The following is a 283,564-nucleotide window of genomic DNA, read 5'->3' as shown; positions in this document are numbered from 1 at the left end:
TGGTGTCAGATTAGGAAAAGTGGAGGTGCAACGAGACCTGGGTCCTTGTTCATCAGTCACAGAAAGTAAGCATGCACAGGTAATGAAGAAGGCTAATGACATGTTGGCCTGCATAGCGAGAGGATTTGAGTATAGGAGCAAGGAGTATTGCAGCTGTGTATAGGGCCCTGGTGAGACCACATCTGGAGTATTGTGTGCAGTTTTGCTCTCCTAATTTTAGGAAGGACATTCTTGCTATTGGGGGAGTGCAGCGTAAATTCACCAGATTAATTCCAGGGATGGCGGGACTGACATATGATGAAAGAATGTTTCGACTGGGCTTATATTCACATTGCTCAAATGAGAGGGGATCTTATAGAAACATAACATTCTTAAGGGATTGGACAGACTAGATACAGGAAAAAAAATCCCAATGTTGGGGGAGTCCAGAACCAGGGATCACAGTCTGAGAATAAGGGGTAGGCCATTTAGGACTGAAATGTGGAAAAACGTTTTCACCCAAAGTTGTGAATCTGTTGAATTCTCTGCAGAAGGCATTGGAGGCCAATTCACTGGATGTATTCAAGGGAGAGTTAGATATAGTTCTTGGGGCTAACGGAATCAAGGAATTATGGGGAAAAGGCAGGAACGGGGTACTGATTTTGCATGATCAGCCATGATCATATTGAATGGCAGTGCTGGCTCGAAGGGCCGAATGGCGCATACTTTTTAAAAATATTTCTATTCAGGATAATCAATTATGGTAACCAATCACTCAGGATAATTGATTATCAGTAATCAATTACTCTGGATATTTGAGATCAGGAATCAATTACTTGGGGTAATCACACATCACTAACAGATTTCTCAGCAAAATAGAGCTTCAGTACCAACTGATTATTCAGGATATCTGATCATCAGTAACTGATCACAGAGGATAAACTGTCCAAAATACAATAATCCATCAATAGAAATATATTACTTGGACATCAGTTGGACATCAGTAATCAATTACTAATAACCAATTACTCAGAATATTCAAATACACTGGGCAATCAATCATCATCAATTGATTACTCAGGGTTATTGGTCATCAGTAAATGAAGATGCAAGATCATCAATCAGTTATGGATTTTGCAAAATAATGAATCACCCATAACCAATTGCTTAAAATAATCCATCTTCAAAGATTAATCAAATAGTAGAAACCAATCACATGGGGTAATCCTTCATCAATAACAGATTTCATAGGATAATTGATCATCAGAGGAGATACAGATGCTAAAATCTGGAGGACAGAAACAAACTGCTGGGGAACAAAGCCAGTCGAGCAGCGTCTGTGGAGGCAAAGGGGTGGTCGATGAAGCAGGATCTTGACCCAAAGAGTCAAACATCCCTTTGCCTCCACAGATGCTGCTTGGCTCGCTGAGTTCCTTCAGCAACTCGATTTTGGTAATCAATCATCGGATTGCACAGGGTATTTAATTATTAACAAACACACTCCATTACGAGTAACTAATTCTACAGGATAGACACAAAATGCTTGAGTAACTCAGCGGGTCAGGCAGCATCTCTGGAGAGAAGGAATGGATGACGTTTTGGGTCGAGACCGTTCTTCAGACTGATGAGAATTATACAGGATGATTGATTATGAGTAGTTAATTATAGGATAATCATTAATAACTGATTACAAAGAATAATTATCTACACAAGGTGATTGATAACCAACAAGTTGACCAATAAAATCTCTGTCACCACTCAAAATAAACAATGCAGAAGTAATCAATAAATCACTATATCAGCAGGTTATTAATGTAATAACGAAAACAAAATGATTCAGTATTATAAAATAATAAAACACAATCAAGGTGAAATAATCCATACGTATTTGAAAACAAGTACAGTACTATCAACACAGTAAATAACAAGCGAATAAACACAAGATACTGAATATCTGCAGTATCTATGAATAACAGACTCAAATTTAGCCAAATAAATAACAACTCTCTCTTTATAAAGTGTTTGTAAAACAATAAAACGCTCCATGGTGCACTCCAGAGTGTTTCCAAACAGAGCTGTGGTCACGTTTATTGGGGACTGACCCGTCTGTGACTAATTAATTGCATGAAAAGAATAGGCCAATGCTTAGTTAGGTTTGGTTAAGCAACTTGGTCAGCATGGACGAGTTGGGCCAAATGGCTTGTTTACCTGCTGCATGGCTCTAAGACTCTGGTAAGTCAGAGTTTTGGGAAAGATGTAGGAAGCTGCATTGCTTGCCAGCAGGTTAGCGCTTTTGGGCTTGTAAACATTTCTGATAAAGATCTAGATGCAGGAGTCAAGAAAAAGAACATGCAGGTATAACGAGCATGGAGGTAGACAGAGGCTATATTGGTCTTTATTAAAAGGGGGTTGTAGCATAAAAGCAAGGATGTTTGTAGAGAATGTACTTCTGCTTAGCGAGGTAATTCCTCTGGATGGAAGATGGCTTGTCTCACCTGGTTCTGTGGGTTCTGAGCTAACTGATGATGGGAACACAGGAGGGGCGGCACAGTGACACAATGGTAGAGTTGCTGCCTTACAGTGCCATAGACCCGGGTTTGATCCTGATTGCGGGTGATGTTTGCATGGATTTTGTACGTTTTCCCTGTGATAGTGTGGGTTTTCTATGGGTGCTCTGGTTTTCTTCCACACTCCAAAGATGTACAGATTTGTAGGTTAATTGGCTCCTGGGAATTGTAAACTATCCCTAGTTTGTTGGATAAACAGAAAATAGGTGCAGGAGTAGGCCATTCTGCCTTTTGAGCCAGCACAGCCATTCAATATGATCATGGCTGATCATCTAAAATCAGTACCCCGTTTCTGCCCTTTTCCCATATTCCCTGATTCCTTTAGCCCCTAAGCTAAATCTAACTCTCTCTTGAAAGTGGATAGTGCATGGGGTGATCGCTGGTCGGCATGGATTCAGTGGGCTGAAGGGCCTGTTTCCATCCAGTATCTCTGAAGTCTAAAGGAGGGAGTGGACAGGTGGGTAGTTTGTGAGATGGTTTGTTCTTTGGCTGCTGGCGCGCGCAGCCTCTCAAGTTCTCAATACCATAACAAATACCCCCTCTTCATTCTGGGCGGTTACTGTCCAGAGGTTCCCAAGAACCAGCGGGGATGTTGCTTTTCTTTTGTAGAACTGTTGAACTGTATAGTGGAGGAACAGGCCCTTTGGCCCACAATGTTCATGCCGAACATGATGCCATGTTCTCCTCTGCCTGCACATGATCCATATCCCCTGCATATCCACAAACCTATTTAAAAGCCTCTTAAATGCCACTAACATATCTGCCTCCATCACCACCCCTGGCAGAATGTTCCAGGCACCTGTAATAACTTGCCCCACACATCTCCTTTAAACTTTGCTGCTGTCACTATGAACATATCCAACCTAACCCATTGAGGACATTGGACTTGGTCTGTGGAACTGATGCGCTACAATGTTGAGAACAATATTCTGCACCCTGTATCTTTCCCTTTGCTCTACTTATTGTACTTGAGTTTGGCTTGATTGTATTCATGTATGGTATTATATGATTTGATTGGAAAGCTTTTCACAGCACTTTAGTACACGTGACAATAATAAACAAGACTCTGTCAATTCCACCCTTGAAGAAAGACTCTGACTGTCTATCCCATCTATGCCTCTCACAATTTTATATAGTTCTATCAGGTTTCTCCTCAGCCTCCAACACTCCAGGGAAAATAATCTAAGTTTGTTCAACCTTTCCTTATATCTAACACCCTCTAATCCAAGCAGCGTTCTGGTAAAGCTCTTCTGCACCCTCTCCAAAGCCGCCACATCCTTCCTGTAATGGGGCGACCAGTACTGCACACAATATTCCAAATGTGACCAAACCAAAGTCTTCATGGAGACTTTGTCACATCCTTGATCGTTCCCACTGTCTGCCTGGTAACCTCTCCCCCGACTCCGAGCTCGGATTGTGCAGGCCTTTGATGGAGCAGATTAATATAACAGTCGGGCTTGACCAAGGCCAGAGATCCACCAGAAGGAGTGTCCTGAATGATCTTTTGTGATTTCCCTGGCAGGCTGTGGAGACGATGACTTCGCACTGGAACCTGTACATAAACGTGGGAGGCTTTGCAGTGGGGATTTTTTCAGTGACTCTACTTGGGCCGTGGAGTGACCATGTGGGACGCAGGCCGATCCTGATCATTCCTGCCGTGGGCTTGGCGCTGCAGTCGGCGCTCTACCTCATCGTCATGTACCGGCAGCTGTCCGTGGCTTACCTGCTGCTCGGCCGCCTGCTGAGTGCACTGCTGGGCGACTTCAACATCATCCTGGCCGGCTGCTTCTCCTACATTGCCGACGTCAGCGACAGACAGTCGCGCACTGTGCGCGTGGCCGTGCTGGAGTCGTGCCTGGGCATTGCCGGCATGCTGGGCAGCGTGATCGGCGGGCAGTGGAGCAAGGCTCAGGGTTACACCAACCCCTTCTGGCTGGTGTTGGCGCTGAACCTGGCCACGGCCGCCTACGCCTACACCTTTGTCCGCGAGTCGGTGAGCACGAAGCGGGCAGCCAGGCTGTTCACAACCGAACACTACAAATCGCTCTACCGCCTGTACTCGGAGGGCAGGCTCAGCCTTTGTCTCTACGCCCTCTGCTTCTTCATCGTGGTGACCGTGCACTTTGGAACCAAGGACATTCTGGTCCTTTTCGAGCTGAGCTCCCCCTTGTGCTGGGGGTCCGATTGGATTGGGTACGGATTGGCACTGGAGCACCTGACCTACCTGAGCAGCTTACTGGGCCTGAAGCTGATGCAGCCGTGCATTAGTGACAGCGGCATTGCAGAGATTGGTCTGTTGTCCAACATCGCCGGCTTGGTGGTGTTCTCCGTGGCTGCCACCAGCTCCCTCATGTTCACAGGTAGGGCCAGCGGCCTGCGTCATAGTCACCGGCACATTCACCCACACCCCTCGCACAACACGACACGGTGGCGCAGCGGTAGAGGCAGCTTTACAGCGCCAGAGACCTGGGTTTAATCCTGACTATGGGTGATGTCTGTACAGAGTTTGTACGTTCTCCCCGTGATTAGGTGGTTTTATCCGGGTGCTCCGGTTTCCTCCCACAACTCAAATATGTACAGGTTTGTAGGTTAATTGGCTTTGGTAAAGACTGTAAATTGTCTCTAGTTTGTAGGATAGTGCTAGTGTATGGGGTGATTGCTGGTCGGCGCGGACTCAGTGGGCTGAAGGGCCTGTTTCCACGCTGTATCTCTAAAAGGCACCCTCGGCAATGCCCCCTGGCTGCATCATGGGAACTTTATCCAACACAATATACCATCTTCAGCTGTCTTCCCCACACCACAATCAGTCTGAAGAAAGGGCCCAACTGATTCTGCTCCTATGTTTAATGGTCTTATAGACGTGAATCGTCATTAATTCATTCCCTCCACATGCTGCCTGACCCACTGAGTTCCTCCAGCTCTGTGCTTTTCTCAAGATTCCATCATCTGCAGTTCCTTGTGTCTCCATTCTACTGTGATACTGCAAAGTATCCTTGAATGATGGCTACTTTGGAAAAAGTTCTCAGACGGGATTCTGTGGGAGTCTCTCTCACTGCAGACCAAATGTTTGGGCAAAAAGGAACAGGTTTCAAGCAGAAAATGCTGGAAACATTTATGAATCATCTACATTGAGCAAGTATGTTAGAGACTTTTAGCTGAACGATGTATTCATTTAATAATATTCTGGATTGATTGAACTGTTCATGCCTAGAGACAATCTGCAACAGATTGCAGCACTAGTGCAGCACCATAGATTATTGGGACTCTTCAGCTTCCAGGTGCATTGGAGTCTCATGGGGTCCTGTGCTCTCATTCTAGCTCTTTGTTGCACGATGATATGGTTTTAGAAAAGTAATCTGTGATCTTAGCGTTACTCTCGTACAATGCTAAAAGTTTCAGAAGGTGATATCCAGCACGATGTTACTCTGGTTGTGTGCTCTAGCATAGGCAACAATGCTGCTTCACAATGATGCCACATTGCATTAACCAGCTCTCCTTGCTCTTTCCCAGGATACGGGCTGCGGGTTCTTGGTATGACCACCACTCCAGTGCTCAGAGCCAAGATGTCAAAGCTAGTGGAGGTGACAGATCAAGGTACGTTCAAGTGGATCCAGTCCAAAATTTTGCAGATGCCACAAGCCCAAAGTAAATACAAACTGTGCTGCAAAGTCTCAGCAGGTTAAGCAGCATCTGTGGGCACATTCTCTTTCTGCAGATGCTGCCTGACCTTGTGGCGTTTCCAAGAATGGTTCATTTTAAGTGGAGCACTGACCGTACATTACAAGTGACTACATCCTTTTTACTGAAGTGTTTCAGGAAGTCCAGAGGTTTGTGAAAACTGCCACTGAAATGTCAGCCTGACATGAGGAAGTTAGGGAAGTACTTGTTGTAAACACTGTGAAGCAGGAGATGAAGCCTCCAGTTTGTTTGAATGTGGCAGGGGCTCACAAAATGCAATGAGAACACTGATTCTGGTGACTTTGAGCAAGGGATCAATGTTAGCCAGGACACAAGAGAGAACATCCTTGATCTCAGAATAATAATCGGAAGGATTTTTTATGTCCTACGAAGAAACAGATCGTCATTATGACATTTGTAAATCTCACCCAAAGAGCCATATCTCTGAAAGTGTAGCACTCCCTCAATACCACTCCTCACCACCCCTTCCACAGTACGATGCTCCCTCACCCCCCTCCCTCAGCGGGCGCTCCCTCTCCGTCTCTCCCACAGCACGACGCTCCCTCAGAATGCCCCACTGACAACATAGTGTTCCCTCAGTACCGCAGACCCATAGTACATTCCTGGAAGTCTCAGCCTGATATGTGGAGAAGCATGAAGAGACTTGAGATGACTGAAGAACGAGCATGTGACCCACTGACTCGCACCACAAATCTTAAGCAGATGGATGATGAGGGAGGGGGTGTTGTTTTGCTCCCCCTCCCACCCGCTATAGTGCCCTCAGCATATTCTGATCAGGATTCAATTGTTCAATGATACAAGGAAGATGAACGATTGCCGCATAAGTTGTTCTTAGATCAAAGGTGAACTCTGGATCGGAGGATAATGGCAGGGGTTGCGAGATAAGTAATTATTATTATCTTGTTGTGGTTCGTGAATCTCCCAAATGTCAGTAATCACAGTGCTGCTGTTATCCTTGGCTGTAAAGCACTAGAAACATAAAATATAATAAACACCTGAGGAGCAAAGGTGAGTTATTTTACAGCCCTGACCTTGTACTGACTGATAGGGAGCTGATAAAGTGTGAGTGTGTTGAAAGTGGGGGCCGCAGGGGGCCGCTCTCTGAGCACCACGGGGATTGGGCGGGTGAGGGGAACTGGGGCATCTTGGTCAGCATGGACGAGTTGGGCCAAAGGGCCAATGACTCCATATCATCAGGGGGATCAGAGCACAGTTCAGTTTTATCTCTTTGCAAAGAGAAAGTCTTGTAAACTCCAGTGCGGGCAGTGGTGATCCTATTGCTGCGGTGATTCAGTGGTTCCAGGTAAGAAGGGAAGTGCCATTAAAACCCAAGGTCATTTCAGGATTAACCGTCTCACGGGGAACAATTCCTCAGTATGTCACACCAGGAGAAGCTGTGGTTCTTCAGAAACAAACACCTCTGACTAGCTAAACCTTAGTCAGAGTTGGTAGCTCATCGCTGGCTCATAGGTTCATGTCATAGGAGCAGAATTAGGCCATTCGGCCCATCAGGTCTACTCCGCCATTCAATCATGGCTGATCTATCTTTCCCACTCAACCTCATTCTCCTGCCTTCTCCCCATAACCCCCGACACCCTTACTAATCAAGCATATGTCAATCTGCTCCTAGAAAAACACCCAATGACTTGGCCTTCACAGCCGTCTGTGGCAATGAATTACACAGAGTCTTCACTCTCTGACTAAAGACTGGCTCAATAGCAGAACCACAGCTCCACTGTGAAAAGAAGGCAGACTCTGCATTTTTGTCGTGCCTTTCACAAGCTGAGGTTTCCCTGGAAGTGCTGCATCCATGATAGTAACATCAGAGCCATTGTAAGGGCACAGGCATGGAAAGGCTGTGAGGTGACTTGGCTGTATCCAAGCTTGGGGACAGTGCTGAGATCAAGACTGGTGATTGCTTAGGACAATGTCACTTAGATGCAGTGCAGCACGATGATGCAGCTGGTCAATCCGTTGCCTTCCATTGCCAGAGACCCGGGTTTGATCCTGCTCTCCGAGTGCCATCTGTGTGGAGTTTTCACATTCTCCCTGTGAGCGCGTGGGTTTCCTCAGGATGTTCCGGTTTTCCTCACATCCCAGAGACGCGCAGGTTGTCAGGTTAATTGGCTTCTGTGAATCACTCCCAGCGTGTGGGTGAGGGATAGAATCTTGGGGGAGTTGATGGGAATGTGATGAGGATAAAAGATGGAATTAAAAGGGATCAGTGTATATGGTTGATCGATGGCCAGTGCGGACTCGTTGGGCCGAAGGGCCTGTTTCCTTGCTGTTTCTCTCTATGACTCTATACCCACATTACTATTCCAATGCTCACGGATTTAGTGTTCTTTTAATGTTGAATATTGAAGTGGCCATTCAGTCCTTATAGCTCCTGCTTCATGCTGTCAGAACATAGCTAATCTATATCCTACATTAATTTCTCCATCGTCATTTTGTAAACCTTAAAATCCAACTAATCTACACATTCACTTGGGTAACGGCCCCGGAACTCCCCACCTCACAGCACGGTGCGTGTCACCACACCTTATGGAAGACAGCGGGTCAAGAAGGCAGCTCACCACCATAAGGGGCAATGAGGGGTGGGCAATAAATGCTGGCTCAGCCCGCAAAGCCCACGCCCCTCGAATAAATTTTTAAAAATCAACCCCAAAATTTGAGATAAGGAGTAGAATTTCCTCTGTTCATATGGGGATAAATAAACACAAAATGCAAGAACATGGCTTTAAATAAGAGAGAGACACATCCCATGGGAACATACCTCCATTTATAATGTGAGATCCGAGAGGAAAAGGAGATTTGCATCAGAGTAAACCAGAACGCGGATGATTTTCAGGGAAAGCAAAGCCTCCGTCATGCATTCTACTGATGTGGATATGGAGGGGATGTTTCCACAAGTGGGAGAGTCTAAGACTAGAGGTCATAGCCTCAGAATTAAAGGACATTCTTTTAGGGAAGAGATGAGGAGACATAGGGTGGTGAATCTGTGGAATTATTTGCCACAGAAGGTGGTGGAGGCCAAATCAGTGGATATTGTTAAGGCAGTGATAGATAGATTCTTGATTAGTGCAGGTGTCGGAGGTTATGGAGAGAAGGCAGGAGAATGGGGTTCGGAGTGAGAGATAGATCAGCCATGATTGAATGGCGGAGTAGACTTGATGGGCCGAATGGCCTAATTCTACTATTCCTAATGACCTAATGACCTGCCCATTCAGTGAAAGTGCTACAGATGTCCACACCTCATTCTCAACACACTGGCTCCAATAATATACACAGAGTCCCAGAGCCAGACCAACACATGCACCCGCAGTAGGTTTCATGTGCATTGACTGGACTCATGGATGTATACTTTGGTCACTGAATCAGATGCTGTGTTTGTGATGGCTCTTCTTTCTCTCTCTCTAGGAGCACTGTTTGCCTCAGTGGCGTGTGTGGAGAGCGCCTGCTCACTGGCATCAACAGTGGTCTTCAGCTCCTTGTACCCCGCAACACTCTACTTCATGAAAGGATTTTCCTTTCTCTTTGGTGTGACGTTACTTCTCATTCCAACAGGGATTATTGGGTAAGGAAACATCAGTATTTGGTGGGTTATTGGGTGAACAAGATTCTTCATTCAGGTCGGCACGGTGGCACAGCAGTAGAGTTGCTGCCCTACAGCACCAGAGACCCAGGTTTGATACTGACTACGGGTGCTGTCTGTGCGGAGTTTGGATGTTCTCCCCGTGACCTGCTTGGGTTTTCTCCAGGATCTCCGGTTTCCTCCCACACTCCATAGACGTACAGGGTTGTGGACTAATTGGCTTGGTGCAATTATAAATTGTCCCTAGTGTGTGTAGGATAGTGTTAGTGTGCAGGGATCGTTGGTCGGTGCGGACTCGGTGGGCAGAAGGGCCTGTTTCCACGCTGTATCTCTAAACTAAACTAAACTAAATTGGGTAATTGAATAAATAAACCTTTATTGGATATTAGGTGAACAATATATTTCAGTGGGAAATTGGGTAAATAATTCTTCATAGGGTTATCAAGTGAGCAAGATTCTTCATTGTGTAAATGTGTAAATAATTCTTTATTGGGCGACAACATTCTTTATTAGTTTACAGGGTAAAAATTCTTAATTGGGTTATTGAGTAAACAGAGTTCTTAATTGGGTAATTGGGTGAAAAAGATTATTTGTTGAGTTACTGGGTGAACTTGGATTGTTTTCTCTGCAATGCTAGAGGTTGAGAGGAGACCTGACAGAGGTGTATGAAATTATGTGGATAGAGTAGACAGTCAGACCCTTTTCCCCAGGGTTGAAATGTCAAGGACTAGAGGGCATTGTTTAACATGAACGGTTTCAAGATGTGCAGGGAATTTTAGTATTACACAGAGAGTGCCTAAAACACAGTGCCAGCAGAGGTGGTGGAGGAAGTTAGGATAGGGGCACTTAAGAGGCTTTTAGATTAGCACATGGCTATTCTGGGGAATGGAGAAATGTAGATCATGTGCAGGCAGAGGATGTTCGTGTAACTTGGCCTAATGGTTGGCACAGACAATATGGGCCGAAGGGCCTGTTTCTGTGCTGTACTGTGTTCTAAATAGAGATTGGGCAAACTGGGTTATCTCTGCTTCAGGGCATCCCTAGGCTGCTGTGTGTATCCCAGCAGGTCATAGAGTCACAGAGTGATACACTGGAAACAGCCCCTCCAGCCCAACTTGTCCACACCGGCCAACATGCCCCAGCTACACTAGTCTCACCTGCCCGTGTATGGTCCATATCCCTCTAAACCTGTCCTATCCATGTACCTGTCTAACTGTTTCTTAAATGTAGGGATAGTCCCTGCCTCAACCACCTCCTCTGGCAGCTCTTTCCATACACCCACCACCCTTTGTGTGAAAAAGCTACCCCTCAGATTCCTATTAAATCTTTTCCCCTTCACCTTAAACCTATGTCCTCTGGTCCTCGATTCACCCACTCTGGGCAAGTGACTGTGTCTACCCGATCTATTCCTCTCATCATCGCTGTGAACCCACTGTCTATTGCAACATGTCCTCTTTGTTGCGTTGTCATTTCAGTGCACCTTGCTGTGAGGGGCAGGGTGTTCAGGAAGTATCTTATCAGTGACTGTGTTAGGAATCGTCCATCAGCACTTTAGTGCCTGTCATGAGACCAGAGCTGCTGCTTCGTTATCAAGAGAGGAGCAGTCCCAGAATAGAACAGTGCTGTCAGCAGACAGGAATAGCCTAGGCGGAGGCAATGTACACCTGAGCAACTTCCTGGGAATGACCTGCAGCAGCCACCGTACCCCTGCACAGCTCCAGCACCTGTTGGTATCGGTGGGAGCACAGTCTCACGGGATAATGGAGTCCGTGTGAATGAGCCCTGCCTGAGAATGGAGGGGAGAGAATGGCGGGAGGATGGGCTAAGGGTGGGAGAGTGGGTAGGGGGAGTAGATGGAGGGAGATGGAGAAGGAGACGCTGTGACTGTGACAGAGAGAGAGAGAGAGAGAGAGAGAGAGAAAGAGCAGTTCAAAGTAACCCAGTTACAAAGAAGAAAAGTTAGACAGAGTGAAGTTCCTGCTACTCCGTCCCATCACACACTCCCAGGGTAAGACAGAATGAAGCTCCCTCAACATTGTCCCATCGCACATCCCTGGGATCAGACACAGAGTGAAGCTCCCTCTCTTCTCTCCAGGACTGGGCAACATGGGGTAGATTATTTTTGTCACAACCTTTGTTTGGTCTGATTTTACATCTTTAATCCATTTGTTTAATCCCTAGGATCCTGGAGTGCAGAGGGCCAGAGTTGCCGTACCGTCGATTTGAAGAGGCCCCCCAAGAGGCCCCCATCAGCACTGACCTTGCCACCTCCATCCAGAATGAGTGAACCCACTGGACATTTCCAATTTTAGTGTTTGTTTTAGAGATACAGCCTGGAAACAGGACCTTTGGCCAACAGAGTCCGCACACAAGTTCTATCCTACATACTAGGGACAATTTACCAAAGCCAATTAACATGCAGACCTGCACGTCTTTGGAATGTGAGACGAAACTGGAGCACCCAGAGAAAACCCATGCGGTCGGAGGGAGAACGTACAAACTCCATACAGACAGCACCCGAGGTCAGAATCGAGCCCGGGTCTCTGGCGCTGTAAGGCAGCAGCTCTACCCTGCACCACTGTACCGCCCTTGTTACTGTCGATCGGGTGCGGTTCATGTGATGTGGCAGAGCTAGCAGTACACGTGGTACTCCAGAGAATTATACAACACTGCGGGAAACCATTCAGCCCATTTCCTCCATGCTAGCCCTGACAGTTATCCCATTGTCTCCGTGCAATAAACTTTCCCATAATTGTTTACACTTTTCTATTCTTGAAACATCAATGTGGTTTGCCTTCGGGAGTTATAGGTAAAACTGCTTCCCTGGCCCTTTACAAGCAGATCACTGCTCATTGCAGAAAATATTTTACAGTTGCTCCCTGACCTTGGTCTCTTCCTGATCATACTCTGTGACTCAAGTTAACATCCCTTGTTGCAGTTTTTAGTTTAGAGGTGCAGCATGAAAACTGGCCCTTTGGCCCGACAAGTCCACGCCGACCATCAATCACCCGTTCACACCAGATCTATGCTATTGCACTTTCCACAAGGGGTAATTTACAGAGGCCAATTAACCTACAAACCCGGGCGTCTTTGGGATGTGGGAGGAAATCAACGCTGGTGGAGCTGTTGCCTTACAGCACCAGAGACCCTGGTTTGATCCTGAGCTCAGGTGCTGTCTGTGTGGAGTTTGCACATCCTCCATGACCATGTGGGTTTCCTCCGGATGCTCCGGTTTCCTCCCACATCCCAAAGGCCTCTGTAAATCACCCCTAGTGTGTAGGCAGTGGATGCGAAAGTGCGATAACGTAGAACTAGTGTGAACAGATGGTCGGCGGGGACTCAGGGCCTGTTCCCATGCTATATCTTTCAATCAATCAATCACAGGAAGAACATGCAAACTCCTCACACACAGCTCGCGAGGTCAGGATGGAACCCAGGTCTCTGGTGTTGTGAAGCAGCGTCTCCTTCAGTCCTATCCTCTGGTCATTTCTGGTCCCGCAGTAATTATGTTTTTATATCTTCACTCTTCACCAGTTATTTCCCAGTGCGTTTTCCATACCAGATCCCGCACAGTCCATGATGGCCATTGATGGGCCTTTCTTCCTAAATTGAGCGGCAGGCTCCACCAGAGGCCTAAAAATCTATCGTGCTACGAATGGTTTCAGTTAAATTTCAGAATTGCCAAAATAATTAAGGATCATAATGTTTTAAATTTTGTATTTGATTATAGCTTTAATGCAAGTCAGTAACAACAATGCAAGAATATTTGTTGTGTGGGTTTTCCTGTCGGGTATAGGGAAGTAGAGGGTGGCGTGGCTTTGACAGCAATGGTACAAATCAACGGTGGCTCAGCTCTGCAGACGGGCGGCCGAGGGGACTGGAGAACAGGCCTGGTCCCAACCAAGGCAGGGCCCAGGGTGGGAGACTCCTGTCTGCCTCTTTGTCCCGTTGAGACGGTGCAGAGGTGTGAGGGGTTCAGCCACTTCACCCACACCTTCGGTTGGGCAGGCTGCGGGTTTAACTCCCTCTTCAGAAACATGAGTGAAATCTACGATGATCAACGCTCGGTGCCGGATTATCATAAGGCCGGTGGAGAGGGGGCACCGTGCAGTCCGCGGATGGAACCGAGAGAGTGCTGCACTCACTGTCTGAGGAGCAGTGCCGGGAGTGTGCCGCACAGTCAACATGCACTACTGACCAAACATCCTCTGCTATAAGATCTTTGCTACTGACGTAGCGCCGTGCTGTTAGAGAGGCACTCTTCAGAGTACTCTTTCACCGCCCTTCCCACAGCGCAGCGCTCCCTCACCGCCCTTCCCACAGCGCGGCGCTCCCTCACCGCCCTTCCCACAGCGCGGCGCTCCCTCACCGCCCTTCCCACAGCGCGGCGCTCCCTCACCGCCCTTCCCACAGCGCGGCGCTCCCTCACCGCCCTTCCCACAGCGCGGCGCTCCCTCACCGCCCTTCCCACAGCGCGGCGCTCCCTCACCGCCCTTCCCACAGCGCGGCGCTCCCTCACCGCCCTTCCCACAGCGCGGCGCACCCTCTCACCATTTAAAAAAAAATGTCTGTTAATTTTATTCACGTTTTTCCAAATTAGGTATGGGGATAGGCTGGGTGCTTTTTCCTTTGGAGTGTGGGAGGCTAAGGGGTGACCCTATTGAAGTGTACTAGATCACGAGGTGAGCGCTCATGATCTTTCCCCCCCCCAAGATAGAGAATTCTAAACCTAGACGCCTTACGTGTAACATGAGATGGAGGAACTTAGGGGAAAAAGTTCAATTCAGAGGCAAGTCTTTATCTGGCACAAGCTACCAGAGAAAGCTTGGAAGCAGAAACAATTACCACTTTGATTTGGACAGATAGGTGGATAGGAAGGGTTTCGAGGGATGTGAACCAAACACAGGCAAATGGAACTAGACCGGAATGCCAACTTGGTCAGCATGGATAAGGTGGGCCGAAGGATCTGTTCCTGTGCTGTATAGTTAGTTCTATGACTCTGCGCAATGTATTTTCCTTTCCACACTGTGTTCCTATCTGAAACCTCTCTGCAGCCTCTTCTTGACCCACACAGACACCCAACTTTGTATCTTCAGCAAAAGCTTCTTCCTTCCTCCTGTAGGAGTTGAACAGGCAGGGCTAGGTTTTTCAATCTATCGATAGGAAATAATGTTTTTTTTAATAACTTATGACAAAACCTCTTTCCATAATCAGTTTCTCATCCTAGAGCACATTTTTATTAGATCAGCAGGATATACATTGCAGTATTTGAGGGGAAATTTAATTTACCCGTCCAGAGGCCTGAGATACTTGAAGGGAATCGGGAAGGGTACAGACCAGGAGGCAAGCAGTGTTGACCTCATTTTCCAAAAGGCTGCTGTTAACCCGAGAGGGGAGGTAAAGGCACAAGGAGTAGAGGCAGAAAATCGATAAGGAAAACATCCATGGGTAAATGGCAAAGGTCAGAGGGTCTGGGATGAACCTCAGCTGACCCGGAGGGGGGGGGGGGAGAGACAAAGAAAGACCGAGATCCAGGGATAAGTGGCAGAGAGAGATTGGTTCCCGAGACAAGGAGAGAAATGTGAAGAGAGAGATGGGATTCGGAGAAGTGAATGAGGAAAAGAGTAGGATCAGGAGATGGGAGCGAGGGATCGGGAGACAGGTCTGTGGGCATGCAAACAACCTAGAAGCTAAGACAGAGCTCGAGAGATGGGACAGAACATCCAAAGGGGTGGAACGAGGCTGAAGAGTGGGTGTGGATGGAGTCCCTGGGTCAGGGAAGGGGGGGGGACAGCAAATGTGCCAGGTATTGGCACGGTACTGGGGTCTTGAGGTGAGTCGGAGCAGCGGGCGAGAGGTGGGCTGTGTGTTACTGATCCTCTGGCAGACAAGCCGGCCCTGAACCCAGGGACTGACCCCACCCCCTCCGCAAACGTCCGTTTACCAGGGGAGTGATGGGTGAGGGTGTATGTTAGTACGGGTGTGTTGAGTTAGTAGGTGAGGCATGAGTGAGGGTAGATGTGGATAGGTGTGTTACAGTGGGTAGGTGTGTGAAAGTGGGTAGATTTCAATTAGTGTGAGTCTTAAGGGGGTGTATGGGTAGGATTGCGTATGTCAGTGTGTGGGTAGGGGTGTGTCAGTATAGGTATGTATGTCAGTATAAGTGTGTGGGTAGGTGTGTGTATGTCATTATATGTAGGTAGGGGTGTGTGTATGTCGGTGTAGACCTGTGTGTGTATCCCCCATGTTGTCTGCCGCTGTGGGTGCTGCAGCAGCTGAGGTGGGTCAGTCTCCCACTGCCCCGTGTGGAAGCTTCAGTGCCGGGCCAGGGCCCTCGCTGCCCCCCACCCCAGTCCCCCTTCATCACGGCCACAGCCCTGAGCAGCACACCACCTCGCAGTTGCCTCCATCTCGTCAGGCCGAACGTCTGCCAGTGACCAGTGATGACTGCCGGTGACCAGTGGTGACTGCCAGTGACCAGTGATGACCACTGGCCAGTGACTGCCTGTGTCCAGTGGTGACCGCCGGTGACCAGTGCTAACTGCCAGTGTCCAGCATTGACCACCAGTGACCAGCACTGACCATACACTGGAGACCAGCGCTGATCACTGGCCAGAGACCAGTGCTGACCAGTACGGGAGCTTTCCGTGCTGGAGGAGGAGGAACAGGAGTCAGGAGAGCAGTGCAACGTTGTTCTGGGCTTGTAGGAACCGCAGGATCTTCTCGATACTGGCGTCCTGATACTCATGAACCCACCTGTGACGGAGACACAAGAGGCAGAACACAAAGTGTACGGTGGAAGAATAAACATGCAATGATCTCCACATCAAATACAGTAACTACCAGGAGCACACAGGCTCCAGATTACAAAAGACCAGGAATGTTTCTTATTCATTCATGGGAGTGCGTTTCACAAGCTGAGCCAACATCTATTACCCCTTGAGTGGCAGGTGGGAAGCTGCCTTCTTGAACCGCTGTGGTGCCACTGTGCTGTTAGGGAGAGGTTCCACATTTTTACCCAGTGACGGTAAAGGAACGGGAACATATTTCCATCAGAATGGTGTGTGGCTTGGAGGACAGCTTCCAGTGGTGGTGATGTCCCCCCGTGCTTTTGTTGCCCTTGTCCTTCCAGCTGGTGGAGGTGGTGGGTTTGGAAGATGTTGTCTACGGAGCCTTGGTGAGTACATCCAGGACATAGGGCTGCTACGTCTTGGTTGGTGTTGAGTCTCTTGAGTACTGTTGAAGCTGCGCTCATCGAGACAAGTGGCGAGCATTCCATCACTTTCCTGACTTGAGCCTTGTAGATGGTGCAAAGCTAATGTAGAGGATGTTGAGTGCAAGTTCAAGTGTTCAAGTTCAAGTGAATTTATTGTCATGTGTCCCTGTATAGGACACTGAAATTCTTGCTTTGCTTCAGCACACAGAATATAGTAGGCATTTACTACAAAACAGATAAGTGTGTCCATATACCATAATATAAATATATACACATATGAATAAATAAACTGATCAAGTGCAAATAACAGAAAATGGGTTATTAATAATCAAAGTTTTGTCCGAGCCAGGTTTAATAGCCTGATGGCTGTGGGAAATGGACTAACTCCACCCAGGCAAGTGGAGTAAGTCCGTACACTCAACACTTGAGCCTTGTAGATGATGGGCAGTACACACAAGAGACTGCAGATGCTGGATTCTTGAGCAAAACACAAAGTGTTGGAGGAACTCAGTGGGTCAGGCAACATTTGTGGAGGGAATAGACAGTCCATGTTTTGGGTCAGGACTCTCCTTCGGTCCTTATTGAGACCTTGAGTCTGAAGAAAGGTTCAAACTCGAAATATCATCTGTCCATTCCCTTCACAGATGGTGAACTGAGTGAGATGGGGCTTCAGGGAGTTGGGCTGTTCTTTGCCACACGATTCCCAGCCTCTGATCTGTTCTGAAGCCACATTGAATACATGGCGAATGCTTCTGATTGACACTGACTCCAGATTACAAAAGACCATTGAGGAGAGGTACAAAAAGCTGCAGTAACTCAGCGGGTCAGAAAGCATCTCTGGAGAAAAGGAATAGGTGACGTTTTGGATTTAAACCAGCATCTGCAGTTCCTTCCTGCAGGTGAACTGAGGGTATGGATTGGGACACAGATCTGTTTGGAAGCTGGGCAACTTCACATTACAAGGAAGAGTCTTGAAGTGTGACAGATTGGAAAAGAGGAAGGGGCAGTGCAATATTAACCCGGGGTTCCATCTCTGTGAATGGAGGGAAACTATCCAGAAAGCTCTTCAAATTAGGTCATTTGGTGGGGAGCTTTAAAACAAAGGGAGGAAAAATATAATTAACCTGGAAAGCGTGCAGAGAACAATTTTTGAGGAATTTGCCAGGACTTGAAGGCCTGAGCTGTAAGGAAGTTGGGGAGGCTAGGACTATTCCTTGGAGCACCAGAGGCTCAGGGTAATTTAATAGAGAATGGATAGCTCGGATAGGGCAGATTCCCAAGGGAAGGAATGGATGCTAGGAAATGAGACATTGGGAATTCCACTTACTGAACGCCATTGAACTTGAGGATGTCTCTCATATCCTCAGGGAGCCGGCTGGGGTCTGGCCAGGAGAACTGGTCGATGATGGGGACAATGTTCTTGTTGCAGGACAATGCAAGGACGATCTCCTGTAACAAAGGCAGAGGACTAGGGTGTTAGACAGCTGAGCACGGAGCAGATCACAAACAGGTTCCTGTGGCATTGTTTGAAGGAATAGGGCGAGGCCATTCAGCCCTCGGGCTGCTGCTGTTCCAGACTTCACCACGGTGAGTCAAAGGTGGGTTCATTTTCCCATCAAACCCCATTTCCCCTCGTCCCACACACACACACTGACCCTCATCGGGCGACGGGTCCCACACACACACACTGACCCTCATCGGGCGACGGGTCCCACAGAAGACCTGACTGGTTCAACCCAGCACAGGTTGGAGCTGGGTCTCACTTGGTCCTCTGTGGCTCAACACTGCCCCCTAGTGTGGGAACCAACTGCTTTGTGCATAAGTCAAGAAGCCATTGGGACTCGGTCTGTCGGTGGCATCTTTCTGTGCTTGCCCGGGTCAAACTGGAAATTGCAGCAGAGATCCCAGGCATATGTGCCAACTGCTGAGAGGCATAATCCCAGGCTAATTCTGTCCTCTCTCCCGCATCCTGCAAGAAACCCCTTCCATCCTCCTCACTGCAACCTCCAACCCCATATTGCTCCTCCACCCCTTACTGCTTCACCATTACCCTCCCTCCATCTCCACTCACAGCACCTCCATCCCCCGCTCTGCTCCCTGGAGGGGGTGATTAAGGATTGGAAGGGGTGAGGAGGTGAGTATAGGAGCAGCGAGGAGGTCAGGTGGAGAGGCAGTGAGGGGGCTGAGGGGTTTTAGAGGGGTGATGGTTTGGATGGGGATGAAGATGGGGTGGATGGCAATGGTTTGGAAGGTGCAAGGAGGGGTGAATTGAGCAGGGAGGTGGGGGGCAGTGAGGGGATTGAGGGGCAGTGAGAGGAACAGGTGCCCCCAGCAGTCTAGTTGTGCCATTGTTCTTGGTGCCTCAGGGACTGTGTTGAAGAGTGACATCTCTAACCCGGTCTCACGCCCCCTACCCACCCCCCAGTGAAGCATGGCTCCTCTTCCCTCACCCCTCCTTCTCCCCCCATTCACCTTGTGCACCCAGTCCTTCAGCTCCAAGTCGTCCATGCACTTGTCCAGAGCGTTGGCTGAGAGCACCAGTAGGAAGTTACTGGCTCGCTTCACGCTCTGCACCAGCTTGTCCTCGAACGTGCCCGCCTCCAGCTTCTCCACGTCGATGAAGACACTCAGGCCACGGAGCTGCAGGTGAACCTTCAGGAGGCTGAACACGGAGGAAGGTGAGTGTGTATGTAGACCACTGGAGTTAACCTCAAAGCACTCACTCAACCACATCAAGAGCAACTAACAAGGAGCCCTATCCCTGTGTTAGACTGCCTCCGGACAGCATTACCAAGGATCACCGGTGGGAAACTGGGATAACATAGAACTAGTGTAGTGTGAGTGGTCAGTGTGGACCTGGTGGACCATCCAAACTTGTTTCCTTGCTGTACCTCTAAACTAAACTGACCCTGACTAGTTGCACTATGGCCTGGTACTGCAATTCCAATGCACAAGAACACAAAAGGCTGCCGAGAGCAGTGGACCCAGCACTTCCCATCAACAAAAGCATCTACATGAGATGTTGTCTCATGAAGGCGTCATCTATCATCAAGGATCACCAGCCTTGCCCTATTCTTGTTGCTAGGATCGGGCAGGAAGTATAGAAGCCTGAAGTCCCACACCACCAGGTTCTGAACCAGTAGATAGACCTCCCTCTCGCTGTCCATAGCCAGAGAGAGGGGCCTGGGATAAAGGAGGAGAGGTCTCCCCTCTCAAATTCCAAAGTTCTGTTTTCTTGGTGTGTTTGTGTCTGAGCAGCAAACCCTAGCCTGGTTCCACCGTCTCACTTTCTGACGGAGCGACCGCAGGCAGTGAGACTGGGCCCGCACCTGTCCTCCACTATCACCCTGAGCACCGGCACACCACAGGGCTGTGTACTAAGCCCCATGCTCTACTCCCTCTTCACTCACGACTGTGTTCCTGCATTCGACACCAACACCATTGTGAAGTTTGCAGACGACACAACAGTGATTGGGCTGATCACCAACGGTGATGAAACAAAATACAGAGCGGAGGTGCAGAACCTGGCGGACTGGTGCGCACGTAACAACTTGTCACTAAACACCTCCAAGACCAAGGAGCTGATTATTGACTTCAGGAGGTCCCATAATGGAGAATACACCCCAATCTCCATTTATGGGGAAAGTGTGGAGAGAGTGTCCAGCTTTAAGTTTCTGGGCACTCACATTTCAGAGGACCTCACATGGTCCACCAACACCGCTGCACTGGACAAGAAGGCACAGTAACGACTGTTCTTCCTGAGGACATTAAAAAAGACTGGTCTGCCCCAACAGCTGCTGACAATGTTCTACCACTGCACCACAGAGAGCATATTAACGTATGGCATCCCTGTGTGGTATCTCAGCTGCACAGAGGCGGAGAGGAGAGCTCTTCAGCGCGTCGTCCACAGAGCGCAAAGGATTATTGGGACACAGCTACCAGCCTTGGAGGACATCTACCACACACGGTGCCTCAGGAAGGCCGTCAGCATCCATAAAGACTCCTCACACCCATGTAATGGACTGTTTGAACTACTTCGCTCCGGCAGACATTACAAGGCCTTCTACGCCCGAACCTCCAGACTCAGAAACAGCTTTATTCCAAGAGCTATAGAGGCACTGAACCGGCCCTGCTGAGTGCCCCCCATCCCCCCTGGACTGTCTCCCTCGGATGGTCACGTCACACAGCTTATTTATTTATTTTACTTTTCTTTACATCGGTTGGAAGCTGCATACTAAATCTCGTTGCACTGATGTACGATGACAATAAAAGATATTATTATTATTATTATTATTACCAGGACAAGCTACAGCCATGAAAGCACTAATGCCTCCTCAGAAGATTAATGGAAGTTCCAAAAGTCTCCAACACCTCTTAACCAACCTGTAGACGAATTGTAGAAAACATCCTATCGGGATGCATCATAGCTTGGTTTGGCAACAGCTCTGCCCAAGACCACAATAAATTGCCGAGAGTTGTGGATGTAGCCCAATCCATCACACAGACCAGACTTCGCACCATCAACTCCATTCACATTTCACGTTGCATCGGGAAAGCAGCCAACATAATCTAGGAGCATCAACATCCCAGTCATTCCCTCTTCTCCCATTTCCCATTGGGCAGAAGATACAGAAGCTTGAAAGCATGTACCACCAGATTCAGGAACAGCTTCTTCCCCGGTGTTATCAAACTACTGAACGGTCCCCCCCATAATTTGGGTATAGTCTGAATCTTCCAATGTACCTCATCACAACCCGTGCACTATTTTTTATCTGCATTTTCTCTGCATCTGCAACACCATGAAACTATATTCAGCGCTCTGGTATTTTTCTCCTTGAGCTACCTGTTGTACTTGTGTCTAATCACGATTTACACTGTGTCTCTGCACAGGGGACAATGACCACACGTATCCTGAGGGGCTTCACAACACTCTGGCTGCCCTGCAAGTGGCCAGGCCCTGACCTTGGCTGGACGGAGAGTACACACCTGGCCAGCTGCGATCCCGTGGACCTCCGGTAACTGATGAAGACATCGGGACTTCCATCGCAGGTTTCAATGCGGGACTGGGGCAAATTGGACAGCAGTTCTGCAAGATAAGAGGAGAAACTGTGGCACAGCGGTAGAGATGCTCCCTTACAGCGAATGCAGCGCCAGAGACCCGGGTTCGATCCCGATTGTGGGTGCTGTCTGTACGGAGTTTGAACGTTCTCCCCGTGACCTGCGTTGATTTTCTCCGAAATCAGTTTCCTTCCACGTTCCAAAGACGTACAGGTTTATTGGTTAATTGGCTTGGTAAAATGTTTTTTTAAATTGCCCCTAGTGGGTGTAGGATAGTGTTAATGTGCGGGGATCGCTGGTCGGCGCGGACCTGTTGGGCCGAATGGGTGGGCGGCGCGACTCACGTCGCAGCGGCCTCTGCAGTCCGTCTGTCGTTTTTTTATTTTTTGTCTCGTTTGAATGTAGTTTAAAGTGGTTTTTTTAAAACTGGGTATGTGTGTGGGGGCGGGGGGTGGGGGGGGGGGAACTTTTAAAATCTTTCCCCTGCACGGAGAACCCGACCTTTTCTCTGTCGGGTCTCCGTTGTTGTTGGGGCCTAGCACCGTGGAGCGGCTTCCAACCAGAACGACCTGCGGACTTACTTACCATCGCGGAGCTGGCCGAGTTCGGAGCGGGAGGAGCTGTGGTGGCGCGCTGCTGCAGCCCGACCCCAGAGATTCGGAGGCTCCAACCGCAGGTCTGGTGGACAGTAACACCGGGAGCCCGCGGGTCTCTGCTGGGAGACCGCTTTTCAGGGCTTCCGCCACGGCGACTTCTCCCGCCCGAGATGCGGGGTTGAAAATTACCTGGAACGGGGCCTTACATCATTGCCCGGCGCGGCTTTAACGGCCGTGGGACTTGCTAGCGCCGGCCGGGGGGCTCCAACACCAAGACCCGGAGCGTGGCCTTGCATCACCCGGCGCTGCTTTAATGGCCGCAGGACACTTACCATCGCAGCCGGGGGCTTTGCGTCTGACATCGGGAGGAGAATGAGGAGTGCAGGGGAGAGATAAGACTTTGCCTTCCATCACAGTGAGGAGGAGATTCACTGTGATGGATGTTTGTGTAAATTGTGTTGTGTCCTGGTTCTTGTTCCTGCGTGTATGACTGCAGAAACCAAATTTCGTTTGAACCTCAATGAGGTTCAAATGACAACAAATAAATTGTATTGTATTGTATTGTGTAGATGGAGGCTCCGCCAGAGCCCAGCCTGTGAATGCGGAGCAGAACAACAGACAGCCAACCATGTCATCTCTGGGTGCCCGCTCTACCACCCACCAAATGGAGCTCAGGGCCTGGCAGACATTGACACAGAGACAAAACCCTGGCTGCTCAACACCCAGCTTGAGATCTAACTATTCCATTGGTTTATGTTTCATTCGCTAGAAGAAGAAGACTCGCTGTATCTCTAAACTAAACTAAATTGAACTAACTAAACTGAACTAAACATGACGTTAGAGGTCAGGTCTGGGTGTGAGTGAGTTCACCACATCAATCAAAGATCACATTAGTCATCACAGGATGTGGCCTTCGCTGGCGTTTACCGCCCATCTTTACTCTCCCGTTGGAAAGGTGATGAGGGGAGCCGTCTGCTTGAGGCACTGTGGTCCTGCTACTGAAGGTGCTCCCACCCTGCTGTAGGGGATGGGTGGACGGGTTCAGGACCGTGAGCGGACAAGGCTGCTCTGCAGAGTTTGACAGGACAGTGCGGAGAGGTGCGATCTCTGTTTACTGTAAGCAAGCCTCAGCAGCATGGAGAGATTACAGCCCCCCTCACTGGAGGAGCAGAGCGAGGGAGAGAGAGAGAGAGAGAGAGAGAGAGGCAGTCAGCGGGAGTCTGGAGGTGAAATGGTGACAAACTCCTCGGCCACAGTGTAAGGTAGATACTCAGCACCGGTAAATACTGAAATCCTCGCTAATGTTCAGGAAACATTAGGACAGGTTTGGAGGGATATGGGCCAAACGCGGGCAGATGGGAGTAGTGTACCTTGGACATGTTGGTTGGCGTGGACAAGTTGGGCCAAAGTGCCTGTTTCCACACTGTATGACTCCAGGACTCTAATGTCCTGGTGAATGCTCTGCCTCTCACCCTGTCCGGTGGCGTAGATCCGGGCCCGGTGAATTCCGTTCTCAATCCGGCAGTCCGATACTAGTTGCTCCTCCGTCACGCCAGATAGAGTTCCCTTGCCAATGCCGCAGTGCACCAGGTTGTAGGTGTACTGCCGAAAGTGGGGGTCGATGCTGCCCAACCAGTCCGATAGGCTACTGGGATCACACGTGGTGTAATTGGCATTGGTCTTTAACTCACTCAGTTCCCGGGTAAACCTTCAAAAATAAAACAAGATTATCTCTCTTAAAAACGATTTCCATTTATAGTGAAATTTAAATGCCTCAACACTATCCCATCACACACTCCCAGAGTCAGTCACACAGTGAAGCTCCCTCTACCTTTCATCTTAAGGTCACAATGGGTTGTTCTGCAAAGATATAAAAAGGATATTCCCACACCTTCTTCGAGTGATACTGGATTGTATCCCCAAGTCTTCCTTTAATTCCAAGTCAGAAACCAACAGCAGGAGGTCTCCGTCAACTTGTAGGTCCTGGCAGAGAGAGAAATCAGTTAGTGGAATAGGGCTGTGGGTTACACCCGAGTTACACCCACGTTACACCCGAGTTACACCTACGTTACACCCGGATCCCGGCCGCTTTGAGCCGTATTACACCCACTTTATGCCCCAATTCAAGATGCTCTGTGCCCGCATTATGCCCCGTTAGCCAGCATCACACCAGTATTATGCCCTGGTACCGGCCGCTCTGTGCTTGCGTTACACCACATTACACCCAGATCCCACTCTGTACCCCTGTTACCCCTGTATCCCGGTTACGTGCCCGCGTTACACCCAGATTCCAGTTGCTCCAGGCCCGCGTTACACCCAGATTCCCACCACTCCATGTCCGTACCCCTGCACCGCTCACCCAGAACCTCTCGCAGTAGGTGGCGAATCCGACCTGCTGCAGCCAGGTCTGCACCTCCAACGGCTTCCAGTTGGGGACGTTGGGGGAGAGTCTCCGCGGGATGTCCTCCCCCATCAGGCACAAGGCCTTCTTGGCCAGCGTGGAGGTGGTGGCGTGGCCCGAGTAGCTCACGATCCGCTTCAGGCTCTGCGCTGCTCCCACCTCATGGAAGATCTGGAACAGGCACGGCGGGTTCAGACTGCTCCATCGCCCTACCCCCTACAGAGATGGACCCCCACCCCATCCCACACACTCCGACCTGGACAGCCCACCCTACAGACCCCACATCCCACAGACATGGACCCCACCCACCCAGACACATAACGCCCACCCTGCCCAGACACCCAAATACAGACCCCCAACAAGACACAGATGTGGAGCACCTCAGCCAGACCCAGAGCACACAGATACAGACCCCCACCCAGGCATGTTTCACTGCTCCATGACACTCTGCGGAGATGCAAAAGGCAGTATTGCAGGGTCCTTTGGCTCTGCATTTGTCCAAGAGATGAGCATTAGTGTGCCTGCAGGGTCGGTAATGAAGTAAGCACATACAGTGGGTATTGTTAGTGGGGGTTTGGAAAGGAATGCAGCAGCGATAGGACTGGTATTGTGGCATGAGACACGAGGAACTGCAGATGCTGGAATCTTGCGCAATACACAAAGTGCTGGAGTAACTCAGGCGGTCAGGCAGCAGCATTAGTAACAAGCTCATCAGGTAGGCTGGCTCTGTCCTGGGGGCGTTGTTGGATTCATGGGAGGTGGTCTTGGAGGGGAGGATGGTCCTCAAACTGTGGAGCATCCTGGACAATACAGCTCACCCCCTCCATGTCACACTGGTCAACCTGAGGAGCACCTTCAGCAACAGACTGGTTCCACCAAGATACAGGACAAAACGCCACAGGAGATCCTTCTTCCCTGTGGCTATCAAACTGTACAACTCCTCCCCCTTCTGTGGTGGGGTAGACTGAGACTGGCTCTCCCCCCCCCCCCCCCCCCACCTCCTCAATTTGGCAATCCCCAGGGCATTTCCACTCGTCACTTTAAATTCATGTTTCATGTATTTTGTGCTTTTTAAGACTGTTGGCAAATTAATTTCCCTCCTGCGATAAATAAAGAAATAATGTAGTATTGTATGGTATGTAATGAATAGGCAATGTTTTCAGTCAGGACCCGCCTTCAAACTGATTGTAGTAAGGTGGAGAAAGCTGGAATATAGAGGTTGGGGGGGGGGGGGGGGGGCAAAGCATGGCGAGTGATAGGTGGATGCAGGTGAGGGGGGTGGGTTGATTGTCAAATGGGTGTAGTACGTGACAAAGGCTAGAGGTGAATAGTAGACAAAAGGGTGTCAGAGAAGGATAGAAGGGGAGTTAAATATGAAGCCAGAGGGTGGGATATACATGGAAGGGGGTGGGGGTCGGGGAGAAAGTGGATAAGGATAGTGAGAGAAATGGGTGGGTACTGGGGTAGGGGGTGCATGGGAAAGAAAGAGAAAGAAGTGGGAGTGTTACATTCAATTGTAAAATTCAATTTTCATCCCATTGGGTTGAAAGCTACCCAATCGGAATATGAGGTGCTGTTCCTCCAGTTTGCATGTGTCCTCACTGTGGCAATGGAGGAGGTCCAGAACAGAGAGGCTGGTGTGGGAATGGGAAAGGGAGTTAGCAACCAGGAGATCCAGCAGGCCCTATAGTTACAGGGTTAGATCCTGTTCCCTGCGGTCATGACCAGGGGTTTGCTGAGGACCAGGGCTCAGAGGCTGGAGAGGAAGGTGGAGTGGGAGGGAGGGAGAGGGCCATTGTGTCATCCATGTGACATTTCTAGTGCAAGGAAGGTTCTGCTGGTGTTGTGTGAGCTGCAAGGATCCAAATTACAAAGTTGAACCTCAAAGGCAATAGATAGATAGATATGCCTTTATTGTCATTCAGACCGAAGTCTGAACGAAATAATCAATGGAGGAAAGGTTCAGAGTTGAATGGAAAGCATAAGGACCATTGTGGGAGAAATAGTTTCAGCTCTTAAGGCACCTGCACTGGGAATGAGGAGATTGTTCCACTGGAACAGCCTGCATTTGAATGGCTTTTAAGGTCGGCTGTAACTAAAACTAGTTGGATTAGGGAGGGCAGAGTCCTCTCATGAGGGAAAATTCAGAGAGATGATGGCGCATTGCAGTGAAACAGGTCATGATAAACACTCTGCAAATGGAATGATCACACAAAGAGAATGGGCAGGAAACTACGGAGAATTGATGGATCTTTATCTGATTAGAGGCAGCATTTGTGCCAAGATAAATTAATTAATGGCACCTTAGGAATAATTTGGCAGAACCTACTCATACTTACGGAGATGCGGTTGTAAAATGACTGAGGTTGTGAATTAAATATTCCGGGATAGTTAACGTCTGGAGGAGAAGAGTCAGATACTAGGATGGAAAAGTCAAAGACCAGAGTGCATAGGTTTAAGGTCAGAGGAGTATTAGCTATAAAGAGAGGTTGAACAAATTGGATTATTTTCTCTGGGGCATCAGATGTTGAGGGGACCTGATAGAAGTATATAAAATAATTATATTTTTAAGGCAGAGATAGATATTTTCATGATTAGTGCGGGTGTTAGGGGTTATGGGGATGAGGCAGGAGAATAGGGCTAAGAGGGAAAGATAGATCAGGGGTGATTGAATGGCCAGAGTAGACTTCCTCCAGTTTGATGACCTGGAAAAGATCATCCACACATTCATCTCCTCCCGCCTAGATTACTGCAACTCCCTTTACACTGGCATCAGCCAATCTTCCCTGTCCCGCCTGCAACTGGTCCAAAACGCCGCAGCGAGACTCCTGACAGGGACCCGAAAAAGGGACCACATCACCCCGATCCTGGCCTCTCTCCACTGGCTCCCTGTGCGGTTCCGTATAAACTTCAAGATCCTCCTCCATGTCTACAAAGCCCTCAATGGGCTTGCCCCCACCTACATAAAAAGTCTTCTCACCTACCACTCCACCTCCAGGCCCCTCAGATCGGCCGACTTGGGGTTGCTGAATATCCCACGGTCTAGGCCTAAGCTCAGGGGCGACCGCGCCTTTGCGGTTGCAGCCCCTAGACTGTGGAACAGCATCCCCTTTCCCATCAGAACTGCCCCCTCCATCGACTCTTTTAAGTCAAGACTAAAGACTTATCTATACTCCCAAGCCTTTCCTGACGTCCTCTGAGTGAGGGCTACATGTATATATGTATGTAGTTTGTTTTGTTGTGCTATTCTTATAACAAATGTAAAGCACTTTGGCCAACGAGAGTTGTTTTTTTAAATGTGCTATATAAATAAATGTGACTTGACTTGACTAGACTTGATGCCTAATTCTGCTCCTATCGCATATGACTTTATGATCTTATGAGAGGTATAGATAGGGTAACAGGTCAGAACTTTTCCCAGGGTGGAAATGTCAAAGAGTAGAGGGCATAATTTCCTGGTGAGGGGGCGGGGGGAGGGGGGGGGGGGGGGTGGGGGGGGGGAGAGTTAAAGAAATGTATTTTTTTTACACAGTAGTGGATTTTTTAGAGTGGTGAGTGCCTGGAACATGCTGCCAAGGGTGGTGCTAGAGGCAGATGCACTAGTGATGCTCTAGAGCCTCCAACTCTTGATTCCTTAGATCTCTCTTTTCCCTCCTGGTCCCTGTGACCTCTCCCTTCCCTTGCTACGAGCCCCCTGCTGTCACTCCCTCTGACCCCTTCCCCCTCCTCTCCCCACACAACCCCTCGCCCCGTCCTGGTACCTGCGTCTTGTTCTGCCGAGCCTTCAATGCAGCCTCGACACAGAGGTAGAATGCGGCGATGCACTGGGCCTCCACCCTGGAGCTGTCGAGGAGCTGCACCAGGCGTTGTAGCTCACACGCCGTGCGTCCCTGCGAGTTCTCCGCGCTGTCCAGCCAGGTCTGCACAAACCCCTCGGGCTGCAGGGAGGCGATGAACGGCTCCACCAGGTCCAAGGTGCCTGACCTCTCCACCTCCCTCTCGATCTCCTTGTTGGTGGCCAGCACGGTGATGGCCAGGCAGGCGTGGAACTGCACCGTCTTGTCCTTGGCAAAGGCCAGGGGGAAGAGCCAGTCAGCGGCCTTCTTCTCCACCATCAGCCGCTGGTTGGCGTGGCCGCCATGCATGGCGCAGTTGGCGAGGGCAGTGGCGCAGTGCCGTAGGATGGTGGTATCCTTGCTGCGGCACCAGTAGAGGATGAAGTCCAGGCCGCCGTTGGTGATGAGGAGATGTGAGGTCACCTCGGACTGCTTGAACATGTGCTGCAGCAGGCCGGACACGATGGCCGCCAGCGCGACATCCTCCCTCTCCATCGACAGCTGCAAGATGGCGGGCAGGCCCGTGCGCGCCAAGCGGTCCCTGCCAGGGGGAGGGGGGGGGGGGGGGAGAACCATCAGAGGTCAGGGGGACCAGCGGTGGACTGAGACCACCAATGTGGCACCACCCACCAGCATCGGCACAGGACCCAAACATCCCTATCCCAGCACTGTGGGAGGGGCAGTTCACAAGTTCACAAGTTACAGGAGTAGAATTAGGCCATTCAGCCCATCGAGTCCACTCCGCCATTCAATCATGGCTAATCTCTGCCTCCTAATCCCATTTTCCTGCCTTCTCCCCATAATCCTTGACACCCGTTCTAATCAAGAATTTGTCTATCTCTGTCTTACAAATATCCACTGACTTGGCCTCCACAGCCCTTTGTGGCAATGAGTTCCACAGATTAACTACCCTCTGACTAAATATGTTACTCCTCACTTTGTTTCTAAAAGAGCACCCTTTAATTCTGAGGCTATGACCTCTGGTCCTAGACTCTCCCACCAGTGGAAACATCCTTTCCGCATCCACTCTATCTATACCTTTCATTATTCTGTAAGTTTCAATGAGGTCCTCCCTCAACATTCTAAACTCCAGCGAGTAGAGGCCCAGTGCGGTCAAATGCTCCTCATAGGTTAACCCACTCATTCCTAGAATCATTCTTGTAAACCTCCTCTGGACCCTCTCCAGAGACAACACATCCTCAGATATGAGGCCCAAATCTGCCCACAGCACTTTAAATGCGGCCTGACCAGCGCCTTATAGAATTTGCCTTCCTTACTACTGATTCGACTTGCAAATTAACCTTTTGGGAGTCCTGCAACCAGCACTCCCAAGTTCCTTTGCACCTCCAATTTCTGGATTTTATAAAATTACCTACACTTTTATTCTTATTACCAAAATGCATGACTCCGCACTTTGCTATACTGAATTTCATCGGCCACTTCTCTGCCCAATCTCCTAATCTGTCCAAGTCCTTCTGCAGAGTCCCTGCTTCCTCAACACTGCCTACCCCTCCACCTGTCTTAGCATCATCTGCAAACTTGTCACAAAGCCTTCAATCCCCTGATCCAAACCATTAATATACAACGTGAAGACCAGCGGTCCCAGCACCGACCCTTGCGGAACTCCACTAGTCACTGGTCACTGGCAGCCAACCTGAAATAGCGCATTTAATTACAACTTTTTGCCTTCTACCATCCAGGTATCCAGCAATCCATGTTAGTATCGTCCCTTCAATACCTGCCTCCCCTCTGTCTGTCCTGCTACTAACTTCCTCAAAGAACTCCAGCAGATTCGACAGGCAAGATCTTACCTTCACAAAACCATGATGACCGGCCTATTTTATTGTGAACTTCCAAATGCTGCGTAACCTCATCCTTTATAATTGACTCTAAAATCTTACCAACCACCAAAGTCAGGCTAACTGACCTATAGTTTCTGCTCTGAAGAAGGCTCTCAACCAGAAATGTTTCTCTCCAGAGATGCTGCCTGGCCCGCTGTGTTACTCCAGTTTTTTGTGTCTATCTGTAGTTTCCACTCTTCTGCTGTGCATCCTTCTTGTACAGCGGGGAGATATTCGCCATTTTCCAATCTTCAGGAACCACTCCTAACTCTAGTGAATCTTGAAATATCATAACTAATGCCTCCGCGATCTCTGAGGCCACCTCCTTCAGAACCCTGGGGTCCAAGTGACATCCACCCTCAGACCTTTCAGTTTTCCAAGCACCTTCTCCTTAGTAATCACCACTCCACTAAATTACACCCTCTGACTCTAGGATTGCAGGCACATTGCTGGTGTCTTCCACTATGAAGACTGATGCAAAAAAGTTATTCAATTCCTCTGCCAATTCTTGATTTCCCGTTATCACTTGTCCTGCATCATTCTCCAGCGGCCCAACGTCCACTCTTTTTTACTCTTGATTTAACCGTAGAAACACTTGCTATTCTCTTTTATATTATTGGCCTGCTTACATTTGCATTTCGTCTTTTCTCACCCTATTGTCCTTAAGAACCTTTTGTTGTTCTTTAAAATCATCCCAATCCTATGGCTTCCCACTAATCTTTGCAATGCTATATGCCTTCTCTTTTGCTTTTCTGTTGTCCTTGACTTCCCTTGTCAGCTATAGTCATCTTATTCTCCCCCTGGAATGAAATGATCCTGCACCTTCCGAATTATCTGCAGAGATTTCTGCCATTGCTGATCCACCGTCATTCGCAACTTTCTAGACATAGAAACATAGAAAATAGGTGCAGGAGTAGGCCATTCGGCCCTTCGAGCCTGCACCGCCATTCGATATGATCATGGCTGATCATCCAACTCAGTATCCCATCCCTGCCTTCTCTCCATACCCCCTGATCCCTTTAGCCACAAGGGCCACATCTAACTCCCTCTTAAATATAGCCAATGAACTGGCCTCAACTACCTTCTGTGGCAGAGAATTCCACAGATTCACCACTCTTTGTGTAAAAAATGATTTTCTCATCTCGGTCCTAAAAGACTTCCCTCTTATCCTTAAACTGTGACCCCTAGTTCTGGACTTCCCCAACATCGGGAATAATCTTCCTGCATCTAGCCTGTCCAACCCCTTAAGAATTTTGTAAGTTTCTATAAGATCCCCCTCAATCTTCTGAATTCCAGCGTGTACAAGCCGAGTCTATCCAGTCTTTCTTCATATGAAAGTCCTGCCATCCCAGGAATCAGTCTGGTGAACCTTCTCTGTACTCCCTCTATGGCAAGAATGTCTTTCCTCAGATTAGGAGACCAAAACTGTACGCAATACTCCAGGTGTGGTCTCACCAAGACCCTGTGCAACTGCAGCAGAACCTCCCTGCTCTTATACTCAAATCCTTTTGTTATGAACGATCTTTGCCAGTTCCTCCCTCATGCCTCGGAAGTCACCTTTGCTCATTTGTAATACCGACACATCCGATTTCACCTTCTCCCTTTCAAATTGTAGGTTAAATCTAATCATATTGTGGTATCTACCGCCTAGTAGTTCCTTTACCTCAAGTCCTCTTATTCATTGTACACTAAATCTAGAATTGCCGTATCAATGGTCGGCTCCACGACAAGACGCTCAAAGAAACTATCTCGGAGGCACTCTACAAATTAACTCTCTTGGGCGGTGAGGGAGCGCCGCGCTGTGGGAGGGGCGGTGAGGGAGCGCCGCGCTGTGGGAGGGGCGGTGAGGGAGCGCCGCGCTGTGGGAGGGGCGGTGAGGGAGCGCCGCGCTGTGGGAGGGGCGGTGAGGGAGCGCCGCGCTGTGGGAGGGGCGGTGAGGGAGCGCCGCGCTGTGGGAGGGGCGGTGAGGGAGCGCCGCGCTGTGGGAGGGGCGGTGAGGGAGCGCCGCGCTGTGGGAGGGGCGGTGAGGGAGCGCCGCGCTGTGGGAGGAGGGAACTCACCTGTTCTCTGTGATCAGGACCTGCTCCAGCAGTTTCCCCGCCTCGTAGCGGGTGTCGGTGCCCCGGGACTGCATCATCTCCATGAGCAGCTCCAGCGCGCCCTGTAGCCGGATCTCTCGGCACAGAGCGGACGCCACCTCCCGGCCCCGGCCCGGCAGCTGCCAGGCCTCCTTCACCAGGTGGTGGATGTAGGCCAAGTGTGTTCGCTTCCCTTCCTCTGTGCGATCCTGCCGCAGGGCCAACAGAGCCTCCCGCAGGTCCTGCGCCGGCACCAGCTCCGGGCTGGGCGGGCTCGCCGCCGGCTTCTTGCGCCGGGTTTGGCTCAGCATGGCCGCGGGGACTGAGCGTACTCGGGTCACCCGGGACAGGAGCGAGTAACCCAGGGACAGGACTGGGTCACCCCGAGATGCCCGAGACAGGACCGGCTCAACCCCCAGATATCCGGATCAGAACCAGTCACCCCGGGACAGGACCAGGACACCCGGACAGAACCGATTTACCCTGAGATACCCGAGGGCAGGACCGCAACGCTGGGAAAGGACCGGGTCACTCCCAGATACCCGGGATCGAGTCACTCCAGGACAAAACCGGGTAACACTGGGACAGCACCGGGTAACACAGAGACAGGACCGGGTTTGGCCTGAGGTCCAGGTCCAGATCGGGGTTGGGTCTGGAGTGTGGCCGGACCGGGTGGGCGAGCGGGCGGGCGGGCGGGCGGCCCCGGGACGGGAGCGGGTGGACGGACGGTCTGGGTCCGGGAGCGGCGGCTTCAGTCCTCGGACAGCGACAGGGAGCAAGTGCGCAGCCGCAGGATGGCGTCAGCGTGAGGGGGAGGGGAGAACTAGGGAGCAACAGCAGAGGGGAGAGGGAAGGGGAGAGGGAAGGGGAGCTCTGGTGGTCTCTCTGAGGGAGGGGTCCTTAACCAGACTGATTCCTGGGATGTCAGGACTTTCATATGAAGAAAGACTGGATAGACTCGGTTTGTACTCGCTAGAATTTAGAAGATTGAGGGGGGGGGATCTTATAGAAACTTACAAAATTCTTAAGGGGTTGGACAGGCTAAATGCAGGAAGATTGTTCCCGATGTTGGGGAAGTTTAAGATGATAGGTTAGAGGATTTAGGGGACCTGAGAGGGATGGTTTATCACACCGAGGTTGGTTGGAACCTGGAAGGCAATGCCTACATAGATGGTGGAGTCAGAGACTCTCACAAGCATCTCGACAAGTACTTGAATTGTCAAGGCAGAGAATGCTGTTCACCTAATGTGATTGATCAAGATTAGTAGAGACAGGTAATGTATCGACGTGGAGCCCCAAAGGGCCTGTTTCTGTATGACTCCTGTAGGTTCTGAACGCAGGGTCACGGTTCAAGCATGGTTTGGGGAATTTGGGGAATCCCACATGGTGCAGAAGAAGGTGGGGAGGGAGGGAGAACTGGGAGAATCTTTTAAATTTTATATACATGTTGTGTACAAATCCATCAATAGCACCATCTCTTTCCAATAACTCAGAGATCTCGGCATTCTTCCATTTTACAGCCTCTCCCTTCTCTAATACAATCACCTCTCTCGGACAAGTCACTCCTTAAATTGCATCTTGTGACCAAGCATTTGACATCTGTCCTTGAGTTAATGTCAATGTTAGTTTGATAACTTGTCTGGGTGCGCCTTGGAATATTTTGCAAGGTGACTGGATTTAAATACACATTGTTGTTGCCGGAGTTGGTTGGTTCATCAGTCTCATGTGTGTAGTGAATAACTTTGTTTTGCATTGTATCCAGGCCGATTATGCCATACACGAGTATATCAGGTAGTGCAAAAGAAAAAATAAGCAAAGTGCAGCATATATAGTGTTATATATAAGGGCTGAATAAGGAAGATCGTGAACTCATCCCTTGGGTATGAGTGGTCAAGAATTTTTAATTAAGATATATACCAAAATACTGAAATATGTACTGAAATGCTCCTTGAAGAATGAAATTCACACCAGATTTGTAAACACAGTACTCAATAGATAATATAATAAACAAGCAAAAAAAGGTTCAATGAATAAAAAGACTCAATATAATGCAAAACAAACCAAAAGCACAAAGTCCTAGTGCAACAAAGACGGTTCATAGTTTGAAGATGAGTAGTTTTTTGTCGTGTTCAATAGCCTGATGGGTGTTGGGATGAAGCTGTTCCTGAACCTGGAGATCACGGTGTTCTGACTCCTATACCTTTTTCGTAATACCAGGATTGAAATGAGACCATGGCCAGGGTGATGTGGGTCCGTGATGATGTTGGCTGCTTTTTCAGGGCAGTGCCTTCTGATTATTTTTTAATAGTGGGGAGGTCGGTACCAGTGATACACCGGGCAGTGTTCACACCTTTTTGTAATCTCCTTCGTTCTTGGGCATTGGAGTTGCTGAACCAGGTCGCGATGCATCCAGTCAATGACTCCAGAACAAGGGGTCACAGTTCCAGAACAAGGGGTCACAGTTTAAGGATAAGGGGGAAATCTTTTAGGACCGAGATGAGGAAAAAAAAATTCACACAGAGAGTGGTGAATCTCTGGAATTCTCTGCCACAGAAGGTAGTTGAGGCCGGTTCATTAGCTATATTTAAGAGGGAGTTAGATGTGGCCCTTGTGGCTAAAGGGATCAGGGGGTATGGAGAGAAGGCAGGTACAGGATACTGAGTTGGATGATCAGCCATGATCATATTGAATGGCGGTGCAGGCTCGAAGGGCCGAATGGCCTACTCCTGCACCTATTTTCTATGTTTCTATGCCCGGCTGCCTCAGTTCCTTCAAGCTGTCGCTGGAGAAGCTTTCTCTCCACCTCCACCTCTTGATGTTTCAACATCACCTCAAACTCAATGACTATCGACCCAACCTGCTCAACTCTTCCACATCACATTCACAGTGCTGCACAGCACAGAAACAGGCCCTTCAGCCCACCTTCTCCATGCCAACCCTTCTTATCCATATAACTGTCCAAACGTTGTTTAAAAGTGAGAATTGCATCGTCTTCTACAGTTTCCTCTGGCCAGTCTCTAATCTCAGGAATCTTCTCTGCACACCCTCCAATGGAAGTACATAATTCCTCACATGTGGATACCAAGACTGTACGCGTTGGTTTGCTGCTGGGCCTGGCCAAGCTGGCCACTCGTGGGTCATGGTAAATGGGCAGCCGAGGGCTCCATTCAGGCTGACTGCCTGCCCCTCGTTCAGGCCTATGTCCGTAGCCGGGTGTCCCTGGAGAGCGGGCACTGCTTTCCACGGGATCCTTTACCATTTTCTGGGGCCGCTGGGCATCGCAGGGGATAGACTACTTCTTAGATGAAAGTGTCAACATCTTGTTTTGATTCTTAAGACATATATTCCTTTTTTTTAATAGATGTCGCATTTGGGTAGTGTTTTCACTGCTTAACTTACTTTTGTTTTTTTTTAAATGGTCTCACCAGTCAATGTAAAGAAGGGTCCCGACACAAAATATCTCTCATTGCATCCCTCCACAGATGCTGACTGACCCATTGAGTTCCTCCAGCACTTTGTGTTTAGCTCACTGTAAAGTTGCACCAAAATCTCTCCAAACCCCTTGCAATGAAGGTCAACATTACATTAAACTTCCTGATTGCTTGCTGTCCCTACATGCCAACCTGGAGACACAAGGAACAGCAGATGCTGAAATCCTATGTACACAATGTTGGAAGAACTCAGGGGGCCGGGCAGCACCTGTGGAGGAAAGGGGTGGGCGACGGTTTGGGTCAGGGACCCTTCTTCAGACATACCAATTTTCTCTGTTTCATACTCCAGGACCTTCAGATCAATTTGCACGCTGTCATCTCTTTGTTGCTGTGCCCCTCCTCCTTCCGTAGTGGAGACCCTCACATTTTCCCACCTTGCACCATCCATCTGCCAACTCCTTTCACTTTCACCGACTCTATCCATATCCCTCTGCAGAATCCTTTTGCCCTCACAACCTGCTGACTCACCGATCTCTATGTCCTTAAAAACTTGCCAGCATTGCCGTCATCCAAGCCATCATGATGAACTGGAAGTGGTTCAAGCCTGGGCACTCATCCCTGAGGAACTTCAGCAGTTACTGACTGCCAAAATGAAAACGCACCATTTTTCCACATTCTTATTTTCCTTTCGCCAGCCGTTCCCCCATCCATGCAGATATTGTACTCACAAGCGCAAGCACTGTGCAGTTGTACAGTTAACTATTTAGTTTAGTTTGGAGATACTGCACGGAAACAGGCCCTTCGGCCCACCGACCCCGACCATACTCCAAATGCGACCTAACCAAAGCCTCATTGTACTTTAGGCACCATTGTACTTTACCAGCTTTCTCTCCCCTATTTCAATCAGTCTAAAGAAGGGTTCATACTCAAAACATCATTTCTCCATTCCCTCCATAGATGCTGCCTGACCCGCTGAGTGACCAGCATTTTATGATTTGGTCAAAATTCCAGCATTCTAGTGTATTCTAGTTAGGCCAGATGATTCGTTGAGGCAAGTACAATGACAACATTTCAAAGACACTTGAACAGATAAAGGGTAGGAAATGTTCAGAGGGATATGCGTCACAACAAGGGCAATTGGCACGACCATAGATGGGACATCATGGTCTTCATAGATGGGTTGGGCCGAAGGGCCTGTTTTCCAGATGTATGACTCTATGGCTCAAGAAGGGAAGGGTGGAGGAAACACGGAGAAGAGCAGCAGCTGTGTCACTGTCAAAGGTTCTGACTAACCATGCCTCTCATAGTTTTGTAAACTTCTATCTGGTCTCCGCTCAGCCTTCAACGCTCCAGAGAAAACAATCCAAGTTTGTCCAAACTCTCATTATAGCTAATACCCTCTAATGCAGACAGCATTCTGGTAAACTTCTCCTGCACCCTCTCCAAAGCCTCCACATCCTTCCTGTATTTGGGCAGCCAGAACTGCACACAGTACTGTAAATGTGGCCTATCCAAAGTCTCCTAGAGATTCTTCATGACTTCTGACTTTTCTACTCAATGCTGATGAAGGCAAGCATTACCACATGCCCTCCTTACTTCTCTATCTACTTGTGTTGCCATGTTAGGGTGACTGATTTAAGACAATACCACAGAGACAGGTTATTCCGGTTTTATTTCCTCATTCCTGGTTCCCAGTGGTGTGGGCCTGCACGGAAGATCCGAGAATGGCGATGGGCAGCCCGTCTCTGCCGGTGATGGTCCTGTCCATAGTCAGCTTAATTTCACTCGACCTCGCACTTGAACCAGTACTTGGTGATGGATCGGGGCCCAGCAATGTCCACCCGCTTGGAGGTAAGGTCGACGAGGTAATATTTATCTAAAATTAGAGAGTGAAGAGCTTTGTTTTCTGTTTGGGCCTCATGATGGAAATTACATCTTGACCCCGACCCTACTGTGTGACTCTGGCCCCTGGTTCTCACCACAGAGGTCCAGGCACCAGCAGAGAGGTCCAGCAACCACCACAGATGCCCAACAACCTCCAGAGAGATCCAACACCCATCACAGAGGTCCAGGAACCTCGGGAGAGGTCTAGCAATGTTCCTTCAATTTCTTCTTCCACAGAGGCTGTTGGCCCACTGACTGTTTACTCCACCCTGTGATTTTATTTACAGGATTTGACTCTGGTGGTCTGCTGTCACTGATCTGGTGACCCCATTTCCAGGCGATACCAGTCCAGTGGCCTTTGACCCAGTGAACTCTAACAGTAACCCAGATCCAGTGAGCTTGGATCCAGTGATCCCCAGATCCAATTAACTTTGACCTGGTCTCCTCTTTAACCAGGAGACCAGGTGAAGGTGAACTTTAACCAGGTAGCCCCAGATGCAGTAAACTTTGATCCAGTGACCACCTTGTGCACGCCAACATCTGGTTCCAAATGCAGCTGTGCCTCGCCCTGCTACGGATTAGCTGCCAACACACAACATGGGGGCTTGGAAGGTGGCATCACAGGAGGGACCAGAGACGGGGCGGCAGGTGTCCCTACGGTGGGGTAGGGACTGCACTACTCACCTCTGACAAAGAAGTAGATACTATGATGGGGCCTGAAGTTGTTGGAATCGTCCTCCTCGCTGGACGAGTCCTTCCTGTGCCGATCCTTGGGCCGTCGATTCTTGTGGTGCTCGCCTCGCCCCCGGCCCCTCCCCCGCCCCTTCTGCTTTTGCTTCGGCACCATCTGGAGTTTGCCGATCATCACTGCGTCCACTCCACTGGGGATCCCACCCCAGCGGCGTCTGATGGAGAACGGGCCATTGGCGCCAGCTGCAAGAGGGAGCAGGGACAACGTCAGTGAGACTGACCTAGGTCAACACGCAGAGTATGGGCGTCAATGTGTGAATCAATGCAACAATGGTGATTGTGGAAATAAACACTCCTTTGTAAAGAGGGAAAGCAACAGATAGACACAAGGAACCATTGCTGGAGTCTAGCGCAGAACACAGTGATGGAGGAACACAGTGGTCAGGCAACACCTCTGGAGCAAATGGATAGGCAACGATTTGGGTTAGTTCCTTTCTGTCGAAGGGCCGGAGAGCAGCAGGAATCATTTTGGTAGAAATCCTGGGCGGTCCTATCCCCCCCCCCCCACCCATGTTTTGAGAGGTGGGGGCCAATCCTCCCCATGTTTTGTGAAACATGTTGCAGCAAACCGCCTTGGAATTTTACGTTATCTCAATATAATGCAAAACAAACCAAAAGCACAAAGTCCTAGTGCAACAAAGACGGTTCATAGTTTGAAGATGAGTTGTTTTTTGTCATGTTCAATAGCCTGATGGGTGTTGGGATGAAGCTGTTCCTGAACCTGGAGATCACGGTGTTCTGACTCCTATACCTTTTTCGTAATACCAGGATTGAAATGAGACCATGGCCAGGGTGATGTGGGTCCTTGATGATGTTGGCTGCTTTTTCAGGGCAGCGCCTTCTGATTATTTTTAATGGTGGGGAGGTCGGTACCAGTGTTCACACCTTTTTGTAATCTCCTTCGTTCTTGGGCATTGGAGTTGCTGAACCAGGTCGTGATGCATCCAGTCAATGACTCCAGAACAAGGGGTCACAGTTCCAGAACAAGGGGTCACAGTTTAAGGATAAGGGGGAAATCTTTTAGGACCGAGATGAGGAAAAAAAATTTCACACAGAGAGTGGTGAATCTCTGGAATTCTCTGCCACAGAAGGTAGTTGAGGCCGGTTCATTAGCTATATTTAAGAGGGAGTTAGATGTGGCCCTTGTGGTTAAAGGGATCAGGGGGTATGGAGAGAAGGCAGGTACAGGATACTGAGTTGGATGATCAGCCATGATCATATTGAATGGCGGTGCAGGCTCGAAGGGCCGAATGGCCTACTCCTGCACCTATTTTCTATGTTTCTATGCCCGGCTGCCTCAGTTCCTTCAAGCCGTCGCAGGAGAAGCTTTCTCTCCACCTCCACCTCTTGATGTTTCAACATCACCTCAAACTCAATGACTATCGACCCAACCTGCTCAACTCTTCCACATCACATTCACAGTGCTGCACAGCACAGAAACAGGCCCTTCAGCCCACCTTCTCCATGCCAACCCTTCTTATCCATATAACTGTCCAAACGTTGTTTAAAAGTGAGAATTGCATCGTCTTCTACAGTTTCCTCTGGCAAGTCTCTAATCTCAGGAATCTTCTCAGCACTCCCTCCAATGGAAGTACATAATTCCTCACATGTGGATACCAAGACTGTACGCGTTGGTTTGCTGCTGGGCCTGGCCAAGCTGGCCACTCGTGGGTCATGGTAAATGGGCAGCCGAGGGCTCCATTCAGGCTGACTGCCTGCCCCTCGTTCAGGCCTATGTCCGTAGCCGGGTGTCCCTGGAGAGCGGGCATGATTCTTAAGACATATATTCCTTTTTTTAAATAGATGTCGCATTTGGGTAGTGTTTTCACTGCTTAACTTACTTTTGTTTTTTTTTAAATGGTCTCACCAGTCAACGTAAAGAAGGGTCCCGACACAAAATATCTCTCATTGCATCCCTCCACAGATGCTGACTGACCCATTGAGTTCCTCCAGCACTTTGTGTTTAGCTCACTGTAAAGTTGCACCAAAATCTCTCCAAACCCCTTGCAATGAAGGTCAACATTACATTAAACTTCCTGATTGCTTGCTGTCCCTACATGCCAACCTGGAGACACAAGGAACAGCAGATGCTGAAATCCTATGTACACAATGTTGGAAGAACTCAGGGGGCCGGGCAGCACCTGTGGAGGAAAGGGGTGGGCGACGGTTTGGGTCAGGACCCTTCTTCAGACATACCAATTTTCTCTGTTTCATACTCCAGGACCTTCAGATCAATTTGCACGCTGTCATCTCTTTGTTGCTGTGCCCCTCCTCCTTCCGTAGTGGAGACCCTCACATTTTCCCACCTTGCACCATCCATCTGCCAACTCCTTTCTCTTTCACCGACTCTATCCATATCCCTCTGCAGAATCCTTTTGCCCTCACAACCTGCTGACTCACCGATCTCTATGTCCTTAAAAACTTGCCAGCATTGCCGTCATCCAAGCCATCATGATGAACTGGAAGCGGTTCAAGCCTGGGCACTCATCCCTGAGGAACTTCAGCAGTTACTGACTGCCAAAATGAAAACGCACCATTTTTCCACATTCTTATTTTCCTTTCGCCAGCCGTTCCCCCATCCATGCAGATATTGTACTCACAAGCGCAAGCACTGTGCAGTTGTACAGTTAAGTATTTAGTTTAGTTTGGAGATACTGCACGGAAACAGGCCCTTCGGCCCACCGACCCCGACCATACTCCAAATGCGACCTAACCAAAGCCATCTATTGTACTTTACCAGCTTTCTCTCCCCTATTTCAATCAGTCTAAAGAAGGGTTCATACTCAAAACATCATTTCTCCATTCCCTCCATAGATGCTGCCTGACCCGCTGAGTGACCAGCATTTTATGATTTGGTCAAAATTCCAGCATTCTAGTGTATTCTAGTTAGGCCAGTTGATTCGTTGAGGCAAGTACAATGACAACATTTCAAAGACACTTGAACAGATAAAGGGTAGGAAATGTTCAGAGGGATATGCGTCACAACAAGGGCAATTGGCACGACCATAGATGGGACATCATGGTCTTCATAGATGGGTTGGGCCGAAGGGCCTGTTTTCCAGATGTATGACTCTATGGCTCAAGAAGGGAAGGGTGGAGGAAACACGGAGAAGAGCAGCAGCTGTGTCACTGTCAAAGGTTCTGACTAACCATGCCTCTCATAGTTTTGTAAACTTCTATCTGGTCTCCGCTCAGCCTTCAACGCTCCAGAGAAAACAATCCAAATTTGTCCAAACTCTCATTATAGCTAATACCCTCTAATGCAGACAGCATTCTGGTAAACTTCTCCTGCACCCTCTCCAAAGCCTCCACATCCTTCCTGTATTTGGGCAGCCAGAACTGCACACAGTACTGTAAATGTGGCCTATCCAAAGTCTCCTAGAGATTCTTCATGACTTCTGACTTTTCTACTCAATGCTGATGAAGGCAAGCATTACCACATGCCCTCCTTACTTCTCTATCTACTTGTGTTGCCATGTTAGGGTGACTGATTTAAGACAATACCACAGAGACAGGTTATTCCGGTTTTATTTCCTCATTCCTGGTTCCCAGTGGTGTGGGCCTGCACGGAAGATCCGAGAATGGCGATGGGCAGCCCGTCTCTGCCGGTGATGGTCCTGTCCATAGTCAGCTTAATTTCACTCGACCTCGCACTTGAACCAGTACTTGGTGATGGATCGGGGCCCAGCAATGTCCACCCGCTTGGAGGTAAGGTCGACGAGGTAATATTTATCTAAAATTAGAGAGTGAAGAGCTTTGTTTTCTGTTTGGGCCTCATGATGGAAATTACATCTTGACCCCGACCCTACTGTGTGACTCTGGCCCCTGGTTCTCCACCACAGAGGTCCAGGCACCAGCAGAGAGGTCCAGCAACCACCACAGATGCCCAGCAACCTCCAGAGAGATCCAACACCCATCACAGAGGTCCAGGAACCTCGGGAGAGGTCTAGCAATGTTCCTTCAATTTCTTCTTCCACAGAGGCTGTTGGCCCACTGACTGTTTACTCCACCCTGTGATCTTATTTACAGGATTTGACTCTGGTGGTCTGCTGTCACTGATCTGGTGACCCCATTTCCAGGCGACACCAGTCCAGTGGCCTTTGACCCAGTGAACTCTAACAGTAACCCAGATCCAGTGAGCTTGCATCCAGTGATCCCCAGATCCAATTTACTTTGACCTGGTCTCCTCTTTAACCAGGAGACCAGGTGAAGGTGAACTTTAACCAGGTAGCCCCAAATGCAGTAAACTTTGATCCAGTGACCACCTTGTGCACGCCAACATCTGGTTCCAAATGCAGCTGTGCCTCGCCCTGCTACGGATTAGCTGCCAACACACAACATGGGGGCTTGGAAGGTGGCATCACAGGAGGGACCAGAGACGGGGCGGCAGGTGTCCCTATGGTGGGGTAGGGACTGCACTACTCACCTCTGACAAAGAAGTAGATACTGTGATGGGGCCTGAAGTTGTTGGAATCGTCCTCCTCGCTGGACGAGTCCTTCCTGTGCCGATCCTTGGGCCGTCGATTCTAGTGGTGCTCGCCTCGCCCCCGGCCCCTCCCCCGGCCCCTCCCCCGCCCTTTCTGCTTTTGCTTCGGCACCATCTGGAGTTTGCCGATCATCACTGCGTCCACTCCACTGGGGATCCCACCCCAGCGGCGTCTGATGGAGAACGGGCCATTGGCGCCAGCTGCAAGAGGGAGCAGGGACAACGTCAGTGAGACTGCCTAGGTCAACACGCAGAGTATGGGCGTCAATGTGTGAATCAATGCAACAATGGTGATTGTGGAAATAAACACTCCTTTGTAAAGAGGGAAAGCAACAGATAGACACAAGGAACCATCGCTGGAGTCTAGCGCAGAACACAGTGATGGAGGAACACAGTGGTCAGGCAACACCACTGGAGCAAATGGATAGGCAACGATTTGGGTTAGTTCCTTTCTGTCGAAGGGCCGGAGAGCAGCAGGAATAATTTTGGTAGAAATCCTGGGCGGTCCTGTCCCCCCCCCCCCCCCCCCCCCCCCCCCCTCCCCCACCCATGTTTTGAGAGGTGGGGGCCAATCCCCCCCATGTTTTGTGAAACATGTTGCAGCAAACCGCCTTGGAATTTTACGTTTTTAGAAAGCTCCCAAGTTTAATGAGTACTGCAAAACGATTGGAGTCATTTTTCATTTGATTCCTCTGAGACGAAGACAGTTTGTTAACTGCCACTGTTAGAGCTTGTTAACTACCAGTGGTTAACATCGTATTAACACAATTATACAATGTGTCACCAACACATTGATATGCATTCCTCAGTAAATAGAGGAGATAAAATTGTTAGTTGTCATGCACACTGTCGGGTGCCAGAAATTGAGCCCCCCCCCATGTTTTAAAAGCGATTTCCTCTCATGCAGAGAAGCATTGAGGGAGGGTCTCACAGAAGTCCTATCAGAAAACAGAGGAGAACTTCAAAGTTGGCATACTTTCAGATTTTGATTTGAGACCTTGAGATTGAGATACTTGAGATTTTGCCGTGAAATGGTAAAATAGAAATCCTGGAATCTTGCGCAAAACACAAAGTGCTGGAGTAGCTCAATGAGCCAGGCATTACAGTACCTATGGAGTCCCGACCTGAAAAGTAGCCAATCCATGTCCTCCAGAGATGCTGCCTGACCCACTGAGTTACTCCAGCACTTTGTGTTTTACTGAAGCTGAAAGTAAAATAGGTAAAGAATAACGGATAGGGAGAGAGGTGAGAGAATGCCCGAGGCAACACTGGAGAGATCCACAAGGAACAGAACAAACGGTTATTGAGGTTTACCTTTCGGAATGAATCTAAGGCGCTTTGAGAAGTCAAGTTCAAGTTCAAGTGTTTCCCTCCCATTTGTCAGCCATCTGGTCGGTGTACCTTAGGAAGGGGATGGAGATGGGTATGCTTGCACATTCTTCCTGGGTGGGCTGATGTTCAAAGACATACAGCCAGTACTGATTGCCTGCAGAGGAAGATAGAATACAGAATAGTACAGCGCAGGAACAGGTCCTTCGGCCCACAATGTCCATGCCGAACATGACGCCGACTTAAACTAATCTTCACTGACTGCACATGATGCATGTTCCTCCATTTCCTGCATATCGATTAGCCTATCTACAAGCATCTTAAACATCACTATCGTATCTGCCTCCACCACCACCACTGGCAGCAAGTTCCAGGGACCCACCATCCTCTGCATAAAAAAACATGCCCGCACAGCTCCATTAAATTTGCCCTCTCAACCTAAAGCTATACCTTTAGTCCAACGTGTTCATCCTTGTAAAATGTCTGCCCAATGTATAACTCTCATAATTTTCCATCAGCTAAAGCTGACTGGAGCTGAATGCAGTTGCGCCTGCCGTTAGATATGTCACAGACTTGACGTGCAGAATCCCCATCTTACCCTTGAAGAAATAAACTCTCTCTTTCCCATGGATGCCGGATGCAGGAATGGCCAGGGCTGCATCGAGATCGGTTGGAATTTCTGGAAAGTTATCCTTGATTGGCCTGGGAAAACCATACTCCAAGATCCCGTCATCGAAACGCCAGTACATCTTGCCCTGGGGAGGAGCGAGAGGTTCCACAGAGGCACTGCTGTCCCCACACACATCACCACAACACGCACCACCACAACACACACGCCACGCACACAACACACACCACCGCAACACACACCACAACACACACACACGCACACAACACACACCACCCCAACACGTAATGTCTCAACACATACCACAACACGCACCTCCCCAACACGCACTGACCCAACATGCACCGCCCCAACAGATCCCTCAGTCTGGGTGGGGTGACCAATAGTTGACCCTCAGCCTTATCCTTGTTTATCTACTTTACCCAACTCCTTCCATAGATCACTGTGGAGCTCAATAAATGCAATATGAAGCAGCAACTGCAGCTCAAACACAGAAACAACAACAACCGGTCCGGCCCCATCAGTCCCTCATTCAGCAGACCTTGAATAGATAGGTTTTTCCCTCGCAGTTTACTCGAGTGAAGGCAGCATCGATGGGGCCCTGCACGCCCCACACATCCAGAATCTGCTTGGGATATCCAGCAACAACACCTTCTTATCCAGTTCATAAAAATATTGTCCTGGGGAGAGAGGAAGAGAATGGGTCAGAGTGAAGCTCCGTCTGCACCGTCCCATCACACACTGCCAGGGTCAGGCTGCAGCCCCTGTTCGACTATCTGAAGGGGCTGCTCCTCAAGTATTGGCTGCATTTTAGCCCCACGCTCCTGATATTTGGGCACCCGGTACAGAGGAGGGTGGGTCGGGTGGGTCGGGGAGGGGGGTGTGGGTCTCCTTGTCGGTCTGCTCCTGGGCCTGGCCAAGATGGCCATTCGTGAGTCCAGGCAACGGATAGTCGACGGCTGCACCGGGGTTGGCTGCCTGCTCCTTTTCCGGGCCTACATCCGTGCCCGCGTGTTCCCTCTCCATGGGGACTTTGGAGGCCTTTGATCGTGTTAATACTCTGTATGTTTATTTTTATTTTCTGAATAAAAGTATTTGTATAATAAAAAAGTTTTTAAAAGGGTCAGACACACAGTGAAGCTTGACATGTGGACAGGCAGTATCTCTGGAGAGAAGGAATGGGTAACGTTTCTGGTCGAGACCCTTCATAGAAACATAGAAACATAGAAACATAGAAAGTAGGTGCGAGAGTAGACCACCAGGTCCGTCGAGCCCGCACCGCCATTCGCTCATGGCTGAACACTAAACAGACACACTTACCCACAAACAGTAGACACAAGACACAGAACACAAGACACTACCCTCCCCTTTATACCGCTATCACCCCTCTCCACCCCAAAAAACCTCGTGATCTCCTGGGAGAGGCAAAAAAACGGATAAAAACCCAGGTCCAATTCGGGAAAAAAATCCGGGAAATTCCTCTCCGACCCCAATCCAGGCGATCGACATTTGTCCAGGAGATCACTCAGGTCTTACTATACTAACCATACCTAGGTCCATATCCCTGCCCTCTCCCCGTAGCCCCTTATCCCCTTGGCAGCTAAAAAACCATCTATTTTAGTCTTAAATATATTTAAAGTTTCTGCTTCCACTGCTCCCTGGGGCAGTGAATTCCATAAATTAACCACCCTCTGGGTGAAGAAGTTCTTCCTCATCTCCGTTTTAAAAGAGCCCCCCCTTATTCTGCAACTATGTCCCCTAGTTCTAGTTTCCCCGATCATTGGGAACATCCTCGGTGCATCCACCCGATCAAGGCCCCTCACGATCTTATATGTTTCAATGAGATCGCCTCTCATTCTTCTAAACTCCAAAGTCTTCATCAGTCTGAAGAAGGGTCTTGACCCGAAACGTCACCTACTCCTTCTCTCCAGCGATGCTGCCTGTCCTGGCTGAGTTACTGCAGCATTTTGTGTCTATCTTCGGTTTAAACCAGCATCTGCAGTTCCTTCGTACCCAGAGTGAAGCTTCCTCTGCATCTGCCCTACACACACTCCCAGGATCAGACAGCACAGGATCTGTTCTGATGGCTGGGTGTATTTGAAGCAAAATTTCGGAAGGAGTCCTTGTGGAAGGGGAACAAATGTAGTGAGACTTTGGAGCTCTGATCATCACCGGACTTCAGAGGCTTTGTTTATAAAAAAGATGTCTTCAATTTGTGAGGAATTTGACATGTGTCTCTTGAGAGTCATTGGAGCAGCAGTAGATTGCCAAGTGCACTTGGAAACAGGGGTGCTGAGAATTGGAATGATGTTGTGGTTGTTTACATCGAAAGCCTCCTTGCCATACTGATTTACCTAGCCCAGGTGAGCTGGTAAAGAGGGTTTTTGGATTGCCAGTGAAACTGGAGTCTCTGAACTGACCTGTGAACAAAGCCTTTGGAAGCTGCAACTTTGACGGGGGAAATCGACACGGACAGTCCTTGTTTAACTGGAGAATGCTACTTTAGTTACTTTTTGGACACTCCTTAATTAGACCGTTCATTAAATGCTGGAATGCGCTGTTTACAGCAGCGATAGCAGTAAGATTTTGCTTTATTAAGCACCGATAACTTTTGTCGAGCCACTCCTCAAAGAGCCACTCAGGGCTAAGCAGCTCCTGAGCCTCGACTATTGTTTGAGTTGATGGGGCGTAAATATGGGGTTACAACAAATTTACAAAATAATCTGACTTTTAAGGCCATCGCAGCCTCAAAACTCAGTGGGAAGTTTGTTTTCATAGGAGAATCTGAACAGGTGGTGGCTATAAGGGGACTGCTCCTCAAGGTTTGGCTGTAGTTCAGCCCGACACTTCTGAATGTTTGCAAACTGCTAATTGGCATTGTTGACCTTTCCAGTACTTTGTATCTGTGATTATTTAAACTGGGGATGCGTTATTTACAGTAACAGCATGAAGATGTGTAGGAAGGAACTGCAGATGCTGGTTTCCACCAAAGATAGATACAAATTGCTGGAGTAACTCAGCGGGACTGGCAGAATTTCAGGAGAGAAGGAATGGGTGACATTTCAAGTCGAGAACCTTCTTCAGACTGAGAGTCAGGTGAGAGGGAAACTAGAGATATGGAAGGGTACAAAGAGCATTAAAGGTGTGAAAAGGACAGATCACAGGTGATGATGCTCAAGGAGATGTACAATGGTTCATTGTTGGCTGAGGGAAGGAGACAACAAGGCATACAAACGGTAAAATTAATCAGGAGGACGGTGAAACTAGTAGGAGAACTAGGGTGGGGGAGGGACGGAGAGAGAGGGAAAGCAAGGGTTACTTGAAGTTAGAGACATCAAGTTCATACTGCTGGGTTGTAAGCTGCCCAAATGAAATATGAGGTGCTGTTCATCCAATTTGCGTTTGGCTTCACTCTGACAATGGCGGAGCCCCAGGAGAGAAAGGTCAGTGTGGGAATGGGAGTGGGAGTTAAAGTGATTAACAACTGGGAGATCGCATAGGTCCAGGTGGACAGAACAAAGGTGTTCAGCTAAATTAGCACCCAGTCCAGGCTTGGTCTCGCCGATGTAAAGCAGTCCACACCTAGAACAGCGGATACAGTAGGTGAGGTTGGAGGAGTTACAAGTGAATCTCTGCCTCACCTGAGAGGACGGGACAGAGTCGAGAGAGGAGGTATAGGGACAGGTGTTACATAGAAACATAGAAAATAGGTGCAGGTGGAGGCCATTTGGCCCTTCGAACCAGCACCGCTATTCATTGTGATCATGGCTGATCATCCACAATCAGTAACCCGTGCCTGCCTTCTCCCCATATCCCTTGATTCCGCTAGCCTCTAGAGCTCCATCTAACTCTCTTTTAAATTTATCCAGTGAATTGGCCTCTACTGCCTTCTGTGGCAGAGAATTCCATAAATTCACACTCTCTGGGTGAAAAAGTTTTTTCTCATCTCAGTTTTAAATGGCCTCCTTTATTCTTAGACTGTGGCCCCTGGTTCTGGACTCCCCTAACATTGGGACCATTTTTCCTGCATCTAGCTTGTCCAGTCCTTTTATAATTTTATATGTTTCTATAAGATCCCCTCTTATCCATCTAAATTCCAGTGAATACAAGTCCAGTCTTTCCAATCTTTCCTCACTTGACAGTATCGCCATACCAGGGGTTAACCTCGTGAACATACGCTGCACTGCCTCAATAGCAAGGATGTCCTTCCTCAAATTAGGAGATCAAAACTACACACAATACTCCAGATGTGGTCTCATCAGGGCCCGGTACAACTGCAGTAGGACCTCTTTACTTCTGTACTCAAATCCTCTCGTTATGAAGGCCAACATGCCATTAGCTTTCTTCACTGCCTGCTGATCCTTCATGTTTACTTTCAGTGACTGGTGTACAAGGACACTCAGGTCTCGTGGCACTTCCCTTTTCCCTAATCTGACACCATTGAGATAATAATCTGCCTCCTTGTTCTTGCCGCCAAAGTGGATAACATCACATTGATCTATATTATACTGCATCTGCCCATTCACTCAATCTGTCCTAGTCACCCTGCAACCTCCTAGCATCCGCTTCGCAGTTCACACTGCCACCCAGCTTTGTGTCATCTGCAAATTTGCTCATGTTACTTTAAATTCCATCATCTAAATCATTAATATATATTGTAAATAGTTGCGCCCCCAGCACCGAGCCTTGCGGCACTCCACTCGCCACTGCCTGCCATTCTGACAGGGACCCGTTTATTCTTACGCTTTGTTTCCTGTCTGCCAACCAATTCTCTATCCATTTCAATACCCTACCCCCAATATCATGTGCTCTAATTTTGCCCATTAATCTCCTGTGTGGGATCTTATCAAAGGCTTTCTGAAAGTCTAGATACACTACATCCACTGGCTCTCCTTCATCGTTTACTTGTCACATCCTCAAAAAAATCCAGAAGATTAGTCAAGCAGGATTTCCCCTTCATATATCCATGCTGACTTGGATCAATCTTTTTACTGCTATCCAAATGTGCCGTTATTGCTTTGTTAATAATTGACTCCAGCAACTTCCCCACCGCCGATGTCAGGCGAACATCTCCTGCGGTTGCAGGGGAATGTACCTGGGGAGGGGGTGGGAAGGGATGAGTTAACCAGGGAGTTGCTGAGCGCACGGTCTCTGCGGAAAGCGGAAAGGGGTGATGGGGAAATGTGGCTAGTGGTGGGATCCTGTTGGAGGTGGCGAAAATGTCAGAAGATTATGTGCCGTATGCGAGGACCAGGGGCACTCTGTTTCTGTTGCAGAGATGTTCGGATGAGGGAGGTGGTGGGGACAAACACATGACAGCCTGGACCTTTTCCCCAGGGTGGAAATGTCAGACAAGAGAGCTTGGCTTCAAGGTGAGAGGGACAAAGTTTAATGATGCGCAGGGTACGTTTTTTTTTAACGCAGAGTGGTCGGTGCCTGCAGGGGCAGATCTACTATGAAACTAATGAAGTTTAAACTTCAGGGCCCCTAATCCCGGAGGGGCCCCAGAAGCGACTTTAGTCCAGATATTCTTCCGATTTTTTTTGTTTTCCCAGAAATGAATCTGATTTTTCACCTCGACTAAACCTCTCGCCTCGAGTGATCTAAACTTCACCTCACACCTAAACCTCAACTCACTAAACCTCGCCTTGACTAAACCTCCCACATAATCCCTGCCTCGACTAATTGCCGTCTCTCTCCCGCGTCCATGGGGAGGGGCTGCGGCCGCCGCGGGCGGGGGGGCAGAGCTCGCGCTCGACGTCAACGTCAGCGCCCGCGCGCCCCTCCCCACCCACCGGCTCTCTCTCTCTCTCGAGCAATGCGCCTGCGCCGCGCTCGGCCCCGCCCCCCGGTTGGAGCCGTTCTGCTCAAAGATCATAGAGCGGAGCCTCGTGATCTTTGGTTCCGCTCACGTGAGGTGTCGCCAACGGCCGGGGGGCGGCTATAAATAGCGGGAGCGGGAGCGGGAGAGAGGTGGCGATTATGGGACACTGTGGGTTAAATTACTATTTGTGCATTGTAGGGAAACATGTTTCTGGCTTGTGTGAATGTGGGAGTAATGAGACAGTTAAGCATGTTTTCCTAGAATGTAAAAAGTACAGGGTAGAAAGAAAAGTATTGTTTGTTAGACTGACAGGACTTGGAGTTGGGGCTTTTTCTGTTTTATCTTTGTTTGGACACAGTGAGAAACATCAACTGATATCCAGGGCTGTTCTTCAATTCCTGCAAGTTACAGGACTGTATGTAAGAATTTAGTTCAAACTTTGACCTGTGGAGGGCAGTAATATGCTTAGCAGCGTCTACACTGCCGGAATCCTACAAGAAGAAGAAGTAGAAGAGGCGGCGATTAGTCGAGGCACGGATTAGGTGTGAGGTGGAGTTTTGTCGTGAGGTGGGAGGTTTAGTTAAGTTGAGGTGGGGTTAAGATGTGAGGTTTATTTGAGGGGCGAGGATTAGTGAGGTACAGTTTAGTCGAGGCGAGGTTTAGATGTGAGGGGAGGTTTGGCAGTGAGGTATCGTCGAGGTGAGGGGTTTAGTGAGGCGAGGGGTTTAATCGAGGGGGAAGTGAGCGTAGGTGAGGTGAGGAGAAGCGGATGTCGGAGCTCAGGAAGGGAGACCGAGGTGCTGCTGAAGGAGACAAGACCACTGCCTTCTGTGGCAGAGAATTCCACAAATTCACAATTCTGGGTGAAAACGTTTTTTCTCATCTCAGTGCTAGGCAAAGAGACATTTCAGGTAATGTTTGTTTGTAAAGTTTTTTTTAGCTGTATGAGGCCATTTATTGAAACATATAAAATGATTAAGGGCTGGGAGAATCCAGAACCAGAGACCACAGTTTAAGAATAAGGGGTAGGCCATTTAGAACGGAGATGAGGAAATACTTTTTCACACAGAGAATTGTAAATCTGTGGAATTCTCTGTCTCAGAAGGCAGTGGAGGCTTTCAAGAGAGAGATAGATAGAGCTCTTAAAGATAGCAGAGTCAAGGGATATGGGGAGAAGGCAGGTACTGATTGTGGATGATCAGCCATGATCACAGTGAATGGCGGTGCTGGCTTGAAGGGCCGAATGGCATACTCCTGTACCTATTGTCTATTCGTGAAATATATATCTTTTGGGGGTTATTTTACTGCTTATATGTTAGAAAAATTCTAAGCTTCTGTTATTTAAACTACCAGCAGAAAACTTGAGAATCACTTTCATTTTATTGAAAATGCAGGAGCTTCAGTGGGCGTTGCCTCCTGACCCCGCCGGGGGCCTAGCCAGCCTGTCGTGGAACAACCCCATTGAAGAAGATAACAGTGGTTACCCAGATCTCATTGCTGGTTGCAAAGGGGCCCCCATAACAGTTCAAGCTTCAGGGCTCCAAAAATGTAGGTCTGCCACTGGGTGCCTGGAACACACTACCTGAGCTGGTGATGGAGGCAGAAATGACTGTGGGGTTTAAGGGGCTTTTGGTGAGGCATGTATATATATAGGGGATGGAGGGATATGGATCACGTGCAGGCAGAGGAGATTTATCCTGGCTTCATGTTCAGCACAGACATTGTGGGCTGAAGGGCCTGTTCCTCTGCTGCACTGTTTCGTGAATGGTGGGAACCGGTCCAGGAGCTGAATGGTCTTGCCCTGCTCCGGGCTCACAACTTACCCTGGAAAGCAAAGATCGATCCATTCTTGAGGTCGGTGAATGCATTGAAGGGCTTTCCACTGAAACACACGTCGCCAGGCACAGGGTTGTGGGTGGGCACCGGTTCTGGGCTCGACTCTGGTTCATGGGTGGGATCCCAATGGTGGGTGGGTTCTGGTCCAGGGTTGGGTTCTGGTCCATGGGTGGGCTCTGGTTCATGAGTGGGTTCCCAATGGTGGGTGGGCTCTGGTTTGTGGCTGGGTTCCATGCTGGGGTCAAGGTACAAATACAGTTCCAGATCTGGTTCCAGGCTGGGATACATATCTGGATACATTTCATCCGTGTCGTTAGCCGTGATGTAGATATCACGTGTGTCATAATCATCAATGTCATCCACGGGAAAGAGGGGGGCATCTGCAGACCAGAACAAATATTGTTGTTAACTAATTCAAGCCTGTCATTCCACACAGAGTGAAGCTCCATTTGCACTGTCCCACCACGCATGCATTGGTATTGACAAGAGGAAGAACATGGATGATGGTGTAATAAGAGAGGTATGCCAATATTCTAGGGCCTGTCGATATTGAGGAGCGAGAGATGTTGGCTCTCTTGAAAGGTGGATAAGTCCCCAGGGCTAAATGGAATCTATCCCAGATTATTGAGGAAGACAAGGGAGGAGATTGCTGGGGCTTTGATAGATATCTGTATTCCCATTGGCTAAGGCAAAATGTACAGTATGTGTATGTGTCAGTGTGACCATATGTGACCATGTATACGTTTGTGTATGTGATGATGTGTGAATCTTTGTAAAGAGGTGTCTATGTGTAGGTTAGTGTGCGTCTGATGATATGTGTGGGAGACTGTGTGTGTGTGTCAGTGGGCATGGTGATGTGTGTGCAGTGTGTGTTTGTATCTACAGTATGTGATTAGAGCCCACCCAACATTGGGAGCCCATCGAACATTGGGAGCCCACTCATGAACCAGAGCCTACCCAGTGTGCAAAATGATGTGTGTGCAGTATGTGTGTGTCCTTGTGTTTGTGTGAGTGGGCGTATCTGTGCATATGTGTATATTCTTATGTCTATATATGTGTGTCAGTGTGCGTGACAATGTGTGTGGAGTGTTTGTGTATATCTCTGTATGAGTGCATGTATCCTTTTGTGCGTGTGTGACAATGTGTGCGAAGTGTGTGTGTGGTGTGTGCTTGGAAGCAGTTTACTTTTCACGCAGGCGGTGTAGTAGTCCCTGCAGCAGCTGCTGTAGAAGGAACAGAGGGCGTGACACTGGCATTTATTCATCCTCTGGAAGCCCAGATCACACCGTCCGACACAGGACTCTGCAAAACACAACACAGATCACTCACCAACCCACGTCCACGTAGTTGGGATGGACAGTGTCAGACCTCCCCTCCGACTCTCCTAGTGGCAGCATGCTGTAAGGTTGCAAATTTGTTTGCTCCCTTAACTTTTAACTTTTACTTACCACTCTTTCAATGTTACTTGTTATTACTTGACTTCAAGGCACTGTCTAACATTTCATGAAGTGTTGATAAAACTTTTATACGCTTTAATCGTGTAAAGGACGGAGACAAGAGGGAAAGGAGGCTCCACAAGGAAGGAACGTGGGAAAGCCACAGCCACAGCTTCTGACTCTAGTATCTTAGAAGCAATATCGAAAATGAACGATGAACTGAAAAATGAAATGAAAACAAGATTTTGCAGTTTTGAAGAAATGGTGAAAGGAGTTTCGAGCAAATTGAAGGAAGTTCAAGACAAGCTGATTGTGTTACAAGATGAATCTCGTGAACAGAAGGAACAAATTGATAACTTGCGAACCCTGGGCCAGGAAAATTGTGGTTTGCCGGAATGTCAAGAAGGAGATAATGCTATAAAATATGTTTCTAAAATGTTAAAGGAGACTTCCAACATTGAGCACTATGAAAATCTTCCATTTTTGGATAACGCACACAGGATTGGGAAGAAATCTGGTAATAAACCGAGACATTTGATTGTTCGGTTTCACTTTTTGAAAATGAAGGAGAATATTTTCCAGGCAGCAAAAAAGTTGGGCGTGGTTGAATATGAAGGATGCAAGTTTCGGTTTGTTCCTGATTATAGTTACGATCTTTTGAAAATAAGAAAGTCTTTCCATAATGTAATGTCTGATTTGTTTAAGAAAAAGTTTTGCCCAACCTTACTTTATCCAGCTAGACTGCGTATACGACTCTTTAATGGTAACATTCAATTTTTTAACAATCCTCAAGACGCTTCCAGCTTTCTGGAGGCTTACGAGGGTGAAGTTCCGACCGGGAGCAATTGATAGCTGTTTGCAATTGATAGTAGTTTTTCTTATATATATATTAATTTTTAAGATTATAATTGTTAGTTTTTCTATTTTTAAAATTGAAGGAATTTATTTTTCCCCCCGTCTTTAGACAAATTAAGTGAACGCAGTTCTTGTTTTTCATATTTTCACCTTGGATAAATAATATGAAGTAACTCTTGCTCTTGCGTTCCACTGCCAACATGTTTTTTTAAAAACCAAAAAATTTGACCCCGTTTGGCTATTGAGTGGCAAACATGCTTTCTTTTTACGCTGGGTGCTGTTGTTAGGAGAGATGGGGGTAGGGAAGGGATTAGGTAGCGTACTGACTGTCTATTGGTCAGTTTCGGGCTTTGCATGGGTGGGTGGGGGGGGGGGGGGAGGGGTCTTTTGTTTTTAGCTTTTTAGTTTTTTATTTGTGCAGAACCTGAACTACAAAAATGTCTGACATGTCACTTCTGGCTCCGCCCTAGATTTTTCTTCTTCCAGTATCATGAACTATTATGCTTTAAGAAATTAACCCTTTACATCCCACATGATTTTTACAAATAATATGGATAAAGTTATTAACTTCCTTTCATGGAATGTGAATGGCTTGAACCATCCCATTAAGAGGAATTTTTTTTTAAAGTTCTTCGTAGACTAAATGCTCAGATTATTTTTGTTCAGGAAACTCATGTAAGGCAAGATGACAATCAACGATTTTTCAAGTTTTGGAGAGGACAGCAGTTTCATTCAAATGCACAGGCTAAGGTGAAAGGAGTCTCTGTTTTTATTGACTCCTCAATTCCGTTTGTTCATTATGAAACAATTTCTGATCCATATTGGAGATTTTTGGTGATTACTGGTGTTCTTTATAACCAAAAAGTTGCTATGGTGAATGTTTATGCACCAAATATTGATCACCCTGAGTTTTTTAAATAGTTAATTGCATCCTTTCCTAATTTAAAAGAACACCTTTTAATAATGGTTCGAGATTTCAACTGTTGTTTGAACACCTCGATTGACAGATCTACATCTGATCATGTGCTTCCAAATAAATCAGCTAGTTTTATCAAGTCTTTTTAACTTGTCTCTGGAATGTTAGAGGTCTGGAGATTCTTATATCCAAATTACAAAGAGTTTTCTTTTTTTTCTCATGTATATCATAGTTATTCTAGGATTGACTACTTTATAATAGATTCTCGGCTAGTTTCATCGGTCACTGCATGTGAGTATGATGCAATTGCTATTTCTGATCATGCACCATTGAAACTATCAATCAAACTACCGGATTCCAAGTTTAGTGCTAAACAATGGCGATTTAATGTTACTTTGCTTCAAGAATTAAATGTTGTTAATTTTATTAAAGATCAGACTGCTTTCTTCTTCTTAACAAACTCTACTGAAGAAATATCCAATGGTGTAGTCTGGGATGCTTTTAAGGCATATATTCGTGGACAAATTATTTCATACTTCGTGGGATTTAAAAAACTGACTCAAAAAGAAATCCTTATATTGACTGATGAGATTAAAGAAATTGATAAAAAATATTCAAAAGCTCCTAGTTTAGAGCTCAATAAGAATAGAGTTGAACTTCAATTGAGATATAATTTGTTATTAGTATCACCAACTGAGAACCAGCTACTTAAAACCAAAAGTCAATTTTATATACATGGCAAATAATCTGGTAAATTACTCGCTAATCAGTTGAAAGCGGTGTCGGCCAAGTCCGAAGTCACACACCACCAACATTACAGGCACCCACCCTCTCTGTTCAAAACAACTTGCCCCGCACATATCCTTTAAACTTTACCCCTTTCACGATAAAGCTATGTCCTCTAGTCTTTGACATTACCACCCTGGGACGTCGACCTTATTTATATCACTCATCATTTTATAAACTTCTATCAGGTCTCTCTAAACATCCAGAGCTCCAGAGGAAACAATACGAGTTTGTCCAACCTCTTCTCTAGCTAATACCCTCACTGGAGACCCGATCTGATCGCAGTAGGTCGCAGTTGCCACTGGATACCTGAACATAAGTACGACAGAGACCAGGCTACAAACTGGAGGAAGAGACTGAGTTACCTTCATCTGCCACTATAGCACCGAGGGCTGAGAAGGAGAGAAGGACCATCAGTAGGTCCATGGCTGAGCTCTGCTGGACTCTGGAATGGGTTTCAGTATTTAACCTGCTTGTGTTTGCGTTGTTGGGACATTTGTTTGAACTATTCTGTTGATCCACGGTGACGTTCAGCAAAAGGCAGAAGTCCAGCGGTTTTTGATGTTTGATGATTTTTGATCACTAAAATTCTTTGAGGGTTTGGAAAGTAAGTTTTCTTCTCATTGACCCACTTTGTAGACCTACTTGCCTTCTCCTTGTGAGCTGTTTGCCTCGGGTACTGGGTCAATGTCTCAAGCTCAAACTCCACAGGACAGGCCAGAGAACGTTTGGGCCAACCTTGTTTTTTTGCTTGAGTAAACACAGCGGCTTCATAGACCTTTAACCTTCAATGATTTGGCACATTTAGTTTGGCCACGACTTGAGCCAGTTGTGGAGTCATGGAATTATAAGTAGAGATCCTGAGGGATTTGGATGCACGGTTGCAAAAAATATGTTGGTCATTTCACTCAGCAACTCCCCTCGCAGTGTGGCACTCCCTCACCGCCCCTCTCACAGAGCGGCGCTTCCTTAGTGAGTGTGGGAGCTGTCCCCTGATGAGAATAGAAGGTGAGATCGCGGTGTGGTTCGGAAATTCAATTAATTTGTTACTTGCAACAGATCCGTTAGGAAGACATGTGAATAGAAAATAAAGGGATACATGAGAGAAAAAATGGTGTGTGACTTCGGACTTGGCTGACACCGCTTTCAACTGATTAGCGAGTAATTTACCAGATTTTTTGCCATGTATATAAAATTGACTTTTGGTTTTAAGTAGCTGGTTCGACTCCAAATATGTGACTCGGCGGTCCATCTCGCTGCCGTGGACAACGGGCGGAGCGAGGCCCGGGTAGGCGATCTTCTCACAGCCCCCTTGATCGTCCATCATCCTCCAGACCCCAAACTCCACACGGACTCGCTTGTTAATGGCATATCAAGGAGAAAAGGACAAACTACTTACAGAAAGATCTTACCATAATACAGGAAGTTGAAGCCTGTTTGATGTAATCTGCACCCAATTTTTATTTGATATACTTCACAAGTAGCAATGTGATAAAATATTTGATGTGCCTATTTGGATAGGTACAAGGTTGTGCAGGAAATGGGGGAATATGGATCACGTGCAGGCAGAGGAGATTGGTTTAGCAGGGGAAGCGGGGCAATGCTCAGTCTACCTGGGACATGTCCGGGACACCCAGAGACACACCAGGAGAGGACTTGGACACACAAAACTCCCTGGGATATGTCCAGACACCCCAGGTTCTGGGGTTTGACTGGACTGGGATTACCGTGAGTGGCCAGATTGTGGACAGCCTGGGACGGAGTGACGGCTCAAGACCTCGGACAGTGGGCAGGGAGCAAGACCTTCCTCAAATGAGACCAATGCTTCTCCAAATCTTCTCCAAACCCCATGCAGTGAAGGCCAACATTACATTAATCTTGCTGTCCTTGAAATTTGGAGTCACAAGGAACTGTAGATTCTGAAACCTTGTGCACACAAAGTGCAGGAGCAACTCAGCGGGTCACACGTTTGCAGCATGAATGTGCAAACTCCACACATACAGCACCCAAGATCAGCATTGATCCTGGGCCACAGGCTCTGTAAAGCAGCAGCTCCACCAGCTGCGCCACTGTGCCATCAAAGGTTTTGCCCGTCTACCCTAGCTATGCCTTTCATAATTTTATAAACTTCCATCCCGCGTCAGCCTGCAATGCTCCAGAGAAAACAATCCAAGTTTGTTCAACCTCTAACCCTGGCAGCATTCTGGGTCTTCTACTCAATGCTGAGGAAGGTTAGCATTGCCATACACCTTCTTTATCACTCTATGTGATGCTGATAATATTGGCCTTTTTAGTGTCTGACAAAATGGAGGATTTCTGCCTTTGCAAAACCTGCTTGGCATCTTTTAGCAAAGGCTGCAAAGACCATGAGGATCATGACTCCAGAATGTCTTGGGCCTGGGAGGAAGTTAAGTACAGGTTAATGTCCAGATGTCATTTTAATTGTTAATATGTATGAGGGTTTTGCAGAAGGAGCTGAGTCCTGCTGCAAATGCATGATTAGGATTGGTTGGGGAATGGTATGTTATAATACTATTAACTATGTTACATTGTCCTTGTACTGTTATTTGTGATTGGTCAAGGTGAGGGGCCTTGCCCCAATTGTTTATATTACTTGGTAAAATGTTTCTTTACTTAGGGGAACTGTCTTCCATTAGGAACTTTCTGTAGAAACAATGTAATGGGATAATTTGTGATTGGGTTTGGGAACTGTCAATTAATGTATTGAATGATCTTTATTTATGATTGGTTTCCCCCCCCCCCCCCCCATGTATTTCGCACCACGGGTCCAATATAATATATAAGAGGGGAGAGCACATGAGACTGTGTTGATATTCTGGGGGACCACTTGGGACCGTGCTGACCATCTGGCGGTGTCTATTCGCACGAGGCTGAAGGGCTTGGACGAGCAGAGACTAAGATCGGACCCGCTGTGTTGGTTAGATATCGTATAGGGTAGTGTATTTGTGATTGGTAAATAAAGTTGATCCAGTGGTTGACTCAGTGTTTTACTGAACCAGACTAACGGGGTGAGAATAGGAGCAGAATTACAATGCCATGGTAGGAAGACTAATTCAATAAACACCACAGAGGCAGCTTATTTTGGTTTTATTTCCTCATTCTATGTTCCCCGTGGTGTTGTCCTCTTGCACGAAGGATCGGGGACTGGCGGCGGGCAGCCCGTCTCTGCCGGTGATGGTCCTGTCCTGAGCCGGCTTCCTTTCACTCGTTCTCACACTTGAACCAGTACTTGGTGATGGATCGGGATATCGAGGCCAAGCAAAGGCCACTCGTTTGGAGTCAAGATCGACACGGAAATATTTATCTGAAATTAGAGAGTGAAGAGCTTTGTTCTCTGTTTGGGCCTCATGATAGAGACTGCATCATGACCCACACCTCTCTGCGTGACTCTGGACTCTGGTTCCCAGTCTCCACCACAGAGGTCCAGGTCCAGCAACACTCTCCCAACACTCAGTGCTCCACCCACATCCCACGAATGAGCATCTCCCAAGGAAGTCCAAAAGCACTCTGGACCTTGATCCCTTTATCCTGGGAATCCCGAGCACTTTGGATGCCAGGAACAGCCGCAGCATCTCAGGGTTTGGAACGAAGGACGGGAGGGGAGTCAATGGAAAATGGTCTTCAGCAAGCCAAATCCCACAGATTCTGCAAATGTGAGATATGAAGAGAGAAACGGGTCCAAGACGCTGAGGAACGCAAAATGTTGCCTCAGTATCTCCCTTCATTGAGGCTACTGAACGGCTGAATAATCCGGCACCCTCTGGTTTTATTTACAGAGTGAACTGGCGACAAGTGACCATGGTGGTTCATTGTCACTGATATGATGACTCCCTCATCTAGAAGATCCAGAACTTTGACCAGGTGGTCCCAGATCCAGTGAACTCTAACCTATTGACCCCAGGTCCAGTGAACCTTGACCAGTTCCAGTGAACTTTGAACCAGTGACCACATGCAGTCTGCACAGCAACATCTGGTTCAAAATCGAGCTGTGCCTCATGCTAACACACATGGGGGCTTGGAAGGGTGGCTTTGTTGGAGGGAGACGCCTCTCCTGGCCCAGGAGATGGGATGACGAGTGTCTAGTGTGGCGTAGGGACTGCGCTGCTCACCTCTGAGAAAGAAGTAGACGTTCTGGCTGGGCACGAGGGTGCAGGCATCCTCCGCGCTGGACGAGTGCGTCCTGTGCCAACCCTTGGGCTGGCCTCTCCTCCGGCCACGCCCCTCCTGCATGCGCACCATGAAAAGTTTACCGTTCATCGCTGAGTCCACTTTATAAGGGATCCCGTGCCAGTGTTGTCTGATGGAGAACGGGCCAGAGGTGCGGGCTGCAAGAGGAGGCAGGGACAACATCAGTGATACTAACCCTGGTCGACAAGCAGAGTGTGGGCTTCAATGTTTGAATTAACGCAACAATAACGATGATGGATTTAAACACTCCTTTGTAAACAGGGAAAACAGGTAGACACAAGGAACTGCTGCTAGAGTCTAGAGTAGAACACAGTGCTGGTGGAATCAGCAGGTCAGCCAGTAGGGTGCCCAAGATGACCCATTTGTGATGGTGGCCCTGCCTGTGTTTGATCGGTCTGTCTGTCTGCCTGCCTGCCTATCCATCTTCTATCTATTTTTTTTATTTTATTTTATTTTTTAATTTGTTTATTTTATTAGAAGTTAATACAGTACAAAACAGTACAGTGGAACCTAATTTTAGGTGCCAACTATGTCATACCGTAATCCATTCTATGTACAACCTCTAGTTTTATGTTATGAGAAAGAAGTAGGCAAGACAAGAAAAAGAAAACAATAGAAAGGGGAAAAAGTGGAAAAATAGATGGTAGAGAGTAGAAAAACGTGAAGTGTGTATATATATAAAAAAAAAAAAAAAAGAAAAAAAAGAAAAAGTGGAAAGTAGAAATAGAAGAGAAGGCCCCTTAAAAGAGAATTTTTCAAATCTGTATTCGGAGATGTAAATCTATCCACGTCATGAACTGAAATCAGCAATCCTTATGGTACCGCTGCATCACATGATTCCAAAAAGTCGATGAAAGGAGACCAACTCCTTAAGAATTGGTCATATTTATCTATTAGTCGGAGTCTCATTTCTTAAAGGCGTGCTATGTCCATCATATTCCTAACACACATTTTAACAGTTGGTATGGTTGTATTTTTCCAAAATTTAAGTATCAATTTCTTTCCAATTATTAACCCATAATTCAAAAAACCATTTTGGTCTTTATTTAAATTGGTATCTTCTCCTATTATTCCAAATATAATCCATTCCATTTTGGGTTCTATTCTTGACTTAAAAAGCTTTGTAAATATATCAAATATATCACTCCAAAATGTATTCATCTTTGTACATCCTACAAATGAATGTGTTATATTAGCGTTTTGAAACAAACATTTATCGCATCTGGGAGAGACGTTTGGATAAAATTTATTCAACCTCGTTTTTGAATAATATAGTCTATGTAATAATTTGAATTGAATTAAATTATGTCTTGCATTAATAGAACAGTTATGTGTATTCATCAAATACTTTTCCCATCTATCCTTCGAGATCTTTATCATTAGCTCATGTTCCCAATCTTCCCTTAGTGTTTCTGTTGAGGGTGATTCTCTATTTAATATATTATTATAAAAGTATGATATTAATTTTTGTGAATCAGCCTTAATATTCATTGCTTCTTCTAAAGGGTCTAAAAATATAGTTTGAAATCTATGTGTATATTTCTTCATAAAGTCACATACCTGTATATATTTAAAATATTGATTATCCTTCAATTTAAATTTTAATTGTTGAAATGATAACAGTTTGCCCAATTCATACATATCCCCTACTTTCCTAATCCCCAGTCTATCCCGTTGATATGTGTTGTCGATGAGAGAAGGTTTGAATGCGAGGTTGTTCAATAGTGGGGTTAGTACTGATAAATTATTTAATTTCAAGGATACTTTTATTTGTTTCCAAATTCAATTCAATTCAATTCAATTCAACTTTAATGTCATTGCACAAATACTGAGTATGGGTACAACGAAATGCAGTTTTGCGTCAGTCCGTAGTAGTGCAATATAGAAATTTAAAAAAAAAAAAGAGGATACAGAATAATAAAAAATACAGAATAATTAAACAATGGGGACGGAGGGACTGGAGGAATCTATCGGCGGGACTCCGAGTTCAGCAATGCGACGGTATGATTGTAGAAGCTGTTCCTCATCCTACTGGTACGAGACCTGAGGCTCCTGTATCGCCTCCCTGATGGGAGGAGGGCAAACAGTCCATGGTTGGGGTGGGAGGGGTCTTTAATGATCTTCCCAGCCCGTTTCAGACACCGTTTTCGGTGGAGGGCATCCATGGCAGGGAGCGGGGCACCGATGATGTGCTGCGCGGTTTTCACCACCCGTTGTAGTGCCTTCCTGTCCGCAACAGTGCAGCTGCTGTACCATACCGTGAAGCAGGCGGTCAGGATGCTCTCGATGGTACACCGGTAGAAGTTGGTCAGGATCTGGGGGGACAGGTGGGCTTTCTTGAGCCTCCTCAGGAAGTAAAGGCGCTGCTGTGCCTTTTTGATCAGCTTGGAGGTGTTGAGGGACCAGGACAAATCCTCCGAGATGTGTACCCCGAGGAATTTGTAGCTGGAGACGCGCTCCACCTCAGTCCCGTTTATGTGGATGGGGGTATGTCTGCCCCCTCTGACCTTCCTGAAGTCGACAATAAGTTCCTTCGTCTTCTTGGAGTTGAGGACGAGGTTATTATTGGCACACCAGGTTGTCAGGTGCTGGACCTCCTCTCTGTAGGCTGACTCATCGTTGTCACTGATCATTCCTACCACCGTGGTGTCGTCAGCAAACTTAATGATGGCGTTGGATCCGTACTTAGGGATGCAGTCGTGGGTGAAGAGGGAGTAGAGGAGAGGGCTGAGCACACAGCCCTGTGGCACGCCGGTGTTCAGTGTTATAGTGGTGGAGGTGAGGTTGTTGTCCCTAACAGACTGTGGTCTGTTGGTGAGGAAATCCAGTGTCCAGTTGCAGAGGGAGGTGGAGATGCCAAGCCCGCTGAGTTTGGTGATCAAGCTGGCGGGGATGACAGTGTCGAAAGCGGAGCTGAAATCAATGAACAGCAACCTGATGTAGGAGTTGTTGTTGTCCAGGTGGGTCAGGGCAGAGTGTAGGGCCGCCGATATGGCGTCCTCTGTAGACCTGTTGGCCCGGTAGGCAAACTGATGGGGGTCCAGTGTGGGGGGGAGGCTGGCTTTGAGGTGAGCCAAGATCAGCCGCTCAAAGCACTTAGCAATGACAGGGGTGAGTGCCACTGGGCTGTGAATAATTGGGTTCTTCTTATATATTATACTATTCAATTTTATCGGTGAGAGCAGGATCGTTCCTATATCGTGCGGATAGCACTCCTCTTTCTCCATTCTTATCCACTCCAACTGCTGAGTGGAACTATCCAGCCAGTACATTATGTTCTTAATATGCACTGCCCAGTAGTAATACATAAAGTTAGGTAATGATAAACCCCCAACTTCTTTAGATTTGCACAAATGCTTTCGTTGAATTCTATGTGTTCTGTAATCCCATATAAAATTAGTGATAGTGGAATCTAGTTTTTTGAAAAAATATTTTGGAATATATATTGGGATCGCTTGAAACAAATATATTAATTGTGGTAAGAAAGTCATTTTTATAGCGTTAATTCTACCCATCAATGAGAGTGGAAGCGTTTTCCAAAATTTAATCATATCATTCAGTTTATTTAATAGTGGTATAAAATTGGCACTAAATAATGATTTGTGTCTTCTCGTAATTTGAATACCCAGATACTTGAATTTTTCTGTTGCAATTTTGAAGGGGAATTTTAGTGTCTCGAATCCTGTGGTTTTAAAGACATAATTTCGCTTTTATTCCAATTTATTCTATATCCTGAAAAAGAGCCGAATTCCTCAATTAGTGTTAATAAGGTGGGTATACTCGTTTGTGTATTAGTAATATATAAAAGGATATCATCAGCATATAGTGACATTTTATTCTTTGAGTCTTTAGTGTTATATCCGTGAATATTCGGGTGATTTCTAATCCTTTCGGCCAACGGTTCTATCATAAGGGCAATTAGCAATGGTGATAAGGCCAATTTTTCTATATGCATTACTAAAGCTCTGATCTTGTGCTCGTCCGGTTTGCGCATTTTTTCTATTTGCGCAAAAACGGTAGCACAACTGTTTATCATCAGCTTACTCGCCATTCTCCTGTGCTGCGAGTGCAACAAGTTTCATTCCGATCAGTAGTATATTGTAAAAGTTAGCGAGGTTTAAAAATCGTAATAACCAATCTTCTCTCCTGCCAGTCAGCGGCGCACAGAATAATCGCTTCTCCTGTCACTCCCCGGCACGGTCCGCCCGTTCCTGGGCCATCGCGTCTTTACTGGAGCTGAGGGAGGCCAGCGGAGGTCTCCACAATTTTAGGAGGGACCGGAAGCGGCCCGGCGTGGATTCGGAGATGTCGCTAAATGGAAAGCGGTGAATCTGATCCTGGCGGAGGAGAGCGTCCAGCGCCCGCTGTGAATCCCAAACACACCGCCATCGCAACGCCTCGCAGCTCCAGCCCCTTCCCCTCCGGTACTGCTGCCTCCCCCGTGAACCCCCCCCCCTCTTCCCCCATGGCTCTTTGCCCATCTTTTCTCCGAGCTCTCCCCCCCCCCCGTCCTCACGCCGGCGCAGACGTGTCTGCTGGTGCTTCCGGGCCGATCCGAGGCCTGGCTCTGAGGGCGCCGATGGCTGATGCTCCTCCAGGGCACGCAACAAGGGAGAGGAGTGGCAACCTTGAGATCCTGGGGTGGGGGAGGAGAGGGAAAGGAGGTGAGCAGGGAGGGGAGATATGGAGGAAGGGACAGAGTGACAGGGTAGGGGAAAGGAGAGGGAGGGAGAGGTGAGGGAGGTATTGGGGAGGGTAGAAGGAGAGGGGAAAGAAGGAGGAGGCGAGGGGGGAGAGTGGGGGAGGAAGGAAAATAGAGGGAGAGGAGGGGGAGTGGGGGAGGTAGGGAGCGGGGAATAGAGAGGGGAATAGAGGTGAGGAGTGGAGGACAGAGGGATAGGAGGGGGGCAGGGAGGGGAGAGGAGTTATGGAGGGAGGGCGTGACTGAGGGTAGGGGGTGAGAGGTGAGGAAAGAATAGGGAGGGTGAAGAGGAGGGGGAGAGTGCTCGGGATGAGTGGAAATGAGCTGAGCCTGTGCAGTTGAGGGCTATGGGTGAGTGGTGGAATATTGCCTTGTGGGGACCAAGCCTCCTGTGTGACAGGGATCCAACAGGTCTCACTTAGAATAATATCTCTCTAAACTTTCCAATCCATGTACCTGTCCAAGTGTCTTTGGAATTATGTTATTGTATCTTCCTCACTACCTTCTCCAGCATCTCCTTCCTTATACCCACCACCCGCTGTGTGAAAAAGTTGCCTCTCAGGTTCCTCATAAATCTTTCCCTTCCCACCTTTAACTTATGTCGTCTAGTTCTTGATTTCCCTACGCTAGGTAATACACTCTGCATTCACCCTAAACAAGTTGGTCAAGATTTTATACACCTCTATAAGATTACCCCTCGGCCTGCTGCGCTGTTTGGGTCAGTTCCCTTCTGCCTAAGAGCCGTGGAGCAGCAGATATCACAGAGGAGTAGTGAGGGAGGGTCTCGCAGAAGCGATGTCGGAGAGAGGAGGACTTCTTATACATATCTTGAAGAGATTATGCAGTGGTGCAGAAAAATGAAGCTGCTGGAAACTTGCATAAAACACAAAGTGCTGGAGTAACTCAGTGGGTCAGGCAGTATTTGTGGAGTCCCAACCTGAAACATCACCAATCCATATCCTCCAGAGGTAGACACAAAATGCTGGAGTAACTCAGCGGGTGAGGCAGCATCTCTGGAGAGAAGGAATGGGTGATGTCAGGGGAGGGGCGGGACAAAGATAGAATGTAGGAGGAGACAGTATGACGGATGGGAGAACTTGGGAAGTGGGAGGGGATGGAGAGACAAAGCAAGGGTATCTGAAGTTAGGATATACCTCACTCACTCACTTACGGACCCCAACTGCACATTATCCAACGCCAGATCCACGCCCTCAATAAACGCTTCTAGGGACCATGTCCTCCAGAGATTCTGCCTGACCTGTTGAGTTACTCTCAACACTTTCTGTTTTGTGGGAAAACAGACGGGATGGGAAACCATGTGCCTTACTTATCCCAGGTAAAAGAAAGAGATTGAAGGAAAATGCAGCAAATTGAAGAAATGCAAAAGCGGGCCTGAAAAAGCAGTAGGTAAGAATACTGAGTTTGAAGAAGGGCCCAAGACACCACCTATCAGTCTGAAGGAGGGTCCCGACCTGAAACATCACCTATCAATTCCCGCCACAAATGCTGCCTGACCTGCTGAGTTCCTCCAGCACATTGTGTTTTACTGAAGCTGAAAGTAAAATGGGCCAAGAATAACACATAAGGAGAGATGTGAGAGAATTTTCAAGAGGCAATGCTAGAACACAAGGAGCAGAACAAACAGTTGCAGAGATTTACCTCTGGAGATGGACCTAAAGAGCCTTGAGAGGTAGTCGTCCCAGTTGTCGGGCATCAGGTAGGTGTACCTCTGGAAGGGGATGAAGATAGGTATCCCTACACATTCTGCCTGGGTGGGCTGATGTTCAAAGACATACTGCCAGTAATGATTGCCTGTGGAGGAAGATAGAGCATAGAACAGTACAGCAGAGGAACTGCCCTTCAGCCCACAGTGCCAATAGGTGCAGGAGTAGGCCATTCGGCCCTTCGAGCCAGCACCGCCATTCAATGTGATCATGGCTGATCATCCCCTATCTGTACCCCGTTCCTGGCTTCTCCCCATATCCCCTGACTCCGCTATCTTTAAGAGCCCTATCTAGCTCTCTCTTGAAAGCATCCAGAGAAACTGCATCCACCACCCTCTGAGGCAGAGAATTCCACAGACTCATAACTCTCTGTGAGAAAAAGTGTTTCCTTGTCCCCATTCTAAATGGCTTATTCTTAAACTGTGGCCCCTGGTTCTGGACTCCCCCAACATCGGGAACATATTTCCTGCCTCTAGCGTGTCCAAACCCTTAACAATCTTAGGTTTCAATAAGATGCCCTCTCATCCTTCTAAACTCCAAAGTGTACAAGCCCAGTTGCTCCATTCTCTCGGCATATGACAGTTCCGCCATCCCGGGAATTAACCTTTTAATCCTACGCTGCAATCCCTCAATAGCAAGAATGTCCTTCCTCAAATTAGGGGACCAAAACTGCACACAATACTCCAGGTGTGGTCTCACTAGGGCTCTGTATAACTGCAGAAGGACCTCTTTGCTCCTATACTCGACTCTCTTGTTATAAAGGACAACATGCCATTCGCTTTCTTCACTGCCTGCTGTACCTGCATGCTTACTTTCATAGACTGATGAACAAGGACCCCCAGATCCCTTTGTACTTCACCTTTTCCCAATTTGACACCATTTAGATAGTAATCTGCCTTCCTGTTTTTTATACCAAAGTGGATAATCTCACATTTATCCACAATAAACTTCATCTGCCATACATTTGCCCACTCCCCCAAACTGTCCAAGTCACCCTGCATTCTCATAGCATCCTCCTCACAGTTCACACTGCCACCCAGCTTTGTGTCATCTGCAAATGTGCTAATGTTACTTTGAATCCCTTCATCCAAATCATTGATTTATATTGTAAATAGCTGTGGTCCCAGCCGAGCTTTGCGGTACCCCACTAGTCACTGCCTGCCATTCTGAAAGGGACCCGTTAATCCCTACTCTTTGTTTCCTGTCTGCCAACCAATTTTCTATCCATGTCAGCACTCTTCCCCCAATACCATGTGCCCTAATTTTGCCCACTAATCTCTGATGTGGGACCTAATCAAATGCTTTCTGAAAGTCCATCTACACTACATCCACTGGCTCTCCTTTGTCCATTTTCCTAGTTACATCAAATATTTCCAGAAGTTCCCCTTCGTAAATCCATGCTGACTCGGACCGATCCTGTTACTGTATCCAGAATTACCTTCTCCCTTTATACTTCAATACGAGCTGCTCTAGGAATCCATCACGGTGGCACTCTACAAAGTCCCTTTCTTGGGATCCAGTACCAACCTGATTTTCTCAGTCTACCTGCATGTTGAAATCTACGATAACAACCACAGCATTAACTTTGCTACATGCCAATTTTAACTTCTGATTCAACTTGCACCCTATGTCCAGGCCACTGTTTGGGGGCCTGTAGATAAGTCCCATTAGGGTATTTTTACCCTTACAATTCCTTAGTTCTATCCATACTGACTCCACGTCTCCTGTTTCAATGTCACCCCTTGCAAGGGACTGAATTTCATTCCTCACCAACAGAGCTACCCCACCCCCTCTGCCCACCTGTCTGTCTTTTCGATAGGAGGTATACCCTTGAATATTCAGTCCCCAGCCCTGGCCCTCTTGCAGCCATGTCTCTGTACTTCCCACAACATCAAACTTGCCAATTTCTAACTGAGCCTCAAGCTCGTCCACTTTATTTCTTACACTTCGTGCATTCATATAGAACACTATGACCTCTGTATTCTGGTCCCCCCTCGCACCACTCGCAATTGGCCCTGACCTTACTGTTTTATCTCTTTTCAAACTTTCCTTCCCATTAATTCGCGAATCTTTTGTAATTTTTCCTGTAGTCACTTCCCCTTCAACTCCATCTTTATACTCTCAATTTGTCAATCCCTCCCCTCCACTATTTAGTTTAAACCCACATGTGTAGCCCTAGCAAACCTGCCTGCCAGAATGTTGGTCCCCCTCCAGTTAAGGTGTAACCCATCCCTTTTGTACAGGTCACCCCTACCCCAGAAGAGATCCCAGTGGTCTATAAATCTAAATCCTTTCTCCCTGCACCAGCCCCTCAGCCACACATTCAGATCCCCTATCTCCCTGTTCCTGTCCTCACTAGCACAAGTTACTGGAAGCAATCCAGAGATAACCACCTTGGAAGTCCTGCCTTTCAGTCTTCTTCCCAACTCTCTGAACTCATGTTGGGGAACCTCCTTCCTCTTATTACTAATGTCGTTTGTGCCACGTGCACAACTACTGCCAGCTGTTCACCTTCTCTCTCGAGGATGTTCTGAATTCGGCTTGTGACATCCTGAACCCTGGCACCAGGGAGGCAACAGACCATCCTCGCGTCTCGTCTGCCACAACAGAATCTCCCATCTGCTCCTCGGACAATGGAGTCACCCACCACTGTGGCTCTGCCCGACGTCGGTCTCGCCGGTTGAGTCCCATCTCTAGGATTGGAGCCACCGACGTGTCCGCCGCTCGGACTGGAAACATCGTCTCCCCTAACAGTTCGCAAGAGGGCGTACCTGTTTTCATTAGGCACAGCCACCTGGGTCTCCCGCACTCCACGATTACCACCCTTTCTCTCAGTCACACACCTTGGTTCTTCCCATATCCTCGGCTTGACAACCTCACTGTAGGTCCTGTCCAGGAAACTCATTTTCCCAGATGGCCCCGAGGTCATCCAGCTGCTTTTCCAGTGCCCCAACATGGCCCTTCAGGAGCTGAAGCTGGACACACTTGCCACAGTTGTAGCAGCCAGAGGCTCCATCCGTGCCCATGCCAAACATGATGCCGAAGTAAGTAGTTTCCACTGCCGACACATGATATTCCTCCATTACCTGCATATCAATGTGCCTATCTAAAAGTCTCCAAGCACCACTGTCGTATCTGCCTTAACCACCACTAGCAGCAAGTTACAGAAACCCACCACTCTCTATGTTAAGAAAAACCTGTCCCGTACATCTTCCTTAAACTTTGCCTCTCTCAATTTTAGCTGTGCCCTCTAGTCTTTGATATTTCCATCTTGGGTAAAAAGTTCTGACTTTTTATGCCTCTCATAATTGAATATATTTTTTATCAGGCAAAGCTAACGAGCTGAATTCTGTTGCATCTGCCATTAGCTCATGGAACTGATGCGCAGAATCCCCATCTTACCCTTGAAGAAATAAACTTGCTCCTTCCCACGGATGCCGGATGCAGCAATGGCCAGGGCTGCATCGAGATGGGTCGGAATTCCTGGGAAGCCATCCTTGATTGGCCTGGGAAAGCCGTCCTCCATGATCCCATCGTTGAAACGCCAGTACATCATGCCCTGCGGGAGGAGCAAGAGGTTCCACAGAGGCACTGCTGTCCCCACACGCACCACCTCAACACACACAACACGCAGCATGTCAACGTACCTCCGAGGTAAAGAGCAAAATCCAGAGACCATCACCGCTCCTCCCCTCAGGTGAGGCAAAGCAGTTCATGGGAACTTTATGTGATCGCCCACAACTCCCTCTTCACCGCCCCAACACACATGCCTCAATACACATCGTACCAACACACCATCCCAATGCACAATATCCCAACACACCACTCACTGCCGTCCCACCAGACACCGTCCTAGCAGACACCATCCCAGCAGTCATTACCCAACATGCACTGCCCCAACAGATCCCTCAGTCTGGGTGGGGTGACCAATAGTTGACCCTCAGCCTTATCCTTGTTTATCTACTTTACCAACTCCTCCCATAGTTCACTGTGGAGCTCAATAAATGCAATATGAAGTAGCAACTGCAGCTCAAACACAGAAACAACAACAACCAGTCCAGCCCCATCAGTCCCTCATTCAGCAGACCTTGAACAGGTAGGTCTTTCCCTCGCAGTTTATTCGAGTGAAGGCAGCATCGATGGGGCCCTGCACGCCCCACACATCCAGAATCTGCTTGGGATATCCAGCAACAACACCTTTCTTATCCAGTTCATACAAATATTGTCCTGGGGAGAGAGGAAGAGAATGGGTCAGAGTGAAGCTCTGTCTGCACCGTCCCATCACACACGCCCAGGGTCAGACCTTGAGGGAAGCTCCCTCCACACTGGGTAAAGGTTAGACTCAAATGTCCCACGCTTCATTCCTAGTGAGCTCCCCCTCCATCTCCTGCACCGTCTGGGGGAGGTGATGTCGGAATTCACCCCAAGCCCGCTCCATCTATGGAAAAACAGCCTCGACCTCCAGATGCAGCTAGACAGGGGGGTGGGCAGTGTCCAACCCGACTGCCTTCCCCTCTCCGGGAACGGGTGTCACTGGCTCTCTGGATGCCTGTAAGAAACGGTGGGAGCCAAAGACATGGCAGTGTGTTGGGACAACATTTGACTGTTTTGTCTTTGACATATAAACATCAGAGTAAATGAGGTTCTCTTCTGCTGAGGTGGGTGGAGTGAGGGGGGTGGAACATTTCCCCCAGAATTAGAACAATAAAGACTAGAGAGCATAGCTTCAAGGAGAAATGTGTGGGTCTAGTTTTTTTTAATACAGAGGGAGGTGGGCATCTGGAAGGTGGTGGTGGTGGTGGAGGCAGATAGGATAGTGGGGTTTCAGAGGTTTTCAGATAAACACATGGATATATAGAGAATGGAGGGATATGGATCAGGTGCAGGCAGAGATTTATCTTGACATCATGTTTGGCACAGACATTGTGTGCTGAAGGGCCTGCTCCTGTGCTGTACTTTTCTATGATCTGTGAATGATGGGATCCGGCCCGAGGGGCTGAATGGTCTTGAATGCCAGAGCACACAGCTTACCCTGGAAAGCAAAGATCGATCCATTCTTGAGGTCGGTGAATGCATCGAAAGGCTTTTCACTGAGACACACGTTGCCAGACACAGGATTGTGGGTGGGCACCAGTTCTGTGCTCCACTCCTGAGTGGGTTCCTGTTCATGGGTGGGCTGTGGTTCATAGGTGGGCTCTGGTTCATGGGTGGGTTCCTGTTCCAGATCTGGTTGCAGTCTAGGATTCATATCTGAATACACTTCATCCGTGCCGTTAGTCTGGAAGTCGGAGTCATGCGTGTCAAAATCATAAACATCTTCCTCAGGAATGGCAAAGACATCTCCACGTGCTGACAACGGAACAAAAGATTGTTATCAACTCTACCAAGCCTATCATTCCTCACAGAGTGAAGCTCCCTCTACACTGTACCACCATGCATGCATTGGTATTGACAAGGGGAAGGACATGGATGAGTGTGGGATCAGAGAGGGGTATTCCGATATTCTAGGGCCTGTCGATATTGGGGAGCAGGAGATGTTGTGCCTCTTGAAAGGTGGATAAATCCCCAGGGCTAGATGGAATCTATCCCAGATTACTGAGGAAGGCAAAGGAGGAGATTGCTGGGACCTTGACTGATATTTGTAGCCTCAATAGTTAAGGTGATCTGCTGGAAGTCTGTATAATAGCCAATGCTGTTTAAGATGGCCAGTGAGCCTATACTTGTGGAGGGGAAATTATTGGAGAAAAAATTGTAGCAGGATTTAATCATATCTGTGTGAGCATCTATGCGTCATTTATTTATTTGCCTCTGTACTCCATAATTTGAGATTTGTAATAGAAGAAAATCACAAGTGTTAAAGTATTTCATATACATGACACAACAATGTCATGTAAATGAAAGTAGTCATGTTTAGTATTGTGTTGCATATCCTTTGCATGCAATGACTACTTGAAGTCTGTGATTCATGGACATCACCAGTTGCTGGGTGTCTTCTCTGGTGATGCTCTGCCAGCCCTGTATTGCAGCCATCTTTAGCTAATGCATGTTTTGGGGGCTAATCCCCTTCAGTTTTCTCTTCAGTATATAAAAGGCATGCTCAATTGGGTTCAGATCGGGTGATTGGCTTTCTTACTCAAGAATTGACCATTTTTTAGCTTGAAAAACTCCTTTGTTGCTTTAGCAGTATGTTTGGGATCATTGTCTTGCTGTGGAATGAACCGCCAGCCAATGAGTTTTGAGGCATTTGTTTGAACTTGAGCAGATAGGATGTGTCTATACACTTCAGAATTCATTGTACTACTACCATTAGCAGTTGTATCATCAATGAAAATAAGTGAGCCAGTACCTTCAGCAGCCATATATGCCCAGGCAATAACACCACCATCACTGTGTTTCACAGATGAGGTGGTATCCTTTGGATCTTGGGCAGTTCCTTCTCTCCTCCATACTTTGCTCTTGCCATCACTCTAATGTAAGTTAATCTTCATCTCATCTGTCCACAATCCCTTTTTTCCAGATCTGTGGTTGCTCTTTTAAGTACTTCATGGCAAACTGTAACGCGGACATCCTATTTTTGCGGCTAATCAGTGGTTTGCATCTTGCAGTGTTGCCTCTGTATTTCTGTTCATGAAGTCTTCTGTGGACAATGGTCATTGATAAATCCACACCTGACTCCTGAAGAGTGTTTCTGATCTGTTGGACAGGTGTTTGGGTTTTTTTCTTTTGTCATCAGCTTGGCCTAACAGTCCCTTTGCGAATAGTGAGCTCACTAGTGCTTTCTTTCTTCTTAACAATGATTTTGGTAAGTCTAAGGTTTAGCTGATGTCTCTAACAGTTTTATTATTGTTTCTCAGTCCCATAAAGGCTTATTTGACTTTAATTGGCACAATTTTGGTCCTCATGTTGACAAACAGCAATAAAAGTTTCCAAAGGTGATGGAAAAACTGGAGCAAAGACTTGGTGTTGAGAGCTCACTTATACCTGCATTAAAGAGGCAATTAAACACACCTGAGCAATTACAAACACCTGTGAAGCCATTTGTCCCAAACATTATGGTGCTCTGAAATGGGGGAGCAATGTATAAATACAGCTGTCATTTCTACATGGTGAAACCAAAATGTATAAAAATGCCACTTTAGCCACATGTGATTTTTTCTATTACAAAGTCAAATTGTGGAGTACAGAGGGAAATAGATAAATGATGGGTCTTTGTCCCAAACATTATGGAGGGCACTGTCAGTGTCAATGTGCTTGCAAAGCTGTGTACGGTTTTTGTGTGTGTTAGTGTATAGATGTCTGTGTATATGGCAGTGTGTTACAATGTATGAGTTGATGTGTGAGACTGTGTCAGAGGGTGCAACGTGCATTAATGTGCGTGACGATGTGTGCGCAGTTTAATTGAGGTGTGTGTTTGGAAGCTGTTTACTTTTCACACAGACGGTGTAGTAGTCCCTGCAGCAGGTGCTGTAGAAGGCACAGACGGTATCACACTGGCATTTCATCATCGGCTGGAAGCCCACATCGCACCGGCCGGCACAGGATTCTGCAGAACACAACACAGGACACCCACCAACCCATGTTCAACAGTCAGGATGTCAACAGCTTCAGATCTCCCCCCGCCACGGTGCAGCGATCCCTCATCTCTCTCCCACAGCGCGGCGCTCCAGTGTCAGGAGCAAGAGAGACGGAGAGGGAGAAACGGATAGAGAGAGGCAAGGAGGGAGAGATGGAAACAGACAGACAGATTGAGGAAGAGAGAGTCAGAGAGAATGAAAGGCAGAGAGGAGAGAGCCTGACTGCCCACAGTTTAGCATTCCATACTACCCCACCGCCAGCACTCTCTGCCCTGCAACCACTGAAGGTGATCCCAGGAACTATAGACATTCCCTTATTCTTCCCTCTTGTAGGAATGTAGCATGTCCTTGAAGATCTCATATTGTCTCTTTACAGATATTCCTACCAATCCTCAGTCACATTGTTGTTCGCTCTTCCCTAAGTTCAACACTTGAGGAAAGTAGGCTTCCCTCAGGGGAGAACCGGTCTGACTAAAGTAGGCCTTCGTTGTCACTGGATACCTGAACAGGTCATCAATTGCCCGCAGAGACTAGGCGACAAACTGGAGGAAGAGTTCGAGTTACCTTTGTCTGCCACTACGGTACCAAGGGCCGAGAAGGAGAGAAAGACCATCAGTAGCTCCATTCCTGAGCTCTGCCGGACTCTGGAATGGTTTTTCATGATTTACCCTGCTTGTATTTGTGTTGTTGGGGGACATTTGTTTGAACTATTCTGTTGACCTGCTGTGACGTTCAGCAAAAGGCAGCAGCCCATCGATTTTTTATGTTGTGTAAATCACGAAAATTATGAAGATTTAGAAAATAAGCTTCTTCTCGTTGAACCACTTATGTGTTATAAGAGGGGAACTCGACTGGTCTCTCTGAGGGAGGGAAGTCCTCACCTCCAACTGACACCAGTGACCTTCGTTCACGACCTCTACTTCCGGCTCCCTGAGCATGTGGAAGCATTCGCTCCACCCCTAAAGTTTCCACACGATAACCTCTCATCCTTGATGAATTTTGTCCCAACCTGCTCAATTCTTCTTTAATACAGTCATAGAGCTATACAGCATGGAAACCTTTGGCCCATCTTTCCCTGCTGTCCAAGTTGGCATTCTGTGCTTGTCCTATTTGCCTACCCATAATGCTCTAAATCCTTCCTATCTATGTATCTGCCAAATGTCTTTTCAAAGTCAGAATTCCCGTTCTATAGCTTGCGCTGGCTAGTCTCTAATCCCAGAGTTCTTCTCTGCAATCCCTCAAATGAGACCAATGCTTCCTCAAATAAGAACAATGCTTCTCCAAACCCTTTGCAATGAAGGTCGACATTACATAAATCTTGCTGTCCTTGCAATTTGATGTCACAAGGAACTGTAGATGCTGAAACCTTGTGCACACAAAGTGCAGGAGCAACTCAGCGGGTCACACGTTTGCAGCATGAAAAAAAAACAGCTCTCACCCATAGAATGTTGGTGAACGTTCCATCGTGTGATGTCACAAGGCCCAATGCTCACAGAAGTCCAATCGGAATGGTTCCATTTACATATGCCTTTGCACCAGCCCCAGCCCCTCCCCCCCCCCCCCCCCCCCCCCCCGCAGCCTGTGTCGAAGCGCGTCATCATGTGTGTGGGAATAGAGAAAGAGGATTGGGGGTGATAGGAAATGGGGAACAGATGGACTGTCCGTACCCCTACCACTCTCCCTCCCCACTATTTCCCCTCTCTCCCCCACCCCTCTCCCCCTCCCTCCGCACTCTTCTCCCTCCCCTATCCCATCTCCCTCCTCCCCTCTCCCCCACCCCTTCCCCTACCCCTCTGTCCCTCTTCCATCACTCCCCCTGTCCCTCTTCCACCACTCCCCCTACCCCCCTCCCCACTCTTCCACTTCTCACCCCCCTCCCCCTCCCACTCTCCCTCCCCACTCTTTCCCCTCTCTCCCCCACCCCTCCCTCCACACTCTTCTCCCTCCGTCCCCTACCCTTCCTCCCCTCCCCCATCCCTTTGTCCCCCACCCCTCTCTCCTCCCCCTCTCCATCTCCCTCTCCTCACCCTTCTCCCTCCTCCTCTCCTCCCATCCCTCTCCCCCACCCCCCTTCTCCCTCCACAATCTTCCCCCTCCCTCCTCTACCCAATCTCCCTAATCCCCTCCCTTCCCCCCCCACACGTCTCCCCTCCCCCATCCCTCTCTCCTCCCGTCCCCCTTCCCTTCACTCTCCCCCACCCCTCTACACCATCTCCCCTCCGTCCGCCCCTCCCCCACACCTCTCTCCCCTTCCCCCATTCCTCTCTCCTCCCCTTCCCCCACCCCAACCCTCTCCTCTCCCTCTCCTCACCCCTCTCCTCCACCTCCCACCCCCATCCCTTTCTTCCCCCACCCCCCTTCCCTCTCTCCCCACCCCTTCCCCCTCCCCACTCTTCCCCCTCCCGCCACTGTTCATCTCTCTCCTACCCCCACACACCTCCCCCCTCTCCCCTCTCTCCTCCCCCTCTCCATCTCCCTCTCCTCACCTTTCTCCCCCTCCTCCTCCCACCCCATCCATCTCTCCTCCACCCCCCTTCCCTCTCTCCCCTCCTCGAAAACCAGACGCAAAAACGCAGAGATTTTTACAATTTCGGTCGGGATTTAACTTATGTTCAGAAATCCACTCCTTGGTCTATTATTTCCCCAGATTTTTAATAAAATTGTTCACAAAACTCAAAATTTAAAATATAAACGGCGCTCACCAGCTGCTGACATTACAATGCCCACCAATCCAGGCCTACCTGCGTCCTGGCCACGCTCCTCCGCCGCTGTGGATTAAAGGCGCAGAAAGTTCAAGAAAGAACGAAGATTCTACAGTGCGTTCCGCTATAGCTTCTTTGTTCTACAGATCTCGGGGCAGCGACTCCTCACGCGCTGAACTTCTCGGCATATGTTCTGCTGAACTTTCTCCTCACAGCCGGCGCAGTTCGCGAAGCCCCGCATGCCTTCGCTCTCATTCCAGCTGTGGCTTTCCAGAGAGTCAGAAGCCGGTGCTTCTCTGCTGCCAACGCTCGCTCCTGGGCGAACGGGTCTTGCCTTAGCAGCTTTAAAGGGCTGTTGTCAGCAGGCAGTTATCAACGGCTGTGGGGGTCGCGAGGCCGAGTTACGTCAACTCCCCCCCAACCCGACGCGTTCTGGCATTTGGCTCTCTGACTCCTCACACCCGCTGTCCATCTGTGTTGCTATCCTGTGTTCCTCTCTGTGAACGAGCAAGTTCTGCAGATCCGGAGGACAGGCGAGATCCTGGGGAGGTGAAGAGGGGGATGGAGGGAGAGTAGGGAGGGAGAGGGGGGAATGGGGGAGGTGAGGAGGGAGAGTGTGGGAATAGAGGGAGAGGAGTGGGGGTGATAGGGAGTAGGGAATAATAGATGGACTGCCCCCACCGCTCTCCCTCCGTCCCCACTCTTCCTCCTCTCTCCCCCTACTCATCTCCCCCTCCCTCCCCACTCTCCCCCTACCCCATCTCCCCCTCCGTCCCCACTCTTCCTCCTCTCTCCCCCTACTCATCTCCCCCTCCCTCCCCACTCTCCCCCTCCCTCCCCACTCTTCACCCTCTCTCCCCCTCCCTCCAGACTCTTCCCTCTTTCTCCCCTACCCCATCTCCCTCCTGCCCTCCCCTCCACCCTCCCCTTCCCTCCACCCCATCCCCTCCCCCCCCCACCTCTCCCCCTCCCTTCCCCATCTCTCTCACCCCTCCTCCCCCACCCACCCCCCCCTTACCTACCCTCCCTCTCCTCCTCCCCTCCACCCCCTCTCCCTCCGTGTCTTGCCCTTCTGTCTCTGCTCCTTTCTCTCTGTCTCTGCCCATTCTCTCTCTGCTCTCACTCTCTACCCTCTCTAGACGCACCTGCGAGTTGGGGGCTATGCGTCAGTGGATAGGGCGGTTATGGGGTAAAAGGAGCAAATTAATAATATTAATATAATATCAAAGGGGGTAGTTAACGTGTGTGCGGGGGGGGGGGTAAGTTAGTGTGTGTGACGCCGCATGCCGCCCCCCCCCCCCCTTCCCCCACAACCACACGTTGGGGGACCAGACCCAACGGGTCTTCAATTGGTCTAGTAATTTTATAAACTTCCATCAAGTCTCGCGTCAGCCTCCAATGCTCCAGAGAAAACAATCCAAGTTTTTCCAACCTCTAACCCTGGCAGCATTCTGGTACTTCTACTCAATGCTGATGAAGGTTAGCATTACCATACACCTTCTTTACCACTCTGTGATGCCATGGTAGGGAGACTAATTCAAGACAACAAACACCATAGAGGCAGCTTATTTTGGTTTTATTTCCTCAATCTATGTTCCCCGTGGTGTGGTCCTCCTGCACGAAGGATCGGGGACTGGCGGCGGGCAGCCCATCTCTGCCAGTGATGGTCCTGTCCAGAGCTGGCTTCCTTTCACTCGTTCTCACACTTGAACCAGTACTTGTTGATGGATCGGGGATATCGAGGCCAAGCAAAGGCCACTCGTTTGGTGTCAAGGTCGACGCGGTAATATTTATCTGAAATTAGAGAGTGAAGAGCTTTGTTATCTGTTTGGGCCTCATGATAGAGACTGCGTTATGACCCACACCTCTCTGCGTGACTCTGGACCCTGGTTCCCAGTCTCCACCACAGAGGTCCAGGTCCAGCAACACTCTCCCAACACTCAGTGCTCCACCCACATCCCACGAATGAGCATCTCCCAAGGAAGTCCAAAAGCACTCTGGACCCTGATCCCTTTATCCTGGGAATCGCGAGCACTTTGGATGCCAGGAATAGCCGCGGCATCTCAGGGTTTGGGCCGAAGGACCGGGGGGAGTCAATGGAAAATGGCCTTCAGCAAGCCAAATCCCACAGATTCTGCAAATGTGAGATATGAAGAGAGAAACACTCAGCAGATTGTGCAGCGTCTGGGGAGAGAGAGGCAGTGAATGCTTCAGGTCTAAGTCCCTGAGCAACGCAAAATGTTGCCTCAGTATGTCCCTTCATTGAGGTTACCGAACGGCTGAATAATTCCGGCACCCTCTGGTTTTATTTACAGTGTGAACTGGCGACAAGTGACTGTGGTGGTTCATTGTCACTGATCTGATGATTCCTCATCTAGAAGATCCAGAACTTTGTCCAGGTGGTCCCAGATCTAGTGAAATCTAACCTATTGACCCCAGGTCCAATGAGCCTTGACCAGGTGGCTCTAGTTCCAATTAACTTTAAACCAGTGACCACATGCAGTCTGCACACTAACATCTGGTTCAAAATCCAGCTGTGCCTCGTGCTAACACAACATGGGGGCTTGGAAGGGTGGCGTTGTTGGACGAAGACGCCTCTCCTAGCCAGGGATAATGTGGCGTCGAGTGTCCCTAGGGTGGGGTAGGTACTGCGCTGCTCACCTCTGACAAAGAAGTAGACGCTCTGGCTGGGCACGAGGGTGAAGGCATCCTCCTCGCTGGACGAGTGCTTCCTGTGCCAACCCTTGGGCTGTCGTCTCCGGTGGTTTCGGCCTCTCCTCCGGCCGCGCCCTTTCTGCTTGCGCACCATGAAAAGTTTGCCGATCATTGCTGAGTCCACTTTACCAGGGATCCCGTGCCAGTGTTGTCTGATGGAGAACGGGCCAGAGGTGCGGGCTGCAAGAGGAGCCAGGGACAACATCAGTGAGACTAACCCTGGTCGACAAGCAGTGTGTGGGCGTCAATGTTTAAATTAACGCAACAATAACGATGATGGAATTAAACACTCCTTTGTAAACAGGGAAAACAAGTAGACACAAGGAACTGCTGTTAGAGTCTAGAGTAGAACACAGTGCTGGTGGAATCAGCAGGTCAGCCAGTAGGGTGCCCAAGATGACCCATTTGTGATGGTGGCCCTGCAAGAGGAGGCAGGGACAACATCAGTGAGACTGACCCAGGTCGACAAGCAGAGTGTGGGCGTCAATGTTTGAATCAATGCAACAATAGCGATGATGGAATTAAAGTGCTGGTGGAATCAGCAGGTCAGCCAGTATCTCTGGAAGACAGGGATAGACGCCTTTTCAAAGAGCGTGGAAACAGGTCCTTCAGCCCAACTCACCCATGCTGCCCAAGATGAGCCATTTGTGATGGTGGCCCTGCTTGTTTTTGGCCCATATCTCTCTAAACCCTTCCTATCCATGTACCTGTCCAAGTGCCTTTGAAATTATGTTATTGTATCTTCCTCACTACCTCCTCCAGCATCTCGTTCCATATACCCACCATCCATTGTGTGAAAAAGTTGCCTCTCAGGTACCTCATAAATCTTTCCCTTCCCACCTTTAACTTATGTCGTCTAGTTCTTGATTTCCCTACGCTAGGTAATACACTCTGCATTCACCCTAAACAAGTTGGTCAAGATTTTATACACCTCTATAAGATTACCCCTCAGCCTCCTGCGCTGTTTGGGTCAGTTCACTGCTGTCTAAGAGCCGTAGAGCAGCAGATATCACAGAGGAGTAGTGAGGGAGGGTCTCACAGAAGCGATGTCGGAGAGAGGAGGGCTTCTTAGACATATCTTGAAGAGATTATGCAGTGGTGCAGAAAAAGCTGCTGGAAACTTGCATAAAATTCAAAGTGCTGGAGTAACTCAGTGGGTCAGGCAGTATTTGTGGAATCCAAACCTGAAACATCACCAATCCATGTCTTCCAGAGGTAGACACAAAATGCTGGAGTAACTCAGCGGGTGAGGCAACATCTCTGGAGAGAACGAATGGGTGATGCTTCGGGTCGAGACCCTTCTTCAGACGGATGGCAGGGGAAGGGGCGGGACAAGGATAGAATGTAGGCGGAGACAGAAAGATGGGTGGGAGAACTGGGAAGGGGGAGGGGATGGAGAGAGAAAGCAAGGGCTATCTGAAGTTAGGTTATATCTCACTCACTCACTTACAGACCCCAACTGCACTTTATCCAACGCCAGGTCCACGCCCTCAACAAACACTTCTCGGGACCATGTCCTCCAGAGATTCTGCCTGAGCTGTTGAGTTACTCCCAACACTTTGTTTTGTGAGAAAACATAAGGGATGGGAAAATGTGTGCCTTACTTATCCCAGGTAAAAGAAAGGGATTGAAGGAAATTGCAGCAAATTTTAAAAATGCAAAAGCGGGCCTGAAAAAGCAGTAGGTAAGAATACTGAGTTTGAAGAAGGGCCCAAAACACCACCTATCAGTCTGAAGGAGGGTCCCGACCTGAAACAGCACCTATCCATTCCCACCACAAATGCTGCCTGACCTGCTGAGTTCCTCCAGCACATTGTGTTTTACTGAAGCTGAAAGTAAAATGGGCCAAGAATAACACATAAGGAGAGATGTGAGAGAATTCTCAAGAGGCAATGCTAGAACACAAGGAGCAGAACAAACAATTGCAGAGGTTTACCACTTGAGATGGATCCAAAGAGCTCTGAGAAGAAGTCGTCCCAGTTGTCAGCCATCAGGTAGGTGTACCTCTGGAAGGGGATGGACATGGGTATCGCTGCACATTCTGCCTGGGTGGGCTGATGTTCAAAGACATACTGCCAGTAATGATTGCCTGTGGAGGAAGATAGAACATAGAACAGTACAGCAGAGGAACAGGCCCTTCAGCCCACAGTGCCCATGCCAAACATGATGCCGAAGTAAAGTAGTTTCCACTGCCGACACATGATGTATATTCCTCCATTACCTGCATATCGATGTGCCTATCTAAAAGTCTCCAAGCACCACTATCGTATCTGCCTCAACCACCACTAGCAGCAAGTTACAGAAACCCACCACTCTCAATGTTAAGAAAAACCTGTCCCGTACATCTTCCTTAAACTTTGCCTCTCTCAAGTTTGAGCTGTGCCCTCTAATCTTTGATATTTCCATCTTGGGTAAAAGGTTCTGACTTTCTATGCCTCTCATAATCTTATATTACTAAAAGTCTGATCTTGGCCACTTTCTGTTGTTATGTATATTGATTTTAGAAAAAACGCTGCCACTTACGGCTGTGATTTTTGGCCATCTTACTCAGACTCCCCCTCTGCTGCGCAGGACAAGAGGATTTTCCCCATCAATGCAAAATTAAAGAGGTATTAGTGTTTAAAAAATGTTAAGATTCTCTCTCCTGAAGACCACACCCCTTCCGAAGGGACTATAAAACACAGAAGTGTTGAGTGCCTCAGTCCGTCTCTGCAAAATGGGGGAGCGAGAGGGTCACATCTCTCAGTCTGAGCTGTGAATAACACTGAACACATGTCTACTCAACTGAGTGGTTTTACTGACCTGTCAGTGCCCTTAATGTGGTTTGAAAATATAGTTTGGAAATGCTAAAGCTGTGTTGCCTTTGGTTTGGAAATGCTAAAGCTGTGTTGCCTTTGGTTTTGATATGCTAAAGCTGTGTTGCTTTTGGTTTGGAAATGCTAAAGCTGTGTTGCCTTTGGTTTGGAAATGCGAAAGCTGTGTTGCCTAATTAAAGTTGCCTTGCCTATTATATAATTAAAAGTCTAATCTTGACCACTTCCTGTTGGCGCTTTATATTGAATTTAGAAAAAAACGCTACCACGTACGGCTGTGATTTTTGGCCATCTTACTCAGAGTCCCCCTCCGCTCATCAGGTGCCGACAATTTTTCCCATCGATGAAAAATAAAAGAGTTATTAGTGTTGAAAAAATGTTGAGTTTCTCTCTCATGTCAATCATTCCATGAAAGCCACGCCTCTTCTGGTGGGAGGAGGGGAGGGACTATAAAACGCAGAAGTGTGGGCGTGGCTCAGTCTCTGCAAGATGGAGGAGGGAGAGAGCACGACTCACAGTCTTTAGTGGACAAGCACCCTGCTTGAAATGGTATGAAACTGCACTTGAATTTGGTGGCCTTGCACCCTGTTTGAAGTGGTAAGAAACTGCACTTGAATTTGATGGCCTTGCACCCAGCTTGAAATGGAATTTCAAGGAATAGCCGTGATTCAACTGCCAGCCCACCAGCTATGAGTGAGCTGCCAGCACAACAGGCTTGAGTGACTGAGCCGCCAGCCCAATAATCCATTCGGCCCACAATGGCCATACTAGCCCTCTGGAAACCAGTCCATTCAGCCCACAACACCCATACTAGCGCTCCAGAAATCTCCCCCCCCTACTGCCCACCAATATTGGAATTGGTGGAGAGGTGGAATATTGCGTTGGGGGACCAGCCCTCCCGTGTGATGCTGGGACCCAACGGATCCCACTTAGTCTAGTTTTATATATTTCTCTCAGGCAAAGCTGACTGGAGCCGAATTCTGTTACATTTGCGATTAGATAGCTCATTGAACTGATGCGCAGAATCCCCGTCTTACCCTTGAAGAAATACACTTGCTCCTTCCCATGGATGCCGGATGCAGGAATGGCCAGGGCTGCATCGAGCTGGGTCGGAATTCCTGGGAAGCCATCCTTGATTGGCCTGGGAAAGCCTTCCTCCATTATCCCATCATTGAAACGCCAGTACATCATGCCCTGTGGGAGGAGCAAGAGGTTCCACAGAGGCACTGCTGTCCCCACGCGCACCACGACAACACGCACCACGTCAACATACCTTCGAGGTAAAGGGCAAAATCCAGAGACGATCGACGCTCCTCCCCTCAGGTGGGGCAAAGCAGTTCTGTGATCGCTCACAACTCCCTCTTCACTGCCCCAACACACACGCCTCAATACACATCATACCAACACACCATCCCAATGCACAATATCCCAACACATCACTCACTGCCGTCCCTGCAGACACCATCCCAGCAGACACCATCCCAGCAGACACCACCCAACATGCACTGCCCTAACACGCAGTGCCCCAACAGATCCCTCAGTCTGGGTGGGGTGACCAATAGTTGACCCTCAGCCTTATCCTTGTTCATCTACTTTACCAACTCCTCCCATAGTTCACTGTGGAGCTCAATAAATGCAATATGAAGTAGCAACTGCAGCTCAAACACAGAAACAACAACAACCAGTCCAGCCCCATCAGTCCCTCATTCAGCAGACCTTGAACAGGTAGGTCTTTCCCTCGCAGTTTATTCGAGTGAAGGCAGCATCGATGGGGCCCTGCACGCCCCACACATCCAGAATCTGCTTGGGATATCCAGCAACAACACCCTTCTTATCCAGTTCATAAAAATATTGTCCTGGGAAGAGAGGAAGAGAATGGGTCAGAGTGAAGCTCCGTCTGCACCGTCCCATCACACACGCCCAGGGTCAGACCTTGAGGGAAGCTCCCTCCACACTGGGTAAAGGTTAGACTCTGTCCCACGCTTCATTCCTAGTGAGCTCCCCCGCCATCTCCTGCACCATCTGGGGGAGGTGATGTTGGAGTTCACCCCAAGCCCGCTCAATCTACAGAAAAACAGCCTCGACCTCCAGATAGAGCTAGACGGGGGTGGGCAGTGCCCAACCCGACTGCCTTCCCCTCTCCGGGAATGAGTGTCACTGGCTCTCTGGATGCCTGTAAGAAACGGTGGGAGCCAAAGACATGGCAGTGTGTTGGGACAACATCTGACAGTTTTGTCTGACATATAAACATCAGAGTAAAAGAGGTTCTCTTCTGCTGAGGTGGGTGGAGTGAGGGGGGTGGGACATTTTCCCCAGGATTAGAACGATAAAGACTAGAGAGCATAGCTTCAAGGTGAGAGGGGCAAAGTTTGAGAGATGTGTGGGTCTAGTTTATTTATACAGAGGGAGGTGGGCATCTGGAAGGTGGTGGTGGTGGAGGCAGATACATAGTGGGGTTCCAGAGGTTTTCAGATAAACACATGGATATATAGAGAACGGAGAGATATGGATCAGGTGCAGGCAGAGATTTATCTTGGCATCATGTTTGGCACAGACATTGTTTGCTGAAGGGCCTGCTCCTGTGCTGTACTGTACTATGTTCTGTGCATGGTGGGAACCAGCCCAAGGGTCTGAATGGTCTTGCCCTGCCGGAGCACACAGCTTACCCTGGAAAGCAAAGATCGATCCATTCTTGAGGTCGGTGAATGCATCGAAAGGCTTATCAGTGAGACACATGTTGCCATGCACAGGATCGTGGATGGGCATCAGTTCTGTGCTCCACTCCTGAGTGGGCTCCTGTTCATGGGTGGGCACCAGTTCTGGGCTCCACTCCTGAGTGGGTTCCTGTTCATGGGTGAGCACCAGTTCTGGGCTCCACTCCTGAGTGGGTTCCTGTTCATGGATGGGCACCAGTTCTGGGCTCCACTCCTGAGTGGGTTCCTGTTCATGGATGGGCTCCAGTTCTGGGCTCCACTCCTGAGTGGGCTCCTGTTCATGGATGGGCTCCAGTTCTGGGCTCCACTCCTGAGTGGGTTCCTGTTCATGGATGGGCTCCAGTTCTGGGCTCCACTCCTGAGTGGGTTCCTGTTCATGGATGGGCTCCAGTTCTGGGCTCCACTCCTGAGTGGGTTCCTGTTCATGGATGGGCTCCAGTTCTGGGCTCCACTCCTGAGTGGGTTCCTGTTCATGGATGGGCACCAGTTCTGGGCTCCACTCCTGAGTGGGTTCCTGTTCATGGGTGCGCTGTGGTTCATAGGTGGGCTCTGGTTCATAGGTGGGCTCCTGTTCCAGATCTGGTTGCAGTCTAGGATTCATATCTGGATACACTTCATCCGTGCCGTTAGTCTGGAAGTCGGAGTAATCCGTGTCAAAATCATAAACATCTTCCTCGGGAATGGCAAAGACATCTCCACGTGCTGACAATGGAACAAAAGATTGTTATCAACTCTACCAAGCCTATCATTCCTCACAGAGTGAAGCTCCCTCTACACTGTCCCACCATGCATGCATTGGTATTGACAAGGGGAAGGACATGGAAGAGTGAGATCAGAGAGGGGTATGCCGATATTCTAGGGCCTGTCGATATTGGGGAGCAGGAGATGTTGTGCTTCTTGAAAGGTGGATAAATCCCCAGGGCTAGATTGAATCTATCCCAGATTACTGAGGAAGGCAAAGGAGGAGATTGCTGGGATCTTGAGTGATATTTGTAATCACAATAGTGAAGGTGAGCTGCTGGATGTCCGGATAATATCCAATGCTGTATAAGATGGCCTGTGAGCCTATACTTGTGGAGGGGAAATTATTGGAGAAGTTTCGTGACAGGATTTAATCATATCTGTGTGAGTATCTATGCGTCATTTATTTATTTGCCTTTGTACTCCATAATTTGAGATTTGTAATAGAAAAAATCACATGTGGTTAAATTGTTTCATTTACATGACACAACAATGTCATGTAAATGAAAGTAGTCATGTTTAGTATTTTGTTGCATATCCTTTGCATGCAATGACTACTTGAAGTCTGTGATTCATGGACATCACCAGTTGCTGGGTGTCTTCTCTGGTGATGCTCTGCCAGGCCTGTATTGCAGCCATCTTTAGCTAATGCATGTTTTGGGGGCTACTCCCCTTCAGTTTTCTCTTCAATATATAAAAGGTATGCTCAGTGGGTTCAGATCGGGTGATTGACTTTCCCACTCAAATAAGTGAGCCAGTCCCTTCAGCAGCCATATATGCCCAGGCAATAACACCACCACCACTGTGTTTCACAGATGAGGTGGTATGCTTTGGACCTTGGGCAGTTCCTTCTCTCCTCCATACTTTGCTCTTGCCATCACTCTGATATGTTAACCTTCGTCTCATCTGTCCACAAGACCTTTCTCCAGAACTGTGGTTGCTCTTTTAAGTACTTCTTAGCAAACTGTAACCCGGACATCCTATTTTTGCGGCTAACCAGTGGTTTGCATCTTGCAGTGTTGCATCTGTATTTCTGTTCATGAAGTCTTCTGTGGACAATGGTCATTGATAAATCCACACCTGAAGAGTGTTTCTGATCTGTTGGACAGGTGTTTGGGTTTTTTTCTTTTGTCATCAGCTTGGCCTATCAGTCCCTTTGCGAATAGTAAGCTCACTAGTGCTCTCTTTCTTCTTAACGATGAAACAGTTGATTTAGGTACGCCTAAGGTTTAGCTGATGTCTCCAACAGTTTCATTATTGGAGACATCAGCTAAACCTTAGGCGTACCAAAACAGGCTTCTTTGACTTTCATTGGCACAACTTTGGTCCTCATGTTGACAAACAGCAATAAAAGTTTCCAAAGGTGATGGAAAAACTGGAGCAAAGACTAGGTGCTGAGAGCTCACTTATACCGGCATTAAAGAGGCAATTAAACACACCTGAGCAATTACAAACACCTGTGAAGCCATTTGTCCCAAACATTATGGTGCTCTGAAATGGGGGAACTGAGATGCTGCCTGTCTGAGATGGCGGATGTGCAGGAGTGGGCGCCGCCTCTGTATGGCAGCCTGCCTGCAGTCCGTCTCTACACCTTTTTTTAATTTTATTTTATTTTGTCCTGTTAAAAAATGTTAGTGGAGGTCTTCTATGTGGGGGGTGGGGGTGGCGAAGGGGGAAACTTTATTTCTCAGTCACCTACCTGGTCGGAGATGCCTCCCTCCAAGAACAGGCATCCCTCCAAGCTGCTTCTTCGCCCCGTCCTCGTGGCCTACCATCGAAAATGGAGCGGCGTTTCCTGTCGGGACCAGCTGGGACTACAGCTTCGGCGGCGGTGGCGCAGCGCTGGGATACCAACACGGAGTGGGCAATGCCTACCGAGTCGCCGTGCGGTAAGCTCCGGAGCGCTTTGGCCGCCGACTCCCAACATCGCGGAGCTGTGGCTGCGGGCGTCCGGCCGCAGGTGGCGCTGGATTTGGAGCGCCACAGAGCCAGGGATCGAGTTCGCCGGGGTCGGAGCTCCAACCGGCGCATCCTGAGGACTATGAGTGCCCCGGTCTCCGGGGAGGAGGCAGCCGCTCCAGACTTTTCCAAGTCGCTGAGGAATGTTTCACCCGACGCCGAAGTGGGAGGAGAGAAGTGAGTCAGTGCCGGGAAAACAGTTGAAAATAAGGCCAGAAAGGCAACTTTACTCGACTGCTGTAGTTTGGGACAACAGCCATGAGTTTGCAAGAGATACTAACTGATTGCTCTAGCCCAAGTGGGAGGAGAGAAGTGAGTCAGTGCCGGAAAACAGTTGAAAAGTAGAGCCAAGACAGGCAGAACTTACTCAGAACTGCGTGGTTTGGGAGCCCAGCATAGGAAATTTAGCAGAATACGACTGATTGGCTCTAGCCCAGTGGTAGGAGAGAAATGAGTCTTGCCTGGAAACAGTTGAAAACTGAGGAATTTGGTTTGTAAATTGGTAAATCAGGCAATTTATCAGTCAATTTAAGCAAGACTGCTCTTGGGGAGCGGCAGTGAGGAGCGGCCTTGTGAGGGAAGTGTGAGTCTTTGGCTCGAGAGTCTTAGGAGACCACGCAATACGCTTGAGAGGTAGAGACGAAAGAAGGAGATGTCAGGCAAGCTGATTCAGTGTGATGCTTGCAGTATGTGGGAGGTCAAGGACACCGCTGGTGCCTCTGGCTGCTACAAATGCGAGAAGTGCATCCAGGTAGAGCTCCTGAAGGGCCGTGTTGGGGAACTGGAGAAGCAAGTGGATGACCTCCGGTTCGTCCGAGAAACGGAGTCGTTCCTCGACAAGTCCTACAGTACGATTTTTACACCTAAGGTACTGGAAGAGAGAAGGTGGGAGACAGTGAGAAAGGGAGGGACGCATGGAATGCCAACTTCCCCGGGTGTTGTACCTCTTGTGAACAGGTTCACCCGCTTAGAAGCTGTCGGGACAGAAGACGTGTTTACACTGAGCGGCGGGCTGGCTTGTGATGCGAATAGGGCTGTTGAGCCAGAACCAAAAAGGCCTAAGACAGGCAACGCCATTGTAGTGGGAGACTCCATTGTGAGAGGTACGGACAGGGGTTTCTGCGGCAACAGACGGGATGCGAGGATGGTGTGCTGCCTTCCTGGTGCCAGGATCCAGGATGTCACGGACAGAGTGCAGAAAATCGTCAAGGGCGAAGGTGAACATCCGGAAGTGGTAGTGCATGTCGGCACAAACGATGTCGGAAAGAAGGGGATGAATATTCTGCAGCGTGACTTTAGAGAGCTCGGAAAAATGCTGAAAAGCAGGACCTCCAGGGTTGCTATCTCCGGTTTGCTTCCAGTTCCTCGTGCTGGCGAGAGCAGGAACAGGGAGATACGGTACCTGAACGTGTGGCTGAGGAACTGGTGCACGGGGCAGGGATTTAGATTCTTAGATCACTGGGATCTGTTTTGGGGTAAGGGGGAACTGTACAAAAGGGACGGATTGCATCTTAACAGGTGTGGGACCAGCATTCTGGCAGGCAGGTTTGCCACTGCTACACGGGTGGTTTTAAACTGAATAAGGGGGGTGGGGTGTCGAATGGGATAGTGGAGGATGGAGTTAAAGGGAAAGGGTTTCTTAAATGTGTGAGCGTAGAGACAGAGGGGTGTAAAATGAGGGTAGAAGCAATAGGTAGCAAGGTGAAAAGTAAAAGTGGCAGGCAGACAAAACCAGGGCAAAAATCAAAAAGGGCACTTTTCAACATAATTGTATAAGGGGTAAGAGTGTTGTAAAAACAAGCCTGAAGGCTTTGTGTCTCAATGCAAGGAGCATTCGTAATAAGGTGGATGAGTTGAATGTGCAGATAGCTATTAATGACTATGATATAGTTGGGATCACGGAGACATGGCTCCAGGGTGACCAAGGCTAGGAGCTGAACATCCAGGGATATTCAATATTCAGGAGGGATAGAGAGAAAGGAAAAGGAGGTGGGGTAGCGTTGCTGATTAGAGAGGAGATTAACGCAATGGAAAGGAAGGACATTAGTTTGGAGGATGTGGAATCGGTATGGGTAGAGCTGCGAAACACTAAGGGGCAGAAAACGCTGGTGGGTGTTGTGTACAGGCCACCTAACAGTAGTAGTGAAGTTGGAGATGGTATCAAACAGGAAATTAGAAATGCGTGCGACAAAGGCAAAACAGTTATAATGGGTGACTTCAATCTACATATAGATTGGGTGAATCAAATTGGCAGGGATGCTGAGGAAGAGGATTTCTTGGAATGTATGCGGGGTAGTTATCTAAATCAACATGTAGAGGAACCAACGAGAGAGCAGGCTATTTTAGACTGGGTATTGGGTAATGAGGAAGGGTTAGTTAGCAGTCTTGTTGTACGTGCCCCTTGGGCAAGAGTGACCATAATATGGTTGAGTTCTTCATTAGGATGGAGAGTGACATTGTTAATTCAGAAACAATCGTTCTGAACTTAAAGAAAGGTAACTTTGAGGGTATGAGACGTGAATTGGCCAAGATTGACTGGCAATTAATTCTAAAAGGGTTGACAGTGGATATGCAATGGAAGACATTTAAAGACTGCATGGATGAACTACAAAAATTGTTCATCCCAGTTTGGCAAAAGAATAAATCAGGGAAGGTAGTGCATCCGTGGATAACAAGGGAAATCAGGGATAGTATCAAAGCGAAGGATGATGCGTACAAATAAGCCAGAAAAAGCAGCATACCGGAGGACTGGGAGAAATTCAGAGACCAGCAGAGGAGGACAAAGGGCTTAACTAGGAAAGGAAAAATAGATTATGAAAGAAAACTGGCAGGGAACATAAAAACTGACTGCAAAAGTTTTTATAGATATGTGAAAAGAAAGAGATTAGTTAAAACAAATGTAGGTCCCTTGCAGTCAGAAACAGGTGAGTTGATCATAGGGAACAAGGATATGGCGGACCAATTGAATAACTACTTTGGTTCCGTCTTCACTAAGGAAGACATAAATAATCTGCCGGAAATAGCAGGGGACCGCGGGTCAAAGGAGTTGGAGGAATTGAGTGAAATCCAGGTTAGCCGGGAAGTGGTGTTGGGTAAATTGAATGGATTAAAGGCCGATAAATCCCCAGGGCCAGATAGGCTGCATCCCAGAGTACTTAAGGAAGTAGCTCCAGAAATAGTGGATGCATTAGTAATAATCTTTCAAAATACTTTAGATTCTGGAGTAGTTCCTGAGGATTGGCGGGTAGCAAACGTAACCCCACTTTTTAAGAAGGGAGGGAGAGAGAAAATGGGGAATTACAGACCAGTTAGTCTAACATCGGTAGTGGGGAAACTGCTAGAGTCAGTTATTAAAGATGGGATAGCAGCACATTTGGAAAGTGGTGAAATCATTGGACAAAGTCAGCATGGATTTACAAAAGGTAAATCATGTCTGACGAATCTTATAGAATTTTTCGAGGATGTAACTAGTAGCGTGGATAGGGGAGAACCAGTGGATGTGGTGTATCTGGACTTCCAGAAGGCTTTCGACAAGGTCCCACATAAGAGATTAGTATACAAACTTAAAGCACACGGCATTGGGGGTTCAGTATTGATGTGGATAGAGAACTGGCTGGCAAACAGGAAGCAAAGAGTAGGAGTAAACGGGTCCTTTTCACAATGGCAGGCAGTGACTAGTGGGGTACCGCAAGGCTCAGTGCTGGGACCCCAGCTATTTACAATATATATTAATGATCTGGATGAGGGAATTGAAGGCAATATCTCCAAGTTTGCGGATGACACTAAGCTGGGGGGCAGTGTTAGCTGTGAGGAGGATGCTAGGAGACTGCAAGGTGACTTGGATAGGCTGGGTGAGTGGGCAAATGTTTGGCAGATGCAGTATAATGTGGATAAATGTGAGGTTATCCATTTTGGTGGCAAAAACAGGAAAGCAGACTATTATCTAAATGGTGGCCGACTAGGAAAAGGGGAGATGCAGCGAGACCTGGGTGTCATGGTACACCAGTCATTGAAAGTAGGCATGCAGGTGCAGCAGGCAGTGAAGAAAACGAATGGTATGTTAGCTTTCATAGCAAAAGGATTTGAGTATAGGAGCAGGGAGGTTCTACTGCAGTTGTACAGGGTCTTGGTGAGACCACACCTGGAGTATTGCGTACAGTTTTGGTCTCCAAATCTGAGGAAGGACATTATTGCCATAGAGGGAGTGCAGAGAAGGTTCACCAGACTGATTCCTGGGATGTCAGGACTGTCTTATGAAGAAAGACTAGATAGACTTGGTTTATACTCTCTAGAATTTAGGAGATTGAGAGGGGATCTTATAGAAACTTACAAAATTCTTAAGGGGTTGGACAGGCTAGATGCAGGAAGATTGCTCCCGATGTTGGAGAAGTCCAGGACAAGGGGTCACAGCTTAAGGATAAGGGGGAAATCCTTTAAAACCGAGATGAGAAGAACTTTTTTCACACAGAGAGTGGTGAATCTCTGGAACTCTCTGCCACAGAGAGTAGTCGAGGCCAGTTCATTGGCTATATTTAAGAGGGAGTTAGATGTGGCCCTTGTGGCTAAGGGGATCAGAGGGTATGGAGAGAAGGCAGGTACGGGATACTGAGTTGGATGATCAGCCATGATCATATTGAATGGCGGTGCAGGTTCGAAGGGCCGAATGGCCTACTCCTGCACCTAATTTCTATGTTTCTATGTTCCATCTTCACGGCAAGTGGGCCCTGAAAATCATCGGACTGGCTGCTAGGCCACAAATGGGCCCCGACCTCGGGTGTTTCACAGAGGAAGAGGACTTAACTTTCTGGTGCCTTTCCCCACAGTGGAAATTTTTGATTCTGCTGTGGGGGGACGTTTGTGTTGAACTCTATAATGTGTCCATTTTATTCATTTTTTTTAAACCTTTTTCTATGGTTTGTATGGAAACTTATTATTTAATTTATGTAAAGCACTTTGGTGTCAATGCGAGTTGACTTAAAACGTGCTATATAAATAAAACTTACTTACTTACTTACTATGTATAAATACAGCTGTAATTTCTACATGGTGAAACCAAAATGTATAAAAATGCCCTTAATAAAATCTGACAATGTGCACTTTAACCACATGTGATTTTTTTCTATTACAAATGTCAAATTGTGGAGTACAGAGGGAAATAAATAAATGATGCGTCTTTGTCCCAAACATTATGGAGGGCACTGTCAGTGTCAATGTGCTTTGCAAAGCTGTGTACAGTTTTTGTGTGTGTTAGTGTGTAGATGTCTGTGTATATGGCAGTGTGTTACAATGTGTGTGAGTTGATGTGTGAGACTGTGTCAGAGGGTGTAACGTGCATTAATGTGTGTGACGATGCGTGCGCAGTTTAATTGAGGTGTGTGTTTGGAAGCGGTTTACTTTTCACACAGACGGTGTAGTAGTCCCTGCAGCAGGTGCTGTAGAAGGCACAGACGGCATCACACTGGCATTTCACCATCGGCTGGAAGCCCACATTGCACCGGCCGGCACAGGATTCTGCAGAACACAACACAGAATGCTTACCAACCCATGTTCAACAGTCATGATGTCAACAGCTTCAGATCTCCCCTCCACCGTGCAGCGATCCCTCATCTCTCTCCCACAACATGGTGCTCCATCACCGTTCCTCCCATAGCACGGCGCTCCAGTATCAGGAGCAAGAGAAACGGAGAGGGAGAAACAGATAAAGAGAGAGGCAAGGAGGGAGAGTTAGAAACAGACAGACAGATTGAGGAGGAGAATGAAAGGCAGAGAGGGAGGGAGCCTGACTGCCCACCGTTTAGCATTCCATACTACCCCACCGCCAGCACTCCGCTCTGCGACCACTGAAGGTGATCCCAGGAACTATAGCCATTCCCTTACTCTTCCCTCTTGCAGGAATGCATCTAGCATCTCCTTGAAGATCTCATATTGTCTCTTTACAGATATCCCTGCCAATCCGCAGTCACATTATTGTTCGCTCTTTCCGAAGTTCAACACTTGAGGAAAGTAGTCTTCCCATCAGGGGAGAACCGGTCTGACTAAAGTAGGCCGTCGTTGTCACTGGATACCTGAACAGGTCACCAATTGCCCGCAGAGACCAGGCGATAAACTGGAGGAAGAGTCCGAGTTACCTTCGTCTGCCACTACGGCACCAAGGGCCGAGAAGGAGAGAAAGACCATCAGTAGCTCCATTGCCGAGCTCTGCTGGACTCTGGAATGGGGTTTCAGGATTTAACCTGCTTGTGTTTGTGTTGTTGGGACATTTGTTTGAACTATTCTGTTGACCTGCTGTGACGTTCAGCAAAAGGCAGCAGCCCATCGATTTTTTAATGTTGCGTAAATCACGAAAATTCTGAAGATTTAGAAAATAAGCTTTTTTCTCATTGACCCACTTTGCAGACCCAATTCGCTTCTCCCTTCGAGGTGTCCTACTGACATTCTGGGTCAATGGCTCATGCCCCAACTCCACAGGACAGTACAGTGAATGTTTGGGACATCTTGTGTTGTGCTTGAATAAACACGGGGTTCCAAGACTTTTAACCTTCAATTTCTCTGCACTATTTATCTTCCCCATGATTTGAGCCAGTTCTAGGGCGGATCTTAAAATCAGCCAGAAATACGTTGGTCATTTCCCTAAGCACCACACTCCCCCGAGGTGGTGACAGATCACCTCAGCTCCAACAATGCCATGCTCCCTCACCCCCTCCCTCCCTTCCCCCCTCCTCCCTCCCTTCCCCCCTCCTCACTCCCTTCCCCCCCTCCTCGCTCCCTTCCTTCCCCCCCTCCCTCCCTTCCTTCCCCCCCTCCCTTCCCTACACCACCTACCCTCCCTCCCTCTCATCCTCCCTTCTCCCCTCCTCCCCTCCCTACACCCCCCTCCCCTCCCCCCCACCTCCCTCTCGGCCTCCCTCTACCCCCCCCCCCCCACCTCCCTCTCCCTCTTCCCCCACCCACCCTCTTCCCTCCCCCACCTCTCCCCCCCCACCCTCTCCCCCCCCCACCCTCTCCCCCCCCCCCCAACCTCCCTCTCCCCCCCCCCCCCTTCTCCCTCCCCACATGTGACGCTGTCTCTGTGCAAGTGGGACCTGACCTCCAGTGAGAATGGTTTGAAAATTCCATTGATTTGTTAATTGCAACTGATCTGTGAGGAGGGGCTGTGAATAGATGATGGTCACACAGCAAAAAGAACGCGGCATCTGAGATAGTGAATAATTGCTGGGAAATGTGAAGTAAAATGGACTCTGAAACACCATTCAGGCCCATCTGTGGAGATCTTATCACAAACACTGAAGGCAGGTCTTCTGCAAAATCTTACCTGAAATTGTATTCCGATATCCAGTCCTGAAGGTTGCATGTCTGCTGGAAAGTGAGGTGCTAATCATAGTCTAATTTGGTAATTTGACGACACAATAGCTGTCATTCATTCCACTATTAACACAGCACAGGGACATGTCCTTAAGCCCACAACATCCATGTTGGACGTAATGCCAAGGTTAAACAATTTCCTGTCTACACATGATCCATATAAGACACAAAATGCTCGAGTACCTCAGTGGACTGGCAGCATCCCTGAGGAGAAGGAATGGGTGACGTTTCGGGTCGAGGTCTGAAGGGTCTCGACTCGAAATCACACATTCCTTCTCACCAGAGATGCTGCCAGTCACTCTGAGTTACTCCAGCATTTTGTGTCTATCTTCGGTGTAAACCAGCATCTGCAGTTTCTCCCTACACATCCATATCCCTCCATTCGCTGCATATCAATGTGCCTATCCAAAATCCTTTTAGACACTTGCATTTGTCTTTCATTAGAACTGTGCAAGAGCAAACATGCAGAAGGTCATTGCAGGATGGAGTCAGGGAACTCGTGGACTGTTCACAGGGTTGGTGTTCACTTTGGATTTTCTAGTCGTTCTAATCCAGAGGAGACCCCTCCCCTGACCAGGAATAGTTTGAAATCAGTCTCTGTTTCTCATTCCACGGAATGCCTAAGGATTTCCAGCGTATTTTATGTGTTTGGAATCTATAGGATCTCTGGTCAGTGCCGTTGTAGAGTCCTCCAGTATCCCGGCGTGCCGCGGATGGGCAGTGCCGGGCCGGTCCTCCTGTATCCCGGCGTGCCGCGGGAGGACAGTGCTGGGAGTTGTGAGAGTGAGCGGCCCGACTCGCTGCCATGGGCAACCGGCGGAGCGCGGCCCGGGTAAGGGACGCGGGCCCGAAGCCCGGCTCACCGCGGGGGGGAGAAAGATGAGGGGACAGGATGGGAAGATCGGGGAGAGGGAAGCACGCAGACCTCTGCTCTCCATCCCCACTGCCCCTCAGCCCCACCTCTTCCCCCTCACCCCTCACTATAGACAGTAGGTGCAGGAGCAGGCCATTCGGCCCTTCGAGCCAGCACCGCCATTCAGTGTGGATCATGGCTGATCATCCCCAATCAGTACCCCGTTCCTGCCTTCTCCCCATATCCCCTGACTCCGCTATCTTTAAGAGCCCTATCTAGTTCTCTCACCTCTTCGTCCTCATCCCCATCTCTTCCCCCTCAACCACCTCTGCCCCCTCACCAACTCATTTCATCCCCACATTGAGCACTCTCCCAACCTGTCACAGACCTTGGTGCCTTGCATTCTCCACGATCCTCACAACTCCCCACCACCCTAACCTGACCCACCCCCTTGAACTGCTACGACATCCAACCACGGCACTTATTTAAACCAACAAACTTTTGCTCAGGAGGGAGTATTCTCATCTGCTGGTGGGTCTGATTTACCAGTCAAGGGTTGTTACTCTGTTCCCTGCCCTTTTACCTCTTTCTCTCTTGTTCTCTGACCAGGGCAGTGAACCCACCAGTAAGTTGGTGCTCGCTTCGAAATGGAAAGGCGCTTTGTCCAAAGTGGGAGTCTCCCTCTCGAGCTGGTGTTCGGGATCTTTCCGTACCGGTGGAAAGTATGAACAAGAACAACTACTACCAGTCGGGATGCGAGCTGAGTCTCTCAAGCATGCAAGCACTGGCTGGCCCTTTCCTCGCTTCATCTCTCTCTTCTTCCCAGTCTTTCCTTACAAATCGCAGCATATTGATCAGGAATTCCAGGTACCTCTGGTGATCCAAAGCTCAGCGTCCGTTTACTCTTATAGAATTGAAATGTCACTGGATAAATGCGGTTAATCCCCTCTGTCATAAAACAAACATGATAGATTATTTAAATCATTTGAAAGATCCAGCATGGAAACAGGCCATTTGGCTCACTGAGCCTGCACTGACCATCGATCGCCCCTTCACAATAGTTCCATATGGAAAGAAGAAAATGCAGATGCTGGTTGACAAAAAAAGACCCAGTGCTGGAGTAACTCAGTGGTTCAGGCAGCATCTCTGGAGACATGGATATGTGACGTTTTGGGTCAGGACCCTTCTCCTGATCCAAAACGTCACCTGCTGAGTTACTCCAGTACTTTGTCTTTTTTTCACATTTGTTCTATGTTATGCCATTTTCTCATATGGTCCTTGCACACTGAGGGATATTTACAGAGACCAATTAACTTACAAACCACTAGCCTTTTAGAACAGGAAGGAAACCAGGGGAGACCCACATGGTCACAGGGTGAATGTGCAAATTCCACACAGACAGCACCTGAGGTCTGGACCGAGCCTGGGTCTCGTTCGCTGTGAGGCAGCGACTCTACGAGCTGCACCACTATGCTGGTTAGGTGGCTGTGCTGGTGGTTAGGATAATTTTCACTGTACAGAGAGTGTACATCCAAGGTTGTTGGGAGAAGTTGAGGAGGGGTGGATGTTAGAGATAGTGGGAGGGCTGCTGCGTCCTCCTGATCGTCTCTAGATATGGGGTAGGTGCCAGATTGGAAAGTGATGCAAAAACTGGGGGCACAGTTTAAGGTATTGGGTGGAGATTTATAGATCATGGAGGGTCAATTAGTCCAAAAACAGTCCTTTTGGCCCAACTCATCCATAGTGACCAAGGTGCCTATTGAATCTATTCCCATTTACCTACATTTGGCCCATGTCCCCCTAAATCGTTCACTGTACCTGTCCAGGTGTCTTGTGAACATTATAATTTTACGTGTCTCTGCTACTTCCCCTGGCGGGTTGTTCTGTATGTCCACGACCGTCTATGTGAAAAACTTGCCCTTCAAATTATGAGTCTTCTTTGATAGCTATAGGATCTTTGGGCAGTGCCGTTCTAGAGTCCTATGATGGTTGGCATTTCCATACCATTACCATTAAATCATCGTGTTTGAAATGTGACTTGATTTCCTTGTCTTCTGCCTGTCTCTATGGGCAGGGCAGCTCGCATTGTTTATTCACATGATCAGTTCCCTTCAGTTTTAAGTGTTCAATGCCGAAATTATCTTCCTTTGCCCATTGTTTGATGCTTAACTTTTAAATAATCTCTTGTTGATGGCATATTGAGGAGGAAAATACTTTTAAACTAGGTACAGAAAGATCTTGTAATAATTCAGAACCAAAGGAAATTGTTAACATTTGAACATTTAACCGTTGTAACCTGCAACCATTTTCTAACTTAATATACTTCACAAGCATAAAATATTTTATGTGTCTGTTTAGAAAGACACATGGATGTGCAGGGAATGGGGAGACATGGAACACATGCAGGTAGAGGAGGTTAGTTTAACTTGGCATCACATTTGACACAGACATTGTGGGCTCAAAGGGTCTGTGCGTGCGCAGTTCTGTTCCATGAAAGAGGAATAGGAAGATATAGGGCAGAATTGTAGTGCAGCGGCAGAGTTACAGTGCCAGAAACCCGGGTTTGATCCTAACTACAGGTGCTGTCTGAGTGGAGTTTACATGTTCTCCCTGTGACCGCATGGGTTTTCTCCGGTTTCCTTCCACATTCCAAAGACATGCAGGTTTGGAGGTTAAATGCCTTCTGTAAATTGCCCCTGGTGTGGAGGATGCAAAACTGGAATAACATTGTGTATGGGTGATCGTTGGTCAGCGCGGACTTGAAGAGCTCTATCTCCAAAATTAAAATGTGGAGATGAGAGGGGTGAGGTTAACACGGGGTGAAGGGGCTGAATGGCCTGTTCCTTAGCTGAAATGCTGAGTAGGTATATCAAGTTACTGCTCGAAAATAGATTGAGCTTCCTCTGTTTTTATTTTGGATTTCCAGCATCTGTGGCTTCTTGCTGCTCTTTTTAAAATAGCTGGTCACGGGACATGTTTATTGAATTCAGAGCAGAGCCAAGCACGAAATGAAGAAGCACCGGTATTTGATGCTTAGTTACTGGGCCCAGAATTTTATCCACCTGAGTTGTTACTGTATCCAAACACCACTGCTCAAATGACTCCTGCTCACAGAATACTTTGTTTTATTTCCCCTTTTAGGATATTGAGTTCATTGCAAGGGGCTCCTTGGGACCAATTCTGAAAGTCCGCCAAAGGACTGTGGAGAAGACTTACGCATTGAAAGTACGTATATGCACAGGGAGCAAATGTATAAGTGTAAGCTGAACATTCCCAGGATAGTGCGGGTTAGACGTACAGTGAATCTTCCTTGGCACCGAACCATCACACACCTCCAGGATCAGGCACAGAGTGAAGCTCCGTCTACAACGTCCCATCACACACTCCCAGATACAGTGAGGTTCCTCTACACTGTCCATCTACGCTGTCCGATCACACACTGTGAGAGCAGGGACAGCAGGGGTTAGGTACAGTATGAAAGTCTGCCTAGACTATATTGATAACATGCTTCATTTCAAGCTAAACAAAAGTATTTTGCTGAATATGTCTCAACCCCGCCTGCTGACAGTGTTTGTTTGTGGACGATACACTGTGACTCTTCAACCCATTGGTAGTAGAAGTAGAGTGAAAATGATGGAAGAGTCGTGCGGTTAGGCTGGGGTGAAAGCACGTCCTGAATGGTTGACTTGTTGCTGGTGAACGAGCTTGCCCTGTACACAGTCACGCTGCAGCTTCTGACTGTGTCCAATGCTTCCCCCAAGGTGCTACTGAAGGCGGAGGTTGTGCGACAGGGAGTCCTGCAGCAATGCAAGGATGCAGTTGTAATTCAGGTACTGAGTCTGCGTTCAACTGGATCTACCTATCAGTTCCTTCTGTCTATCACCCCTCTGCCCCCCACCCACCCCCAATCCGACCTACCCATGCCATCAAACACAGATTGCATGTGATTTATCGTAAACTTTTATATCTCAACCCTCTAATAAGAACCAGGATCTTCAGCAAGCAGCATCTGGATCCTGCTTCTGGTTGATCTAATCTCAGCTTTATAATAGGCAACACAGAGGTCCAGTAGAGAGGGCTGCTGTCTCACAGGACCAGAGACCTAGGTTCAATCCTGACCTAGGGCACAGTGTGTGTGAAGTTTGCACGTTCACCAATGCAGGCACATCCCAGATCAAAACTACACACCAATCCGGGTGCAGTCTCGTCTGAGTTCCATAAACTTCATCACAGCTTAATACTTTCATACTGCATACCCTTTGCAAAAAAAAAAACCTGTTCCATTTGCCTTCTAGCTTTAGGGCCATTCGGGTAAAGGAATTTGCAAATATAGAATCCACAGATCACTATCCAAAAAATTGAGATGAGGGATAAAATTAGTTACTAGGGAATTTATGTGTGAAGAAAAGTGAATAAACAGCCTGACGAAGTTTCCCGACCCAAGACGTCACCTATTCATGTTCTCCAGATGCTGCCTGACCCGCTGAGTTACTCTGGCTGTATGTGTCTTTAAAAAAAAAAAAACACAACAGTCCCATTCTCTCTGGGAGGGACAAAGATTTACCTTGAACGCTCTCCCTTTATAAACCCGTGCTCGGTCTTTTCCTGGATCATTTGTCCTTGATCATGACATTCAGTCAAAATCCTTCCTTCATCTCATTTGCATCTATCCTCATCATCCTAAATACTGTTTCCAAGCAAGGTTGCTTTAGAAAGCTTGCTGGTAATAACGCCATTGGCTGCTATTCTATTTTGCTACTTTGCTGTGGAGTTGTTTTTCAAAGTTGCCTTCTTAATTTTGATATCATCGTTTGATGCAAAATGTTTCTGCCTGCTCGGAGCCTGAGACAGGGACCTTGGACCTAGACAATATTGGTGAAAAGCCCGTCTTGTTCTTGTGGTGAGCTAATGGGCGAGAGGCTCCTATGTGGAGCTTCCAGCTTTGCCCCATGACGGGGTAGTTCATTGCCACAGATGGCTGCGGAAGCCAAGTCAATGGATATTTTTAAGGTTGACAGATTCTTGATTAGTAAAGATGTCAGGGTCTATGGGGTGAAGGCAGGAGAATGGGGTTGAGAGGAAAAGATAGATCAATCATGATTAAATGGCAGAGGAGATACGATGGGCCGAATGGCCTAATTCTGTCCTAGAACTTCTGAAGTGATGAAGTCGAGCAGGCCCACCTGGTCCAGTTGGAACTATCCATCCCGCACTGACCTCATGATGTCACGGTTTCCCTGCGGCTAATCAGAAACCCTGTGTAATATCTTTCCACCTGAAGTTAAAAAAAGGCACACTTCCCTGAAAGTGGCAAACACACGAAGGTAGAGTGGTAAACAAGGCATATAGCATACGGGATATTGAGTATAAGAGTCGGCGAGTCATGTTGCAGCTTTATAGGGATTTGGTTCAGCTGCATTGTGTGCAGTTCCAGTCTCCTCATTAAAAGAAGTTTGTGGAGGTTTCGGAGGGTGCAGTTTGCCAGAATGCTGCTTGGATTAGTGGGTCTTAGTTATAAGGAGAGGCTGGTCAGCAACATGGATATGGAGGGATATGGACCATGTGGAACCAGAGGAGATTAGTTTAACTTGGCATCATGTTCTGCACAGAGGTGGGAGAGAGATGGGTACTGTGGGGCAAAGGGCCTGTTCCTGTGGTGCACTGTTTTATGTTCAATGTTCCTGTCCAGGTGTAGGGGTCTGTGGGACCAGTTGAACTCCTCTGCTAAAACCCCTACCCAGGCTCAGTAGGTCAAATCTCCCCTTAGTTGGGTGTTCTCTGATAAAAAATAATACAATAGCTAGAAGTTATTTGTTCTGGTGAGTTTTGTATTTGAGGTAAAACAAAGAGAAACATTTTTTCATGGGGCAGGGAGAGTGGGAATCTGGAGCTGTGAATGTCTGGGGGACAAATTCTGTTGGATTAGACATGGAACCAAGATGAGCAGGAGGTAAGATGTAGATTAGCTGGGGTTGAGCACTGTAACAATGTAACCCAGTTACAATCTGCACCACCCCCTCCCCCCCCCCCCCAATGTTAATCCTGCTGTTGCTCCAGTGTTCGTCCCACCACTCTTCTCCCTTCCTCCTGCTGCCCGCACCTTGGGAGCAGTTTGTGGAAATGCTTTTTTTTCTTCTCGTTCACTTCCCAGAAGCAGGTCATCCATCCCTTCGTGCAGGGAGTTCGGGAATGTTGGCAGACTTCACGGCTGCTCTTCATTAGTGAGTTCACCGGCGTGCCACTGAGCTCCCGGCACCGGCTGGGTTTTTGTGGTGCAGTGTGTGTGTGTGTGTGTGTGTGTCTTAGTTACCGGCCTTTAGAGTAGCATCTCTTCCTGTCGCTCCAGCCCTGCCGTTACCGAAGCACGCCGGATTGTTCAGGTGCCTTTGTGAATTACGTGAGATCACTCTCAATTAAAGATTATAGAGGAGCATAATCTTTGTTCTCAACCAACAAGGAGAGCAACTGAGCCAGCAAGGAGAATAAAGAGTGGTCTGACCTTTAATACCCTGGGTGCAGGGAGGTTCACTCAAACAATAGCTAGGTGAGGGACTTGAGATGCATGTTGAAACTGGAAAAAGCCTGGTGTGTTGCTGTATTGGAACCTTTACTGGGAACAGGTTAAACCGTGAACTTCCAACTGTGAGCTGAATTAATCTTCACGTCTATAGGGGTGAGAGAATGGTGAATCACGTTAATTCGATTGTTTCTTGAGGCAGCACGATGTTAAGTAGCTGAACAGGCTCTTGTGTAACTTTGAGATAAGCTGGGAACAGACATGGTTAAACGAGAGAGTGAAGGAGATGAAAAGCCTGAAAGGTCGATGTTTGTAGGAGTCGGCTGTTTGATAAAGTCATACAGGGCCTTTGGCACAACTTATCCACATCGATGCTTTGGGATCGGGGATTGTTTGTTATCTAACTGGAGAGACTGAGTAAAGTTCAGAGGAATTGAGGTGTTCTAGTGCATTAATCACAAAAAGCTTGCATGCAGCTAGTTATGAAGGCAAACAGCACTGTGGCCTCCATTGTGAAAGGGTTGGAGTTTAAGAATGGGGGAGGTTTTGTTCCAATTGCACAGGGTGTTGGTGAGGCCTCACTGAGAATACTGTGCATAGTATTGGCCTCCTTAGCTTAAAAAAAAAATGTGGGAGCAATGGAGACAACCCATTGTTGATTCTCCAGGCTAATTCCTGGGGTGAGAAAGTAGGCCTACCAAGAGAGATGAGACATTTTCAGCCAGTATTATTTGGAGTTTAGAAGAATGAAGGGTGACCTTATTCAAAGAGGAAGTGGTTGAGGTGGACACAATTACGATTAAAAGGCATTTGGATAGTCACGTTTGCACAGCACAGCAAAATTAGGCACGTGATGGGATAGGTTTAGAGAGATGTGGTCCTGGGTTGGGTAAATGGGACAAGCTTATATGGACATCTTGGTTTGCAAGGACGTTGGGCCGATTGGCCTGATTCCATGACTGATGATCTGAGTTGCTCCTGGTATCGGGATGGTTTCAAGCTCTGATTTTGGTTGAGCTGGGAGTCTCTGAGCCCTGCTAAAATGTCCCACCTCAGGGTGGCTGGCTGACTGAATGACGACCTGACTGCTCTGGTTCTCCTTGCAGAGTGCGACTACCACCATGATGGGGACCTTGGCAGATTCTGGGCCGCCCAGAAGCCGCTGGCGGAGGGCAGAGTGCGGGTGTTCGCAGCTGAGCTGGGTTCTGCCATTGGTGAGTGTTTGGGAAGATGGGGGGGGAGGGGTTGGGACTGGGAGGGGTGTTGAGGGAACTGTGCTCTGTCGGAGGGGCAGTGAGGGAGGGCTGCACTGTGGGAGGGGCAGTGAGGGAGCACCGCACTGGGAGAAGTGGTGAGGGAGCGTCGCACTGTGGGACGGGGCAGAGAAGGAGTGAAGTGCTGTGCAGAGGGAGCACTCTAGAAAGTGAAAATGGGTGGGGATGGGATGATGTGGTAGGATCATTTTGCAGTGTTTGGAAATGGCAAAGAATTATGCATCTCTGTTTGCTTTTTTGTCTCCTGAGGTTTCCTTCATGATTTTGGAGTTATTCACCGGGACGTGAAGGTAGGGAGAGGTTACTCTTGCCCTGTGGCCCATATCCTGTTGCACTGCGTGAGGAGCGGTGAGGGAGCGTTGTTCTATGGGGAGCACCACGCGTTGGGAGGGACGGTGAGGGGGGGGGCCACGCAGTGGGAGGCGCGGTGAGGGAGCGCTGCACCATGGGAGTTTTTTCCCGAGGGGAGGGGATTCAAGTACCAAGGACATAAGTTTAAGGTGAGAGGCGAAAGTAACTCAGAGGTGGTGGGGATATGGAATGAGTTATCAGAAGACCTAGTTGAGGCAAGTACCGTAAAGACATTTAAAATACATTTGGACAGGTATATGGATAGGGCTAGTTTAGATACAACACCTTGGTTGGCATGGGCTAGTTTCTGGGCTGTATGACTATGGCGGACCTCGCCGCACTCGAAGCTGGGAATAAGATATGGAAATGCGGAAGAGCTGGCGAGACCGTCTGGGTCGCTGCTATCTTCTGAGCTCCTGCATCAAGGAGTGGAGACCACATGGAGGTAATTGTTTGTAGAGGGGGGGAGGGGGAGGCTGAGTAGTGACAGTGGTGTTGAGGTTCTGCCGAGTTACTATAGCCAGCGATGGTCCATTACCCCAGCGTTGCTGTGGTCAGAGAGGTGAAGGTAAACGTCTGTGGTGAAGCACTTTAAATTTTGACCTTTAACCTTTTCAGATGGAGAACGTTCTTCTGAACGAGCGAGGTAAGAACGAATGTGACTGGATTGTAAGATTGAGTTGCTGAATACAGTGGGGCAAGGGGGCTGCTGTTCGGCCCATCCAGCATGCCAGCTCTCTGCAGGTCGCCCTTCGGTCTCATTGTAGTCCTGCCTGTTCACTCCCCTCTAACATTTATTTAATTTCCTCCCAACACCACTGTCCATCTCTGCCTCCACTCACGGCCTGGGCACAGAGTTCCAGGCATTATCCCTCACTGTGTAAGAACGTTCTCCCATCCCCTCTATCCCCATTCTAAAACCTTCAACCCATGCCCCAGTCCTTTTAACTTCAACTAATGGAAAAATGTTGTCAAGCTTAAAAGGGTTTAGAAAAGATTTACAAGGATGTTGCCAGGACTAGAGGCCGTGAGTTATAGGGAGAGGTTGAGTAGGCTGGGTCTCTATTCAATAGACAATAGACAATAGGTGCAGGAATATACCATTCGGTTCTTCGAGCCAGCACCGCCATTCAATGTAATCATGGCTGATCATCCCCAATCAGTACCCCGTTCTTGCCTTCTCCCCATATCCCCTGACTCCGCTATCTTTAAGAGCCCTATCTAACTCTCTCTTCAAAGTATCCAAAGAACCGGTCTGCACCGCCCTCTGAGGCAGAGAATTTCACGGACTCACAACTCTCTGTGTGAAAATGTGTTTCCTCATCTCCGTTCTAGATGGCTTACCCCTTATTCTTAAACTGTGGCCCCTGTTTCTGGACTCCCCCAACATCGGGAACATGTTTTCGGCCTCTATCGTGTATAAACCATTAATAATCTTTCATGTTTCATTAAGATCCTCTCTCATCTTTCTAAACTCCAGAGTAGTTTAGAAAGATGAGACTGTCATATGCTGTGAGAAAGCACAGTCGCTCTATTCTCTCAGCATATGACAGTCCCGCCATCCCGGGATTTACCTTTGTAAACCTACGCTGCACTCCCTCAATAGCAAGAATGTCCTTCCTCAAATTAGGGGATCAAAACTGCACACAATACTCCAGGAGTGGTCTCACTAGGGCCCTGTACAACTGCAGAACTATCTCTTTGCTCCTATACTCAACTCCTCTTGTTATGAAGGCCAACATGCCATTCGCTTTCATCACTGCCTGCTGTATCTGCATGCTTACATTCTCTCTCTCTCTCTCTCTCCTCACTCTCTCATCCTCTATCTCACTCTCTCATCTATCTTTGTGCTTTTGTTTGTTTTCTCTCTCGCTCCTGCGCTCTCACTTTTTCTCTTTCATTCCCCCACTCTCAGGCCACCTGATGTTGACGGATTTTGGATTGTCCCGCAGACTGTGGCGAGGAGAGAGAGCGTGCACCATCTGTGGAACTATTGGCTACATGGGTGAGCCGAGGGTGTGGGCAAGGCATGCTGTGCCGGGCTGAAGATCAGGGACTGTGTTGGGTGGAGGTTTTGGGGAGCGATGCGGTGACTGGGAGTGTGGGGATCTATGCGGATAGGAGCGATGTTATCACCGCCTCTGAGCTCCAGCTTCTGGTGCTCATGTTTGACCCGGTTGTGTTCACAGCTCCTGAGGTGTTGAGGGGCAACCCCTACAATCACTCGGCTGACTGGTGGTCCCTTGGAATCCTGCTCTACATTCTGATTGCTGGCAAGGTAATGGCGGTGGGGAGGAGAATGTGCCAGCGATCTGGTGTAATACCCAGGGTGCAGTGGCGGACTGGCCAGGATGTCAGATTTCCCGATGGCAAGTGGACCCCTGATGAAGTGGGCCCCTATATCAAGTGGGCCCCTTATGAAGTGGGGCCCTCTTTGTCTCCTGGCAACCAATATATTTAGACCTAGTCCGCCACTGCCAGGGTGGGTGGGAAGTTGAGGAAGACTGTCTCCTGTTTCTGCTCCGGTCACCCCAACCTTTGTTTTGCCCCCATTCCGATCTTGTGGAACATCCCACCATAGACCGCCTGGCCTTTGGAATCACTTCTTCACTCCGCACTCTCACGTTCTCTCCTTCCTCACATCCCACCTGCCCGATGTCCACATTGATCTCCCCCCCCCCCCCCCGCTGGGGAAGAGAGTCTGGTGAAAATGCCGCAGCAAGCGTCCTGACTTGTCACGCTTGCTTTCGCTGGGGTGTGCTCGGTAAACGGAGCACTAGAATCTGTCCTGTCCACACCCCCACCCCGTCTGATCAACCACATCCCCCCGCTTGACCCCCTCCCTCCCTATTTAACCATTCCCCTGTCCAGGCCAATTGATCCAGTCGCCCTCTTCCTCACTCCCCCGGTTGATCGAAACCCTCCCTCAATCGGTCCCCTCCATCCCGACCACCACTCTCCCATCGATCCCACCTGGAATGTTAAAGGTTTAGGAACAGCAGGCTCCCTTCCCAGCCGACTGAAGGCAGGGGCAGCAAAAGCAGGCTGGCAAATGGTTCCGTTACTGCTTCTAATGAGGGGTCTGCTCTTCATGTTTCTCTCTCCCTCCCTCTCTTCCCCCCACCTCCCTCTCTTTCTCTCCCCCTACATCCCTCTCTCTCCCCCCCCCCCCACCTCTCCCTCATCCTTCCCCCACTTCTGTCTCTCTCACTCTCTCTCTACCACCTCTCTCTCTCTCTCTCTCTCCCCATCTATCTCCCACCTCTTTCTGACCCCATCTCTCTCCAACCTCTTTCTGAGTCCCCCTCACCCCTCTCTCTCTCCCCTTTCCTCACTCCCCAACCCTCCCTCTCCCAGTTTCCTGTGGAGCCTCAGGATGACCATGCCGCGATGCTGGCCAGCGTGCAACGAGCCCACCTCCCCCCGCCGGCCCCCGTCAGTCGGAGCCTCGACTTCCTCCTTGCAGAGGTACCCCTCCCCCGCTGCTCACTGCACCCTCTCCATGCTCCTTTCGCATGTGGGTGGGAGGGTGGTGAGAGTGGGAAAAGCAGAGAGGGATTGGGGGCGGTGAGAGGAAGGGTTGGGGGAGCAGATGGGATCGGGCAAGAACTCTGGGAGGTGTGGAGGGTGAGAACCTGGGTGAGATGGTGGGGGATTGAGGGAGAAAGTCAGGAGTAGGGGCGGGGGAGAGGGATTTGCGAGAACGGGGAAGGATAGGGAGGAGGAGTTGGACGAGAGGGTGAGGTGGGGAGGGTTTGGGGATTCGGGGAGGGTGTTGGCAGAGCGGAGAAGGCTTGGTGGCAGCAGGGAGGGTCAGGGAAGCGGTGTGGTGGGAATGGTTGGGGGCTTCAGGGAGGGAGGGGGAGGCCAGGAAGGAGTTCAGGGAGGGGTTGGGGAATGAGACGGGGGTGAGGTTCATGGACGGGAGGGGCAAGGGAGGGATTGGGGAGCGGGGGAAGGGGTTGGCGAGTGTTGGGGATTCAGGAGTGGTTGGGGAGAGTGGTGGGGTATAGTTAGGGGTTCAGGGAGGGGAGGGGGAGGTTGGGTGCAGGGTGGGGAGTGGTTGGGGGTTCGGGGAGGGGTTGGGATTTTGGGGGAGGGGTTGGGGATCGGGACGAAGGTTCAGGGAGGAGTTGGGGTGCGGGGGGTGGTTGGTGGTCAGGGAGGGGGGGGGAGGGTTGGGGTTTTGGGGGAGGCGTTGGGGAAGCGGGGCAGGGGGTGGCTGGGGTTTGGGGGAGTGATTGAGGTTTTGGAGGCGGGGAGGGGTCTGACTGTGTTCATCACCCTCACCAGCCCGTTCTCCCCACCAGCTGCTGTGTGCCGACCCCCAGCGCCGCCTGCACCGCCTCGACGCTTTCAGTGAGCACTGCTTCTTCCATGGCCTGCCCTTCGACCCTGTGCTCCTGCAGCAGCTGCCCCTGGAGCCAAGTCAGGTGGCGGGTGATGGACCCTCCCTGTCTCAGCACCCTCCCCACCTCTTCCCTGATTTTGACTGGGAGCCGCTTGCTGACTCCGAGACGCCCCTGGCAGCGTGAAGGGATGCACTCACCGGTCGCTCGTCTGTGAGTCACTCACGTGTAACTCAGCTCCGTCCAAATCATACAGTGCCCTCCATAATGTTTGGGACAAAGACCCGTCATTTATTTATTTGCCTCTGTACTCCACAATTTGAGATTTGTAATTGAAACAATCACATGTGGTTAAAGTGCACATTGTCAGATTTTAATAAACTCATTTTTATACGTTTTGGTCTCACCATGTTGAAATTACAGCAGTGTTTATACATAGTCCCCCCATTTCAGGGCACCATAATGTTTGGGACATAACAATGTCATGTAAATGAAAGTAGTCATGTTTAGTATTTTGTTGCATATCCTTTGCATGCAATGACTGCTTGAAGTCTGCGATTCATGGACATCACCAGTTGCTGGGTGTCTTCTCTGGTGATGCTCTGCCAGGCCTATATTGCAGCCATATTTAGCTTATTGTTTTGGGGGCTAGTCCCCTTCAGTTTTCTCTTCAGCAAAAAAGGCATGCTCAATTGGGTTCAGATCAGGTGATTGAATTTCCCACTCAAGAATTGATCATTTTTTAGCTTTGAAAAACTCCTTTGTTGCTTTAGCAGTATGTTTGGGATCATTGTCTTGCTGTAGAATGAACCGCCAGCCAATGAGTTTTGAGGCATTTGTTTGAACTTAAGCAGATAGGATGTGTCTATACACTTCAGAATTCATGATGCTACTACCATCAGCAGTTATATCATCAATGAAGATAAGTGAGCCAGTACCTTCAGCAGCCATACATGTCCAGGTCATAACACCCCCACCACCGTGTTTCACAGATGAGGTGGTATGCTTTGGATCTTGGGCAGTTCCTTCTCTCCTCCATACTTTGCTCTTGCCATCACTCTGATATAGGTTAATTTTCGTCTCATCTGTACGCAAGACCTTTTTCCAGAACTGTGGTTGCTCTTTTAAGTACTTCTTGGCAAACTGTAACCCGGACATACTATTTTTGCGGCTATCCAGTGGTTTGCATCTTGCAGTGTATTTCTGTTCATGGAGTCTTCTGCGGACAGTGGTTACAAATCCACACCGGACTCCTGAAGAGTTTCTGATCTGTCGGACAAGTGTTTGGGTTTTTTCTTTTGTTATCAGCTGTGGAGGTCTTCCTTGCCCTGCCTGTCCCTTTGTGAATAGAAAGCTCACTCGTGCTCCCTTTCTTCTTAATGATGAAACAGTTGATTTTGGTAAGCCTAAGGTTTGGCTGATGTCTCTAACAGTTTTATTCTTGTTTCACACTCATAATAGTTTATTTGACTTTAATTGGCACAACTTTGGTCCTCATGTTGATAAACAGCAATAAAAGTTTCCAAAGATAATGAAAAGACTGGAGCAAAGACTCGGGCTGAGAGCTCTCTTATACCTGCTTTAAGGAGGCAATTAAACACTCCTGAGCAATTACAAACGCCTGTGAAGCCATATGTCCCAAACATTATGGTGCTCTGAAATGGGGGCGACTATGTATAAACACAGCTGTAATTTCTACATGGTGAAACCAAAATGTACAAAATTGCCTTTAATAACATCTGCAAATGTGTACTTTAACCTCATGTGATTTTTTTCTATTACAAATCTCAAATTATGAAGTACAGAGGCAAATAAATAAATGATGGGTCTTTGTTCCAAACATTATGGAGGGCACTGTAACTCCTGCTCAACCAGCTGTGGTGTGGAATAAAGAACCTTCCAGAAGGATTTATGGTTTATTGTATCGTATTGGCATTGGTTTATTATTGTCACGTGTACTGAGTTGCAGTGGACAAGCTTTGTGCTATTCAGTCCCATCATACTATACATGAGTGCAACAAACACAAGTACAGCAGGTAAAGAGAAAATACCAGAGTGCAGAATATAGTGTGACACTTTATAGTTCAGTGAAAGTGTGGATTTAAAAAAAGTCCAATTTCCACAATAAGCTATGTTGTGCATCCTGACAGCACCTTAGCTTATAGGAGGACCATTCAGTAGTTTGATAACAGAGGGGAAGAGGCTGATGATACGTGCTTTCAAGCTTTTGTATCTTCTGCCCTATTGGAACGGGGAAAAGAGGAATGAGTGGGGTGAGAATTGTTGGCTGCGTTCCCAAGTCATTGTGAAGTGTAGTTGCATCTACAGCTCGGCAATTTCTTGCGGTCTTGGGCTGAGCTATTTCAAAACCTGGCTGTGATTTATCCTAATAGGATGCTTTCTATGATACATCTGTAGATGTTTATATGAGTCGATGTAGACATCCCATAGACCTCTGAGGAAATGGAGGCGCTGGTTTGCTTTCTTGGTTGGAACATCAACATGGTTGGTTCAGAATAAATTCTTGGTGATATTTATGCTTAGGCTATTGACTGGGGCATGTTTTGTGATGTCAATAAGTAGCTCCTTTATCTTTGGCAGTAATTACAGCAGCAGCTCTGAGAATCTATGTAGCTGCAATCATTTACTTCAAAAAGGGGAAGTCAGGAGACCACGTACTAGTTTTTGATGGTGGGTCGGTGATGGAGGGAGTTCCATATTCCTGGGCTTTAATATCTCAGATGATCTGCGCTAGGGGATATTTAACAGTAGCCAATGATCCTGCCCAACTGTTTGGAAGGTGGGAGGAAATCCAAGCAGTCACCGGGATTAGTTTCTTGGTTTTGTGACATTGAGCAAGAGTTTTTAAGTTCTAGGTTCACTGGCCTTTGTCCACATTTCTGCCAATCAACCCCCCTCACCTGTATCGATTTATCACTGGCCAGGATTTGTCCTGCCCCACACTTCTCTTTTCTCCCCCTTTAATACTGTTGGTCTGAAGTAGGGTCCTGACGGGACACATTGCTGATCCCTTCCCTCCACAGATGCTGCCTGACATGCTGAATTCTTCCAGCACTTTGTGTATGGCCAGAGTGACTCTCACCGTAAATTGGAGGAGCAGCACCTCATATTGCGCTTGGGTATCAAAGGTCAAAGGTATTTTATTAGTCACATTCACATACACCAAGGTGTAATGAAGTGAAATGCTTTTTGCCATTTTGCAGCACACAAAAAAAAAATACAGACATAACACCAATGAGAGTCTTAAACACAAAGAACATCCCCCCACAATGGCTCCCACCATGATGGAAGGCACAAAGTCCAGTCCCCAACCCCAGTTCACCCATAGTCGGGCCTATTGAGGCCTCCACAGTTGCCTCTACGGAGGCCCGATGTTCCTGGCCGTTCTCGCCGGGTGGTGGTGCTCCGGCGTCGGGAGAGTCCTCACAGCGGTATGGGAACCCAGGAACGGCCACCTCCGTACTGGAGGCCGCGGCTTCCGAAGCCGACAAGGCCGCGCCGGATGGAGCTCCACAACTGGCGATCTCGTCGCGAGATCCCAGGCTCCCGGTGTAAAGATCGGCGCCGCCGCCCGCAGCTGGCCGCTCCACAGTCCCGCTGCTCCGCGATGTTGTTCCCGGCGGTCTCAGCTCACCGGAGCTCCAGCGCGGCGACCCAGGCAAGGCATCGCCCGCTCCACGATAGCGCTCCAGCGCTGTGCTGCCGCCGAAGCCGAGGTTCTGGGCGGTCTGCGACAGGAAACGCCGCTCCAGGCCCGCTGGTAGGCCGAGAGGATGGGTCAAAGCTGCAGCCCGGAGAAAAGCTGCCTCTCCGACCAGGTAGGGACCCTGAAAGGCAGTTTCCTCCTTCCCCTCCCCCCACCCCCCACACAAAAAAGTCTAGACCTCCAAACAAAACACTTTAACTAACTAAAAATAAAACGGTGAAAAGACAGACAACTGCTGGTAATCTGCACCCCAGCGGTATGAACATTGACTTCTCCAATTTGAGGTAGTCCTTGCTTTCTCCCTCTTTCCCCTCCCGTTCCCAGCTCTCCCACAGCCCACTGCCTCGCATCTTCCTTTCTTCTTCCCGCCCCCCCTACCCCCACATCAGTCTGAAGAAGGGTCACAACCCCAAACGTCGCCTATTCATTCACTCCACGGATGCTGCCTCAGCCGCTGAATTTCTCCAGCATTTTTATCTACCTTCGATTTTTCCAGCATCTGCAGTTCCATCTTAAACATTCTAGCATCTAGAGTTCCCATAAGTCTTCTGTCCACCATCTACAAAGGTGAAATGGTGAGTGTTCGGACTAACTCCACTTGCCTGGATGGAGTTAGTCCATGCACTTAACATTTGGCACATTATCTTTGCACCATCTCTATGGCTCAGCTAGGTGATGGAACATTTTCCACCTACCTGGAAGGCTGCAACTTCACAAAGTTTGAAACCAACTTGATCGGGGCATGGACAATATTCTGTTGTGCTGAAGAATTTCATTATCCTAACTGGGACACATGACAATAAACTCTCTTGAACCCTTGAACTTGAACAAGGTGGGTTTCCGTGCTGTACACCTCTCCGACTCTGAGCGTGTGGCCAACTGCCTCGCAGTGACAACCCACCAGTGCCTGGCTGTGAATCAAAGAGAAGGGGACTTTTGTGATTTACTCAAGTTTCTAGCATCGGCAGTCTCTTGCAGTTTAATTTCCCTCTTGACTCCTGGCTGCTCTCGGGCTGTCAACTGTAACAGTCTCAGTCCCGCCCATGTGTACCAAGCTGGCCCGGTCCCTCTGTTCCAGATTAAACCCCGCCCATGTATACCGGGCTCTGCCCCGCCCCTGTGTAGTCAAGAGGGAAATTTGCTGTCAAGAGATTTTATTGTCGTCCGTCCCAGATAGGATAATGAAATTCTTACTTGTGGCAGCACAACAGAACATGTAAACATAGTACGCAACGGGAGAAAACAAAGTCCAGTGTGTATATATACACATTCACACATACTCAATAATAAAACAAATATAGATGGACTACCTCAAATATAGGGACGACAGATGGCACAATGGGCTAAGTGTTCGGCTGGCAACCGGAAGGTAGCTGGTTCGAATCCCGCTTGGAGTGCATACTGTCATTGTGTCCTTGGGCAAGACACTTCACCCACCTTTGCCTGTGTGTGTGGATGTAATTATGTGAAGCACTTTGGGGTCAATGCAAGTTGACTAAAAATGTGCTATATAAATAAAGAAAAAAATAGGGCAATATTAAATACCAGGATATGCCCCGCCCATGTGTACCTGTACCTGTGTCCTAGGCCAAGCCCCACCCCTGTGATCTGGGCTAAGCCCCGCCCCTGTGTACCAGGCTATTTGTCCGAGGTACACAAACTTGCTGGAGGAACTCAGCGGGTGCAGCAGCATCTATGGAGCGAAGGAAATAGGCGACGTTTCGGGCCGAAACCCTTCTGTCCGCCTCTGTGTCCCTGGTCCTGCTTCAGGTGGTTGCGCGGCACATCACGTCCGGCGGCTGGGGTGGGGGTCGCGACCCCTGACCCGCGGGCAGCGGGCACCATCAAAGATCATAGAGGAGCAATGATCTTTGGTGCTGGTCGTGGTCAAAGATCTTATAGCGGAGCAAGATAGGCTACTCCTGCGAAATGCAATGGACTGACGTGTAGTACGCTATGGAGGGGATCATGGGCAATTTTCCACGCCCATTTTAGTAACCTGAGCCTACCTGACCCGTCCCGACTCGCAATGTTGTGGGGCAACATTTTGTGTGGGTTAGATTCATAAATCTGTCAGTTCATCCGCTATAGGATCTTTGGTCGTGGTGTCGTTGGCGGCGGGTGCGCTCGCGCTCTTGCTGCTGGGCCGGTGAGTCCTGCTCGCGGGGGGCGCATAAACTATGGTAATGAGTGGGGGCGGGAGCTGGCGTCGGCTGCAGTCCTGAGGCGGTGAGGGAGCGCCGCGCTGTAGGAGGGGCGGTGAGGGAGCGCCGCGCTGTAGGAGGGGCGGTGAGGGAGCCTCATTTGTATAAGCTGACTCAAAGTTCTGGTCAGTTCTCGGGCAAGTGTGTCTCTCTTTGACTTGGTTTGATCTTGTTGCTCCATCCTCCGACCACTGGCTGTTGTTACTTTGCTGCCCGTGGGATCCTGTTGTGTATGGACTGGCTCTGAGTATCCGATGTCACAGCACTGACCACTGACCAGGAAGTATTTCGGTGGCCATGGCGTTTCTGCTGCCTTGAGCTGCGGAAGATGAGAGTTAGGAGCTTTCTTTCCCTAGTGCGGTCTTCCCCTTGCCTCGGCCATAGAGGATAGCCGGCTTCCTTTGCTTTTGGTTTCCCTGTGACCCTCATTGAATATTCCCCACAGGGTGCAGACGTAAGGAACCTGATAGATTGAAAGATAGGTACAGCGTGGAAACAGGCCCTTTGGCTCACTCAGTCCACATCAACCATCTGCTCACACTAATTCTATGATATCCCTCTTTTGCATCTGTTGGTATCTCAGACAAAAAGTTTAAGATGATAGGTTAGAGGATTTAGGGGACCTGAGATGGATGGTTTAACACACCGAGGTTGGTTGGAACCTGGAAGGCAATGCCTACATAGATGGTGGAGTCAGAGACTCACAAGCATCACGACAAGTACTTGAATTGTCAAGGTAGAGAATGCTCTTCACCTAATGTGATTGATCAAGATTAGTAGAGACAGGTAATGTATCGACGTGGAGCCCCAAAGGGCCTGTTTCTGTATGACTCCTGTAGGTTCTGAACGCAGGGTCACGGTTCAAGCATGGTTTGGGGTATTTGGGGAATCCCACATGGTGCAGAAGAAGGTGGGGAGGGAGAGAGAACTGGGAGAATCTTTTAAATTTTATATACATGTTGTGTACAAATCCATCAATAGCACCATCTCTTTCCAATAACTCAGAGATCTCGGCATTCTTCCATTTTACAGCCTCTCCCTTCTCTAATACAATCACCTCTCTCCGACAAGTCACTCCTTAAATTGCATCTTGTGACCAAGCATTTGACATCTGTCCTTGAGTTAATGTCAATGTTAGTTTGATAACTTGTCTGGGTGCGCCTTGGAATATTTTGCAAGGTGACTGGATTTAAATACACATTGTTGTTGCCGGAGTTGGTTGGTTCATCAGTCTCATGTGTGTAGTAAATAACTTTGCTTTGCATTGTATCCAGGCAGATTATGCCATACATGAGTATATCAGGTAGTGCAAAAGAAAAAATAAGCAAAGTGCAGCATATATATAGTGTTATATATAAGGGCTGAATAAGGAAGATCGTGAACTCATCCCTTGGGTATGAGTGGTCAAGAATTTGTAATTAAGATATATACCAAAATACTGAAATATGTACCGAAATGCTCCTTGAAGAAAGAAATTCACACCAGATTTGTAAACACAGTACTCAATCGATAATATAATAAACAAGCAAAAAAAGGTTCAATGAATAAAAAGACTCAATATAATGCAAAACAAACCAAAAGCACAAAGTCCTAGTGCAACAAAGACGGTTCATAGTTTGAAGATGAGTTGTTTTTTGTCGTGTTCAATAGCCTGATGGGTGTTGGGATGAAGCTGTTCCTGAACCTGGAGATCACGGTGTTCTGACTCCTATACCTTTTTCGTAATACCAGGATTGAAATGAGACCATGGCCAGGGTGATGTGGGTCCTTGATGATGTTGGCTGCTTTTTCAGGGCAGCGCCTTTTGATTATTTTTAATGGTGGGGAGGTCGGTACCAGTGATACACCGGGCAGTGTTCACACCTTTTTGTAATCTCCTTCGTTCTTGGGCATTGGAGTTGCTGAACCAGGTCGTGATGCATCCAGTCAATGACTCCAGAACAAGGGGTCACAGTTCCAGAACAAGGGGTCACAGTTTAAGGATAAGGGGGAAATCTTTTAGGACCGAGATGAGGAAAAATTCACACAGAGAGTGGTGAATCTCTGGAATTCTCTGCCACAGAAGGTAGTTGAGGCCGGTTCATTGGCTATATTTAAGAGGGAGTTAGATGTGGCCCTTGTGGCTAAAGGGATCAGGGGGTATGGAGAGAAGGCAGGTACAGGATACTGAGTTGGATGATCAGCCATGATCATATTGAATGGCGGTGCAGGCTCGAAGGGCCGAATGGCCTACTCCTGCACCTATTTTCTATGTTTCTATGCCCGGCTGCCTCAGTTCCTTCAAGCTGTCGCTGGAGAAGCTTTCTCTCCACCTCCACCTCTTGATGTTTCAACATCACCTCAAACTCAATGACTATCGACCCAACCTGCTCAACTCTTCCACATCACATTCACAGTGCTGCACAGCTCAGAAACAGGCCCTTCAGCCCACCTTCTCCATGCCAACCCTTCTTATCCATATAACTGTCCAAACGTTGTTTAAAAGTGAGAATTGCATCGTCTTCTACAGTTTCCTCTGGCCAGTCTCTAATCTCAGGAATCTTCTCTGCACTCCCTCCAATGGAAGTACATAATTCCTCACATGTGGAGACCAAGACTGTACGCGTTGGTTTGCTGCTGGGCCTGGCCAAGCTGGCCACTCGTGGGTCATGGTAAATGGGCAGCCGAGGGCTCCATTCAGGCTGACTGCCTGCCCCTCGTTAAGGCCTATGTCCGTAGCCGGGTGTCCCTGGAGAGCAGCCACTGCTTTCCACGGGATCCTTTACCATTTTCTGGGGCCGCTGGGCATCGCAGGGGATAGACTACTTCTTAGATGAAAGTGTCAACATCTTGTTTTGATTCTTAAGACATATATTCCTTTTTTTAAATAGATGTCGCATTTGGGTAGTGTTTTCACTGCTTAACTTACTTTTGTTTTTTTTTAAATGGTCCCACCAGTCAATGTAAAGAAGGGTCCCGACACAAAATATCTCTCATTGCATCCCTCCACAGATGCTGACTGACCCATTGAGTTCCTCCAGCACTTTGTGTTTAGCTCACTGTAAAGTTGCACCAAAATCTCTCCAAACCCCTTGCAATGAAGGTCAACATTACATTAAACTTCCTGATTGCTTGCTGTCCCTACATGCCAACTTGGAGACACAAGGAACAGCAGATGCTGAAATCCTATGTACACAATGTTGGAAGAACTCAGGGGGCCGGGCAGCACCTGTGGAGGAAAGGGGTGGGCGACGGTTTGGGTCAGGACCCTTCTTCAGACATACCAATTTTCTCTGTTTCATACTCCAGGACCTTCAGATCAATTTGCACGCTGTCATCTCTTTGTTGCTGTGCCCCTCCTCCTTCCGTAGTGGAGACCCTCACATTTTCCCACCTTGCACCATCCATCTGCCAACTCCTTTCACTTTCACCGACTCTATCCATATCCCTCTGCAGAATCCTATTGCCCTCACAACCTGCTGACTCACCGATCTCTATGTCCTTAAAAACTTGCCAGTATTGCCGTCATCCAAGCCATCATGATGAACTGGAAGCGGTTCAAGCCTGGGCACTCATCCCTGAGGAACTTCAGCAGTTACTGACTGCCAAAATGAAAACGCACCATTTTTCCACATTCTTATTTTCCTTTCGCCAGCCGTTCCCCCATCCATGCAGATATTGTACTCACAAGCGCAAGCACTGTGCAGTTGTACAGTTAAGTATTTAGTTTAGTTTAGGACGATAGATGGCACAATGGGCTAAGTGTTCGGCTGGCAACCGGAAGGTAGCTGGTTCGAATCCCGCTTGGAGTGCATACTGTCGTTGTGTCCTTGGGCAAGACACTTCACCCACCTTTGCCTGTGTGTGTGAATGTAATTATGTGAAGCACTTTGGGGTCAATGCAAGTTGACTAAAAATGTGCTATATAAATAAAGACATTTAATTTAGTTTGGAGATACTGCACGGAAACAGGCCCTTCGGCCCACCGACCCCGACCATACTCCAAATGCGGCCTAACCAAAGCCATCTATTGTACTTTACCAGCTTTCTCTCCCCTATTTCAATCAGTCTAAAGAAGGGTTCATACTCAAAACATTATTTCTCCATTCCCTCCATAGATGCTGCCTGACCCGCTGAGTGACCAGCATTTTATGATTTGGTCAAAATTCCAGCATTCTAGTGTATTCTAGTTAGGCCAGATGATTCGTTGAGGCAAGTACAATGACAACATTTCAAAGACACTTGAACAGATAAAGGGTAGGAAATGTTCAGAGGGATATGCGTCACAACAAGGGCAATTGGCACGACCATAGATGGGACATCATGGTCTTCATAGATGGGTTGGGCCGAAGGGCCTGTTTTCCAGATGTATGACTCTATGGCTCAAGAAGGGAAGGGTGGAGGAAACACGGAGAAGAGCAGCAGCTGTGTCACTGTCAAAGGTTCTGACTAACCATGCCTCTCATAGTTTTGTAAACTTCTATCTGGTCTCCGCTCAGCCTTCAACGCTCCAGAGAAAACAATCCAAGTTTGTCCAAACTCTCATTATAGCTAATACCTTCAAATGCAGACAGCATTCTGGTAAACTTCTCCTGCATCCTCTCCAAAGCCTCCACATCCTTCCTGTATTTGGGCAGCCAGAACTGCACACAGTACTGTAAATGTGGCCTATCCAAAGTCTCCTAGAGATTCTTCATGACTTCTGACTTTTCTACTCAATGCTGATGAAGGCAAGCATTACCACATGCCCTCCTTACCTCTCTATCTACTTGTGTTGCCATGTTAGGGTGACTGATTTAAGACAATACCACAGAGACAGGTTATTCCGGTTTTATTTCCTCATTCCTGGTTCCCAGTGGTGTGGTCCTCCTGCACGGAAGATCCGAGAATGGCGATGGGCAGCCCGTCTCTGCCGGTGATGGTCCTGTCCATAGTCAGCTTAATTTCACTCGACCTCGCACTTGAACCAGTACTTGGTGATGGATCGGGGCCCAGCAATGTCCACCCGCTTGGAGGCAAGGTCGACGAGGTAATATTTATCTAAAATTAGAGAGTGAAGAGCTTTGTTTTCTGTTTGGGCCTCATGATGGAAATTACATCTTGACCCCAACCCTACTGTGTGACTCTGGCCCCTGGTTCTCCACCACAGAGGTCCAGGCACCAGCAGAGAGGTCCAGCAACAACCACAGATGCCCAGCAACCTCCAGAGAGATCCAACACCCATCACAGAGGTCCAGGAACCTCGGGAGAGGTCTAGCAATGTTCCTTCAATTTCTTCTTCCACAGAGGCTGTTGGCCCACTGACTGTTTACTCCACCCTGTGATCTTATTTACAGGATTTGACTCTGGTGGTCTGCTGTCACTGATCTGGTGACCCCATTTCCAGGCGATACCAGTCCAGTGGCCTTTGACCCAGTGAACTCTAACAGTACCCCAGATCCAGTGAGCTTGGATCCAGTGATCCCCAGATCCAATTAACTTTGACCTGGTCTCCTCTTTAACCAGGAGACCAGGTGAAGGTGAACTTTAACCAGGTAGCCCCAGATGCAGTAAACTTTGATCCAGTGACCACCTTGTGCACGCCAACATCTGGTTCCAAATGCAGCTGTGCCTCGCCCTGCTACGGATTAGCTGCCAACACACAACATGGGGGCTTGGAAGGTGGCATCACAGGAGGGACCAGAGACGGGGCGGCAGGTGTCCCTACGGTGGGGTAGGGACTGCACTACTCACCTCTGACAAAGAAGTAGATACTATGATGGGGCCTGAAGTTGTTGGAATCGTCCTCCTCGCTGGACGAGTCCTTCCAGGGCCGATCCTTGGGCCGTTGTTTCTGGTGGTGCTCGCCTCGCCCCCGGCCCCACCCCCGGCCCCTCCCCCGCCCTTTCTGCTTTTGCTTCGGCACCATCTGGAGTTTGCCGATCATCACTGCGTCCACTCCACTGGGGATCCCACCCCAGCGGCGTCTGATGGAGAACGGGCCATTGGCGCCAGCTGCAAGAGGAAGCAGGGACAACGTCAGTGAGACTGACCTAAGTCAACACGCAGAGTATGGGCGTCAATGTGTGAATCAATGCAACAATGGTGATTGTGGAAATAAACACTCCTTTGTAAAGAGGGAAAGCAACAGATAGACACAAGGAACCATTGCTGGAGTCTAGCGCAGAACACAGTGATGGAGGAACACAGTGGTCAGGCAACACCTCTGGAGCAAATGGATAGGCAACGATTTGGGTTAGTTCCTTTCTGCCGAAGGGCCGGAGAGCAGCAGGAATCATTTTGGTAGAAATCCTGGGCGGTCCTGTCCCCCCCCACCCATGTTTTGAGAGGTGGGGGCCAATCCTCCCCATGTTTTGTGAAACATGTTGCAGCAAACCGCCTTGGAATTTTACATTTTTAGAAAGCTCCCAAGTTTAATGAGTACTGCAAAACGATTAGAGTCATTTTTCATTTGATTCCTCTGAGACGAAGACAGTTTGTTAACTGCCACTGTTAGAGCTTGTTAACTACCAGTAGTTAACATCGTATTAACACAGTTATACAATGTGTCACCAACACATTGATATGCATTCCTCAGTAAATATAATTGTGTTTTGACCAAGTATTACTGAGTATTACTGTTTTGACCAAGTACTACCAAGTTCCTTTGAATAAAATTCATGGGCGAATTTCATAAAACTCTCTGATGCGGGTACAATTACAATCTGAACATTGGATGTATTGGTGGATGTTATGGGAAGGATTTAAACGAGTATCGGACGGTCATTAAGGGCTCCAGACCGCGAGCAGGGGCTTCCTGGCGTGCAGGTACAGTCTCTCATTCACCCACGTTATTTGGTCATTTTTACCCATAATTCAGGAAAATGATACCTGTTTAAATCCTTCAAAAGCTACAACATGATAAATAACATAAATACACTAAATAAAACTGAAGCAAATAAAGGCAAACAGAAGAACTAACCTTGGAGGAGAGAGAGAGAGAGAGAATGAGAGAGAGAGAGAACAATACACATGAACTTTTCACAAACCAGCAAGAAAGTTTTGATTAATAGAAATAAACATACTTCAATGTTTTTAATTGATATAACATCCCTAAATGTTATATGAATTAAAAACAATTAAGTATGTTTATTTTTGTTCGTTTATCAAACGTTTCTTGTTACTTTGTGGACTCCATGGTGGTAGGTCCACCGACTCTGCGACCGGAGTTCTCAAGGTGGGGGGGGGGGGGGGGAGTGGGAGGAGATAAAATTGTTAGTTGTCATGCACACTGTCGGGTGCCAGAAATTGAGTCCCAACCCCCATGTTTTAAAAGCGATTTCCTCTCATGCAGAGAAGCATTGAGCGAGGGTCTCACAGAAGTCCTATCAGAAAGCAGAGGAGAACTTCAAAGTTGGCATACTTTCAGATTTTGATTTGAGACCTTGAGATTGAGATACTTGAGATTTTGCCGTGAAATGGTAAAATAGAAATCCTGGAATCTTGCGCAAAACACAAAGTGCTGGAGTAGCTCAATGAGCCAGGCATTACAGTACCTGTGGAGTCCCGACCTGAAAAGTAGCCAATCCATGTCCTCCAGAGATGCTGCCCGACCCACTGAGTTACTCCAGCACTTTGTGTTTTACTGAAGCTGAAAGTAAAATAGGTAAAGAATTACGGATAGGGAGAGAGGTGAGAGAATGCCCGAGGCAACACTGGAGAGATCCACAAGGAACAGAACAAACGGTTATTGAGGTTTACCTTTCGGAATGAATCTAAGGCGCTTTGAGAAGTCCTCCCATTTGTCAGCCATCTGGTCGGTGTACCTTAGGAAGGGGATGGAGATGGGTATGCTTGCACATTCTTCCTGGGTGGGCTGATGTTCAAAGACATACAGCCAGTAATGATTGCCTGCAGAGGAAGATAGAACACAGAATAGTACAGCGCAGGAACAGGCCCTTCGGCCCACAATGTCCATGCCGAACATGACGCCGACTTAAACTAATCTTCACTGACTGCACATGATGCATGTTCCTCCATTTCCTGCATATCGATTAGCCTATCTACAAGCATCTTAAACATCACTATCGTATCTGCCTCCACCACCACCACTGGCAGCAAGTTCCAGGGACCCACCATCCTCTGCATAAAAAAACATGCCCGCACAGCTCCATTAAATTTGCCCTCTCAACCTAAAGCTAAACCTTTAGTCCAACGTGTTCATCCTTGTAAAATGTCTGCCCAATGTATAACTCTCATAATTTTCCATCAGCTAAAGCTGACTGGAGCTGAATTCAGTTGCGCCTGCCGTTAGATATGTCACAGACTTGACGTGCAGAATCCCCATCTTACCCTTGAAGAAATAAACTCTCTCTTTCCCACGGAATCCGGATGCAGGAATGGCCAGGGCTGCATCGAGATCGGTTGGAATTTCTGGAAAGTTATCCTTGATTGGCTTGGGAAAACCATACTCCAAGATCCCGTCATCGAAACGCCAGTACATCTTGCCCTGGGGAAGGAGCGAGAGGTTCCACAGAGGCACTGCTGACCCCACACACATCACCACAACACGCACCACCACAACACACACGCCACGCACACAACACACACCACCGCAACACACACCACAACACACACACAACACACACACCACGCACACCATCACCACACACCACCGCAACACACACCACAACACACACTCACGCACACACACCATCACCACACACCACCGCAACACACACCACAACACACACCCACGCACACACACCATCACCACACACCACCGCAACACACACCACAACACACACACACGCACACACACCACACACACAACACACACCACCCCAACACGTAATGTCTCAACACACACCACAACACACACCTCCCCAACACGCACTGACCCAACATGCACCGCGCCAACAGATCCCTCAGTCTGGGTGGGGTGACCAATAGTTGACCCTCAGCCTTATCCTTGTTTATCTACTTTACCAACTCCTCCCATAGATCACTGTGGAGCTCAATAAATGCAATATGAAGTAGCAACTGCAGCTCAAACACAGAAACAACAACAACCGGTCCGGCCCCATCAGTCCCTCATTCAGCAGACCTTGAATAGATAGGTTTTTCCCTCGCAGTTTACTCGAGTGAAGGCAGCATCGATGGGGCCCTGCACGCCCCACACATCCAGAATCTGCTTGGGATATCCAGCAACAACACCTTTCTTATCCAGTTCATAAAAATATTGTCCTGGGGAGAGAGGAAGAGAATGGGTCAGAGTGAAGCTCTGTCTGCACCGTCCCATCACACACTGCCAGGGTCAGGTTGCAGCCCCTGTTCGACTATCTGAAGGGGCTGCTTCTCAAGTATTGGCTGCATTTTAGCCCCACGCTCCTGATATTTGGGCACCCGGTACAGAGGAGGGTGGGTCGGGTGGGTCGGGGAGGGGGGTGTGGGTCTCCTTGTCGGTCTGCTCCTGGGCCTGGCCAAGATGGCCATTCGTGAGTCCAGGCAACGGATAGTCGACGGCTGCACCGGGGTTGGCTGCCTGCTCCTTTTCCGGGCCTACATCCGTGCCCGCGTGTTCCCTCTCCATGGGGACTTTGGGGGCCTTCCGTGAACGCTGGTCGCTGCGGGAGGTCAAGTGTATTGTTGATAAAGTTGGCGATATATTAATCTGATGACCGTTTGTTTGTAAACTGTCAACATAGGCAGCCTTTGATCGTGTTAATACTCTGTATGTTTATTTTTATTTTCTGAATAAAAGTATTTGTATAATAAAAAAGTTTTTAAAAGGGTCAGACACACAGTGAAGCTCGACAGGACAGGCAGTATCTCTGGAGAGAAGGAATGGGTAACGTTTCTGGTCGAGACCCTTCATCAGTCTGAAGAAGGGTCTTGACCCGAAACGTCACCTACTCCTTCTCTCCAGCGATGCTGCCTGTCCTGGCTGAGTTACTGCAGCATTTTGTGTCTATCTTCGGTTTAAATCAGCATCTGCAGTTCCTTCGTACCCAGAGTGAAGCTTCCTCTGCATCTGCCCTACACACACTCCCAGGATCAGACAGCACAGGATCTGTTCTGATGGCTGGGTGTATTTGAAGCAAAATTTCGGAAGGAGTCCTTGTGGAAGGGGAACAAAAGTAGTGTGACTTTGGAGCTCTGATCATCACCGGACTTCAGAGGCTTTGTTTATAAAAAAGATTTCTTCAATTTGTGAGGAATTTGACATGTGTCTCTTGAGAGTCATTGGAGCAGCAGTAGATTGCCAAGTGCACTTGGAAACAGGGGTGCTGAGAATTGGAATGATGTTGTGGTTGTTTACATCGAAAGCCTCCTTGCCATACTGATTTACCTAGCCCAGGTGAGCTGGTAAAGAGGGTTTTTGGATTGCCAGTGAAACTGGAGTCTCTGAACTGACCTGTGAACAAAGCCTTTGGAAGCTGCAACTTTGACGGGGGAAATCGACACGGACAGTCCTTGTTTAACTGGAGAATACTACTTTAGTTACTTTTTGGACACTCCTTAATTAGACCGTTCATTAAATGCTGGAATGCGCTGTTTACAGCAGCGATAGCAGTAAGATTTTGCTTTATTAAGTACTGATAACTTTTGTCGAGCCACTCCTCAAAGAGCCACTCAGGGCTAAGCAGCTCCTGAGCCTCGACTATTGTTTGAGTTGATGGGGCGTAAATATGGGGTTACAACAAATTTACAAAATAACCTGACTTTTATGGCCATCGCAGCCTCAAAACTCAGTGGGAAGTTTGTTTTCATAGGAAAATCTGAACAGGTGGTGGCTATAAGGGGACTGCTCCTCAAGGTTTGGCTGTAGTTCAGCCCGACACTTCTGAATGTTTGCAAACTGCTAATTGGCATTGTTGACCTTTCCAGTACTTTGTATCTGTGATTATTTAAACTGGGGATGCGTTATTTACAGTAACAGCATGAAGATGTGTAGGAAGGAACTGCAGATGCTGGTTTCCACCAAAGATAGATACAAATTGCTGGAGTAACTCAGCGGGATTGGCAGAATTTCAGGAGAGAAGGAATGGGTGACATTTCAAGTCGAGAACCTTCTTCAGACTGAGAGTCAGGTGAGAGGGAAACTAGAGATATGGAAGGGTACAAAGAGCATTAAAGGTGTGAAAAGGACAGATCACAGGTGATGATGCTCAAGGAGATGTACAATGGTTCATTGTTGGCTGAGGGGAAGGAGACAACAAGGCATACAAACAGTAAAATTAATCAGGAGGACGGTGAAACTAGTAGGAGAACTAGGGTGGGGGAGGGACGGAGAGAGAGGGAAAGCAAGGGTTACTTGAAGTTAGAGACATCAAGTTCATACTGCTGGGTTGTAAGCTGCCCAAATGAAATATGAGGTGCTGTTCGTCCAATTTGCGTTTGGCCTCACTCTGACAATGGTGGAGCCCCAGGAGAGAAAGGTCAGTGTGGGAGTGGGAGTTAAAGTGATTAACAACTGGGAGATCGCATAGGTCCAGGTGGACAGAACAAAGGTGTTCAGCTAAATTAGCACCCAGTCCAGGCTTGGTCTCGCCGATGTAAAGCAGTCCACACCTAGAACAGTGGATACAGTAGGTGAGGTTGGACGAGTTACAAGTGAATCTCTGCCTCACCTGAGAGGACGGGACAGAGTCGAGAGAGGAGGTATAGGGACAGGTGTTACATAGAAACATAGAAAATAGGGGCAGGTGGAGGCCATTTGGCCCTTCGAACCAGCACCGCTATTCATTGTGATCATGGCTGATCATCCACAATCAGTAACCCGTGCCTGCCTTCTCCCCATATCCCTTGATTCCGCTAGCCCCTAGAGCTTCATCTAACTCTCTTTTAAATTTATCCAGTGAATTGGCCTCTACTGCCTTCTGTGGCAGAGAATTCCATAAATTCACACTCTCTGGGTGAAAAAGTTTTTTCTCATCTCAGTTTTAAATGGCCTCCTTTATTCTTAGACTGTGGCCCCTGGTTCTGGACTCCCCTAACATTGGGACCATTTTTCCTGCATCTAGCTTGTCCAGTCCTTTTATAATTTTATATGTTTCTATAAGATCCCCTCTTATCCATCTAAATTCCAGTGAATACAAGTCCAGTCTTTCCAATCTTTCCTCACTTGACAGTATCGCCATCCCAGGGGTTAACCTCGTGAACCTACGCTGCACTGCCTCAATAGCAAGGATGTCCTTCCTCAAATTAGGAGATCAAAACTACACACAATACTCCAGATGTGGTCTCATCAGGGCCCTGTACAACTGCAGTAGGACCTCTACTTCTGTACTCAATTCCTCTCGTTATGAAGGCCAACATGCCATTAGCTTTCTTCACTGCCTGCTGATCCTTCATGTTTACTTTCAGTGACTGGTGTACAAGGACACTCAGGTCTCGTGGCACTTCCCTTTTCCCTAATCTGACACCATTGAGATAATAATCTGCCTCCTTGTTCTTGCCGCCAAAGTGGATAACATCACATTGATCTATATTATACTGCATCTGCCCATTCACTCAATCTGTCCTAGTCACCCTGCAACCTCCTAGCATCCGCTTCGCAGTTCACACTGCCACCCAGCTTTGTGTCATCTGCAAATTTGCTCGTGTTACTTTAAATTCCATCATCGAAATCATTAATATATATTGTAAATAGCCTGTCCAACCCCTTAAGAATTTTGTAAGTTTCTATAAGATCCCCTCTCAATCTCCTAAATTCTAGAGAGTATAAACCAAGTCTATCCAGTCTTTCTTCATAAGCATAATATGCTTAGCAGCGTCTACACTGCCGGAATCCTACAAGAAGAAGAAGTAGAAGAGGCGGCGATTAGTCGAGGCACGGATTAGGTGTGAGGTGGAGTTTTGTCGTGAGGTGGGAGGTTTAGTTAAGTTGAGGTGGGGTTAAGATGTGAGGTGAGGTGTGAGGTTTATTTGAGGGGCGAGGATTAGTGAGGTACAGTTTAGTCGAGGCGAGGTTTAGATGTGAGGGGAGGTTTGGCAGTGAGGTATCGTCGAGGTGAGGGGTTTAGTGAGGCGAGGGGTTTAATCGAGGGGGAAGTGAGCGTAGGTGAGGTGAGGAGAAGCGGATATCGGAGCTCAGGAAGGGAGACCGAGGTGCTGCTGAAGGAGACAAGACCACTGCCTTCTGTGGCAGAGAATTCCACAAATTCACAATTCTGGGTGAAAACGTTTTTTCTCATCTCAGTGCTAGGCAAAGAGACATTTCAGGTAACGTTTTTTGTAAAGTTTTTTTTAGCTGTATGAGGCCATTTATTGAAACATATAAAATGATTAAGGGCTGGGAGAATCCAGAACCAGAGACCACAGTTTAAGAATAAGGGGTAGGCCATTTAGAACGGAGATGAGGAAATACTTTTTCACACAGAGAATTGTAAATCTGTGGAATTCTCTGTCTCAGAAGGCAGTGGAGGCTTTCAAGAGAGAGAGAGATAGAGCTCTTAAAGATAGCAGAGTCAAGGGATATGGGGAGAAGGCAGGTACTGATTGTGGATGATCAGCCATGATCACAGTGAATGGCGGTGCTGGCTTGAAGGGCCGAATGGCATACTCCTGTACCTATTGTCTATTCGTGAAATATATATCTTTTGGGGGTTATTTTACTGCTTATATGTTAGAAAAATTCTAAGCTTCTGTTATTTAAACTACCAGCAGAAAACTTGAGAATCACTTTCATTTTATTGAAAATGCAGGAGCTTCAGTGGGCGTTGCCTCCTGACCCCGCCGGGGGCCTAGCCAGCCTGTCGTGGAACAACCCCATTGAAGAAGATAACAGTGGTTACCCAGATCTCATTGCTGGTTGCGAAGGGGCCCCCATAACAGTTCAAGCTTCAGGGCTCCAAAAATGTAGGTTTGCCACTGGGTGCCTGGAACACACTTCCTGAGCTGGTGATGGAGGCAGAAATGACTGTGGGGTTTAAGGGGCTTTTGGTGAGGCATGTATATATATAGGGAATGGAGGGATATGGATCACGTGCAGGCAGAGGAGATTTATCCTGGCTTCATGTTCAGCACAGACATTGTGGGCTGAAGGGCCTGTTCCTGTGCTGCACTGTTTCGTGAATGGTGGGAACCAGTCCAGGAGCTGAATGGTCTTGCCCTGCTCACAACTTACCCTGGAAAGCAAAGATCGATCCATTCTTGAGGTCGGTGAATGCATTGAAGGGCTTTCCACTGAAACACACGTCGCCAGGCACAGGGTCGTGGGTGGGCACCGGTTCTGGGCTCGGCTCTGGTTCATGGGTGGGATCCCAATGGTGGGTGGGTTCTGGGTCATGGGTGGGTTCCCTATGGTGGGTGGGCTCTGGTCCATGGGTGGGTTCCCAATGGTGGGTGGGTTCTGGGTCATGGGTGGGTTCCCAATGGTGGGTGGGCTCTGGTCCATGGGTGGGTTCCCAATGGTGGGTGGGTTCTGGGTCATGGGTGGGTTCCCAATGGTGGGTGGGCTCTGGTCCATGGGTGGGTTCCCAATGGTGGGTGGGTTCTGGGTCAGGGGTAGGTTCCCAATGGTGGGTGGGCTCTGGGTCATGGGTAGGTTCCCAATGGTGGGTGGGTTCTGGGTCATGGGTGGGTTCCCAATGGTGGGTGGGTTCTGGGTCAGGGGTAGGTTCCCAATGGTGGGTGGGCTCTGGTCCATGAGTGGGATCCCAATGGTGGGTGGGTTCTGGGTCATGGGTGGGTTCCCAATGGTGAGTGGGCTCTGGTCCATGGGTGGGTTCCCAATGGTGGGTGGGTTCTGGGTCATGGGTAGGTTCCCAATGGTGGGTGGGTTCTGGGTCATGGGTAGGTTCCCAATGGTGGGTGGGTTCTGGTCCATGGGTGGGTTCCCAATGGTGGGTGGGCTTTGGTCCATGGGTGGGTTCCCAATGGTGGGTGGGTTCTGGGTCATGGGTGGGATCCCAATGGTGGGTGGGCTTTGGTCCATGGGTGGGTTCCCAATGGTGGGTGGGTTCTGGGTCATGGGTAGGTTCCCAATGGTGGGTGGGTTCTGGGTCATGGGTGGGATCCCAATGGTGGGTGGGCTTTGGTCCAAGGGTGGGTTCTGGGTCATGGGTGGGTTCCCAATGGTGGGTGGGCTCTGGTTCATGAGTGGGCTCCCAATGGTGGGTGGGCTCCCAATGGTGGGTGGGCTCCCAATGGTGGGTGGGCTCTGGTTCATGAGTGGGTTCCCAATGATGGGTGGGTTCTGGTCCAGGGGTGGGTTCTGGTCCATGGGTGGGTTCTGGTTCACGAGTGGGTTCCCAATGGTGGGTGGGCTCTGGTTCATGAGTGGGTTTCCAATGGTGGGTGGGCTCTGGTTCATGAGTGGGCTCCCAATGGTGGGTGGGCTCTGGTTCCATGCTGGGGTCAAGGTACAAATACAGTTCCAGATCTGGTTCGAGGCTGGGATACATATCTGGATACTTTTCATCCGTGTCGTTAGCCGTGATGTAGATATCACGTGTGTCATAATCATCAATGTCATCCACGGGAAAGAGGGGGACATCTGCAGACCAGAACAAATATTGTTGTTAACTAATTCAAGCCTGTCATTCCACACAGAGTGAAGCTCCCTTTGCACTGTCCCACCACGCATGCATTGGTATTAACAAGAGGAAGAACATGGATGATGGTGTAATAAGAGAGGTATGCCAATATTCTAGGGCCTGTCGATATTGAGGAGCGAGAGATGTTGGCTCTCTTGAAAGGTGGATAAGTCCCCAGGGCTAGATGGAATCTATCCCAGATTGTTGAGGAAGACAAGGGAGGAGATTGCTGGGGCTTTGAGAGATATCTGTATCCTCATTGGCTGAGGCAAAATGTACAGTAGGTGTATGTGTCAGTGTGACCATATGTGACCATGTATACGTTTGTGTATGTGATGATGTGTGAATCTTTGTAAAGAGGTGTCTATGTGTAGGTTAGTGTGCGTGTGATGATATGTGTGGGAGACTGTGTGTGTGTGTCAGTGGGCATGGTGATGTGTGTGCAGTGTGTGTTTGTATCTACAGTATGTGTGTAGAGCCCACCCAACATTGGGAGCCCATCGAGCATTGGGAGCCCACTCATGAACCAGAGCCTACCCAGTGTGCAAAATGATGTGTGTGCAGTATGTGTGTGTCCTTGTGTTTGTGTGAGTGGGCGTATCTGTGCGTATGTGTATATTCTTATGTCTATATATGTGTGTCAGTGTGCGTGACAATGTGTGTGGAGTGTTTGTGTATATCTCTGTATGAGTGCATGTATCCTTTTGTGCGTGTGTGACAATGTGTGCGAAGTGTGTGTGTGGTGTGTGCTTGGAAGCGGTTTACCTTTCACGCAGGCGGTGTAGTAGTCCCTGCAGCAGCTGCTGTAGAAGGAACAGAGGGCGTGACACTGGCATTTATTCATCCTCTGGAAGCCCAGATCACACCGTCCGACACAGGACTCTGCAAAACACAACACAGATCACTCACCAACCCACGTCCACGTAGTTGGGATGGACAGTGTCAGACCTCCCCTCCGACTCTCCTAGTGGCAGCATGCTGTAAGGTTGCAAATTTGTTTGCTCCCTTAACTTTTAACTTTTAATTACCACTCTTTCAATGTTACTTGTTATTACTTGACTTCAAGGCACTGTCTAACTTTTCATAAAGTGTTGATAAAACTTTTATACGCTTTAATCGTGTAAAGGATGGAGACAAGAGGGAAAGGAGGCTCCACAAGGAAGGAACGTGGGAAAGCCACAGCCACAGCTTCTGACTCTAGTACCTTAGAAGCAATATCGAAAATGAACGATGAACTGAAAAATGAAATGAAAACAAGATTTTGCAGTTTTGAAGAAATGGTGAAAGGAGTTTCGAGCAAATTGAAGTTCAAGACAAGCTGATTGTGTTACAAGATGAATCTCGTGAACAGAAGGAACAAATTGATAACTTGCGAACCCTGGGCCAGGAGAAAGATTTGAAAATTGAAAAACTGGAACAGAGAATGAATGAAAATACTCGAGGACTCCAGCAATACAAGATTAAAAATATGGATCTGGAAAACAGAAGCCGTCGACTGAATTTGCGAATTGTGGTATGCCGGAATGTCAAGAAGGAGATAATGCTATAAAATATGTTTCTAAAATGTTAAAGGAGTCTTCCAACATTGAGCACTATGAAAATCTTCCATTTTTGGATAACGCACACAGGATTGGGAAGAAATCTGGTAATAAACCGAGACATTTGATTGTTCGGTTTCACTTTTTGAAAATGAAGGAGAATATTTTCCAGGCAGCAAAAAAGTTGGGCGTGGTTGAATATGAAGGATGCAAGTTTCGGTTTGTTCCTGATTATAGTTACGATCTTTTGAAAATAAGAAAGTCTTTCCATAATGTAATGTCTGATTTGTTTAAGAAAAAGTTTTGCCCAACCTTACTTTATCCAGCTAGACTGCGTATACGACTCTTTAATGGTAACATTCAATTTTTTAACAATCCTCAAGACGCTTCCAGCTTTCTGGAGGCTTACGAGGGTGAAGTTCCGACCGGGAGCAATTGATAGCTGATTAAGTTATAATTGGAGATTTACTGTTCCTATTTTGACAATATATTGTTTGGTAATGATTAAGAATTTAACTGGATGAGTTGTTTTTCTTATATATATATATTAATTTTTAAGATTATCATTGTTAGTTTTTCTATTTTTAAAATTGAAGGAATTTATTTTTCCCCCCGTCTTTAGACAAATTAAGTGAACGCAGTTCTTGTTTTTCATATTTTCACCTTGGATAAATAATATGAAGTAACTCTTGCTCTTGTGTTCCACTGCCAACATGTTTTTTTAAAAAACAAAAAATTTGACCCCGTTTGGCTATTGAGTGGCAAACATGCTTTCTTTTTACGCTGGGTGCTGTTGTTAGGAGAGATGGGGGTAGGGAAGGGATTAGGTAGCGTACTGACTGTCTATTGGTCAGTTTCGGGCTTTGCATGGGTGGGTGGGGGGGGGGGGGGAGGGGTCTTTTGTTTTTAGCTTTTTAATTTTTTATTTGTGCAGAACCTGAACTACAAAAATGTCTGACATGTCACTTCTGGCTCCGCCCTAGATTTTTCTTCTTCCAGTATCATGAACTATTATGCTTTAAGAAATTAACCCTTTACATCCCACATGATTTTTACAAATAATATGGATAAAGTTATTAACTTCCTTTCATGGAATGTGAATGGCTTGAACCATCCCATTAAGAGGAAATGTTTTTTAAAGTTCTTCGTAGACTAAATGCTCAGATTATTTTTGTTCAGGAAACTCATGTAAGGCAAGATGACAATCAACGATTTTTCAAGTTTTGGAGAGGACAGCAGTTTAATTCAAATTCACAGGCTAAGGTGAAAGGAGTCTCTGTTTTTATTGACTCCTCAATTCCATTTGTTCATTATGAAACAATTTCTGATCCATATTGGAGATTTTTGGTGATTACTGGTGTTCTTTATAACCAAAAAGTTGCTATGGTGAATGTTTATGCACCAAATATTGATCACCCTGAGTTTTTTAAATAGTTAATTGCATCCTTTCCTAATTTAAAAGAACACCTTTTAATAATGGGTCGAAATTTCAACTGTTGTTTGAACACCTCGATTGACAGATCTACATCTGATCATGTGCTTCCAAATAAATCAGCTAGTTTTATCAAGTCTTTTTAACATGTCTCTGGAATGTTAGAGGTCTGGAGATTCTTATATCCAAATTACAAAGAGTTTTCTTTTTTCTCTCATGTATATCATAGTTATTCTAGGATTGACTACTTTATAATAGATTCTCGGCTAGTTTCATCGGTCACTGCATGTGAGTATGATGCAATTGCTATTTCTGATCATGCACCATTGAAACTATCAATCAAACTACCGGATTCCAAGTTTAGTGCTAAACAATGGCGATTTAATGTTACTTTGCTTCAAGAATTAAATTTTGTTAATTTTATTAAAGATCAGACTGCTTTCTTCTTCTTAACAAACTCTACTGAAGAAATATCCAATGGTGTAGTCTGGGATGCTTTTAAGGCATATATTCGTGGACAAATTATTTCATACTTCGTGGGATTAAAAAAACTAACTCAAAAAGAAATCCTTATATTGACTGATGAGATTAAAGAAATTGATAAAAAATATTCAAAAGCTCCTAGTTTAGAGCTCAATAAGAATAGAGTTGAACTTCAATTGAGATATAATTTGTTATTAGTATCACCAACTGAGAACCAGCTACTTAAAACCAAAAGTCAATTTTATATACATGGCAAATAATCTGGTAAATTACTCGCTAATCAGTTGAAAGCGGTGTCGGCCAAGTCCGAAGTCACACACCACCAACATTACAGGCACCCACCCTCTCTGTTCAAAACAACTTGCCCCGCACATATCCTTTAAACTTTACCCCTTTCACGATAAAGCTATGTCCTCTAGTCTTTGACATTACCACCCTGGGACGTCGACCTTATTTATATCACTCAACATTTTATAAACTTCTATCAGGTCTCTCTAAACGTCCAGAGCTCCAGAGGAAACAATACGAGTTTGTCCAACCTCTTCTCTAGCAAATACCCTCACTGGAGACCCGATCTGATCGCAGTAGGTCGCAGTTGCCACTGGATACCTGAACATAAGTACGACAGAGACCAGGCTACAAACTGGAGGAAGAGACTGAGTTACCTTCATCTGCCACTATAGCACCGAGGGCTGAGAAGGAGAGAAGGACCATCAGTAGGTCCATGGCTGAGCTCTGCCGGACTCTGGAATGGGTTTCAGTATTTAACCTGCTTGTGTTTGCGTTGTTGGGACATTTGTTTGAACTATTCTGTTGATCCACGGTGATGTTCAGCAAAAGGCAGAAGTCCAGCGGTTTTTGATGTTTGATGATTTTTGATCACTAAAATTCTTTGAGGGTTTGGAAAGTAAGTTTTCTTCTCATTGACCCACTTTGTAGACCTACTTGCCTTCTCCTTGTGAGCTGTTTGCCTCGGGTACTGGGTCAATGTCTCAAGCTCAAACTCCACAGGACAGGCCAGAGAACGTTTGGGCCAACCTTGTTTTTTTGCTTGAGTAAACACAGCGGCTTCATAGACCTTTAACCTTCAATGATTTGGCACATTTAGTTTGGCCACGACTTGAGCCAGTTGTGGAGTCATGGAATTATAAGTAGAGATCCTGAGGGATTTGGATGCACGGTTGCAAGAAATATGTTGGTAATTTCACTCAGCAAATCCCCTCGCAGTGTGGCACTCCCTCACCGCCCCTCTCACAGAGCGGCGCTTCCTTAGTGAGTGTGGGAGCTGTCCCCTGATGAGAATAGAAGGTGAGATCGCGGTGTGGTTCGGAAATTCAATTAATTTGTTACTTGCAACAGATCCGTTAGGAAGACATGTGAATAGAAAATAAAGGGATACATGAGAGAAAAAATGGTGTGTGACTTCGGACTTGGCCGACACCGCTTTCAACTGATTAGCGAGTAATTTACCAGATTTTTTGCCATGTATATAAAATTGACTTTTGGTTTTAAGTAGCTGGTTCGACTCCAAATATGTGACTTGGCGGCCCATCTCGCTGCCGTGGACAACGGGCGGAGCGAGGCCCGGGTAGGCGATCTTCTCACAGCCCCCTTGATCGTCCATCATCCTCCAGACCCCAAACTCCACACGGACTCGCTTGTTAATGGCATATCAAGGAGAAAAGGACAAACTACTTACAGAAAGATCTTACCATAATACAGGAAGTTGAAGCCTGTTTGATGTAATCTGCACCCAATTTTTATTTGATATACTTCACAAGTAGCAATGTGATAAAATATTTGATGTGCCTATTTGGATAGGTACAAGGTTGTGCAGGAAATGGGGGAATATGGATCACGTGCAGGCAGAGGAGATTGGTTTAGCAGGGGAAGCGGGGCAATGCTCAGTCTACCTGGGACATGTCCGGGACACCCAGAGACACACCAGGAGAGGACTCGGACACACAAAACTCCCTGGGATATGTCCAGACACCCCAGGTTCTGGGGTTTGACTGGACTGGGATTACCGTGAGTGGCCAGATTGTGGACAGCCTGGGACGGAGTGACGGCTCAAGACCTCGGACAGCGGGCAGGGAGCAAGACCTTCCTCAAATGAGACCAATGCTTCTCCAAATCTTCTCCAAACCCCTTGCAGTGAAGGCCAACATTACATTAATCTTGCTGTCCTTGAAATTTGGAGTCACAAGGAACTGTAGATTCTGAAACCTTGTGCACACAAAGTGCAGGAGCAACTCAGCAGGTCACACGTTTGCAGCATGAATGTGCAAACTCCACACATACAGCACCCAAGATCAGCATTGATCCTGGGCCACAGGCTCTGTAAAGCAGCAGCTCCACCAGCTGCGCCACTGTGCCATCAAAGGTTTTGCCCGTCTACCCTAGCTATGCCTTTCATAATTTTATAAACTTCCATCCCGCGTCAGCCTGCAATGCTCCAGAGAAAACAATCCAAGTTTGTTCAACCGCTAACCCTGGCAGCATTCTGGGTCTTCTACTCAATGCTGAGGAAGGTTAGCATTACCATACACCTTCTTTATCACTCTATGTGATGCTGATAATATTGGCCTTTTTAGTGTCTGACAAAATGGAGGATTTCTGCCTTTGCAAAACCTGCTTGGCATCTCTTAGCAAAGGCTGCAAAGACCATGAGGATCATGACTCCAGAATGTCTGGGGCCTGGGAGGAACTTAAGTACAGGTTAATGTCCAGATGTCATTTTAATTGTTAATATGTATGAGGGTTTTGCAGAAGGAGCTGAGTCCTGCTGCAAATGCATGATTAGGATTGGTTGGGGAATGGTATGTTATAATACTATTAACTATGTTGCATTGTCCTTGTACTGTAATTTGTGATTGGTCAAGGTGAGGGGCCTTGCCCCAATTGTTTATATTACTTGGTAAAATGTTTCTTTACTTAGGGGAACTGTCTTCCATTAGGAACTTTCTGTAGAAACAATGTAATGGGATAATTTGTGATTGGGTTTGGGAACTGTCAATTAATGTATTGAATGATCTTTATTTATGATTGGTTCCCCCCCCCCCATGTATTTCGCACCACGGGTCCAATATAATATATAAGAGGGGAGAGCACATGAGAATGTGTCGATATTCTGGGGGACCACTTGGGACCGTGCTGACCATCTGGCGGTGTCTATTCGCACGAGGCTGAAGGGCTTGGACGAGTAGAGACTCAGATCGGACCCGCTGTGTTGGTTAGATATCGTATAGGGTAGTGTATTTGTGATTGGTAAATAAAGTTGATCCAGTGGTTGACTCAGTGTTTTACTGAACCAGACTAACGGGGTGAGAATAGGAGCAGAATTACAATGCCATGGTAGGAAGACTAATTCAATAAACACCACAGAGGCAGCTTATTTTGGTTTTATTTCCTCATTCTATGTTCCCCGTGGTGTTGTCCTCTTGCACGAAGGATCGGGGACTGGCGGCGGGCAGCCCGTCTCTGCCGGTGATGGTCCTGTCCTGAGCCGGCTTCCTTTCACTCGTTCTCACACTTGAACCAGTACTTGGTGATGGATCGGGATATCGAGGCCAAGCAAAGGCCACTCGTTTGGAGTCAAGATCGACGCGGAAATATTTATCTGAAATTAGAGAGTGAAGAGGTTTGTTCTCTGTTTGGGCCTCATGATAGAGACTGCATCATGACCCACACCTCTCTGCGTGACTCTGGACTCTGGTTCCCAGTCTCCACCACAGAGGTCCAGGTCCAGCAACACTCTCCCAACACTCAGTGCTCCATCCACATCCCACGAATGAGCATCTCCCAAGGAAGTCCAAAAGCACTCTGGACCTTGATCCCTTTATCCTGGGAATCCCGAGCACTTTGGATGCCAGGAACAGCCGCAGCATCTCAGGGTTTGGAACGAAGGACGGGAGGGGAGTCAATGGAAAATGGTCTTCAGCAAGCCAAATCCCACAGATTCTGCAAATGTGAGATATGAAGAGAGAAACGGGTCCAAGACGCTGAGGAACGCAAAATGTTGCCTCAGTATCTCCCTTCATTGAGGCTACTGAACGGCTGAATAATCCGGCACCCTCTGGTTTTATTTACAGAGTGAACTGGCGACAAGTGACCATGGTGGTTCATTGTCACTGATATGATGACTCCCTCATCTAGAAGATCCAGAACTTTGACCAGGTGGTCCCAGATCCAGTGAACTCTAACCTATTGACCCCAGGTCCAGTGAACCTTGACCAGTTCCAGTGAACTTTGAACCAGTGACCACATGCAGTCTGCACAGCAACATCTGGTTCAAAATCGAGCTGTGCCTCATGCTAACACACAACATGGGGGCTTGGAAGGGTGGCGTTGTTGGAGGGAGACGCCTCTCCTGGCCCAGGAGAAGGGATGACGAGTGTCTAGTGTGGCGTAGGGACTGCGCTGCTCACCTCTGAGAAAGAAGTAGACGTTCTGGCTGGGCACGAGGGTGCAGGCATCCTCCGCGCTGGACGAGTGCGTCCTGTGCCAACCCTTGGGCTGGCCTCTCCTCCGGCCACGCCCCTCCTGCATGCGCACCATGAAATGTTTACCGTTCATCGCTGAGTCCACTTTATAAGGGATCCCGTGCCAGTGTTGTCTGATGGAGAACGGGCCAGAGGTGCGGGCTGCAAGAGGAGGCAGGGACAACATCAGTGAGACTAACCCTGGTCGACAAGCAGAGTGTGGGCTTCAATGTTTGAATTAACGCAACAATAACGATGATGGAATTAAACACTCCTTTGTAAACAGGGAAAACAGGTAGACACAAGGAACTGCTGCTAGAGTCTAGAGTAGAACACAGTGCTGGTGGAATCAGCAGGTCAGCCAGTAGGGTGCCCAAGATGACCCATTTGTGATGGTGGCCCTGCCTGTGTTTGATCAGTCTGTCTGTCTGCCTGCCTGCCTATCCATCTTCTATCTATTTTTCTATATGCATTACTAAAGCTCTGATCTTGTGCTCGTCCGGTTTGCGCATTTTTTCTATTTGCGCAAAAACGGTAGCACAACTGTTTATCATCAGCTTACTCGCCATTCTCCTGTGCTGCGAGTGCAACAAGTTTCATTCCGATCAGTAGTATATTGTAAAAGTTAGCGAGGTTTAAAAATCGTAATAACCAATCTTCTCTCCTGCCAGTCAGCGCCGCGCAGAATAATCGCTTCTCGTGTCACTCCCCGGCACGGTTCGCCCGTTCCTGGGCCATCGTGTCTTTACTGGAGCTGAGGGAGGCCAGCGGAGGTCTCCAACCGGACACAATTTTAGGAGGGACCGGAAGCGGCCCGGCGTGGATTCGGAGATGTCGCCAAATGGAAAGCGGTGAATCTGATGCTGGCGGAGGAGAGCGTCCAGCGCCTGCCGTGAATCCCAAACACACCGCCATCGCAACGCCCCGCAGCTCCAGCCCCTTCCCCTCCGGTACTGCTGCCTCCCCCGTGAACCCCCCCTTCCCCCATGGCTCTTCGCCCATCTTTTCTCTGAGCTCTCCCCCCCCCCCCCCCCGTCCTCACGCCGGCGCAGATGTGTCTGCTGGTGCTTCCGGGCCGATCCGAGGCCTGGCTCTGAGGGCGCCGATGGCTGATGCTCCTCCAGGGCACGCAACAAGGGAGAGGAGTGGCAACCTCGAGATCCTGGGGTGGGGGAGGAGAGGGAAAGGAGGTGAGCAGGGAGGGGAGATATGGAGGAAGGGACAGAGTGACAGGGTAGGGGAAAGGAGAGGGAGGGAGAGGTGAGGGAGGTATTGGGGAGGGTAGAAGGAGAGGGGAAAGAAGAGGGAGGAGGCGAGGGGGGAGAGTGGGGGAGGAAGGAAAATAGAGGGAGAGGAGGGGGGAGTGGGGGAGGTAGGGAGTGGGGAATAGAGAGTGGGGAATAGAGGTGAGGAGTGGGGGACAGAGGGATAGGAGGGGGGCATGGAGGGGAGAGGAGTTATGGAGGGAGGGCGTGACTGAGGGTAGGGGGTGAGGTGAGGGGAAAGAATAGGGAGGGTGAAGAGGAGGGGGAGAGTGCTCGGGATGAGTGGAAATGAGCTGAGCCTGTGCAGTTGAGGGCTATGGGTGAGTGGTGGAATATTGCCTTGTGGGGACCAAGCCTCCTGTGTGACAGGGACCCAACAGGTCTCACTTAGAATAATATCTCTCTAAACTTTCCAATCCATGTACCTGTCCAAGTGTCTTTGGAATTATGTTATTGTATCTTCCTCACTACCTTCTCCAGCATCTCCTTCCTTATACCCACCACCCGCTGTGTGAAAAAGTTGCCTCTCAGGTTCCTCATAAATCTTTCCCTTCCCACCTTTAACTTATGTCGTCTAGTTCTTGATTTCCCTATGCTAGGTAATACACTCTGCATTCACCCTAAACAAGTTGGTCAAGATTTTATACACCTCTATAAGATTACCCCTCGGCCTCCTGCGCTGTTTGGGTCAGTTCCCTTCTGCCTAAGAGCCGTGGAGCAGCAGATATCACAGAGGAGTAGTGAGGGAGGGTCTCGCAGAAGTCATATCGGAGAGAGGAGGACTTCTTATACATATCTTGAAGAGATTATGCAGTGGTGCATAAAAATGAAGCTGCTGGAAACTTGCATAAAACACAAAGTGCTGGAGTAACTCAGTGGGTCAGGCAGTATTTGTGGAGTCCCAACCTGAAACATCACCAATCCATATCCTCCAGAGGTAGACACAAAATGCTGGAGTAACTCAGCGGGTGAGGCAGCATCTCTGGAGAGAAGGAATGGGTGATGTCAGGGGAGGGGGCGGGACAAAGATAGAATGTAGGAGGAGACAGTAAGACGGATGGGAGAACTTGGGAAGTGAGAGGGGATGGAAAGACAAAGCAAAGGTATCTGAAGTTAGGATATACCTCACTCACTCACTTACGGACCCCAACTGCACAGACTCAGAACTGCTGTAGTTTTGGGAGCAACAGCAGCAGGAGCTTAGCAAGAGATACGACTGATTGGCTCTAGCCCAAGTGGGAGGAGAGAAGTGAGTCAGTGCCGGGAAAACAGTTGAAAAGTAGAGGCCAAGGACAGGCAGACTTTACTCAGAACTGCTGTAGTTTTGGGAGCAACAGCAGCAGGAGTTTAGCAAGAGATACGACTGATTGGCTCTAGCCCAAGTGGGAGGAGAGAAGTGAGTCAGTGCTGGGAAAACAGTTGAAAAGTAGAGGCCAGGACAGGCAGACTTTACTCAGAACTGCTGTAGATTTGGGAGCAACAGCAGCAGGAGTTAAGCAAGAGATACGACTGATTGGCTCTAGCCCAAGTGGGAGGAGAGAAATGAGTCCGTGCCGGGAAAACAGTTGAAAACTGAGGAATTTGGTTTGTAAATTGGTAAATCAGGCAATTTATCAGTCAATTGAAGCAAGACTGCTCTTGGGGAGCGGCAGTGAGGGAAGTGCCCTGTGAGAAAAGTGTGAGTCTTTGGCTCGAGAGTCTTCGGCGAGGAGGCTGCAGAGGAGAGGAGACCACGCAATACGCTTGAGAGGTAGAGACGAAAGAAGGGGATGTCAGGCAAGCTGATTCAGTGTGATGCTTGCAGTATGTGGGAGGTCAAGGACACCGCTGGTGCCTCTGGTTTGCTTCCAGTTCCTCGTGCTGGCGAGAGCAGGAACAGGGAGATACGGGACCTGAACGTGTGGCTGAGGAACTGGTGCACGGTGCAGGGATTTAGATTCTTAGATCACTGGGATCTGTTTTGGGGTAAGGGGGAACTGTACAAAAGGGACGGATTGCATCTTAACAGGTATGGGACCAGCATTCTGGCAGGCAGGTTTGCCACTGCTACACGGGTGGTTTTAAACTGAATAAGGGGGGTGGGGTGTCGAATGGGATAGTGGAGGATGGAGTTAAAGAGAAAGGGTTTCTTAAATGTGTGAGCGTAGAGACAGAGGGGGTGTAAAATGAGGGTAGAAGCAATAGGTAGCAAGGTGAAAAGTAAAAGTGGCAGGCAGACAAAACCAGGGCAAAAATCAAAAAGGGCAACTTTTCAACATAATTGTCTAAGGGGTAAGAGTGTTGTAAAAACAAGCCTGAAGGCTTTGTGTCTCAATGCAAGAAGCATTCGTAATAAGGTGGACGAGTTGAATGTGCAGATAGCTATTAATGACTATGATATAGTTGGGATCACGGAGACATGGCTCCAGGGTGACCAAGGCTGGGAACTGAACATCCAGGGATATTCAATATTCAGGAGGGATAGAGAGAAAGGAAAAGGAGGTGGGGTAGCATTGCTGATTAGAGAGGAGATTAACGCAATGGAAAGGAAGGACATTAGTTTGGAGGATGTGGAATCGGTATGGGTAGAGCTGCGAAACACTAAGGGGCAGAAAACGCTGGTGGGTGTTGTGTACAGGCCACCAGAAAAAGCAGCATACCGGAGGACTGGGAGAAATTCAGAGACCAGCAGAGGAGGACAAAGGGCTTAACTAGGAAAGGAAAAATAGATTATGAAAGAAAACTGGCAGGGAACATAAAAACTGACTGCAAAAGTTTTTATAGATATGTGAAAAGAAAGAGATTAGTTAAAACAAATGTAGGTCCCTTGCAGTCAGAAACAGGTGAGTTGATCATGGGGAACAAGGATATGGCGGACCAATTGAATAACTACTTTGGTTCCGTCTTCACTAAGGAAGACATAAATAATCTGCCGGAAATAGCAGGGGACCGCGGGTCAAAGGAGTTGGAGGAATTGAGTGAAATCCAGGTTAGCCGGGAAGTGGTGTTGGGTAAATTGAATGGATTAAAGACCGATAAATCCCCAGGGCCAGATAGGCTGCATCCCAGAGTACTTAAGGAAGTAGCTCCAGAAATAGTGGATGCATTAGTAATAATCTTTCAAAACTCTTTAGATTCTGGAGTAGTTCCTGAGGATTGGCGGGTAGCAAACGTAACCCCACTTTTTAAGAAGGGAGGGAGAGAGAAAACGGGGAATTACAGACCAGTTAGTCTAACATCGGTAGTGGGGAAACTGCTAGAGTCAGTTATTAAAGATGGGATAGCAGCACATTTGGAAAGTGGTGAAATCATTGGACAAAGTCAGCATGGATTTACAAAAGGTAAATCATGTCTGACGAATCTTATAGAATTTTTCGAGGATGTAACTAGTAGCGTGGATAGGGGAGAACCAGTGGATGTGGCGTATCTGGACTTCCAGAAGGCTTTCGACAAGGTCCCACATAAGAGATTAGTATACAAACTTAAAGCACACGGCATTGGGGGTTCAGTATTGATGTGGATAGAGAACTGGCTGGCAAACAGGAAGCAAAGAGTAGGAGTAAACGGGTCCTTTTCACAATGGCAGGCAGTGACTAGTGGGGTACCGCAAGGCTCAGTGCTGGGACCCCAGCTATTTACAATATATATTAATGATCTGGATGAGGGAATTGAAGGCAATATCTCCAAGTTTGCGGATGACACTAAGCTGGGGAGCAGTTTTAGCTGTGAGGAGGATGCTAGGAGACGGCAAGGTGACTTGGATAGGCTGGGTGAGTGGGCAAATGTTTGGCAGATGCAGTATAATGTGGATAAATGTGAGGTTATCCATTTTGATGGCAAAAACAGGAAAGCAGACTATTATCTAAATGGTGGCCAACTAGGAAAAGGGGAGATGCAGCGAGACCTGGGTGTCATGGTACACCAGTCATTGAAAGTAGGCATGCAGGTGCAGCAGGCAGTGAAGAAAGCGAATGGTATGTTAGCTTTCATAGCAAAAGGATTTGAGTATAGGAGCAGGGAGGTTCTACTGCAGTTGTACAGGGTCTTGGTGAGACCACACCTGGAGTATTGCGTACAGTTTTGGTCTCCAAATCTGAGGAAGGACATTATTGCCATAGAGGGAGTGCGGAGAAGGTTCACCAGACTGATTCCTGGGATGTCAGGACTGTCTTATGAAGAAAGACTGGATAGACTTGGTTTATACTCTCTAGAATTTAGGAGATTGAGAGGGGATCTTATAGAAACTTACAAAATTCTTAAGGGGTTGGACAGGCTAGATGCAGGAAGATTGCTCCCGATGTTGGGGAAGTCCAGGACAAGGGGTCACAGCTTAAGGATAAGGGGGAAATACTTTAAAACCGAGATGAGAAGAACTTTTTTCACACAGAGAGTGGTGAATCTCTGGAACTCTCTGCCACAGAGGGTAGTCGAAGCCAGTTCATTGGCTATATTTAAGAGGGAGTTAGATGTGGCCCTTGTGGCTAAGGGGGTCAGAGGGTATGGAGAGAAGGCAGGTACGGGATACTGAGTTGGATGATCAGCCATGATCATATTGAATGGCGGTGCAGGCTCGAAGGGCCGAATGGCCTACTCCTGCACCTAATTTCTATGTTTCTATGTTTCTATTATCCAACGCCAGATCCACGCCCTCAATAAACGCTTCTAGGGACCATGTCCTCCAGAGATTCTGCCTGACCTGTTGAGTTACTCTCAACACTTTCTGTTTTGTGGGAAAACAGACGGGATGGGAAACCATGTGCCTTACTTATCCCAGGTAAAAGAAAGAGATTGAAGGAAAATGCAGCAAATTGAAGAAATGCAAAAGCGGGCCTGAAAAAGCAGACGGTAAGAATACTGAGTTTGAAGAAGGGCCCAAAACACCACCTATCAGTCTGAAGGAGGGTCCCGACCTGAAACATCACCTATCAATTCCCGCCACAAATGCTGCCTGACCTGCTGAGTTCCTCCAGCACCTTGTGTTTTACTGAAGCTGAAAGTAAAATGGGCCAAGAATAACACATGAGAGATGTGAGAGAATTTTCAAGAGGCAATGCTAGAACACAAGGAGCAGAACAAACAGTTGCAGAGATTTACCTCTGGAGATGGATCTAAAGAGCCTTGAGAGGTAGTCGTCCCAGTTGTCGGGCATCAGGTAGGTGTACCTCTGGAAGGGGATGAAGATAGGTATCCCTACACATTCTGCCTGGGTGGGCTGATGTTCAAAGACATACTGCCAGTAATGATTGCCTGTGGAGGAAGATAGAGCATAGAACAGTACAGCAGAGGAACTGCCCTTCAGCCCACAGTGCCAATAGGTGCAGGAGTAGGCCATTCGGCCCTTCGAGCCAGCACCGCCATTCAGTGTGATCATGGCTGATCATCCCCTATCTGTACCCCGTTCCTGGCTTCTCCCCATATCCCCTGACTCCGCTATCTTTAAGAGCCCTATCTAGCTCTCTCTTGAAAGCATCCAGAGAAACTGCATCCACCACCCTCTGAGGCAGAGAATTCCACAGACTCACAACTCTCTGTGAGAAAAAGTGTTTCCTCGTCCCCATTCTAAATGGCTTATTCTTAAACTGTGGCCCCTGGTTCTGGACTCCCCCAACATCGGGAACATATTTCCTGCCTCTAGCGTGTCCAAACCCTTAACAATCTTAGGTTTCAATAAGAAACCCTCTCATCCTTCTAAACTCCAAAGTGTACAAGCCCAGTTGCTCCATTCTCTCGGCATATGACAGTTCCGCCATCCCGGGAATTAACCTTGTAATCCTACGCTGCATTCCCTCAATAGCAAGAATGTCCTTCCTCAAATTAGGGAACCAAAACTGCACACAATACTCCAGGTGTGGTCTCACTAGGGCTCTGTATAACTGCAGAAGGACCTCTTTGCTCCTATACTCGACTCTCTTGTTATAAAGGACAACATGCCATTCGCTTTCTTCACTGCCTGCTGTACTTGCATGCTTACTTTCATAGACTGATGAACAAGGACCCCCAGATCCCTTTGTACTTCACCTTTTCCCAATTTGACACCATTTAGATAGTAATCTGCCTTCCTGTTTTTTATACCAAAGTGGATAATCTCACATTTATCCACAATAAACTTCATCTGCCATACATTTGCCCACTCCCCCAAACTGTCCAAGTCACCCTGCATTCTCATAGCATCCTCCTCACAGTTCACACTGCCACCCAGCTTTGTGTCATCTGCAAATGTGCTAATGTTACTTTGAATCCCTTCATCCAAATCATTGATTTATATTGTAAATAGCTGTGGTCCCAGCACCGAGCCTTGCGGTACCCCACTAGTCACTGCCTGCCATTCTGAAAGGGACCCGTTAATCCCTACTCTTTGTTTCCTGTCTGCCAACCAATTTTCTATCCATGTCAGCACTCTTCCCCCAATACCATGTGCCCTAATTTTGCCCACTAATCTCCGATGTGGGACCTAATCAAATGCTTTCTGAAAGTCCATCTACACTACATCCACTGGCTCTCCTTTGTCCATTTTCCTAGTTACATCAAAAATTTCCAGAAGTTCCCCTTCGTAAATCCATGCTGACTCGGACCGATCCTGTTACTGCTATCCAGAATTACCTTCTCCCTTTATACTTCAATTACGAGCTGCTCTAAGAATCCATCACGGTGGCACTCTACAAAGTCCCTTTCTTGGGATCCAGTACCAACCTGATTTTCTCAGTCTACCTGCATGTTGAAATCTACGATAACAACCACAGCATTACCTTTGCTACATGCCAATTTTAACTTCTGATTCAACTTGCACCCTATGTCCAGGCCACTGTTTGGGGGCCTGTAGATAAGTCCCATTAGGGTATTTTTACCCTTACAATTCCTTAGTTCTATCCATACTGACTCCACGTCTCCTGTTTCAATGTCACCCCTTGCAAGGGACTGAATTTCATTCCTCACCAACAGAGCTACCCCACCCCCTCTGCCCACCTGTCTGTCTTTTCGATAGGAGGTATACCCTTGAATATTCAGTCCCCAGCCCTGGCCCTCTTGCAGCCATGTCTCTGTACTTCCCACAACATCAAACTTGCCAATTTCTGACTGAGCCTCAAGCTCGTCCACTTTATTTCTTACACTTCGTGCATTCATATAGAACACTATGACCTCTGTATTCTGGTCCCCCCTCGCACCACTCGCAATTGGCCCTGACCTTACTGTTTTATCCCTTCTCAAACTTTCCTTCCCATTAATTCGCGAATCTTTTGTAATTTTTCCTGTAGTCACTTCCCCTTCAACTCCATCTTTATACTCTCAATTTGTCAATCCCTCCCCTCCACTATTTAGTTTAAACCCACATGTGTAGCCCTAGCAAACCTGCCTGCCAGAATGTTGGTCCCCCTCCAGTTAAGGTGTAACCCATCCCTTTTGTACAGGTCACCCCTACCCCAGAAGAGATCCCAGTGGTCTATAAATCTAAATCCTTTCTCCCTGCACCAGCCCCTCAGCCACACATTCAGATCCCCTATCTCCCTGTTCCTGTCCTCACTAGCACAAGTTACTGGAAGCAATCCAGAGATAACCACCTTGGAAGTCCTGCCTTTCAGTCTTCTTCCCAACTCTCTGAACTCATGTTGGGGAACATCCTTCCTCTTATTACTAATGTCGTTTGTGCCACGTGCACAACTACTGCCGGCTGTTCACCTTCTCTCTCGAGGATGTTCTGAATTCGGCTTGTGACATCCTGAACCCTGGCACCAGGGAGGCAACAGACCATCCTCGCGTCTCGTCTGCCACCACAGAATCTCCCATCTGCTCCTCGGACAATGGAGTCACCCACCACTGTGGCTCTGCCCGACTTCGGTCTCGCCGGTTGAGTCCCATCTCTAGGATTGGAGCCACCGACGTGTCCGCCGCTCGGACTGGAAACATCGTCTCCCCCAACAGTTCGCAAGAGGGCGTACCTGTTTTCATTAGGCACAGCCACCTGGGTCTCCCGCACTCCACGATTACCACCCTTTCTCTCAGTCACACACCTTAGTTCTTCCCATATCCTTGGCTTGACAAACTCACTGTAGGTCCTGTCCAGGAAACTCATTTTCCCAGATGGCCCCGAGGTCATCCAGCTGCTTTTCCAGTGCCCCAACATGGCCCTTCAGGAGCTGAAGCTGGACACACTTGCCACAGTAGTAGCAGCCAGAGGCTCCATCCGTGCCCATGCCAAACATGATGCCGAAGTAAGTAGTTTCCACTGCCGACACATGATGTATATTCCTCCATTACCTACATATCAAATGTGCCTATCTAAAAGTCTCCAAGCACCACTGTCGTATCTGCCTTAACCACCACTAGCAGCAAGTTACAGAAACCCACCACTCTATGTTAAGAAAAACCTGTCCCGTACATCTTCCTTAAACTTTGCCTCTCTCAAGTTATAGCTGTGCCCTCTAGTCTTTGATATTTCCATCTTGGGTAAAAGGTTCTGACTTTTTATGCCTCTCAAAATTGAATATATTTTTTATCAGGCAAAGCTAACGAGCTGAATTCTGTTGCATCTGCCATTAGCTCATGGAACTGATGCGCAGAATCCCCATCTTACCCTTGAAGAAATAAACTTGCTCCTTCCCACGGATGCCGGATGCAGCAATGACCAGGGCTGCATCGAGATGGGTCGGAATTCCTGGGAAGCCATCCTTGATTGGCCTGGGAAAGCCGTCCTCCATGATCCCATCGTTGAAACGCCAGTACATCATGCCCTGCGGGAGGAGCAAGAGGTTCCACAGAGGCACTGCTGTCCCCACACGCACCACCTCAACACACACAACACGCAGCATGTCAACGTACCTCCGAGGTTAAGAGCAAAATCCAGAGACCATCACCGCTCCTCCCCTCAGGTGAGGCAAAGCAGTTCATGGGAACTTTATGTGATCGCCCACAACTCCCTCTTCACCGCCCCAACACACATGCCTCAATACACATCGTACCAACACACCATCCCAATGCACAATATCCCAACACACCACTCACTGCCGTCCCACCAGACACCATCCTAGCAGACACCATCCCAGCAGTCATTACCCAACATGCACTGCCCCAACAGATCCCTCAGTCTGGGTGGGGTGACCAATAGTTGACCCTCAGCCTTATCCTTGTTTATCTACTTTACCAACTCCTCCCATAGTTCACTGTGGAGCTCAATAAATGCAATATGAAGTAGCAACTGCAGCTCAAACACAGAAACAACAACAACCAGTCCAGCCCCATCAGTCCCTCATTCAGCAGACCTTGAACAGGTAGGTCTTTCCCTCGCAGTTTATTCGAGTGAAGGCAGCATCGATGGGGCCCTGCACGCCCCACACATCCAGAATCTGCTTGGGATATCAAGCAACAACACCTTTCTTATCCAGTTCATACAAATATTGTCCTGGGAAGAGAGGAAGAGAATGGGTCAGAGTGAAGCTCCGTCTGCACCGTCCCATCACACACGCCCAGGGTCAGACCTTGAGGGAAGCTCCCTCCACACTGGGTAAAGGTTAGACTCTGTCCCACGCTTCATTCCTAGTGAGCTCCCCCTCCATCTCCTGCACCGTCTGGGGGAGGTGATGTCGGAATTCACCCCAAGCCCGCTCCATCTATGGAAAAACAGCCTCGACCTCCAGATGCAGCTAGACAGGGGGGTGGGCAATGTCCAACCCGACTGCCTTCCCCTCTCCGGGAACGGGTGTCACTGGCTCTCTGGATGCCTGTAAGAAACGGTGGGAGCCAAAGACATGGCAGTGTGTTGGGACAACATTTGACTGTTTTGTCTTTGACATATAAACATCAGAGTAAAAGAGGTTCTCTTCTGCTGAGGTGGGTGGAATGAGGGGGGTGGAACATTTCCCCCAGAATTAGAACAATAAAGACTAGAGAGCATAGCTTCAAGGAGAAATGTGTGGGTCTAGTTTTTTTTAATACAGAGGGAGATGGGCATCTGGAAGGTGGTGGTGGTGGTGGAGGCAGATAGGATAGTGGGGTTTCAGAGGTTTTCAGATAAACACATGGATATATAGAGAATGGAGGGATATGGATCAGGTGCAGGCAGAGATTTATCTCGACATCATGTTTGGCACAGACATTGTGTGCTGAAGGGCCTGCTCCTGTGCTGTACTGTTCTATGATCTGTGAATGATGGGATCCGGCCCGAGGGGCTGAATGGTCTTGAATGCCGGAGCACACAGCTTACCCTGGAAAGCAAAGATCGATCCATTCTTGAGGTCGGTGAATGCATCGAAAGGCTTTTCACTGAGACACACATTGCCAGACACAGGATTGTGGGTGGGCACCAGTTCTGTGCCCCACTCCTGAGTGGGTTCCTGTTCATGGGTGGGCTGTGGTTCATAGGTGGGCTCTGGTTCATGGGTGGGTTCCTGTTCCAGATCTGGTTGCAGTCTAGGATTCATATCTGGATACACTTCATCCGTGCCGTTAGTCTGGAAGTCGGAGTAATCCGTGTCAAAATCATAAACATCTTCCTCAGGAATGGCAAAGACATCTCCATGTGCTGACAACGGAACAAAAGATTGTTATCAACTCTACCAAGCCTATCATTCCTCACAGAGTGAAGCTCCCTCTACACTGTACCACCATGCATGCATTGGTATTGACAAGGGGAAGGACATGGATGAGTGTGGGATCAGAGAGGGGTATTCCGATATTCTAGGGCCTGTCGATATTGGGGAGCAGGAGATGTTGTGCCTCTTGAAAGGTGGATAAATCCCCAGGGCTAGATGGAATCTATCCCAGATTACTGAGGAAGGCAAAGGAGGAGATTGCTGGGACCTTGACTGATATTTGTAACCTCAATAGTTAAGGTGAGCTGCTGGAAGTCCGTATAATAGCCAATGCTGTTTAAGATGGCCAGTGAGCCTATACTTGTGGAGGGGAAATTATTGGAGAAGATTTGTGACAGGATTTAATCATATCTGTGTGAGCATCTATGCGTCATTTATTTATTTGCCTCTGTACTCCATAATTTGAGATTTGTAATAGAAAAAAATCACAAGTGTTAAAGTATTTCATATACATGACACAACAATGTCATGTAAATGAAAGTAGTCATGTTTAGTATTGTGTTGCATATCCTTTGCATGCAATGACTACTTGAAGTCTGTGATTCATGGACATCACCAGTTGCTGGGTGTCTTCTCTGGTGATGCTCTGCCAGGCCTGTATTGCAGCCATCTTTAGCTAATGCATGTTTTGGGGGCTAGTCCCCTTCAGTTTTCTCTTCAGTATATAAAAGGCATGCTCAATTGGGTTCAGATCGGGTGATTGGCTTTCTTACTCAAGAATTGACAATTTTTTAGCTTGAAAAACTCCTTTGTTGCTTTAGCAGTATGTTTGGGATCATTGTCTTGCTGTGGAATGAACCGCCAGCCAATGAGTTTTGAGGCATTTGTTTGAACTTGAGCAGATAGGATGTGTCTATACACTTCAGAATTCATTGTACTACTACCATTAGCAGTTGTATCATCAATGAAAATAAGTGAGCCAGTACCTTCAGCAGCCATATATGCCCAGGCAATAACACCACCATCACTGTGTTTCACAGATGAGGTGGTATCCTTTGGATCTTGGGCAGTTCCTTCTCTCCTCCATACTTTGCTCTTGCCATCACTCTAATGTAAGTTAATCTTCATCTCATCTGTCCACAATCCCTTTTTTCCAGATCTGTGGTTGCTCTTTTAAGTACTTCATGGCAAACTGTAACGCGGACATCCTATTTTTGCGGCTAACCAGTGGTTTGCATCTTGCAGTGTTGCCTCTGTATTTCTGTTCATGAAGTCTTCTGTGGACAATGGTCATTGATAAATCCACACCTGACTCCTGAAGAGTGTTTCTGATCTGTTGGACAGGTGTTTGGGGTTTTTTTCTTTTGTCGTCAGCTTGGCCTAACAGTCCCTTTGCGAATAGTGAGCTCACTAGTGCTTTCTTTCTTCTTAACAATGATTTTGGTAAGTCTAAGGTTTAGCTGATGTCTCTAACAGTTTTATTATTGTTTCTCAGTCCCATAAAGGCTTATTTGACTTTAATTGGCACAATTTTGGTCCTCATGTTGACAAACAGCAATAAAAGTTTCCAAAGGTGATGGAAAAACTGGAGCAAAGACTTGGTGCTGAGAGCTCACTTATACCTGCATTAAATAGGCAATTAAACACACCTGAGCAATTACAAACACCTGTGAAGCCATTTGTCCCAAACATTATGGTGCTCTGAAATGGGGGAGCAATGTATAAATACAGCTGTCATTTCTACATGGTGAAACCAAAATGTATAAAAATGCCACTTTAGCCACATGTAATTTTTTCTATTACAAAGTCAAATTGTGGAGTACAGAGGGAAATAGATAAATGATGGGTCTTTGTCCCAAACATTATGGAGGGCACTGTCAGTGTCAATGTGCTTGCAAAGCTGTGTACGGTTTTTGTGTGTGTTAGTGTATAGATGTCTGTGTATATGGCAGTGTGTTACAATGTATGAGTTGATGTGTGAGACTGTGTCAGAGGGTGTAACGTGCATTAATGTGCGTGACGATGTGTGCGCAGTTTAATTGAGGTGTGTGTTTGGAAGCTGTTTACTTTTCACACAGACGGTGTAGTAGTCCCTGCAGCAGGTGCTGTAGAAGGCACAGACGGCATCACACTGGCATTTCATCATCGGCTGGAAGCCCACATCGCACCGGCCGGCACAGGATTCTGCAGAACACAACACAGGACACTCACCAACCCATGTTCAACAGTCAGGATGTCAACAGCTTCAGATCTCCCCCCGCCACGGTGCAGCGATCCCTCATCTCTCTCCCACAGCGCGGCGCTCCAGTGTCAGGAGCAAGAGAGACGGAGAGGGAGAAACGGATAAAGAGAGAGGCAAGGAGGGAGAGATGGAAACAGACAGACAGATTGAGGAAGAGAGAGTCAGAGAGAATGAAAGGCAGAGAGGAGAGAGCCTGACTGCCCACAGTTTAGCATTCCATACTACCCCACCGCCAGCACTCTCTGCCCTGCAACCACTGAAGGTGATCCCAGGAACTATAGACATTCCCTTATTCTTCCCTCTTGTAGGAATGTAGCATGTCCTTGAAGATCTCATATTGTCTCTTTACAGATATTCCTACCAATCCTCAGTCACATTGTTGTTCGCTCTTCCCTAAGTTCAACACTTGAGGAAAGTAGGCTTCCCTCAGGGGAGAACCGGTCTGACTAAAGTAGGCCTTCGTTGTCACTGGATACCTGAACAGGTCATCAATTGCCCGCAGAGACCAGGCGACAAACTGGAGGAAGAGTTCGAGTTACCTTTGTCTGCCACTACGGCACCAAGGGCTGAGAAGGAGAGAAAGACCATCAGTAGCTCCATTCCTGAGATCTGCCGGACTCTGGAATGGTTTTTCATGATTTACCCTGCTTGTATTTGTGTTGTTGGGGGACATTTGTTTGAACTATTCTGTTGACCTGCTGTGACATTCAGCAAAAGGCAGCAGCCCATCGATTTTTTATGTTGTGTAAATCACGAAAATTATGAAGATTTAGAAAATAAGCTTCTTCTCGTTGAACCACTTATGTGTTATAAGAGGGGAACTCGACTGGTCTCTCTGAGGGAGGGAAGTCCTCACCTCCAACTGACACCAGTGACCTTCGTTCACGACCTCTACTTCCGGCTCCCTGAGCATGGGGAAGCATTCGCTCCACCCCTAACGTTTCCACACGATAACCTCTCATTCTTGATGAGTTTTGTCCCAACCTGCTCAATTCTTCTTTAATACAGTCATAGAGCTATACAGCATGGAAACCTTTGGCCCATCTTTCCCTGCTGTCCAAGTTGGCATTCTGTGCTTGTCCTATTTGCCTGCCCATAATGCTCTAAATCCTTCCTATCTATGTATCTGCCAAATGTCTTTTCAAAGTCAGAATTCCCGTTCTATAGCTTGCGCTGGCTAGTCTCTAATCCCAGAGTTCTTCTCTGCAATCCCTCAAATGAGACCAATGCTTCCTCAAATGAGACCAATGCTTCTCCAAACCCTTTGCAATGAAGGTCGACATTACATAAATCTTGCTGTCCTTGCAATTTGATGTCACAAGGAACCGTAGATGCTGAAACCTTGTGCACACAAAGTGCAGGAGCAACTCAGCGGGTCACACGTTTGCAGCATGAAAAAAAAAACAGCTCTCACCCATAGAATGTTGGTGAACGTTCCATCGTGTGATGTCACAATGCCCAATGCTCACAGAAGTCAAATCGGAATGGTTCCATTTACATATGCCTTTGCACCAGCACCAGCCCCAGCCCCTCCCCCCCCCGCAGCCTGTGTCGAAGCGCGTCATCATGTGTGTGGGAATAGAGAAAGAGGATTGGGGGTGATAGGAAATGGGGAACAGATGGACTGTCCCTACCCCTCCCCCTTCCACTCTCCCTCCCCACTATTTCCCCTCTCTCCCCCACCACTCTCCCCCTCCCTCCGCACTCTTCTCCCTCCCTCCCCTATCCCATCTCCTCCCCTCTCCCCCACCCCTTCCCCTACCCCTCTGTCCCATCACTCCCCCTGTCCCTCTTCCACCACTCCCCCTACCGCTCTCCCCCTACCTCCCTCCCCACTCTTCCACTTCTCACCCCCCTCCCCCTCCCACTCTCCCTCCCCTCTCTCCCCCACCCCTCCCTCCACACTCTTCTTCCTCCCTCCCCTACCCTTCCTCCCTTCCCTCCCCATACCCCACACCACTCTCCCCCTCCCCCATCCCTTTGTCCCCCACCCCTCTCTCCTCCCCCTCTCCATCTCCCTCTCCTCACCCTTCTCCCTCCTCCTCTCCTCCTTCCCTCCTTCTCCCACCCCCCATCCCTCTCTCCCCCACCCCCCTTCTCCCTCCACAGTCTACCCCCTCCCTCCTCTACCCAATCTCCCTAATCCCCTCCCTCCCCATCCCCCACACGTCTCCCCTCCCCATCCCTCTCTCCTCCCGTCCCCCTTCCCTTTCTCCCCCGCCCCTTCCCTCTCCCCCACCCCTCTACCCCATCTCCCTCCTCCCCTCCGTCCGCCCCTCCCACACACCTCTCTCCCCTTCCCCCATCCCTCTCTCCTCCCCCTCCCCCACCCCACCCCTCTCCTCTCCTCCACCTCCCACCCCCATCCCTTTCTTCCCCCACCCCTTCCCTCTCTCCCCACCCCTTCCCTCTCTTCCCCCTCCCGCCACTCTTCGTCATCTCCCTCCCTCCTCCCCCCTCTCCATCTCCCTCTCCTCCTCCCACCCCATTCCTCTCTCCCCCACCCCCCTCCTCGAAAACCAGACGCAAAAACGCAGAGATTTTTACAATTTCGGTCGGGATTTAACTTACGTGTTCAGAAATCCACTCCTTGGTCTATTATTTCCCCAGATTTTTAATTAAATTGTTCACAAAACTCAAAATGTAAAATATAAACGGCGCTCACCAGCTGCTGACATTACAATGCCCACCAATCCAGGCCTACCTGCGTCCTGGCCCCGCTCCTCCAGCGCTGTGGATTAAAGGCGCAGAAAGAACGAAGATTCTACAGTGCGTTCCGCTATAGCTTCTTTGTTCTACAGATCTCGGGGCAGCGACTCCTCACGCGCTGAACTTCTCGGCATATGTTCTGCTGAACTTTCTCCTCACAGCCGGCGCAGTTCGCGAAGCCCCGCATGCCTTCGCTCTCATTCCAGCTGTGGCTTTCCAGAGAGTCAGAAGCCGGTGGTACACAAAATTGCTGGGGAAACTCAGCGGGTGCAGCAGCATCTATGGAGCGAAGGAAATGGGCGACGTTTCGGGCCGAAACCCTTCTTCAGACCCTTAGTCAGAAGCCGGTGCTTCTTTGCTGCCAACGCTCGCTCCTGGGCGAACGGGTCTTGCCTTAGCAGCTTTAAAGGGCTGTTGTCAGCAGGCAGTTATCAACGGCTGTGGGGGTCGCGAGGCCGAGTTACGTCAACTCCCCCCCAACCCGACGCGTTCTGGCATTTGGCTCTCTGACTCCTCACACCCGCTGTCCATCTGTGTTGCTATCCTGTGTTCCTCTCTGTGAACGAGCAAGTTCTGCAGATCCGGAGGACAGGCGAGATCCTGGGGAGGTGAAGAGGGGGATGGAGGGAGAGTAGGGAGGGAGAGGGGGGAATGGGGAAGGTGAGGAGGGAGAGTGTGGGAATAGAGGGAGAGGAGTGGGGGTGATAGGGAGTAGGGAATAATAGATGGACTGCCCCCACCGCTCTCCCTCCGTCCCCACTCTTCCTCCTCTCTCCCCCTACTCATCTCCCCCTCCCTCCCCACTCTCCCCCTACCCCATCTCCCCCTCCCTCCCCACTCTCCACCCTCTCTCCCCCTGCCCTTCCCTCGACCCCATCCCTCCCCCTCTCCACCTCCCTTCCCCCCCCCCACCTCTCCCCCTCCCTTCATCTCTCTCACCCCTCCTCCCCCACCCACCCCCCCTTACCCACCCTCCCTCTCCACCTCCCCTCCACCCCCTCTCCCTCCGTGTCTTTCCCTTCTGTCTCTGCTCCTTTCTCTCTGTCTCTGCCCATTCTCTCTCTGCTCTCACTCTCTACCCTCTCTAGACGCACCTGCGAGTTGGGGGCTATGCGTCAGTGGATAGGGCGGTTATGGGGTAAAAGGAGCAAATTAATAATATTAATATAATATCAAAGGGGGTAGTTAACGTGTGTGCGGGGGGGGGGTATGTTAGTGTGTGTGACGCCGCATGCCGCCCCCCCCCCCTCCCCCACAACCACACGTGGTCTGCAATTAGTCTAGTAATTTTATAAACTTCCATCAAGTCTCACGTCAGCCTCCAATGCTCCAGAGAAAACAATCCAAGTTTGTCCAACCTCTAACCCTGGCAGCATTCTGGTACTTCTACTCAATGCTGATGAAGGTTAGCATTACCATACACCTTCTTTACCACTCTATGTGATGCCATGGTAGGGAGACTAATTCAAGACAACAAACACCATAGAGGCAGCTTATTTTGGTTTTATTTCCTCAATCTATGTTCCCCGTGGTGTGGTCCTCCTGCACGAAGGATCGGGGACTGGCGGCGGGCAGCCCATCTCGGCCAGTGATGGTCCTGTCCAGAGCTGCCTTCCTTTCACTCGTTCTCACACTTGAACCAGTACTTGTTGATGGATCGGGGATATCGAGGCCAAGCAAAGGCCACTCGTTTGGTGTCAAGGTCGACGCGGTAATATTTATCTGAAATTAGAGAGTGAAGAGCTTTGTTATCTGTTTGGGCCTCATGATAGAGACTGCATTATGACCCACACCTCTCTGCGTGACTCTGGACCCTGGTTCCCAGTCTCCACCACAGAGGTCCAGGTCCAGCTACACTCTCCCAACACTCAGTGCTCCACTGACCGGGGGGGAGTCAATGGAAAATGGCCTTCAGCAAGCCAAATCCCACAGATTCTGCAAATGTGAGATATGAAGAGAGAAACACTCAGCAGATTGTGCAGCGTCTGGGGAGAGAGAGGCAGAGTGAATGCTTCAGGTCTAAGTCCCTGAGCAACGCAAAATGTTGCCTCAGTATCTCCCTTCATTGAGGTTACCGAACGGCTGAATAATTCCGGCACCCTCTGGTTTTATTTACAGTGTGAACTGGCGACAAGTGACTGTGGTGGTTAATTGTCACTGATCTGATGATTCCTCATCTAGAAGATCCAGAACTTTGTCCAGGTGGTCCCAGATCTAGTGAAATCTAACCTATTGACCCCAGGTCCAATGAGCCTTGACCAGGTGGCTCTAGTTCCAATGAACTTTAAACCAGTGACCACATGCAGTCTGCACACCAACATCTGGTTCAAAATCCAGCTGTGCCTCGTGCTAACACATAACATGGGGGCTTGGAAGGGTGGCGTTGTTGGACGAAGACGCCTCTCCTAGCCAGGGATAACGTGGCGTCGAGTGTCCCTAGGGTGGGGTAGGTACTGCGCTGCTCACCTCTGACAAAAAAGTAGACGCTCTGGCTGGGCACGAGGGTGAAGGCATCCTCCTCGCTGGACGAGTGCTTCCTGTGCCAACCCTTGGGCTGTCGTCTCCGGTGGTTCCGTCCTCTCCTCCGGCTGCACCTTTTCTGCTTGCGCACCATGAAAAGTTTGCCGATCATTGCTGAGTCCACTTTACCAGGGATCCCGTGCCAGTGTTGTCTGATGGAGAACGGGCCAGAGGTGCGGGCTGCAAGAGGAGCCAGGGACAACATCAGTGAGACTAACCCTGGTCGACAAGCAGTGTGTGGGCGTCAATGTTTGAATTAACGCAACAATAACGATGATGGAATTAAACACTCCTTTGTAAACAGGGAAAACAAGTAGACACAAGGAACTGCTGTTAGAGTCTAGAGTAGAACACAGTGCTGGTGGAATCAGCAGGTCAGCCAGTAGGGTGCCCAAGATGACCCATTTGTGATGGTGGCCCTGCAAGAGGAGGCAGGGACAACATCAGTGAGACTGACCCAGGTCGACAAGCAGAGTGTGGGCGTCAATGTTTGAATCAATGCAACAATAGCGATGATGGAATTAAAGTGCTGGTGGAATCAGCAGGTCAGCCAGTATCTCTGGAAGACAGGGATAGACGCCTTTTCAAAGAGCGTGGAAACAGGTCCTTCAGCCCAACTCACCCATGCTGCCCAAGATGAGCCATTTGTGATGGTGGCCCTGCCTGTTTTTGGCCCATATCTCTCTAAACCCTTCCTATCCATGTACCTGTCCAAGTGCCTTTGAAATTATGTTATTGTATCTTCCTCACTACCTCCTCCAGCATCTCGTTCCATATACCCACCATCCATTGTGTGAAAAAGTAGCCTCTCAGGTACCTCATAAATCTTTCCCTTTAACTTATGTCGTCTACTTCTTGATTTCCCTACGCTAGGTAATACACTCTGCATTCACCCTAAACAAGTTGGTCAAGATTTTATACACCTCTATAAGATTACCCCTCGGCCTCCTGCGCTGTTTGGGTCAGTTCCCTTCTGTCTAAGAGCCGTAGAGCAGCAGATATCACAGAGGAGTAGCGAGGGAGGGTCTCACAGAAGTGATGTCAGAGAGAGGAGGACTTCTTAGACATATCTTGAAGAGATTATGCAGTGGTGCAGAAAAAGCTGCTGGAAACTTGCATAAAACTCAAAGTGCTGGAGTAACTCAGTGGGTCAGGCAGCATTTGTGGAATCCAAACCTGAAACATCACCAATCCATGTCTTCCAGAGGTAGACACAAAATGCTGGAGTAACTCAGCGGGTGAGGCAACATCTCTGGAGAGAACGAATGGGTGATGCTTCGGGTCGAGACCCTTCTTCAGACGGATGGCAGGGGAAGGGGCGGGACAAGGATAGAATGTAGGCGGAGACAGAAAGATGGGTGGGAGAACTGGGAAGGGGGAGGGGATGGAGAGAGAAAGCAAGGGCTATCTGAAGTTAGGTTATATCTCACTCACTCACTTACAGACCCCAACTGCACTTTATCCAACGCCAGGTCCACGCCCTCAACAAACGCTTCTCGGGACCATGTCCTCCAGAGATTCTGCCTGAGCTGTTGAGTTACTCCCAACACTTTGTGTTTTGTGAGAAAACATAAGGGATGGGAAAATGTGTGCCTTACTTATCCCAGGTAAAAGAAAGGGATTGAAGGAAATTGCAGCAAATTTTTAAAATGCAAAAGCGGGCCTGAAAAAGCAGTAGGTAAGAATACTGAGTTTGAAGAAGGGCCCAAGACACCACCTATCAGTCTGAAGGAGGGTCCCGACCTGAAACATCACCTATCCATTCCCACCACAAATGCTGCCTGACCTGCTGAGTTCCTCCAGCACCTTGTGTTTTACTGAAGCTGAAAGTAAAATGGGCCAAGAATAACACATAAGGAGAGATGTGAGAGAATTCTCAAGAGGCAATGCTAGAACACAAGGAGCAGAACAAACAATTGCAGAGGTTTACCACTTGAGATGGATCCAAAGAGCTCTGAGAAGAAGTCGTCCCAGTTGTCAGCCATCAGGTAGGTGTACCTCTGGAAGGGGATGGACATGGGTATCGCTGCACATTCTGCCTGGGTGGGCTGATGTTCAAAGACATACTGCCAGTAATGATTGCCTGTGGAGGAAGATAGAACATAGAACAGTACAGCAGAGGAACGGGCCCTTCAGCCCACAGTGCCCATGCCAAACATGATGCCGAAGTAAAGTAGTTTCCACTGCCGACACATGATGTATATTCCTCCATTACCTGCATATCGATGTGCCTATCTAAAAGTCTCCAAGAAACCACTATCGTATCTGCCTCAACCACCACTAGCAGTAAGTTACAGAAACCCACCACTCTCAATGTTAAGAAAAACCTGTCCCGTACATCTTCCTTAAACTTTGCCTCTCTCAAGTTAGAGCTGTGCCCTCTAGTCTTTGATATTTCCATCTTGGGTAAAAGGTTCTGACTTTCTATGCCTCTCATAATCTTATATTACTAAAAGTCTGATCTTGACCACTTTCTGTTGTTATGTATATTGATTTTAGAAAAAACGCTGCCACTTACGCCTGTGATTTTTGGCCATCTTACTCAGACTCCCCCTCTGCTGTGCAGGACAAGAGGATTTTCCCCATCAATGCAAAATTAAAGAGGTATTAGTGTTTAAAAAAGTTAAGATTCTCTCTCCTGAAGACCACACCCCATCCGGAGGGACTATAAAACACAGAAGTGTTGAATGCCTCAGTCCGTCTCTGCAAAATGGGGGAGCGAGAGGGTCACGTCTCTCAGTCTGAGCTGTGAATAACACTGAACACATGTCTACTCAACTGAGTGGTTTTACTGACCTGTCAGTGCCCTTAATGTGGTTTGAAAATATAGTTTGGAAATGCTAAAGCTGCGTTGCCTTTGGTTTGGAAATGCTAAAGCTGTGTTGCCTTTGGTTTTGATATGCTAAAGCTGTGTTGCTTTTGGTTTGGAAATGCTAAAGCTGTGTTGCCTTTGGTTTGGAAATGTGAAAGCTGTGTTGCTAATTAAAGTTGCCTTGCCTAATTAAAGTTGCCTTGCCTACTATATAATTAAAAGTCTAATCTTGACCACTTCCAGTTGGCGCTTTATATTGAATTTAGAAAAATATGCTACCACGTACGGCTGTGATTTTTGGCCATCTTACTCAGAGTCCCCCTCCGCTCATCAGGTGCCGACAATTTTTCCCATCGATGAAAAATAAAAGAGTTATTAGTGTTTAAACAATGTTGAGTTTATCTCTCATGTCAATCATTCCATGAAAGCCACGCCCCTTCTGGTGGGAGGAGGGGAGGGACTATAAAATGCAGAAGTGTGGGCGTGGCTCAGTCTCTGCAAGATGGAGGAGGGAGAGATCACGACTCACAGTCTTTAGTGGACAAGCACCCTGCTTGAAATGGTATGAAACTGCACTTGAATTTGGTGGCCTTGCACCCTGTTTGAAGTGGTAAGAAACTGCACTTGAATTTGATGGCCTTGCACCCAGCTTGAAATGGAATTTCAAGGAATAGCCGTGATTCAACTGCCAGCCCACCAGCTATGAGTGAGCTGCCAGCACAACAGGCTTGAGTGACTGAGCCGCCAGCCCAATAATCCATTCGGCCCACAATGGCCATACTAGCCCTCTGGAAACCAGTCCATTCAGCCCACAACACCTATACTAGCGCTCCAGAAATCTCCCCCCTCTACTGCCCACCAATATTGGAATTGGTGGAGAGGTGGAATATTGCGTTGGGGGACCAGCCCTCCCGTGTGATGCTGGGACCCAACGGATCCCACCTAGTCTAGTTTTATATATTTCTCTCAGGCAAAGCTGACTGGAGCCGAATTCTGTTACATTTGCGATTAGATAGCTCATTGAACTGATGCGCAGAATCCCCGTCTTACCCTTGAAGAAATACACTTGCTCCTTCCCATGGATGCCGGATGCAGGAATGGCCAGGGCTGCATCGAGCTGGGTCGGAATTCCTGGGAAGCCATCCTTGATTGGCCTGGGAAAGCCTTCCTCCATTATCCCATCGTTGAAACGCCAGTACATCATGCCCTGTGGGAGGAGCAAGAGGTTCCACAGAGGCACTGCTGTCCCCACGCGCACCACGACAACACGCACCACGTCAACATACCTTCGAGGTAAAGGGCAAAATCCAGAGACGATCGACGCTCCTCCCCTCAGGTGGGGCAAAGCAGTTCTGTGATCGCTCACAACTCCCTCTTCACCGCCTCAACACACACGCCTCAATACACATCATACCAACACACCATCCCAATGCACAATATCCCAACACATCACTCACTGCCGTCCCTGCAGACACCGTCCTAGCAGACACCATCCCAGCAGACACCACCCAACATGCACTGCCCTAACACGCAGTGCCCCAACAGATCCCTCAGTCTGGGCGGGGTGACCAATAGTTGACCCTCAGCCTTATCCTTGTTCATCTACTTTACCAACTCCTCCCATAGTTCACTGTGGAGCTCAATAAATGCAATATGAAGTAGCAACTGCAGCTCAAACACAGAAACAACAACAACCAGTCCAGCCCCATCAGTCCCTCATTCAGCAGACCTTGAACAGGTAGGTCTTTCCCTCGCAGTTTATTCGAGTGAAGGCAGCATCGATGGGGCCCTGCACGTCCCACACATCCAGAATCTGCTTGGGATATCCAGCAACAACACCTTTCTTATCCAGTTCATAAAAATATTGTCCTGGGGAGAGAGGAAGAGAATGGGTCAGAGTGAAGCTCCGTCTGCACCGTCCCATCACACACGCCCAGGGTCAGACCTTGAGGGAAGCTCCCTCCACACTGGGTAAAGGTTAGACTCTGTCCCACGCTTCATTCCTAGTGAGCTCCCCCGCCATCTCCTGCACCGTCTGGGGGAGGTGATGTTGGAGTTCACCCCAAGCCCGCTCAATCTACAGAAAAACAGCCTCGACCTCCAGATAGAGCTAGACGGGGGTGGGCAGTGTCCAACCCGACTGCCTTCCCCTCTCCGGGAATGAGTGTCACTGGCTCTCTGGATGCCTGTAAGAAACGGTGGGAGCCAAAGACATGGCAGTGTGTTGGGACAACATCTGACAGTTTTGTCTGACATATAAACATCAGAGTAAAAGAGGTTCTCTTCTGCTGAGGTGGGTGGAGTGAGGGGGGTGGGACATTTTCCCCAGGATTAGAACGATAAAGACTAGAGAGCATAGCTTCAAGGTGAGAGGGGCAAAGTTTGAGAGATGTGTGGGTCTAGTTTATTTATACAGAGGGAGGTGGGCATCTGGAAGGTGGTGCTGGTGGAGGCAGATACATAGTGGGGTTCCAGAGATTTTCAGATAAACACATGGATATATAGAGAACGGAGAGATATGGATCAGGTGCAGGCAGAGATTTATCTTGGCATCATGTTTGGCACAGACATTGTTTGCTGAAGGGCCTGCTCCTGTGCTGTACTGTACTATGTTCTGTGCATGGTGGGAACCAGCCCAAGGGTCTGAATGGTCTTGCCCTGCCGGAGCACACAGCTTACCCTGGAAAGCAAAGATCGATCCATTCTTGAGGTCGGTGAATGCATCGAAAGGCTTATCAGTGAGACACATGTTGCCATGCACAGGATCGTGGATGGGCATCAGTTCTGTGCTCCACTCCTGAGTGGGCTCCTGTTCATGGATGGGCTCCAGTTCTGGGCTCCACTCCTGAGTGGGCTCCTGTTCATGGGTGGGCACCAGTTCTGGGCTCCACTCCTGAGTGGGTTCCTGTTCATGGATGGGCACCAGTTCTGGGCTCCACTCCTGAGTGGGTTCCTGTTCATGGGTGGGCTGTGGTTCATAGGTGGGCTCTGGTTCATGGGTGGGTTCCTGTTCCAGATCTGGTTGCAGTCTAGGATTCATATCTGGATACACTTCATCCGTGCCGTTAGTCTGGAAGTCGGAGTAATCCGTGTCAAAATCATAAACATCTTCCTCGGGAATGGCAAAGACATCTCCACGTGCTGACAATGGAACAAAAGATTGTTATCAACTCTACCAAGCCTATCATTCCTCACAGAGTGAAGCTCCCTCTACACTGTCCCACCATGCATGCATTGGTATTGACAAGGGGAAGGACATGGATGAGTGAGATCAGAGAGGGGTATGCCGATATTCTAGGGCCTGTCGATATTGGGGAGCAGGAGATGTTGTGCTTCTTGAAAGGTGGATAAATCCCCAGGGCTAGATGGAATCTATCCCAGATTACTGAGGAAGGCAAAGGAGGAGATTGCTGGGATCTTGAGTGATATTTGTAATCACAATAGTGAAGGTGAGCTGCTGGATGTCCGGATAATATCCAATGCTGTATAAAATGGCCTGTGAGCCTATACTTGTGGAGGGGAAATTATTGGAGAAGATTCGTGACAGGATTTAATCATATCTGTGTGAGTATCTATGCGTCATTTATTTATTTGCCTCTGTACTCCATAATTTGAGATTTGTAATAGAAAAAATCACATGTGGTTAAATTGTTTCATTTACATGACACAACAATGTCATGTAAATGAAAGTAGTCATGTTTAGTATTTTGTTGCATATCCTTTGCATGCAATGACTACTTGAAGTCTGTGATTCATGGACATCACCAGTTGCTGGGTGTCTTCTCTGGTGATGCTCTGCCAGGCCTGTATTGCAGCCATCTTTAGCTAATGCATGTTTTGGGGGCTACTCCCCTTCAGTTTTCTCTTCAATATATAAAAGGTATGCTCAGTGGGTTCAGATCGGGTGATTGACTTTCCCACTCAAATAAGTGAGCCAGTCCCTTCAGCAGCCATATATGCCCAGGCAATAACACCACCACCACTGTGTTTCACAGATGAGGTGGTATGCTTTGGATCTTGGGCAGTTCCTTCTCTCCTCCATACTTTGCTCTTGCCATCACTCTGATATGTTAACCTTCGTCTCATCTGTCCACAAGACCTTTCTCCAGAACTGTGGTTGCTCTTTTAAGTACTTCTTAGCAAACTGTAACCCGGACATCCTATTTTTGCGGCTAACCAGTGGTTTGCATCTTGCAGTGTTGCATCTGTATTTCTGTTCATGAAGTCTTCTGTGGACAATGGTCATTGATAAATCCACACCCGAAGAGTGTTTCTGATCTGTTGGACAGGTGTTTGGGTTTTTTTTCTTTTGTCATCAGCTTGGCCTATCAGTCCCTTTGCGAATAGTAAGCTCACTAGTGCTCTCTTTCTTCTTAACGATGAAACAGTTGATTTAGGTACGCCTAAGGTTTAGCTGATGTCTCCAACAGTTTCATTATTGGAGACATCAGCTAAACCTTAGGCGTACCAAAACAGGCTTCTTTGACTTTCATTGGCACAACTTTGGTCCTCATGTTGACAAACAGCAATAAAAGTTTCCAAAGGCGATGGAAAAACATAGAGCAAAGACTAGGTGCTGAGAGCTCACTTATACCGGCATTAAAGAGGCAATTAAACACACCTGAGCAATTACAAACACCTGTGAAGCCATTTGTCCCAAACATTATGGTGCTCTGAAATGGGGGAACTGAGATGCTGCCTGTCTGAGATGGCGGATGTGCAGGAGTGGGCGCCGCCTGTGTATGGCAGCCTGCCTGCAGTCCGTCTCTACACCTTTTTTTAATTTAATTTTATTTTGTCCTGTTAAAAAATGTTAGTGGAGGTCTTCTATGTGGGGGGTGGGGGTGGGGGTGGGGGTGGCGAAGGGGGAAACTTTATTTCTTAGTCACCTACCTGGTCGGAGATGCCTCCCTCCAAGAACAGGCATCCCTCCAAGCTGCTTCTTCGCCCCGTCCTCGTGGCCTACCATCGAAAATGGAGCGGCGTTTCCTGTCGGGACCAGCTGGGACTACAGCTTCGGCGGCGGTGGCGCAGCGCTGGGATACCAACACGGAGTGGGCAATGCCTACCGGATCGCCGTGCGGTAAGCTCCGGAGCGCTTTGGCCGCCGAGTCAGTGCCGGGAAAACAGTTGAAAAGTAGAAGCCAAGGACAGGCAGACTTTACTCAGAACTGCTGTAGTTTTGGGAGCAACAGCAGCAGCAGCAGGAGTTTAGCAAGAGATACGACTGATTGGCTCTAGCCCAAGTGGGAGGAGAGAAGTGAGTCAGTGCCGGGAAAACAGTTGAAAAGTAGAGGCCAAGGACAGGCAAACTTTACTCAGAACTGCTGTAGGTTTGGGAGCAACAGCAGCAGGAGTATAGCAAGAGATACGACTGATTGGCTCTAGCCCAAGTGGGAGGAGAGAAGTGAGTCAGTGCCGGAAAAACTGTTGAAAAGTAGAGGCCAAGGACAGGCAGACTTTACTCAGAACGGCTGTAGGTTTGGGAGCAACAGCAGCAGGAGTTTAGCAAGAGATACGACTGATTGGCTCTAGCCCAAGTGGGAGGAGAGAAATGAGTGAGTGCTGGGAAAACAGTTGAAAACTGAGGAATATGGTTTGTAAATTGGTAAATCAGGCAATTTATCAGTCAATTTAAGCAAGACTGCTCTTGGGGAGCGGCAGTGAGGAGCGGCCTTGTGAGGGAAGTGTGAGTCTTTGGCTCGAGAGTCTTAGGAGACCACGCAATACGCTTGAGAGGTCGAGACGAAAGAAGGAGATGTCAGGCAAGCTGATTCAGTGCGATGCTTGCAGTATGTGGGAGGTCAAGGACACCGCTGGTGCCTCTGGCTGCTACAAATGTGAGAAGTGCATCCAGGTAGAGCTCCTGAAGGGCCATGTTGGGGAACTGGAGAAGCAAGTGGATGACCTCTGGTTCGTCCGAGAAACGGAGTCGTTCCTCGACAAGTCCTACAGTACGATTGTTACACCTAAGGTACTGGAAGAGAGAAGGTGGGAGACAGTGAGAAAGGGAGGGAAGCATGGAATGCCAACGTCCCCGGGTGTTGTACCTCTTGTGAACAGGTTCACCCACTTAGAAGCTGTCGGGACAGAAGATGTGTTTACACTGAGCGGCGGACTGGCTTGTGATGCGAATAGGGCTGTTGAGCCAGAACCAAAAAGGCCTAAGGCAGGCAACGCCATTGTAGTGGGAGACTCCATTGTGAGAGGTACGGACAGGGGTTTCTGCGGCAACAGACGGGATGCGAGGATGGTGTGCTGCCTTCCTGGTGCCAGGATCCAGGATGTCACGGACAGAGTGCAGAAAATCGTCAAGGGCGAAGGTGAACATCCGGAAGTGGTAGTGCATGTCGGCACAAACGATGTCGGAAAGAAGGGGATGAATATTCTGCAGCGTGACTTTAGAGAGCTCGGAAAAATGCTGAAAAGCAGGACCTCCAGGGTTGTTATCTCCGGTTTGCTTCCAGTTCCTCGTGCTGGCGAGAGCAGGAACAGGGAGATACGGGACCTGAACGTGTGGCTGAGGAACTGGTGCACGGGGCAGGGATTTAGATTCTTAGATCACTGGGATCTGTTTTGTGGTAAGGGGGAACTGTACAAAAGGGACGGATTGCATCTTAACAGGTGTGGGACCAGCATTCTGGCAGGCAGGTTTGCCACTGCTACACGGGTGGTTTTAAACTGAATAAGGGGGGTGGGGTGTCGAATGGGATAGTGGAGGATGGAGTTAAAGGGAAAGGGTTTCTTAAATGTGTGAGCGTAGAGACAGAGGGGTGTAAATTGAGGGTAGAAGCAATAGGTAGCAAGGTGAAAAGTAAAAGTGGCAGGCAGACAAAACCAGGGCAAAAATCAAAAAGGGCCACTTTTCAACATAATTGTATAAGGGGTAAGAGTGTTGTAAAAACAAGCCTGAAGGCGTTGTGTCTCAATGCAAGGAGCATTCGTAATAAGGTGGATGAGTTGAATGTGCAGATAGCTATTAATGACTATGATATAGTTGGGATCACGGAGACATGGCTCCAGGGTGACCAAGGCTAGGAGCTGAACATCCAGGGATATTCAATATTCAGGAGGGATAGAGAGAAAGGAAAAGGAGGTGGGGTAGCGTTGCTGATTAGAGAGGAGATTAACGCAATGGAAAGGAAGGACATTAGTTTGGAGGATGTGGAATCGGTATGGGTAGAGCTGCGAAACACTAAGGGGCAGAAAACGCTGGTGGGTGTTGTATACAGGCCACCTAACAGTAGTAGTGAAGTTGGAGATGGTATCAAACAGGAAATTAGAAATGCGTGCGACAAAGGCAAAACAGTTATAATGGGTGACTTCAATCTACATATAGATTGGGTGAATCAAATTGGCAGGGGTGCTGAGGAAGAGGATTTCTTGGAATGTATGCGGGATAGTTATCTAAATCAACATGTAGAGGAACCAACGAGAGAGCAGGCTATTTTAGACTGGGTATTGAGTAGTGAGGAAGGGTTAGTTAGCAGTCTTGTTGTACGTGCCCCCTTGGGCAAGAGTGACCATAATATGGTTGAGTTCTTCATTAGGATGGAGAGTGACATTGTTAATTCAGAAACAATCGTTCTGAACTTAAAGAAAGGTAACTTTGAGGGTATGAGATGTGAATTGGCCAAGATTGACTGGCAATTAATTCTAAAAGGGTTGACGGTGGATATGCAATGGAAGACATTTAAAGACTGCATGGATGAACTACAAAAATTGTTCATCCCAGTTTGGCAAAAGAATAAATCAGGGAAGGTAGTGCATCCGTGGATAACAAGGGAAATCAGGGATAGTATCAAAGCGAAGGATGATGCGTACAAATAAGCCAGAAAAAGCAGCATACCGGAGGACTGGGAGAAATTCAGAGACCAGCAGAGGAGGACAAAGGGCTTAACTAGGAAAGGAAAAATAGATTATGAAAGAAAACTGTCAGGGAACATAAAAACTGACTGCAAAAGTTTTTATAGATATGTGAAAAGAAAGAGATTAGTTAAAACAAATGTAGGTCCCTTGCAGTCAGAAACAGGTGAGTTGATCATGGGGAACAAGGATATGGCGGACCAATTGAATAACTACTTTGGTTCCGTCTTCACTAAGGAAGACATAAATAATCTGCCGGAAATAGCAGGGGACCGCGGGTCAAAGGAGTTGGAGGAATTGAGTGAAATCCAGGTTAGCCGGGAAGTGGTGTTGGGTAAATTGAATGGATTAAAGGCCGATAAATCCCCAGGGCCAGATAGGCTGCATCCCAGAGTACTTAAGGAAGTAGCTCCAGAAATAGTGGATGCATTAGTAATAATCTTTCAAAACACTTTAGATTCTGGAGTAGTTCCTGAGGATTGGCGGGTAGCAAACGTAACCCCACTTTTTAAGAAGGGAGGGAGAGAGAAAACGGGGAATTACAGACCAGTTAGTCTAACATACTAACAAAATTGTATAAGGGGTAAAAGTGTTGTAAAAACAAGCCTGAAGGCTTTGTGTCTCAATGCAAGGAGCATTCGTAATAAGGTGGATGAGTTAAATGTGCAGATAACTATTAATGACTATGATATAGTTGGGATCACGGAGACATGGCTCCAGGGTGACCAAGGCTGGGAGCTGAACATCCAGGGATATTCAATATTCAGGAGGGATAGAGAGAAAGGAAAAGGAGGTGGGGTAGCGTTGCTGATTAGAGAGGAGATTAACGCAATGGAAAGGAAGGACATTAGTTTGCAGGATGTGGAATCGGTATGGGTAGAGCTGCGAAACACTAAGGGGCAGAAAACACTGGTGGGTGTTGTGTACAGGCCACCTAACAGTAGTAGTGAAGTTGGAGATGGTATCAAACAGGAAATTAGAAATGCGTGCGACAAAGGCAAAACTGTTATAATGGGTGACTTCAATCTACATATAGATTGGGTGAATCAAATTGGCAGGGGTGCTGAGGAAGAGGATTTTTTGGAATGTATGCGGGATAGTTATCTAAATCAACATGTAGAGGAACCAACGAGAGAGCAGGCTATTTTAGACTGGGTATTGAGTAATGAGGAAGGGTTAGTTAGCAGTCTTGTTGTACGTGGCCCCTTGGGCAAGAGTGACCATAATATGGTTGAGTTCTTCATTAGGATGGAGAGTGACATTGTTAATTCAGAAACAATGGTTCTGAACTTAAAGAAAGGTAACTTTGAGGGTATGAGACGTGGATTGGCCAAGATTGACTGGCAATTAATTCTAAAAGGGTTGACGGTGGATATGCAATGGAAGACATTTAAAGACTGCATGGATGAACTACAAAAATTGTTCATCCCAGTTTGGCAAAAGAATAAATCAGGGAAGGTAGTGCATCCGTGGATAACAAGGGAAATCAGGGATAGTATCAAAGCGAAGGATGATGCGTACAAATTAGCCAGAAAAAGCAGCATACCGGAGGACTGGGAGAAATTCAGAGACCAGCAGAGGAGGACAAAGGGCTTAATTAGGAAAGGAAAAATAGATTATGAAAGAAAACTGGCAGGGAACATAAAAACTGACTGCAAAAGTTTTTATAGATATGTGAAAAGAAAGAGATTAGTTAAAACAAATGTAGGTCCCTTGCAGTCAGAAACGGGTGAGTTGATCATGGGGAACAAGGATATGGCGGACCAATTGAATAACTACTTTGGTTCTGTCTTCACTAAGGAAGACATAAATAATCTGCCGGAAATAGCAGGGGACCGCGGGTCAAAGGAGTTGGAGGAATTGAGTGAAATCCAGGTTAGCCGGGAAGTGGTGTTGGGTAAATTAAATGGATTAAAGGCCGATAAATCCCCAGGGCCAGATAGGCTGCATCCCAGAGTACTTAAGGAAGTAGCTCCAGAAATAGTGGATGCATTAGTAATAATCTTTCAAAACTCTTTAGATTCTGGAGTAGTTCCTGAGGATTGGCGGGTAGCAAACGTAACCCCACTTTTTAAGAAGGGAGGGAGAGAGAAAACGGGGAATTACAGACCAGTTAGTCTAACATCGGTAATGGGGAAACTGCTAGAGTCAGTTATTAAAGATGGGATAGCAGCACATTTGGAAAGTGGTGAAATCATTGGACAAAGTCAGCATGGATTTACAAAAGGTAAATCATGTCTGACGAGTCTTATAGAATTTTTCGAGGATGTAACTAGTAGCGTGGATAGGGGAGAACCAGTGGATGTGGTGTATCTGGACTTCCAGAAGGCTTTCGACAAGGTCCCACATAAGAGATTAGTTTACAAACTTAAAGCACACGGCATTGGGGGTTCAGTATTGATGTGGATAGAGAACTGGCTGGCAAACAGGAAGCAAAGAGTAGGAGTAAACGGGTCCTTTTCACAATGGCAGGCAGTGACTAGTGGGGTACCGCAAGGCTCAGTGCTGGGACCCCAGCTATTTACAATATATATTAATGATCTGGATGAGGGAATTGAAGGCAATATCTCCAAGTTTGCGGATGACACTAAGCTGGGGGGCAGTGTTAGCTGTGAGGAGGATGCTAGGAGACTGCAAGGTGACTTGGATAGGCTGGGTGAGTGGGCAAATGTTTGGCAGATGCAGTATAATGTGGATAAATGTGAGGTTATCCATTTTGGTGGCAAAAACATGAAAGCAGACTATTATCTAAATGGTGGCCGACTAGGAAAAGGGGAGATGCAGCGAGACCTGGGTGTCATGGTACACCAGTCATTGAAAGTGGGCATGCAGGTGCAGCAGGCAGTGAAGAAAGCGAATGGTATGTTAGCTTTCATAGCAAAAGGATTTGAGTATAGGAGCAGGGAGGTTCTACTGCAGTTGTACAGGGTCTTGGTGAGACCACACCTGGAGTATTGCGTACAGTTTTGGTCTCCAAATCTGAGGAAGGACATTATTGCCATAGAGGGAGTGCAGAGAAGGTTCACCAGACTGATTCCTGGGATGTCAGGACTGTCTTATGAAGAAAGACTGGATAGACTTGGTTTATACTCTCTAGAATTTAGGAGATTGAGAGGGGATCTTATAGAAACTTACAAAATTCTTAAGGGGTTGGACAGGCTAGATGCAGGAAGATTGCTCCCGATGTTGGGGAAGTCCAGGACAAGGGGTCACAGCTTAAGGATAAGGGGGAAATCCTTTAAAACCGAGATGAGAAGAACTTTTTTCACACAGAGAGTAGTGAATCTCTGGAACTCCCTGCCACAGAAGGTAGTCGAGGCCAGTTCATTGGCTATATTTAAGAGGGAGTTAGATGTGGCCCTTGTGGCTAAGGGGATCAGAGGGTATGGAGAGAAGGCAGGTACGGGATACTGAGTTGGATGATCAGCCATGATCATATTGAATGGCGGTGCAAGCTCGAAGGGCCGAATGGCCTACTCCTGCACCTAATTTCTATGTTTCTATGTTTCTAACATCGGTAGTGGGGAAACTGCTAGAGTCAGTTATTAAAGATGGGATAGCAGCACATTTGGAAAGTGGTGAAATCATTGGACAAAGTCAGCATGGATTTACAAAAGGTATATCATGTCTGACGAATCTTATAGAATTTTTCGAGGATGTAACTAGTAGCGTGGATAGGGGAGAACCAGTGGATGTGGTGTATCTGGACTTCCAGAAGGCTTTCGACAAGGTCCCACATAAGAGATTAGTATACAAACTTAAAGCACACGGCATTGGGGGTTCAGTATTGATGTGGATAGAGAACTGGCTGGCAAACAGGAAGCAAAGAGTAGGAGTAAACGGGTCCTTTTCACAATGGCAGGCAGTGACTAGTGGGGTACCGCAAGGCTCAGTGCTGGGACCCCAGCTATTTACAATATATATTAATGATCTGGATGAGGGAATTGAAGGCAATATCTCCAAGTTTGCGGATGACACTAAGCTGGGGGGCAGTGTTAGCTGTGAGGAGGATGCTAGGAGACTGCAAGGTTACTTGGATAGGCTGGGTGAGTGGGCAAATGTTTGGCAGATGCAGTATAATGTGGATAAATGTGAGGTTATCCATTTTGGTGGCAAAAACAGGAAAGCAGACTATTATCTAAATGGTGGCCGACTAGGAAAAGGGGAGATGCAGCGAGACCTGGGTGTCATGGTACACCAGTCATTGAAAGTAGGCATGCAGGTGCAGCAGGCAGTGAAGAAAGCGAATGGTATGTTAGCTTTCATAGCAAAAGGATTTGAGTATAGGAGCAGGGAGGTTCTACTGCAGTTGTACAGGGTCTAGGTGAGACCACACCTGAAGTATTGCGTACAGTTTTGGTATCCAAATCTGAGGAAGGACATTATTGCCATAGAGGAAGTGCAGAGAAGGTTCACCAGACTGATTCCTGGGATGTCAGGACTGTTTTATGAAGAAAGACTGGATAGACTTGGTTTATACTCTCTAGAATTTAGGAGATTGAGAGGGGATCTTATAGAAACTTACTAAATTCTTAAGGGGTTGGACAGGCTAGATGCAGGAAGATTGCTCCCGATGTTGGGGAAGTCCAGGACAAGGGGGAAATCCTTTAAAACCGAGATGAGAAGAACTTTTTTCACACAGAGAGTGGTGAATCTCTGGAACTCTGCCACAGAGTAGTCGAGGCCAGTTCATTGGCTATATTTAAGAGGGAGTTAGATGTGGCCCTTGTGGCTAAGGGGATCAGAGGGTATGGAGAGAAGGCAGGTACGGGATACTGAGTTGGATGATCAGCCATGATCATATTGAATGGCGGTGTAGGTTCGAAGGGCCGAATGGCCTACTCCTGCACCTAATTTCTATGTTTCTATGTTCCATCTTCACGGCAAGAGGGCCCTGAAAATCATCGGACTGGCTGCTAGGCCACAAATGGGCCCCGACCTCGGGTGTTTCACAGAGGAAGAGGACTTAACTTTCTGGTGCCTTTCCCCACAGTGGAAAATTTTGATTCTGCTGTGGGGGGACGTTTGTGTTGAACTCTATAATGTGTCCATTTTATTCATTTTTTTAAAACCTTTTTCTATGGTTTGTATGGAACCGTATTATTTAATTTATGTAAAGCACTTTGGTTTCAATGCGAGTTGACTTAAAACGTGCTATATAAATAAAACTTACTTACTTACTGTGTATAAATACAGCTGTAATTTCTACATGGTGAAACCAAAATGTATAAAAATGCCCTTAATAAAATCTGACAATGTGCACTTTAACCACATGTGATTTTTTTCTATTACAAATGTCAAATTGTGGAGTACAGAGGGAAATAAATAAATGATGCGTCTTTGTCCCAAACATTATGGAGGGCACTGTCAGTGTCAATGTGTACAGTTTTTGTGTGTGTTAGTGTGTAGATGTCTGTGTATATGGCAGTGTGTTACAATGTGTGTGAGTTGATGTGTGAGACTGTGTCAGAGGGTGTAACTTGCATTAATGTGTGTGACGATGTGTGCGCAGTTTAATTGAGGTGTGTGTTTGGAAGCGGTTTACTTTTCACACAGACGGTGTAGTAGTCCCTGCAGCAACTGCTGTAGAAGGCACAGACGGCATCACACTGGCATTTCACCATCGGCTGGAAGCCCACATTGCACCGGCCGGCACAGGATTCTGCAGAACACAACACAGAATGCTTACCAACCCATGTTCAACAGTCATGATGTCAACAGCTTCAGATCTCCCCTCCACCGTGCAGCGATCCCTCATCTCTCTCCCACAACATGGTGCTCCATCACCGTTCCTCCCATAGCACGGCGCTCCAGTGTCAGGAGCAAGACAAACGGAGAGGGAGAAACAGATAAAGAGAGAGGCAAGGAGGGAGAGTTAGAAACAGACAGACAGATTGAGGAAGAGAATGAAAGGCAGAGAGGGAGGGAGCCTGACTGCCCACCGTTTAGCATTCCATACTACCCCACCGCCAGCACTCCGCTCTGCGACCACTGAAGGTGATCCCAGGAACTATAGCCATTCCCTTACTCTTCCCTCTTGCAGGAATGCATCTAGCATCTCCTTGAAGATCTCATATTGTCTCTTTACAGATATCCCTGCCAATCCTCAGTCACATTGTTGTTCGCTCTTTCCGAAGTTCAACACTTGAGGAAAGTAGTCTTCCCATCAGGGGAGAACCGGTCTGACTAAAGTAGGCCGTCGTTGTCACTGGATACCTGAACAGGTCACCAATTGCCCGCAGAGACCAGGCGATAAACTGGAGGAAGTGTCCGAGTTACCTTCGTCTGCCACTACGGCACCAAGGGCCGAGAAGGAGAGAAAGACCATCAGTAGCTCCATTGCCGAGCTCTGCTGGACTCTGGAATGGGGTTTCAGGATTTAACCTGCTTGTGTTTGTGTTGTTGGGACATTTGTTTGAACTATTCTGTTGACCTGCTGTGACGTTCAGCAAAAGGCAGCAGCCCATCGATTTTTTAATGTTGCGTAAATCACGAAAATTCTGAAGATTTAGAAAATAAGCTTTTTTCTCATTGACCCACTTTGCAGACCCAATTCGCTTCTCCCTTTGAGGTGTCCTACTGACATTCTGGGTCAATGGCTCATGCCCCAACTCCACAGGACAGAACAGTGAATGTTTGGGACATCTTGTGTTGTGCTTGAATAAACACGGGGTTCCAAGACATTTAACCTTCAATTTCTCTGCACTATTTATCTTCCCCATGATTTGAGCCAGTTCTGGGGCGGATCTTAAAATCAGCCAGAAATACGTTGGTCATTTCCCTAAGCACCACACTCCCCCGAGGTGGTGACAGATCACCTCAGCTCCAACAATGCCATGCTCCCTTCCCCCCTCCTCGCTCCCTTCCCCCCCTCCTCGCTCCCTTCCTTCCCCCCCCTCCCTCCCTTCCTTCCCCCCCTCCCTTCCCTACACCACCTACCCTCCCCTCCCTCTCATCCCTCCCTTCTTCCCCCTCCTCCCCTCCCTACACCCCCCTCCCCTCCCCCCCACCTCCCTCTCGGCCTCCCTCTACCCCCCCCACCCCCACCTCCCTCTCCCTCTTCCCCCACCCACCCTCTTCCCTCCCCCACCTCTTCCCCCCCCCACCTCCCTCTCCCCCCCCCCCCCCCCCTTCTCCCTCCCCACATGTGACGCTGTCTCTGTGCAAGTGGGACCTGACCTCCAGTGAGAATGGTTTGAAAATTCCATTGATTTGTTAATTGCAACTGATCTGTGAGGAGGGGCTGTGAATAGATGATGATCACACAGCAAAAAGAACGCGGCATCTGAGAGATAGTGAATAATTGCTGGGAAATGTGAAGTAAAATGGACTCTGAAACACCATTCAGGCCCATCTGTGGAGATCTTATCACAAACACTGAAGGCAGGTCTTCTGCAAAATCTTACCTGAAATTGTATTCCGATATCCAGTCCTGAAGGTTGCATGTCTGCTGGAAAGTGAGGTGCTAATCATAGTCTAATTTGGTAATTTGACGACACAATAGCTGTCATTCATTCCACTATTAACACAGCACAGGGACATGTCCTTAAGCCCACAACATCCATGTTGGACGTAATGCCAAGGTTAAACAATTTCCTGTCTACACATGATCCATATAAGACACAAAATGCTGGAGTACCTCAGTGGACTGGCAGCATCTCTGAGGAGAAGGAATGGGTGATGTTTCGGGTCGAGGTCTGAAGGGTCTCGAATCGAAATCACACATTCCTTCTCACCAGAGATGCTGCCAGTCACTCTGAGTTACTCCAGCATTTTGTGTCTATCTTCGGTGTAAACCAGCATCTGCAGTTTCTCCCTACACATCCATATCCCTCCATTCGCTGCATATCAATGTGCCTATCCAAAATCCTTTTAGACACTTGCATTTGTCTTTCATTAGAACTGTGCAAGAGCAAACATGCAGAAGGTCATTGCAGGATGGAGTCAGGGAACTCGTGGACTGTTCACAGGGTTGGTGTTCACTTTGGATTTTCTAGTCGTTCTAATCCAGAGGAGACCCCTCCCCTGACCAGGAATAGTTTGAAATCAGTCTCTGTTTCTCATTCCACGGAATGCCTAAGGATTTCCAGCGTATTTTATGTGTTTGGAATCTATAGGATCTCTGGTCAGTGCCGTTGTAGAGTCCTCCAGTATCCCGGCGTGCCGCGGATGGGCAGTGCCGGGCCGGTCCTCCTGTATCCCGGCGTGCCGCGGGAGGACAGTGCTGGGAGATGTGAGAGTGAGCGGCCCGACTCGCTGCCATGGGCAACCGGCGGAGCGCGGCCCGGGTAAGGGACGCGGGCCCGAAGCCCGGCTCACCGCGGGGGGGAGAAAGATGAGGGGACAGGATGGGAAGATCGGGGAGAGGGAAGCACGCAGACCTCTGCTCTCCATCCCCACTGCCCCTCAGCCCCACCTCTTCCCCCTCACCCCTCACTATAGACAGTAGGTGCAGGAGCAGGCCATTCGGCCCTTCGAGCCAGCACCGCCATTCAGTGTGGATCATGGCTGATCATCCCCAATCAGTACCCCGTTCCTGCCATCTCCCCATATCCCCTGACTCCGCTATCTTTAAGAGCCCTATATAGTTCTCTCACCTCTTCGTCCTCATCCCCATCTCTTCCCCCTCAACCACCTCTGCCCCCTCACCAACTCATTTCATCCCCACATTGAGCACTCTCCCAACCTGTCACAGACCTTGGTGCCTTGCATTCTCCCCTTCCTCCACGATCCTCACAACTCCCCACCACCCTAACCTGACCCACCCCCTTGAACTGCTACGACATCCAACCACGGCACTTATTTAAACCAACAAACTTTTGCTCAGGAGGGAGTATTCTCATCTGCTGGTGGGTCTGATTTACCAGTCAAGGGTTGTTACTCTGTTCCCTGCCCTTTTACCTCTTTCTCTCTTGTTCTCTGACCAGGGCAGTGAACCCACCAGTAAGTTGGTGCTCGCTTCGAAATGGAAAGGCGCTTTGTCCAAAGTGGGAGTCTCCCTCTCGAGCTGGTGTTCGGGATCTTTCCGTACCGGTGGAAAGTATGAACAAGAACAACTACTACCAGTCGGGATGCGAGCTGAGTCTCTCAAGCATGCAAGCACTGGCTGGCCCTTTCCTCGCTTCATCTCTCTCTTCTTCCCAGTCTTTCCTTACAAATCGCAGCATATTGATCAGGAATTCCAGGTACCTCTGGTGATCCAAAGCTCAGCGTCCGTTTACTCTTATAGAATTGAAATGTCACTGGATAAATGCGGTTAATCCCCTCTGTCATAAAACAAACATGATAGATTATTTAAATCATTTGAAAGATCCAGCACGGAAACAGGCCATTTGGCTCACTGAGCCTGCACTGACCATCGATCGCCCCTTCACAATAGTTCCATATGGAAAGAAGAAAATGCAGATGCTGGTTGACAAAAAAAGACCCAGTGCTGGAGTAACTCAGTGGTTCAGGCAGCATCTCTGGAGACATGGATTGGTGACGTTTTGGGTCAGGACCCTTCTCCTGATCCAAAACGTCACCTGCTGAGTTACTCCAGTACTTTGTCTTTTTTTCACATTTGTTCTATGTTATGCCATTTTCTCATATGGTCCTTGCACACTGAGGGATATTTACAGAGACCAATTAACTTACAAACCACTAGCCTTTTAGAACAGGGAGGAAACCAGGGGAGACCCACATGGTCACAGGGTGAATGTGCAAATTCCACACAGACAGCACCTGAGGTCTGGACCGAGCCTGGGTCTCGTTCGCTGTGAGGCAGCGACTCTACGAGCTGCACCACTATGCTGGTTAGGTGTCTGTGCTGGTGGTTAGGATAATTTTCACCGTACAGAGAGTGTACATCCAAGGTTGTTGGGAGAAGTTGAGGAGGGGTGGATGTTAGAGATAGTGGGAGGGCCGCTGCGTCCTCCTGATCTTCTCTAGATATGGGGTAGGTGCCAGATTGGAAAGTGATGCAAAAACTGGGGGCACAGTTTAAGGTATTGGGTGGAGATTTATAGATCATGGACGGTCAATTAGTCCAAAAACAGTCCTTTTGGCCCAACTCATCCATAGTGACCAAGGTGCCTATTGAATCTATTCCCATTTACCTACATTTGGCCCATGTCCCCCTAAATCGTTCACTGTACCTGTCCAGGTGTCTTGTGAACATTATAATTTTACGTGTCTCTGCTACTTCCCCTGGCGGGTTGTTCTGTATGTCCACGACCGTCTATGTGAAAAACTTGCCCTTCAAATTATGAGTCTTCTTTGATAGCTATAGGATCTTTGGGCAGTGCCGTTCTAGAGTCCTATGATGGTTGGCATTTCCATACCATTACCATTAAATCATCGTGTTTGAAATGTGACTTGATTTCCTTGTCTTCTGCCTGTCTCTATGGGCAGGGCAGCTCGCATTGTTTATTCACATGATCAGTTCCCTTCAGTTTTAAGTGTTCAATGCAGAAATTATCTTCCTTTGCCCATTGTTTGATGCTTAACTAAATAATCTCTTGTTGATGGCATATTGAGGAGGAAAATACTTTTAAACTAGGTACAGAAAGATCTTGTAATAATTCAGAACCAAAGGAAATTGTTAACATTTGAACATTTAACCGTTGTAATCTGCAACCATTTTCTAACTTAATATACTTCACAAGCATAAAATATTTTATGTGTCTGTTTAGAAAGACACATGGATGTGCAGGGAATGGGGAGACATGGAACACATGCAGGTAGAGGAGGTTAGTTTAACTTGGCATCACATTTGACACAGACATTGTGGGCTCAAAGGGTCTGTGCGTGCGCAGTTCTGTTCCATGAAAGAGGAATAGGAAGATATAGGGCAGAATTGTAGTGCAGCGGCAGAGTTACAGTGCCAGAAACCCGGGTTTGATCCTAACTACAGGTGCTGTCTGAGTGGAGTTTACATGTACTCCCTGTGACCGCATGGGTTTTCTCCGGTTTCCTTCCACATTCCAAAGACATGCAGGTTTGGAGGTTAAATGCCTTCTGTAAATTGCCCCTGGTGTGGAGGATGCAAAACTGGAATAACATTGTGTATGGGTGATCGTTGGTCAGCGCGGACTTGAAGAGCTCTATCTCCAAAATTAAAATGTGGAGATGAGAGGGGTGAGGTTAACACGGGGTGAAGGGGCTCAATGGCCTGTTTCTTAGCTGAAATGCTGAGTAGGTATATCAAGTTACTGCTCGAAAATAGATTGAGCTTCCTCTGTTTTTATTTTGGATTTCCAGCATCTGTGGCTTCTTGCTGCTCTTTTTAAAATAGCTGGTCACGGGACATGTTTATTGAATTCAGAGCAGAGCCAAGCACGAAATGAAGAAGCACCGGTATTTGATGCTTAGTTACTGGGCCCAGAATTTTATCCACCTGAGTTGTTACTGTATCCAAACACCACTGCTCAAATGACTCCTGCTCACAGAATACTTTGTTTTATTTCCCCTTTTAGGATATTGAGTTCATTGCAAGGGGCTCCTTGGGACCAATTCTGAAAGTCCGCCAAAGGACTGTGGAGAAGACTTACGCATTGAAAGTACGTATATGCACAGGGAGCAAATGTATAAGTGTAAGCTGAACATTCCCAGGATAGTGCGGGTTAGACGTACAGTGAATCTTCCTTGGCACCGAACCATCACACACCTCCAGGGTCAGGCACAGAGTGAAGCTCCGTCTACAACGTCCCATCACACACTCCCAGATACAGTGAGGTTCCTCTACACTGTCCATCTACGCTGTCCGATCACACACTGTGAGAGCAGGGACAGCAGGGGTTAGGTACAGTATGAAAGTCTGCCTAGACTATATTGATAACATGCTTCATTTCAAGCTAAACAAAAGTATTTTGCTGAATATGTCTCAACCCCGCCTGCTGACAGTGTTTGTTTGTGGACGATACACTGTGACTCTTCAACCCATTGGTAGTAGAAGTAGAGTGAAAATGATGGAAGAGTCGTGCGGTTAGGCTGGGGTGAAAGCACGTCCTGAATGGTTGACTTGTTGCTGGTGAACGAGCTTGCCCTGTACACAGTCACGCTGCAGCTTCTGACTGTGTCCAATGCTTCCCCCAAGGTGCTACTGAAGGCGGAGGTTGTGCGACAGGGAGTCCTGCAGCAATGCAAGGATGCAGTTGTAATTCAGGTACTGAATCTGCGTTCAACTGGATCTACCTATCAGTTCCTTCTGTCTATCACCCCTCTGCCCCCCACCCACCCCCAATCCGACCTACCCATGCCATCAAACACAGATTGCATGTGATTTATCGTAAACTTTTATATCTCAAACTTCTAATAAGAACCAGGATCTTCAGCAAGCAGCATCTGGATCCTGCTTCTGGTTGATCTAATCTCAGCTTTATAATAGGCAACACAGAGGTCCAGTAGAGAGGGCTGCTGTCTCACAGGACCAGAGACCTAGGTTCAATCCTGACCTAGGGCACAGTGTGTGTGAAGTTTGCACGTTCACCAATGCAGGCACATCCCAGATCAAAACTACACACCAATCCGGGTGCAGTCTCGTCTGAGTTCCATAAACTTCATCACAGCTTAATACTTTCATACTGCATACCCTTTGCAAAAAAAAAAACCTGTTCCATTTGCCTTCTAGCTTTAGGGCCATTCGGGTAAAGGAATTTGCAAATATAGAATCCACAGATCACTATCCAAAAAATTGAGATGAGGGATAAAATTAGTTACTAGGGAATTTATGTGTGAAGAAAAGTGAATAAACAGCCTGACGAAGTTTCCCGACCCAAGACGTCACCTATTCATGTTCTCCAGATGCTGCCTGACCCGCTGAGTTACTCTGGCTGTATGTGTCTTTAAAAAAAAAAAAACACAACAGTCCCATTCTCTCTGGGAGGGACAAAGATTTACCTTGAACGCTCTCCCTTTATAAACCCGTGCTCAGTCTTTTCCTGGATCATTTGTCCTTGACCATGACAATCAGTCAAAATCCTTCCTTCATCTCATTTGCATCTATCCTCATCATCCTAAATACTGTTTCCAAGCAAGGTTGCTTTAGAAAGCTTGCTGGTAATAACGCCATTGGCTGCTATTCTATTTTGCTACTTTGCTGTGGAGTTGTTTTTCAAAGTTGCCTTCTTAATTTTGATATCATCGTTTGATGCAAAATGTTTCTGCCTGCTCGGAGCCTGAGACAGGGACCTTGGACCTAGACAATATTGGTGAAAAGCCCGTCTTGTTCTTGTGGTGAGCTAATGGGCGAGAGGCTCCTATGTGGAGCTTCCAGCTTTGCCCCATGACGGGGTAGTTCATTGACACAGATGGCTGCGGAAGCCAAGTCAATGGATATTTTTAAGGTTGACAGATTCTTGATTAGTAAAGATGTCAGGGTCTATGGGGTGAAGGCAGGAGAATGGGGTTGAGAGGAAAAGATAGATCAATCATGATTAAATGGCAGATACGATGGGCCGAATGGCCTAATTCTGTCCTAGAACTTCTGAAATGATGAAGTCGAGCAGGGCCACCTGGTCCAGTTGGAACTATCCATCCATCCCGCACTGACCTCATGATGTCACGGTTTCCCTGCGGCTAATCAGAAACCCTGTGTAATATCTTTCCACCTGAAGTTAAAAAAAGGCACACTTCCCTGAAAGTGGCAAACACACGAAGGTAGAGTGGTAAACAAGGCATATAGCATACGGGATATTGAGTATAAGAGTCGGCGAGTCATGTTGCAGCTTTATAGGGATTTGGTTCAGCTGCATTGTGTGCAGTTCCAGTCTCCTCATTAAAAGAAGTTTGTGGAGGTTTCGGAGGGTGCAGTTTGCCAGAATGCTGCTTGGATTAGTGGGTCTTAGTTATAAGGAGAGGCTGGTCACCAACATGGATATGGAGGGATATGGATCATTTGGAACCAGAGGAGATTAGTTTAACTTGGCATCATGTTCTGCACAGAGGTGGGAGAGAGATGGGTACTGTGGGGCAAAGGGCCTGTTCCTGTGGTGCACTGTTTTATGTTCAATGTTCCTGTCCAGGTGTAGGGGTCTGTGGGACCAGTTGAACTCCTCTGCTAAAAACCCTACCCAGGCTCAGTAGGTCAAATCTCCCCTTAGTTGGGTGTTCTCTGATAAAATAATACAATAGCTAGAAGTTATTTGTTCTGGTGAGTTTTGTATTTGAGGTAAAACAAAGAGAAACACTTTTTCATGGGGCAGGGAGAGTGGGAATCTGGAGCTGTGAATGTCTGGGGGACAAATTCTGTTGGATTAGACATGGAACCAAGATGAGCAGGAGGTAAGATGTAGATTAGCTGGGGTTGAGCACTGTAACAATGTAACCCAGTTACAATCTGCACCACCCCCTTCCCCCCCCCCCCAATGTTAATCCTGCTGTTGCTCCAGTGTTCGTCCCACCACTCTTCTCCCTTCCTCCTGCTGCCCGCACCTTGGGAGCAGTTTGTGGAAATGCTTTTTTTTCTTCTCGTTCACTTCCCAGAAGCAGGTCCTCCATCCCTTCGTGCAGGGAGTTCGGGAATGTTGGCAGACTTCACGGCTGCTCTTCATTAGTGAGTTCACCGGCGTGCCACTGAGCTCCCGGCACCGGCTGGGTTTTTGTGGTGCAGTGTGTGTGTGTGTGTGTGTGTGTGTGTCTTAGTTACCGGCCTTTAGAGTAGCATCTCTTCCTGTCGCTCCAGCCCTGCCATTACCGAAGCACGCCGGATTGTTCAGGTGCCTTTGTGAATTACGTGAGATCACTCTCAACTAAAGATTATAGAGGAGCATAATCTTTGTTCTCAACCAACAAGGAGAGCAACTGAGCCAGCAAGGAGAATAAATAGTGGTCTGACCTTTAATACCCTGGGTGCAGGGAGGTTCACTCAAACAATAGCTAGGTGAGGGACTTGAGATGCATGTTGAAACTGGAAAAAGCCTGGTGTGTTGCTGTATTGGAACCTTTACTGGGAACAGGTTAAACCGTGAACTTCCAACTGTGAGCTGAATTAATCTTCACGTCTATAGGGGTGAGAGAATGGTGAATCACGTTAATTCGATTGTTTCTTGAGGCAGCACGATGTTAAGTAGCCGAATAGGCTCTTGTGTAAGTTTGAGATAAGCTGGGAACAGACATGGTTAAACGAGAGAGTGAAGGAGATGAAAAGCCTGAAAGGTCGATGTTTGTAGGAGTCGGCTGTTTGATAAAGTCATACAGGGCCTTTGGCACAACTTATCCACATCGATGCTTTGGGATCGGGGATTGTTTGTTATCTAACTGGAGAGACTGAGTAAAGTTCAGAGGAATTGAGGTGTTCTAGTGCATTAATCACAAAAAGCTTGCATGCAGCTAGTTATGAAGGCAAACAGCACTGTGGCCTCCATTGTGAAAGGGTTGGAGTTTAAGAATGGGGGAGGTTTTGTTCCAATTGCACAGGGTGTTGGTGAGGCCTCACTGAGAATACTGTGCATAGTATTGGCCTCCTTAGCTTAAAAAAAAAATGTGGGAGCAATGGAGACAACCCATTGTTGATTCCCCAGGCTAATTCCTGGGGTGAGAAAGTAGGCCTACCAAGAGAGATGAGACATTTTCAGCCAGTATTCTTTGGAGTTTAGAAGAATGAAGGGTGACCTTATTCAAAGAGGAAGTGGTTGAGGTGGACACAATTACGATTAAAAGGCATTTGGATAGTCACTTTTGCACAGCACAGCGAAATTAGGCACGTGATGGGATAGGTTTAGAGAGATGTGGACCTGGGTTGGGTAAATGGGACAAGCTTATATGGACATCTTGGTTTGCAAGGACGTTGGGCCGATTGGCCTGATTCCATGACTGATGATCTGAGTTGCTCCTGGTATCGGGATGGTTTCAAGCTCTGATTTTGGTTGAGCTGGGAGTCTCTGAGCCCTGCTGAAATGTCCCACCTCAGGGTGGCTGGCTGACTGAATGACGACCTGACTGCTCTGGTTCTCCTTGCAGAGTGCGACTACCACCATGATGGGGACCTTGGCAGATTCTGGGCCGCCCAGAAGCCGCTGGCGGAGGGCAGAGTGCGGGTGTTCGCAGCTGAGCTGGGTTCTGCCATTGGTGAGTGTTTGGGAAGATGGGGGGGAGGGGTTGGGACTGGGAGGGGTGTTGAGGGAACTGTGCTCTGTCGGAGGGGCAGTGAGGGAGGGCTGCACTGTGGGAGGGGCAGTGAGGGAGCACTGCACTGGGAGAAGTGGTGAGGGAGCGTCGCACTGTGGGAGGGGGCAGAGAAGGAGTGAAGTGCTGTGCGGAGGGAGCACTCTAGAAAGTGAAAATGGGTGGGGATGGGATGATGTGGTAGGATCATTTTGCAGTGTTTGGAAATGGCAAAGAATTATGCATCTCTGTTTGCTTTTTTGTCTCCTGAGGTTTCCTTCATGATTTTGGAGTTATTCACCGGGACGTGAAGGTAGGGAGAGGTTACTCTTGCCCTGTGGCCCATATCCTGTTGCACTGCGTGAGGAGCGGTGAGGGAGCGTTGTTCTATGGGGAGCACCACGCGTTGGGAGGGACGGTGAGCCGGGGGGCCACGCAGTGGGAGGCGCGGTGAGGGAGCACTGCACCATGGGAGTTTTTTTCCGAGGGGAGGGGATTCAAGTACCAAGGACATAAGTTTAAGGTGAGAGGCGAAAGTAACTCAGAGGTGGTGGGGATATGGAATGAGTTATCAGAAGACCTAGTTGAGGCAAGTACCGTAAAGACATTTAAAATACATTTGGACAGGTATATGGATAGGGCTAGTTTAGATACAACACCTTGGTTGGCATGGGCTAGTTTCTGGGCTGTATGACTATGGCGGACCTCGCCGCACTCGAAGCTGGGAATAAGATATGGAAATGCGGAAGAGCTGGCGAGACCGTCTGGGTCGCTGCTATCTTCTGAGCTCCTGCATCAAGGAGTGGAGACCACATGGAGGTAATTGTTTGTAGAGGGGGGGAGGGGGAGGCTGAGTAGTGACAGTGGTGTTGAGGTTCTGCCGAGTTACTATAGCCAGCGATGGTCCATTACCCCAGCGTTGCTGTGGTCAGAGAAGTGAAGGTAAACGTCTGTGGTGAAGCACTTTAAATTTTGACCTTTAACCTTTTCAGATGGAGAACGTTCTTCTGAACGAGCGAGGTAAGAACGAATGTGACTGGATTGTAAGATTGAGTTGCTGAATACAGTGGGGCAAGGGGGCTGCTGTTCGGCCCATCCAGCATGCCAGCTCTCTGCAGGTCACCCTTCGGTCTCATTGTAGTCCTGCCTGTTCACTCCCCTCTAACATTTATTTAATTTCCTCCCAACACCACTGTCCATCTCTGCCTCCACTCACGGCCTGGGCACAGAGTTCCAGGCATTATCCCTCACTGTGTAAGAACGTTCTCCCATCCCCTCTATCCCCATTCTAAAACCTTCAACCCATGCCCCAGTCCTTTTAACTTCAACTAATGGAAAAATGTTGTCAAGCTTAAAAGGGTTTAGAAAAGATTTACAAGGATGTTGCCAGGACTAGAGGCCGTGAGTTATAGGGAGAGGTTGAGTAGGCTGGGTCTCTATTCAATAGACAATAGACAATAGGTGCAGGAATATGCCATTCGGTTCTTCGAGCCAGCACCGCCATTCAATGTAATCATGGCTGATCATCCCCAATCAGTACCCCGTTCTTGCCTTCTCCCCATATCCCCTGACTCCGCTATCTTTAAGAGCCCTATCTAACTCTCTCTTGAAAGTATCCAAAGAACCGGTCTGCACCGCCCTCTGAGGCAGAGAATTTCACGGACTCACAACTCTCTGTGTGAAAATGTATTTCCTCATCTCCGTTCTAGATGGCTTACCCCTTATTCTTAAACTGTGGCCCCTGTTTCTGGACTCCCCCAACATCGGGAACATGTTTTCGGCCTCTATCGTGTAAAAACCCTTAATAATCTTTGATGTTTCATTAAGATCCTCTCTCATCTTTCTAAACTCCAGAGTAGTTTAGAAAGATGAGACTGTCATATGCTGTGAGAAAGCACAGTCGCTCCATTCTCTCAGCATATGACAGTCCCGCCATCCCGGGATTTACCTTTGTAAACCTACGCTGCACCCCCTCAATAGCAAGAATGTCCTTCCTCAAATTAGGGGATCAAAACTGCACACAATACTCCAGGAGTGGTCTCACTAGGGCCCTGTACAACTGCAGAACTACCTCTTTGCTCCTATACTCAACTCCTCTTGTTATGAAGGCCAACATGCCATTCGCTTTCATCACTGCCTGCTGTACCTGCATGCTTACATTCTCTCTCTCCTCACTCTCTCATCCTCTATCTCACTCTCTCATCTATCTTTGTGCTTTTGTTTGTTTTCTCTCTCGCTCCTGCGCTCTCACTTTTTCTCTTTCATTCCCCCACTCTCAGGCCACCTGATGTTGACGGATTTTGGATTGTCCCGCAGACTGTGGCGAGGAGAGAGAGCGTGCACCATCTGTGGAACTATTGGCTACATGGGTGAGCCGAGGGTGTGGGCAAGGCATGCTGTGCCGGGCTGAAGATCAGAGACTGTGTTGGGTGGAGGTTTTGGGGAGCGATGCGGTGACTGGGAGTGTGGGGATCCATGCGGATAGGAGCGATGTTATCACCGCCTCTGAGCTCCAGCTTCTGGTGCTCATGTTTGACCCGGTTGTGTTCACAGCTCCTGAGGTGTTGAGGGGCAGCCCCTACAATCACTCGGCTGACTGGTGGTCCCTTGGAATCCTGCTCTACATTCTGATTGCTGGCAAGGTAATGGCGGTGGGGAGGAGAATGTGCCAGCGATCTGGTGTAATACCCAGGGTGCAGTGGCGGACTGGCCAGGATGTCAGATTGCCCGATGGCAAGTGGACCCCTGATGAAGTGGGCCCCTATATCAAGTGGGCCCCTATATCAAGTGGGCCCCTTATGAAGTGGGGCCCTCTTTGTCTCCTGGCAACCAATATATTTAGACCTAGTCCGCCACTGCCAGGGTGGGTGGGAAGTTGAGGAAGACTGTCTCCTGTTTCTGCTCCGGTTACCCCAACCTTTGTTTTGCCCCCATTCCGATCTTGTGGAACATCCCACCATAGACCGCCTGGCCTTTGGAATCACTTCTTCACTCCGCACTCTCACGTTCTCTCCTTCCTCACATCCCACCTGCCCGATGTCCACATTGATCTCCCCCCCCCCCCCCCCCCACTGGGGAAGAGAGTCTGGTGAAAATGCCGCAGCAAGCGTCCTGACTTGTCACGCTTGCTTTCGCTGGGGTGTGCTCGGTAAACGGAGTACTAGAATCTGTCCTGTCCACACCCCCACCCCGTCTGATCAACCACATCCCCCCGCTTGACCCCCTCCCTCCTTATTTAACCATTCCCCCGTCCAGGCCAATTGATCCAGTCGCCCTCTTCCTCACTCCCCCGGTTGATCGAAACCCTCCCTCAATCGGTCCCCTCCATCCCGACCACCACTCTCCCATCGATCCCACCTGGAATGTTAAAGGTTTAGGAACAGCAGGCTCCCTTCCCAGCTGACTGAAGGCAGGGGCAGCAAAAGCAGGCTGGCAAATGGTTCCGTTACTGCTTCTAATGAGGGGTCTGCTCTTCATGTTTCTCTCTCCCTCCCTCTTCCCCCCACCTCCCTCTCTTTCTCTCCCCCTACATCCCTCTCTCTCCCCCCCCCCCACCTCTCCCTCATCCTTCCCCCACTTCTGTCTCTCTCACTCTCTCTCTACCACCTCTCTCTCTCTCTCTCCCCATCTATCTCCCACCTCTTTCTGACCCCATCTCTCTCCAACCTCTTTCTGAGTCCCCCTCACCCCTCTCCCCTTCTCTCACTCCCCAACCCTCCCTCTCCCAGTTTCCTGTGGAGCCTCAGGATGACCATACCGCGATGCTGGCCAGCGTGCAACGGGCCCGCCGGCCCCCGTCAGTCGGAGCCTCGACTTCCTCCTTGCAGAGGTACCCCTCCCCCGCTGCTCACTGCACCCTCTCCATGCTCCTTTCGCATGTGGGTGGGAGGGTGGTGAGAGTGGGAAAAGCAGAGAGGGATTGGGGGCGGTGAGAGGAAGGGTTGGGGGAGCAGATGGGATCGGGCAAGAACTCTGGGAGGTGTGGAGGGTGAGAACCTGGGTGAGATGGTGGGGGATTGAGGGAGAAAGTCAGGAGTAGGGGCGGGGGAGAGGGATTTGCGAGAACGGGGAAGGATAGGGAGGAGGAGTTGGATGAGAGGGTGAGGTGGGGAGGGTTTGGGGATTCGGGGAGGGTGTTGGCAGAGCGGAGAAGGCTTGGTGGCAGCAGGGAGGGTCAGGGAAGCGGTGTGGTGGGAATGGTTGGGGGCTTCAGGGAGGGAGGGGGAGGCCAGGAAGGAGTTCAGGGAGGGGTTGGGGAATGAGACGGGGGTGAGGTTCATGGACGGGAGGGGCAAGGGAGGGATTGGGGAGCGGGGGAAGGGGTTGGCGAGTGTTGGGGATTCAGGAGTGGTTGGGGAGAGTGGTGGGGTATAGTTAGGGGTTCAGGGAGGGGAGGGGAGGGGGAGGTTGGGTGCAGGGTGGGGAGTGGTTGGGGGTTCGGGGAGGGGTTGGGATTTTGGGGGAGGGGTTGGGGATCGGGACGAAGGTTCAGGGAGGAGTTGGGGTGCGGGGGGTGGTTGGTGGTCAGGGAGGGGGGGGAAGGGTTGGGGTTTTGGGGGAGGCGTTGGGGAAGCGGGGCAGGGGGTGGCTGGGGTTTGGGGGAGTGATTAAGGTTTTGGAGGCGGGGAGTGGTCTGACTGTGTTCACCACCCTCACCAGCCCGTTCTCCCCACCAGCTGCTGTGTGCCGACCCCCAGCGCCGCCTGCACCGCCTCGACGCTTTCAGTGAGCACTGCTTCTTCCATGGCCTGCCCTTCGACCCTGTGCTCCTGCAGCAGCTGCCCCTGGAGCCAAGTCAGGTGGTGGGTGATGGACCCTCCCTGTCTCAGCACCCTCCCCACCTCTTCCCTGATTTCGACTGGGAGCCGCTTGCTGACTCCGAGACGCCCCTGGCAGCGTGAAGGGACGCACTCACCGGTCGCTCGTCTGTGAGTCACTCACGTGTAACTCAGCTCCGTCCAAATCATACAGTGCCCTCCATAATGTTTGGGACAAAGACCCGTCATTTATTTATTTGCCTCTGTACTCCACAATTTGAGATTTGTAATTGAAACAATCACATGTGGTTAAAGTGCACATTGTCAGATTTTAATAAACTCATTTTTATACGTTTTGGTCTCACCATGTTGAAATTACAGCAGTGTTTATACATAGTCCCCCCATTTCAGGGCACCATAATGTTTGGGACATAACAATGTCATGTAAATGAACGTAGTCATGTTTAGTATTTTGTTGCATATCCTTTGCATGCCATGACTGCTTGAAGTCTGCGATTCATAGACATCACCAGTTGCTGGGTGTCTTCTCTGGTGATGCTCTGCCAGGCCTATATTGCAGCCATATTTAGCTTATTGTTTTGGGGGCTAGTCCCCTTCAGCTTTCTCTTCAGCAAAAAAGGCATGCTCAATTGGGTTCAGATCAGGTGATTGAATTTCCCACTCAAGAATTGATCATTTTTTAGCTTTGAAAAACTCCTTTGTTGCTTTAGCAGTATGTTTGGGATCATTGTCTTGCTGTAGAATGAACCGCCAGCCAATGAGTTTTGAGGCATTTGTTTGAACTTAAGCAGATAGGATGTGTCTATACACTTCAGAATTCATGATGCTACTACCATCAGCAGTTGTATCATCAATGAAGATAAGTGAGCCAGTACCTTCAGCAGCCATACATGTCCAGGTCATAACACCCCCACCACCGTGTTTCACAGATGAGGTGGTATGCTTTGGATCTTGGGCAGTTCCTTCTCTCCTCCATACTTTGCTCTTGCCATCACTCTGATATAGGTTAATTTTCGTCTCATCTGTCCGCAAGACCTTTTTCCAGAACTGTGGTTGCTCTTTTAAGTACTTCTTGGCAAACTGTAACCCGGACATACTATTTTTGTGGCTAACCAGTGGTTTGCATCTTGCAGTGTATTTCTGTTCATGGAGTCTTCTGCGGACAGTGGTTACAAATCCACACTGGACTCCTGAAGAGTGTTTCTGATCTGTCGGACAAGTGTTTGGGTTTTTTCTTTTGTTATCAGCTGTGGAGGTCTTCCTTGCCCTGCCTGTCCCTTTGTGAATAGAAAGCTCACTCGTGCTCTCTTTCTTCTTAATGATGAAACAGTTGATTTTGGTAAGCCGAAGGTTTGGCTGATGTCTCTAACAGTTTTATTCTTGTTTCACAGTCTCATAATGGTTTATTTGACTTTAATTGGCACAACTTTGGTCCTCATGTTGATAAACAGCAATAAAAGTTTCCAAATATAATGAAAAGACTGGAGCAAAGACTCGGGCTGAGAGCTCTCTTATACCTGCTTTAAGGAGGCAATTAAACACTCCTGAGCAATTACAAACGCCTGTGAAGCCATATGTCCCAAACATTATGGTGCTCTGAAATGGGGGCGCCTATGTATAAACACAGCTGTAATTTCTACATGGTGAAACCAAAATGTACAAAAATTGCCTTTAATAACATCTGCAAATGTGTACTTTAACCTCATGTGATTTTTTTCTATTACAAATCTCAAATTATGAAGTACAGAGGCAAATAAATAAATGATGGGTCTTTGTTCCAAACATTATGGAGGGCACTGTAACTCCTGCTCAACCAGCTTTGGTGTGGAATAAAGAACCTTCCAGAAGGATTTATGGTTTATTGTATCGTATTGGCATTGTTTTATTATTGTCACGTGTACTGAGTTGCAGTGGACAAGCTTTGTGCTATTCAGTCCAATCATACTATACATGAGTGCAACAAACACAAGTACAGCAGGTAAAGAGAAAATACCAGAGTGCAGAATATAGTGTGACAGAGTCTGATGATACGTGCTTTCAAGCTTTTGTATCTTCTGCCCTATTGGAACGGGGAAAAGAGGAATGAGTGGGGTGAGAATTGTTGGCTGCGTTCCCAAGTCATTGTGAAGTGTAGTTACATCTACAGCTCGGCAATTTCTTGCGGTCTTGGGCTGAGCTATTTCAAAACCAGGCTGTGATTTATCCTAATAGGATGCTTTCTATGATACATCTGTAGATGTTTATATGAGTCGATGTAGACATCCCATAGACCTCTGAGGAAATGGAGGCGCTGGTTTGCTTTCTTGGTTGGAACATCAACATGGTTGGTTCAGAATAAATTCTTGGTGATATTTATGCTTAGGCTATTGACTGGGGCATGTTTTGTGATGTCAATAAGTAGCTCCTTTATCTTTGGCAGTAATTACAGCAGCAGCTCTGAGAATCTATGTAGCTGCAATCATTTACTTCAAAAAGGGGAAGTCAGGAGACCAGGTACTAGTTTTTGATGGTGGGTCGGTGATGGAGGGCGTTCCATATTCCTGGGCTTTAATATCTCAGATGATCTGCGCTAGGGGATATTTAACAGTAGCCAATGATCCTGCCCAACTGTTTGGAAGGTGGGAGGAAATCCAAGCAGTCACAGGGATTAGTTTCTTGGTTTTGTGACATTGAGCAAGAGTTTTTAAGTTCTAGGTTCACTGGCCTTTGTCCACATTTCTGCCAATCAACCCCCCTCACATGTATCGATTTATCACTGGCCAGGATTTGTCCTGCCCCACACCTCTCTTTTCTCCCCCTTTAATACTGTTGGTCTGAAGTAGGGTCCTGACGGGACACATTGCTGATCCCTTCCCTCCACAGATGCTGCCTGACATGCTGAATTCTTCCAGCACTTTGTGTATGGCCAGAGTGACTCTCACCGTAAATTGGAGGAGCAGCACCTCATATTGCGCTTGGGTATCAAAGGTCAAAGGTATTTTATTAGTCACATTCACATACACCAAGGTGTAATGAAGTGAAATGCTTTTTGCCATTTTGCAGCACACAAAAAAAAAATACAGACATAACACCAATGAGAGTCTTAAACACAAAGAACATCCCCCCACAATGGCTCCCACCATGAGGGAAGGCACAAAGTCCAGTCCCCAACCCCAGTTCACCCATAGTCGGGCCTATTGAGGCCTCCACAGTTGCCTCTACGGAGGCCCGATGTTCCTGGCCGTTCTCGCCGGGTGGTGGTGCTCCGGCGTCGGGAGAGTCCTCACAGCGGTATGGGAACCCTGGAACGGCCACCTCCGTACTGGAGGCCGCGGCTTCCGAAGCCGACAAGGCCGCGCCGGATGGAGCTCCACAACTGGCGATCTCGTCGCGAGATCCCAGGCTCCCGGTGTAAAGTTCGGCGCCGCCGCCCGCAGCTGGCCGCTCCACAGTCCCGCAGCTCCGCGATGTTGTTCCCGGCGGTCTCAGCTCACCGGAGCTCCAGCACGGCGACCCAGGCAAGGCATCGCCCGCTCCACGATAGCGCTCCAGCACTGTGCTGCCGCCGAAGCCGAGGTTCTGGGCGGTCCGCGACAGGAAACGCCGCTCCAGGCCCGCTGGTAGGCCGAGAGGATGGGTCAAAGCTGCAGCCCGGAGAAAAGCTGCCTCTCCGACCAGGAAGGGACCCTGAAAGGCAGTTTCCTCCTTCCCCTCCCCCCACCCCCCACACAAAAAAGTCTAGACCTCTAAACAAAACACTTTAACTAACTAAAAATAAAAATAAAACGGTGAAAAGACAGACAACTGCTGGTAGTCTGCACCCCAGCGGTATGAACATTGACTTCTCCAATTTGAGGTAGTGCTTGCTTTCTCCCTCTTTCCCCTCCCGTTCCCAGCTCTCCCACAGCCCACTGCCTCGCATCTTCCTTTCTTCTTCCCGCCCCCCTACCCCCACATCAGTCTGAAGAAGGGTCACAACCGCAAACGTCGCCTATTCATTCACTCCACGGATGCTGCCTCAGCCGCTGAATTTCTCCAGCATTTTTAACTACCTTCGATTTTTCCAGCATCTGCAGTTCCATCTTAAACATTTTAGCATCTAGAGTTCCTTATGTCTTCTGTCCACCATCTACAAAGGTGAAATGGTGAGTGTTCCGACTGACTCCACTTGCTTGGATGAAGTTAGTCCATGCACTTAACATTTGGCACATTATCTTTGCACCATCTCTATGGCTCAGCTAGGTGATGGAACATTTTCCACCTACCTGGAAGGCTGCAGCTTCACAAAGTTTGAAACCAACTTGATCGGGGCATGGACAATATTCTGTTGTGCTGAAGAATTTCATTGTCCTAACTGGGACACATGACAATAAACTCTCTTGAACCCTTGAACTTGAACAAGGTGGGTTTCCGTGCTGTACACCTCTCCGACTCTGAGCGTGTGGCCAACTGCCTCGCAGTGACAACCCACCAGTGCCTGGCTGTGAATCAAAGAGAAGGGGACTTTTGTGATTTACTCAAGTTTCTAGCATCGGCAGTCTCTTGCAGTTTAATTTCCCTCTTGACTCCTGGCTGCTCTCGGGCTGTCAACTGTAACAGTCTCAGTCCCGCCCATGTGTACCAAGCTGGCCCGGTCCCTCTGTTCCAGATTAAACCCCGCCCATGTATACCGGGCTCTGCCCCGCCCCTGTGTAGTCAAGAGGGAAATTTGCTGTCAAGAGATTTTATTGTCGTCCGTCCCAGATAGGATAATGAAATTCTTACTTGTGGCAGCACAACAGAACATGTAAACATAGTACGCAACGGGAGAAAACAAAGTCCAGTGTGTATATATACACATTCACACATACTCAATAATAAAACAAAAATAGGGCAATATTAAATACCAGGATATGCCCCGCCCATGTGTACATGTACCTGTGTCCTAGGCCAAGCCCCACCCCTGTGATCTCGGCTAAGCCCCGCCCCTGTGTACCAGGCTAGTTGTCCGCCTCTGTGTCCCTGGTCCTGCTTCCGGTGGTTGCGCGGCACATCACGTCCGGCGGCTGGGGTGGGGGTCGCGACCCCTGACCCGCGGGCAGCGGGCACCATGGTGCTGGTGCTGGTCGTGGTGTCGTTGGCGGCGGGTGCGCTCGCGCTCTTGCTGCTGGGCCGGTGAGTCCTGCTCGCGGGGGGCGCATAAATTATGGTAATGAGTGGGGGCGGGAGCTGGCGTCGGCTGCAGTCCTGAGGCGGTGAGGGAGCGCCGCGCTGTAGGAGGGGCGGTGAGGGAGCGCCGCGCTGTAGGAGGGGCGGTGAGGGAGCGCCGCGCTGTAGGAGGGGCGGTGAGGGAGCGCCGCGCTGGAGGAGGGGCGGTGAGGGAGCCTCATTTGTATAAGCTGACTCAAAGTTCTGGTCAGTTCTCGGGCAAGTGTGTCTCTCTTTGACTTGGTTTGATCTTGTTGCTCCATCCTCCGACCACTGGCTGTTGTTACTTTGCTGCCCGTGGGATCCTGTTGTGTATGGACTGGCTCTGAGTATCCGATGTCACAGCACTGACCACTGACCAGGAAGTATTTCGGTGGCCATGGCGTTTCTGCTGCCTTGAGCTGCGGAAGATGAGAGTTAGGAGCTTTCTTTCCCTAGTGCGGTCTTCCCCTTGCCTCGGCCATAGAGGATAGCCGGCTTCCTTTGCTTTTGGTTTCCCTATGACCCTCATTGAACGTTCCCCACAGGTTGCAGACGTAAGGAACCTGATAGATTGAAAGATAGGTACAGCGTGGAAACAGGCCCTTTGGCTCACTGAGTCCACATCAACCATCTGCTCACACTAATTCTATGATATCCCTCTTTTGCATCTGTTGGTATCTCAGACAAAAAGTTTAAGATGATAGGTTAGAGGATTTAGGGGACCTGAGAGGGATGGTTTATCACACCGAGGTTGGTTGGAACCTGGAAGGCAATGCCTACATAGATGGTGGAGTCAGAGACTCACAAGCATCTCGACAAGTACTTGAATTGTCAAGGCAGAGAATGCTCTTCACCTAATGTGATTGATCAAGATTAGTAGAGACAGGTAATGTATCGACGTGGATCCCCAAAGGGCCTGTTTCTGTATGACTCCTGTAGGTTCTGAACGCAGGGTCACGGTTCGAGCATGGTTTGGGGAATTTGGGGAATCCCACATGGTGCAGAAGAAGGTGGGGAGGGAGAGAGAACTGGGAGAATCTTTTAAATTTTATATACATGTTGTGTACAAATCCATCACTAGCACCATCTCTTTCCAATAACTCCGAGATCTCGGCATTCTTCCATTTTACAGCCTCTCCCTTCTCTAATACAATCACCTCTCTCCGACAAGTCACTCCGTAAATTGCATCTTGTGACCAAGCATTTGACATCTGTCCTTGAGTTAATGTCAATGTTAGTTTGATAACTTGTCTGGGTGCGCCTTGGAATATTTTGCAAGGTGACTGGATTTAAATACACATTGTTGTTGCCGGAGTTGGTTGGTTCATCAGTCTCATGTGTGCAGTGAATAACTTTGTTTTGCATTGTATCCAGACCGATTATGCCATACATGAGTATATCAGGTAGTGCAAAAGAAAAAATAAGCAAAGTGCAGCATATATAGTGTTATATATAAGGGCTGAATAAGGAAAATCGTGAACTGATCCCTTGGGTATGAGTGGCCAAGAATTTTTAATTAAGATATATACCAAAATACTGAAATATGTACCGAAATGCTCCTTGAAGAATGAAATTCACACCAGATTTGTAAACACAGTACTCAATAGATAATATAATAAACAAGCAAAAAAAGGTTCAATGAATAAAAAGACTCAACATAATGCAAAACAAACCAAAAGCACAAAGTCCTAGTGCAACAAAGACGGTTCATAGTTTGAAGATTAGTTGTTTTTTGTCGTGTTCAATAGCCTGATGGGTGTTGGGATGAAGCTGTGTACACACCCAGGAACTTGAAACGTAGCCCATTCCTTCTCTCCAGAGATGCTGCCTGATCCGCTAAATTACTCCAGTATTTTGTGTCTTTCTGTCCTTGGCCTCCTCCATTGTCAGAGTGAGGCCCAGCGTAAATTGGAGGAACAGCACCTCATATTTTGCTTGGATAGTTTACACCCCAGCGGTATGAACATTGACTTCTTTAACTTCAGATAGCCCTTGCTTGCTCTCTCCATCCCCTTCCCCGTTCTCCCACTAGTCTTACTCTGTCCGAGTACATTCTTCTTTGTCCCGCCATGATCACATTGAATGGTCTACTCATGCACCTATTGTCTATTGCCCCCTCCCCCCTCCCCTAACATCAGTCTGAAGAAGGGTCTCAACCCGAAACATCGCCATTCCTTCTCTCCAGAGATGCTGAGTTACCTCAGGAACTTGAAGTTGTTGACTCTCTCTACCGCTAACCCTTTGATGAAGACAAGACTGTGAATCCTCGACCTTCCTCTTCTAAAGTGAGCAATCAGTTCCTTGTGTTTTACTGGCATTGAGATACTGGTTGTTGTACTGGCACCTTTCAATCAGACGATCGATCTTCCACCTATACACTGACTCATCATTACTCGTAATTTGTCTAACAACGGTGGTGTCATTGGCGAATTTAAAGATGAAACTGTCTGGCTACACAGTTATGTGTATAGAGTAGAGAAGGGAGCTGAGCACGCAGCCTTGAGGTGCCCTGTACTGATGGTTATCGAGGCTGAAGTGTTGTTGCCAATTCATACCGATTGTGATCTGTTGATGAGGAAGTTGAGGATCAATTTGCAAAAGGATGTTCAGAGATCCAGCTCCTGGATGTTGGTAACAATTTTTTGAGGGGATGATGGTGTTGAACGTTGACCTGTAGTCAATGAATAATGGTGTGATGTATGTGTTTTTATTGTCCAAGTGATCCAGTGCAGAGTGGAGAGCTAGCGAGATTGTATTTCCCATTAATCTATTGTGGTAGGCAAATTGTAGTAGGTCCAGATTCTTGCTAAGGTAGGAGATTATATTCTCCATAACCAACCTCTCAGAGCACTTCTTCATCACGGATGTTAGTGCCACCAGTCGGTAGTCATTGAGGCACGTCACCTTCCTCTTCTTGGGCACCGGTATTATTGATGTCCTTTTAAATCAGGTGGGAACCTCACATGTCAGTAATGAGAAGTTAAAGATATCCGCAAAAACTCCAGCCAGTTGATCTGCGCAGGTTTTGAGTATGCAACGAGGCACACCATCAGGTCCAGATGCTTTCCATGGGCTCATCCTCCTGAAAGATCTTTTGATGTCGGCTTCGGTGACTGAGATTGCAATATTATTGGGGGGCTATGAGGGCCCGAGATGGCACTTCAGAGTTTGGTAACAGTGGGGGCAAGAAGCTGTTGTCAGACTGATTGAACGTGCTTTCAAGTTTTTGTATCTTCTGCCCAACAGGAGAGGGGAGAAGAGGGAATAACCAAGTGTAAGTGGTGCTTGAATATGTTGTCTTCTTTCACAAGGCAGCTTGGTGCAGATGGAGTTGGTGGGTGGGGGAAAGAGGGATGGTTTGCTTGATACACTGGGCTGCATTCACAAGTCTGCAATTTCCTGTGGTTTGGGAAGAGAGAGAGTGAGTTGTAGTTTGAAAGATAGCTAAAGCCTGAAATTGTTGTGGCAGTAATTACCCAGTAGGCGGGGTCTTATGTTGACTTCAGGAATGGCGGTCAAACAGTCAGTTGCACCTTAGAGCAACTTTCTAATCAAATGTGACCGTAATGCACTCTGATGGTCTTCATTGGCATCACAAGAATCTTGGGCCGGATGATCTCACAGCCAGCAGGTAATTGATAGGAGAGGTTAAACCCCCAGTTTAATCTTGGGGTGAATGTCGAGTCAGTTTCCCTTGGCTAACTCTGACTGTTACCCACACCAGAGGGGAGGTATCAGTTTGAAGAAGGGTCTCGACCCGAAACGTCACCCATTCCTTCTCTCCAGGGATGCTGCCTCTCTCGCTGAGTTACTCCAGCTTTTTGTCTCTATCTTCGGCAGGAGTCGACCTGGCTCCTTGGCTGGGCTGCATGCACAGTGATCTGCTGCGCACCAAGCTTTGGCAGGCGGAGGCCCAGATGATAGAGACACTCACTGTTGTAACCTATCCATCAACATTCTGGCTGGGATTAACAGCAACATCCTGTAGTGTTAAGACTCGCACCTCAGTAGAACCTGTCACAACTCTTCTCAAACAGTGAAATGTTTTTGTTGTCCTGTAGAGACCAGTCTCGATCTGTGCAGAACAAATCCCCACAAACATACCTGGATAATGAGCAGATTATCTCCCAATAATCTTGGTCAAGAGTTATATTGGTTCACCAGACACTTGTTATGAAAGGATTTATATTCAGCTGAGAGGGTGCACAGAGCTTTGGTTGACAGTCTAATTCAAAAGATTTGCTGTCTGCTGTGTAACAACTCCCCTGTGTCGGGAAGGAGACCAGAATCCACCCTCTGCCCCCTGCCCCCTGCCTCAGTCCCCACCAATACTGACATGGATAGAAAATTGGTTGGCAGACACGAAACAAAGATTAGGGATTAACGGGTCCCTTTCAGAATGGCAGGTAGTGACTAGTGGGGTACCGCAAGGCTCGGTGCTGGGACCGCAGCTATTTAAAATATACATCAATGATTTAGATGAAGGGATTCAAAGTAACATTAGCAAATTTGCAAAAGACACAAAGCTGGGTGACAGTGTGAATTGTGAGGAGGATGCTATGAGAATGCAGAATGACTTGGACAGGTTAGGTGACTGGACAGATGCATGGCAGATGCAGTTTAATGTGGATAAATGCGAGGTTATCCACTTTGGTAGCAAAAACAGGAAGGCAGATTATTATCTAAATGGTGTCAAGTTGGGAAAAAAAGGGGAAGTACAACGAGATCTGGGGGTCCTTGTGCATCAGTCAATGAAAGTAAGCATGCAGGTACAGCAGGCAGTGAAGAAAGTGAATGGCATGTTGGCCTTCATAACACGAGGAGTTGAGTATAGGAGCAAAGAGGTCCATCTGCAGTTGTACAGGGCCCTAGTGAGACCACACCTGGAGTATTGTGTGCAGTTTTGATCCCCTAATTTGAGGAAGGACATTCTTGCTATTGAGGGAGTGCAGCGTAGGTTTACAAGGTTAATTCCCGGGATGGCGGGACTGTCATATGCTGAGAGAATGGAGCGGCTGGGCTTGTATACTCTGGAGTTTAGAAGGATGAGAGGGAATCTTATTGAAACATATAAGAGCAGGAAACATGTTCCCGATGTTGGGGGAGTCCAGAACCAGGGGCCACAGTTTAAGAATAAGGGGTAAGCCATTTAGAACGGAGACGAGGAAACACTTTTTCTCACAGAGAGTTGTGAGTCTGTAGAATTCTCTGCCTCGGAGGGCGGTGGAGGCCGGTTCTCTGGATACTTTCAAGAGAGAGCTAGATAGGGCTCTTAAAGATAGCGGAGTCACAGGATATGGGGAGAAGGCAGGAACGGGGTACTGATTGGGGATGATCAGCCATGATCACATTGAATGGCTCGAAGGGCCGAATGGCCTACTCCTGCACCTATTGTCTATTGTACCCTGTTATGCAGTGACAGACCCGTCCCTACCAGTACTGTACCCCAGCGTTGCATGAAGCCAGGAGCTGTGTCAAGAGTCAAGAATGTTTTATTGTCATATGTCCCAGATAGAACAATGAAATCAACAGCTCTGCTGACCGTGTTGCTCCCCATGCAGGTGGCTGCTGTCCCGCATCGTCACTCATCTCATCCACAACTGGCTGCACCTCGACCTCAAGATCGGCTCCGTGGGCTTCCTCTCGCTCCACAACATCAGCATCAACATCTGTGCTCCATGGACTGTGGTGAGTGTGAGCCCTGTCCCGGAGTGTGAGTGTAAATGTGGGCACTGGCCGCGAGGGTGGTGGATCTCTGTGCCCAAGAACTCATCTCATGGTTTGTGGGGTGGTGCTGCCGGGACGATGTGCGGCTCTGTAGGGCCTCTGGCTGTGTCCAGCACTGAGGGTCAGCGGCACTCTGTCACCTCCCCGGCACCATATGAAAGCTGGATCGTGGAGGGAGATATCTTGCAATCGGTAAACCACCGCTTGTGTAACATTGTGGAGGAGCCATCTTGGGGAACGGCTGCTAACCAGCAGCCGTCCGTTTAATTCTTTTTTTTTTGAAGTTTTTAGTAAGTCTTGTTCTTCGACTGTTGGAGAAATGGACTTCTTAATGTGGGGGGAAGGGGGTAATTATACTTCTAGGTCCCTACCTGGTCGGTGAGGCAGCTTTTTCTCCGGGCTGCCCCATCGACCCGTCCTCGTGGCCTACCAGCGGGCGTGGAGCGCCGTTTCCTGGCGGGGACCGCCCAGCACCTCGGCTTCGTTGGCGGCACAGCGCTGTAGCGCTATCGCGGAGTGGAGCGGGCGATGCCTTGCCTGGGTCGCCACGCTGGATCGACGCGCTGGAGCTCCGGTGAGCTGTGACCGCCGAGATCAACACCTGCGGGTCTGCGGAGCGGAGCGGGCGGCGCCGACTCAAACATCGGGAGCCTGGGAGCTCCAACCCGGCGCGGCCTTGTCGGCTTCGGAAGCCGCGGTCCCCAGCTAGGAAGCGGCCGTTCCAGGTGGCCCAGCTGCTGTGAAGACTCTCCCGACGCCGGGGCAACACCACCCGGCCAGAACGGCCAGGAACATCGGGCCTCCGTAGAGGCAATAGCGGTGGCCTCAATAGGCCTGACTTTGGGTGAACTGGGGATGGGGACGGGACTTTGTGCCTTCCCCCACAGTGGTATCCACTGTGGGGGGGATGATTTTTGTGTGTGTAAGTAAACATGTTAGTCTGTGTCCAAGATGGCTGTCGGAAGGGAGAGTGGACGCTGGCGCTCTTTAGCTGCCGCTGCTCTCTCTTCACATTGTGTTTTTTGATTTTTTGTCTTTGGAGCGATTTCTGTCTTTAATTTGTGTATTGGTGATGTCCTTATTATTCTTTTTACTCCGACTATATGTTTTTTTCTCTTCTGTTAATTTCTGTAAGGTGTCCTTGAGACTTTGAAAGGCGCCCGAAAATAAAATGTGTTATTATTATTATTATTATAACACACTCCTGCATATCCTCTGCTTGTGTAACACACTACTGCATGTCCCCTGTTGTGTTACACACTCCTGCACACCCCAAGTGTGTGTAACATACTCCTGCACGTCTTATGCACATCCCATGTTGTGTAACAGCACCCTGCATCGTAGAGCCTTGGTGTTTCTTGCTCCGTCAATTATAGCTCTGTACTTTCTTGCAGGAAGTGGACAGAATCTGGCTCTCCTGTAAGCTGCTGAACCATGAGTTACCGTAAGTGTTCTACCATTCCACACATCCTCCAGCCACAGTTTCCACCCCTGGATACAAACATCATGGATAGGGTAGGCATCGCATTGCCCCTGAACGCAGGTTGGCCAGACTGTCTCGGGACAGCAAAGGTGATCGGTCTGGAGTCACCATAAAGTCTAAGGATGGCAGATTCCCTTCACTGATGGATATTCGTGGGTTTTTACAACAGTCCAGAGGGTTCACGGGTTCATTATTGTCATGTACAGAGGCGCAGTGAAAAGCTTTAGCTTGTGTGCTATCCAATCAAATCTGATAACGCTATACATAAATACAATGACGTCAAAGACAAGTACAACAGGTAGAGTGAAGAGAAAGATGCAGAGTGAAGGTAGCCGTCCGCACTGTGGAGTAGCAGTTCCAGAGATAAAGTTCATACCCTACTTTATGGAAGGACTGTTCAGACGTCTGATGCAGAAGTGAAGAAGCTGTTCCTGAGTCTGGCGGTATATGTTTTGATCACTGGGAGTATCCCGGAGTTCCCAGTTGCTGTGGTGAGATTTGAGCTTGTGTCACCACATCAGTGGTCCAGGCTTGTGGATACCAGTTCAGAAACGACACCTGAGACTGCTGGAATCTGGAGCAACAAGCTAACTGCTGGAGTTATGCAGTGAGCCGGGCAGCATCCGCAATCTGCAGTTCTGGTCGCCATACTACAGGAAGAAAAGATCCACAAGGATGATGCTGGGATTTGAGGGCTTGAGTTATGAGGAAAAATTGGATAGGCTGGGGTTGTTTTCCTTGGAGCAAAGGAGGCTGAGGCTTTAAATAAACTTTATTAAAAAGGAGGGCAGAGATAAGGTGGATGATCACAGATTTTTCCCCAGGGTAGGTTAGTGTTGATTCCGAGCGCATTGATTCGAGGGGAAAGATTTGAAGGGGATCGGTGGCATGTTTTCCACACTGAAGGTACTGGGTATATGGAATAAGCTGCCACGGGAAGTGGTAGAGGTTACTATTACAAAGACATTTGAACAGGTACGCGGATAAAAAAGGTTTAGAGAGAGATGGGCCAAATGTAAGTAAATGGGACTAGGGCAGACATCTTGCTTGGCGTGTGTGAGTTGGGCCAAAGGGTCTGTTTCAGTTTCCACAAAACTTCCCTGGATGCAAGGGAGGTCCTAGATGTTTAGAAAATCACAAGTGTGTAGTCACTATTCAAGAAAGGAAAAATAGTTAAATTCTTCTCTCAGAGCGTGCAACTCTCTGACCAAGAGGGGGTGGAGGCCAGATTATTTAAAGTGGACACAAAAAGCTGGAGTAACTCAGCAGGACAATTGTGTAACAATTATGTGTCCCGCTGAGTTACTCCAGCATTTTGTGTCTACTTTCGATTTAAACTAGCATCTGCTATGAATCCAGTTCTATTTAAAGTGGTGATGGATAAATATTTGGAAGATGGAAGAATTAAGGGTTCTGGGGAACTGGCATAGAAGAGGAGTTGAAAGCAACATGGAACAGCCATGGTCATATTGAATGGTGGAACAGGTTTGAGGGGCTGAGTGGCCTACTGTTTAATTTAGTTTAGAGACACAGCATAGAAACAGGCCTCCTGGTCCACCGAGTCCACGCTGACCATTCACACTAGTTCTATGTTATCTCACTTTCTCATCCACTCCCTACATACTAGGGGCAATTTACAGAGGCCAATTCACCTACAAGCCCGCATGTCTTTAGAATGTGGAAGGAAACTGGAACACCTGCAGGAAACCTACAGGGAGAATGTGCAAACTCCCCACAGACAACACCCGAGGTCAGATCGAAATCCAGTTCTCTGGCACTGAGAGGCAGTGCCTCTACGAGCTGCACCACCGTGGCACAGATATTTTCTTGTGTTGTGAGCCCAACATTTGTCTTGGGGAGGGGAAAGAAAGGCTGAAATCAGTTGTGTGGGAGATTCTCTAACTCCGATATTCCTGGCTACAGTCACTACCTCGGCCTGTGTGTGGGAGAGGTCCGCTTGCAAGCGGACTTGCAAGCTGCTGCTACGGATCAAGAGGCAACGGAAGCCGCTCCCAGGGAGAACTCAAGGAAGAAGCACTGGGCCCTCCAACCCTCAATGCTGCGCCTGGTGTCGCAGGTAAGGGGCGCATAATGGGACGTGGGAGGTCAGAGATCGGTCAGCACCAGCAACGGGGGAGGGGCTGGTGCAGCACTGCACAGGAGGGGTGAGCAAGGGTGGACGGGTCTACCCACTGCCCTGTGTAAAGTGATTTTTTTCCCTCTCTCCTTCCCCCCCCCAGCTGCTTACAGTCCACGTGTACTCCATGAATGTGATGGTGCTGAATGCCGGTATCCAGGAATCCCTGTGGCATGTGGCCGTCTCGAGCTGCATGTTTGTCTTCTGCTGTAACGGCAGCAGGTGCGTGACGGTTGGCAGAGTGGGTCAGTGGGCAGGGGACTGCGCCAGGCCGGGGATTACTGTGCTGCGCTGGGGCAGCGGGTGGGGAGTGTAAGGCAGCCTATGAGCTCCTGAACTGGACAGGGGAGGAGGGAGCCTCAGGAAATTGCGCATTCCGACCGCCCCAACAATGTCGCCCATCCTTGTCTGGCACGTGACCTAATAGAATTCATACAGTTGACAGTGGGTGTGCGTGCATCCCTGCACTGGTGTGTCCCTGCATTTATTTATTTTTAATTTCAAAATATACTTTATTCGAGAAATAAATATATCCAATGCATGATCCTTACAAGACTCCATCCAACATTCTCAGAGGTTATACATACATTCAATACTGTTTACACAAATTACACAAATTTATCCCCCACCTTTGCCACTCATGTGGCTCACTGGCATGGAACCCCTTCCCTTATTTTTGAGGGGCGTCTCCACCACACCCTGCCCCCCATGTCCAGCAGCGGAAGGACATCGATTTAAACCAGCATCTGCAGTTCTTTCCTACACATTATTTAAAATGGAGATGGATAAATATTTGGAAGATGGAAGAATCATCCTGGGATGGCAGGACTGCCAAATGTTGAGAGAATGGAGCGGCTGGGCTTGTATACTCTGGAATTTAGAAGGATGAGAGGTAAATCTAATTGAAACGTATAAGATTATTCAGGGATTGGACATGCTAGAGGCAGGAAACGTGTTCCCGATGTTGGAGGAGTCCAGAACCAGGGGCCACAGTTTAAGAATAAGGGGTAGGTAATTTAGAACGGAGATGAGGAGAAACTCTTTTACCCAGAGAGTTAAGAACCTGTGGAATTCTCTGCCAATTCAGGCCAATTCTCTGGATGTTTTCAAGAGAGAGTTAGATAGGGCTCTTAAAGATAGCGGAGTCGGGATATGGTGTGAAGGCTGGAACGGGTACTGAATCTGGATGATCAGCCATGATCACAGTGAATGGCGGTGCTGGCTCAAAGGGTCGAATGGCCTACTCCTGCACCTATTGTCTATTCAATCTATCTATTGACATCTTCAAACATCGCCTCCCACTTCCGCCTGATTTAATAGCCAGAAGGTAACAGGTTCCTCTGCACTTTTGCGTGTGCATGATGTCAAAGAGCTTTCGAGTCAGAGTCGCACAATGTGGACACAGGCCATTTGGCCCACCATCTGTTCTGACCCTCAAACACTCACTTCCATAATCGTACACAAATCCCTCTTCATGTTCCCAGCATACCATCAACTCCTCCCATATTCCACCCTCGACCAACAGGGTGGCCAACTCACAGCGGCCAATTAACCCTACACCTGCGCACGTCACAAGATGTTGGGGGAAACCGGAGCACCCAGAGGCAGCACTTGGAGGAAATCCAGGCAGGACCTGAGGTCAGGATCGAACTTGGGTCTCTGAGCTGTGAGGCAGTGGCACCACCTGCTGTGCCACTGTCTACATCACCCAAACACCTGGCAAAGCTAACTGGTTTTTGATGAGGGTCAGGAGCAATTATTTGCCTGTATGGGAAGCTAAAACGTTTGTGAGTAAAGTGAGGAATCATCTGTTTTACAGCATCAAGTGTGAGGGCAGTGTGAGGAAATTGACCAGCAAATGGATAACGAGCAGCCAGCTGGTGAGTTACTGACACCGGGGGTTTCCAGCTGAGGCCCCCGCACTGTTAATTGTCTGTCTCTATCTCTTTTCCATTTTCCTAAGCACTTTTTCTATTTTTCCTATTTGCCTCTAATCTCTCTCTTTTAGTCTATTCTTTTATTTTCTCTCCATACTTTCCTCACTCCATTCCTCCCACCCAACCTTTGTTCCTCCCTCCCTCCATTTCTCTCATCACTCTCTCCCTCCCTCCATTCCTCCCCCCTCCATTCTCCCATTCCATTTTTACTTAATTCACTCCAATCGCTTCCCTCCTCCCTCCATCCATTCCCCACACTCTCTCCTCTCTCCATTTCTCACTCCTACTCTCCATTCATCACTCGCTCTCTCCTTTTTCCCTCCTTTCCCCCTCCACGCCTCCTTTCCCCCTCCACGCCTCCTTTCCTCCCTCCCAAAGATGTGCACATTGGTGGTGAATTGATTGCTATAAAATATCCCCAGTGTGGGCAGGTGGTCAAAAAGATTGGAGGGAATTGACAGGCATGTGAGAGTGATGAAATGCAGTGTCACAGAGAAACAAAGGGAGGACGGGACTGATGGGAATGCTCTTCTGGGCTTCAGCCTGGACCTGATGGGCTGAATGGTCTTTGCAGTGATTCCAGGGAGAGTGTTCCTCATTGTGACTGTGCCCGGCAGGAGGATTTCTGCCTGGCGGACGCGTCACTGAGCCTGGCGGTGACTGTGGTCATCAGCCTGCCCAACCTGAAGGCCCTCAACACGGAGCTGACCATCGATGGGCTGAAGACCGAGCTCCACGAGGGATTCTTCACCTCGCACCTGCTGCAGACCGCACTGTCGCAGCCCAAGGTGCTGCAGAATGAGACTGACCTGGTGCAGCAAGGGCCCAGCACCGATGTGGAAGGTGAGAGGGAGCTAGCAGCCATGGAATTGCGGCGCGGTGGGATGGGAGGCGCGGGGGCAGCGTTAAGCAGCAACGTGGGCCCAAACCATCGGGTCTCCGCTCCAGGTTCTGTGTTGAACAGAACAGCACAGGAACAGGCCCTTCGGCCCAGGTTGTCCATGCCAACTAATCTCCTCTGCCTGCACATGATCCATATCCCTCTATTCCCTGCATATCCATGAGCCTGTCTTAAAGCCTCTGAAACGCCTCTATCGTATCTGCCTCCACCAGCACCCAAGGGGAGTGTGTTTGCAGACACCCACCACTCTGTAAAACAACACCATCCCATACATCTCCTTTAAGCTTTGGCCCTTTCACCTGAAAGCTATGGCCTCTGGTCTTTCACATTTCCACTTTGGGAAAAAGATTTTGAATACCTTATCCATGCCTCTCATAATTTCATATACTTCTATTATGTATCCTCTCAACCTCTGAGTCTCGAGAGAAAACAATCCAAAGTTTGTCCAACCTCTCCTTGCAGCTAATACTCTCTACTCCTGGCAGTAACAGTAATTGGCAGTTCAGTGGCTCAGAGGGTGAGGGGCGCAGGGACTGGTCAGCTGAGCCAGGTACTATTTAAAAGTCATTTGGACAGGTACATGAATAGGAGAGGTATAAAGGGATATGGACCAAATACGGGCATGTGGGACTGGTGTAGATGGGGCATCTTGGTCAGAATGGGTGATTTGGGCTGAAGGGCCTGTTTCCGTGCTGTGTAACTCTATGGCTGTATCTTTAATATGAGCGTGAATGAGTGTTTGTGCAGGAGATCTCCACATTGATTGCAGCCTCTCACAACCTGACATAATGTCAGCTCTATCATCTGCCGCCTTTTTTTAATGAAAAAGATATATACACAACACCGTTTATTTTGGGCAACCTGCTGGTCTCGTTGTTGGCAAGATTTGAACCTGCCGGGGAAACCCCAATGGATTTCTAGTCCTTTGCCTTAACCACTCAGCCACGACGGCCAGTGGAGACTGTAATTTCTACTGATCACCTCCCAGCCTCTGTCACTATCTCCATCCTCCCTCCTTCCCCAACCTGACTCCATCTGCCCATCAACCGACCGTACGTGGATCCACCTATTGCATGCCACCTCCAGTCTTCCCCCTGCCCCCTCATCATTTAATGCCGGCTATCTCCTATCCACACTCAGTCCCGATGTAGGGTTTCAACCCAAACGTTGACCACGTCTTTGCCTCCATGGATACCTCTCGACCTTCTGAGCATGCTTTGGATTCCAGTCTGTGCGGTCCCGTGTGTCTCTATCTGACGTGCTGTTAACTGGTTTCTCTACAGAAGATGACAGAGAGGAGGATGCCCTGGCTTACAGGCCTGCCTTCATGAAATACCTGCCGCAGGCAGTTACGGTGCAGATGGAGAACACGAACGTCACGCTGTCATTAAACAGCCAGCAGAGGTACAGACATACTGCCCGCTGCAGTGCAGCACCCTCTGATCAGAGCTCCCAGGACTGCAGCTCAGCTGGCAGAGACCTCCCTGAAGTTTAGTCACTGTTGGAAATGTAGTCAGAGCACACAGGCAGCTCCCAGAAGCAGCAATGTGATAATTACCCCGTAGTCTGTTTCAGGGATAAGTATTGGCCCAGGTCGCTGGTAGGAACTTTCTGGTTCTAACTCAAATGAGTCTAATATATTGTTCAAAACAGCACCAGTGTGGCACTTCAATTCAATATTGCACTGACCACAGAGTGGGGCCCTCTAAATTTCATACCACCCACAGTGTGCATTCCCTTACCATCCCTGCCACTGCACGGTGCTCGTTCACCCCCCACCCCACATGGTGCGGCACTCTCTCACTGCCCTTCCCACGGTGCCCAGCTCCCTCACTGCCCACCCCACATTACAGTGCTCCCTTACCGCCCCTCGCAAAGCACGGCGCTTCCTCACCGACCCTCCCACGGTGCGGCGCTCCCTTGGTGTCCAGCACCAGCCTGGTCTCCCTGGATTTCAAGCTTATGTCTCCAGTATGGTCTGGGTCGTGACCTGTCACTTGAGTGTGGGTCTGCAGACACAGCTGTGTCACCCGAGCAGCAGCAAGACTTATTTAGATAAGTGGATTATCTTGGGGAGCTCCTGACGCCTGTGCTTCCTGACGGTGTCGCGTCTCCTGTGAGCACAAGCATCTTCATCTGATTTATGTGTTCTCCTTTCACAGGCATCTACACTGGAGCCTGAAGTCATTGAATTTCCACTACAAGCTCGATGATCTTTACCACTCCATTCAGCATGCCTTCCTGCCTCCAATCACCATCCAGCTGAATTTCAAAGGTTAGCTCAGTGGGGAAGCGGCTACCTAACTGACTGCTCGGTACAGCAGTGTCTAGAGGGGGCTCCTCGTCACAAAACTACAAGCAATTAGGAGCAGGATTAGACTGCTTGTCCCCCGCATTCATTGTGTCCATGGCTGATCCACGTTGGCCTCAACTGCTCGTCTGTGCCAATTCCTCATCACCCACACGTTCTCCATCTTGCAAACATTCATCTATCTTCACATCTGTATCCTGCCTCACCAACCTCGGGGGAATTATAGAATCCCACAAATTCTCCTCCCTCTGTGCCTTAAGCATCTCAGTTTTAAATTATCAACTTATTACAGTCATAGACCAAAACAGCATGGAAATCTTGGACAATACAGCTCACTCCCTCCATGACACACTGGTCAACCGGAGGAGCACCTTCAGCAACAGACTGGTTCCACCAAGATGCAGCACAGAAAGGAGATCCTTTTTCCCCTGTGGCTTTCAAGCTGTACAACTCCTCCCTCTTCTGTTGTGGGATAGACTGGCTTCCCCTCCCCAATCATTGCACCTTCCCAATCCTGGAATTTCCACTCATCACTTTAATTTCATTTTACATGTAAGTTTTTGTGTTGTTATGACTGTTGGCAGACCAATTTCCCTCCTGGGATAAATAAAATTGTATTGTAAACTAGCCCTTTGGCCCAACATGTGTATGCTGATTAAGATGCAATTCTAGACTGGACCCATTAGTCTGTAATTCGCCCATATCCCTCTAAACCTTTCCTATCCACATATCTGGATGTACTTTGAAAGTTGTGATTGTATCCATTTCTATAGCTTCTCACAGCTGATTCCAGATACGGACTACCTTCTGAGTGAAAAGTTTACCCCTCAATTCCCTTTGAAATCTCCCCCCTCACACCTTAACCCTAGTTTTAGAATCCTCTACTCTGGGGAAAAGACTGTGAGCCTTCTCTTTGTCCATGGCCCTTATAGAACATAGAAAAGCACAATGCCTGAATGCCTTGGGCTCACAAATTACATACAGAACACGACGCCAAGATAAACTAATCTCCTCTGTCTGCATGTGATCTATATCCCTCCTTTCCCAGCATATCTATGTGCCTATCTAAAAATCTCTTAAACATATCTATTGTATCTGCTTCCACCTCTCCTGGCAGTGCACTCCAGGCACCCACAACTCTCTGTGTGGGAAAAAAAAAACCATTCTCCGCACATATCCTTTCAATTTTGCCTCTTTCACCTTAATGCTATGGCCTCTAGACTATGAGATTTCATTTCCCATTGAGGAAAAGATTCTGATATTCTACATTATCTATGCCTTTCATGATCTTATATACTTCTACTTGGTCTTCCTTCAACCTCATGTTCTTGTCTATTTTGTATCTAAATCCCCTTAAAACGTGACTCTCCCGCTGGTGAACACATCTCAGCATCTACCTGCCAAGCACCCTTAGGATCTTATAAGATCACCCCTCAGGCGTCTGAACCCCTAGGTTCACCGACCCAAACCGTCGCGGTGGGGCTGGTCCCTTGTCTCTGGCACTGGTTGATGAGGCAGGACTGCTGCTGCCCTGCTGACTGTTAACTTGTTCTCTCGCTCTTGTCCTGCCCTCAGATGGACTGCTCCTGTCCCAGAGTCGGCAGCGGATTGTGACCCTGGCCAAGCTCAGCAGCTCCCTGCAGGTGGGTGATGCCCTGTGCCCAGGTGAGTGAGGAGAACCTTGGACCTGTCGCCCACGGTAACCGCAGGCACCTGGCATTTCTCCCCACTCCTCGCGCGCAAAGGATGAACAGCTGCAGCACTTGCATTAAGCTTTCAACAGCACAAAGGCATCTCACAGGAGGGTGAACAAGTAACATTTATCCATGTGATACATTAGCACAGGTGGACAAGAGGTGGTGAGCAGGTTAATATTAAAATCTGTCAGTAACTTCCTCACCATCCCCCCCCCCCCCCATCTCTCATCACGCCTCTTTATACTGGCCATCTCTCCTCCACACTCAGCCCTGATGCACGATTGATTGATTAATTGAAAGATAATTAATTACTTCGGCCCACGGAGTCCACACCAACATCGATCACACGCTCGCACTAGCTCCATGTTCTCCCACTTTCTCATCCACTTTATTTATAGAGGCCAATTAACCGACCAACCTGCACGTCTTTGGGATGTGGGTGGCAACCCACATAATCACAGGGAGAATGCACAAACTCTACACAGTCAACACCCAAGGTCAGGATTGAACTCGGGTCTCTGGTGCTGTGAGGCAGCAGCTCCACCAGCTGCCTAAAGGATCTGGACCCAAAACGCTGACCATCCCTCTGCCTCCACAGATGCCGCCTGACCTGCTGAGTTCCTCCAGCAGTTTGCTTCTTGCTCCAGATCCCAGCACCTGAAGTCTATCCTATCTTTAGTTTTAAAGTCATTCTTAAAGTAAGCGAGAGAGAGGTGGAAAAAGCAAAGGGAGGGAATTCCAGAGCTTGGGGCCCAGGCAGTTAGAAGCACGCTGCCAGTGGACAGGTGATTAAAGTTGTGCTGGGCAGAGACTTGAAGGTTTGGAGGGCTGGTGACAGTCATCTTGATGGAGCCTTTGGGGTTCGGTTCCTGAGGGATACTGACTTTGTCGACCAAGCTGATTTCCCATCTCGTTTATCTCACTTGTGGTTGACACACCCTGACTGGGGTCGGGAAGAACAATCCAATGTACACCTCAGGCCTGTGCTGGCTGCTTCAATCTTGCCCAGACCCTCTCTGCTTCAGTCAGGAAGCCAACCTGTACACCAAGGCCAAGCTGGCAACCATTCTGTCATTCTGTGTCGGGCTCCTGGCTGGGTGATCCAGGAAGATGGTTCACACTGGACGGGTGGTTTGTCAGTGATGGGCTGAAAATCGCTCTTGTTTTCTGCTCTTCAGATCACGGGCATTGACATCTCTGCATCCGTCATCATCCACACGTGCATCGTTCACTATCGCCACTCAGAGTTTTCACACTGGCATGCCTTGCTGCCGAGCAGCTCCGCAGAGCCAAAAGCTGCAAGAGAAAGGTTTGTATCAACCTGCACATCTTTGTTGATCAGTGAGAGCCTCACTCCTCTGCCTCATTGCCTTGTGTCACTGACTGTATCTCCACTGGGTGTTAATCCAGCTCCCTCACATTGTCCCTCAATAACCCCTCTCCCTCAATAACCCCTCTCCCTCAATAACCCCTCTCCCTCAATAACCCCTCTCCCTCAATAACCCCTCTCCCTCAATAACCCCTCTCCCTCAATAACCCCTCTCCCTCAATAACCCCTCTCCCTCAATAACCCCTCTTCCCTCAATAACCCCTCTTCCCCAGCACCTGGTGTCCTGACCATCCCCACTGATGTTAATCCAGCGCCTCACACCATCCCTCAGTAACCCCGTCTCCCTCAGCACCCTGTGTCACCACCTTCATCCACACTGGTGTTAATCAGCTCCCTCACACTTTGGCTTGGTAACCCCTCTTTCACCAGTACCCTGTGTCTCTGACTGTATCTCCACTGGTATTAACCAGCTCCCTCATGTTGTCAGGTTGACTACACCTGTGCCGACCCAGTTTGGTGACCCCTGATGTAGGTGATGCCGCAGAGCCTCTCTTTCACACTCTTTCTATTCTGTCTTTAACCAGGTCCTTACCTCAGCTCAAGGTCCCCATCATCCTCAACTGTTCACTGACCAACGTGAGCGGCTCCCTCCAGTTCTTCGAGACACCCACCTTCGCACTGGGTCTCGGCTCCGTAACTGCAGGTAAGATCAACGCTTAACGCATAAGTTTACTTCAACCCGCTGCAGCATCTATTAACCTCCTCCACCCTAACCTCGCTCTTACCACCCTTCCCAGTCCCACCTCTCACCTTTCAAGAAGGAGATATTTGCACCTCAGTAATTCTCTGAATAGGCGGCTCTCCTTGGTGTGCTCCTGTGTGTACAGGAGGGGACGTGAGATTTAAAAGAGTACTATTTAAATAGCATTAAAGGCTTTTAGAGGCACATGGATATGCAGGGAATGGAGCGATATGAATCACTTGCAGGCAGAGGAAATGAGTTACCTAGGTATCATGTTCAGCACAGACATTGTGGGCCCATGGGCCTGGCCCTTGCTGTACTGTTTACATTCTATTTACTCAGCTTCCCTTTGACCATCCATTGAGTCCTTGTTGTGATATAAGTTTTTGAAGAGCAGCTGCCTACATGTATTGATTCACAAGCTGTATCAGTCATCCATCTGCAATACGAGCTCAGCATGCTTGTTTTTGCCTTTCTCTCTCTGAGTAGAGGACATGTCCAACCTGACCTGCCGGGATTGTCCTCCTGCTCTGCACTTTGCAACTCCCACATTCTTTAGTTGAGGTTCTATTGTCTGAAGAAGTGTCCCAACCCGAAACGGTTGTCCATTCTCTCCACAGATGCAACCTGACTCGCTGAGTTACTCCAGCTCTTTGTGTTTTACTCATGATTCCAGCAGCTCCTTGTTTGGCCAAGGTTCTTCATCTGTGCTCTCGCCGTCTAACTGCTCCCATTCACTCATTGAGCAGATAACCTTGTTTATCCCCATGGTCGCCCCAGGTTCCACCCGATCAGCAACATCCCACTCCCCCACATTTCCTGCAGCTGAACATGCTCCTTCTCTCCCCTTCCCACTTCTGACAAACAATCTTCAACCTAGAACGTTGAGCTTTATTTCTCCATCCACCGATGTGGCCTGACCGGATGAGTATTTCCTACCTGTTCTATTTTGGGTTTGGATTTACTGCACCTGCAGTTTTTATTTGTTACGAGTCCAAACCTGTTTTCTCATGATTACACTCACCACCCGGTGATATTTACATAGGGAGCTCCTGCTATTAATGAGCAACAATGATCCAGAATAGAAAACTCAGCAAAGGGAGTGGCACACATGTTGCTAACACGTGACTTCATCCTTACCCGTTCATTTACAATCTGTCACACTCCCCATCTCCCTTCCCCTTCCCCCTGACTAGTAGTCTTCTGTGCCTCCGTGATTCAAGTGCCCATCTGGACGCTTCTTCAATGGTGTCATCATACTTCCACCATAGTTGGATAATGATTTCCAGGTACTCACAACTCTCTGGGTGAAAAAGATCCCCCTCTGATCCTCTCTAAATCTCTTCACCCTGCACCCAAACGTATGTCCTTAAATTGAGTCTGAAGAAGGTTCACAGCCCAAATGTCGCCTTCCATTCCCTCCACAGATGCTGCCTGACCCGCTGGGTTTTACTCAAGATTCCGGCATGTGCATTTCCTTGTGTCTCCTCAGATTGTATCTGCCTCTGTTATGAGGACGTTTCCTGCAGTCAACCCTATCTAGTTTGTAGAGATTAGTATACAAACTTAAAGCACACGGCATTGGGGGTTCAGTATTGATGTGGATAGAGAACTGGCTGGCAAACAGGAAGCAAAGAGTAGGAGTAAATGGGTCCTTTTCACAATGGCAGGCAGTGACTAGTGGGGTATCGCAAGGCTCAGTGCTGGGACCCCAGCTATTTACAATATATATTAATGATCTGGATGAGGGAATTGAGGGCAATATCTCCAAGTTTGCGGATGACACTAAGCTGGGGGGCAGTATTAGCTGTGAGGAGGATGCTAGGAGACTGCAAGGTGACTTGGATAGGCTGGGTGAGTGGGCAAATGTTTGGCAGATGCAGTATAATGTGGATAAATGTGAGGTTATCTATTTTGGTGGCAAAAACAGGAAAGCAGACTATTATCTAAATGGTGGCCGACTAGGAAAAGGGGAGATGCAGCGAGACCTGGGTGTCATGGTACACCAGTCATTGAAAGTAGGCATGCAGGTGCAGCAGGCAGTGAAGAAAGCAAATGGTATGTTAGATTTCATAGCAAAAGGATTTGAGTATAGGAGCAGGGAGGTTCTACTGCAGTTGTACAGGGTTTTGGTGAGACCACACCTGGAGTATTGCGTACAGTTTTGGTCTCCAAATCTGAGGAAGGACATTATTGCCATAGAGGGAGTGCAGAGAAGGTTCACCAGACTGATTCCTGGGATGTCAGGACTGTCTTATGAAGAAAGACTGGATTGACTTGGTTTATACTCTCTAGAATTTAGGAGATTGAGAGGGGATCTTATAGAAACTTACAAAATTCTTAAGGGGTTGGACAGGCTAGATGCAGGAAGATTGTTCCCGATGTTGGGGAAGTCCAGGACAAGGGGTCACAGCTTAAGGATAAGGGGGAAATCCTTTAAAGAGATGAGAAAAACTTTTTTTCACACAGAGAGTGGTGAATCTCTGGAACTCTCTGCCACAGAGGTTAGTTGAGGCCAGTTTATTGGCTATATTTAAGAGGGAGTTAGATGTGGCCCTTGTGGCTAAGGGGATCAGAGGGTATGGAGAGAAGGCAGGTACGGGATACTGAGTTGGATGATCAGCCATGATCATATTGAATGGCGGTGCAGGCTCGAAGGGCTGAATGGCCTACTCCTGCACCTAATTTCTATGTTTCTATGTTTCTAGTTTGGTTTAGAGAAACAGCATGGAAACAAGCACTTCAGCCCAATGAATCCACGCCGACCATTGTTCACCCATTCACACCAATTCTCTGTTATCCCATATTCTCATACACTCCCGACCCACGCAGATACAGAGAGGACATGCAAACTCCACACGGACAGCATCCAAGGACATATCAAACCCAGGTCTCTGGTGCTGTGAAGCTGCAGCTCTACCATCTGCGCCATTGTGCCACCCACTACACCTATACTAAATTATATACCACCTACAATTTTATATGTCTCAATCCAATGTTAACCTCTTCTGCTCCAGAAAAAACAGACCCAGCCTCTCCAATGCGTCCTCAGAACCACTGCTCCATCCCAGAGACAATGACACAATTGTCCTTATAACAGACAGGAATGCAACTATCACCTTATATTAGTAGGTGTTAAAATCACAGAGATCTTTGATAGAATAAATAGTTTTGCACAATGGAGAGAGGTTTGAAAAAAGTAGTGATGACGAGTGGTGGTGAAGGGGTGCACTGACTGAGAGGCCGGTGAAAGCAGAATCGACAGGAACGTGGGGGAAAAAGATCAGAAAACAATTAACTGCGGGTGCTGCAAATGTGAAATGAAACCAGAAAATGCTGCTGCTGTTTGACAGCAGGATGATTTATAGTACCAGAAATATGAACTCTGTTTCCCTCTCCACAGGGCTGCTGGCCGATATGTGTTTCTGGAATTTATGTTTATACCTTCAAAAGGAAGCTATGGGAAGAGTGCAGGGAAGTGGTGAGAGCTGTTTCATAGAGCTGGCATAGTGGCATCGGGTCGAATGGGTCACTGTGCACAGCTTTGATTAGTTTAGAGACACAGCGTGGAAAAAGGCCCTTCAGTCCACTGAGTCCATGCAGACCATCGATCAGCTGTTCACACTGCTTCTATGATATCCCATTTTCTCATCCGCTCCCTGCACACTAAGGGCAATTTACAGAGGCCAATTAACTTACAACTTGCGTGTCTTTGGGATGTGGGTGGAAACTGGAGCACCTGGAGGAAAATCATGTCATAGGGAGAACGTGCAAACCCCACAAAGACAGAACCCGAGGTTAGGATAGAACCCGGGTCTCTGGCGCCGTGAGGCAGCAGCTCTCCCAACTTGTACAGAGTGCCAGACAGGAGCAGCGTGAAGGTCCAGGGCACACTCTGTGGAAGTGAGTGGATTTTCTGTATCATTAGCCACACAGTGGGACCTCTCTGTGTCCACAGACACCCAGCACCTGAAGGCCCGCAGTTCGCATTGGCGTGGTAACCTGGCAGTGAGGAACCTTTGGTGGCGAGCGGGTGATGGGTCACAGGTACTGAGAGCCCCACCTCCAGCCAAGACGCACGTGTGGGGAGATGTTCTGGTGGTGGAGACGTTCAATATGCAGGTAAGAGGGGTGAGGTGGCATCACACTGTGGATGGAGGGTGGGTAACTGGGCCTGTCATGAGGCATGTCCCACTGTGCGGCTGAAGTCTGGTGTGTTGTGTGATTGGGGAACTCTGGGATCTCATCTCCATTTGACTGGTGCCTGACCGGACGAGTCCCACTGTGACGGACGCAGGGAAATGTGTGCTTTGGAGATTGTCGGTGTCGAGCCCACTGTGACTGCAGTGGGACCAGTGTCCTGTGTGAGTACCACTGGTTGCCGCGTGTGGGAGGGTGCACCCGGCCTCTCACTCTCCCGTCTCTGCCTCCAGGGGAGTTACAGTCAAACCAAGTCTCTCATGGGCGATCACGCCAAGAATCTGCACCTGGACAGCATGGTGAGCGAGCTGCAGCTGGAGGTCTCGGAGACGGCCGTGGAGTGTCTGTCCAAGGTGCTGGCCCTGATGCAGGGAGGTGAGCAGAAACCTTTGGCAGAGAGCCCAGACAACGGGGAATATACTACTGCAGATTTGGACTTCAACAGTAGACAAAAGGTCCAATTCTCGAAAGTGGACGTTAAACTGGAACATATCACCCTCTTCTTTCTCTCCAGTACAGTAGGTGAGTGGCAGGTGATCCCTGTACCTTTCCATTGCATTTACGTTTGAATCCCGAGCACATAGACCTCGGCAATCTATATCTTTACTGTAGTTACCTGCTTTTGTTCAGATCCTTTCAATATGCAGCAGAACTCTGCAGCAAATGGACAGGCAACATTTTTGATCAGGAGAGTCCGAAGAAGGGTCCTGACCCAAAACATTGTCTGTCCAGATGCTGTGGGTGGATGCCAACACCATCCCAGGCAGCACATTCTAGCACCGACCACTCTCTAGGCCTGACCTCTCACTTGTCCCGCACATCTCCTTTAAACATTGCCGTTCTCACCATAAAGCTACCGCCCATAGTCTTTAAACTTTAGGGATATAGAGGGGAAACAGGCCGTTTGGCCCACTGAGTCCAATGTCAAAATGCACCAATATTCCTCAGCTGATTCTCCCACCCCATAGTCGAACAGCGTGGGAACAGGCCATTCTGCCCACCATAGCCATACTGACCATGGCACCCATCTGTAACAATCCCATTTTCCAGAACTTGGAATTTTTGGAATTTACATATCACAATCATGTCTCCTCTTAATCGTCTCTCCAGGGAGAACAGACCCAGCCTCTCCAGTCTTTAGATTTAGGTTTAGGTTTATTATTGTCCCCATGTACCAAGGTACAGTGAAAAGCTTTTGTTTGCCCATAAAATTTGAAATGACTACACATGAATACAATCAAGCCAAACTTAAATACAGCAGCTGAAACAAAGTTGTCTCCCCCCATTTGAGACCCTCGGACTATCTTCATTCGGACTTTACTGGACTTCATCTTTCACTAAAAGTTATTCATGTTATTCCCTTTATCATGTATCTGAACATTGTGGACGGCTCGATTGTAATCATGTATTGACTTTCCGCTGATTGGTTAGCACCCGGAAAAGCTTTTCACTGTACCTCGATACACGTGACAATAAACTGAACTCAACTCGTACCTGAAACACCCCATCCCCGACATCTCCTCGGCACTCTCCCCAGTGCTGTCACATCCCCAGTCAGCGTCCGATCACCGCATCCAGAGTTGTGGATAATTGGGTGCAGCGGGCAGCAGCAGATACTCATCCTCCTCTCCCTGGCCTGAAAACCCGCGCTGCTGCTAACCTTCCCTCCTCGGGGGTCTGTACAATCCCAGCAAGGAGCGGGGCTAAAGCTGACCAGAGGCTCTCCGAGAGCAGTGGGTGAAGATCAGGGAGAGAGCTGGTAATGGACGGATAACCTGTAGAGACTTCTCTCTTTGTTGTGTAGGTGCCAGCATTGTACAGATGAAATCCTTGTCCATTAACAACAACACGGACAGCTTAATCAGCGAGGTGGAGAATTTGTCCTTGGTAGTGGAGAAGGACATAAAGAGCAGCATACGGCTTCTGTCCAATGTGGAACCTATCTCCAAGCAACTCCTCTCTGTGTCCCAGTTCACTGCAGCGTTCTTCATGCATGGCTGGTCCTTCGAGGTGAGAGTTCATCAGATGTGAGTGTGCATCAACTTCTAATCAATGCTTGGCAAACAAGATCAACTCCTTACGGTCAGGTTCCTCGAGTGAGCTGACAACGAATGGCCAGGCAGACAGAATGGGGAGGAAAAGATTGATCTCAAATCTCTTTTTTTGTTTGCACAGAAACTTGTCCTTTGACCCCACTTGTCCATGCTGACCATCAATCACCTATTCACACTAGTTCCCACTTTTGCAGCCACTCCCTACACAGTAGACAATTGATAGAGGCAAATTAACTTACAAACCCGCTCATATTTTGGGATGTGAGAGGAAACGAGCACCCGGATAAAACATATGCGGTCATAGGAGAACGTGCAAACTCCACACAGTCTCCAAGGTCAAGGCCAAACACGGGTCTACAAGTTGTGCTTCCGTGGTGCTATATTTACCTTTCAGCGAGGGAGTTTTTATAGCTAGTTTACTGTTGCCAAGAAATCCAGTTGTGCAATGTTTTGGGGATTATGCAATTGAAAATGTAGATGGTTTTCAGGCAGAGTCTTATTTCTTCAGCTATTGCTCAATTGATTACTTTTGCTGTTATCTCTGGGCCCAACAGTGAACAGCGAGTGGGGATGCTGCCCCATAATGACAGACCTCGGCTCATTGTGGACCACAGGTGCTATCTGTGTGGAGTTTGTACGCTCTTCCTGTGACTGCTGGGTTTCTCCCGGATGCTCCTGTTCCTACCACATCCCAAAGTTGGTTAATTGCCTGCTGGTGTGGGTGGGGGAATGGGAGGGAAGTTGATAGGTATGTAAAAGTGTTTGTGTTCGGGTAATAAGTGGGATGGCATAGACATGGTGGATCGAGCAGCCTCCTAAGGAAGTGATTTTATAAAAGTAATAGTTGATTATGACTTCTTGCCTATTTTGGGTCATGATTCACTCTTGCGCTCCTGAACCGATTCAATATGTTGGCTCTGGTCTCCCTCACGCCCAGGTCTCCTCCACCCCTACTCTCCCCCCTCTGGCCCCCACGTTCCATTCTCTTCCCCCTCAACCCTAGCTGACCCTCAGTGCCTGCACAGTGCTTCCCTTGGCCCTACCTGGCCATCAGAACTAGCCGATTCCCCACCCTGCTGATGATCAGAGTCTGCAATGTGCTCCCACCTAACTCCCCCCACCAGCAGAACTCTCTTGTTCACCCTTTCCCCACCTACCAACCCCTGCCTGTCCTGTGGCCTTCAACCAGCCCTAATGAGCCTGGCCTCGGACTGAATTAACCACCATGTCTGATGGGCCAGAGGACCAGCTGGAGTTTACATTGGTGGGGGGTTTAGACCCCAAATGGACTTAACCTTGCTATCACTCCCCTTTAAAGAACCATCCCCAACAGCTAGAATTTCCAGGCCAACTTTGCTTTAAGGAGTAACATCAACTCCTTAGGTGGCTTTGATCCTCCCTATCTCTCTAACCTCCAGGCAGCATTGAGTAAGCATTCAAAAAAGGAAGTAAATTGTGTGTCTGTGTGTCACCTTTCAGAGAGGCGAGATTGGATCAGTTGTGGCGTGGCATGTTCCCACGAAACAGTGATGAAGTGTTAATGTTTGTGTTTCAATGCAGCCGAGTGAACTCCCATCGTGGTCTCATGTGATGGATTTCAAATAGTGTGCTTCCATGCACCAATGCTCATCCACGTGTGTTGCTTCATTGTTACTGCCCCCAACAAGGGCACACCTTTCACGATACCCCGACAAGAGTGCAGTGCTTCCTCAGTACTCCCTCAGCACCGCCCCTAGAACAGTGCGGTGCTCCCTCACTGCTCCTCCCACGGTGCGGCGCTTCCTCACCGCCCCTCCCACAGACGTGCTGCTAACTCTCCTCTTTCTCCCACAGCTGAGCTCGATCCAGGACGTCAGCGTGCATTGGGACCCTCCCAGACACATGCTGCTGAACCACCACCTGCAAGAGGCGGCCTTCCTCCAGCGCAGCCTGCGTGCCAGCCTGCCGCAGGGCCGGCCGGCGGGGAGCGGTGGCGGCAAGGTCAGAAAGCTCCTCCATCTGGCGCTGGAGCTGAAGAACCTGGCGGTGATGGCAAGCCTGGGCCCAGAGCACCAGGTGCAGCTGCGGGCAGAGAACCTGGTGGGCACGAGCAGGAGCCTGCAGGCCTCCCAGGTGGTGCTCAGCTTCGACGGGCACGACATCTTCTTGGCCAAGGAGGCCGACGTGCGGGGAGGGGATGCGGGCGAGCGGGAGGCCCAACCGGGGGCCAAGAACCGGCTGTGGACCCTCCAGCTGTCTAGCCTGGCCGTAGAGTTCCCCTTCCGCTACGAATTCTCCAGCGCCTTTGACCGCTGTGTGACGGTGGTCAAGTGGCTGAAGACCTTGCACGGGTCGGGCGCCGGGGTCGAGGGTTCAGAGGGGCCGCTGCCCCCTGACCTGTCGCTGCGGGTTGGCCATTTCTCCATGGTGCTGCTGGACAACGTGTTCGAGGTGAAGCTGCGGGACGACTATGAGCTGATGAAGGACGAGAGCAAGGAGAGTGCAAAGCGGCACAAGCTGCTGGACGCCCGGGTGACCGCTCTGCGCAAGCAGCACGGCGAGCTACTGCCCGCCCGCAAGATCGAGGAGCTGTACGCCGCCCTGGAGCAGACCAACATCAACATGTACGTGCAGCGCTCACAGCGCCTCTACGCCAACACGCCCATGCGCAAGGCCCTGCTGACCTGGGCCGTCAGCGAGCTGGAGATCGGCGCCGCCGCAGATCCCTCTGCCCACGGGCACGGCCCGCTGCAGGAGGAGATGCGGAGGCTGGACAGCGTCAGCCCCTTCCCCCTGGACGGCCTGAGGCTGCTCATCCAGTGGTGCCGGCGCGTGACCTTCAAAGCCAAGGCCTTTCTCGGTGAGTCTGAGCTGCGGGCAGCATAGGAGATCATCGTCCCATCCCCAGGGTCCCCTTCCCTCCCCTCTCATACCCCGAGCACCCTCATCCCATCTCCTCCCTTTCCCATACTCTCATCTCCACCCTCCCCCTTTCCATCTTCTCTCCCACCTCCACCCCCTATCTCCTCTCTCAGACCACCTTTTGTCTTCCCTCCCTCCCACCCCTCATCCCTATCCTCCTGGCCCTCCTCTCCTGGCCCCTCCTCTCGCTCCTTTCTTTACTGTCCTCTTTCCTGACCCTTCCCCATTCCCTCTTCCTACTCCCTGCCTCCCACTGCTGAATCCCAGCTCACACAGTGTCTCTCAGTTTCTCACCACCTCCTCCTCCTCCTCTCCATCCCTCTCTCGCTTTACCTGCGATACTGCCCTTTCAGAGGTGCAGAGGTCCAACTCTGTTAGCGGGTGGGTTCAGAGCCTATGCCACAAACAACTGAAGGCAGGACAGCCAGCGCTGTGACTGTAAATTTAGAGACAAGAATAAGCAAGTTCGGTATTCCGACTGCGCATGCCCAGGTCATAGGTCACTAGCTATAAAACAGTCTTGACAACGGTGGTGCTGCATTATGTGCAGGCTTGCGTTTCATCCGTAGTCAGGGTCGGGGTTGGCTCTCCGTTCATGCGGGTGCTGTTGAGTTGCTGTTGGGCCGTCCCCTCCCCGGTGTCCCGTCCCTGTCCGGAGGTGTCCCGAGTTCAAGTTCAAGTGAGTTTATTGTCATGTGTCCCTGTATAGGACAATGAAATTCTTGCTTTGCTTAAGCACACAGAAAATAGTAGGCATTTACTACGAAACAGATAAATGTGTCCATATACCATGATATAAATATATACACACATGAATAAATAAACTGGTAAAGTGCAAATCACACTTTATATATCAGAGTTGGCCCTGGGCTTGCAGCCGGCACTGCAACCACCGGGTTGGCTGGCAGCCCTCCACCCCCCTCCCCTCCCCTCAGTCCGACACCGAGATCCTGCTGAAGATGGGCAGCCGCCGTCCCTTCCCGACGACTCGGAGCCGCTGCTACTGGAGTCGTCCTGGTCGGAAAGAAAGTCTGCAGACAGGCTCCTGCCGGCCATGGTGCAGGCCGGGCGCCCGCTGGAGCTGCAGGTATTGTTGGTGATGGTAGTGCTGGTGGCAGCAGCAACCTCCTCCCCCTCGCTCAGTCCCAATCCCAGAGTCCAGGCCAGCTCCAACTCCAGGTCGGGGCTGAAGGTCTCCCGCAGCGCGGCCCAGTCTAGTGCCGGACCAGAGGATTTTGAGCCCAGGCTGGCGCTCTGGCGCACGCTACGCCAGGGCCCGCGCTCCTCCTCGATGTTGTGGATGAAGTGGCTTGGGTAGCGTAGGGGCAGAAGCCGATGGTGTGCAAAGTACGTCTTGTACATGGTGTAGCGGCTGTAGCTGTGGGCGAACTGGCACTTGTCGCCGTATCGGGTTCCTCTGGAGTTGGAGCGGGGTTGGGCTGGTGTTGGCGCTGGCTGTGGGTCTGGGACCGCTGGTATTGTCGGGTCCGGGCTGTCGGTTGGCCCGGCGGGAGAGGCGGAGGTGAGCTGGGGTTGTCGCTTCTCCGCACTGGGCCTGGGGGCTGGTGTCCTGTTGGTCCGGACGTCTCGAGTGGGGTGGGGGGGAGGGTAGGTTACCGGGGACAGTCCAGTGGCGGTTCGGCAGCACTTGCGGGTCTCCCCACCCGCCCCCCCCCCCTCCCCCTGTGAATTGGTAGTAGTATTAGTTTATTAGCATCATGTGTGCCGAGAGACATTGAAACGCTGTTGTTTGTATGTTATCCATTCAATTCAGATCATACACTAGTACAGTCACGCCATGCACAAGTACAACAGGCAGTGCGAAGAGAACTGAGTACTAGAATATAATTTTGCAGCAGTGCAGGATTATGGCTAAATTAAATCATAAACGTTTAGTTTAGTTTAAAGATACAGGGTTAATACAGGCTCTTCGGCCCACTGCGTCCGCGCCGACCAGCGATCACCCCGTACATGAGCACTAGGGACAGTTTACAATTTTTACCACTCCAATTAGCCTACAAACCTGTACATCTTTGGAGTGTTGGAGGAAACTGGAGCACCCAGCGAAAACCCATGCAGATCACGAGGAGAATGTACAAACTCCGTACAGACAGCACCCGTAGTCGGGATCGAACGCAGGCCTCTGGCGCTGTGAGGCAGCAACTCTACTGTTGCGCCACCGTGCCGCTCATTGTCAGTGATGAGTGGACACTGAAACGGTGACCGTGATCGAGAAGCTTGTGGGCTGCTAACCTGGTGTTTGTCTCCACAGTTCGAATCCGTGACTATCCCCGGTACCTGTTTGAGATACGGGACTGGAAGCTTTCGGGGAAACTGATTGGGGCGGAGGAGGACGGGCGCCCCCGTCCCCGGCGCAAGGTGCAGCTGCCCCTGGGGGCTCCCTGGGGGGACGTGGTCATCGAGAGGAACATACCCCCTTTGAAATGGTACCACGACTTTGAGAGTAAGTACTGGCGCGCGTCTCCTCGCATGGGGCCCTTGTGCATCAGGACAACAGGCTCCTGACTGTCTCCCTCTGCCTCTCCCAGGCCAGATCTCCCTCTTCACCATCGTGTGGGGTCCATGCTGGGACCCAGCCTGGACACTGATCGGGCAGGCCATCGATCTCCTCACCAAGCCCACCATTGATCCCAGCCCCCCTCTCACCTGGTGGGACAAGAGCCGGCTGCTCTTCCACGGGAGCTGGAAGATGGACATCGAGCAGGCCAACCTACATCAGCTCGCCACTGAGGTACGGGGAGAGAGTGGCGGGGGAGAAGCATGGGGGGAGGGACGAGGGGGAGAGGCAGGGAGTCTGGTTTGGGTAGAGAGGGATGTGGAGAGGGGGGACGTACACGGGGATAGGAGAGGGACGAGGAGCAAATGATGGGGGAGGGGTGGGGCACGGAGAGATGGAGGAGGGGAGGAGCACGTGAGGGAGGGACATGAGGTGAGGGGGAGATGGGGAGGGGCACGGAGTGGGATGAGAACAGAGACAGGAGACGAGAGAGGGATGAAGGTGAGGAGAGGGACGAGGGGGAGATGGAGCGGGAGGAGGGGTGGGAGGTAGAGGAGAGAAAGATGGGTAGACAGGAGAGAGGGACGAAGGTGAGAACTAGAGGGGCGCGGGGGAAGTGGATGATGGTTGAGCAGAGAGGAGGGAGGGACAAGGGAGGGTGAGAAAAGAGAAGGGAGGGAGAACGGGTGAAGAGGGCTGGTCGAGGGAGAGGGCAGAGGGACGATAGGGAAGGGGGAGAAAGGATGGGCGTGAAGGTGGTCGTTGGGGGAAGGGATAAAGGGTGGTGGGGAGGAGAGGCAAGGCCAAGGGATGGAGGTGGGAGACGAGGGCAGGGAATTGTAGTGTGGATGGTGTGAACAGGAGCAGGCAGAGGGAGGAAGATGTTGGTGGGAAGTGAGATGGAGATTGTGCGGTTAGTGGCGGTGGGGAGCATGTTTCAGTCGTTTTGGTGAGTTTGGAGAGTGCAGGGACAGGCTGGGAGGCGACTCCTGTGAATACCCTTGTAGTTTGCTGGTTACGTGCTATCGGCCCACAGGACCCCTACAACACCACGGAGAACATGCACTGGGAGTGGAGCAAGTTACATTTCAAATGGAAGAACTGTGAATTCAGCTTCGAAGGAGACCTGGATGTCAATGTGCGAACAGCATCAAAGTATGTCTCCCCCCCCCCCCCCCCCCCCCACCCCACCCCAACCAGCTCCCCCCAACGGAAGCGACAGTGAGGAGAGTCACACTGTGGGAGGGGCGGTGAGGGGGCGCCGCACTGTGGGGAGGGGCGGTGAGGGGGCGCCGCACTGTGGGAGGGGCGGTGAGGGGGCGCCACACTGTGGGGGGGGCGGTGAGGGAGCGCCGCGCTATTCAAGGGCGTTACTAAGGAAATGAGAGCATGTATGATGTGTGGATTTTTTGGAGTTTACGCTGCTTTGGCTCTGGACATCGGTTAGCCGTGTGTGAAGACACTGTGCCTTCACTGTGACATGGTGCTGGGGTGACGGGTTACTTAGTGATCACTCCGTCCTTCACCTCCCCAGGTACGACGACTGCTGTTTCCTTCACCTGCCTAACCTGCGCCTCACCATCGGCCTGCAGTGGGTCTCCCTTGGGAACCCCTTCGACCACCACAGCGTGGCACTGTGCGCCCCGCACGGCTTGGAAGCCTTGCCGGAGGGAGAGGTGCACGATTCCTATAAACTCTTTCGATCCCTGAATCTCAACCTGTCGGTGATGATGAACCTGGATGCGGCAGGAAAAGGTGAGTGTGATTGCAGGAACCATCCGTGTTTACACTGAGCTGGCGGCACACAGCTCACGCACACTCGCACTGTTCTCAGGCATTGATGTGTGTGTGTGTGTGAGTCGAGAGTGTGAGACTGAGTCTGTCCAAGGATTGCTCACATTTTCTCTTTTGTTTATACTGTGAGAACATAAGAAGCATTCAGCCCCTCACGTCTGCTCTGCCTTGTATTAGATCATGGCTGATCAATTATTGGCTCCAGCTCCATTCTCCTACCTGTTCTCTTAACTCCTAACTTCCCCCGGCTCTTCCCAGAGCTGGATTCACAACCCTGTGAAAGACATTCCTCCTCATCATTTTAAATGAGGAACCTGTGTGCCATGAGTGAGTGTGAGCTGGGAGGGTACGTTTACACCGTACTGTGATTGTGTACAGGGATGGTGTGTTTCCACTGCACTGTGAGCGTGTACCAGAAAGATGTGTGTTTACACCATAGGGTGAGTGAGTGTGTATTGTGCGGGTGTGTGTGGATACCACACTGTGAGCGTGTACCAGAAGGACGTGTGATTACACCATAGAGTGAGTAAGTGTGTACTGGGATGGTGTGTGTTTACACCGCACTGTAAGTGTGTACCAGAAGGGTGTGTGTTTACACCATACAGTGAGTGACTGCACTGGGAGGGTGTATTTACACTGTACAGTGAATGAGCGTGTACTGGTAGTGTGCATGTGTGTGCGTTGTTTTGCAGTCATGTTGTGAATGTTTGCCCACTGCTGTAAGGGGAGTTGTGCTGGTGGTCATGGGGATGTTGGGTCATGCTTTAGCCAGTAATGCCTTCTGTTCCCCTCGCAGGAAGGACAGAGTCGCGCATGCTGTTGTACAGCAGTACTCTGCGCTGGATGCAGAATTTCTGGGCAATGTGGACGACGGTCTCCAGACCCATCGGTCGGGGCAAACTCTTCCATAATCTGAAGCCAAGCAAGAAGAAGCTGAGCCAACATTACAAGCTGGTCTCCTTCAACCCTGTCTTCCCTCAGTTACAGGTAGAGTAACGCCTGCTGTCTCCCATTGCCCCAGCCTTAGTGCAGTGGCTATCTCCATCTCATTACTCTATTATGGGGCTGTCACTCTCAGGCAGCTTGACCTTTCAGACCGGTCATTCGTCGGCTATGATCTGCCTCTGACTGGACGTCTAAGAATGTTTCTGGGTGACCGAGATTCTCCCACCGTCTGATTTCCTACCGTCTCTGAAAACCTCTAGGAGTTTTCCAGTCCTTGGATCTCTCTAGTGTTTCTGTGTCTCTCAGGGAGTTTCAGGGAGTCCGTGGGAATATCCAGTATTGGCTCTCTCAGTGAATGCCCATCTCTCTGGGCGCATGCATGTGGTCGGCCAGGGTCTGGCTCCCTCAAGGTCCCCGCGGGGAAGAGGCCAGAACCGGGTGAACTGGGTGCCAGGTGGGGGTGCAGGTACCGGGAGGGTGGGGCCCGGGAGGGAGGGGGTTGCCCGGGTGCTGGCCGAGGGATCGGGTGTGCCCGCCGGTGGTGGGGGGGCGCGTGTGTGTTTTGTGAGATTTTTAGTGACGTGCCGTTGTCTGATCTCTGTAATCTGCCCTCTCAGGTTCATTACTGGGCATCGTTTGCCCAGCAGCGCGGCATCGAGCTCCAGTGCTCCCAAGGGTATGTCTTCACCCGAGGAACCCAGAGGTTCATTCCCCAGGGTAAGATAAGAATTGTGTTTCTACAGCGACCTACCTGCTTTACTGGCAATATTTCTAACCTCGCTATCTCACAGCGCCAGAAGCCCGGTTCCATCTGGAACTCGGTGCTCTCTCTGTGGAGTTTGCATGTTCTCCTCATGACTGAGTTTCTCCCGAGTGCTTCGGTTTCCACCCACTTCGCAAATACGTGTGGGTTGCAGGTTAAGTGGCCTCTACAAATCGCCTCTAATGTGTAGGGAGTGGGTGACCCCAGGAACCCACCATTGTCTGTGTAAAAAATAACTTGCCCCGCACATCTCCTTTAAACTTTGCCTCTCCACCTTAAACCTGTGCCCTCTACCCTGAAATTTCCACCCTGGAGAGAAAGGTTCTGATTCTCTACCTTATCCATGCCTCTTATAATTTTATACACATATCAGGTCTCCCCTCAACCTCTGGCAGTCCAGAGAAAACAATCCAAGTTTGTCCAACCTCTCTCTGTAGTTGACACCTTCTCATCCAGGCACCATACAGGCAAACCCATTCTGCACCTTATTCAAAGCTTCGTCCTTTCTGTGATGTACCGACCAGAACTGCACACAATACTCCAAATGTGGCCAAACCAAAGTCTGTGAGAGCTACAACGTGACTTCCATCCCCCTCCCCAAATATTCCCCCACAGCCACTGGGATTTGTCTGTCCGGGTGGATAGGGTAGGGGCGATTGTTTCTTTAGCCTTCCCACCCCCACCCCTCCCCGCGAAGTTGCCAGCACAGACTGAGAGAGGGGTCTTGCCCCAGCAGGGGGCTCGGTGCTGCGGCGGCCCATCTCCGAGTGGAACGTGACGGAGATGTGCAGCGAGCTGAACCTGGTCACCGTCTACCTGATGACGTCGGCCGCGGATGAGAGCACCGAGCAGAGGCTGGACGCACAGGTCACCAAGACCCACCTCCTCAGCCTGTCCTCACTCAGCTATCAGCGGCAGAGCGGTAGAGTGGAGGAGGTAACGTGGGCACGGGTCACCCTGCGACCGGACTGTGGGAGGGGGTAATGTGGGATGGGACAGCAGGGAGGGGACAACTGTGGGGGGGAGGACAGTGGGAAGGGGTAACATGGGGAGGTAGCAAATGTGGGGGGTAATGTGTGGAGGGGTCACCGTGGGGTGGGACAGCAGGGGTGGGGGGCAACTGGGAGGGATTGATCGACAGTGGGAGGAGCAATGTGGGGAGGGCGGAGGGGTAGCCATGACTGCATGTACTGGGAGTGCTTGTGCTGGAGTGCCTGTGCTGGAGTGCCTGTACTGGAGTGCTGTGGGTTGTACTGGGAATGCCTGTGCTGGGAGTGCCTGTGCTGGAGTGCTGTGGGTTGTACTGGGAGTGCCTGTGCTGGGAGTGCCTGTACTGGGAGTGCCTGTACTGGGAGTGCCTGTGCTGGAGTGCCTGTGCTGGAGTGCTGTGTGCTGTACTGGCAATGCCTGTGCCTGGACAATGACCTGTGGCGGATGATCTGGGGAGGAGCTGTGTGTGGTGGTGTGACGTGTTTCTGCCTGTTCAGGATGTATCGGTGAAGGAGGAGAGGAGCTACACACACAAGCTGTGCCTGGTTTACCTCCGAGCATCCTGGACCCCGACCAACCGCACTGTGGCTTTCGGCCTCTACGACGGCTACAAGAAGGCGGCCGTGCTGAAACGCAACCTGTCCACCGAGGCGCTGAAAGGGTTAAAGATCGACACCAACCTGCAGTCCAAGAAACCCAAGCGCCCACCCCCGCCACCCCCCACTGTCTCCACTCCAGAGGACAAGAAGACGGAGCTGAAAGCGCAGGAATCGGCAGGGAGCAGGGCGGCAGGGGGCCTGCGTGCAGCAGCAGCCAGGGGAGGTGAGAAGTTCTCCACTGGATAAAATCACCAGTGACCAGTCAGTGAGGGAAGGAGGTCTGTCCCTTTTAGCAAGGCTACACTGGTGTGGATGATAAGGGGTCTGTTTGGACAGAGATGACCCAGAGATATGAGCAACGGTGGCACATCAGATTGAGCCGCTGCCTCGCAGCACCGCGACCAGGGTTCGACCCAGACCTCCAGCGTTGTTTGTGTGTGGAGTATCCCGTGACCGCGGGAATTTCCTCCGAGTACTCCAGTTTCCCTCCTACGTCACAAAGGCGTGCGGGTTTATAGGTTAATCAGGCTCTTTAAATTGTCCCTGTAAAGCTGGTGAGTGGGAAGGTCTGGATAGGATGTGGGGAGAATACAGATGAGGATTAGTATGAATGGGTTAAAAAAAAACTTGCCCCTCCCACCTCTAAACCGTTTGTCCTCTCACCCTAAAGCTATTTCTCTATAAGTGTACCTTAACCGCGCACTCTCAGAGAGTCTTTGATTCTTGGGTGGGTGTAATCATGTTCTTTGGATCCAGTAAATGTCCCTTGACAAACCAGCAGATTTATTTGGCAATTATGTGGCCAGTCATGGGATCTTGCAGTGCACACTTCCTGCACCAGAGAAGTTTTTTCTGTTACTCTGAGTCCCGGTACTCACGGTGCCTCCTCTCCCTCCCTTATCCAGGTGCCTCCATGCTGCAGAGGCTGATTGAGGAGACGGACAAGTTTGTGGTTTTCACGGAGGAGGACTCCGGGGTGTGCGACCAGCTGTACGGGAGTGCCGCGTGTCAGACGGACGATGTGATCAACCGCAACTGGCTGATCGAGCTGGTCAACTCCCAGGTGTGGTTAACGCTGGAGGGAGAAATGTCAGTGCTGCAGACACAGAAAGCACCGCTTCCCCATCTTCCAGCTCCTCTCCGCCCTCCATTTCCCCGCCCCCTCCCCCCTCACTCACCTTGCTCTCTGGGGCCCCTCCTCCATCTGTGCTTCTCATTCACTTCTCATTGCCATCCGGCCCCTCTGTCGTGCATCCTTCGTGTTCGGCAACTCAGGCACCCAGGAACAAAGGAGATTACACAGAGTGATAGACACTGCCTGGTCCATCATAGGTACTGACCTCCCCAACATCGAAGGGATCTACAGTAGGTGCTGCCTCAATAAGGTAGCCAATGTCATCCAAGTCCCAGGCCTCGCTCTAATTTCACTGCTACCATCGGGAACTGTGTAATCTTCTTTGTTCCTTTAACTGCACAGGAGCCTGAAAACCGTGAACACCAGGTTCAAGAACAGCCTCTTCCCTGCAGCCATTAGGCTCTTGAACACTACACAACACTAACCTCTACCATGAACATCTCTGGACCGTCTTTGGTTGCACCAAGGACCGAGTTCTTTTGCACTAATATTGCGTTTATTAATGAATTAAATTTTCTTTTTTTTGTTTATTATACATTATTGTCTATTGTGTTTACAGGTCTGTTGACTATATATAAAAATGTCATTGTTCTGTGTTCGGTACATATGACAATTAAATACTCTTGACTCTCACACCTGTGGCCTCCGACCCCATTGTCTTTCATGCATTATGTCCTTTGAGCTCTCTCCTTACGCGTGCCTTGTGAACTCACGCCCTCTGTCCCCTCAGGTGATGTTGAGAGGTGCAGAGACGGAAGGCTGCGTGTTTGTGAGTGCCGCCAAGGCGCAGCTGCTGCAGTGCCTGCACCACCCAGCCTGGTACAACGACACGCTCAAGCAGAAGACCACATGGACCTGCCTGTTGGACGGCATGCAGTACTTTGCCACCATGGAAACCAACCCTGAGGAGAAGGAGGAGCGGCAGCTGTGGCTGGAGGTGAGTTCTGAGGTCCCTCTCGAGTCAGCATTACTCCCTGGTCCCCCCTCTCCCCACCGGTTCTTCCTGCTTCCCAATCCCGTGCACTCTCCCCACTCCACCTCTCCATTCTGAACAAGGGATCCGGACCTGAAACACCGCCTATCCATGTCCCTCCGAGATGCTGCCTGACCCGCTGGCTTCTTCCAGCACTTTGTGTTTTGGTCAAGATTCCATCTTCAGTTCCATGCCTCTCTGTTTTTTTTTTACCTGGGACCGTGTTCTTTCTCACCTACTCCATAACATTCTGGCAATGCGCTGTCGGAGGAGATGGTGGAATCGTATACAATGGAGACTCAGCGGGTCAGGCAGCATCTTTAGTAGGAATGGGCAGACAATGTTTCAGGTTGGGATCCTTCTTCAGATTGAAGAATATATCCAGATACAATTACTAGGTACAGTGGGGGGGGGGGGGGGGGGGAAGAGAGAGGGTGGCAGGGAGAGTGAGGGAGAGGTTGGGGAATGGGACAGAGAGATGGGAAGAGTGGGACAGAGAGAGGCAGGGGGAGTAGGAGAGGGAAAGAGAGGCGGGGAGTGGGACAGGAGGAGGGGAGATGGAAAAAATCTGTTTGAAATGTCCTTGGAATAAATCCAGCATTGATTGTCCAATCGCAATTGTCCCGCCCCAATGAAGGGACATAGTTTGATCACTAACATTTCCTCGTCAGATAGTGGCATTTAAGAGGCTTTTAGAGAAGTTCATGGATATGCAGCGAATGGAGGGACTGCAGGCAGAGATTAGTTTAACTTAACATGTTTGACATGGAGATATTTTGGGCCAATGGGCCTGTTTCTGTGCTGCGTTGTTCGATGTTTGATTTTTTATGCTCTAGGTCAAAAGCATCGAAGAGCATCGGAGCCGGAATCTGGACTCGGTGGCGGAGCTGATGGAGAGCGGGCAGGCCGTGGGAGGAATGGTCAGCACCACCACAGGTGAGAGGCAGTGACAAGGGCGACCAGTCACAGCGGGCGGGAACTCCAGCCCATACAGGGGACGGCTTGAGATGGGACAGTGTAGAGGGAACTTCACTCTTTTTTTCCTTCCAAGGACTTATTCAATAATTGCATATTACAGTGTACCAGAAGGTACAAAAACATTCAATAGTCACATTGCATTAGGCAATCATCATAATACAATAATGGCATCTTTATCTACAATGCACTCGACCCCCCCGTGGCGACCAGCGTTCACAGAAGGCCTCCAGAGTCCCCGTGGACAGTGCGTGTTCCCTCTCCAGGGACACGAGAGCACGGACATAGGCCCGGAAGAAGGGCAGGCAGCGGACTCTGGTGTGACCATTGACTACCCGCTGCCTGGACCTGCAAACGGCCATCTTGGCCAGGCCCAGGAGCAAACCGGCAGGGAGATCCCACCCTCACGATCGACCCTCCCCACTCCCTGCCTTGTGTCCAAATGGCAGAATCGTGGGACTAAAATGCAACCAGAACTTCAGATATTCGTACAGGGGCTGCAACCTCTCACACTCCATATACACGTAGAACACGGTCTCTTCCTCGCCGCAGAAGTTACAGGCAGCTGGTGAGTCCGTGAACCGACTTAAATATCTGTTACACACCACAGCTCTTTGCAACATTCTCCACCCCAGGTCCCCAATGTAAAGAGGGAGGACTCCCTTATAGAGAGACCTCCACTGAGGACCGCCCCCGCCGTCAGGTGATAATACGGACTGCCAGGACGTGTCCGGACGGAAGACGAGGGTGAGGAAGTGTAGAATGTGCAGGTGCAACCTGTACAGTAAAAGCCTCTCCGCATCACGGAACGGCACGCCGGGCATCTTGGAAAGGCGGCTCATGTTGTGTAGGGCCGGCTCCCTGGAAAGATTCCGGGGCCTGGTCCCAATGTGCAATTCCGACGGAGCGGAGGTAAGCTCGGTCGGAATCGTTCCAAGCACACGCCTCTCCTTGATACCCACCGTAACAGGGTGAGGACTGGCCACCCTTACAGCCACAACACCCCCCTCCCCCTGAGGAGCAGCACGCTGGCGGAAGGTGACTAGATTCCTAACATCATGGTAGAAGTTGGGCAGATCCCGTGTGGCGGGTCGACTGATGCTTGCCACCGGGAGCCGCGAACCCCCCTCTACGCAATGGTTCTGGCGGAAAAAATACGTAGTCAGAGCGTGCCATCTAGGAGGGTGCTCCGCTTACACTTACCTCCACAGGATCCTGAGACAGGGCCGCCACCTGGGTACGCACGCATACCAAGGACTGGCAGCCCTCCTCTAACGGGAGACTCTGGACCGCTGCAGAAACCCAGTGCTTATTATCTCCCCAGAAGAAACTCACTAACCTCTTCTGTATCGTGGTAGCAAAGATAGAGGGCGGGACTAGAGTAGCCAGCCGGTAACATAACATGGAGGCTACCAGCTGGTTTATGAAAGGAAAGCACACTGATCAAGCCTGACCAGCGCCCTAGCCGGGCAATGACTTTCATCTCCAGCTCCTGCCAGTTCGCTGGCCAAGTATCCACTGTGTTGGGAGTGTGTGATGGACTGTGAAGGGAGAGCTTTGCTCTGAGTCTGTCCCTGGGAATGTGTTGTGGGAGAGGAAGCTTCTAACCTGTGACTTACACATACTGTACCCAGCGAGACGTCCCCGCAGATGGATGCTAAAATAAATTAGATAAATTATTGGCAAATGGTTCAGCCTGCAGCACAGGCCGATTACTCCTGTGCTTGGTTTCTCTCCCCTCAGACTGGAATCTCCCCGCTCAAGGCTATGAGACCCAGCAAGTACAGAGGATAATCTCCCGCTGCAGCTGCCGCATGTTCTACGTCAGCTACAGCCATGACATCGAGTCCGAGCTGACAACCCAGATCAAGCCGCCCGAGGTCCATGAAGACCAGAAGGAGGACCTGCTGAAGAAGCAGAATGGTGGGTGCGAGGGTCGAGCCGCTGCTGAGCGATTATGGAGATAGATGGTGGGAGCAAAGTGTGGGATCATCGGCATGGATGAGCAATCTGGAGCTAGGGGGCTGTCCAGTCCTGCCTGTGCTGAGGTGGCAGTGAACCACTTCTGGGAGCAGGCTGCAGGTTTGGGGGAGGTCGACAGCTGACCCTACTCTGAGAGGAACCCCACAGAATGATGCAGAGGGGGCTGTGGAGAGGTGAGAGATCTATTCCTTAGAACATAGCACAGGAACAGGCCCTTCGGCTCATGCCAAACATGGTGGCAAGTTAAGCTAATCTCTGCCTGTATGTGATCCATATCCCTCCATGTCCATGTGCCTTTCTAAAAGCGTCTTAAATGCTACTATCATATCTGCTTCCACCACCACCCCTGGCATCGTGTTCCAGGCACACATCACTCACTGTGTAATAAAAACTTGCTCTGCACATCTCCTTTAATTTTGCCCCTCTCGCCGAGACGATGAGACAATGTGACGGAACAATCCACTGCCGATCAATAGCTGCAGTTGGCTGATATTCGCTTTCATCCCGGAAATATCCCGGCTGTAAGCCATGGTCAGTTCTTTCTGTTTGATGGTAAGAGTTGATGAGCAGAAGGGAGAGACTCGGAGGAGATGCGCGGGTTGTACTTCTGCTGTGCTTCCTTTGCTGCCTCTCACTCTGAATGCAATCCCTGGTCAGGTGCCGTGGACACATTCACTCTGATCCATCACGACCTGGAGATCTCCACCAACCCTGTGCAGTACGCCATGATCCTGGACATCGTCAACAACCTGCTCCTACTCGTTGAACCAAAACGCAAAGTGAGTTTGCACACAGAGATGAATAATTCTGGGTTCACCTAGACCTGATTGAGTGGGCATGCATGTGTGCGTACGTATGTATGTTCGGTTGCAGTTTCTCATAAGTTCATAAGTGATAGGAGCAGAATTAGGCCATTTGGCGCATACGATACGATAAAACTTTATTCATCCTCGGAGGGAAATTTGTCTGTTGACAGTCACAACACACAAGGTACACAAACTTGAAATTACAAGTGAAATCAAAAAGAAAAAGACAGGTGACTGTTGGCTGGCTGCCGTGTGTACCGCACCTTCTCTGGAACAAATGAACAAACAAACCAACACAGACTTATCCCCTGTGCAGAGGATTCTGAACTAGAGTGCCCCCTCCCTCACACCAGATCCCACTTTGATCTCCCACCGTCCCTCACAGCCGTCCCCCCACGCCGGGTCCCCATTGTCTTGCCCTCCCGCTCACGTTCATCGACCGCGATGAACCACCGCCACCGAGGCTCCCATTGCCGCCTCTGAGACCCCATGGCCGCTGAGGCTCCAGCTGCTGCCGAGGCTCCCATCGCTGCCAAACTCAGCTTCATCGCAGTCCCCTGGGAGGACTGTGTGGCGAGTCGGGCGTTTTGGTCGTCGTTCTGGTCGTTGGCGCAGCAGTTGCTCGGCGGGTGGATCAGGTCCGCGCGGCTCCCTGGGACACGCCGTGCGCAGCCCCCCGAGACACCAAGTTTATTCCGCCATTCATTCATAGATGATCTATCCATTCCTCTCAACCCCTGCCTTCTCCCCATAACCCCTGACACCCGTACTATGAACTTATGATCACAGCCACTGGTCATTGATCCAGAGAGCTAACTTGAACTTCACCAGGTCAGCTGGCAATATAAGTTCAAGTAAATGACTAAATCTGGAGTCATAGTTGTTGGTTTCATTCATTTCATTGAAGTATCCAGAATTTGTTAAATAGTTGATGTTGGTGTGGCGTTTCATTGGCTGGGTGATGAGAACCGAGTGTAGTAGTTATTAAATAAGGGGCCGGCCAGTCACGACCTAGCTAAGAAATGTCACCCAGACATTGGTGAATCTTAATAGTTCTCAATCCCAGTTGCGTGCGTGCGTCCACACATGTGCGCCCGTCCCCTGGTGAGTGGGAGTGTGCTGGTTGTCTGGGTGAGGGTGGGTGTGCGGGAGGGCCGGTGACGGTGGAGGGGTGACGCGGGGCTGGGTGTTGGGCGGCTGCTGGTTACATCTATCTCTGCTTGCAGGAGCACAGCGAGCGGAAGCAGCGGGTCCGGTTCCAGCTGGAGATCTCCAGCAACCCGGAGGAGCAGCGCAACAGCATACTGCACCTGCAGGACGCCGTCAGGATGCACGTCACCCGGATCCGGCAGCTGGAGAAACAGATCTACCTGATCGTCAAGGTAAAAATAGAAAAATAGGTCCATTCGGCCCTTCAAGCCAGCACCGCCATTCAATATGATCATGGTTGATCATCTAAAATCAGTACCCCTTACCTGCTTTTCCCCCGTATCCCTTGATTCCTTTAGCCCTAAGAGCTGTATCTAACTCTCTCTTGAAAACATCCAGTAAATCGGTCTCCACAGCCTTCTGAGGCAGAAAATTCCACAGATTCACAACTCAGGGTGAAAAAGTTTTTTCTCACCTCAGTCCTAAATGGCCTACCCCTTATCCTTAAACTGTGACCCCTGGTTCTGGACTCCCCCCAACATCGGGAACATTTTTCCTGCATCTAGCCTGTCCAATCCTTAAAGAATGTGATATGTTTCTATAAGATCTCCTCTCATCCTTCTAAATTCCAGAGAATGAAGGTAATACCCTCTTCTTCTCCGTCCGGTCAGCTGTCCACAGTCTGCTGCAGTGGCAGTGAGTGCAGTCAGCAGAGCACAGAGCTCCCGTCCGATGTGTCAGGCACTCGCCCACTGTCTGCAGACACGTGGCATAAGCCTGGGTTTAGGGAGCATTCCGACGGAGGGGTTGGAGGGGAGAGAAATGTCAGGGCCTGGGGCTCAGACCACTGGTGGGTGAACGACCAGGGGTGAAACAATTCACACTGTTGGTGGTGAGGTCACCTGAACTGGAGGACAGAGATTTCACAGGGGTGTGAGGGCTGGAGGGGTTATAGAGGTAGGTGCGGGGAGGCCGGTGTTACAGAGACAGAGGGGAATGCAGAGGGGAGGTGTAGGGACTGGAGCGGGTTACATATAGGGAGGGGTGTAAGAGCCAGGGGTGTAGGGAGGGGCTTACAGAGATCGTGAGGGGTGTCATGGCCCGAGGGAGGTTAAGTGACAGGGAGGGGTGGAGGGGCCTGAGGGTGTTACGGAGATATTGAGAGGTGTAGGGGCTTGAGGGGGTTATTGCAATTGGGAGGTTGCAGGAGGTACAGTGGTTACAGAGATAGTGATCGGGGCTGGAGGGGGTTAGGGAGGGAGGGGTGTAGGGGGCAGGGGGCGTTACCGAGTCAAGGAGGTGTGCAGAGGCCAGAGGGGATTATTGAAATATCCTAAATAAAGCTGGATGAGCTCAGCTGGTGAAAGGAGAAGTTGGATGGCATGTTTGGGAACGTGACAGACGGGACACTCCACTGATGTGCCGGGGCCTCCCACCTTGAACCTGTCCCACCACACCGGTGGGGATTGAGTGTAATCCCCACACTGTCCCCTCCTCACCGCCCGTGCCCCCTCCCACCGTGCACTGTAATGATCTGCCCTTGAACCCACGGCCTTGAACATGCACTCTTCCTGTGGGAAATGACGAGAGCGAGCTCCATCACTGGAGCCCGAGGGAAGTGCTGTTGCCGACTCTGTGTGGAGTCGTGACACAGGAGGGTGATTGTTCTTCTCTTCCAGTCATTGCAGGACGACAGTCGGAGCAGCACGTTGCTGAACCAGAGCCATGACCTGCAGATCCGCCTGAACCAAGAGAAGACCGATCTACAGGCCAAGAGCGAGGAGCTCAACATCCTCATCAGGCAAGTGAGGAGCTGCTTCCCCACTCGACAATCTCGCCAGGAGTGTGTGCTGTCACATTCTCTCTCCTCCTACTCGCCAAGTGCAGTTACTCCTGCATGCCTGCATTGCTTCCCTCTTACATAGCAGTTCTACATATACAGAACGGAAATGCTTGAGTAATATCCTGCATCCATCTCCTCTGTTGTAAGCGATAGGATTAACATCCATTTAGAATCACACTTTACTCGCCAACTATGTTTTGCAACATACGAGGAATTTCATTGGCCAGGTCAGTCGTACAATTAAAAGTAACAGATCACTTCAAAAACATAATTTAACATGAACATCCACCACAGTGACTCCTACACATTCCTCACTGTGATGGAAGGCGAAATAAAGTTCAAGTCCTTCCCTTAGTTCTTCCTCAGTCGTGGGCCTCGAGCCCCCGTTGACGGGATGATCTTAACTCCCGTAGTGATCCCGTAACTCCCGATGATCTTTACCCAGGTTTGATAGTGAAATTGCTGCAGTTTTACTGTGAGATGTTTGAGTCGGGGTCTTGTTTGCTACAGTTTGTGATGCCCCTTTCTAGCTAGACTCCGTACACTGTGATGGGAGCACAGATAAACCACTTACAGCTTTAAGGTGAGAGGGGATAAAGGAGCTATGCAGGGGCATACAGAGAGAGTGGTGGATACCTGGAACATGCTGCAGGAGTGGTGGTGGAGGCAGATACAATAGATGCATTTAAGAGGCTTTTAGATAGGCACATGGATATACAGGGAATGGAGGGATATGATTCATGTGTCGGCAGCGGAGATTAGTTTAACCTGGCATTGTGTTCGACATGGACATTGTGGGCTGAAGAGCCTGTTCCTGCACTGTACTCTTCAATGTTCTATGGAGGGACAGCTAGCTCTGCGACCCGTGGGCTTGCCCTGCCATTCATTGTGATCTTGCTGCTCTGCACAACCTAGAATCACAGCCTAATGTCCCTTAGCAACAAGTTTCAACAATAGAAGCACTGGGCAGCATTCACAGCCATTGTTGGACAAAGGAACCCTCCGTTACTTCCAAACCATCTGGTTCTATTTCTGGGATTCTGCCCTATATTCTTGGGACTTCGCACTTACCTGATCCCTGCCTCCTCATCCTGACTCCTCCTCCCCCAGCCCCACGCCCCTTAATGACTCTATAACTTTACCTTGTTTAAGTTCCCAGCATATTAAGTCCTGCTTGAATTAAATACTTAGCAGTTTCCAGAACTGCAGTTTGAAATGTTCTGCTGCACGCCCCCCTTGGCCTTGCGTTGAAGTATTTGTGTTGAGCTTTTTTTAAAAGCGAGTTAAGGGAGTTTTGATGTGCCATGAAGCACATCACTGTCTCAGTCAGTGGTTGTAGCGAACATCAGTTCAGTTTAGTTAAGTTTATTGTCAAGTGCACCGAGGTACAGTGAAAAGCTTTTTGTTGCGTGCTAACCAGTCAGCAGAAAGACAATACATGATTACAATCAATCCATTGACAGTGTTTAGATACATGACAAGGGATCATCCATCTGCCATGTTGGTCCATGTCAGTAAGTTCCCATTAACCCAACATCAGCGGCCCTGCGACCTCTGCCCTCCTGATAGCTGCGGTGTTGCCTTTGCCCTGTGACCCTGCCTCACCCTGTACCTTGCAGGTGTTTCAAGGACTTCCAGCTGCAGCGGGCCAACAAGCTGGAGCTTCGCAAGCAGCAGGAGGACGTCAGCGTGGTGCGGCGCACCGAGGTCTACTTCGCCCAGGCCCGCTGGCGCCTGACCGAGGAGGACGGGCAGCTGGCCATCGCTGAGCTGGAGCTGCAGCGTTTCCTGTATAGCAAGGTACGGGGGGTGGTGGGGAGACGGGGGGCGGCAGGAGGCGACTGTGGGGCAATGCGGAGGTGACCAGGCCGTCATTCCCATATTGACCTTCTCCTGATCTCTCCCATCCACTTGCCATGTCCCTATCACTGGTGATTATCTGACACACAAGGTAGTGGCTGGTGTCAGACTCAGTGTTGCTTGTCTGGGGAGTGATGCCAGCACACGGACTGGCCCCTCAGCCCACCACATCTATGTTGGTTGAGGAGAGACCTGATAGAAGTATGTAAAATTATGAGAGGCATAGGAGGCGAAACAGTCAGAACCATTGTCCCAGGATGGAAATGTCAAAGACTGGAGGGCATAGCATTTAAGGTGAGAGGGGCAAAGTTTAAAGGAGATGTGTGGGGCAAGTTTTTTTTAACACAGAGTGATGGGTGCTTTGGAACGCACTGCCAGAGGTGGCGGTGAAGGCAGATATGATACTGGTGTTGAAGACTTTTAGATAGGCACATGGATATGCAGGGAATGGAGGGGGTGGATCAAGTGCAGACAGAGGAGATTAGTTTGGCATCATGTTCAGCATAGACAATGTGGGCCAAAGGGCCTGTTCCTTTGCTGCACTGTTTTATGTTCTGTGGCTTATTTGCCTACATTTGACCACGCCCTCTATGCCTTGCCTGTTCAATTGCCTAAATGCCTCTTAATCGCAATCATTGTATCTGATTATACCACCATCTGAATGTGTTCCAGATTTCAACCACTCTCTGTGCAAACACTGACCCCTCAGATTGCGTTTGAAACCTTTTCCTCTCACCTAAACCTACTGCTTTTAATGCCCCTCCTGTGGGAAGAAGGTTCCCCCTGATCAATACCTCTCCTAATCTTATCCACTTCTACCAGGTGACCCCTTGGCCTGCTTCAGTCATGCCAACCTGTTCTCTCCCCATAACCAAAGTCGTTCAGACCCTGGCTTGGTTCTGCAGACCAGTGACTGAACATTGTTGCTTGCTGCCCACAGGTGAATAAATCAGACGATACTGCTGAGCATCTGTTGGAGCTGGGCTCCTTCACCATGAACAACCTGCTCCCAAACTCCCTCTACAAGGTAAGCACCACCACCTGTCTGTACACTTTTGCCTTCTTTTCACCTCCAGCCTTTGTCACTTATTCCGCCCTTTAATAATAATAATAATATATTTTATTGTCATTGCACATAAGCGCAACGAGATTTGGTATGCAGCTTCCAACCAATGTCATAACATAAAGAAATAATAAAATGTGGTTTAGATGTCCCGAGAACATGGATTGTAAAAAGAACAGTAAAACAGTTCACAGACTAAAGTGCAGATGTGTCTGTGCGACGTGATCATCCGAGGGAGACAGTCCAGGGGGCATGAGGGGCACTCAGCAGGGCCGGTTCAGAGACCATTCAAACCTCCCTCACCCATATCCACAAATCATTTGTCAGGCTTTCCCCCACCACCACCTTTCTTTTCGACATTTTTCCCCACTACTCCATCAGTCTAAACAAGGGTCCCGACCCAAGATTTTGCCAGGCCATTCCCTCCACAGATGCTGCTGACCTGCGGAGTTTCTCCAGCACTTTCACAAGATCTGCAGTTCTTTGTCCTCTCGAAGAACTTTGCATGTTTCATTGCTTATTCTTCTGAGTTTGTGCTGATTAAAATGGAAAACAAGCATTGGTCTAAACCCTGCCAGGTTTAGACAGAGGGTCCACAACAAAGACTCGCAGTTTTGATGGTGGTCACGCAGATGATGGTGGTCTATGAAACAACCATGTGCCCAAGAAAAACGGGGTCCATCGAGAACGGAGAACGATAGAACTTTGTTGCTGATGGGTTCTCGATGTCTCAGAACAATGGCAGCTCAGTGGAGCCGACCGCCGCCCCCACTTCTCCCCTAACTCTCTCCCCCTTTCTCAAATCAGTCCGAGGAAGGGTCCCGATCCGAAACATCACCCGTTCACTCCCTCCACTGATGTTGCCTGATCTCAGCACTTTGATTTTCTATGTAATGTCAACTAATTCATCCTTATGCAAACACATTTGTCAAGCATGATTTCCCTTTCAGATGTTCATGTTGAATTAACTTAATTAATCCTGTTATTAATTTCTAAGTGCCCGATTAACATTTCCTAACTAATAGATTCTAGTATTTCAGGGGCCGGACGCACTTTAAGACTCACTTGTGTTTTCCTCAGGTGGTGCTACGTCCCCAGAACCCCTCGCAGTCTGCCCGCCAGCTCGCCCTCCGGATCTTCAGCAAGGTCCGGCCCCCGGTGGGAGGGATCTCGGTGAAGGAGCACTTTGAGGTAAGCTCGGAGCCGTTCACATCAGCCATGTGCTAACTCCGTCTGTAAAACCTCCGGAGTTGCAGAGGGGATGTACACACGGAGAGATTTCCCAACTGATGAGCCCCTGCCCCAGCAGCACCGACTCAGACCGTCTCCGTCTCCTCTTGGTCTCCACATGTTCATGGGCTGGCAGCAGCTCAGAGAAGTATTTACTGAACTGTTACCTGGAGAGGGCAGGTTTCTCATGAGAACCATGATCATGCAGCTGCAGATGAAACTATAGGGCCATTGCCAAAAGCTTGATTAAAGAAGTGTTTTTTAAGGAACGGCTCAAAGGAGAAGTGGACAGGAATCTCGAGAGGGAATTCCAGAGGGTACAGGGCCTCTGGATGGCAATGTTCACTTCATATCTCCTGTGCCCAACAACATCCACAATTTTAAAGAGCGTAACCACGCTCTTGTGTTAAGGAAAGCAGCCTAGAGCTTCTGCTACAGTCTCCATTTTTTCCAAGGCAGCAAATGTCAAAGACTAGAGACCATAGAGGAAGAAAGTTTAAAGGAGATGATCGGGGCAAGTGCTGGGTAACTGGAACACATTGCAGGGGTGGTGGTGAAGGCAGATATGATCATGGAATTAAAGAGCTTTTTACACAGACACGTGGATATGCAGAGAATGCATGGATATGGATCATGTGCAGGTAGAGAAGATTAATTTAGCTTGGCAACATGTTCATACATTGTGGACTGAAGAGCCTGTTCCTGTGTAGTACTGTTCTGTGTTATAGAAAGGAAGTGCAGATGCTGGTTTACACAAGATGCTGGAGTAACTCAGCGGGTCACGCAGCATCTCTGGACTGCCTGACCCGCTGAGTTACTCCAGCATTTTGGGTCTATCTTCAGTACTGTTCGATGTTATGTGTGTAGATTTTGGCTTCTCTTTCTCCCAGTCTCTCTGCTCCTGTTTTTGTAACACAGAGAGCAGACTGTCCTGTAACTGTGTAGTCCAGCCTCCTTCTGCTTGGGTCCAGTGCTTGAAATGAGCCATGGTGCTCTCAGCATTTTCACTGACTTTGCAGGCTGTCATTTTTTTTTTAAATCCTCAAGACCTCTGCTTTGGCCTCATTCCCTTCCTCGCCTCCCACAATGCAGACGACGGGCAGTGCAGGGCATCTTTCAAGATCTAGCTGGGTAACAGCGGGGGAGGAAGCTGGGGTGCTGGTAGCTGGCCCGTACTGATCTTTCACCCCCCGCTCCAGGTCAACGTCGTTCCACTGACTATTCAGCTGACCTACCAGTTCTTCAGGAGGATGATGGGCTTCTTCTTCCCGGGCCGCAACGTGGAGGAGGAAGAGACGGGCGCGGACGAGGAGGACAAGTCGAAGCTGGTGACCACAGGTGGAGGCAGCGGGCGGGCACGGGCGCGGCGCTGGGGTAGGGTGGGAGGTGGCCCCCACTGGGGGTCTCTTTGCTGGATTTGGGGGTCAAGGAACTAATTTGTCATATGCACGACAAATGAAACGATTAAATCCTTGCTGCAGCGTTACAAGCACATTAACGCAATAAATATACAACAACCAATAATACAATAAGTTAATCATCTGTAATCAGATGGTAGACCTGCTGCCTCACGGCGCCAAAGACCCGGGTTCAATCGTGCCCTCTGGAGTGGAGTTTGCACATTCTCCCTGTGACTGTGTGGGTTTCCTCTGGGTGCTCCGGTTTTCACCCACATCCCAAAGATGTGCCGGTTTGTACGTTAATCGGCCTATGCAAATTGTCACAAGTGTGTAGGGAGTGGATGCAAACATGGCATATCATAGAACTAGTGTGAACTGATGATTGATGGGCAGAGTGGACTCATTGGGCTAAAGCAACTGTTTCTATGCTGTATATTTCAATTGATTCAATCAATCAGTAATACTAAGTAACCAGATAATTATAGTGCAAACTGAAGTCAGTAGTGCAACCAAAACAAGGTCCATGGTAGATTGTAGTTGCTGAGGTAGTGTTTACTGTTGTGCAGAGTTAGAGGAGTCTAATGGATGAGGAGTAGAAGCTGTTCATTAATCTAGTGGTCACGATTCTCAGACTCCTCCTGTACCTTCTTCAAGATGAGAGCGTGGCCAGGGTGGTGTGGGTCTTTGAGGATATTGGCTGCCTTCTTGAGGCACTGCCTCCTGTAGATCCCTTCAATGGTGGGGCGGTCAATACCTGTGATGGGCCAGGCAATGCCCACCACTCTGTAATCTCTTTCGTTGTCGGGTGTTCGAGTTACCGAACCTGGCCGTGATGCAACAAGTCAGTGAGCTCTCTACCACACAACTGTAAAAGTTTGATAGAGTTTTCGTCAACCTACTGAATCACCTTAATCTTCAATGGAAGTAGAAGCGTTGATGAGCCTTCTTTGTGATTGAGATTGTGGTTTTAGCCTGGTAATTGAGGTGGGAGATGTGTGTGCATTTAATTTAGTTTAGAGATACAGCATGGAAACAGGCCCTTTGGCTCACCGAGTCCTCGCCGACCATCGAACACCCATACACTAATTCTATCCTACACATTGGGGACAATTTACAGAAGTCAATTAACCTACAAACCTGCATGTCTTTGGAGTGTGGGTGAAAAGTGGAGCACCCGGTGAAAACCCACGCAGTCATAGGGAGAAAGTACAAACTCCATACATGCAGCACTTGTAGTCAATATCGAACCCGGGTCTCTGGAGCTGTAAGGCAGCAACTCTGGAGCTGTAAGGCAGCAACTCTGGAGCTGTAAGGCAGCAAATCTGCCGCTGTGATACTGTGCCGCCCCAGTGCGTCTCGAGGCGAGGGGGGGGGGGGGCGGGGGCGGGTCAGCCATGTTGTTGACCACTGACATGGCCTTCACACATCACCATCCGACTCTCTGTACAGGGATCCAGGTCGGAATGAAGTCTCGGCAGCACATTCCCGAGGACTCAATCAGCCTGGGATCGGGGAAAGGAGTCGCAGCAGGATTAAACAGGAGCTCAGGAGTCCGAAGGTCCTTCCGGAAGCTTCCAGAGGTAGGTGAGCTGCAGCTCAGAGTAGTGAGTTTGCAGGTATGTCAATCTCCCTGCATCCCCTCCCCAACCCCTCACTCCCTTCTCCCTCTCCCTAGATCCCCACTCCCCCCTCCAAGCCCCTCACTCCCCCCTCCCAGCCCCTCCCTCCCCCCTCCAGCCCCTCACTCCCCCCTCCCAGCCCCACACTCCCCCCTCCCAGCCCCTCACTCCCCCTCCCAGCCCCACACTCCCCCCTCCCAGCCCCACACTCCCCCCTCCCAGCCCCACACTCCCCCCTCCCAGCCCCTCACTCCCTCTTCCAGCCCCTCACTCCCTTCTCCCTCTCCCAGCCCCTCACTTCCCACTCCCCTTCCCCAGCCTCTCCCTCTCCCCAGCTCTGCTGACTCCGGGTAGACAAGCCACTGACAGCCGCCTCCCTCCAACCCCTGGTCAGCACTAGGACCAGAGGTTCAGCCTGTGAACCCACTTGCCTTGATTTAAACCTTTACTGAGCTATCAAAATCTACCAGTGGTCCACCCCTCTCTCCCTCTCTGGCCATTTGGCTTCTGAGATCCGTGCTGCCCTCCAGATCATCCTTTCCTTCTTAATGTTCTTAGCTCCAGTGCCTTGCCCTTGGTCGCCTGGGTCCTGACCCATGGGATTCCCACGTTAACCCCATGTCTCTCTCCTTCCAACCTGACCACTGCCCTGAGCAGCTGCCAGAGTACCTGCTGTGGAACAGGACGTCGAGCTGCGGTATTCTTGACTTCCCCTGAGCGTTCCCACATGCATTTCCAGCCTGGTTTACCATTCGCCGGATGCTGGGGGGAGGTGAAGATTTCCGGCAACCTGATTCCCTGGAATTCCGATCACTCTTGCTGCAAATCGAATGGGTGGGACTGATGATTGGGATAACTCCCAGAGGAGACCTTCATATCCAAGTCCAACTGTACCCGGGCATCTGGAGGAGTGATGGTGAGTAGAGAGGAAACCCTTGTTGATTCTACACACATTCTGCTGCAGAAACTCAGTGGGTCAGGCAGCATCTGTGGGGGTGAAGGAACAGTCGGCGTTTTGGGTCGAATGCATCAGGACTCCCCCACTGATGCTGCTCGTCCCACTGAACTCCTCCAGCAGATTGTTTGTTGCTCTAGCTCCTGGCATCTAAAGTTTCCTGTATCTCCCTCGATGAATCAATTCACCAGCCCAGTGACACCCAGACCACCCCACTGATACCCACCAGAGATCAGTTTCAGAGGTAGAAGCTGCATGGCTTGTCCGGGCACAGCCCAGCACAATGGGATACACTAACAGCGGGCTCTCGGCTGGGTGAAGGCAGTTTCCCCGGGTTCTCATGTCCTGTGCAGTCAACAGGGGCGTGTGTCCAACTTCCTGTTCTTTTACTTGCAGCATCCAGTGGACGATATCGATAAGATGAAGGAGAGGGCAGCGATGAACAACTCTTTCATCTACGTGAAAATTCCTCAGGTCCCGTTGTGCGTCAGCTACAAGGTGAAAGACCAACTCGCACCGTGCAGATTAAGCTGAGAATTGAAAGCGTAATTCAACATTGTCGAGGCAGCTTTAAATCCACGCTGCCTCTGTCCTGGGAGGGAGCTTCACTCTGTGACACATCTTGAGAGTGTGTGATGGGATAGTGAAGAGGAAGCTTCACTCTGACTGACCCTTTTTTTAAATTTATTTTTTGAATACAACTACTTTTATTCAAAAAACAAAAACAAATATACAAAAAAAGTAACACGATCAGAACTGCCTTTACAAAACAACAGTCATCAATTTTTAAATAACGTCATACTCATCGACCTCCCGCGGCGACCAGCGTTCACGGAAGGCCTCCAAAGTCCCCGTGGACACGGACATAGGCCCGGAAAGGGGGCAGGCAGCCAACCCTAGTGCAACCGTCGACTACCCGCTGCCTGGACCGGCGAATGGCCATCTTGGCCAGGTCCAGGAGCAGACCGATAGGGATATTTCCCCCCCCCCCCCCCCCACTCCTCCTTCCCGACCAGAATGTAGCCAAACCTTGAGGAGCAGCCCTTTCAGATATTCAAACAGGGGATGCAACGTCTCAGTCTCTTCCTCGCTGCAGAAGTCTCTGACTGACCCTGGGAGTGTGTGATGGATAGTGTCGAGGAAGCTTCACTCTGTGACTAACCTGGGAGTATCATTAATGTAAATTTCCCTTTGTGAATAAGTGGGCGAGGGGTTAATGTGCTGGGCTGAGGAGAAATATGATGAGGTGTGGATCTGTTGCGAGCCAACAAGTGTAGGAGAGAACTGCAGATGCTGGTTTAAATCAAATGTAGATACAAAATGCTGGAGTAACTCAGCGGGACAGGCAGCATCTCTGGAGAGAAGGAATGGGTGAAGTTTCGGGTTGAAACGACTGATCATGCTGCGAGTCAGCATGTTATAGGTGGGCTGAGTGGCCTCCTCCTGCCTTGTAAATGAATTTATCTGTAGTATTTCATAGCAATCAAGAACACCCAGTACAGGTGCCATGGGCTGAATGGCCTTTTATCCTCACGGATCCATGTTGTTTAGATTTTCTTTGGGGGATAAAATGTAATTGATTCCGTCCCCCAGAATCGCCTGCTCCATTCATTGCTTGGAGTTCAGGGGTGTGGCTCCTTGTGGTTGAATGAGTGGAATTCTGCACAAGATCGCTATCTAGAATTTTAGAGTCATAGGGCACGAAAGCAGGCCCTTCAGCCCAACTCGTCCATGCCAACCAAGATGCCCCATTTATGCTGGTCCCATTTGCCTGTGCCTGACCCATATCCCCCCCCAAATATTTCCTATCCATGTACCTATCCAAATGTTGTTCTGGGATTCCTAGCCCAGTCAGTGTGGATTCCCGTTCCCAGGATTTCTGGCCCTTGCCCGGTTTCTGACCTGGTGTCTATTTCAGGGTGAGAAGAACATCGAGGACTGGAAGGACTTCAGCTTGGTACTGCCCTGCCTGGAGTACCACAACAACACCTGGACCTGGCTCGACTTCGCCATGGCCGTCAAGAGGGACAGTCGCAAGGCTCTGCTCGCCCAGGTGTGGATCTGGGTCAATCTCTGCCCGCCGGGAGGATCGTCCATCTCAAATCTCTCGAAATCCATGCCTGTTCAGTGACTGCACTGTGACGTGCTGGGGAACCCTGGTTCTACATGGCAGCAGGGTTAAACAGGGTTTCACAAACTAAGGATATTTGGCCCATCTAGTCCATGTCTGCCTTCACAGCACACCGTCTGACCCATACCCTGTGAGGTAACAACAGCTCCCTTTGATCTCCTAACAGCTGCCAGGTTTAGCTGAGATAAGACACAAGGAGATTTGAGTTTAGCACCAGCTCAACTCCCGTCATGGACTGCCCTCAATGTCATTTGCAGAAGCCAATTAACCTACCTGTTCGGCACGGACTAGAAGGGTCGAGGTGGCCTGTTTCCGTGCTGTAATTGTTATATGGTTATACCTGAAAGTCTCTCTGGAGGAAGACTGTCATGGTCACAGGGATAACTTGCAAACTCCACAGACACAGCACCCTCGGTCAATATTGAACCTGGGCCTCTGCAACTGAGGCAGAATGGTACCAGAGAACTGCCATTCGGCTGAGCAGTCCATGCTGGGGATTGTGCTCCAATCAGGCCCCACAAAGTCTTCCCCCATCTAAACCTGTCAGCATATTGACCACTGTCACCACATGCCGCGGTAATACCAGGGATAGCTGAGAGATGTTGGCAGTGTCCATGTAGCTGAGAGATGTTGGCAGTGTCCATGTAGATCATCTTCCCATTCTATCTTCTCATCAGATTGTCAGCTCGTTGCCTGGCCTGTTCTGTATTTGAGGGGTTAGATGTCAGTCGGGGCAGGCTGTCACTGGGTAGTTGATCAAATACCACAACCATCCATGTCTGCCCAGCACATACACTGCGGGCGGAGTGGTCCGTGTCCTGACATCCTGTCCGTCAATTATTCAGTACAGCAGGTTCCCTTTGTAATGCTTGGCTTCTCCCCCCTCCCCCCCCCCCCCCCCCCTCACCGGTCCCCGTCCCACCTACAGGTGATAAAGGAGAAGCTGCGGCTGAAGCCGGCCTCGGGCATGGAGTCGCGGAGCCGTATTGCGGAGCCCAAGACGGACGGTAACCTGCAGCAGCAGGAGGAGGACGAGAAAGCCCGGCTGCTGATCGGCTCCAAGCTGCTTCCCGGAGACAAGTCGTCCAGCAAGAAGTCGCTGTTTGGGAAGCGGAAGTGAGGAGGGAGATGGATTCTCACACTCCACGTCCGGACACTCCCAACACCACAGGAGGTAGGGTGGGTCAGACGTTGCACAGCCAGTCACCCCTCTTACCCCACCAGCCTCTGAGCTGCAACCCCAGGCACTTTCACTGTTGTAAAATTGTGTAAAGAGAAAATTATTATAGACGTTTAAAGAGTAAACTGTGATGTAATTAATATTTACACAAAGTTGCACTGTTTTGTAACTGTAAAATTTGTAATTTACTGATATTTTCTGTCTTTGAACTATAATTGTGATTTTAAAAGAAATTGTCTTTGTGTACAGTCGCTCCCCATTTACCAAAAATAAGTTCTGGAAACTTTAGCCAAATTTTTATGAAAGATATCTAGCCTGGAGTTTGAATACTCGTCAGTGGCAGGGTCCCTGTGGTGTGTTGGGCTCTGTTCAGGGCTAGTCCCTGATGTATGCAGGTGCTTTCTTCTAACACCTGTCACAGAGGGTCCCTGGATGATACGGTTGGTGTTGTTCTCTCTCTGAGGATGTCCCTGGGTGATCCCATTTTTCTTGTGCTAGTTCCTATTTATGAACGCTTCCCGAGTAACGCATGGTGATGTCGGTCTTTATTCTGGAGTGATTGCTCCAAGGTTTGTGTTGGTTTCTGTTCATGGATGGTCTCTGACGCTCCCCATTCAAGGATGCTCCCCGAGGATCCATCTTGGTGTTGGTCCTGTGTGCTTGGATGGTCCTGAGGCAACCGCACTCGGTTTACAAGTGGAGACACAAAAGACCGCGGATGCTGGAATCTGATGCTAAAAAACAAAAATATTGGAGGAACCAGTGGGTCAGGCAGCATCTGTGAAGGGGACAGACAATGTTTCGGGTCGGGACCCTTGTGTCTATTTCCTTGTATAGGTCCTGCCTACCCCGCTGAGTTCCTACAAAACCTTGGTTTGTTTGCTGGTTTACGAGTGAGCACCTTTTCCCCCGGCCATCCCATGGGCATCTGTCACACACCTTCAGTCAACACCACTTACATCGATGGAACCTTGGACATATCCAGTATTAGAAGAAAACCAACTCCTTCAACTCCCACCCTCTCTAAATCCCCAGAGACAAATCCAGGATAGCAACCAGTCACTGGGTGTCCATTTATTTAGTGTTTCTTCTTTAAACCTTGTGGGGAAACATCTGAGTCTTTTTTTTAATATTGGAGGCAGATTTTGCTTTAATTTTTATTAGGAGGAAATAGGGTTTAAACATATTTAATTCCCTCTCTTTATAGTCTTGTCCACCATAAATGTGGAGACTGTAAATGAGGGCCAACGCACCCCCAATCCCACACCCTCCCGGTTGGCTTGGTGAAGGTGCCGTCCTCCTGCTTGTAGGAATCTGACCTGGGCTTCACAGTGCGAGCACACTCTGGTCTCCGGGCCGTTTCTCCCTGCCTGTTCTTCTAACACACTGCCACAGCTCGAGTCAGGACTCTTCCTAAACACAGACCGTTGCCCGTGGCGGGACGGCCCCTGATGAGCACAAAGTTATCTCAAGCTATCTTTGATGTAATCAATGTGTTGCTTTTAAAGAATCGATTTTTTTTAATGCAGGTGCTGCTGTCAGTCACAGGTTTCACTGTAACAGGTTCATGTAACATTATGGGTGTGCATACAAAAATTACTACAGAAACCAAGGAATAAAGTTGTTTTGTAACAATTTATTGTGAATGTTTCTGCTTGTTTGCAGAACAAACATTGTGCCGTTCAGTCTCAGGATGTATCACTACCCTATAGCCTGTATAGTCTGTTATGCAAAGCAAGATATGCGATGGACAAGTTTAAAAAATATATAAATAATAGTCAATGAGGACTATATATGGTCCAGTGGTGCTTCTGCCACACAGTTCCAGTGTTTGATCCTGACCTTCGGCACTGTCTGTGAAGTTTGCACATTCTCCCTGTGACAGTGTGTCTCCAGTTTCCTCCCACATCGCAGTATAAATTATCCCTTGTGTACGTGGGCGGCATTAGAATAGAGAGGTATGGTAGAGAGATTAATTTGTGGGGCAAAACAGAAGAAAGGGAAAGTGATGGCATTGCCAGTGGGAGCTGGTGTGGGCCGAATGTGTTGTCTGCATTATTGTCGCAAGATTGGTTTTCCCCTACAAATCGTTGAAACAGCATAAAAGATGGTTTTATTCACCACAGGTAGTCAGGGCCTTTATCAGAGTTTGTACTGTACTGAAGCTGTTGAATTTTACATACACGGCCTGTTTTTTTACTCTTGCACCGTGCAGGAACAAGACAACAAGCAAAGACATGAACTCTTGTGCCAAAATTCTGTATCTCAAAACAATGTTGTTCAAAACTAGCTGATAAACAGCTGCTGCCATCAAAAATAAATAGGATATTTTAAAACAGCAACTTTTTAAGTTACAGTGTGTCCGTACCATGGTGGCTGTTTGCAGGTTGGAGCTCCAAACCACCCCTTCAAACAAACAGATCTCACCCACAAATCCACAGGCATGAGTAAACCCACCTCCTCAGCCATAAAAGCCCATTGGCTCATCGTCCTTCATGGGAGAGGGTCCTTAACGGAACTCTCTCCCAGTCCGGCCACTCCAGAATCACTGGCCAGCTTCACTCTAATGGCGAGGTGATGGTAACTTTCAATAGGTTGCCGGGGTACAGAGGATGGATTAATGAGAGTGCTTCCCTGGGAACTGGCATGAACTCAATGGGCTGAATGGCCTCCTGCATCATTGGTTTACTTGCTCTACAGGGGAGGGGCAATTGGGGACAGATAATAAATGCTGGCAGCCAGTGACAGCGGAGGTGTGTGGTCTGTCCAGGCATCCCCCCACACTAGGGATAATAGTGAGTGTTCAGTGAAAGACTGAACTGGTGAACAACCAAGACTCTGTAGATTCTCCCCAAAACCCACCACACCAGGTGTTTAAGCTAGATTTTAAAAAAAATCATAACTAAATAAGGTGAATGATCGTTTATTCTTATGACAGGCTCCCAGCCTGCAAACGCAAATTAAGACAATGTTATTTACAAATTCAAGCATCCACTGGTTCCCACAAATCAGCTGCCTTGTTAAAGATGAACCAGTTACCATCAGTAGTGACAAACTTATTTAATGGGAAATTCTTGATTCTCAAATTCTAAAATGTGCTGTGACTGAAACTGAAGCCAAGTTTTCCTCCCCCCACCTCTCTGGCATTGTCATCATCTTCCCAACTCTCAATCAGCGAATCCAAGTGTCGTATCACAAGTCTCCACAACACTCCCTCAGTAAAACTGCCTTTCCATCGATTAACTTGTTTCCACAGGAGCACTGCACTGATCTCCCTGTAAGATCCTGTCAGCTGAACACACAAAGGGGGACCCTCAGTGCCTGAACGTCGAGGTGCAAATCCCCACCATTCACCTCAATGCTGGAAAGGGTGCTACGCATTCACACAGGACCTTGAAGCTGAGACGCTGCAGATGGGTGACCCCCACTTGCATCAGAGCCCCAAAAGCAGAAACTGCTAACAGAGGCTTGCAGAGTTTTGCTTCAAGTTACTGCCTGCCTGATTTTTTAAACAGCAAATGGTGGCAGAATGGGGAGGGGGTAGCCGGGGGAGAACTCCCTGCTATGGATTACAAATATCTTTCACAGTAACAGTAAAAGGATTGATCATTCCTGACACGCCTTCTCACATTGGGGAGGGAGGACGACAGAGGAACAAGTCCCCAACAGCCCGGCTGATAAATCCTCAAATTCCTTGGTCACTTTTCCAGGTTTGCCCTGGGTCAGAAATGATCATTAAAACATACTAATGAAAACCATGCAAAGACTTAACAGAAACCTAAAGTGGAACTTGGTGCAAATCCGTTAGTGTCTCGATGAAGCTGGTGATGTGTTTAAACTGAGAGATTGGTGAAGGCGAGTGAACGAGTCCCAGGTGCCAGCGAAGGGGAGCCTTCCCTCCCCGTCCACCCTCAGTATACGTGCACCATGCCGTACAGGAAGGTCCAGAAGAGGATGTAGGTGAAGAGGCCGCCCACCAGGCCCCCGGTGAAGAGGGGGCGGCGTGATTTGAAGTACTTGCTCCAGTGCCGGCCAGCTTTCACGAACAGCAGCACGGAGAGCAGGAAGGAAGCAACAAAGTAAAAGACAAAACCCATCAGTGCGGTCAGACCCAGGATCCCAGCTGTGGCTCCCGACAGAGCAGACACGGACGTGCGGCAATAGTCCAGGATGGCAGCGTTACCACGAACTGCCAGCTCACTGATAAACTGCGGCCCATCCCGCTTTAATCCCACGGACGCCATCAGAAACTTGGGAACTCTGTGGGAGAAGAACACAAAGGAACGAAAGGCATGAGTGATGAGACAAAGAGCATGGTTAACACAGCAAAACGTCCCAGCAGTGCCAATAAAAACACACTAGGGTAGGAACAGGATAAAAGATTCAGTTGAAGCAGCCAGTTTTAAGGAAGGAAAGGCTGTATCAAAGGTTATTATGCTAAGTACAGTGCCCTGCATAATGTTTGGGCCAAAGACCCATCATTTATTTATTTGCATCTCTACTCCAAAATTTTAGATTTGTAATAGAAAAAAAAAAATCACATGTGGTTAAAGTGCACATTGTCAGATTTTAATAAGGGCCATTCTTATACATTTTGGGTTCACCATGTAGAAATTACAGCAGTGTTTATACATATTCTCCCCATTTCAGGACACCATAATGTTTGGGACAGCAGTGTCATGTAAATGAAAGTAGTCATGTTTAGTATTTTGTTGCATGTCCTTTGCATGCAATGACTGCTTGAAGTCTGCGATTCATGGACATCACCAGTTGCTGGGTGTCTTCTCTGGTGATGCTCTGCCAGGCCTGTATTGCAGCCATCTTTAGCTTATGCTTGTTTTGGGGGCTAGTGTCCTTCAGTTTTCTCTTCAGCATATAAAAGGCATGCTCAATTGGGTTCAGATCAGGTGATTGACATGGCCAATCAAGAATTGACCATTTTTTAGCTTTGAAAAACTGCTTTGTTGCTTTAGCAGTATGTTTGGGATCATTGGCTTGCTGTGGAATGGACCGCCGGCCAATGAGTTTTGAGCAGATAGGATGTGTTTATACACTTTAGAATTCATTATGCTACTACCATCAGCAGTTGTATCATCAATGAAGATAAGTGAGCCAGTACCTTCAGCAGTCATACATGCCAAGGCCATAACACCCCCACCACTGCACTGTGTTTCACAGATGAGGTGGTATGTTTTGGATCTTGGGCAGTTCCTTATCTCCTCCATACCTTGCTCTTGCCGTCACTCTGATATAAGTTCATCTTTGTCTCATCTGTCCACAAAATCTTTTTCCAGAACTATTGTTGGGTTTTTTAAGCACTTCTTGGCAAACTGTTACCTGGCCATCCTATTTTGTGGCGAACCAGTGGTTTGCATTTTGCAGAATAGCCTCTGTATTTCTCTTTGTGAAGTCTTCTGCAGACAGTGGTCATTGACAAATCCACACCTGAGTTCTGAAGTGTGTTTCTGATCTGTCGGACAGGTGTTTGGGGATTGTTCTTTATTACAGAGAGAATTCTTCTGTCATCAGCTGTGGAGGTCTTCTTTGGCCTGCCTGTCCCTTTGCGATTAGTAAGCTCACCAAGTGCTCTCTTTCTTCTTAATGATGTTCCAAACAGTTGATTTTGGTAAGCCTAACGTTTGGCTGATGTCTCTTAACAGTTTTATTCTTGTTTCTCAGTTTCATAAAGGCTTCTTTGACTTTCATTGACACAACTTTGGTCCTCGTGTTGATAAACAGCAATAAAAGTTTCCAAAGGTGATGGAAAGACTGGAGGAAAGACTAGGTGCTGAGAGCTCTCTTATACCTGCATTAAGGAGGCAATTAAACACAACTGAGCAATTACAAACGTCCATGAAGCCATGTGTCCCAAACATTTTGCTCTGAAATGGGGGGAATATGTATAAACACAGTTGTCATTTCTACATGGTGAAACCAAAATGCATAAAAATCACCTTTAATAAAATCTCACAATGAGCACTTAAAACACGTGTGATTTTTTTTTTCTAGTACATCTCAAATTGTGGAGTACAGATGCAAATAAATAAATGATGGGTCTTTGTCCCAAACATTATGGAGGGCACTGTAAATGCTCACAGTGCAGGAGGTAACAAATAGTGGGTCTATTTTCTGGTTGGTAAGATGCTACAACTGGTGTCTCATGGGAAAGGTGGGGCAGGCTAGGCTTGTACCCACTGGAGTTTAGAGTCCTAATGGGTATATACAACATTTGAGCAGTTTGGATCTTTCCTCTTCTGGGAAATATGGAGCTCAGGGACATTCTTTGAAAATAGGTCATTCTCTTCTCTCAGGATAGTGAACCTCTCTTCAGTGGTATCAGAGTTTTGGAATGTTTTTCAAGACTGAGGTAAGTACTTACATGATTTGATAAGCTTACATAAGCTTGATAAACGGGTGATCAACAGGTTAGAGATCAGGAGGGACAGTCATGGAAGGATTTGGACACAAGGAGAAGAATCTAACACTGGAGTTCTGAGAGACCCGGAGGCAGCATCCAGGCCGATAGGTACTGTCCAAGTTAAAACACGGGCTGCAGGTTCACATCACGAGATATTGTAAATCACCCAATCTCCATGCCTGTGTTGTATGCAACATTTTCAACTTGGATCCATCATCTTGCCCATTCCTCAGATTCAGATTCAATATTTATTGTCATTGTGCAGTGTACAGTACAGAGACAACAAAATGCAGTTAGCATCTCACCCAGAAGAGCGAACATAGAATAATGAGCAATAAAATATATATACGTACATACAGTAGTAATAGTGCATTTTTCTGGGGGAAGGAGTGTTCGGGGGGGGGGGTGACTGGCAATCACCAAGGTGCAGAGTTAAGTATTGTAACAGCCGCAGTTTCTTGCTTTGTTTAATATCCCAAATCTATCGACCAGAGTTCTGAACAAACTCAATGATTGAGCTGAAGATGGACACAAAATGCTGGAGTAACTCAGCGGGACAGGCAGCATCTCTTGAGGGAAGGAATGGGTGATGTTTCGAGTCGGGATTGAGCTTCTATTTCACTCGTTCTTGGTGAATTCGAGGCTTGTCACCCACACAGAAGAAACTCATCCAGAAATTCTTCCTTACACTGTGTGCACTATTTTGATTTGTCCAGTCTATATACAATGTCCATCATGGTTACTCCTTTAACCCTATATGCATGCTTAATCTCCTCTGGGTTCCATTTTTAGAAAGCATGGCATCTCTTTTCATTGTTATGCTGATGATAGCCAACTATATATGCCGCTGAGGAAGGAAGATGTATTCTCTGTCAAATCACTTCTGTTATGTCTTGATGACATTAAATCCTGGATGGCCCTAAACTTTCTAGGATTTAATGAAAAGACAGAGGTGATATTGTTTGGTCCCAATGGCTGCCGTGAACCTCCCCCTGTTGACTTGGGTCCCCTGGCACGGTATGTGAAGCCAACAGTTTTGAACCTGGGTTTTAAGATGGACTGTGATTTTAAATTAGATCATCAAATAGGCGCGGTAGTAAAGTCCAGCTTCTTTCATTTAAGGCAGCTGGCAAAGGTGAAGCCCATTCTTGAGCGGCAGCATTTTGAAACAGTAATCCATGCCTTTATCACGTCTAGGCTGGATTACTGTAACGCACTCTATTTTGGAGTTGCTCGATCTTCCCTGGCTCGTCTCCAGTTGGTTCAAAATGCTGCTGCTCGCCTTTTAACTGGAACTCGAAAGAAGGAGCACATAACGCCAATTCTGGCCTCCCTCCACTGGCTCCCGGTGTACTTTCGAGTTCATTTTAAGACTCTTTTATTTGTTTTTAAATCTTTAAATGGCCTCGCCCCGCCTTACCTCTCTGAGCTGCTTCATCCCTATGCTCCTGCCCGGTGCCTCAGGTCAGCTGATCAGCTGCTCCTGGAGGTACCGAGGTCTAAGCGGAAGCTCAGAGGGGATAGAGCCTTCTCTGTTGCTGCTCCTGCATTATGGAACACTCTGCCGTTGCACATCAGACAGGCCCCCTTACTGTCCATCTTCAAAACCAATCTTAAAACCCATTTCTATTCCTTGGCTTTTGACCCTGCATGAGACTTTGCTCCTGTTTTAGTGTTTCTAATGTTTTGTTTTTTTTTGTTTGTTTTGTTTTTTTTAATTATTTTTTTTATTGTTTTTACTCTCATAGCATGCAACTCTTTTAATGCTTTTATTGTCGTGTAATAATTTTTTGTCCATGATTAGTCATGTACAGCACTTTGTTGCAACAGTGGTTGTTTTTAAAGTGCTCTATAAATAAAGTTATTATTATTATTATTTATAACATTCCTTCTTCACTGCCATCATTTAGAATTCTATGAATAGCCGATGTTTTACATCCTCTGCTGCTTCTTAACTCCAACGAACTGATCGGATTCTCTCCCACTGCTGAGTAACGAGTGACCCGGTTGTCTAACATCAGTGCTGCACCTGTCACGGATGATGGTGCTGACAGGTAGAAATGTAGGGTATTGTGTGCAGTACAGGGTGACTCTTTACCAAAAAGAATATGGAGCCTTTGGGGGAGAGTTTACCTGAATGCTGCTTGGATTAGAATGTTTTAGCTATAAGGCGAGGCTGGACAAACTTGAGCAAAACACTATAAGTGCTGGAGGAACTAGGAGGGTCTGGCAACATCTGTGGAGGGAAATTAATTTTCGGGTCAGACTGATGCACAAACTTGGAATGTTTTCTTTGGAACGTTAGAGGTTGAGGGGAGGCTTGATATAAGATTCTCAAGTAAGATTTTGGTTCATTATGTGTCCCGAGGTAGAGTGAAAAGCTTTCTTTTGCATGCTATCCAATCCATTAATAATACATCGATACAATCAAACCAAACTCAACGGCACTGAATAGAGCAAAGGGGAAGATAGTGCAGAATATAGTTCTCAGTATTGCAGCACATCCGGGCCAGAAACAGTGTCCAATGTCTACAGTGGGGTAGAGGTGACTCAGACAGTGCCCTAACTTAAGGATGGACCTTTCAGAAGCCTGATAAGAGGAGAAAAAGCTGTTCCTGAGTCTGGTGATGCACACTTTCAGTTTAGTTTATTATCACATTTACTGTGGTACAGTGAAAAGCTTTTGTTGCATGCTATCCAGTCAGCAGAAAGATAATGCATGATTACAATCCAGCCATAGATATATGATAAGGGAATAGCATTTAGTGTAAGGTAAAGTAAAGCCAGCAAAGTCCGATCAAGGATAGTCCGAGAGTCACTAATGAGGTAGATAGTAGTTCAGCACTGCTCTCTCGTTGTGGTAGGATGATTTAGTTGCCTGATAATAGCTGGGACGAAACTGTCCCTGAATCTGGAGGTGTGCGTTTTCACACTTCTATACTTTTTGCCTGATGGGTGAGGGGAGAAGGGGAGTGGCCAGGGTGCGACTCATCCTTGATTATGCTGCTGACCTTGCCGAGGTAGCACGAGGTATCAATTGAGTCAATAGGTTGGTTTGTGTGATGGTCTGGGCTGCATCGACAATTTAATGTCTCTTCTGCCAGACGCGAGTGAGAAGAAGGAATGACCGGAGTGGGACAAATATTTGATTATGTTGGCTGCTTTCCAGAGGTAGCATGAAGTGTAGATGGAGTTCATAAATTATAGGAGCAGAATTAGGCCATCACGTCTACTCCGCCATTCAATCATGGCTGATCTATCTTTCCTTATCACTCCTATTCTCCTGCCTTCTCCACATAACCCCTGACACCCTTACTAATCAAGAAAGTATCTATCTCTGCCATACAAATATCCATTGATATCTAAACATATCCAGTCAACGGTGGGGAGTCTGGCCCTTGTGAAGGACTGGACTACAGCCACAACTAAAGAGATTGGTGTGCAAAATTAGAGCACATGGTATTGGGGGTAGGGTATTGACATGGATAGAGAACTGGCTGGCAGACAGGAAGCAAAAAGAGTAGGAATTATCGGGTCCTTTTCAGAATGGCAGGCAGTGACTAGTGGGGTGCCGGGTAGGGGAGGAGGGGGGCGTGGGGGAGATGGGGGGGGGGGGGGGGGAGAGGGAGGGGTGTGTGGGCAGGGGCGGGGTTGTGGTCGCCGCAGACGCAGCTCGCACTCTGCTCACCCCTCACTCTGCTCACCCTGAACCATCAGCTTTCGGCCTCACTCAGCGGCTCCCGATCCAGCTCTGGCTTCACTCAGCGGCTACCGGCTTGTCGCCACAGAAGCAGCTTGCACACTGCTCACTCCGCACTCTCTCAACACACTCAGCTTTATTCTCCTCGCCGCTGGTGATTGACAGCGGGTGCCAGAAGGGGCGTTTTTTTTAAGGCAAATTTATTTAGGCAAGGCAAATTTATTTGTATAGCACCATTCGTGCAAATTGCAATTCAAGGTGCTTTACAGGAAAGAAAAAATAAAATAGTCAATAATTAAAAATTGCAAAATAAGCAATGTACGACAAATGTATGAATAATAAAACAACGTCAATGAAACAATAAAACGATTTTAAAAAGCACATAAAAGGGTTAAAATTAGACGGTTAAGATTACCTGCATGTCGGGTTATGGAAAAGCTATAGTAAACAACAGTGTTTTTAGGCCTGATTTAAATGCGCTTAGTTTGTGCACACCTCAGGTGTTCAGGGAGCTTGTTCCACAGGTGTGGAGCATAAAAACCGAATGCTGCTTCAGCCTTTTTAGTTCTGACCCTGGGAACACAGAGTAAACCTGTCCCTGAAGACCTGAGGAGTCTAGGCGCCTCATATACAACAAGTAGGTCAGAGATGTATTTTGGACCAAGACCATTCAGTGCCTTGTAGGTCAGTAACAGAATTTTAAAATCTATCCTCTTACACACAGGGAGCCAGTGCAAAGATTTAAGGACAGGTGTAATGTGGTCCATTTTCTTGGTGTTGATCAAGACTCTGGCAGCGGCATTTTGGATAAGCTGCAGTTGTTTAATTGATTTTTTATTGAGACCTGTAAAGATGCCATTACAATAATCTAACCTACTAAAAATATATGCATGAACAAGTTTTTCAGTGTCGTCTTTGGACAGAAATCCCTTGATTCTTGCTATATTTTTTAGATGGTAATAGGCAGATCTGGTAATGGTCTTTATATGGCTGTTAAAATTCAAATCCGAGTCCATAACTACACCAAGATTTCTGGCTTTGTCTGTGGTTTTCAGTGCAATTGAGTCGAGTTGAGCACTCACCTCTAGCCTTGATTTTTTGGGACCAAAGACAATAATTTCTGTCTTATTTGCATTGAGCTGGAGGAAGTTCTGGTTCATCCACTCATTGATATGTTTGACACACTGGCTCAGTGAGTGTAGGGGACTATGGTCATGTGGTGACACTGCGATATATAGTTGTGTGTCATCGGCATAAGTGTGGTAGGATATGTTAAAATGCTCTATGATCTGAGCTAGGGGGAGCATATAAATGTTGAACAAAATGGGTCCAAGAATGGAGCCCTGAGGAACCCCGCATGTGAGTTTTGTACGTTCTGATTCAAAATTACCAAGGGAAACAAAATAATCCCGATCTTTCAAGTAAGTTTTGAACCAGTCCAGCACAGAACCAGAGAGTCCCACCCACTTCTCCATTTTTAAACCTTCATAAATGTTGTACTATTCCACCGATTGGAAAAAAACGTGTTGCACTTGCAGCACAGGAGAATGGCGAGTAAGATGGCGAAAAATCGTAGCGTATTGGGTACTGTTTTTGAGCAAATGTAAAAACAACGCGAACCGGAAGAGGACAAGATGAGAGTTTTATAAGTATACTAGACCAAGTGCAGACCCGTTGGGTCTGTTTCCCCGACGGCGTTTGCGGGGGGGGGGGGGGGGGGCAGCGGCAAAGGGGAGGTTCAACAAGACCTGGGGATCCTTGTACATCAGTCACTGAAAGTAAGCATGCAGGTACAGCAGGTAGTGAAGAAAGCTAATGCTATGTTGACCTTCATCGCAAGAGGATTTCAGTTTAAGAGCAAGGAGGTCCTACTGCATTTGTACAGGGCCCTGGTGAGACACCTAGAGTATTGTGTGCAGTTTTGGTCTCCTGATTTGAGGAAGGACATTCTTGCTATTGAGGGAGTACAGCGTAGGTTCACCAAGTTAATTCCTGGGATGGCGGGACTGACATATGAGGAAAGAATGGGCGACTGGGCTTGTATTCATTCGAATTTAGAAGGATGAGAGGGAATCTTATAGAAACATTTAACATTCTTAAATGGTTGGACAGGCTAGATGCATGTTCCCCATGTTGCGGGAGTCCAGAGCCCGGGGTGAGTTTAAGAATAAGGGGTAGGCCATTTAGGACTGAGATTAGGAGAAACGTTTTCACCCAGAGAGTTGTGAATCTGTGGAATTCTCTGCCACGGAAGGCAGTGGAGGCCAATTCACTGGATGGTTTCAAGAGAGAGTTAGATACAGCTCTTAGGGCTAACGCAATCAAGGGATATGGGGAGAAAGCAGGAACAGGGTACTGATTTTGGACGATCAGCCATGATCATATTGCATGGTGTTGTTGGCTCGAAGGGACGAATGGCCTACTCCTGCATCTATTCTCTATGTTTCTGCAAGTTCTGGCTGCCTTGGTCAGAGCTCCTGTCCAATGTCCAAGCACGGGGCCGACCAAAGAGGGCCGACTGCCCCACTTCCGGGGTTACAGAACGTGGTCCGGGGACGGCGTCACATTGACTGTTGCCGGCGGTCATCCGACCGCAGCGCCCCCATGGCGGCCAGGATGACCACACGACCGCGGGGTCCTCGCACACACAGGAGACCGATCCATCGCCGGGCCGCCCCGGCGCGGCCCTCTTCGCCCGCGCTCTCAGCCGCGGCGCTCTCCTGAACTGGCCCTAAATTACCGAAAGCGCAGACCACCACTTACCGGCTCGTAACCAAGATTTTTCTTTCGACGCGCGATGACTGCGAGCAGAGCAGAGCTTGGATCCCGATCTGCGGCCAACAGACTCCAGTCAGCCCGTCGCCGCCGCTACGCCCCGCCCCCTAACCCGTCACCCCCAGACACCTTCACCTTCAAACCTTCCACAAATCACACGGCCAGAGTTGGAATGAAAATCCGTTTCTGTGGCGGTACCGACGCGAAATCTGGCCGGCAGATTAGAAAAATTCACATATTATTTGATGGACAGAGAAGCCTCGGCCCTGCGCGCTCTCAGACCGTCGTGCACTCGGGCATGACGTAAAAACTCACGCGCCTGATGGCCGCTCCGACACTGCCTCACAACTAGCCCCGCCCCTGACGGTGCATCACTACCAGCCGCGCCCCTGACGGTGCATCACTACCAGCCCCGCCTCTGACGTTACACAAAATTGCTGGGGGAACTCAGCGGGTGCAGCAGCATCTATGGAGCGAAGGAAATAGGCGACCTAAGTTCTCCGCCTCTGACGTTGCCTCACTATTAGCCCCGCCCCGACACTGCCTCACTACTAACCCCGCCCCTGACGGTACATCACTACCAGCCCCGCCCCGACGCTGCCTCACAACTAGCCCCGCCCCTGACGGTGCATCACTACCAGCCGCGCCCCTGACGGTGCATCACTACCAGCCCCGCCTCTGACGTTGCCTCACTATTAGCCCCGCCCCGACACTGCCTCACTACTAGCCCCGCCCCTGACGATGCATCACTACCAGCCCCGCCCCGACGCTGCCTCACAACTAGCCCCGCCCCTGACGATGCATCACTACCAGCCCCGCCCCTGACGGTGCATCACTACCAGCCCCGCCCCTGACGGTGCATCACTACCCGCCCCCGACGCGAACCAAAGATCCCGCCCCCTCGCCGAAAAGCCGGCGATCTGCCTAAAACCCGGAGTTCAGGTTGGTTTAGGCAGACTCAGCCCCGCCCCTTCTCGCACTGACGCACCAAAAGCACCGCCCCTGTCGCTCTGCCTCCCCCTCGCACAATAAGCCCCGCCCCCTCTCACGTTGACGCACCAACAGCCCCGACCAAAGATCCTATAGCGGCCCCGACCCTTATCACAGTGACGCGTCAAAAGCACCGCCCCTGTTGTCGCTCTGCCTCCCGCCTCGCACAATAAGCCCCGCCCCCTCTCCCCCGGTCAAATTGCTGGCGGGCAAAGTTCGGGCCCGCGTTCTGCTGTTCCCGCAAGAGTCTCTGCTTCCCGGGCTATTCACGGTAGAGACTCCGCGTCTCACCCCACACCGGGCAGCCGGTGGCGCCGTGGCCTTAGCAATATATTGGCGCTTGAATTTGAAAGCAAAACACTCGGCGGGGAGAGGCGACGCCTCAGGCCGGAGAGCCGTCGGCAAAAGCGGCGGGAGGGCCGGATTGGACAGGTCATGTCTGTCTCTCTCTCCCTCCCTCCGCACACGCTGCCCGACCGGCCGAGTGTTTCCAGCCTCGGACGTTTGTTTTTAAACTTCATTTATCGCTGAGGAAAACCGTGTTGCTGCCAATCACCACGCGCCCCGCCCTTCATTGGCATGCGGATGATCACGTGACTGCGACCAGGTTCAGAACATCCCGCCGGCACGTGCTCAACCCGGACGATGGCCATTCGGCCCACTGTCACCCGATCTGTCCCTTTGAAAGATCAACCCTCCAGTCTCAGGCCCGTGCTCCTTCTCCAGACCTTTGCATACTCTTACGGTTTTAATTACCTTTGGAAAGCCCATATGGATCTGTTTCACCATTCTGAGTCACAACAGCTTGCCATTAAATTATGCTTCTCATGGCATTGTACAGCGTAAGAACAGGCTCTTTGGCTCACAGTGTCCATGGTCATAAGGTCACAAGGTCAAAAGTGGAAGGAGAAGAATTAGGCCATTTGGCCCATCAAGTCTACTCTGCTATTCAATCATGGCTGATCTGTCCTTCCTAACCCCAATCTCCCTCCTAACCCCATAACTCTATTCTGTATCCTCCCCATAACCCCTGACACCCAGCATGTTGAAATTATGCTATTGTTAAAATAATCTCTGCTGTATGCATACGATCCATATCCCTCCATTCCCTGCATATCCATGAACTTATCGAAAAGACACTTAAATATCCTATCTGCCTCCACCACCACCCCAGGCAGTGTGTTCCAGGCATGCACCACTCTGTAAAAAATAGCTCTGCATATCTGCTTTGAACTTTCCACCTCTCAGTTTAAATCTATGACCTTGGGGAGTCTGCATCCTGGTGGCATGAACATTGAATTCTCACAATTCTGTTAGCCCTTGCTGTCTCCTCCCCTTCCTACCTCTCCCTCAGCCCTCGGGCTCGTCCTCCTTTTTCCTTTCTTTTCCCCGCCTCCCCCCACCCCCCAGCAGTCTGAAGAAGGGGTTCGGCCCGAAACTTTACCTATTTCCTTCGCTCAATAGATGCTGCTGCACCCGCTGAGTTTCTCCAGCATTTTTGTGTACCTTCGTTTTTCCAGCATCTGCAGTTCCTTCTTAAACACTTAAATCTATGACCTATAGTCTTTGTTATTTTAACCTGGGGAAAAACGTTCTGACTGTTTACATTCTCTACCCATCACTTAATTTTTACACGTCTATCAGATCTCTCCTCAGGTTCCAGAGAAATAATCCATGAGTGTCCAACCTCTCCTTGAAGCTAATCTCCATGCCTGCGTTGTATGCAACATTTTCAGCAAATTGGAAAACCTTTTTGTCCTTTCCAAAGTCTCTACATCCTTCTTTGTTCTACGTCCTTCAAACCTCTTACAACATCCCATTACTGAAGGCCAAATTCGTTTTGTATTACAAATAAACAATACCTGTCACATTATTTGGGTAGTTTTTTCCACTGTTTACGTCATTTCTGTCTTGTTCATTTCTGTCTTGTTCATTTCTGTCTTGTTTCCCACCATCCTCCTCTCAGGAGTAAGTTCGCTCATGTTAGTAGCTCAGAAGGAATATCGTGATGATAAGTTCTTTAGTCAATGCCTGATCGTTAAACCTGAGCACCTTCTCATCAGAGGTTTCAGAGTTTCTTGGATAATTATCAGAATTTAACACAGGATTGTGGAAAATAGATGTGACAGATAGTTCTATGAACACATGATCTATAACATGTAATCTACTATAACTGATATAACACGAGAGATGAATTGGGAATACTATTTGCCTAGCAGGTCTAATTATTTATAACAGGATTTTGATCAGGAACTAAAGAACCACTTAAAAGTTAATATGCAGAGAAAGGCTGTCTTGGATTTAAACAGTATAGGACAGGGGAGTGGAAAACTGTTTCTGTGTAACCTCCCCGCAATAATCAAACCAGACTCTCTTAAGAATAGTGCTGCATCTTTAACTGCGATGGCGATTGAAATTTACGTGATCGTTCGTATTGATTGACACATGTGCAACAATACTCCATTAAACAATTAAATTAAATACTGCTATTACTATTTAGCTTACAGTTAACAAAAATAAACATTTACTAATAAAGAGACCTTTATGTTTCAAAATCCTGTGGGGGGAAATAGCTGTTATTGTGAGTCTGAAACCATTTAGCTCCTAACCTCCTTTCCTCCATGGACACAATTGTATAGATAAGGTGATTTTCTTTTACATGAGGTTTCTTGGAAACACAATTATCCTGTTGTAGCAGAACTACCTGTAACAATTTGCTTCATGAAATACTCAAATAGAAATGTACAAAAATTGAAGACCTTTTTGATCTAATTCTTTTGGTAAGCCATGACAATGTTGATCGGTATTTCTTGTGATTAGGTTTTGCAGTTAAAAGTGATCATGCAAGCTCCGTATGCTCCGTGTGTGCTGGGTCTGGATCTTGGGACCAGCTCCGTGAAGGTGGTCTTGTTGGATGCTGTGAGTCGGGCTGTGGTCCACAGCCAGACCCAGGAAACCAAGGCAGAGGTCAGCAGCCCAGACGGTGAACAGGTAAACACAACTTTCTTCACGCATGCAAACTTATTAAATGTAAATGTCCATTCTTCATAAAGAAACAAGCAACCTCAGAAAGTTGCAGCATTCTTTCTGTGGTAAAGCAGCAGCCAATTTGTGCACAGCAAGCTCCCAAAAGCAGGAACAAGTTAATGCCAAAATAATCTGTTTTATTAATGTTAAATATACTGTAGCCCGGTGGCACATTGAGTAGACCTGCTCCCAAGACCCAGGTTCAATCCTGACCTCAGGTGCTTTTTGTGTGGAGTTTGCATGTACTCCCTGTGAGCACGTGGGTTTCGTCCAGATGTTTCAGTCTTCTCCCAATTGTAGGCTAATTGGTCACAGTAAATTGCCCCGATTGTGTAGGGAGTGGATGAGAAAATGAGATTACATAGAACTGTTGTGAATGGGTGATCGATGGTCTGTGTGGAGTCAGTGGGCAGAAGGGCCTGTTTCCATGCTCAAACTAAACAGCTAAACGTCAGTCATGCATTTTTGGAAATTTCTTCTAAGAAGTGGTCATGGGATTTTTAACACTAATCAAAAGGGCCCTGGTTAAAGGCCTCTTCAAAAAGTGCAGTGCTCATCTGGATAGGGACATGAATCTTGATTTTGCACTCAATTTGTGGTGTAATTTGATGCTACAACCTTCGGGTTCTATGTAAAATTGTGCTTCATCCCTATTGTTATTCCAGGCCCGGGAGCAGGATGTTGGTAAGATTGTGTCTGCTCTTCACTATTGCATTGCAGCAATGCCCAAAGAACATCTCCGCAGAGTGACAAGGATTGGGGTCTCGGGACAGATGCATGGAGTTATGATGTGGAAAGGCCAGGAAGGTAAGTGCAGAAAGCAGCAGCGACTAAACCTGCTCACTGGGGCCTAGAATGCAATGAAGAAGGATCCCGACCCAAAACCGCACCTGTGCATTCCCTCCACAGATGCTGCCTGACCCACTGAATTCCTACCGCACTTTGTCTTTTGTTCAGTACACTAGGAGGGCAGTTAAACCAGTTAATTCTACTTAAATTGTCACACAACCAATTGAAACCATTCATATAATCTTTTTTATAATTTGCTACCAATTCTTTTGTCTCATTGGTTAAAATTATAAATAAAAAGCACTTGTTCACTACTTTTATTAAATCAAGACGTTCCACACCCTTTCCTGTCACCTGCTGTATTGTGTGAATTTTCAGCCGTAAGAACCCACCAACTGCTGAGAATTGATCCAGATGATCAGATCATCAGACGTTGGTTGAGGGATAAATATTGTTCAAGAGCTCCTCTAGCAGCGATAGCGATGGCTCATGTCCAACAAAATGGCAGCATGGTGCCGCAGAGGTAAAGTTGCTGCCTTACAGCGCTTGCAGCGCCGAAGATCTGGGTTCGATCCGGACTGCGGGTGCTGTCTGCAAGGAGTTTGTACGTTTTCCCCGTGACCGCGTGGATTTTTTCCGAGACCTTCGGTTTCCTCTCACACTCCCAAGACGTACAGGTTTGTAGGTTAATTGGCTTAGTATAAGTGTAAATTGTCCCTAGTGGGTGCAGGATAGTGTTATTGTGCAGGAACGTTGGTCGATGCAGACTGTGGGCCGAAGGGCCCGTTTCCACACTGCATCTATAAACTAAACACTGCTTCACTCCCCAGGGGTGGCTCCCTGGGTATGTCGCACTCCCTCTGTACTGTAACAAGATGTTAGCCTGGAATTTATGCACCTTTTTCTGGGTTGTAACTCAGGTGTGAATGCCATCACTCAATAAAGCTGACATCTATATATGGAAACCAGTACAGAGAAAGAGACTGCTCGGGCTGACCAGTCTGTGTTGATATCTCTACTCCACTCTTCTAATAAACCTCCTCTGTACAATAAAATAACTGGAGGAAGTTAGAGGGTCAGGTAGCATCTGTGGTGGCAGAGGTATTGTCAATGCATCAGGACTCGTGCAGTGTCTCCACCCAAAATGTTAACCATTCCTTTGCTGTCACTGACGCTGCCCGAATCACTGACCTCCTCTAGCAGTTTGTTTGTTGTTCCATCATCTGCAATCTCTTTCATACAACCTCCTTTAACTTTTACTTAAACTTTGAAAGTCTCTAGCCCCATTGTAACTGTAGGACGGCTTCCCCCAGCCTCATCAATCGACGTGTAACCAGTTTCCCCTCTACAGGTGTCAGAGCTTATGGGGAGAAGGCAGGAGAATGGGGTTAGGAGGGCGAGATAGATCAGCCATGATTGAATAGCGAAGTAGACTTGATGGGCTGAATGGCTTAATTCTACTCCTATTCCTTATGACTTTATCTTGAATTGCCTACATTTAATCTTCAGGGTTTGTCGCCTGGTCTTAGACACCAAACTTACTGGTCATGATTGGTTACCGTCTATTCTGTCCTATTGCTTTGGAATATTAAGCCACTGCATCAAATGGCCTCTTGATCTGCCCTTTTTAGGATGTAAGTGGCAGATGTCTGAAGCAGGTCTCACCTTCCAGCCTGTGGAGACGAGTCACCTGGTCACATGGCAAGACGGTCGGTGCAATCACGAATTCCTCGCGACCCTCCCACAGCCTGATTCCCACCTCAATCTTGCCACTGGCTTTGGCTGTGCCACCATTTTCTGGTATATGAAAAACAGGTAGATCATTCTAAACTTCTCCTCAAGCAGAACAATGGTTTGCTAGCTTTTGTAAAGCTCAAAGGTGTTATTCTTCCTGAGACTTGCATTCCTGTAGTGCTTTTCGCCCGTGGGACTTCCTACACTGCTTTTCCAGCAAAAAATGTAAAAGGGACCTGAGGGGCACTGTTTTCATGCAAGGTTGATGGGGTACATGGAATGAGCTGCCAGAGGAGGTGGTAGAGGTGGATACAATTACAAAGTTTGAAAGGCATTTAGGCAGGTCCATGGTTAGGAAAGGTTTAGAGGGACATGGTGCCAATGCAGGAAAAAGGGACCAGCTCAAGTAAGCAACTTGCCCAGCATGGCTGAGTTGGGCCTTTTGGCCTGTATCTACATGTCTAAATCTATGACTCTGAGAGAGAGAGGGAGAGAAGGCATGCACTCTGTCTGGCTCGAAAGACTCCACTCTGGCTGATTAACACTGCTTCATTGTCGCATTGGGGGGAGGGGAGGGTCATTGCAGATTTTTTTTTGTTTAAGCCTCTTCGAGGCCAACTGAGCCACATCTGATAAAACATAAGATGGGACCTGGTGAATGTTATGGACCATACGCAGATCTCCATAGTCATAGAGCCGTACAGTACAGAAACAGGCCCTTAGGCTCACCTTATCCATGCCAACCAAGTTGGCATCAGTATGCCAGTCTCGTCCCCTTTGCCTGCATTTGGCCTAAAGCCATCTAAACCTTTCCTTTCATACATCTGCCCAAATGTCTTTATTGCACTTTGCAACCTGGTTGGAAACAACCCAAGAAGTACTTTGAATTAAGTATTCCCTGGAATTTGGAAGTTAGGAGGTGATTCAATCAATGTTTCATGATATGAAGTGGGTCAGAAAACACTTCCATTGGTTAGAGATCTTACTTTAGGGGTGTAGTCCATACACTAAAGGCAGATGTTGTTAGGAAACAACTCCTGCATGCAGGAGATTAGTATTGAATTCTCTTCTGCAAGTAACAATTGATAATTTATTACAGATAGTACTTTTGTTTAGCAAAACGTATCAGTGGGATGTGAGCAAGTGGCAATGCATATGAAAAAAAACCTATTGCAGGGATTAGTGTAGAGGGTGGAAAAGGTCGCATGGATGTGGTGGCCTGAAGGGACTGTTTCTGTTTTGCGCAACTACGTGACTCAATCAAAAAATATTGAGCTTGGTCACAGATTAGTAATGATGTTAAATCAGGGGCTGAATGGCCTTACCTTCCTTTGTTTATTTACACATTCCTTTTTGTTCCTTTATCGACTCAGAGTTGTATAGCACAGAAACAGTCCCTTGGGCCAGCACATACAGTGTTTAAGTTAATGCATCACCTTCACAGCACACCAAAGAGTGTCTTGTAGCAAACACCCTGACTTAAAGTAAGCATTCTCATCATTCTTTTATGGGTTAACTTAGTAACTAATATGTGCACTTTAGGTTCCATAAAGAATGGTTAGGATAAATAACTGGTTAGACTGTTCCATTTTTGATGTTGGTTAGGTGATAAATGCCATATCAACCTTTGGGCTGTCCAGTGTTTACCCTTCATCGTTCACTCCTCGTTGTCATTTTATCTTGTACTACCTTGACTCACATTCCCCATTCCTCTCCCCCCCCCCCCCCCCCCCCCCCCACACCATCTTGTCTAGATTGTTGATAGTTTCCGAGTCTCACCACCTCACAGCTCTCTGTGTAAGGAATACTTGCTACAATGAAGAAAGTTATTGACCTGAAGCAGTTCCCTTTCTCTCTCCACAGATGATGCCTAATCTTCTGAGTATTTCCCGTGCTTTCACATTTTATTTAGGTATCAAGATCTGCATTTTTTTTTGCTGGTTAACCAGTTTACAGTGGGAAGTCCAAGGGTGATTCTTTGCAAAACAAATTTGCATTTTAATAGCTGCTTTTGTAACTTTTGGCTAACCCAAGTTGCTTCACAGCCAATAAAATATTAAAATAATGCAATCACTAATGCAATATTGGGATAGAACAGTAAAGACTAGGATTGCATAAAGATGATTAGTTGCAGTATTAGTAGTTTATTGTCAGGTGTACAAATACAGTTAAATGCTTATTCAGCATGCTATAAGTCAAATTATATTATACATGAGTACAACAGATTCTCTTCTGGAACAGCAGACAGAGAGTCGCCACATTCCTGATTAAAGGGTGTTCTTCTCAGTGTGGTCAAATAATTAAAATCAGAGAATGTAAGAAATATTCAGTAGGTCAGGTAGCATCTGTGGAGAGAGAAAAACAGTTAATGTTTCAAAACTGATGAGAAGGTCATTAGACTGAAATGCAAATTCTCACCGCAGATCCCACTTGATCTGCTAAATCTCCAGCAGTCCATGTTTTTATTTCAGATTTTCAGCATGTGCAGCTTTTTTGATTTTCAAAATGGTTGAAAATCTCTTTTAACCCCCGGTCTCAGCAGCGTTCAGGGGTAGAGGGTGCCCAATATCCACTGGCATCTGTGTGAAGCAGAACCTCCTGAAACCGTTCCTGGTTCCAGTTTTCAGGATCTCCCCCTGTTCTAGTCTCCCACCACTAGAGGGAATAGTTTCCCTCTCTCTACTCCATTGAAAAATAGGAAAATCGCAGATACTGGAAATCAGAAATACTTGGCAGATCAAATTGAATCTGTGGAGAGAAACAGGTTATTGACCCAAAACATTAGCCTTGTCATCAGAAAGGGTGAGCATGAGCTTGTTTTCAGTGCGAGGGATGGAGAGAAGAAGGAACCCCTCTGGCAGGGAGGAAATCAAATAAAACTACAAGTAGTGGACTCTGAAACAAAAATAGAAATGCTGACAGAGAAGCAGCAACTGTGGAAAGAGAAACCAGTCAAAGTTATGGGTCAGCAATCTTCCATTTTTAACCCTCTGTCTGCCTGCTGAGTAACTTCAGCATTTTCTGGTTTTACTTCAGACTTCCAGCATTGGTTGTTTTTATTGTTTTAACAATACCCTGTGAAACAACTTTGTAGACAACCAAGTTCAAGTGTGGTTGTAATCAGGATGTGGGGGTTGCCAGTGATGCTTGCATCACCTAAGAACAAAATTAGATTCCAGACGCAACTTGCTGTTAAAATCTTAAATATGTGATGGTAATCTAATGTCCCTCAGAAGTTTCAAAAATCAATAGTAATGGATTATTTTGCAGTTGATTTTGAACATAAAGGCACTTTTCTTTGCACGAATGCCAATGACAAACTTTTTATCCTGTTTTCCAGACCCCAGGTTCTACAGACCTATAATGTAGCAGGGACCATCCATGACTATGTTGTTGCTGCCCTATGTGGGCATGATAAACCTCTGATGTCGGCCCACAATGCTGCCAGTTGGGGATACTTTAATACCAAAAGCGGCACTTGGAATCTTCAAATGTAAGTAGGCACTTTCTCCTGCACTGGAAAACCAGGTCATACCATTCTAATGTCTCGTTTAAGTTCTTTCCTGCTTCCTTTATATTACCATTCCCATCCTTCTTGCACAGGTCCCACCTACCCTGGAAAAGACCCCAATGATTTGTATCTCAACCACCTCTCCTCTCTCCCTCCCTCCCCCTAGCTCCCTCCTCCCCTCCCTCCCACATTCTCTCACTCCCTTCCTCTACTCCTAACTCTTTCCCCACCCCTCCTCCCTTCCTCTACCACCTCTCTCCCTCCCTTTCTCTACCCCTCCCTCTCTCCCCCACCCTCCCCCCTCCCTCCTCCCTCCTCCATCCCTCCCTCCCCTTACACCTTCCCCCCCCCCCCCCCCTCCCCAGGATCCGATCCTGACCTTGGGTGTTGTCTGTGTGGAGTTTGCACATTCCACATGACCACGTGGGCTTCTTCCAGGAGCTCAAATGCAGAGATCCTCCGATGTTCCATAGACGTGCAGGTTGGTAGGTTACTTGGCCTCTGTTAATTGCACTAGTGTGCAGATGAGAAAGTAGGATAACATAGAACTGATGTGAATAGGCGATCAATGGTGGTCATGGGCCGAAGGGCTTGTTTCCATGCTGTATCTTTCAATGATTCAATTAAGTCAAGTTCAAGTTCAAGTGAGTTTATTGTCATGTGTCCCTGTATAGGACAATGAAATTCTTGCTTTGCTTAAGCACACAGAAAATAGTAGGCATTTACTACAAAACAGATAAATGTGTCCATATACCATGATATAAATATATACACACATGAATAAATAAACTGGTAGTGCAAATAACAGAAAGTGGTTGCTAATAATCAGAGTTTTGTCCGAGCCAGGTTTAATAACCTGATGGCTGAGGGGAAGTAGCTATTCCTGAACCTGGTTGTTGCAGTCTTCAGGCTCCTGTACCTTCTACCTGAAGGTAGCAGGGAGATCAGTGTGTGGCCAGGATGGTGTGGGTCTTTGATGATACTGCCAGCCTTTTTGAGGCAGCGACTGCGATAAATCCCCTCGATGGAAGGAAGGTCAGAGCCGATGATGGACTGGGCAGTGTTTACTACTTTTTGTAATCTTTTCCTCTCCAGGGCGCTCAAATTTCCGAACCATCCCGAGGATCCAGTTGCAGAGGGATGCGCAGAGACCCAGTAATGTTATATTTCGGGAAAATATATAAATGTATTAAGGGAAGTAAACAAAAAAACAAATCCACATGCAGCCCCGCAGAAACCTACAGTCTCCCAAAGCGTCTTACAGCCTGTGGAGCATTTTGGAAGTGTTGTAGGCAATATAGAGATGAATTACGTGTAAATAAGCTCACAGCAGCATGATAAAGACCAGGTACACCATCACCACTGGTTTGTGCAATAAAACTTTGCCCTGGCCCAGGGAGAACTCTCCGCTCCTTGAATTAGTGCCATGTTTAAGGACAACATCTCCGACAACCCTGATATTTGTGCTGTGGTCTTTAGCATGGGACTTTTTGATTCAGAGGCAGGTATCCTACCAGCTAGAGTATAGACTCTAAATACAGCTCGTTCTTTACACAGTTGCTGCGATTAACCAGAATGAAAGAAAAAGCATCTCAGGAACTCTCAGCAATTTTTGTTTCTTCCTCTTCTAGATTAAAAGACTCTGGATTTCCCATATGTTGGTTGCCCACAATTATGGAATCTGGTAAAATTGCTGGAAAGACGACGCATGAATGGTGTGGTGTCCCAGAGGGGGCAGAGGTTGGTGTAGCCATGGGCGATTTTCAATGCTCTGTGTACTCCTGCATGAGTGAGAAGACAGATGCAGGTAAGATTGATTGATTGATTGATTGATTGAAAGATATGGCATGGAAACAGGCCCTATGGGCCACCAAGCCCACGCTGACCATCAATCACCCGTTCACACTAGTTCCATGTGATCCCACTATCTTGTCCATTCCCTACACACTAGGGGAATTTGACACAAGCCAATTAAATTACAAACCCGCAGGTCTGACAACTTTCTGCATAAAAACACCTTGATTCTTTATGTCCACTCTGGTTACTAATGTCACTACTGATGAAAATAGTCTAAAGAAATCAGGCCTATGTTCTTTGGAATGAAAACAGAAAATGCTAGAAAATCTCGGCAGCTCTGGCCGCATCTGTGGGAAGAGAAACAGAGCCAAGGTTTCAGGTCATAGACCCGTCTACAATCTTTTGAGTTTAGAGGAATTAGGGTCAATCTTATTGAAGATCATGAGGTCCAGAGGTGGCAAGGCAGGGTAGATGTTGACATAGAGCAATGCTAGAGTAAGTCAACGGAACACGCAGCATCTCTGGAGAGAAGGAATGGGTGAAGTTTCGGGTCGAGACCCTTCTTCAGACTGATGTCAGGGGAGTGGGCTGGACAAAGATAGAATTTAGTCGGAGACAGTAAGACTGGTGGGAGAACTGGGAAGGGGAGGGGATGGTGTGAGAGGGAAAGCAAGGGCTATTTGTAGTTAGATAAGTCAATGTTCATACCACTGGGGTGTAAGCTACCCAAACTAAATATGAGGCGCTGTTCCTCCAAATTGCGCTCGGCCTCACTCTGACAATGGAGGAGGCCCAGGACAGAAAGGTCAGATTGGGAATGGGGGGGGGGGGAGTTAAAGTGCTGAGCCACAGGGAGATCAGGTTGGTTAAGGCGGACTGAGTGGAGGTGTTCAGCGAAACGATCACTGAGCCTGCGCTTGGTCTCGCCGATGTATAGAAGTTGACACCTGGAGCAGCGCATACAGTAGATGAAGTTGGAGGAGGTGCAAGTGAACCACTGCCTCATCTGAAATGACTGTCGGGGTCCTTGGATGGAGTCGAGGGGGAGGTAAAGGGACAGGGGTTGCATCTCCTGCGATTGCAGGGGAAAGTACCTGGGGAGTGGTTGGTTTGGGTGGGAACGGACGAGTTGACCAGGGAGTTGCGGAGGGAACGGTCTCTGCGGAAAGCAGAAAGGGGTGGGGATGGAAAGATGTGGCCAGTGGGATCCCGTTGGAGGTGGCGAAAATCTATTGTAGGGTTATATGCTGTATGTGATGGCTGATGGGGTGGAAGGTGAGGACAGGGGGGACTCTGCCTTGTTACGAATAGGGGGAAGGGGAGCAAGAGCGGAGCTGCAGCATATCGAGGAGACCAGTGAGAGCCTCGTCTGTAATGGAAGAGGGGAACCCCCGTTTCCTAAAGAATGAGGACATCTCCGATGACCTGGTATGGAAAACCTCATCCTGGGCGCAGATGCGTTGTAGACGGAGAAATTGGGAGTAGGGGATAGAGTCTTTACAGGAAGCAGGGTGAGAGGAAGGGTAGTCTAGATAGCTATGGGAGTCAGTGGGTTTGTAATAGATGTTGGTCAATAGTCTGTCTCCAGTGATGGAGACGGTGAGATCTAGAAAATGTAGGGAGATGTCGGAAATGGTCCAAGTGAATTTGAGTGCAGGATGGAAATTAGTCGTGAAGTTGATGAAGTCAGTGAGTTCTGCATGGATGCAGGAGGTAGCACCGTGCAGTCGTCAATGTAGCGGAAGTAGAGTTCGGGGATAGGGCCAGTGTACGTCCGGAATAGATGTTGAGATGTTTTCATTGGTGAGGGATTCTTGAACAATAGGACAATAATGCAAGATATTTAAAGCAGAGGTGTGTATGAACTTTATCCACAGAGGGTGGGTGAATCTCAGGAATTCAGGAAGAGGTGCTGAGGCTAGATCATTGAGGATATCCCTCTCTCTTTTGTACACGAGTTTGACCTGATTGTATTTATGTCTGGTATATCTGATCTGGTTGGATAGCTTGCAAAGCAAATTAGAACCATGGTACGCGTAAAGAAGAAGAAGCTAAATGTTTGAGATGGAAGTCAAGGATGGATTGGAGGATTGGTGATGTAGGAGATTGATAGATCATTAGGGTAGTGGTAGTGATTGTCAGGAGCAGTGGTAGATGGGCAGGGGCAGTGGTAGAGCATAGACACAAAAAGCTGGAGTAACTCAGCTGGTCAGACAACCTCTGTGGAGAAAAGGAATAGATGACGTTTCGGGTCGAGACCCTTCTTCTGACTGAGAGTCAGGGGAAAGGGAAACGAGAAATATACAGGTAGGTGATGTAGAGAGATATAAAACAAATGAATGAAAGATAAGCAAAAAAATAACAATGATAAAGAACAAGAAACAGGTAGAGGTTATTGATAGGCAGGGGCAGTGGTAGAGGACACTGATAGATCACATGGGTAATGGTAGAGGTTCTGGATAGATGGCAGGACTAGTGGGAGAGGACACTGAAAGATTGCAGGAGCTCTAGTTGAGAAGGCCAATAGGAATGATCCCAGAGTAAGGTGCCAAAACTAAACCTGTGGTTTGAAGGGCCTACAATTCTCAGAACATATCCAGGAGATGTTTGGCTCTTTGCAGTCGTCAATTAACATGTTTCTTGCTCTCCAGTTTTGAACATCAGCACTTCTGCTCAGCTGACCTTTGCTCTGCCACCAACCTTCCAACCACCCGATCACCCCAACCCCAACAGCAGTGTTGCATACTTCCCGTACCTGGATGGGATATACCTAGCTGTGGCAGCTGCCCTGAATGGTGGGAATATAATGTCCTCCTTTGTTGGGATGTTGAAACAGTGGATGCATGAGTTCGGTAAGGTACCACTTTTGTATGAGATGGCAGATACTTTACAGAGTTGCACAAACTAAACCTGATGGAATATCACTATTATCTCCCTATTATCATCATCTTTTCCCATCTCTCTTCCATCCCCATTCCAGCCCATTAATTCCCTTCATTTATTTTCCTTCACTGCTCCCTCTGTCTGCAGCAATCTAGTTCTCCCCTTCCCTCAGTCCTTGCCCGTTCCTCTTCCTCTGTCCTCATCACTTCCCCCACCCGCCTTCCATATCCCCACATTGGACAAACTAGATGCAGGAAAAATGTTCCCAATGTTGGGGGAGTCCAGAACCAGGGCTCACAGTTTAAGAATAAGGAGTAGGCCATTTAGGACTGAGATGAGAAAAAATGTTTTCACCCAGAGAGTTGTGAATCAGTGGAATGCTCTTCCACAGAAGGCAGTGGAGGCCAATTCACTGGGTGTTTTCAAGAGAGAGTTAGATTTAGCTCTGAGAACTAAAGGAATCAAGGGATATGCGGAAAAAGCAGGAACGGGGTACTGATTTTATATGATCAGCCTTGACCGTATTGAATGGCGGTGCTGGCTCGAAGGGCCGAATGTCCTACTCCTGTACCAGTTTTTCTATGTTTGTCCACTCTCCTTATGACCTTATCCATTCCTTTGTCCATGTCCCTGCAATCTGTCCTTCCATCCATTTACCCTGCCTTGTCTCCTGTTCCTCCTGACGGTCCCAGCAGTATCACCACTTTACATTGTTTATCCATCCTGCCTGATTGCTGTCTCTATCCATGTCTTTCTGTTCAGCTCTTTGGAGTGCTTGGAGTTATTTGTTGCCTTGTTGGACCTTTGTTGGGATGTCGTTTGTTCGGCATAATAGTTGGAAATGTTTAGAAACAAATTTTCATCTTCCAAGTTAATGGAAATTAAGCCTTCGATCTTACAAATGATTGAGTGATTTCTTAAGTCTTTTATTCTAAGAATGACATAGTAAAATGAGAGTAATTTGTGGCTGATGACATCCGCCCACAAATCCCAATCCTTCATGTTTCTTGACAAATTTTGGGCAGCAGAAGAGCCTGACGTATTTTTCTTGCCTCCTGCAGGGCTGGAGGTTCCCGAGACTATCATCTACTGCCAAACAATAAACTCTGCGTTGAATGTTGATCAGACTGACCTTGGGGTGCAAGCCACCATATTTGGAGAGAGACATTTGCCAGGCCAGCTGGGTTCAATCACCAACATTTCTCCGTCCAACCTGTCGCTGGGCCAAATGACCAGGGCCCTGTGCCGTGGCATCATTGAGAACCTGCAGGCCATGTTGCCATGCCAGCGGCTGGTGGAGTCAGGGGTGCGGAGGATTGTGGGCAGCGGGAGTGCGCTGACCAGGAACCAGGTACTGAGGCAGGAGCTGGAGAAGATATTCACGCTCCCCATTGTCTATAAGGAGACTGCCGATTCTGCAGTCGGTGTTGCTCTGGTGATGATTGACCGGAAGTAGGGAGGGGAACAACAGTGGAAATGTGGGAAAACAAATCGGTGTCCTCTGAGAACGTGTGTAAGGCTGTGTGTACGGTATCGAGATCCTGATTAAGGGAAGACCTCTGTTGGAGCAGCATACCTAGCCGCCATAGTCTGGGACTAATTGGAGCTGAGTGTAATTGCAGCGATACGTATTGATCTAGCCCATCTTTCCTCTTCTTGATGTCCTGGTTTTGATGGCCCAGAGATGTACCAGAGAGGCTACATCCTGAGTTGCTGCCCTGCATTGAGTTTTAAAGTTATTCATGGAATAAGTGGGCATGTCATTTATTGCCCCCTCCCCATATGAATGTGGTGATGAGTTGCCATCTTGAATTGCTGTGCGCGACGTGTAAGATGATGAAGGCCTGACGTCCACGAGGAAGAAGAAACAGACAGCCAAGCAGAACTAATACTGCTCCCTGTGGAAACCCAAAGAAAACAAAACATTGAACATAGAACAGTACAGCACAGGAACAGACCCTTCGGCCCACAGTGTTAGTGTTGAACACGATGCCAAGTTAATCTGAACTCCTCTGCCTGCTCGCAATCCAAATCCCTCATTCCCTGCATATCCACGTGCCTATCTAAAAGCCTCTGAAACACCACTATCATATCTGCTTCCACCATCAACACTGGGAGTGCATTCCAGACATCCACCATTCTCTGTGTGTCCAACACATCTTCTTTAAACTTTGCCCCTCTCTCTTTAAAACTATGCACTCGAGCCTTTGACACTTCCACCCTGCGAAAGGTTCTGACTGTCTATCCTATCTATGCCTCTCATAATTTTATATACTTCTATCGCAGCTCCCCGCAGCCTCCGACGATCCAGAGAAAACAATCCAAGTTTGTCTAACCTTTTCTTATAGCTAATATTGTTTAATCCAGGCCGCATTCTGGTAAACCTCTTCTGCCCCTCTCCAAAGCTACCACATTCTTCCTGTAATGGTACAACAAGAAGGCAGCACTAACAGTCTAGAATTTTTAATCAAAGATTTATTCACATTGCCCAGCAACATTTTTTTTGCTCTGGTCATGAATTTCTCTTCCTTTCACAAACCCACACAGCCACAGTTTCCCCTATGAATAACTATCACTTCACTACCTGACCTTCAAAAGCATGCAATGAACAGCACATAATTATCCTAGCTCCAACTGTTCTGCCTCAGTCCCATGTCATTCCTGTTCCAATCCAGCTTTGCTTCCAAGATGCCCTGTGACACGTCTGTCCTGTCTGAAGAGCCATGTATGGGGACCATAGACTTAAAGGCAGGGCATTTGTTATTGTTTAGTTGTCTTGTAAGGGAAACTTCAAGAAGAAAAATTTAAAAAACGATTAACAAATAAAATAAAAAGAAAATTTATCGTTGTCAATCTTACTGAAATTTCAAAACAATGAACAGATATTTTTTAAGTTGTGCATGCATAAGGCGAGGTGTCACGTGTACCAAGATACAGTGAAGATATTTGTTTAGAGTACTAATCAAGCAGATCATATTTGAGTACATCAGTGCAAAAGAGAAAATAAACTGAGTGCAGAATATAGTCTGCCAGCTAAAGAGAAAGTGCAAATTTAAAAAATGCAAGAGTTGTAATGAGGTAGATGGGAAGATCAGGAATATATCCTCAGGTTATGAGAGGTCTGTTCAAGGGTTTGGTAGTAGTGGGAAGAAGCTGTTCTTGAATCTGATGGTATGTGCTTTCATTCGTTTGTATCTCTACCCGATGCGAGGGGGAGAAAAGAGAAAGCTGTGTACAGGGGTGTATCAGGTCCTTGATTATGTTGACTGCTGGTGATTATGCGTGCATTAGGTTTTTTCATCACCCTATGGCCCGGATTTTGCAGAGTGCGATGTACTCCACACACAGCTAGCGTTCCTGTGCCCAGGATGTACCAGTCCAAATCTATTGGGCAGACCTTGCTGCCCAAAGCGATCCAAGAGCCAATTGCCAAGGTTCTGAGCAGCAGCAGGGTATCCATTGATGTGAGTGGGCCAGGATGGTCCGTGGAACTCTTCTGAAAGTCTTTGACAAATGGCAAAATTCTCCCCAATCTTGTCATCTTGAAGCTGTCAAGAATTTTTCTGATTATATCTGATATTCAGAAACACCTGAAGGCAAGGTGAACAATTAAAACACTTTATTTTAAATTATTAAAAATAGTTGTAAAAACAAAATCGCCTAAAACATTAAGGCCAAAACAAGTGTCTCTAGTGGCTATACAATGCTCATCAGCTGAATGGATTTGCAGACCGTAGGAAATTTCATGGCTTCAGATCAAACACATTCACAGAAACCTGGTTATCAACTTCCATCTCCTCCATGTTAAACAAAACTGGGAAGAAGCATTGAACGTGGTAAGGACACTGAATGCCCTCTGGGTGGGTGGGTTGGTGGGTTCATCAGCAAGAACAGCCCGGTGGGGTTATCATAGACCAAGTTGGTCAAGTGTGCTGAAGGTTTGCAGAGAGTAGTGAATGGATCAACACAAGTGATAAACCTATCTGAACTGAGGGGGAGGCATCTTTCTATGGCAGCATTGATAGAAGTGACCAATGAACTGTCCTTGAGGAGGCAAAATCGGTCATCACAAAAATATCTCCATCGTCTTGTGCAGCACGATAATTGTGCTAAAGAGGATGGACTTGGAAAACATCTGGAGCTTTGAAACTGGGCATCCACGAGGCACCATGAACCGTCAGAAATGTTCACCACCACAATCTGTAACATAGCCTGGCATGTGCCTCACTATCATTACCATCAAAGAAGGGGATCAACTTTTGGTTCATTGAAGAAATCAGATGGTCATATCGGGAGCAGAACTGTGCACACATAAAGCAAGGTGCAACAAAGGACTTTGTGTGTGCAAAACAGCAAAAAGAAGCACATAATGGACAGAGCTAACCAACTGCATTCAGCAGATTTTTGGTGAACAATTAAACAGCGGATGGGAAGAGGAGACTGCAAGAACATGCCCATCATCAGTAACACTGAGGCCCAGCATGTGAAGTCTAGAGATGAGGCTGAATCACCAAGTGGATAATGCATCTCAACTCCCTCCAAAAATCCCCATCACCACAAAAAACAGTCTTTAGTCATTTTAATCGCAAGAAATGCCTGAGGGCTCTGGATACAGCAAAAGCAATGGGACCAGGTTACGTTGTAACTATAGTACTGAAGATCTGTTCATCAGAACTAGCTGAGCCTCTAGACAAGCAGTCAAATATAGTTACAACAAGGTGGAAAATTGTCCAGGTAGATCCTGTTCACAAAAAGTAGGAGAAACCAGGCTGCTAATTTGCAATTATTATTTAAAGTGTAGATTGAGTCTGTGGCGGGAAATGGACAGTTGCAGTTTCAGGTTGAGACCCTCCATCTGGACTGAAAGAGTGGAGAGGAAGCAGCCAATATAAAAAGGTGGGGAAGAGGAGTGGGCGAAGAGATAGCAAGCGATAGGTTGGCACAGGTGATGAGGGGTTGGTACAGGGAAAGTGGGGCAAGAGGTTGGTACAAGTGAGGTGGGATTGATAACAGTTGGGGAAAGGCAGGGTAGAGATAGCACAGAAGCTGGGAGGTGATGTGGAGCAGTCGATTCAGGAATCTGATAGGAAAGGTGACGAGTGGAGCTGAATAAGGAAGGATGATGACAGATGGGAACAACACAACACAGGGACGAAGATCCAATGGGAGGATGAGTGGGTGATGAACAATTGGAGTAGGTGGGGGAAGTGGACAGAACCAGTAGTAGGGAACGGGAGATTACTGTATTTATGCCTTGCATTGTAGGCCACCAAGTGGAATATGAGGTGCGTTATGTGAGATGCTGTTCCTCTAATTTGCATTTGGACTCACCCTGGCAGTGGAGGAGGCTAAGTACAGACACATTGATAGAAGAAAGGGAGGGGGAATTAAAATGGTTGACAGTCGCCTAGTCTGAGTTTGGTCTCACTAATACAGTGGAGGCCACGATAAGAGTGCCGAATGCAGAAGATAAGGTTGGAGGAGGTGCATGTTCATCTCTTCCTCACCTGGAAGGGGTACAGAAACATAGAAAAATAGCTGCATGTGTAGACTATTCGGCCCTTCGAGCCAGCACCGCCATTCAATATGATCAAGGCTGATCATCTAAAATCAGTACCTCGTTCCTGCTTTTTCCCCATATCCCTTGATTCCTTTATCCCTAAGAGCTATATCTAACTCTCTCTTGAAAACATCCAGTGAATTGGCCTCCTTCTGTGGCAGAGAATTCCACAG

General features: G+C 48.5%; 12 protein-coding genes and 1 long non-coding RNA gene across 28 annotated transcripts in view; 4 read left to right on the top strand and 9 right to left on the bottom strand.

Annotated features, from left to right (window-relative positions):
- The window catches only part of slc46a1 (solute carrier family 46 member 1), a 14,008-nt gene extending 1,013 nt beyond the window's left edge, over positions 1 to 12,995 (top strand). Inside the window, exons 2-5 of the mRNA XM_033045854.1 lie at positions 4,069 to 4,906; positions 6,057 to 6,140; positions 9,666 to 9,822; positions 12,022 to 12,995. Of these exons, the coding sequence (XP_032901745.1) occupies positions 4,069 to 4,906; positions 6,057 to 6,140; positions 9,666 to 9,822; positions 12,022 to 12,127 (1,185 nt within the window). The 3' untranslated portion in view covers positions 12,128 to 12,995. The remainder of the gene's footprint in view (positions 1 to 4,068; positions 4,907 to 6,056; positions 6,141 to 9,665; positions 9,823 to 12,021) is intronic.
- A 2,050-nt stretch (positions 12,996 to 15,045) lies between these two features.
- sarm1 (sterile alpha and TIR motif containing 1) lies at positions 15,046 to 33,538 on the bottom strand. 2 transcript variants are annotated; one of them, XM_033045852.1, is made up of 9 exons: positions 32,849 to 33,538; positions 28,873 to 29,488; positions 25,070 to 25,282; positions 24,602 to 24,693; positions 24,081 to 24,418; positions 22,043 to 22,142; positions 19,529 to 19,718; positions 18,384 to 18,505; positions 15,046 to 16,596 (listed from the first exon to the last, which is right to left on the bottom strand). In XM_033045852.1, the coding sequence occupies exons 1-9, from the start codon at positions 33,175 to 33,177 to the stop codon at positions 16,512 to 16,514; spliced, it is 2,085 nt and encodes a 694-aa protein (XP_032901743.1). In that variant the 5' UTR covers positions 33,178 to 33,538; the 3' UTR covers positions 15,046 to 16,511. The 2 variants fall into 2 exon arrangements, with proteins under 2 accessions (XP_032901743.1, XP_032901744.1); XM_033045853.1 differs by having other exon boundaries at positions 24,183 to 24,418.
- A 4,415-nt stretch (positions 33,539 to 37,953) lies between these two features.
- Positions 37,954 to 41,251, bottom strand: LOC116989145 (vitronectin-like). The gene is made up of 3 exons (XM_033046372.1): positions 41,128 to 41,251; positions 38,866 to 39,114; positions 37,954 to 38,173 (listed from the first exon to the last, which is right to left on the bottom strand). Exons 1-3 carry the CDS (start codon positions 41,249 to 41,251, stop codon positions 38,079 to 38,081), a joined length of 468 nt encoding a protein of 155 aa, XP_032902263.1. The 3' UTR covers positions 37,954 to 38,078.
- Positions 41,252 to 43,476: 2,225 nt separating this feature from the next.
- Positions 43,477 to 57,777, bottom strand: LOC116988860 (vitronectin-like). The gene is given in 8 exon segments (XM_033045849.1): positions 43,477 to 43,618; positions 44,732 to 44,903; positions 45,345 to 45,501; positions 45,916 to 46,028; positions 46,031 to 46,054; positions 53,022 to 53,414; positions 54,220 to 54,336; positions 57,393 to 57,777. Coding segments are annotated over 7 exon segments (993 nt in total). The 5' UTR covers positions 57,454 to 57,777; the 3' UTR covers positions 43,477 to 43,618; positions 44,732 to 44,775.
- Positions 57,778 to 60,119: 2,342 nt separating this feature from the next.
- Positions 60,120 to 76,025, bottom strand: LOC116988857 (vitronectin-like). The gene is made up of 8 exons (XM_033045841.1): positions 75,801 to 76,025; positions 75,089 to 75,205; positions 72,694 to 73,011; positions 71,750 to 71,889; positions 71,065 to 71,221; positions 67,598 to 67,750; positions 61,158 to 61,373; positions 60,120 to 60,352 (listed from the first exon to the last, which is right to left on the bottom strand). Exons 1-8 carry the CDS (start codon positions 75,895 to 75,897, stop codon positions 60,144 to 60,146), a joined length of 1,407 nt encoding a protein of 468 aa, XP_032901732.1. The 5' UTR covers positions 75,898 to 76,025; the 3' UTR covers positions 60,120 to 60,143.
- Positions 76,026 to 79,497: 3,472 nt separating this feature from the next.
- LOC116989144 lies at positions 79,498 to 153,582 on the bottom strand. The gene is made up of 24 exons (XM_033046371.1): positions 153,500 to 153,582; positions 152,786 to 152,902; positions 150,461 to 150,708; positions 148,765 to 148,921; positions 145,290 to 145,442; positions 138,898 to 139,113; positions 131,783 to 131,899; positions 129,607 to 130,977; positions 124,582 to 124,721; positions 123,828 to 123,984; positions 123,237 to 123,386; positions 121,230 to 121,490; positions 120,451 to 120,536; positions 109,528 to 109,760; positions 107,456 to 107,678; positions 104,664 to 104,774; positions 95,009 to 95,108; positions 94,275 to 94,391; positions 86,133 to 86,882; positions 85,183 to 85,322; positions 84,504 to 84,660; positions 82,590 to 82,742; positions 80,600 to 80,833; positions 79,498 to 79,732 (listed from the first exon to the last, which is right to left on the bottom strand). Exons 1-24 carry the CDS (start codon positions 153,558 to 153,560, stop codon positions 79,629 to 79,631), a joined length of 5,556 nt encoding a protein of 1,851 aa, XP_032902262.1. The 5' UTR covers positions 153,561 to 153,582; the 3' UTR covers positions 79,498 to 79,628.
- Positions 96,961 to 109,950, top strand: rskr (ribosomal protein S6 kinase related). 7 transcript variants are annotated; one of them, XM_033045846.1, is made up of 10 exons: positions 96,976 to 97,074; positions 97,705 to 97,817; positions 100,237 to 100,320; positions 100,857 to 100,925; positions 104,719 to 104,826; positions 105,856 to 105,883; positions 107,153 to 107,242; positions 107,427 to 107,515; positions 108,595 to 108,705; positions 109,548 to 109,950. In XM_033045846.1, the coding sequence occupies exons 2-10, from the start codon at positions 97,743 to 97,745 to the stop codon at positions 109,770 to 109,772; spliced, it is 879 nt and encodes a 292-aa protein (XP_032901737.1). In that variant the 5' UTR covers positions 96,976 to 97,074; positions 97,705 to 97,742; the 3' UTR covers positions 109,773 to 109,950. The 7 variants fall into 7 exon arrangements, with proteins under 7 accessions (XP_032901735.1, XP_032901739.1, XP_032901736.1 ...); XM_033045842.1 differs by having other exon boundaries at positions 96,978 to 97,074; positions 97,705 to 97,962; XM_033045844.1 differs by lacking the exon at positions 108,595 to 108,705 and having other exon boundaries at positions 96,961 to 97,074; positions 97,705 to 97,962.
- LOC116988861 (vitronectin-like) lies at positions 137,857 to 150,459 on the bottom strand. Its single transcript, XM_033045850.1, has 6 exons — positions 150,391 to 150,459; positions 149,450 to 149,589; positions 148,765 to 148,921; positions 145,290 to 145,442; positions 138,898 to 139,113; positions 137,857 to 138,089 (listed from the first exon to the last, which is right to left on the bottom strand). Exons 3-6 carry the CDS (start codon positions 148,916 to 148,918, stop codon positions 137,881 to 137,883), a joined length of 732 nt encoding a protein of 243 aa, XP_032901741.1. The 5' UTR covers positions 148,919 to 148,921; positions 149,450 to 149,589; positions 150,391 to 150,459; the 3' UTR covers positions 137,857 to 137,880.
- A 3,570-nt stretch (positions 153,583 to 157,152) lies between the features above and the next one.
- Positions 157,153 to 175,294, bottom strand: LOC116988856 (vitronectin-like). The gene is made up of 8 exons (XM_033045840.1): positions 175,147 to 175,294; positions 174,413 to 174,529; positions 163,681 to 164,142; positions 162,731 to 162,870; positions 162,052 to 162,208; positions 160,120 to 160,272; positions 158,136 to 158,369; positions 157,153 to 157,391 (listed from the first exon to the last, which is right to left on the bottom strand). The coding sequence occupies exons 1-8, from the start codon at positions 175,205 to 175,207 to the stop codon at positions 157,288 to 157,290; spliced, it is 1,428 nt and encodes a 475-aa protein (XP_032901731.1). The 5' UTR covers positions 175,208 to 175,294; the 3' UTR covers positions 157,153 to 157,287.
- Positions 175,295 to 177,021: 1,727 nt separating this feature from the next.
- Positions 177,022 to 251,839, top strand: kiaa0100 (KIAA0100 ortholog). Of its 6 annotated transcripts, none has more exons than XM_033045832.1 (47): positions 177,022 to 177,155; positions 177,795 to 178,052; positions 180,324 to 180,407; positions 180,944 to 181,012; positions 183,331 to 183,400; positions 184,807 to 184,914; positions 185,943 to 185,970; positions 187,230 to 187,319; positions 189,627 to 189,878; positions 200,438 to 200,564; positions 201,998 to 202,047; positions 204,010 to 204,163; positions 204,327 to 204,445; positions 206,043 to 206,103; positions 206,778 to 207,003; positions 208,345 to 208,465; positions 209,224 to 209,336; positions 210,948 to 211,015; positions 212,248 to 212,378; positions 212,984 to 213,102; positions 217,100 to 217,263; positions 217,575 to 217,863; positions 219,146 to 219,351; positions 221,229 to 222,234; positions 224,569 to 224,760; positions 224,846 to 225,048; positions 225,851 to 225,969; positions 226,349 to 226,569; positions 227,405 to 227,595; positions 228,171 to 228,270; positions 229,053 to 229,252; positions 229,804 to 230,128; positions 230,811 to 230,968; positions 231,771 to 231,977; positions 232,850 to 232,949; positions 234,732 to 234,911; positions 235,629 to 235,750; positions 237,004 to 237,159; positions 238,606 to 238,727; positions 240,389 to 240,569; positions 241,570 to 241,656; positions 242,773 to 242,883; positions 244,122 to 244,260; positions 245,772 to 245,902; positions 247,293 to 247,394; positions 248,815 to 248,949; positions 249,956 to 251,839. In XM_033045832.1, the coding sequence occupies exons 1-47, from the start codon at positions 177,129 to 177,131 to the stop codon at positions 250,145 to 250,147; spliced, it is 7,614 nt and encodes a 2,537-aa protein (XP_032901723.1). In that variant the 5' UTR covers positions 177,022 to 177,128; the 3' UTR covers positions 250,148 to 251,839. The 6 variants fall into 6 exon arrangements, with proteins under 6 accessions (XP_032901723.1, XP_032901722.1, XP_032901724.1 ...); XM_033045831.1 differs by having other exon boundaries at positions 229,050 to 229,252; XM_033045833.1 differs by lacking the exons at positions 177,022 to 177,155; positions 177,795 to 178,052; positions 183,331 to 183,400 and having other exon boundaries at positions 180,320 to 180,407; positions 229,050 to 229,252.
- Positions 209,249 to 231,508, bottom strand: LOC116988855. The gene is made up of 3 exons (XR_004416080.1): positions 231,242 to 231,508; positions 226,628 to 226,632; positions 209,249 to 209,259 (listed from the first exon to the last, which is right to left on the bottom strand). It is a non-coding gene; the product is annotated as an uncharacterized LOC116988855 (long non-coding RNA).
- On the bottom strand, positions 251,824 to 263,436 carry emc6 (ER membrane protein complex subunit 6). Of its 3 annotated transcripts, none has more exons than XM_033045837.1 (2): positions 263,089 to 263,428; positions 251,824 to 254,467 (listed from the first exon to the last, which is right to left on the bottom strand). In XM_033045837.1, exon 2 carries the CDS (start codon positions 254,449 to 254,451, stop codon positions 254,119 to 254,121), a length of 333 nt encoding a protein of 110 aa, XP_032901728.1. In that variant the 5' UTR covers positions 254,452 to 254,467; positions 263,089 to 263,428; the 3' UTR covers positions 251,824 to 254,118. The 3 variants fall into 3 exon arrangements, 2 of the variants coding, with proteins under 2 accessions (XP_032901728.1, XP_032901729.1); XM_033045838.1 differs by lacking the exon at positions 263,089 to 263,428 and adding an exon at positions 256,587 to 256,658; XR_004416079.1 differs by lacking the exon at positions 251,824 to 254,467 and adding an exon at positions 256,710 to 256,757 and having other exon boundaries at positions 263,089 to 263,436.
- Positions 263,437 to 264,288: 852 nt separating this feature from the next.
- Positions 264,289 to 280,672, top strand: shpk (sedoheptulokinase). 2 transcript variants are annotated; one of them, XM_033045830.1, is made up of 8 exons: positions 264,289 to 264,361; positions 266,911 to 267,081; positions 267,783 to 267,924; positions 269,538 to 269,721; positions 272,981 to 273,133; positions 274,783 to 274,958; positions 277,600 to 277,800; positions 278,893 to 280,672. In XM_033045830.1, exons 2-8 carry the CDS (start codon positions 266,932 to 266,934, stop codon positions 279,285 to 279,287), a joined length of 1,401 nt encoding a protein of 466 aa, XP_032901721.1. In that variant the 5' UTR covers positions 264,289 to 264,361; positions 266,911 to 266,931; the 3' UTR covers positions 279,288 to 280,672. The 2 variants fall into 2 exon arrangements, with proteins under 2 accessions (XP_032901721.1, XP_032901720.1); XM_033045829.1 differs by lacking the exon at positions 264,289 to 264,361 and adding an exon at positions 265,658 to 265,829.
- Positions 280,673 to 283,564: the final 2,892 nt, after the last annotated feature.

Source organism: Amblyraja radiata, chromosome 28, assembly GCF_010909765.2.
Source record: "Amblyraja radiata isolate CabotCenter1 chromosome 28, sAmbRad1.1.pri, whole genome shotgun sequence".
Taxonomy (NCBI): Eukaryota; Metazoa; Chordata; class Chondrichthyes; order Rajiformes; family Rajidae; genus Amblyraja; species Amblyraja radiata.
This window is presented reverse-complemented; position numbering and strand designations above follow the sequence as displayed.

Bases quoted from the DNA above. Each gene is read 5' to 3' on its own strand.
- sarm1 (XM_033045852.1), bottom strand. From the start codon at position 33,177: ATGCTGAGCCAAACCCGGCGCAAGAAGCCGGCGGCGAGCCCGCCCAGC. The intron at 25,283-28,872 runs GTACCAGGACGG...TGCCTGTTCCAG, and splicing joins CTCGGCAGAACAAGACGCAG to ATCTTCCATGAGGTGGGAGC. The intron at 24,694-25,069 runs GTGAGCGGTGCA...TCTCTCTGCCAG, and splicing joins CCTACTGCGAGAGGTTCTGG to GACCTACAAGTTGACGGAGA.
- LOC116989145 (XM_033046372.1), bottom strand. From the start codon at position 41,251: ATGGATGGTGCAAGGTGGGAAAATGTGAGGGTCTCCACTACGGAAGGA. The intron at 39,115-41,127 runs GTATGTCTGAAG...TCCCTCTTGCAG, and splicing joins GTATGAAACAGAGAAAATTG to CTGGCGCCAATGGCCCGTTC. The intron at 38,174-38,865 runs GTGAGTAGTGCA...CTCTAATTTTAG, and splicing joins TATCTACTTCTTTGTCAGAG to ATAAATATTACCTCGTCGAC.
- LOC116988857 (XM_033045841.1), bottom strand. From the start codon at position 75,897: ATGAAAAACCATTCCAGAGTCCGGCAGAGCTCAGGAATGGAGCTACTG. The intron at 61,374-67,597 runs GTAAATCTCTGC...CTCCTCTTGCAG, and splicing joins CTTTAGGTCCATCTCCAGAG to CCCGCACCTCTGGCCCGTTC. The intron at 60,353-61,157 runs GTGAGCAGCGCA...CTCTAATTTCAG, and splicing joins CGTCTACTTCTTTCTCAGAG to ATAAATATTTCCGTGTCGAT.
- rskr (XM_033045842.1), top strand. From the start codon at position 97,048: ATGGGCAACCGGCGGAGCGCGGCCCGG. The intron at 100,321-100,856 runs GTACGTATATGC...GCTTCCCCCAAG, and splicing joins AGAAGACTTACGCATTGAAA to GTGCTACTGAAGGCGGAGGT. The intron at 108,706-109,547 runs GTACCCCTCCCC...TCTCCCCACCAG, and splicing joins TCGACTTCCTCCTTGCAGAG to CTGCTGTGTGCCGACCCCCA.
- LOC116988861 (XM_033045850.1), bottom strand. From the start codon at position 148,918: ATGATGTACTGGCGTTTCAACGATGGGATCATGGAGGACGGCTTTCCC. The intron at 145,443-148,764 runs GTAAGATGGGGA...CTTCCTCCACAG, and splicing joins GCAAGTTTATTTCTTCAAGG to GCAATCATTACTGGCAGTAT. The intron at 139,114-145,289 runs GTAAATCTCTGC...CTCCTCTTGCAG, and splicing joins CTTTAGATCCATCTCCAGAG to CCCGCACCTCTGGCCCGTTC.
- LOC116989144 (XM_033046371.1), bottom strand. From the start codon at position 153,560: ATGGAGCTACTGATGGTCTTTCTCTCCTTCTCAGCCCTTGGTGCCGTA. The intron at 107,679-109,527 runs GTGAGGGTGATG...ATTGGTTGCCAG, and splicing joins CTGGTGGGGAGAACGGGCTG to GAGACAAAGAGGGCCCCACT. The intron at 80,834-82,589 runs GTAAACCTCTGC...CTCCTCTTGCAG, and splicing joins CTTTGGATCCATCTCAAGTG to CCCGCACCTCTGGCCCGTTC.
- LOC116988856 (XM_033045840.1), bottom strand. From the start codon at position 175,207: ATGGAGCTACTGATGGTCTTTCTCTCCTTCTCGGCCCTTGGTGCCGTA. The intron at 174,530-175,146 runs GTAACTCGGACA...TGTGTTCTGCAG, and splicing joins TGCCGTAGTGGCAGACGAAG to AATCCTGTGCCGGCCGGTGC. The intron at 157,392-158,135 runs GTGAGCAGCGCA...CTCTAATTTCAG, and splicing joins CGTCTACTTTTTTGTCAGAG to ATAAATATTACCGCGTCGAC.
- kiaa0100 (XM_033045831.1), top strand. From the start codon at position 177,129: ATGGGCAACCGGCGGAGCGCGGCCCGG. The intron at 219,352-221,228 runs GTGAGAGTTCAT...TTTCTCCCACAG, and splicing joins TGCATGGCTGGTCCTTCGAG to CTGAGCTCGATCCAGGACGT. The intron at 225,970-226,348 runs GTATGTCTCCCC...TCACCTCCCCAG, and splicing joins AATGTGCGAACAGCATCAAA to GTACGACGACTGCTGTTTCC.
- emc6 (XM_033045837.1), bottom strand. From the start codon at position 254,451: ATGGCGTCCGTGGGATTAAAGCGGGATGGGCCGCAGTTTATCAGTGAG.
- shpk (XM_033045829.1), top strand. The intron at 269,722-272,980 runs GTAGATCATTCT...CCTGTTTTCCAG, and splicing joins TTCTGGTATATGAAAAACAG to ACCCCAGGTTCTACAGACCT. The intron at 277,801-278,892 runs GTAAGGTACCAC...TGCCTCCTGCAG, and splicing joins ACAGTGGATGCATGAGTTCG to GGCTGGAGGTTCCCGAGACT.